The following is a 242,550-nucleotide window of genomic DNA, read 5'->3' on the forward strand; positions in this document are numbered from 1 at the left end:
TGAGCTCCAGGCACTCTCCCATATTCATCAAAGACTTTGGTTCATAGTCTATTTTATCTTAAGTCTCATGCTACTTTCTTATCACACCCTTTTATTTATTGACATTGTCAACATTTCTCCCCCTGTTTGAATTCTGTTTGGACCTCCAAGTTACTGGAGAGCTCCAGATTATTGGAGACTTTCACCGGAACCTCCAATTTCATTGGGACCTCCAGGTTTAGTCTATGGCTGAACACTTCTGTCCGTATCAGACCTGTGGTCCACAATTTTAGCCACTCCTCACCCTTATCCTAAATCCCAAGCCTAAGTCAATCTAGAACCGTTCCCCTGAACTGCTGAGGGGTGATGGGGAAACTCAGTATTGCCTGGGAATCATATGGTATCCCTAGTCAGCAGTTTCTTCTAGTCTGAGGTTTCAAATACATTCTTTTTCTCACCATTCCCTGTCTTCTTTTGCAGTGAGCCAATGACCACATTTCCTAGTTCATGGAGAAAAACAGAACTCTGTCAACTTCATGCCATCAAACCTCTGACTCACCTGCGTCTGCAGCCTTTTTTCCTCTGTCCCTTCTGTTACAACATGAGAGGTATCATCCCACATTCTAAGGACCACTCCTTTCCCTCTGCTTAGGGTCTTATCTCATAGCTACCTCATTTTTCTCTCTCTCCTTGTCTGCCAGCTCTTTCCTATCAGCATTTAAAGATGCTTAACTTTCCTTCAACTTTAAAAACTCTCCCTTGATGCAGAGCCCATCCAGGTCTTCCCTCCTCTCTCCTGTTCTCTGCTGGCTTTTAAAAAAGGACTTACTTCTGCTCACTGTTTCTAGTCACTCTTCAGTCTTTGAAGCTTGGATTTTGCCCTCCTATCTCACTAAAATGCTTCCTTGCAGGGATACAAGAGATCGCCTTGTGGCTAAAGTCAGGGGCCCTTCTCAGTTCTTATCTCTTTTTTCTTTTTCTTTTTCTTTTATGAGAGAGGGTATCACTGTCACCCAGACTAGAGTGCAATGGTGTAATCTCTGCTCACTGCAACCTCTGTCTCCTGGGCTCAAGCAATTCTCCCACCTCAGCTCCCCTACTAGCTGGGCTACAGGTATATGTCACCACACTCAACTGATTTTGAAAAAATTTTTTGTAGAGACAATGTACCCTATATTGTCCAGGCCCATATCAGTTCTTATCTTGATGGTCCTATTGCCTGTTTTGACAACTTCCTCCTTAAAATACTGTCTCTCTTTGGCTACCATGACACTCTCTTGGTTTTCCTAACTTTCTGTCTTCTTCTCAGTCTCTCCTTTCTCAGCTTCTCCCATACATGATTGTGAATATTGGCACTCTATCTTTTGTTTTCAGAATAATAACAATAGTAACAACTTCAACAGCAATAGCATTTACTGAGATTCCACTATATTTCAGACTCTGGATTAAGTAATTTTCATGCATTATTACATTAACTATCACTGTACCTGTGAAGTATTATCTCTAATATATAAATAAGATACCAGAGCACTAAAGTTAAATTTTCCAAGATCATATTACTAATGAGTGGCAGAATGGTACTTAAACTCACGTATGTTTGCCACAATCTCTTGGGAACACCTCATCATTCCCATGTCTTCACTTCTCATTTATATGCAGATGACTGAGTCTTAATCTGTAGCTCTCAGAAGTCCATGGGGCTCAGATCTTCATTTGACCTCTCCACTTGAGTGTCTCCTGAGCACCTCAAACTCAGCATGCCCCAAACAACTCATTGTTATTTCCTTACTTCTTTTGAATACATGCCTCTCCTCCATGTCTTTTTGCTGCCATTAGCCCTAGATAGCCTGTTTCTGTGTCTGTCCACAACATGGTACATTAATTATGCCCTTTCTATTTCATTCCCACATGCAATCAGACATCTAGTGCTGTTGCTTCTGCCTCCTTAGTATCTTCTCTTCATGTCTCTCTAACCTCTCCATCATACTGTTGGTCCAATCACTGCCATCCCAATGGCCTCATATGTGTCATTTTGATTACCCTTTAGTCCTTTCTAACCTATTCTCCAACAGTGGCCAAATGATATTTCCAAAATGCAAATCTGGTTATATGATATCTTTATTTAAAATCATTCTAAAACTCTCCATAGCACTCAAGATAACCCAAACTGTGTGCTAACCTCTCCAGCATGGTATTTCCCAGCCACACTACTTTTATAAGTTTCTCCTTGAATTTGATGCTTTCTTTTTTATGTTAAGGCTTTTCTATATTCCACTTCCTTTGCCTAAAATTATCTTTCCACTTTGTTTTGCCTGGTTAATCCTCTCTCATTCTTGTACTCTTGGCTTTGAGACAATTTCTTCCATTTCTGATCTATATGAAGTCTATGTTAGATTCCTGTTTCATGTTTCCATAACTCTCTGCTCTTTCTCTATAAACCTCTGACTTGTAATTTTTGTTTGCCTTTCTATTGTTTCTACCAAATTGTAAGCTCAGTGAGGGCTGGACTCACATCTATTTTGTTCAGCATAGATTTTTCAGAACCTAGTACAGTGTCTGGCACTTAGTAGATGCAGAATAGATAGTTGTTGCATGAATAGAGGTCATGACAAAGCATAATAGCTGAAAAACTAAAGAACATTTTGTTCAGAAAAATGCAGCAAAAATCACCGATCCAATAATAGGAATATAAGGAACCAAAGAGATGATTGAGTCTATTGACATTTTAAAGCTCACACACCCCAAAGTCAAGCAGATGGCGGCAGAGGCACTGCTTAAATCAAATACCCCTATGATGGCGATCCTGCTTGCTCCCACCATACCTACAAGTGTCTCTTGAATCCAATACTCCTGTGATATAGACACTACTTATTGTCACCAGCCCTAGAGGCAGCTCTGGTACCCAATACCCATATGTGGGAGGCTCTGTTGGTTGTCACCAGTCCTTCCATGCATTGAAGTCCTGGGAGGAGCTCTCACTGCTCTGACACCATTCCTCTTCCTTAATGTCCTCCATTACTTTCTTCTGAGAACTTTCCCTCACCCCCTTCCTCTCCTCCTGCCTATTTGTAGTTGATCTGTCTCTTAGGGAACTTTTCAAAGTCAACCTACATTACATAATTGAACATCTGTCTTCTATTTTCTTCTAACCTAGAAATTCTGTGCATTGTGTGCCCAAATTCTGATTAACATGGTGTATTTATGCAATGACCATTCAAACACTGTTGACTTCAGTGTCTTTAATTCTTCCCTTCTGAGAAACAAGGATTAAGTTAACTTTCTCTTCCTCATCTAGGGCAGAAGAGATACTTTTAGTTTGGAACCAAATTTGAATCCCAGGACTCAGTTGTTTAGTAACAATGCAGGAGTTCTCTCCGTGACACTGGAATGCAATGTTGAGGATTGAGAACAGGACTAAGCCATAATTCCAGGTCCTGGAGCTGGAGCTTGAGGTCAAGCAGACGCAGTCATGAGACTGACTTGATGCCAAATGTCCATAGTTCTTCTGGGCTACCATAAATCCCTCTGACTAAGGATAAAGTTGTTTTCAATATTGGCATGGGAATTTGTAGTGATGTGATGTGGGTATGAGGGACCAGTCCTTCTTTTAAGACTTTCCCATTAGAGGTGATAGCTCTGGACTTGGGATCTCTTGATTGAAGTGGTTCTCTATATCCCCATCCCAGTGTCTTTACATGACATCCTGAGAAAAATATTGGAGTGCAAGTAGTTTATCTGAGAGCTATTTCTAGGAATGTCATAGAAGAGTGGAAAAGTAAGATAAGAAGAAGAAAGCAGTATTTTTATGAGCCATTTACTCTTATGGGCAAACTGGGCTCAGAATTGTTTCACTGAGGGGTAAGAATGCTAGGGTTTTATCTACCAGTCCTGTCCTTTACTGGTTGAGGGTCGTCCTGGGATCTTAACTCTACAGAACTTACTTCAGTGGCCAGAGAAAGTCCTGCACAGAGAGAGGCAGGAAGTCACATGTAGGAAGTGTCTGCTGATGACCTCTGGGCTAGATCCCTGGGAAATGAGCAAGGTGCAGACAGTGACTGCTACAGTCCTTGCAACCTTAATTGGGAATCTCTATTTTAGGGTCCAGTTGAATGCAGTGGGGAAGGCACATCCTTTGTGAGGTAGCAATATCAAATGTATGTGTTATAGAGTTAGTCTGGACCTGATATTCACTTCTTGAATTGGTGGTTGAGGAGGAGACAATCCAAGAAATCAAGAAATCTCTATTCTAGTTTGGCTGCAAGCTCAGCCCTAGCTTTCAAATAGTCTGCATAAGTTTTTGCAGTTATATTCCCTTAAGTTTAATAGCTGTTCCTGCTAAGCGAGCCTCTCTATTTGGTGGGCATTCAGCCCTCCCAAGATGAACCAACAGTGAGATTTGGTTCCCCTTGCCTCCTTTTTTTTTTTTTTGAGACAAGGTCTCACTCTGTTGTCCAGGCTGGAGTGCAGTGGCACAATCACAGCTCACTGCACCCTTAACCTCCCAGGTTTGAGTGATCCTTCCACCTCAGCCTCCCAAGTAGCTGGGACTCCAGGTATGTGCTACCACGCCTGGCTAATTTTTGTATTTTTGACAGAGTTTTTCCATGTTGCCCAGGCTGGTCTCGAACTCCTGGGCTCAAGCAGTCTTCCCACCTCAGCCTCCCAAAGTGCCAGGATTACAGGCATGAGCCACTGTACCCAGCCCCTTTTGCCTTCTTAATATCAGGTGGGAGAGGTTCTTTCTCTATTGTCCTTCTCTAAAGCTCCATGCCTCCCAGAACCTGTAGGATCTCTGGGGGAAGGTTGAGTTTCCTGAATACTAACCAGAGTGATGGCAGAACAGATTAGGTATAGGGCCAATACTTTCCTTTATGCAGTGGTTACCCTCTCTGCCCCAGATCCTGAGGGCCAGATCCAGGCCTACAGAAATTCCTTTCACAGGCAGTCCCCCATCACTCACATCGACTAATCAATTATAAGGATATTGACTCAGAGCCTTCAGAGAGGACTATCTAACCTTGCATTTTCCCCAATGTGTTCTGCAGAATTTGTAAACAAGAGTCCTATAGGAAAAACAATGTCGGTAAAATTTTCCCCTTTATAATGCATTTGTTGAAAAGTATAGAAGACACTAACATGTTTTATTGCTCTTTTTATTATGTAATGGTATGCTTTTAAGAAGTGACAGCCAATCTTGAACATGGCAGGGAGATAGAGGAGAAGGCCCAGCTCCTTGAATACATGGATGTACTTGCTAATTGAGAATGTGCTTCTGCCTGACACTCTCCAGTTTGGCAGCATAATTGCAGTTTTTATTCTTAAAAAAACAATTATTTAATTTCCCTAATTGGTTACTTTTCCTTCTCATATAAAGTTTTTCTTTAAAAAAATCATTTGATTAAGGTTTTGATAATTTCTTCAGGTGATTTATTCATGAAACTATGTTTGCTGTGTTATTTTACTTCAAGTATATCTTGCATTTCCTGAGGCCCAGCTGATGACTTAACAGTGCATGATGATTTTAAAGTTGTTCTCTGGTCCTATAAGCTTGCAAAATCTTGTCCTAAGATATGTTCTCTAATGCTTCCAGAAAGAGTCTCTGGGATCCCTGGTCCATCATGGTCCAGGCAACCCCTAAAAGGCAGTTCACTGACTTTCTAAGTTCTTTATGCGTTACAATATTCTCAGAAAGCTCGTCAGCCCTAGGGCTAGTCTGGAGGTAAACAGGATGGTTTGCCATCACAGATGGGTAAAGCAGTATCTATGTGGAATTTTTTGTTGCTTGCTTTAGGGAAGCTAGAACCGAAGCTCCTACAACAGGCATTGATCATCTTAGTTCTCTGTAGTAACCACTAGTGTTGTGGAAAACAGCTCTTCCATCTTCTCTAGTACAGTGAACTTCACATGCCAGTCCACAGTCTGGTGCTGAGCTAGCTCTATCCCCATCACAGCGGGGAAGTGGGCTAAGATGCAGATTCCTGGACTCCACCTGCAAAGATTCTCATTCAGTAGGTCTGAGGTGAGGCCCAGGGAGCCCAATTTTTAACAGACTCATAACTGAAGCTGCCAAAGGTGTTGTCCCTTTGAGAACACTGAAGTTCTTTGCAACTGTGAGATGAAACAGGACAAGGTTATAGAATCTGATGAAGCCATGATCTACTCCCAAAGTCTTAGGGCCTGGATGAAAATCTTTCTGGATTTTGGAGGTAGATCAGAAGCCAGTATTAGAGAGTTTTGGAAAAAGAGACCTGGCACCAAGTGGCAGGTATCCCTATTCGTTCTAGGAAACTCTGACTCCCCAGAGGTTTTGTTGGGGCAGTCCTTAGGACTTCCTCCCTTCTGTTGTCAGAATCAGGGCAACTCCTGGCCAGGAACTTCAGGAAGCTTACACCCAGGGAATGAGAACAGAGTGGAATTTGGTTATTTCTGAGGATCAAGTTTATATAGATATTTACCCTGTTTTGGGGATTTCTGGGATACAAGAGGACTCACTGGGTCTCTTCTTCATGGGCCATAGTAGCATCTTGACTTGAATTTCTGAGATCTGATGAATGAGCAGTTTCTAAGAAGGAGACTAAATGTGATTGAACAGATAACAGGTGTTTCACATTTGCCATTTCGATGGTGATTAAAATAGCTGTGGTTGGTCTTTGATTAAGACCTATGGTTTGGGAGAGCTAGCTGACTCAGAACTTCTTGGCAGAGGGTGGTGCAAATAAGGGTGACAATGAGGGTCTCCCTGAGATTACAGTGGGCAGGGAAGGACAGAGGGTTCTTCCGACCAGATTTTGTAGATCTTATCAGGATGTTTCTCTGATTACACAGCAATCATAAATTCTCTATCTCCTGAGTGTTTACTAATTGAGTCTGATCACAGAAATGACTAAGCCTCATGAGGTGAACTACTCAAATCCTCGATCCACAACAATATCAACAGCACCTCATTTATGTACAGTGAGTTTACAAAGTGCTTCTGCATAATTATACCTTTTCATCTCCAGAGAAATCCTGTAGAGTAGGTCAAAGGTATTTTCTTAAGAGAAAACTAAGAACCAATGAGGGTCTGTGCTTACTGTGATATAAAGATGTTAATTGGACTGAACAAGCTTATCTCTGAGTCTTTTGATTCCAGACTCAGAGCTCTACCATCTCTGGGGTAGGTCTGGAATCCTACTGATTGGGGCACCATTGGAGAGTTCTGGGACTTGAGAGAGGCAGCAGCTGATCTGAATGTGTTCAGATTTGGTGAGATTTCAAGGGGCCTCTGAGAACAGCCTTTTTCCCTGTAACTCACTGAGGTCTTAAGAACCCAGTAGAGGACTTTCCCTACTAATGTAACATATGACTCTGTATAGCAGATATGATATGGATAAACAGGTAATTATAGTTTTTCCAGAACTTAATTAGTAAGCAAAATTGTAAGATTTTACCTGTGTAGGATTGTACCTTCTCATACTTCCCATGGTTGCTCTCATCTACTTATATACAACTACAGTTAGCATTTTCATGTAGGTGACTCCAAACTCTAGACCTTTCTTCTGAGTTCCAGTCATGCTAACCCACTGCCTTTGGACATATCCCCTTTAATGCTCCAAAAACACCTCAAAATCATTGTCTACCATGATCTCATCATCTTCCTCCACCAAAATCAAGCTTCTCTCCCCTCTGTGTTCCCTATCTCAATAAACTGCATAGCCATGTTTCCAAGATAGAAACTTAGGAGTCTTCCTTTATGCTTCCTCAAATCTTCCTCCCTTATGCCAGACACTTTTTTACATTCTGTGGATACAGCAGTACACAGACTATAGGTCCATAACCTTTGGGAGCTTAAATATAGCTCTGGGCCTCAGTCGACTAATCTGGCCAGCTTCCCAGACCCTTACTGTTCAAAGGAGAAAAAGGCTGAAGTTATGATGACAACCTAAGTAGTCCGTGGCCACATTTGAAATATTACATTTATATCTCTAGCCCAAGTCTTTCACTTACATTCCAAATCCTTGTATTCAGCCGTCTATTCATCACCACCCACCCAGATGTCTGACAGAAGTATAAAGTGAAATTATAATATTTTACTCCCAATATACTGTTTCCTTAGCCTTCTCCCATTTTAACACATTGTAACTTCATTATTCTAGTAGGTTAGGTCCAAAGCCTTAAAACTTTTAAATCACCCATTATCTCTCTCTCTCAAATCTCACATCCGGTCTCAGAAAACTCTGATTCTGAAGTTCAGCTGTCTAATTCTCATCACAGCCACTGCTAACCATGTAGTCCAAGCCACTATCACCCACTTCCATTGCTGCTGCCACAGTCTAATCCTCCATCAGCTCTTGATTGGACTGCTATTATATCTTTTTAACTTGTCTCACTGCTAGCATTCACTCAACCACTTGAAGACTATACTTTCTGTAGAAATCAGAATGGCACTTTTGAAATATACCCTATAGTGTGTTCCCATAAACTTCATCTCTGAACTCACTTCATATCATTCTCTTGCTTGTTCATTGGAACTGAGTCCCACAGACTTCCTGGCTGTTTCTTGAACACATCAAGCACAATATTGCCTGTGTTTTTCAACTTGCCCTTCTCTCTGCCCATATTCTCTTCACGTTTATAATTACATAGCTCATTCAACTATTACCTTGCTAAACAAGACTCCCTGACCATCTTTTCCCAAACAGCAGCCTCTGGCCACTTTGTACTCCTTTAGCTCTCTCTTCATTTTTCTTCATAACACTTTTTTCCACCTACTAGTTTACATTCTTTTTTGTTATTTATCTCCTTCAGCTAGAATGTTTGCCCCATGAAAGTATAGATTTTGTCTATTTGCTTAACTGTTGAACCCCAAACACTGAGAATAATGTTTAGTACATTGTAGGTAATCAACAGATATTTGTTGAATAAATAAATAAATATACAAGAGATCTGGATGGGCATGTATCAGATATTTATAAAAAGAGCCTTTCACCTGACACCAAAATTGAGTTTAGGGAACGCAGGGAAGAGGAAGCACCTGTAGTTGAACTGTGAGTCCAGTGTGGATAGAAACTGACCATATTCCATGTTACTGAAAAGACAAGAATCTTATGTTCAATAACAACTTACTAAAATCCATCAAGATCTGGATAAAAGGTATTCTCCAAAGTGAGAGGGGAACAATAAAGGCTGAAACCAGGAGGGTTGTGGGGGCGGAATGGCATTGAATACTATGAAGATGCAGTAGCCAAAAATGAAAGAGAAGAAAAAGGATATGTCAATGTCATAAAAACAGCAGGAAGAAAAGTTTCAAGAACTGCTGAGTCTTGTTCTAGTTGTGGGAACGATTTTAGTCATGAAGATTCAGAGGCAGTGTGAATAAGTACCGTGGAGTGGAGAGGATGTGACTAGATTTCTCGAGTTGCTGGAATAGGGTGTTTGAGATATTGGTGTGACTGCAAACATGACTAAGCTAATTATAAGAGATACCAAAAGAGCAGGCCATGATAATCAACTGTTTCAGGTTCATTATCTGCCCGGTATGACTTAGCTGCTTGGTGGAATAAGGAGTGTACTGTAAGAATGTTATTAGGACTGAGAATGTGGTTGGACCTTTCATAGCACTGGGTGAAAGTGTGACTAAGCTGGTGCTAAGAAATATTAACTGAACTATTGTTGTGTCTGAGTGAAACTGTGTTATGCATGGTGCTGAGAGTGATTAAGTTCTCTAATACATAGAACAAATAACCACACTAGCTTTAGCACTGAAGATATTGCTGGGCTCTCCATGGCAATGCAAGCATGAGATTAAATGTCCCTGGTTTTGCAGATGTGGCCAGACTGGTCAAGACTTTAAGAAGATTGTCTCCAAGATGTAAGCATTTCATATAGCCAGTGACACTGATATGTGCCAAGCTAAGCAGTCCACTGCCTTGAAAAATTTTAATCTTTAGACATCTGATGGGAGCAACAGGACACCGGACATACGAGTAAGCTGTCCAGGAAAGAGATAGCATTTGAAATAGATAAGTCACTGAGAAACTGTAATAAGCTATTTGTGGTGACGAAAGTGAGACCACACTCTACATGATCCTGCCCAGTCGTTCGAGACCGAGTCTCAATAATCCGTGACACTGGAAAAATAGCACTTAGCCATCTTTGAAGTTGAATAATCCTAAGTTGCCTCTGAGACCAAAAAATGGGGTTAGGGAAATCCTTGCTTAACCGAATCACCTCTGAATGATCTCAGAGATAATAGCTAGGTAATCTGTTGTTGGAGCAGGACCAAAGTAATTTGCAGGGCGGAGAAAAGTGCGTGCACTATCCATGGTCCTGAAATAGCTAGCGAGTGCCTAGTCTGGGTTTGAGCTGACCGTGGTACTGAACAAGAGAGGAAGGAATGGGTGAGAGCTGGATGGGACTGGCTTTCTGTGGGGCTTGGTGAATGACTGATCTGGTGGTATTGCTGAATGAGTGTGTCAGGCTGAAGTGCTGAGAATAGGTGCATTTATATGGGTGCTAAAGGGGAAGAAGAGCATAATTCAAAAAAGAAAGCTGGAGTTTTGAGAAGAAAGTGCCTAATAAGCCACTTTAAACAGATCTGCCCACCAGAATGGAGATCCAAACGAAGTTGAAGAGGAGAAATGTTAACTTCTCATGAGCCTTTACCTCGGTATCATCTCTTCCAACCCATTGAGAATGGGATCAGAAAGAAGAAATAGATTTTTGTGTCTAAGGAAGAAAGGAAGTTCCTCATCACATGATCTGAAAGTGTTGTGAACCAAAAAACTCAGGATGGTGGATTGAGTCAGCTATAGAAAACTTTAGTTATAATCATTCAAAAAAAAAAGAAACCCAGAGAGATAGTGTGGTTTTGTTGAAATAGCCATTGGACTCAAAGACAGGAAGCATGAGTTCTGACATTGACTGGGTCTTTTGAATTATTTGACCCTCATTTCTGTGATTTGTAAACTGGAGATGATTACCTCTGCCCTACTCATCTGACACTGTTGCTGGGAAAATCAAATAACATATATAAAAGCACTGTGTAAGATAAATTATAGACAAATGCATAATATAGACCTTAATGTTTCCATTACATATGTGATTTAATAGCCAATAGCCACTTAGCCTATTTCAATTCCACACCACTAGCTCTTAGTGTATAAACAAAACAAACGTGTGGGATCATATGCAATTATATTAAATATAAAGAATTTACAATGTCCCACTTTATTTCTCCATACCCCAACTTTAGTTTGCAAATGCTTTTGAATATGGTTCAGCTTACCCAAATAAAAGTTTTCTAATTTGTACAATGAGGGAATTGGTCTGGGTGTATAATGAGACCCCTCTATCTTGACAAGAAGCCGTGTTCCTTTCTCCTATTTCTAATTCCCCCTCCCCCCCCAAATTTTCATCCTATGATATCCTTAACAGATATCATAGGATTCCTTCATAATTCTTGGAGGAGGAGGCCTGGAAAATAGTGTGAGTTCTTACAATTTTTAAAACTGTGGCTTAACATTACCAGTTACATTTAAGTAAGCCAAAGATTTTGTAAGGATGAAGTATAGGCTTGTTTCAAGAAGAATATTAAAATCACTAATGTAGATAATTATTTGCCATTTATAAAGTTTTGGTGGACAGTAGAATTTGTGTAATCAATTTTTTCTAGGGATGCTGAGGTCACAGGTTTAATTAAGTGATATAGTATCACAAAGCTCATACATGAAAAGTACATCAATGTGTGTTTTTGCACCTCAAAGCACTGTAATACGTCTCTTCCAGCTTCCTTTACCAAAGCTTTTGCTAAGATGCAAATGGCCTCCAGGCTGACAATTCCAGATAAACTCTTATACTTCTACTGACTTGACTTCCCAGCAGAATTTGACATGACTGACCGCTCTATTTTTCTTGAAATCCTCTCTCTGTTCCATATGAGGCTTCATTGAAGTCTTCTGCATACTGGAGGTCATTAAATATCAGAGCTTCTTGGCATTCTGTCCTAGTCCTCTTTTATATCCCCTTGCATCAAAATTTAATCTCCTCTCATGGTTTTAACTCCCACTCAAACCTCTTTTCTGTTCCAGACCTGACTATCCACCTGCTCTCTTTGGATATCTCCCCCCTATAAATTGGTTGCTTCTTTCATATTCACTATTTGGTTAAACAGCACCATAAAGCACCCAGTTTCTCACATCATAAACACATAGACTCTCCTCTCATCACCTCTTCACATGTGCCCCAACCACCAAGTCACAACCATCTCTTATCTGGTCTCTTACCAGAGACTTGCTTATTAACTGGTCTCTCCCCATATTCTTTTTTGCCTACTTTCATAGCAACCAACATAATCTTTCAAAACCGCAAATCTGATCATATCACTTCTCTGATGATACTTTTCAAAGACTTCTCAACCTCTTTGGGTTTAGACATTCACATTCACCCCGTGTGAATGTCTGAATTCATTCACATGACACTTAAGGCCTGGCATGGTCTGGTCCCTGCCCATCACCTCCTTGTACATCACCCTTTTCCTTGTTTTCCCCCTGGTAGTTACCCCGGTCTTCTTTCACTTACTAAATTTCACCAGCTTGCTTTCTGCTTTGATCTTTTCTCTCTTTCTCAGCAATGTTTTTGTCCTTCTTTCCCCCCAGCGACTTCTTTCTTCTTTCAATTTAGTTAAGAGTCACTTTTTCAGAACAACCATTCTTGACTCTCTGAACTAGACACGTTTCCTTTGTTATTCAGTTGCATAGCAGCCAGTATTTCCTCGCGGCCATTTATTTTGATAATTATCTGTTCAATGTCTGTGTTCCTACGTTAGAAAGTAAGCTTCCTGAGCCACAGACCATGTTCATACCTTCCTCTGCTGTATCCTCAGCATCTAAGACAATGTGACACATGTAAGTGTTTGAGAAATATTTGTGAAGTGAAAGAACAAATGAATGAATGATGATGGCTTTCTCAGAGACAGACTATTTTAGAGAATCATCATGAATGTGCCCTGTGACTGTTAAGTTTAGAATTTCTGCTGTCAGCGTGACTAGTTTGACTTTAGAATTAAAGACATTGTTCCTATGTCCCAAAGATGCTGAGCACAACAGACCTTGTCTTGTGAAGAAAGAGGAGCTTGAAGCTGAAATATCAAGGCAAGAAAACTAATGACTGAAGGGGAGCTCAGTGACATTTTTTAAGAAGGAGTCATTGGAACGCAGTGAAAAGAACTGTGATTCAGAAATGAGGGGTTCTGGGGTTAGGTAGCCCTGGACCTTCTGCTGACTTGCTTTCTGATGTTGGACATGTTTTTGTTGTTGTTGTTTTTGTCTTTGAGAGGCAGTTACTACACAGGAAGAGGAAGAGTGCTCTGAGGTGACCTCTGCAAACTCTGGTGCTTTAGGGACCTGGAAGTAATGTTATGGCTCTGATTCATTCTGATTATGATCTTGTGAGGAAACTAAGGCTTTGTCATATTAGAAGCCAGGCAGGTTCCATGCAGACAGGTTGACTTTGCAGTAGCAAACAACTGGGTTTGATCACACACCTGGCGGAAGTATTTCTCCCAAATGTGATTGGTCTGTTTAGTTGCTTTCTGAATGCAACTTTTGGAGGAATTAGAAGACTGCTCCTCGTAGACACTTTGTTCTTGACTTCCTAGAAAATGAGAAACAACAGATCTGTGTGTTCCTGACTTCAATCAAATGTGGACATGGCCTTGAGTTTTTAAGGTTCAGGGGCTTATCTCTTGAAACTGTCAGAGCCTGAAAGTGCCAGCTGAGCTGCTGTAGGTTATGGGGTGAGCCGGCAAGATAGCTCTTTCTCATTCTGTTGAATATTTTAAAATGCTTTCATTATCAGTAGTAGCACAATTAGGTGCTGTGGAAGATGATGTGGTGTAGTGGGAAAAGCAATGGGCTAGCGGTTAGGAGTCTTGAGTCCCAGCCACAGGTCTGTAATAAACCATGTTCAGTCTTTGGGCATCTTCTCTCTCTGGATCTGTTTTCTCATTTGTACAATGAAAGGATTGGTCTAGGTGTATAATGAGGCCCTTCTATCTTGACAAGAAGCCGTGTTCCTTATTTTTGAGGCCTCTGAGTCTACTCAGGGAGAAAAGAAGCCCTAATAACGAGGAAATCACAAGAAAAATAAATAAGGGCTATATTATATGGTTCTGACCATGGAATTTTAAGTAATAAAGATAAGTGACTCAAGGTACTAAAGAAGGGATGGATCAATATAGATTAGAGAAGCTGGTGAAGGCTTCCTAGGAAGCTGTTGGTAGAGTGCTTTTATGACTGTGTTTGTCACAATGTGAATGCCACATACACAATGCCACATACACTCTGGGCTTTCGTACACTGAAAAATACACAAATACATGCCCAGACTGAAGGCCCCTACTGGGCACTTTCTCTCTGTGCATGGCCTTGGTTGAACACCTGCCAAAAGCATGAGCCCCTGCTCGTTAAGCAACTCTGTGGTTGTTAAACTTCTTAAACATTAATTATTTCAAAGCCAAAGTGTTTCTCACGAACAACAATTCCCCTTTTTCTCTTCTAAGTTTCAAAAGAAAAAATATGCAAATTCTAACAAAAATTGACAGTTAGAAATGGGTTTTGGGCAAGGTTCTAAGACAAAAACACTGTGAACATTATGTAAATGCCAACCAGTATAATGCAGCCCGTCAGTTTATTCCAGGGAAGCAAAGGATACGCAGGAAATCCAGTGTTGCTGTACAGTTCTGACACTGAAGGAATCTGTCTTTTGTTCACAAGTCGCATTCTGATTTGCTTCTCAAATTGTGCTTATAAATGGCAAATTCGGACAAAAATATTGTGTCTCCTTTTAGGCTAAAGCTTAAATGTCACTTCCTCAGGGAGGCTTTCCTTCATCTTGTCTGTCTAAATTCGGTCTCCCCGAGATCTCCCAAAGAATCTAGTTTATTTCTTTCCTGGCACTTACCACAGTTTAAAATTATATTTATTTGTGTATTTGTATAATATCTGTCTGCCCCACTAGACTGTAAGTTCTATGAGAGCAGACAAAAAAATCATTCTGTCTACAGCTCTGTGCCGCTGGTGCCTGGCAGCAAACAGCACATTAGCACATACCCCAAGTAGGTTTGTTGAATGTTTGCATGAAATAGTCTCATTAGGTAAAAATGAGATCTCAGTGAAATAGTCGCACTTTGCAAACATTGTAGCATATGCTTACTGTTTCAGATTTTTCAAAATGCATTTGATTGCATCTAAAGTTTGAATCCTCTCAATTTTTTTCTACACATTTTTACACTTATCGTATCTTTTCTTCAACAGAGCAACGTATTTTCCATTGGTTAAGAAACGAATGTTTCAAGAGGATAGGGTAATGATTATAATCTTGGATACCGGAGCCTTACTTTCCAGGCTTAAATCCCCACTCTACAATTACCAGTTGTGGTACTAATAGAAGATTACTTAACTTCTGTGTGCCTTAGTTTTCTCATCTACAAAATAATCATAATAATAGAACTACAGGCCAGGCACGGTGGCTCACGCCTGTAATCCCAGCACTTTGGGAGGCTGAGGCAGCTGGCTCACTTGAGGTCAGAAATTCAAGACCAGCCTAGCCAACTTGATGAAACCCCATTTCTAATAAAAATACAAAAACTAGCCAGGCGTGGTGGCGTGCACCTGTAATCCCAGCTACTCAGGAGGCTGAAGTAGGAGAATTGCTTAATGGGAGGTGAAGGTTGCAGTGAGCTGATATTGTGCCACTGTACTCTAGCCTGGGCAACAGAGTGAGATTCTGTCTCAAAAAAAAAAAAAAAAAAATAGAACTATGAAGTAGTCATGAAAATTAAATTAAATGAGTGTAAAAAAGATATGTACTGCTCAAGAACTAAGGAAGCAATATATTAATCTTGCTATTAATACTATTATCTCCAAGGTAATATAATTAAGTAGTTGACTCAGAAGTGCTACCCACTTTGTCTGATTTCACATCAAAACATACAGTCTTCCTAATGTGCAACTCTTCCAACCAACAGTTGCAGAATCTGAGACTAGGTAATGGATCTTGCCTGGGACTCCAGTTAATAAGAGGCAGAGCTGGATAACAACCCAGATTTTCCAGGACTTTCTACTGTCCAGGGCCAAGGCTGCCAATTTCCCCAGGATTTCCTTTTTCCTCCTTTCATACTGATTTCTCACAAAGCTAGAACTGGAATATATTGGAGCAGGGGAAACAGTGAGGTGTCTGACCAGCCTCTGGCCAGCCACTAAACCAGCAGGCCAACCAGGATGTCCTGAACCCCCTGCCCCTCACTTGGTTTATGGTGGAGCAATGAGCCAGGCAACCAATCAATACTTCCTAAGCACCTTGATTCATGGTGACTGCCAGCAAGCTTCAGGGCAGCTGGCAGCCTGAGTGCCACTGACCCATGCTTGGCCTATGATCATTCACCAAGGCAGCCAGTGCTTTTAAAAAGTGTGATCACAGCTTTATGTGTTTAAAAATTGAACAAAAAAGATGATTGTCTTACTAACAAATGTGTCTTCTTATTTGCTTTCTAAATTTTGGGCATAGTGCTAAGTATTTTATGAACACTCATTTGATCCTCACACAATCATAGGAGCATATCCTATAATTAACCCATTTCTGCAGAGAAGCCACTAAAGCCTTGAGGTTAACTTAGTGAAGGTCATAGCCTATCAGAGATGGGCAATGATCTTATCTCTTCTGCTCAGTAGGTAATGAATACAAATATTAACACATCATTCCTGGGGAGTCGTAGTACTGGTGATTTTTTTTTTAATTGAGGAGTATGCATACACAAAGTATACCAAGTTCTTTCATCTTACGTTTGCAGTTTGATGCTTTTTTAAAAACATATGCAAACACCTGTGTAACTACCCCCAAGACCAAGATGTAGAAAATGAGAAGACTCTCCTGTGCCCCTTCCCAGTGGCTACCCCTCTTCTGCCTGGAGGGAACTACTGTTCATCTTCTGTTGTCAGAGTCAGCACTTGCTAGATGTTTCTGATTCTCTTCCTGTCACTGCACTCTGGGCACAGAAACCTCCCCTCTCTTCCATTTATCTAAAGTCTACCCATGGCTGGGCATGGTAACTCACACCTATAATCCCATCACTTTGGGAGGCTTCAGCAGGAGGATCACTTGAGCCTAGGAGTTTGAGACCAGTCTGGGTAACACGGCGAGACCCTGTCTCTACCAAAATCATAAAAATTTTCCAAGTGTGGTAGAGGTCACTCAGGAGATGAGGTAGGGGGATCACCTGAGCCCTGGAGATCAAGGCCACAGTGAGCTGAGATTGCACCACTGCACTCTAGCCTGGGTGTTGGAGTGAGACCCTGTCTCAAATAAATAAACAAGTAAATAAATAAATAAATAAGTCTACCTGTTATTCACAACCCCCCTCAATTTCCCTTTTTCTGAAGCATCCTCTGATTTGTGCTGCTGGTCAGCTCTGTGAGTACTTCAAAATAATCACAACAATAATTACTATTCCACCTTATCTCTCAAAGGACTGTGCCTAATGCAAGTCAAGCTCACACCTGCTGATGAATTCATGCAGGGCTTTGAGTGCCTTGGCTCCTCCCTACAGTGTATGAACAAAGTGTGAACAAAGTGTCTCCAACAGGACTCCCCTCTTGTCACCTCACATTGCAGGCAGGGGAGTGGGGTTCCTGTTCCTTGTGCCAGTAACCAGCTACATGGCCTTGAATAAGTCACTAAAACTGAAACTCTGAGTCTCAGTTTCTTTATCTATAAAATGAGTGTATCAGACTAAATGATAATAGGAATAGGAGATAATAGACTAGGCTAACCTTTTTATGCATCCCCTGTTTAATATTTACAGTCATCTTGTGACATAGGTATTATTATGGCCATGTCATAATTGACGAAATGGACCCTAACCAAGGTCTAGCTGAGTTCACAAGGCCTATGCTCTTAGCCACTGTACTCTATAACTGGCCATGGGCACTCTGACCCCTTCCTACCCTCATGAACTAGTTCATAAAACATGGCTCTATATATCTTTGGAGAACAGAGAAAAGCACAATATATAAATACCAAGGTAAGAAGAGTGACCATGGGATCTAATGAGCAAGACGGACCAAAGTGACATTCTAAGGACAAATATTAGTAATTCTAAGCCTCTCAGAATTGATGCTGGCAGGCAAGGGACAGAACATATTTGCTTGAGTGAGGAGGGTGAGAGAAGGTGCTGTCACATTTGAATCTTATTCTCTATGATCCAGGACACCAGGCCATGATTTTTATTCAGTAAGCACTTACTGGGCTGCTAATATGTGCAAAGTTTTGATGAGGTATAGAAATCAAGGAGAGGGAGACCCTCATAAACTCACACTCTGGTGGGGAGAGAGACACACACAAGCATCACTCTAAAATGAGACATGCACCATGTAAATAAACACAAATTAAGAGGTGAGGTGGGAGCAGAGGAAGAGAGAGAAGGCACTATGCCTTGTGGGAGAATGAGGTCTATTCAGGAGTTGGAAAGGCAGGTAAGATTTGGGCAGAAAGTGATTGTGCAGAAAGGGAGAGCCCGGCGGATGCAAACTGAATGAGAAAGAATATGGCAATTGAAGAGGGGGCAGGGACAGCGTTTCACTCATGGGCTCAGGAATTGTGGACCCTAAACTCACAGTATCACTTTGTATCTGGGGACCATAGGGCTGGTCTGTATTCTGAGAGGGGGGGAGCTAAGGGGAACCTTGGGGCTAACACTCACAAAAAAAGCTGAAGGTCTTAAGAGTCTTCTTGACTTGATTAGGTGCTGACAGAAGGGAATACATGACTACACATGCCCAGAGTCAGTAATTAATGGGTTTCTCCTCCTGGAATAACATTTTCTTGGAAATATTTAGTTGTAAAAGACCCTTTACCACCATTTATCATTACAGATCATTCTCAGGTTTCTTTTTCATTTCCTTCTGATGATTATTATCTCAAAATCATCATTGTAGGTATATGCTCTTTCATATGCTTGGGGCAAAAACATGCTGACATTTCAATTTATATGCTTGTTTATTATTAATATTATTACTACCATTACTTGACTGAGTGGACAGGGAGCTAGGAAATTACTTTTTAAGGCCACTATAAAACCTTCCTAATGTTTCAAACCAACTTTATGCCATTTCAAACCAAAAATTTCCACCAGTTTAAAAGCAATTCATTTATCTGTGTCATTTCAAACTTCCTCCCACAACATGTGGCTAGAAAGTCCAACCTTTGGCTTCTGTTACTTAAAACATATACACGTGGTTGCTTCTCCCTGCTTTATTTTGCAAGTCCAGTAAAGCTGATTCAAACTATGTTTTAAAATCATAGCAAATGTTTCTCTTTTCTGGCACAAATCTAATCAGGTAATCTCGAAGAGCAAAATCATGATCAAGAATCAAATTTATACTAAGTGTGCTAGAGGTATGGGGGAAAAAAACAAACAAAGCCAGAATCACAGAAATTTCTGAATGAGGCATTCTGGATTACAGATTTGGGGTGACAAACAAAGATTAGGTGACTTTGGTCATGCCTGTTGTCACCTCTCTGAACCTGTATAAATGCTACACTGAAGGTTGAATAATACCCTTGGCTACCTGGTCTTGTCTTTTTTCATCACAATATTTGAAAACAAAGGTTCCTCAACCTTGTTGTCCATCTGAATGTTCTGGAGAGTATTGGAAAAATACAGATTTCTGACTCTCACCCCCTAGACATTCAGAGCCAATAGGCCTGGAGTGGGGTCCAAGAGTCTGTGTTTCTAAAAAGTTCTCCACTTTATTCTGATGTGTGACTAAGAATGAAAACCACTGCTCTGACCCTGATTCTTACTTCTCTAACAAGACAAGTAAGAATTGCCTTGAGTTTGAGGCAAAACTTCTTGCTGAAGCTGTGTATCACCACTGACCCAGAGACCATGCATTCTCTGTTTCTGTGCCCCTTTTTGTTTAGTTTTAACGACTTCATCAATACTACCAGGACATTTGACCTCTGTTATCACAGTTTTCGTTAAATGTCTGAAATCACATCTGCTAATAAACCATCTTTTTACATCAACACAACTCTTCGAAGAGTATGAACTTGACATTGATGTAGCATGTAGAAGTTGATAGCTTTTGGATTTAGCTATATTTTCACCCTTATCCTTCGGAGGAAGAGATGCAGTGGGAGTCTTCTAGGCATATAGATTAATAGTATTTTTCCAAGAAAATACTATTTGAGGAAGGTCATATATTAAAACATCCCACCAAACATGTTTTGTTTTTGGTTTATGAATAAAACATGTAATATCTCTCAAAATACCCCAGGCAAATATCTTTACACTGTTAGCCACAGACTAACAAAGTCGCACAACCAAACCTTTGCTGCTCAATCTTGCTTGCCTTCTACGTAAGAAATATCTTCCCTTCTATCCCAGATTTCCTCTACTGCAGACCACGAGCTCCTGGAACATACATTCAGCTTAACATCCAGGCACAGCAAGAAGAAACTCCATCTGATGTCTGTTCTCTAGCCAAGAAGCTAGTGTGTGAAGCAAGGTAGGAGAAGCAAGTCTGAAATGCCAAGCTTTGCAAAGACTTGCACTCGTTTGTCCTCCTCAGTGACAGTGGCTCAGCTTGTCTGATGGGAGCCTTGCTGTCATTCACGAAACTACAGGAATCATGCTTTCTTGGGTGCCATTCCCATTTCCCGTCACGAGTTCCACCCTGGTTGCTGGTGCTCCAGAAAGTGTACTCTTTGGATGGACACAGGGAGGGGGGAGTGTGGGGAGAGGCTTGTGTGTGATTAGATGGTAAAATAGCAAATGTGGTTTTAAATGATCTCATGGGAAATGCTGAAACCTGAGGAAGCAAAGAGGCTGCACTTAGATAACAATGCCTCCAGCATCCACAATAGACTCATAGCCTGCACAAGGCTGCCTTGACTGTGGGACAGGCTGTTTCCTACCATTGACCCAAGAGAGCACAGGTGCACCCATTCACATGGTACCTTCCTTGTCTCTATATTCCCATTCCAGAATAAACACTCTCATTTATTAAAATGTTTTTGCTCCCCTTCTTCCATTGAAATTTTAAAGTTTCACTTTTTGCATCTTGAAAATTTCATTTAAAAAAGTTCTGGAGTAATTTTCGTATTCTGCATGCATACTAAGTAATAGGCCAGATCTTATAAAATAACAGTTTGAAATGAAATTACAAAAAAAAAAAAAAAGATCTGAAACTTCCAATGAGATTAAACAAAACAAAGAGCAGGAGAAAATAACCTGTTCACAGGGCCATAGGACCAAAAGGGAGGGGGAGGTAGAGGAGGTGCTGCAGCCGGGTCCCAGGCCAAGCCAGCTCCCCTGCAGCTGCTTGATTCATCTTGTCTCTCAATGCCAGTTAATAGAGGAAGAAAGTGGCTCGGTGCTTTATTACATTACAACTCTGTTTACTCAAAACCTCGTAAGTCAAGCAAAAAACAGTGTATTTGGGCCACGGTTCCTTTCTTGTGAAGCCTTGGCCTTTTCCTGAAGGGACTGCAATTTGTAAGGGGACCAGCCAAGGACAGCCACATCCCTGCTCCAAGGCACAGATCTACAGAAAGGGTAGAGGTCAGAGGGTATGGGCATCAGAGAGCTCCATAGAGGGTAGAGAGGAGGAGGAAGAGGAGGAGGAGGGTGCTTCCCCAACCCCAGTAAGCTTTTTAAGGTGCTTCTGCTGTCGGTCTATCCAGGCAATGAAAACTGAACTGCCTCGAAAGATGGTGGTTCTGAAATATTTATGGGTGGAATGACTTGAGGTCTGGAATTTGCTGCAAAATAACTTACTGACTCTGAGTAGATAATTGCAGAATTGGAGTAGGTAATAATTTATTGTATTTTTTTTCTACTTTGGTATATTCTTGAAAATTTCTGTAACAAAATGTTTGTAAATTGTGATGCTCATGCAAAGGCATTAACACTAGGCTGTTACATGAAACCTGAATTGTAACACTGTTGATTCTAACTTTATGAAAACAAAATTCTAGCTATATGCAGAGAATACTGTCTGGAAGGAAAGACACTCAAAGTTTGAGTGTTTCTATGTGTATAGTAGAATTATAGGTAATACTATTTTTTCTCCCTTTTTTTAAACTTCTCGCCATATTAAACTTGCTAATTTCAGAAAAATTGAAGAGCATGGTGAGGGCTCTGTCAGGATTTCTGCCCTCCTTGGTCTGGTGAGTAAGAAGGAGCAACTGCTGGGAGTGTCGACTGGGAGAAGGGAATCCTTCCTTCAGAGGGTATCCCCTGAGTGCCCCTGGACATACATTAAGCCCTGTTGTCTTCCCTCAAATGAATCTGCACAGCTAGAAAAGGGCTTCTCTTTGATTTTTGGCGCCACCCTTTCCACTTGCTCTCTCTCTTCCTCCCATCCTAGGACCAGGGCTTCAGGGTTCTCAGAAGGGGCATTGTTAGGGGAAATAGCTGTGGAGTTTGTCATGGAGGGTCAGTGCTGCCACTGGTAAGTTTTGTGTCTTAATTTCTCTGGATCTCATTTTCTCCACCAGCAAAATAAACACATTTTTCAAGGAGAACTCTTAGCTGCCTTCTGGTTTTGCAGTTGGGTTTGAACTTAGAAATATAATAAAAATCATGAACCATCTCTTTCCTCGCAGATGTTCAGAAGTCTTACCACACTATTGGTATGATGTGATCTTTCCCCTCCTGTAACTAATTACTACAATCAGGGTTCATCTCAATATACTTGCAGATTGATGGTTCAGGAGAAGCTGCCAATTTTGTTGTTGGTGTTTTTTGTTTGTTTGTTTTGCTTGTTTGTTTGCTTGCTTGTTTGTTGTTTTCTTGTTGCTGTTGTTGTTTTGCTCTGTCTTCCAGGCTGGAGTCCAGTGGCATTATCATAGCTCACTGAAGCCTCAAATCCCTGGGCTCAAGTGATACCCCTTCTCAGTCTCCTAAGCAGCTGGGACTACAGTCGTGCACCACCATGCCCAGCTAATTTCTTAAGGTTTTTTTTTTTTTTTCTTTTGTAGAGATGGGAGTCTTGATTTGTTGCCCAGGCCGGACTTGAACTTCTGACTTCGAGTGATCCTCTCACCTCAGTCTCCCAAAGTGTTGGAATTACAAGCCACTGAAATATGGCTGTTTTTATGGTGGTTCCCTTTGGATGGAAATACTTTTGCTCTTTGGTGTGCAAGGTCTATGCCAAACGCCTTCACCATTTGAGGCAGAGTGGAAGCTGAGGGCACAGAGAGGGAAGGCACGTGGAGAAAGTCGCCTACTGGAACTTCATTTCAACCGCCACAACTCCCCTCCTTATTCTTGGACCACTTATGGATGCTGGTCAGAGTCGTGTGGGTGCAGCTGACAGAGGAAAAAGAGCCATTCCAGGGAACTTTAGATGTCTCATTGGAGGATCTCAGCTCTGCACTGGATACTCATTCAAAAATATGTTGCTGGAATATTGTTCAGCCATAAAAAGAAATAAAGTACTGGCCGGGGGCCATGGCTCATGCCTGTAATCCTAGCACTTTGGGAGGCTGAGGCAGGTGGATTGCCTGAGGTCGGGAGTTCAAGATCAGTCTGGGCAACATGGTGAAACCCCATCTCTGCTAAAACACAAAAAAATTAGCCGGGCATGGTGCTGTGCCCTGTAGTCCCAGCTACTTGGGAGGCTGAGGCAGGAGGATCATTTGAACTCTGGAGGTGGAGGTTGCAGTGAGCCGAGATTGGGCCTCTGCACTCCAGCCTGGGCAACAGAGCAAGACTTTGTCTCAAAAAAAAAAAAAAAAAAAAAAAGAAAGAAAGAAAAAGAAAGAGAAAAAAGAAAGAAAGTACTGATAAGTGCTACAACCTGGACAAAGCTTAAAAATAATATGTTAAGTAAGGCACATGTATACATATGTAACAAACCTGCACGTTGTGCACATGTACCCTAGAACTTAAAGTATAATACAAATAAATAAATAAATAAATAAAATTTAAAAATAGTATGTTAAGTAAAATAAATCAAACACAAAAGGTCACATATTTTATGATTCCATTTATATGAAATGTCCATTCATATACAGAAAATAGACTAGTGGTTGCCAAGGAAGAGAAGGAAAAGAAGTGAGTGCTAATGAGTATGGGGTTTCTTTTTAGAGTGTTAAAAATGTCTGGAATTAGATAGTGGTGATGGTTGCACTACTTTGTGAATATATTAAAAACCACTGAACTGTGCACCTTAAAATGGTAAATTTTGTGGTGTGGGAATTACATCTTAATTACAAAAAAAAAAAAAAACTGTGTTAAAATTATATGGAACTCTAAACCCTCCAAAATAAGAATGAGACAAATAAGAAGAAAGTACATGTAAAAGCTGGTGCATTCCAAATAAAGCTTATACCTGAGTTAAAAATATTGTAGTCACATCAATTTCCTGGTTTATACAATGTACTATGATTATAGAAGATACTATAATTGGGGAAAGTTGGGTAAAAGAGTACATGGAAACAATACTATTTTTGCAACCTTTTGAGTCTTTCAAGTCTTTCAAGCTATTTCAAAATAAAATGTTATATATTTTTTATATTTATTTATTTAGAGATGATGTCTCACTCTGTTGCCCAGGCTGGAGTGCAGTGGTGTGATCTCGGCTCACTGCAACCTCCGCCTTCCGGATTCAAGCGATTCTTGTGCCTCAGCCCCCTGAGTAGCTGGGATTACAGGCACACACTACCATGCCTGGCTAATTTTTGTATTTTTAGTAGAGATGGGGTTTTGCCATGTTGGCCAGGCTGGTCTCGAATTCCTGACCTCAGATGATTTGCCTGCCTTGGCCTTCCAAAGTGCTGGGATTATAGGTGTGAACCACTGTTGCCAGCCTAAAATGTTATATATTTTTAAAAATATTAAAGTAAGCCTGATAGCAGGTGGAAGAGTGGTGGCATACAGGGAGGGTAGGGAAGCTCTGGATTCATCGAGCACCCATGCAAGTGGCTTAATTCCTTTAGTGCCAATTATTCATGGTGATATCTAGCATTCTGTCATAGGTACCAAGGCTGTATCTGTAAAATGCCATAGGCAGCCCCAATTAAACCTACTTTCCCAGTGACCTACTGCTGGATAGGAGGTCAAATCTTAAATGCTGAATCTCTTTAAGCTACCCAGAAGCGATTCGTTTAAGGTACAAAAAAGCAAAGGAGGTGGGTTTTTAACATTCTGTTGATATCTGGGCTGGGGAGTATTTGGTCCACTCTAATGAGCCTGTCGGAGGTGGAAGGAGGCCCATTTCTGAAGGGCCCAGCTTTCTGTTTTAGGAAACAACAGGAAGTGTCTATAGCAGTGGTGATGTACGATGGTGAAAATTATTCCAAGGGACCTCTTAGTGCCACAGGCTACTTACTCCTCTCAACCCCTCCAAACTCCAGTTATAGGGGGAAATAGGCTGACTCTTGAATTCCTATCCAGAGGGAGCAAGCTGGAAGAAGGAGAGAAATGGGTATATCCAAGGAAGCAAGAAGCTTTCATGGTGGACCAAGATGACAGCCCCCCGGAATCCTGAGGAATTTCCATTTTTTACCTGTAGACTTATGAATCTTCTCAGTTGATCCTTATTATGGGTGTTCAGCATAATTGGCCACATTCACCTTGCAGAAGCAATCCCTTCTCTTGACTTTTATTGGCAGAGGATCCTCTTCTGCCTCCATAGCTGGTTCTCCATCCTCTGACTATTGAACCGTGACATTGCTTAAGGTATTGTCCTAGGCCCTCCTTTTGGTGATTTCATTCTCTCCTATAACTTCAATTACCTCACACCAAAATGGCATCTAAGCCCTTATCTCCAATACAAATCTTTCCCCTACATTCTGGACCCATATATCCATGAATGTAGCAAAGTCTCAAATCTCCATTTATGAGTATCTCATAAGCATCTCCGGTTGAGTATGTTTAAAACTAAGCTAGATATTTCTGTTCTCATGCCCCACTCCAAAATGGTTCTCCTTCAGAGCTCCTCCTCAGTCACCGTCTACCTGGACACTCAAGCCAGAAGTCTAGAGGTTATGCAGGAATCCCTCCTGTTCCTCACCCCTACCTCCATTCCCTACCAAGTCCTTTAACTTGAACTCCTAGAAACTCCCTGAATCTACCTCCCTGGCCACCAACATGATACATCACTATCTTCTCTCCTAGATGACATTGGTGAGCTCCCAGCAGGTTTCCTCACTATCATTTCACTACTCTGCAGCACATTCTCCAGACATGTTCTTTATGAAAATGAACATCTTGTCAGAATACACCTCTACTGAGAACCTTTAAGTGCCTGCCCACTGCTGTTACAATGAAGTCCCCAGTCCCAGAAGTAGTTTATGAGTTCTCCATGATCTCTCTTTAACAATGCCCCACCCTACCCTCTCTTTCATACCCCAGTGATACTGGGCTGCTCTCAGACGCTTGAACACACTACACTCTTTCAATTCAGAGTCTTTGTAAATGTTCTTGCTTGTTTTCTCACATCCCATTTGTTCCCTTCCCTTCACTTACCAACTTTGAGTCATCCTTCTCTCCTCGAACTAAACATTCCCTGATCCTCCAAAACAAGGTGGAATACTCATGTTCTACTATCCTATGAATTCACTTATTCATTAATTCAATACATATTTATTGAGCACTGCCTGTGTGTGAGGAGCTCACAGTCTAGTGGGGAAACAAAGACAGAACAACTAATTCTGAAAATGACCACGTTAATGTGTCTTGCGGTGACATTTCCTAGAATAACACAAACTCACACAGTCAGCAGTTGGCAATTAGCTCTCATCCTTGGTGGTTGGCACAGCCTAGTCACTCCATGGACCTCATGACAATGCAACACATATTCTCCGCAAATGAACTTTTTGGCCTCCACATAGGGCATCATGGCAGGATTTTACCGTGCTACCAACTGCAATAGGAGTTTTAGAGGAAAAATAAAAGAGAAGTGCTTATGTCACTGTGGATAGAAAGCACTTCCTCAAGTAGCTTGTTGAATGCCTATTGTCCCTACTATGTAATTATTTAAGTAGTGCTTAATGAAAATCTATGCTCAGGGCTAAAGATACCAAAATGAAAAGATGAAGTTCCGCACTCATGGAGCTTACATTCTGGAGGGAGGGAGAGACAAAATGTGCAATTAAATGAATTAACATATGCATATTGAAAGACAATAATTATTCCTCAGAGGGCAACATATTTTGCAAAAATTTTTTCTTCCCTTGCCAACCAGAGAATTTTATAATGCAGACTAGTGTTTGCCCCTTTGACTCAATCTCCTCTTTCCACGCTATATCCCAAGAACCTTCCTGTATCTGCTGGAGACATGCATTAGAGCTTTCTTCCCAAATAAGTTACAGTCTTCCTTCTCTGTTTCATAGGTGTATGTCTTGTGTTCATCTCCCTGAAAAGTTTTATTTGTGCTCCTTAAGAAAAGTGTGACCATGTCTATTCTGGCATGCTTCACAGTGCTAGGCACGCAGTAGGTCAACAAACAACACTTCTGTGAGGCCAGGAGTTCCTCCAGAGCAGGGCTCATGGCTTGTTTCTAGATCTCCAGCCCTTAGCACCAGGCCTAGCTAGGTAGAAAGGTTTTGAGCTAAGACTTAGGAGAGAAATCAATATTTCATCAGCTTTTGTCACATGTGCATTGATCGAATTCTTTTGAATACAAGTTAGGTTTTAACCTGGATAGTAACAACCCCTTATACATACAGTCTTTATAGCTTACAATTTATCTTTGAGTAAAAAACCTGATGAAAATCTGGTGGATAAAACGGTCCTTATTTGATATGTGGAGAAACTGGGCTTAGAGAGGTTGAGAGGCTTCACCATTGACACCAGGCTATGAAATATCAGAATAAGGTCAGAACAAGATTTCTTGGTCCAAGGCTCCTGACACCAAAATTTCCCAAATGTGACTCTGGACTTCCTTGGTTACTACCCCTCGGGGGAGTCAACTCCTTTCAGGTGGTAACCTGCACCGGGAACTGTGGCAGTGGCTAGATGAGGTGGAAGGGAGAGAATCATGGCCAGTTTCTCGGTTCCTCTGTTTTCCTGGCACCTCTCAGCCTCTTGATCCATCTCTGTGTTCATGATGTGCCCTGGACACAGGCTGAGAGGTCGAGGAGGAGTCCAGGAATAAGGATGCGTTGGTGGAGCCTGGCCTCCTTGTCAGAATTCCAGACACCAGGGAGAGATGAGCAGCTTGGTTTCCATGGCAACCTGCCCACCCAGATCCTTGCAGCTGCAGCCCCTGTAGGCCCCTGAGGTGGGGGCTGTGGGTGCCCTACTGGGCCCTGGGGCCGCAGTAGGCAGGAGGAAGTGCAGGCCTGAGGCAGGCTGCTCACTCGGAGTCAGAGCTTCGCCTGACACGGTTCCTTATGGGGACGGCTGTGGGCACATGCTGCCTGTGATCAGATACCCTAATTAAAACTGCTCTGTAGTTCCGGTAGCTCCTCTTTGGCTCAGAGCCTTTGGAATAAAGACTGAGTTTGGGTGCACTAGCCTCTCAAACCTTCCCCACCCCAACCAAAAGTAGATTTGAGAACTCGGGACTATGGGGCTTTCTATTTCATGAATGGAGCATTCTCTCTGTGCCAGAGCCTACAGACACCAAGATGACTGAAGTGCAGTCACCATCCTTAGGGAGAGGCGAGAAAGACAGGCCAGAGAGCTGAAAATTACAACACAGTATGGCCTGGCAACAGTGGAACTCAGGGCAAGAAACAGAGGAGGGATCCTTCAGCTCTGGGAAAGTTCCAGAGTAGGAGAAGCTTCACTCCACGCAGAGGAAGGGGCTTCTGCAAACACTGGATGAAAGAACATCCTCCGTGAAGTCACAGAGTAGGAGGTGAAGTGGAAAGGGAGGAAGGGGGATGCACGGTTGGGGGATGGGCAGGAGATCCAAACGGCGGAAATTGTGAAGCTGGGGTTCTATCCATAGGGAAAGAGGGGTTCATTCTATGAAGGGAAGGGAGCAGTGGGGCTGGATTCATGATTTAGAAAGGTCTCCGTGGATGCTCCGTGGAGCATCCACTGATTTAAGGGGGAAGAGGCATAGTTGCAAAGGGGCACTCATTGGAGGCACAGTTGCAAAGGGTCCTGAGACCCTTCAGGATCTTGAATAACCATTGTTCTGAAGAAAGTGTAATACGATATTTGTTTGGAAGGCCTGGGGTTCTGTAAGCATGAGATTCATTGAACCACCTCCCACCCCAAACTCCTGAGACAGGAAAGTTTCTGGAATGAAAGAGGGACACTCTGTATAGGGGTCATGAAGTCGTTTGGGAGGAAAGGGTTTAACAGAGTAATAACACAGCAAATTGATACCTTGACCTCTGGGGTTCCAAATTACCATCACACAGATGGACCAAGTTCAGTGAATCATCAAGATTTGTGAACTTTGTAGAGCAGGTGGCTCTGGGGAAGAGGGACACCCTCACAGTGAACAGAACAGAGCTTGAAATTATACTGATCTGAATACTAAAAGAGATGTGATTTTGTTTTGTGCCCCAGGCTCCTAGTTCTAACAGGATTGGATGGGGGTGGTGCTGGTGTGAGAGATGCACTGTTGCTCACATTATCTTCCAAATGGATTCACATTCATTAAAATGACAATTGTTTCACAGTCATAATTGATACCTGTTTTCATAATTTCAAAGTAAGAAAAAATAGGTAAAAGAACAGACGTTTAAATCAGCAATGGCAGTGAAATCTGTAGGCACCGTTCTTAGACAATAGCATTTCATTTACAGAGCGATGTTCAAAGTAAAACGCCTTGCCTGATGTAGATCAGCGCAAGCTGGATGGACAGGTTTTTAGAAGAAGAGAAAACATTTGAGATCGCAAACCTCTTAGCCCTCAGCTGGAGGAAAAACTGAGAGATGGGCTGAAAGAAGTGGGGTGTGTTCTAAGAGCTATGCCATGCCCAAGAGAATCAGGAGCTCGGAATTAATCTAAATGGACAGAGGAAATACGGAATGGATGTTAATGGATATTTCAATTCAAGATGAAATACGAGTCCAAGGAGCATTTCAATACAATATATATTTAATTGAAATGAACTACATATCTTAAATCAAAAACAATGTTAGCATTTCCACACAGGGTGAGAATTGCTCTGCGACCTGTGTTTTCTCCCTCTCGAATGCTTATTTGGGTAGAGAACTGTTAGCTCAAGTATTTGCTGGATGAATGATTCAAAGAATGAATGAAGTTGAAATTGGCAGAGGAGAGTTTCAAAAATGTACTTTTAATAATGCAGTTAATTTCCTGTACTTTCCAGGTTTTCTACAGTGAAAGATATTACTTTGATAAGTAGAATAAGATGAAAAACTGGGTGGGGGGACTGGTTAGGAGTTTATTCTCTTGGAGGAGAGTTTCCTGAAGGGAGCCCTGAGGTGCCTATTCCCCTAGGCCAGAGATGGTACTCTCCTGACCCATGAATCAACCACCTGAGAGATGAAGGCAGGTGCTGGCAACAAGGCTAGGGCAGTGAACCGGCTGGGAATGTGTTTCTCCGTATCAGAAGTTGTATGTGGAACTGGCATTCCAGGGGAGGGCAGTCAGATGGCCTCCCGCTCAAAGAACTCACAGTTTGGCTGGGAAGGCTCATGCACTTGACACCTGTAACTCCAGAACAATCTGTCTGTGACAGTGGCCAATAAAGGACAGAGTGCTGGAGGGAAGACAGCAGCTATGTGGAAAGGTGTCTTTTGAGAAACCACTGTGGTGGCATGGAAGTGTGCACCTGCCCACGACCCCTGTCACTGTCAGAGATGACTGCATGCAGCAAACATCTCTGCTCTCCCTAGGTGCACTTCCTGGCACTCAGAGCAGAACATCCATCCAGGGATCTTCCTGAAGGGGATCAGGGTGGGCTGGAACTTTCCTGGAAGGAGCAGAGTTGTGTTTGGACTCCTTGGGGTATGGAGGGTGAGGAAGGGAGATAGGGAGACCTGGAAATGAGTGCCTGTCAAACTTCAGAAATTGCCTGGGGTGGTCCTAAAATGCATATTCCAGAGCCCCATTCCTAAGATCTTATTTTTTTTCTTTTTGCTTTTTTGGTAAGTTTGAAGTTGATTCCAAGTTGATTCTATATTTTTTACAAGTACTCTGGGTAATTCTGATAAAGAGGATCAAGCATTGCAGTTTGGGTACTGCCCAAACAAAATACCACACTGCGTAGAAGAGAGATCTCTCTTCCTCTTCTAAGGTAACCAATCCTATCAGGTTAGGACCTCAACCTTAAGACCTCATTTAACCTTACCTACCTCCTGAAGGCCTCATTTCCAAGTCCTGTTACACTGGGGTTTAGGCTTCCATCTATAAATTTTAGCAGGGCACAATTCTGTCCTTAGAAGTACCACTCCTTTAGGAAAGTGGGGCCTGTACAACTGGCTGACGGTGGTAGGGGATGTTCAGTGACAGGGAACAAAACCCTGGTGAAGGATCTTTTGCAAGGAGATGATTGGATACCATGCTGCCAGCCTACCTCAGACCATCTGAAGATCCGTGTGTAGAAAGTAGGGATTTTACTTTACCACAATGCTCTGGTGCTAGAAATGCTACATTACTTAATTTCTATAAAATTAAACTAAATGTCTCTCTGAGCCCTCATTCCTCCAGGTGATGAGAACATCTCAGTCATCCCTGGAGTTCTTCCTCTCTTCACCTCCTCTCAGAAGCAAATGAAGCTTTCCAGGCCGGCCTTACTAGTTCTGAAACACCTGGGGAAGGTGCTCTGGTATCCCAGTCACAGTGGCCATGTCCATTGCCCAAGCCTGCATGGTTTCTTGAAACAGTAGGTTACTGCTTGGCACTCTGCTTGGCAAGACATCTTTTTTTTTTCTGGGCTGGGATACTTGGGACCTGCAACCCAGCTTCCCTTTTATGTCAAGAGGCCATGTTGCTCTGGTTCTGCAATTTTCCTTGAACTTTCCCACTACTCCTAGCTCAGAATTTCTCCCCAGCCAAATTTAACAGGATGCACAAAATATTGAGGTCTCTGCCAATCAAGAAGGTCCCCTTTCTTGTTCCAGGCAATGCCCACTTTATCCTTGATCCAAGAAAGTCCAACCTGGCCCACTCCGTACCTTCCTACTCTGGGAGTATCCACACAGTCTGTGTCCAGTAGGCCTGTAACAGAGCAACATTGTCCCTCCCTGGGGATGGGCTTGGGGAAGAACAGAATATGAAAGCTGGGTGTTTTGATGCCTACTGAAGTTTCAGAACTACTACCTTGTGGAATTTAATGGTTTACCCTTATGAAATTCCTTCCAGTGTTTTGGCCTTAGGGACTCAGTGTGTGATATGTGGCATCACTCAGCCCTGGAAGGCAGGAAAGAGCTAGTGGTCATATTTCTTAACTGTCTGCAAAGTAACAGGGCCAAAAGAGATCCAGAGTGTCTCCACAGGGTGAGTAGATCAAAGAATGTCAGCACTGGGCGAGACCACAGAGCTCATCTCATTGGCTTCCTTGTTTCACAGATGAGAATCAGAGGGTCAGAAAGGGGAAAAGACTTGCCTAAGGTCACACAGTAAGTCCATGCCAGGGCAGGAACAGATTCTGAGACCCAGGCCTCCCATTCTGGCACTGCTCCTCTCATTCTCATCTGGGGTGGTCTGGTTCCTCTGCTTTAACCAAATCTTGTAATTTATTTGGTTTTGCTAACCTTAAAAATTATCAGATATCAGAAAACTAACATGACATCTGGAGCATCTAAAAACCCTAGGAAAACACACACACACACACACACCCCACTACCACCACCACTCCAAGATAACTGCTGCTAACATTGTGGGGCATATTCTTCCAGGACATGGAGGAAAAAACCTCAATTTGGAGCTCTGGCATGCATCTTGGGGAAGCAGCTTTCTCACCTCCCAGCCTAAGCATTCTCCCACCGAGCTTGGAATGGTAATGGGTATCCACAAAGGGAATGCTGGCAGACCACAGAGTGAAGGGAGAAGATGCAGAGACTATGTCAGAAGCACTAAACCTACTATGCTCTGGGGAGAGTCCATGAACCATTAGGAAAGGCACTTAGTGCATTTCTCTGAGACACGGGAGCTGTGCATCCTGACCTGGGCATGCTGCAGCATAGGCAAAGAGGGCAGGGCATCTGGATGTGGGGTTGGGTTCCTTCATCAGCAATGACCTTCTGCAATAAGCTGTTCTGGGCTATGGAGGAAGGGTGAGGCCACAAAGGATGGTGAGAGCCAGGGAGAATCACACTAATGCTAAGAATTATGCCAGCTGACACTGGTTCTTGCCATGGGTAAAGAGCCTTACAGGATCATCTTATTAATTCCCAGAATGAGGATGGCTGGGCTGGGGGTGCACAGGAGGGGCTCAATGTGTGGCGTGTTGGGAGCTGGGAGTGACAGCGTTCACCCATAGATCAATGGATGGCGCAGGGGGAGGGAGGGGTAATGGTGGCTCCCAGGTTCCTCTGATAAAATTTTCTAAATGAGTTCCAGGCCTTCCCCTGAACTTATCCGTGAACACTTAGGCCATCAGCTGGGAGCCAGTCGGTTTGGTAAAAAGCAAGTATGTCTGTGTCCTCTGGGCCTCAGTTCTGAAGTGAGACGAGAAGGAGAGTGAGAAGGAGTCTGTTGTCAGGACCCCTTTCCTGCCTGACTCTGGCCCCTAAGCCACATTCTCCTCTTCCCACCTTCCTGATCCAGGCTGGTGGCAGAGGGGCAGCTGCCAGGAGTTGAGGGTAGATGAGTCAGCTCTCAAAAGAGAGAGGGAAAGAAAGGCTCACTTCCTCCAGTTCTTTCTCTGAGGCAAGTCCTGGGCTGAGCACAGACAGGCCTCAAACACGCAGACCTCGGAGGCAGCTGCTGCCCTCCCTGCCTTGCAGAGTCCTGACTCATTTATTTGGATAAGTGGAGGTTTGCTGTAATTATCCGTGGGACTTCTCCTCCTCCCACAACTCCACACCCAGCACAAGGAAGGTTATTCCAGTCCCACATGAGCAGTCCTCTGCAAAGCAGCACATGGGGCTGGCAGCTGAACTCCTCAGCATAGAGGTGTAGAGAAGGGATCTGAATGAGGATGGGACCAGCAGGTGGACCCCATAAGAGAGGGACAGTTACAGACCCGATGGCTGCCAGCACACCTGACCTCTTGACCTGCAAGCCCTCACTGAGTTCTTCCTGAAGCCCTGGGAGATAAGTGGCTTTATCTTTATATTTTAATGCTGAGAAAATTGAGTTAGGGACATACTTTTCAAGAGAAAGATCAAGCAGGATGCTGAGGCAGCCAGTTCTCTGCACACTGTTGAGTGTCCTGGAGAAATCCATTTCAAACTTACTCCTGGTAGAATGTCCGCCTACAGCCTTGCAGAGGCTGAGTCCTAGGATACAGCCTCATCTTCGGGATTGTTTCTTTGGTAGCATTTAAATGTCTTCCTGACAAAGGCATGGAACAACTCTCTTCAAGGAATGAAATTGGGAGCTCCTTGAGGGAATAGGGCTGCTCTTTTGTCATCTTTGTGTCCCCATCTCGGCTCTTCAAAATTTAGTAAATATACATACAATAAATATTTAATAAATAGTAATAGTAATTAATGCGAATTGAGATGTGTCCCTTTTAAGGATCACAGCAACCCTAAGAAGTAAGCACTTTAATTACAGTCTCCTCTTTTTTTTTTTTTTTTTTTGTAATGGAGTCTTACTCTGTCACCAGGCTGGAGTGCAGTGGCGCAATCTCGGCTCACCGCAACCTCCACCTCCTAGGTTCAAGCAACTCTCCTGCCTCAGCCTCCTGAGTAGTTGGGATTACAGACGCCTGCTAATGTGTCCTGCTAATTTTTTATATTTTTAGTAGAGACAGGGTTTCACCATGTTGGCCAGGATGGTCTCAAACTCCTGACCTCGTGATCTGCCTGCCTCGGCCTCCCAAAGTGCTGGGATTACAGGCGTGAGCCACCACATCTGGCCTCTCCATTTTTTTAGATAACTAGAGCCTCAGAGGGATTGATGACTGGGTCCACGGACACCCTGCTGCTATTTGGTAGAATGGATGTGAGATCCAAGCAGCCTCTGTCTGCCATAGTTTGCACACAAAGTGGGCAACAAAGAGTCCTTGCAACGAGGATGCTGTAGGCCTGGAAGCAGGCTGCACACACCCACTCATAGATATAGTGGCACTCTCTCTAGCTCATTCCACACAAATTTGTCCACTTTGGGTCATTTTAAATCCATTTTCAATTCCATTATTTCATTCTGGGAACGGAATACATAAATATATTGTTGCACCACTTTTCAGGATTGATGACAGAATCAGAAATTCCCCACAACTGTTTGAAACAGAGACTCACAGAAGAGTGGCTTAAAGAATATGTGGGTCTCTTTTACTGTAACATAATATGATATGCAGAATTAGCTGGCTCAGGGATAATGCAGAAGATCCATGATTCCATCTGTACTCATGTTGTTTCCATCTTTTGACTCTTCCACCTTTAAGATATAGCTTCTGTTCTTCGGAGTGCCTCATAGACACAAGATGGCTATTGGAGCCCCAACTTCACATCTGCATTCCAGGCAGCAAGAAGGCAGAGATACTGAAGGATAAAAAGGCATGTACGAACTGATTTTTCTTCTGCTTTTAAGGATCTTTTCTGGAAGCCTCATCCAGCAATGTCTACTTATAAATCATAATTCATTGGCCAGAACTTAGTGAAAGTCTATTCCTAACTTCAAGGGAGAATAGAAATGGCAGTTTTTAAAAGCTGGGGCCTTTGATGCCTCCAGTAAAATCAGATTTCTTTTGGGGGAATGTGTATTAAGCACACTCACCCCCATCTTTGCTATTGCTCTACTTTACCTTGCTCTAGCTTTGGTCTCTGTAGCTAAAGACAACCCTGGGAAGCATTTCCATAGAAACTAAGCTGTAAGTAACTTCCACCATCAGAAATCTTAAAGTCTGTCACTATTCTAAACTTTTTTCTCTTTTCAACAGCAGCCTTAAGGGCACAACTCCTCTCTGGGCTGACCTCAGGTAGGAAACCAACTAGGTATGGGGGAAATAAATGCCTTTGGCTTGGCTGTGCCCCATGGCAGCTGTGAACCTCAGGGAAGTGAATGCATGTAACAGCCAGTCATAAACTATTGATGCTTCTTGATGTCACCAAGTCAATGCTCTTACTGCCTATCTTAATCTGTTTTGTGCTGCTATAACAGAATACCCAAGAATGGGTAATTTATAAAGAACAAACTTATTTCACCACAGCTCTGGAGGCTGGGAAATCCAAGATTAAAATACTGTCATCCGGTGAGGGCTTTCTGTGACATCATATGGTGAGAAGGCAAAGAGACAGAAAGGCGAAAGGGTGCTGAATTCACCCTTTCGTAAGGGCATTAATTCCACCTATGAGGGCAGAGCCCTCAGGGCCTAACCACCTCTCAAAGGTGTGCCTTTTAAAACTGTTAACAATAGCAACTAAATTTCTTTTTTTTTTTTTTTTTTTTTTTTTAGAGACGGAGTCTTGCTCTGTCGCCCGGGCTGGAGTGCAGTGGCCGGATCTCAGCTCACTGCAAGCTCCGCCTCCCGGGTTCACGCCATTCTCCTGCCTCAGCCTCCGGAGTAGCTGGGACTACAGGTGCCCGCCACCTCGCCCGGCTAGTTTTTTGTATTTTTAGTAGAGACGGGGTTTCACCGAGTTAGCCAGGATGGTCTCGATCTCCTGACCTCGTGATCCGCCCGTCTCGGCCTCCCAAAGTGCTGGGATTACAGGCTTGAGCCACCGTGCCCAGATCAACTAAATTTCAACACAAGCTTTGGAGGGGACAAACATTCAAACCATAGCACTGCCATTGTCCGGGACCTTATTACTCAAGTGAGATCCATGTATCAACAGCATTGGCACCACCTGAGAGCTGTGACAAAATTAAGATTCTGGACTCACCACAGATCTACTGAATCAGACTCTGTGTTTTTACAATATCCTGGGTAATTCATGTGCACATTAAAGTTTGAGAAGCACTTCCCTAAATAGCTGGGGGTCTGTATCATAAGTGAGGTGACAGGAGGTAGGTGAGCCTACCTGAAACACTTCCTCCAGCCTGATTTAAGTATCATGAGAAAGCCACTCTCCTGCTCTTGGCTCAGTCTTCCCACCTGTAACATGAGGGGTCTAACTCAGATTCCTGCTCCATAAATTATAGTGTTGGACCAGCAGCATCAGCATCACCTTGTTAGAAATGCACTCAGCCGGCCGGGCGCGGTGGCTCAAGCCTGTAATCCCAGCACTTTGGGAGGCCGAGACGGGCGGATCACAAGGTCAGGAGATCGAGACCATCCTGGCTAACACGGTGAAACCCCGTCTCAACGAAAAAAATACAAAAAACTAGCCGGGCGAGGTGGCGGGCGCCTATAGTCCCAGCTACTTGGGAGGCTGAGGCAGGAGAATGGCGTGAACCCGGGAGGCAGAGCTTGCAGTGAGCGGAGATCCGGCCACTACACTCCAGCCTGGGCGACAGAGCGAGACTCTGTCTCAAAAAAAAAAAAAAAAAAAAAAAGAAATGCACTCAGGCCCCACCCAGAGTGACTGAGTAGAGTCTGCATTTTTGCAGGCTCCCTGGTGATGCATCTATATATCAAAACTTGAAAAGCCCTGCATTCAATGCTCTGTGTGCCCTGGAGTGAGAGAAATCAAAGTAACTTAGGCGACTGATTCCAAGTTCCCAGACTATGATGTGGGTGATGGGAAACGACTGATTCTTGCAGCTTCATGACATGGGTTGAGTGGAGATAAACTCTCTGTGAAGGCACAGTGCCTGGCCGACCACAGGGTCAGGGAGCAGCAAGTGTGGTGAGCCACGTCGCTGGTACTGTCCATGCCTGGGCTTGGTCTGGAGAGGGGATCAGGTTTGGGAGATTCCTCCTCTGGCACTTTTCTGGAGCTAGATGTGTACCTGAAGACAGAAGCAGGAGCTGCAGGCAGGGCCCTGGGGATGGCCCTTAATCATGCCTTCCATCTTCCCTTCTCTCTCTCCAGGGTAGATGGGCACACCTGAGGTGTATCCGTGAGCAGTGGGCACACCAGAGTCAATATCACCTGCATTTTCAGCAGCAGAAGGAAGTGGAGCCTGCTTCTCCAGTCTACTTGCCACTGAACACTTGGTTGTTAAAAAAGAATCCTTTAAAACCGTTTGATGTTTTGGACTAAATAAAGCTATGCTCCCACTCCAATTGAGCTTATAATGGAGTATAATTTTATAAAGAAGCCAATTAATGGCTTTGTAAATATAAATGAAAGGATCCCTGCCTTTTCTCTTGACCAAAAGGCCGCAGAAGTAAGTCCTGTAAAAATGTCAAATTTTGCTCTAAAGAATGGCAGGACTTCTTCGATGAGAATAACAGGAAATGACTCACAGAGGGCACCCTGAGGTCGCACAGCCATACAAAGGGGCCCCCTGCGCAGTAATGCCTGGCTGCTGGCGCCGGCCAACTGCAGAGAGGAAAGTGCCCCGCCCACGGCGGAGGATGCTGCCCATCTCCTCCAGGCAGGGGCTTCTCGGTGGGGCCTCAGGGACTGCTGGCATGCTGGCTTGTAGAGATGAACAACACCGTGAGGCTGAGAGCTGAGGAGAGGCAGGATTTGGTGCTTCAAGGAAAACTCATCTAGAAATAATGCTAAGTTACCCACACAGAACTATCAGTCTAGGCACTATTATCTGTACTGGACTCTGTCTAGCTCTCATCTCCATCCCACTGGACGAGTTAGGTAGGGTTTATTGCAGAGCAGGTGGAGTTCTGGAAGATACCTCTCCTAATTTCTTGTGGACTAACTCAGGCCTGAATCTTTTATTCTGCCATCTAGCTCCCTATCTGCCTCTCTTTTACTTCCCTTCTTCCTTTTCTCCTCTAACCCTTTTTTCCTATTCCCTCCTCAATCCCTGGGCTCTGTCCCATCCAAGACTCTCATTGAGCTTGGGGGCTCGACGCTGGACTTCCCTGATCTTCAAGTGATGGGTCAGAAGATATTCAGAAGGAACATACCAGTGCAACCATAGCATTGTTAAAATATAGAACTTTTTCTGTAGCACTGGTTAAGTGGCAGCCACAGTGAGCCTTAGTATTAATCAAAAAGCAGAATCTGTCTCAGATGGTTCAGGAAACTTTAGTCAAGTGAATACTTCCAGAAGTACAGATGGAGTTACATTAATTATCTATGCTATGTAACAAATCATCCCCAATACATTGCAGCTTAAAGCAACCAATATTTATTATCTCTTGCAGTTTCCAAGAAGTGAGAATTTGAGAGTGACTTAGCTGGATGGTTCTGGCACAGGGTCTCTCACAAGGTTGTCGTCAAGTTGTCTGCAGGGGCTACAGTCCTCTCAAGTCATCTCAAGACTTGCCCAAGGGCTGCAGGAGCTGTTTCCAAGTTCATTTAGGGAATTATTGACAAATTGCAGTTCCTTGCTGGCTATTAGTTAGACTTCCTTTTTTTTTTTTTTCCCATGGGGGCCTCTCCATAGGGCTACTCACAACCTGGTGGCCTGCCTTCCCCAGAGTGAATGATCCAAGAGAAAACAAGTCATAGGGTAGTCAAGACAGAAGTCTCAGTCTGACACCCCCATCACTACTGCTGTCAGCCTCAAACCAAGTCATACAAAAAAAGCCAGGGACGATGTGGGAGAGACTATTCAAAGGGATGAATAGCAGGAGACAAAGACCAGCAGGGACCATCCCAAAGGCTGGCCACCCAGGAGTTAAGGATGTTAGGCACTCAGAGACTAGCAATAGCAGGAAACCATTTCCATCCTTAGACTGGAAGGGGAAAAGGGAAGACAGCATTGCTAGAGCCCAGGAAAGCTGGAACAATGGAAAAGGAGTGCAGGACAGGATTTGTAGTGTTGGAGGAATATAGCCACTGCTAGAAACACAGCCTGGAGCAGGGAGGAAGCAGGAAAGAAAAACCCTGACTGCTTCTCTTCCTTCCCTTCTATCTCTCACTGGTGACTCCCATTGACTTAGCCCAGCTGGAAGTCAGTCAGCAAGGGAGTCCAACTGATGCAACCTGAAAGGATCTGTCTCTCTGGACACAGGTCAAGGAAGAGAAAAATAGATAATGGATCTGAGGTGGGAGTGTAGGTAAATGGATTCTAACCAGCACCCCTAAGTGTTCCCTGGCTGCTGGAGCTGCCCTGGCTCCTCTCCTAATGCCCCCACCCCCAATATGTTCTGGGATCCAACCTCTAAAGGGCCACACCCAGCTACATCTCTAATCCAGCCACCCACTGCCTTCCTTTTGGCCAATCTCAAGGACCCTCTCCAGCACTCAGTGACATTCCATTCTGTTTGGTCAGTCCCCAAGCCTCACCAGAGATTGAGTATTTTTAAATATCACCTCTGGCTAGAACAGACAGCAAAGGAAATAATTTTAACTAAAGCAGAGAAGGATGGTCTAACAAGCGTCAAATGAGGGAGTTCGGTCTTGAAACAGGGAGAACCCATGTTTCACACACTAAAGCAGCCTGAACCAGGGCAGAAACAGGCTCTATGTCCCATGGGGAAGGGTTCCCCTGGCTAAAAAGAGCTGCCATTTTGGATTAGGAACAAATCTCTTAGCACCACCAGCATTTTATCTGTGGTTTGGCATGCTTTGTTGGGTCCCAGTGGTGGGGTGGGGGGCAGGGGACAGATTAGCACACAAAGCCCATGTTCCCAGACAGAACATCCTCCACACCTTTGTCTGAAAGCTGTTCTCTGCATAGCAAAAGGCTATGGAGAACTTGAGGGATGACAAGAGTGGTACTCAGGCAGCTTGGAATGAAGTTAGGCAGAGAAGCTTCCCCAGATTGAGTCCAGAGCTGCACTGGGATTCAGTGAGAAGGAAACAAGAAGCAGAGGACATTCTAGTGGAGGAGATTGTTGTGAGGAGGATGTGGAGGCAGGAAACACAGGGATTATGCAAAGAACAGCCTGGGGGCTGACAGAGCCTGAATGGGAAGTAATAAGTTTGGTGGATTAGAGGGAAAATGTCCATCATGGCCTGCAAAAGAAGACACAAGTGGCCTCTTTCTTTCTCTCCCTGGAGGCTGCCTGAGCCATTTATCCTATGCCCAAGGCCAGCTGTGGCACATCTGGGCCAGCTGATGAAAAGTCCGTGATGACATGTGGAGTTGGATGCCATACAGGAAAGGTGGCCAGGTCACTAAACCTGTCCTGTACTTTTGCATAATTATTTGCATGTTGATTGTAACATGTTTACTGCCTAAATGAGCATAAACACATCAAGTATTTCTCCATCTTTTCCAACACCTCTGGTTTTTGGCATTTCTGCCCTTGGCCATTCCTTTACAGACCTCCAACCTGGTGTGTGTCCCCTCTTCTTGCCCTGCTCACCCAGAGGTAAGGGCTCTTGAGGAGGAACAAGCAAAGCACACACCTCAGAGAGCATTTGAGTCAGTCCTTCTGTTTTATTAATTCAAAATCGGGCCCAAAGAGGGGATGGGTCTTGATCAAGGGCACATAGCAAGTTGGTGGGAAAGCAGGGACTGTGAGGAAGGCAGGGAGGTTTTCTCAGCATCGAAGGGAGGGAGCAGGAAAGTGGCTTCAGGCCCCAGTGGCTCTGAGAAGAGGCTGCTGTTGGGCTCATCGGAGCATTCTTAAGTGTAATTGACGTTTAGGCATTAAACTTTTACCAGAATGAGCTCACACAAGGTCTGTAGGGAGAGGGAAAGTGCCTGGCGTTTCCTGCCTCGTGGGGCAGCGTCTGTATGGAAAGCCCCTCCTCCTGGCTACAGGATGTGGCCCTCTCCTGGGAGGGAGAAGAGAGGGGAGGTCCCAGGAGATGGTGCAGGCTAGGAAGCAGTGTTCAGTGCCCACCTTGTGCTCTCCAACACCAGGCAGGAAGAGGACAGGGGTTTAGACCACCCACCCAATAGCCATCAAGTAGTCATGCTCTGTGCAGTGAGAGACTACTGCAGGGGTAGGGAAGAGGAGACAGAGAACTCAGTCCCTGCTCATAGGACATAGCCCTCTCCTCTCCTGACCAATCTCACTCACTGGTTTATCCCTAAATCTGTCCTGCCATCAATCATGAACCTTGTTTCAATCACTACCAATCTCTGGACATCAGTGTTCTCATCTGTGTAATGAGCTGAGCCAGATGATATCTTGAAGTTTTCTGAGTGTTGCTATTCCCTAATGAGGGCATTATCTTCATTCTTAGGTGGGCAGGTGCCAAGATGCAGCAGCCATCCCTGGAACAGCTGCAGCCCCTCAGTTTGACTTCAGAGGTAAAATGAGGGATGTTGAGGTTTACTGAGACTTCCATTTAAACCCCCCAAACCTCAAGGGCAGGCTTTTTGTTACAAGTTTGTTGAAGCTGACATACTGAGAACTGCATACATTTAAAGAATACAACTTGATAAATTGTGACCTATATTATTCACTTCAGAAACCATTACCATGATCAAGACAGCAAACATATCAACATCCTCAAAAGCTTCCTCCTGTGTCTCTATCTTTCTTTCTTATCAATCCAATTCTCATCCCCCAGCTTACCACGGATTTACTTGTCACTACTGTTTAGTTTACATTGTTTAGAATTTTAGATAAATGCAGTTATTCAGTATATAATTGTTTTTGTCTAGTTTCTTTCACTCAGCATCATTCTTTTGAGAATCATTCCTGTCATTGCTATCAATTATCAATAGTTCATTCCTTCATGTTTACTAGGTAGTATAGTATTGGATGGATATATCACCATTTATTTATCCATTCACCTGTTGATGGATATTTGGGTTGTTTGCAGTTTGGGTCATTAAAAACAAAGCTACCTTTAGTGTTTGTGCACAAGTCTTTGTGTAGGCATGTTTCATTTCTATTGGGTAAATACTTGGGAGTGGAATGGCTGAGTTGTATGGTTGGTAGGTGTACGTTTAACTTCACAAGAAATAAGGAAATTGTTTCCCAAAGTGACTGAGCTATTTTATGCTTCTACCAGCAATATATGACAGTTCCAGTTACTCAACATCCTTAACAAAACTTGATAGTGTCAAATTTTTTCTTTTCTTTTCACTAAAGTCCACTTTATTATTTTGCTTCTTCAAAAATTAGTACTTCATATGTTGTACTTAAGAAATCTTTGCCAACCCAAGATCATTCTCCTGTGTTTTCTAATAGAAATTTTTAGTTTAGCTCACATTTATGTCTATGATCTATTTTGGTTAATTTCTATATATGGCATGCGGTAAGAATCAATGTACATTTTTGTTGTTGCTGTTGTTGTTTTTGTATATGAGTACCCAGTTATTCTGGAATCATTTTTTGGAAATGGTTTCCTCATTGAATCTCCTTGACATATTTGTTACATATCAATTGAACATATATGTGTGGTTCTATTTCTTTTCTGGATTCTGTTCTGTTCTCTTCCTTTGAGCTATTTGTCTATATTTATGCCACTAATACACCATCTTGATTACTATAGCTATATAATATTTCTTGAAATCAGGTAGTGTTGACCTCTCCAACTTTTTTCTTCTTTTTCTAAGTTATTTTTGCTATTCTAGGTCTTTTGTATTTTCATATAAATTTTAGAATCAGCTTATTAATTTCTACAAAAAACTTGCAGGGACTTTAGGATTGCTTTGGGGAAAAGCTATGTCTTAACAAATATTGAGTCTTCTGATCCATGACCATAGTATTATCTCCTTTAATTATTTAGATCTGTTTAAATTTTTCACAATAATGTTTTGTAGTTTTCAGTACACAGGTCTTGCATCTTAGTTGTCAAATTTATTTCTAAGTATTTCATATTTCCCCATGCTATTGTAAATAGTATTTTAAGTTTTAACTTACAGTTGTTCTTTGCTAGCATATAGAAATACAATTGATTTTAAAATAATGATTTTGTATCCTGCTGCCTCCCTAACCTCACCTTTTTTGTAGATTCCATAGGAATGTCTAAATAGTCAATTATGTCATTTACCAACAAAGACAGTCCTACTTATTTTTCAATGTATCTGGATGCCTTTTACTTTTTCTTGCCTTATTTTCCTGCTTAGAATTTTCTATACAATGTTGAGTAGAAGCTTCATAAGCCATATTCCTTGCCTTGTTTCAGATCTTCGGGGGAAAGTACATCATTATATAGTTAGCTCTCCTTTATTTTATGCTCTTCGTCAGATTGAGGAAATTCTCTTTTATGCCTAATTTGCTGGAATCTTAGAGCATTTTTTTAAAAAATCAGGAATGAATGTTAAATTTTGATAAATGACTTTTTTTCATCTTTGAGATAGTCATATGGTTTTTCTTTGTTAGTTTATCAGTATGATGCATCACACTGATTGATTTTCAACATCAGACCACTCATATATTTCTGGGATAAATCCCATTTGTTGTAATGTATTTTTAAAAACATATTTCTGGATTTGATTTGCTAAATTTTGTAAAAGACCTTTGGATCTATGTTCATGAAGCTTATTGGCTTGTAGTTTTCTTTTCTTGATACATCTTTGGTTTTTATATCAGGGCCTCATAGGGTGAATTGGAAATATTTCTACCTCTTCAATTTTTTGGAAGAGTTTGTGTAGAAATGGAATTACTTTTTGCTTTCTTGGAGTTTTCTTTGTGGAAAGAATTTTAACTAAAAATTCAATTTTTAACCTAGATATAGTACTATTCAAGTTATTTCTTCTTGAATGAGGCTAGTTTATGTCTTTTGTGGAAGTTATTCACTTCATCTAAGTTGTTCAGTTTATCAGAATAAAATTCTTTGTGATAATCCCTTACCGTGTTATTGTCTGTAGAATTTACTGTTTGTAGAATCAGTGGGTGATTCTATAGACAATAACACAATAATGAGGGATTCATTCTATTCTCACTCCTGGTATTGGTCATTTATATCTCTTCCCTTTTTAGCTAGAAATTTTTCAGTTTTATTGATCAGCCCAAAGAGCCAGCTTTTGGTTTTATTGACTCTCTCTATGATTTTTCTGCATTCCATTTCATTAATTTCTCTATTATTCAATATCTTCTATTTAGGAGCATGTTTTTAGTTTCCAGTTTTAGGGATTTTTCAGGTATCTTTCTGTTATAGATTTACAATTCAATTCCATTGTAATCTGACAGCATATTTTTATGATTTGAATATTTAAAATTTATTGAGACATTTGATGGTCCTATCTTGGTAAATATTCTATAAGTACTTAAAAATAATGTGTATTTTTTATTCTTACTGAGTTCTATAAAAATCAATTAGAGCAAGTTGGCTGATAGTTTTGTTCAAGTCTCTTGTATCTTTTTATATTTTCACCCAGTCCTAGAGTGGTCACTCTCAACTCCAGGCCAGGCGTTTCCCTCACTTGATGTCTCCCCTGATTGGTGATTCATCCCTTGAGGCTCTGCTGCCCTCCCATGGAATAGTAGAAACCTCTCTTTTCAAATGTCAGTGTGAAAATGGATAAGACCTCAGAACCTTACTGAGACCTTCATTTAGATCCAAAGCAATGTTTTTCAAGTATTGCCCAACAGACACATGAAAAAATGCTCGTCATCACTCGCCATCAGAGAAATGCAAATCAAAACCACAATGAGATACCATCTCACACCAGTTAGAATGGCAATCATTAAGAAGTCAGGAAACAATAGATGTTGGAGAGGATGTGGAGAAATAGGAACACTTTTACACTGTTGGTGGGATTGTAAACTAGTTCAACCATTATGGAAAACAGTATGGCGATTCCTCAAGGATCTAGAACAAGATGTACCATATGACCCAGCCATCCCACTACTGGGTATATACCCAAAGGATTATAAATTACTCTACTACAAAGACACATGCACACGTATGTTTATTGCGGCACTATTCACAATAGCAAAGACTTGGAATCAACCCAAATGTCCATCTGTGACAGACTGGATTAAGAAAATGTGGCACATATACACCATGGAATACTATGCAGCCATCAAAAAGGATGAGTTTGCGTCCTTTGTAGGGACATGGATGCAGCTGGAAACCATCATTCTTAGCAAACTATCACAAGAAGAGAAAACCAAACACCGCATGTTCTCACTCATAGGTGGGAACTGAACAATGAGATCACTTGGACTCGGGAAGGGGAACATCACACACTGGGGCCTATCATGGGGAGGGGGGAGGAGGGAGGGATTGCATTGGGGAGTTATACATGATATAAACGTTATGCACATGTACCCTAGAACTTAAAGTATAATAAAAAATAAAAAAAGAAAAAAAAAAAAAACATTAATTTAGGAGAAAAACTCTGTAGAAGTCTAACTAGGACTCATGAATCAATAGACTATGAGCCATCAGTGTGATTTGGCTCCAGGTATATTTCCTATATATTTCCTATACTTAAAATATAGAAAGAACTTAGAGTACGGGAATGGGGCAGGGGAACTTGAAGCTGCATTGGCACCACTGACACGGTGTTTTTACTTAGCCTGTATGCTCATTCAGAGTATCTTAAGTTGGGGGATTGGTGCGGATTAAAGGAAGCTAAATTAGTACCCCCGGGATACCTCTTGGTAGCACTACAGTCTGACTAGTATAATTGTAGTCTATATAATGGAAGTCTATTGGCCAAAAGGAAAAGATGTTCCATTGCCCCCTGGGCACCTGCTTTTAGAAGAGATAGATTAACCATAGTTTGCCTGGAGAAGAAGGGAGAGAATGGAAAAAGGATGGAAGCTCTGTCAAAATATTAGGGGACCAAATACATCGACAGAACTGAGTATATGAAATTTGGAGAGGGAGCACAGCATCTCCCCAGTGTGAGTTTCCACATTGTAAAGATAACTTTAAAAACATGCATTATCTTGAGAGAAAAAGAAATAAATGCAAAAGGTTCACAGACACTACCAAGAAAACTCCATACCTTCTGTTTAACATCAAGCATGTTGTCTCTTTTTGTCTGAAAGGCAGTGCAGTATAGCATTGATAGCTTGAGACCTACAGCCAGAATGCTTGGGTTTGAATCCTGAAAAAACCTCTTACTGGCTCTCAAAGAAGCCTCTTATTTCCTCTACATGCCTCAGTTTCTTCATCTATATAATGAAGATTACAAATAGTTTCTACCTAATAGAGATGTTGTGAAGAAGTAATGCTGGTAAAGTGACTACCTGGCCCAGAGTAAGCACTCAATAAATGTTAGCTCTTGTTTTCTCAGTGCCACTTTGATTACTCCTTGTGTATCAAGGGACAAGATTGCCCATTCAATGACCCTGGAGGTTCTATCTGGGTTGCCAGGCAACAAGCAATCTGGAATCAGTGGCTTCCCCTCCTTGAGCAGGAGGAGCTATACAGAATTTCAGTTCCCCAAGGGCATTGAGTGTTAGTAACTGACATTCCAAGACTGCTCCCTGGAATAGCTGGCTCCCTGGCCCAATTGTTTATAAGGCAAGCTCTCATCTTCGCCTTACAAAAAGGTAGAGCAATAAGTGGTGGGATTCTTTCCTGGATCCTGCATGCTGTTTGGTAGAAGGGATGAAAAGGTGGGACTGTGTATCTCACCTTGTTGACTGAATTTCTCCAATGAAGCCTGCTCTCTTCCCCCATTGCAAGTCATGGTATTTACTGTCACCTACTATCCCACATTCTTCTCTGAACTGTCTCACTCCTCTTCACCTTCATTCCCTGAAAACATACCCTAAGGGCAAGTACCCTGCCTGCTTCTAGAGCTGGGTATACTCTTTCTCCCATGATGTCATCTGCTCCTGGGGTTTCAGACATCACCTTTGCACCAAAGACTCTTGTCCACACCTTGTCCTCAAGTTCAAGTCTTGGCTGGGCGTTGTCAGTTAGACCTGAGATCTTAAACTTTCAAAATATTTAAAACTGAATTACGTTTTAGATTTTCTTCCTCATTAGCCATTAAAACAAACAAAAAAACTCAAACCCTTGCTCCTCCTATGCTATTAACTTCGTACCCTTTACTGCCATCTACCTTATCCTCCCTGATGGTCAGGCAGCTGGTACAAGCATCTTGGAATCACACCGCATTGCCCTTACCTCCTTCCTGGCTCAGTGCCTCTTCCCCACCAGGATCAGATCTTGTTTTTCTCCATTCCACCTTGCACATTCTATCCAGTTATTTTTCTTCCCTGCTAAAATACCTTTAATGCCTCTTATTTTCTAAATATGCTAGAACTCTTTACTCTGGCATTTGAGGCTCTCCACAAATGTCTGTGTCTAAGATTCAGTAGCTGCTGCTCCACTCCCTATACTCCATGTCCAGTCAACTGGGTAATTCATACTCCCTCACACTTCCTAGTTGCCGTCAAGCTGCCTGTGCTGTCTCCCCAACTTTAAATGCCCTCCAAACCCAGGTTTGCCTGTCAAAATCCTACACACCAGTTAAGTGTATCCATCTCAGATGCTCCTCTCTCAGGAAGCCTTTCTGTGAGCTTGCTTCATTCATGTCCTCAGAGCAGAGGCATGTTTCTGGTTTATGGCACTTGTTATGTTGTATTGCATTATTATTGCATAGACACTCATCTAATTCTCCTGCCAAACAGCAAATATGCTCTTGAGATTATAGTCCTATCTGGTTAGAAGCAGTTTACACAAAACAGACTGCATTCATCCTTGGAACATGTCTGCCCATTGAATTGCAGGGGGCTGATCTACCTGGAGAAAAGAAAACTCAGAGAATAAGGGGACTGGATTCGTGTGCCTGGAGGGCTGCTTGCAGTGGAAAATCAGTACGTCCCAGGGAAACAGAGCTCACACCAACATCTCTGCCTCCTGACGGTGTCCTGGATCCTCTCACAGTGAGCAATATTTCTAGGGATATTACTATGAGCTTTCTATCACCTATTCAGAGTTTAGATAATTCACTATTATCTAAGGTCTATCTAAGGGCTCTTCTCCCTTCAACCCTGTGGCTTTCTAAGTGCCAGGCCTGTGTACAGATGATGTGCAGCCCTCTCTGAAAAGAACATGTTGGACATTTGCTGCCATCTAGTGAAGGTAGAGTGGTCCAACCTCTTGATAAAGCTAAGCAGATCTTGTTCTCTCCCTAGGAGGTGGCTCCAAGAAACCAGCCCTCGTTAAACAGAAGCATGTCAGGGTATACAGGTGTGTATGAAAGGGAGGAGGGTGAAGCTTGTTTTATTTTTTTTTTTACTTTGTTCCACATGTTCTGAGGGTGAAGCTTACATACAAAACAGACCACATTCAAGCTCCTGCATGGTAGCCTGGAATGGGCAAGACCATATCCTTCCAGATCCTCCCCCTACCCCTGAAATGATGACCAGCCATCTTTTTTTTTTTTTTTTGAAAACTTGATAGGGAATCTATAAAACATCTAAAGTTCATAATCAGAGCTTTTTAAAAAGGAGCCATAAGTTATTCTCAGTACCTCCAGGAGAATGTAGCCATGACTTTGTAAACTAGTGATTTCCACGAGGCCCTCCCAATCCTGCACAGGAGGCCTGGTAGCCCATTTCAAAGCTTCCCTGGTCCTGAGCCCACCCACTTCCCCTTCCCAGCATGGCACACAGGCTCAGGCTCTACCAGGTGCATGATTGTATGCAGGTCACTCAACCTCTCTGAGCCTCAGTTTTCTCCTTTTTACATAGGGTATGTCTTTCTCATTGAGTTGGCATGAGGTACAAATGAGATCATTCATGGCAAATGCTTAGCCAGTGCCTGATGCACAGCAACCACTAAATAAATATTAGATAATGATATTATCACTATTTTTACCAATGCTTCAGAGCACAAGGCTGCCTACAAAACTCAGGTCCTTGAAATGAATACATCAAGTCATGGTAAGATCTTACACACTGAAAATAATCACCTCTCAGCCCACCACAGGATCCAGTGCTGCCCTTCCCTTTGCTGGGCAATGTGGGGCAGGTCAGAGGCCCCGACCTCAGACTGCAGGCTGCTGACAGACACATCAGTTCTTCTCACCTGTCTAAGATATAGGGTCCCAGGTCTATTTCTATGAGGTTTTCCTCCACTCCTCAATGATCGCAATGTAGGTTCTTTGTCCCTCGCCCAGCCTTTTGGGGGACTGAAAGCCTAATGCCTGTTTGACCTCTTGGCATCTCCAGTTTTTAGGGAACTCCCGGGCTCCTCCTGCTCCCAAGCCCTTTTGATAGGTCTGGGTGTTTCTTTGAAACAGACATTCAGCCAAAACTGTATGTAGGGCTCATCAAGTGGCTAAGATCACTGGTTAAGCAGTATGTCTATGGATCGCTCACCCTGTGCCCCAGGTGTTGCTAAGAGGGTACTCTCTCTCCCCCAGGTGCCCACTGCAAATATTTTAACCCGTCAAGTGGAGGGCCCTTATCAGTTTCAGCAAGTGATGTGCTGCAGTCAGCTTGAGCCAGCTCTCAAGAACTTATTATGAGCATCTCTTCTCAACTCCACGTCCAGTAACATTATGTTGATAGCTTGAAATCAGTCATAATGGGAGTACTCACGCCACAGAGATTAGTGAATGCTACAAAGCATGGCTTTCTTTATTCCTGAAAAGCCAGTTGTTAAAACACTTGTCGGATACACCACTGGCTCTAGTCTTTAATTGCAAACAAAGCACCACATTTAAACCACTACTCACACAACCACTGAACAAAAGGGGAATATTAGTGTACTATCTGAAAGAAACACAAACAGAAAGTTTTATTTAAAAAAATATATATATATGTATGATGGTAGCTTGTGAAAGGGTAGTAATTGACAAGTCAAGATTGTGCCTCTAGGTCTTAAACAAACCCAAAATAATTAATGTTGGTAAAAAATATCTGCAATAAGCTATTCATTTATTGGCAAGTTTTGAATTTTCATTTAGCATGCAAAAGAGCTACAGGTGATAAACCACATACTTGCATCAGGAAAATATCAAACAAAAATGATGTACCTAGAAACACAGAAAATACAACTTAAAATTTTAATGTGTTTTTTGTGTCTTATTCTTTTTTGTTTAGATATAATTTGAACCATGTTTCAACCATGTTTCTTTTTTTTTCCTTTTTTTTTTTTCTTTTGATACAGAGTCTCACTCTGTCACCAGGCTGGAATGCAGCAGTATGATCTTGGCTCACTGCAACCTCCATCTCCCAGGTCTAAGCGATTCTCCTGCCTCAGCCTCCCAAGTAGCTGGGAGTACAGGTACACGCCACCATGTCCAGCTAATTTTTGTATTTTTTGGAAGAGATGAGGTTTCATCATGTTGGCCAGGATGGTCTCAATCTCTTGACCTCATGATCTACTCGCCTCAGCGTCTCAAAGTGCTGGGATTACAGGTATGAGACACTGTGCCCGGCCTGAACTATTCCAATCCTAACATTGGTATGTCCTTTTACAGTCCTTCCTGGTGTCTTCTTCCTTATTAAAATAGTACCAGTGGTTGTCAGGCAGCTTTATCTTATATCTCTGTATCATTTAAAATGAAACTGAAATATCACTTCTTTTAGCCAGAAAAGAAAATGGAATGGCTAATTTGGTGAATTCACTACCTGTTCATACACTAAGTTGCCGACCCCTGGAGCTCAGAGGCTGGAGGCAAGGCTGTGAAGCTGTGAGGTAAGCGTGGAGGTGAGGGCTCAGTCATAGTGGACCTTGCCCTTGACCACCCCAAAGCTAGATAAGTCTCCATTGCAAAGAGTCTGGAGTGGTGAATGAGGCCTGTTTTCCAAGTCACTTTGGTCACCTTGGTCACCCTTGGTCACCTTCATCATGTACTTTCGAAAGGCCTTCTGAATAACCGCAGCACATCTTTCCTCTTCCTTTCTCTTGGTGGTGGTGACTATGGGTTCATACAACTTCTTGAGAGGATTGGTTTCCATGAACTTCTCTTCCATCATTGCTTTCATGCTATCCAGGCCATCAGACCCACCAAGTACCCTAGCGGTGAAGGCGAAAAGAACATCCATGCAGTGGAGGCGATCACCACTCACCATGGGCAAGTCCATTACTAGAAATTGGTATTTATTTGGCTTTGCCACACGCAAAGGCTCAGGCAAGGCATCAGCAAAGTCAGAAAGGGCAGAATATTCGATAAATTGTGTTGCTTCTGGGTCAAACTTTTCCCACACTTCATAAAATATGTCAAAGTCATCTTCACCCAAAGGATCCTCACTTTCTTCAGTGGCTGTATTGAAGTTCTCTAAAATCACAGCAATGTACATGTTGACAACAATGAGAAAGGAGATGATAACGTAACTGACAAAGTAGGATGTGGCTATGCCAGGGAGGTGGCAGTTTTCTGAGGAGGAGTTACATGATTCTTTTGATCGCAGCATGGGGCTGAGCAGGGAATCCCAACCTGCTGATGTGCTTATCTGGAAGAGACAGAGCATGCTTCCGGCAAAAGTCTTGAAGTTGAATATATCATCAATTCCAGACTCTGGATTCACTTTGGAAAACCAGTTCATACCCAAAATGGCATAGATAAACATAATCAGAAAGAGTAGAAGACCAATGTTGAACAGAGAAGGGAGCGACATCATCAGAGCAAAGAGGAGAGTCCTGATTCCTCGTGCAGCCCGGACAAGCCTCAGGATTCGGCCAATCCTAGCCAAGCGGACAATTCTGAAGAGCGTTGGAGGGAAAGGAATGTACTCCTGACTTTCCAAGGTAGAAATCATTGTACCTCAGAAGAAGGAGAAAAGTCAATGAGTTTCCAGAAGGCACACTGGTTTCAGCTCCAGCCTGTCTCCTGCCTCAGAATCCTACGGGGGCCAACTTTTTATCAACACTTTGTAGCTCATGTACAAAACTAAGAATTTCTTTTACCACTATCAGGGAAAATACTTATCTGTGTCTTAATTCAGAAAATAGTTTACAAGGGCCATACAATTTTAGATGGGATCGGATGTCTAAAATATTAAAGACAACTAAGGAAAGGAATGCAGTTTATGAAAGCCTATTTTGTGAGTTACATACTTGAAGTGTATTATCTATGTTGGGTTTTTAAAGCCACTCAGGAAGTAATAAATACAACAGGTTTCCGTATGTATTGAATATATAGAATATAGAATGTAAAACAGATAAACTACAGCTTGAGTCTTTTAGACTGGAGTGCAAGCAGAGATTTCTGCTATAGAAGGTTGCCTTGAGCCTGAGCTGCCAGTGGAAATTATAGAATCCCCAATCCCAAACTTCCTTAAAAGGGACAGATCCTTATTTGTGTAGAAGAATTTAAATATATCCCTACTACAGGTGAGGACAGTTTATCTGCTGAAAGAGCCACAATGTATGTTGGGCTCGAGGGAAATGGTAGCATTGGAATGCCCAACTTTAGGCTGAAGCTGCCCATGGATTGTTCATATTTGTCATCCTCATTCCAAGGACTTCTGAGATCCAAACTCAAAAAGCTCAAGGGAATACAGTTTGGAGATAATTTCTCTGTTGCTGCAAACCCCATAAATGCCATTTCAAAGGTTTGATCAAACAGCTGAATATGTGACCTAAAATGTTGCCCTGTTCTTCCATTGTCTGCTCTGCAGGCAAGCGATGCAAGGATTTAAGACAATTCACATTTTGGCCTAAACCTTATAGAATGGTTGGAACATACTTGCCTTGTGTAGACATGGCCTTGTTCTTGCTTTGAGAGTCTTCTAGGGTCGTTAGGGGTCATGGGCAGTCTTTGAGTGCCGATGACCCTAATGACCATGAGTGTCCTCCAAGGTCACTAGGGGTCTATTAGAGGTTATGGGCAGCAGAATGCTCTGCTGTCACCTACTGACTAAAGAGGGCTAGTTGATTATATACTTCACTGACTCCTCAATTGTGCCAAAGAAGTTTAATTCATACCTTAATTGGGAAGTTAACCCGGAAAGATGTAAAATTTATTAAGTGCCAATACAGCAACAACTGGAGGAGGCCCTTCATTTAAGATTTGCCTCCTCTATGAATATTTCTTGGGCTGATCAAGCTCATAGTAATCTGTTCTTTCTCTGAGCTCATTTCTGCTTTGCACCATGTGATTTGGTGTTCAATTAATTTCCCTATCTTTTTTTGGCACTTTAAGATGAGTAAGCCGTAATACCTCAACTACATTGTTAACTCCTAGAGAGAGATTCATTTCAACTCACATTCATTTTGCATTTCTCCAAAAACTTAGGAAAGAGCTTGGAAAAGTATTGAGGCTAAGCGTTGGATGGCAGAAACATTGGCAAAGGCATATAAAACTCTGTCTACATTAGTGAGTAAGATTAATATATGGATTAATCTTACTGCTGAGTATTATCTGGCTTAATATGTGGATTTTCTCATCCATTGGAGCAAATGCCAGACAGCATGTATAACTGCAATTGCTTAGCAGTTGTTCAAAGGACAAAAGTCAGAAACATTTTCACAAACTGCATGATGCTTGGCATTGCATGGCAGGAACTTTGGAATGAGTGAGCTGCTGTTTACTCATCAGAGGAAGGGCTCTCTGAGTTCTTAGAGGGCCTGCCCCAGACATCCGACCACCATTTTTTTTTTTTTTTGCTGCTGTCAGTTTCACCAGGACTTGTGATTGGAACTGACTAATAAAAATTAAAGGTCTACTTAACTGTAAACTCATGGAAGAATCTATTGCTAAGCTTTATCTACGTTAACATCATGGCTTAAAAACCAGAAAACACTACGAACTGTAGCATATTTGTTGTTGTTCTCTGAAACATCCGCATTGCTGCAGTAGCATTAGGAACCAAAATATCGTGATCCAATATATCTGTTTGATGCATTCTTTCTGAGATCGCACAAAAGCTTCCACTTGGAAAATCAGTTTTCTTTGTCTTCATTGCATTTTGAACTATGAGAAGGCCTCCTGGACAGTTTTACATAATTATAAAAAGTTAACAATTTAATTAAAACCAAACTTCAAACACCCAGAGTAAGCACTTATGGTTTAGCCATGAATAATTTAATTTTAAAGATGATGTGTGTATGTGTGTGTTTTATAAGCAGGTGTATGGCAATAACCTTCTTTCTTTTGTATTCTTTTATAAACCTTTTAGTTAACCCTGCCTGTGATTAGGAAACATACTGATTAGAGAATGAGGCTGGTTGGTAAATGGGATCAAAGAATCTGAGACAAGCATAGTTCACACTATGGTTTAAGTTAACATGGGATATAGAATAGAAAAAAAAGCTTTGATTGTCTGAATGATACACTCTTGGAAGCCCAATCTAGAGTGGGCCATGGGGCCTTGAATAGGGGTTGAAAGGGGCACAGCAGTGCCACAGGGGCACAATAATTGTGATCTGGCTTCCATGTGGATTTTAAACAAAGGAAAAACATGAGCAGTAAATCCTTAAAACTATAAAATGCTCACAGGGCTTATAGTTGCACAGGAAAGGTAGAACTTTGACTCAATTATCTGAATAAATTAGGTTACTACCCCAAAAACTTCTGAGTCATTTTAATTTTGTCTATTTCCATCGAATACATTATCTGCATAATTATTTAACTCTATCTCAGTTGTGTAGCGAGTTAAGGGAATGGAAATTACTCTCTATCTCCTAGCAACTTCCCAGCAGAGAATGGCGTTAGTAACCCTCTCTATTCTTTCAGAAACTACACTAGGCCCAGTTTTCTGCTTTGTGGATAGTTTGAATAAACTTCAAAAAATGGTAAGATTTACAAACTTACTTCTGGTTCTTAAAGCCCCTCTGACTGCTGATTTTACTTACTAACAATAGAAATAAGCACGACCACAGAGTCAAATAAATTCCAGCCATTGGTGAAGTAGTATTGCCTCAAAGCGAAGATTTTGATAAGACATTCTAATGTAAAGATGACCACAAAGACCCAGTTGAGATGGTCAAGGGTGGATTTCACGGCTTTGGATTGGTCGTATGATTCAGCCATCATGCTAATCATGTTTAGGATAATGAGACTTATGATGATGATGTCAAAGATCTGGCTTGTGACTATGTCGAACACAAGACCTTGACATTTGTTCTGAGAAAAAAAAAGAAATTATAAATCATTTTGAATGCAAGAATAAAATTATATACAATAAAAAAACAGCATACATATAACAGAATTTGTTTTTCCTTACAATTAAAGCACTTCCTTGAAAAATATACAGACCCTTTTCAAAGGGCAAGAAATTCTTATAAATCCCCAGTGTTGCCTTATATATTTTCATTCAAATGTAATTAGTAACTGGTTTTAAGTGCTTAGGCTTATAGTTTTAAAACAAAAAATATTAAAATATTTAATATTAAAATATTTTTTAAAACAAAAAATATTAAAAAGTCTTAGTAACAAAATAACTTTGATGTGATTGATGTGCTTTGCTGAAATAAAACAGTGCATGTTGGATTTAATAATAAAAAGATGAATCTTGGTCTATATTTTATCTCTTTCTGTATTCTTCAACAATATTAGTGCAGAGAATACCTGCTCACATAAGTATGTTGGAAAAAATGGAATTAATATCTTTAATGCTCCATTTGCCAATTCACAATAATCAGAACTTAACCAAAATTCTGTATTCAAATAATTCTTCAATGCCAATTTAAAAATTCTTGTTCACTTGAAGATAAAACTAATAGATGAGATTATAATCCAATAATTACTAAAACTGAAAACAGAAAAAATTATTTATATTACAACGGAGGGTGAATTTACATGTGGTTTGTATATAGATGGCCATACTGCCTAAAAAGTGTGTATATGGTGATTGGTCGGGCACAGGTTCTAACTCAAGTTTGCATGCCAAGTCTACCATATGTGGTGAAATTACTCAATTATTCCATGATTTTCTTTAATACAACTGCTGTGAAGCACTACTTAGTTCTTCACTTAGTGGAAAACTATTCCTAACTACAAACTCAGAAATTGAAATTTTACAGCATTCTTGACTATACGTTGGTACACATACAATCTGTGTACATATTATTTTATATTATATTATCATTTAATCAAAGTGGCTACACTATTATCTTTAGAGAACTCATATACCCCTAAGAATACATCTTTAGACACCCTAGGGATCTGTTACGTAACCCAGGCAAAGATGATGTTGGCTTGTGGTGGTGACAGCAGAGAAAGATAAAAGCATGTATGTTTAAGAGCTAATGTGAGGCGGAAGCAAGAACTGTCAGAGAATTCAAATGTAGTGGGCTTTGGGAAAGTTAAGACTGAGAATATAGTTTCTGGTTGATGAAACCATTTAACCAGCCAGAGAGCAGAGGATGAGGAATATTAAAAGGAGATGGTGAGATCTGACCTGAGCATGTTGCGTTGAGGTGCCAGTGGGGGATCCAAGGGCAATGGGCAGGTAGAAGTATAAGTTTGGAAGCTAGAATACAGATGGCATTAATACTGATATGAATTAAAACCACAGGAGTGAATTATATATCACTCGGGGAGAGCAAGGACAATGAGAGGAAGGAGGGTAGGGACAACACTGGAAGACACTACATTTCCATTGTGACTTTCAAGCCATGTGCTGGGAGCCCCAAAGCTTTTATCAAAAAGCCAGAAGACACTAGAAAGTCAAGTGCCTTTCCTATTTGAGCATGAATTTGGAAGTCAGAAAGGAGTTGGAGAAAAGACACTTTCAAGGATGCACTCCAGGGAAGTGGAATGAAGGCCAAAAAGAAATATGAGGGAGGGTAAGTATTGGTTTTATAGTTAACTCTAACATCAAGACAAATAGAGAAGATTAAGAGCATAAATTACCTAAAGTGTTGGACTATCTAAAGTGTTGGATGATCAAAAAAGCATTCTACATCACTTCAGAACGTATAGTGACTCCTATACCTCAGTATGAATTTTTAACCAAGAAATAAAGTCACCCTGTGAAGATGCTTCAAGAGAAATCAGAAGTGATTCTAAACCCCTTGTTCTATTACTGGAAATGAAATGCGTTAATGCTCAGGCTAAAACAGCTATGTTTTCCTCCTATGCAATTGCTATTCATTTGTTTTAAGGGTCAAAAGCTAATATTTGGATTTTAGATATGGAAAAAAAAAATCTCTGGGGAGATAAAGTTGTGGGTCAATGGCTAACTGTTGAAGTCTAAGCCCAGACTCAGGGACTTCTGGTGATATGATGTTGGATTTATCTAATGTGGCACTACTCTCTGGAATGTAAAAGTCAAGATAAACATGCAGTGTTAAGTAGTGAGATTGTGTTTTACTACCAGAATCATTCATTGAAGGCTTGATTCGTGAGTTGCAGCTACACAGGGAGAGCTGTGACTTTGCACCTACTCCCAGATAAACCATGTGATAAACATGCTATAAAAGATGGTTAAGGAATGGAGGTGACAGCTTTCCTATGCTAACGTAGTCTGCACCCACTTTCAGTTCATCTTTTGCAGCCTAGCGTATTCTGTGCAGTGCATCTATGTTGTTACAACTCCTGTTTGGCTGTGTGCTGTGTTGCTTGAAATAAACTGATAAATATGTGGGAACATATTGTGTCTTGTGACTCTTTTAGTTATGCCAAACCCAAGACCAACTTGTAATGAATCAGTGGTTGTATAGCATGCATATGTGAACAAAAATTCTCTTTTCATGTTGTTGGCTCAAGTTCAAGTAAGAACTTCAAAGTGAAATTAGTACTAGAAAGTGAGATTGGTATTTAAAAACTAGATTCAATTTAGGTAAACTGAAGTCCCATAAACCGTTGGTAGTATTTAAAAACTGGATTCAATTTAGGTAAACTGAAGTCCCATACACCGCTGGCAGGTTAAACCTCCCCAAATAAAATTTTATCATTAACCTTGTGGTCAAAAACCTCTCACTACATAAAAGATAAATTCTAAATTCTTGGCCCTGACATTCATTGACATTTTTAGAGCATCACAAATACTTCATTTTAGTGTGATGGACTCTGTTTGTGCCTTAAAGCATATTCAATAAATAATTACTGAGAACACATTTTATGCCAAGTTCTATTCTGAGTGCCAAGAATAATAGTAGGTGAACTGCATTCATTATTTGGGATCTCATGTTCAAATGGGAATCTCCAAATTATCTACATGCTTCAGATTGCAAGCCCCTCTTTCATACTGCTTTCCCTGATTTTTCAGCCTCCACTGACCTGCTCTGCTTTGGAGCTTTCAAACTTATTTGTTAGAGCTACCAACTCTGTTGTGCCTGTTGTACTACTTTATAATCCAATGCTCTCAAGTATGTATACAACATCTCAGCTCCTCAATTAGACTGTAAGCACAGAGCTGCCCTGGATGCTGCTTCTATCTTGTCCCATAGTACCTGACAAAGCAGGATTCATAGAGAGCAGGGATCAGCAAACCATGGCCTATAGGACAAATCCAGTGACCTATGTGTTATTGTACAGCCCATGAGCTCAGAATGGGTTTTACATTTTTAAATGTTTGGTGAAACAAAAATCAAAAGAAGAATAAAATTTTGAGACATATGATAATTACATAAAATCCAAATTTCCATGTACCTACATAATAAAGTTGTGTTGGAGTACAGGCATGTTCATTTCTTCTATATTGTTTATGGCTGCTTCTGTGCCACAATGGCAGAGTTGAGTACTATGACAGAGACATATAGCCAGCAAAGACTAAAATATTTACTATCTGGGTCTTTAAGGAAAAGTCTGTCAATCCCTGATATACAAAGTTTGTCATAAATACTTGTAAAGTGGAAGTAAGTATTCATGACCTTAACCTCACACTAACAAAAACTAGTAAAAAGTGTTATAAGTACAACATTTTAAACTGGTCAAAATTGAAAAAAGCAAAAACAGGAAGACGGGCAGATAGGCGGCAAGGCTAACGTGCATCTCCCACTTGGATGGACAGAACAGTGTGTGGAGACTCACACTGTGGACTTTTGCTTCAAGAACCACCGCAGGAACGTAACAAGAAAACCAGAAGAATTCACAGATCCTTTGAAAGAAGCGACATGCGACTGCAGACTGCACAAGACAGGTGAAAAGCAGTGAGTTCCCAAAGTGTGAGGGGGGGGAATCCTGCCTCCGAACACACATCCTCACTGGGGAATCTGAAAATCCAGATCACGAGAGAAGGATGTAACCTTACCTAGAGCTGAAATGAATTCAGGGAGCTGCATGAAGTGCAAAAGTAGAAGCAGCAGCAGGAACTTAGAAGGCGCTCCCAGTCTCCAGCTTGAGCCCTGGAATGCCATTCCTGACTGTATCTCACAGAGGCCTTCTGAGAGGGCAGACAGACAAACAAAGGAGGGGCCATAGGGTGAAAGAAACTTCCAATTAGATTTTGTGATAATTTCGACTGGGCACAAACTTCCTTGAGCAGACTCCAGGGGGCTAACGGGAATTGCTGCAGATACAAGTGCAGGAGCTGCCGACATCGTGGGCAGACAGGGAGGGATGTGGCTTGAAAGCCATGCTTGCTTTGTCAGCAGGGAAACTTATGGCCTGGGGCAGGTCTGAGATCCCTGCATAGGCTGCCTGGATCTAAACTTCATGCAGTTAGTAGGACACTGCAGGAGCAAAACCAGCCTCACCAATTGTGTGGGAGCTGGGCAAGGCCTTTCACTACTCACTATCCCCCACTTTCCTGGTGAACTATACTGCACAGCAGAGGTAGCCATAATCCCCTCTGGAACATAACCCCATTGGCCTAAGGACCACCTCCTCATCCCCCACAGTGGTTATGGCAAGCCCCACTCAAGGACAGTCTGCACTTGGACCTGCCTAACCCTGCCCCCACCTGACAGTTTTTCTCTACCTGTCTTGGTAGCTGCACACAAAAACATAAATCCTTAAGGCTCTGCCCATCACCTGAAAAGTCAGAATACTTCCCCTGGCCAACTTAGGGCAAGCATATATCCCACTGCTAATAGTATGGCTGGTGCTCTCTTGAAAGCACCACTTCCTGGCTGGAGGTCAACCAACTCAGGACATGACTGCAATTCATGACAGAATAGCCCTGATCCCAGGAAGGAGAAGAGGACAGCTAATTCTACTGCCTGCAACATCCTGGCTAACCAGAGGTCCTGAGTCTGTCCACGTGACAACTTCACTGCTAGTATAATCAGCATTCCAGAAAGCCAGCATACTAATCGTATCTACAACCAAGGACTCTCAGAGTCTACTTCACTCTCCTGCCACTTCCACCAGAGCAGGTGCTGGTATCCACAGCTGGGAGACCTGAAAACAGATCCTATCACAGGACTCTTTGCAAACACTCCCCAGCACCACCCCAGAGCCTGGTAGCCCTGCCAGGTGGCTAGACCCAGAAGAGCAGGCAATCAATCACTGCAGTCTGGCTTTCACGAAGCCCCAGCCCTAGGGAAGGGGGAGTGCACCACATCAGGGGATTACCCTGTGGGACAAAAGAATCTGAAGAGCAGGCGTTGAGTTCCAGATATTTCTGCTGGTGAGTAGTTTCTCACAGCAGAAACATAATTGCAGTGCTGGCACAGTAAGGAAAATCTGCACCTCTACCCCAGTAGGCAGGCATCCTCTGTGATTGTGAAGGGCCTTGGAAAAGAGGTCCTCGTTTTCCCCTGGCACTCCACTGCAGACACAGCTGGGACGTCCCCCACAGGAACACAGTATGGAGGCATCAATAGACAACCTGTCTGGAACAATCCAGGGTGAGTGCGGCCCCACAGAACCAGCACACTCCAGATTCAGGCCTAGGCAGAGTCACAATTCCTCCCTATTTGGAACATCAACATTCCTACAGATGAAAAGAGGTGGCTGTCTGATCTGAAGAGCCAAAACACTGGGACAGGAGTGAGGCTATAAGGTGAATAGCTTTCTGGCTGACCTGACAGAGGAGCTGAGGTAGCTTCTCCTCTTCACCCTGATAAAACAGCACATCTGAGAGCTCTCACTGCCACCTTCATCACGGCTGGGACCTCAGCCTACTGTTGGATACTACATTTACCCACCTGCCTTAGCCATAGCCAGTGCCTACCTAGGGATACCTTCCCTATTGGCTTGAAGCCTGAATCATCAACTCAACAAATAAAACACTGGGAGAAAATTACATAAATAAAAATGTATACCATGAGAGAACCAGATAAACTGCAAGAGATCCCTGCCATTCCAACCCCATAGGAGGCAGTGAACTTGCCAGCACACTAAGACTATAACTACTACAACCAGCATCATGGAAAGCCAGTGCACAATTGTGTCCAGAATCGGTGGGTTCTTGGTCTCACTGACTTCAAGAATGAAGCCACAGACCCTCGCGGTGAGTATTACAGTTCTTAAAGATGGTGCGTCTGGAGTTTGTTCCTTCTGTTGTTCGGAAGTGTTTAGAGTTTCTTCCTTCTGGTGGGTTTGTGGTTTCGCTGGCTTCAGGAGTGAGGCAGCAGACCTTAGTGGTGAGTGTTACAGCTCTTAAGGCGGCATGTCAGGAGTTTCCTCCCAGTGAGTTCGTGGTCTCGCTGGCCTTAGGAGTGAAGCTGCAGACCGTTGCAGTGAGTGTTACAGCTCATAAAGGCAGTGTGGACCCAAAGAGTGAGCAGCAACAAGATTTACTGCAAAGAGCAAAAGAACAAAGCTTCCACACCATGGAAGGGGACCCGAGCAGGTTTCCCTGCTGGCTCAGGCAGCCTGCTTTTATTCCCTTACCTGGCCCCACCCATATCCTGCTGATTGGTCCATTTTACAGAGAGCTGATTGGCCCGTTTTACAGAGAGCTGATTGGTCCGTTTTGACAGGGTGTTGATTGGTGCATTTACAATCCCTGAGCTAGACACAGAGTGCTGATTGGTGCATTTACAATACTCTAGTTAGACATAAAAGTTCTCCAAGTCCTCACCAAATTAACTAAACACAGAGTACTGATTGGTGTGTTCACAAACCTTGAGCTAGACACAGTGTGCTGACTGGTGTGTTTACAAACCTTGAGCTAGACACAGAGTGCTCACTGGTGCATTTACAATCCTTTAGCCAGACATAAAGGTTCTCCAAGTCCCCACTAGATTAGCTAGATACAGAGTACTGATTGGTGTACTTACAAACCTTGAGCTAGACACAGGGTGCTGATTGGTGTGTTTACAATCCCAGAGCTAGACACAGAGTGCTGATTGGTGCATTTACAATCCTTTAGCTAGACACAGTGCTAGACAGAAAAGTTCTCCAAGTTCCCACTAGATTAGCTAGATACAGAGCACTGACTGGTGCATTTATAAACCTTGAGCTAGACTCAGGGTGCTGATTGGTGTGTTTACAAACCTTGAGCTAGACAGAGTGCTGATTGGTGTTATTTACAATCCCTTAGCTAGACATAAAGGTTCTCCAAGTCCCCACTAGACCTAGGAGCCCAGCCAGCTTCACCTAGTGGATCCTGCACCAGGGCCGCAGGTGGAGCTGCCTGCCAGTCCTGTGCCATGTGCCCACACTCCTCAGCCCTTGGGCGGTTGATGGGACCCAGCACCGTGGAACAGGGGGCGGTGCTCATAGGGGAGGCTCGGGCCACACAGGAGCCCATGGTTGCGGGGAGGCTCAGGCATGGTGGGCTGTGGGTCCTGAGCCCTGCCCCGTGGGGAGGCAGCTAAGGCCCGGTGAGAACTGGAGCACAGCACCAGCGGGCCGGCACTACTGGGGGACCCAGCGCACCCTCTACAGCTGCTGGCCTGGGTGCTAAGCCCCTCACTGCCTGGGGCCAGCAGCGCCAGCCGACGCTCCAAGTGCGGGGCCCACTGAGCCCACGCCTACCTGGAACTCGCACTGGCCCATAAGCACCTTGCGCAGCCTCCGTTCCCACCCGCACCTCTCCCTCCACACCTCCCCGCAAGAAGAAGGAGCCGGCTCCAACCTTGGCCAGCCCCAAGAGGGGCTCCCACAGTGCAGCAGCAGGCTGAAGGGCTCCTCAAGTGTGACCAGAGTGGGCGCCAAGGCTGAGGAGGTGCCAAGAGTGAGCAAGGGCTGCCAGCACACTGTCACCTCTCACAATGACTCCCTATAACTAAGGATCTCATATAGAGTCTTTACTCCTACAAGCACCAATAATCAAATTAGGCTAAAATACACACTGATGTTAAAAAAGGAAATATTTTAAATTTTAAAAAAATTTTTTAAAAAGTTCAGTTAAAATTAAATCCAAGAACAATTTTAAGTAATAAAATAAGTAACAATTTTTCACCCAAGTGAAAAGGAACCAGAAAAGTAATTCTGGTAATATGACAAGACAGGGTTCTATAACACCTCCAAAAGATCATACTAGCTTCCCAGCAATGGATCCAAACCAAGAAGAAATCTCTGAATCTCCAGATAAAGAATTTAGAAGATTGATTATTAAGCTAATCAAGGAGATACCAAAGAAAGGTGAAAACCCACTTAAAGAAATTTAAAAGACAATACAAGAGATGGATAAAAAAATTTTCCAGAGAAATAGATATCATAAAGAAAAAAATACAACTTCTGGAAGTGAAAAACACACCTAGCGAAATGCAAAATGCCATGCTAAGTTTCAACAATAGACTAGGACAAGTAGAACAACTTTAGAGCTCAAAGACAAGGCTTTTGAATTAAAAGCCAATCAGACAAAGACAAAGAAAAAGTTTAAAAAATGAATGAAGCCTCCAAGACATTTGGGATTATGTTAAATGGCTAAACCTAAGAATAACTGGTCTTCCTGATGAAGAAGAGATATCTAAAGTTCAGAAAACTTATTTGAAGAAATAATTGGGGAAAACTTTCCTGGCCTCATTAGAAATCTAGACACCAAATAAGAAGCTCAAAAAACTTCTGGGAAGTTCATCAGAAAAAGATTATCACCTAGGAACATAGTCATCAAGTTATCCAAAGTCAAGATGAAGGAAAGAATCAAGAGCTGTGAGACAAAAGAATTAGATAACCTATAAAGGAAAACCTATCAGATTAACAGTTAACTTCTCAGCAGAAACCTTACCAGCTGGAAGGAACTGGGGTCCTATCTTTAGCCTCCATAAACAACATAATTGTCAGCCAAGAATTTTGTATCCAGTGAAACTAAGCTTCATAAATGAGGGAGAGATAAAGTCTTTTTCAGACAAATAAATGCTGAGATAATTCATCACCACCAAACCAACACTACAAGAAATGCAAAAAGGAGTTCTAAATTATGAAACAAAACCTTGAAATACACCAAAACCAAACGAACAAAACCTCCTTAAAGCATAATTCTCACGGGGCCTATAAAACAACAACATAATTTTTAAAAACCCAACAAAGTATTTAGGCAACAACTAACATGATGAATAGAACAGTAACTCACATCTCAATACTAATGTAGAATGTAAATGGCCTAAACGCTCCATTTAAAAGACACAGAATTGTAGAATGGATACAAATCCACAAACCAAGCATCTACTGTCTTCAAGAGACTCACCTAACACATAAGGACTCATACACTTAAGGTAAAGGGTGAAAAAAGATATTCCATGCAAATGCAAATGAAAAGTGAGCAAGAGTAGCTATTCTTATATCAGACAAAACAGATTTTAAAGCAACAACAGTTAAAAAAGACAAAGAGGGACATTATATAATGATAAAATGATTAGTCCAACAGAAAAACATCACAGTCCTAAATATATGTGCACCTAACACTGGAGCTCCCAAATTCATAAAACAATCACTATTAGACCTAAGTAATGAGGCAACACAATAATAGTGGGAGACTTCAGTATTCCGCTGACAGCACTAGACAGATAATCAAGACAGAAATTAAACAAAGAAACAATGGACTTAAACTATACCCTAGAACAAACGAAATTAACAGATATTTACAGAATATTCTACCCAACAACTGAATATACTTTCTATTCATCAGCACATGGAGCATTCTCAAAGATAGACCATATGATAGATCACAAAACAAGTCATAATAAATTTAAGAAAATCTAAATCATATGAAGTATCCTCCCAGACCACAGTGCAATAAAACTGGAAATTAACTCCAAAACGAACTTTCAAAACTATACAAATAAATGGAAATTAAATAATCTCCTCTTGAATGATCTTTAGGTTAACAATGAAATCAAGATGGAAATGTTAAAATTATTTGAACTGAATAATAGTGACACAATTTATGAAAACCACTGAGATACAGCGAAAGTGATGCTAAGAGGAAAGTGTATAGCATTAAATGCCTACATCACAATGTCTGAAAGAGCACTCACAGACAATCTAAGGTCAGATCTCAAGGAACCAGAGAAAGAAAAACAAGCCAAAGGCAAATCCAAACTCAGCAGAAGAAAATAAATAACAAAGATCAAGCAGAACTAAATGAAACTGAAATAAACAAATAAAAAAATACAAAAGATAAATTAAACAAAAAGCTGGTTATTTGAAAAGACAAAAATGATAGACCTTTAATGAGATTAACCAAGAAAAGAAGAGAGATAAAAATAAGCTCAATTAAAAATGATACAAGAGTTATTACAACTGATACCACAGAAATACAAAAGATCATTCAAGGCTACTACAAACACATACATGCACAAATTAGAAAATCCAGAGGAAATGGATAAATTCCTGGAAATATACAACCACCCTAGATTAAATCAGGAAGAAGTAGAAACTCTAAACAGACCAATAAAAAGTAGCAAGATTGAAACAGTAATAAAAAAGTTACCAACCTAAAAAAGTCCAGGACCAGATGGATTAACAGTTGAATTCTATCAGACATTTAAAGAAGAATTGGTACCAATCCTACTTATGGAACCGCATTTGCAAAATTATAACTGAGGAAATTATGATAGTGAAAGAGATCACACCTAACGGACTCCATCTGCTTCCAACCTTTAAGCTGTCCTTGTTCATTCCTGGGTATAGGCTGAACTAACTTTGGGAAGGAATTCAATTCATGGCTTGACTTTGAAACAAAATTGATAATAGATATTTCCCAAAAGGACCCCATCCTCTTGCCTGGGGACCAGGCTGCCTTTGCAGGACTAACAAATTAGCTACAAGATTAGAAATTAGGGTTCAGGGGTCATGCAGCCTCTGGGCTCCAAGAGTCTGAACCTCCTCAAATTGCTCCTGGAGATAATATCAGTATTGTAAAATCTAAGATCAGTGCTTGAGATATTTTGCAGACCCTGCACTGGATGGATCAGCTGACACCACTCAGACCCGTAAGCTGGCTCAACTGGTTCTGCCATACCACCCAGGAACAGAAGACAGCAAGAAAACCTCACTTTGACCCCGTATGATTCCATATCACACCTGACCAATTAGCACTCCCCATTTCCCTAGCCCCTACCCACCAAATTATCTTTAAAAACTCTGATCCCTGAATGCTCGGGGAGACTGATGTGAGTAATAATAAAACTCCCATCTCTCACACAGCCAGCTCTGCGGGAATTACTCTTTCTCCATTACAATTCCCCCATCTTGATAAATTGGCTCTGACTAGGCAGAGGGCAAGGGTGGTTCCACTGACACTATTGATAGAGAAAGAGGAACTCCTCCCTAAATCGCTCTACAAAGCCAGTATCACCCTAATACCAAAACCAGGAAAGGACACAACAAAAAAGAAAACTACAGACTAATATCCCCGATGACGATAAGTGCAAAATACTCAAAAAATACTAGCTAACTAAATCCAACTCAAAAAATACTAGCTAACTAAATCCAACAGCATATCAAAAAGAAAATCCACCATGATCAAGTGGATTTTATAACAGGAATGCAGGGATGGTTTAACATATGCAAGCCAATAAGCGTGATACATCACATACACAGAATTAAAAACAAAAGTTATATGATCATCTCAATAGACACAGAAAAAACATTTGACAAAATCAGCATCTCTTTATGATAAAAAACCCTCAGCAAAATTGGCATAGAAGGAACATAGCACAAGGTAGTAAAAGCCGTCTGTGACAAACCCACAGCCAAAATCATACTGACCAGATAATGGTTGAAAGCATTCCCCATGACAACTGGGACAAGATAAGGATGCCCACTTTCACCACTTCTATTCAGCATAGCACTGGAAGTCCTAGCCAGAGCAATCAGATAAGAGAAAGAAATAAAGAGCATTCAAATTAGAAAAGAGAAAGTCAAACTATTGCTGTTTGCCAAGGATATGACTATATTTAGAACACCCTCATCCAAAAAACTCCTAGATCTGATAAATGAATTCAGTAAAGTTTCAGGATACAAATTCAATGTACATAAATCAGTAGCACTGCTATACACCAACAACAACCAAGCTGAGAAACAAATCAATAATTCAATGTATTTTATGACAGCTGCAGAAAAACATAAAATACTTAGAAATATACCCAACCAAGGAGATGAAAGATCTCTACAGGGAAAACTACAAAACACTGCTGAAAAAAGTCATTAATGACACAAACAAATGGAAACACATCCTCTGCTCATGGATAGGTAGAATTAACATTGTGAAAATGACCATACTGTTAAAAGCAATCTACAGACTCAATGCAATTCCCAACAAAATACCACCATCATCCTTCACAGGACTAGAAAAAAATTCTTGAAATTCATATGGAACCAAAAAAGAGCCTGCATAGCCAAAGCAAGACTAAGCAAAAAGAACAAATCTGGAGGAATCACATTACCAGACTTTATACTACAAGGCCATAGTTACTGAAACAGTATGGTACTGGTATAAAAACAAGCATGTAGACTAGTGGAACAGAATAGAGAACCCCCCAAAAAAGCCAAATAGTTACAGCCAATTGATCTTTGGCAAAGCAAACAAACATAAATTGGGGAAAGGGCACCCTATTCCACAAATTGTGTTGGGATAATTGGCAATTCACATGTAGAAGAATGAAGCTAGATCCTCATCTCTCACCTGGTACAAAAATTAACTCAAGATGGATCAGACTTAACTCTAAGACCTGAAACCATGCAAATTCTAGAATATAAAATCAAGAAAACTCTTCCAGATATTGGCTTAGGCAAATAATTCATGACCGAGAACCCAAATGCAAATGCAACAAAAACAAAAATAAATAAATGAGACCTAATTAAACTAAAAATCTTCTGCACAGCAAAAGAAATAATCAGCAGAGTAAAGAGAAAACTCACGAAGTGGGAGAAAATATTCACAACTTTGCATCTGACAAAAGACTAATTTTCAGGATCTACGAGGAACTCAAACGAATCATCAAGACAAAAACAATTCTATCCAAAAGTAGGCAAAGGACATAATCAGACAATTCTCAAAAAAAGATTTACAAATGGCCAGGAAAACATAGAAAAAAAATGCTCAACATCACTAATTCTTAGGCAAATGCAAATTAAAACCACAATGGGATGCCACCTTACTCCTGCAAGAATGATCATAATTTAAAAATAAAAAAAAAAATAGATGTTGGCATGGATGTGGTGAAAAGGAAACACTTTTACACTGTTGGTGGGACTGTAGACTAGTATAACCACCATAAAAACCAGTATGGAAATTTCTTAAAGATCCAAAAGGAGAACTACTATTTGATTAAGCAATCTCACTACTACGTACCTACTCAAAGGAAAATAAGTTATTATATGAAAAAGACACTTACACACACCATGTTTGTAGCTGCACAATTCTCAATGGCAAAAATGTGAAACCAAGCTAAATGCCTGCCAACCAAAGAATAAATAGAGAAAATGTGGTATATCTACACCATGGAATACAGTCAGCCATAAAAAGGAATGAAATAATGGCATTTGCAGCAACCTGGATGGAATTGGAGACCATTATTCTAAGTGAAGTAACTCAGGAATTGAAAATCAAGTATTGTGTTTTCTAACTTATAAGTGGGACCTAAGCTGTGAGGACATAAAGGCATGAGAATGATATAATGGACTTTGGGGAATCAAGGAGATGGGTGAGAAGAGGGTGAGGAATACAAGACTACACACCGGGTACAGTGTGCACTGCCTGGGTGACGTGTGCACCAAAATCTCAGAAATCACCACTAAAGAACTTAACGCATGGAACAAAAAAACCACCTGTTCCCCAAAAACTACTGAAATAAAATAAAATAAAACTGGTCAAAATTAAGTTCAAACAGACTACTAAGTTCATATGGTTGCAATAAGTATTTACTTAAGCACATATTGCCTGGCTCACTAAAAATAAATTTAAATTGTTGTCCAGGCTCTTACTTTTGAATCTGAGTATCTAATTTTCCTAAGTGTTTGAATATGTCTTGACTTCTGTTGAGTCCTTAATGTCTGCAAATTTTAAAAATAAAGAAGGATGGCACTGCAGAAATGTGAGTTCCTCACAATAACTCAACAGTTCTACATATTTACAGTCATTCAATTGCTCTCACCAGAGGCCGTGGAATAGGTTTTTGAGGTTTTTTGGATCCTAATTTTTTCATTGCATTATAGTATTTCTTCTGTTCTTCCGTCATAAAAATGTCTTGGCCACCTAAGTATACGGAAAAGATAAGAGCTAATTACCTTTAACACTTTTTTTTTTTTTTTTGGAATCTAGTTCTGAATTTTTTGACACAATTTTAAAGGTACATTACATTTCTATTAACAGTTCCTAAAATTCCAATAGTAAGCTTAAGAGACTGGACTATAGGGAAATGCAAAGAAACAAGATTTAAGTTAAGGTATACAGGAGAAATAAGGTTTCCTTTATCAGTTATTTTTCATTTTTTAGAACAGAAAGGTTATAAATCTGCAAATATACACAGAATCTTTACAAAAATTTGATATATTTCAGCTTGCATAAATCAAACCACGATGCAACAAAAATAGAAATTAGTACCAAAATTTAGACAAAAATCTCATAAAGGGCAACTGGATTTCTCTTAAATAATGAATACACATAACACTAAGCTGCATAAAATCTATTCAGAGCCACTCTCAGGGAAAAAAAAGTTCTAACTATTTTCACTACTGAGCAAGAAAGAATAGAAAAATGAGCTAGGATTCTCACATCTGGAAATTTGAGGGCAAAATATCTAGAAAGGCTAGATAAACTAGAACAGAATTCTTTTAAAATATATAGCTGTACATTTTAAAAGAATTCTGTTCTAGTTTATCTAGCCTAAGAATTCTGTTCTAGTTTATCTAGCCTTTCTAGATATTTTGCCCTCCATGTTCTCACTCATAGGTGATCCATAGGATCAATGAGATCACTTGGACTTTGGAAGGGGAACATCACACACCGGGGCCTATTATGGGGAGCGGGGAGGAGGGATGGATGGCATTGACAGTTATACCTGATGTAAATGACGAGTTGATGGGTACTGACGAGTTGATGGGTGCAACACACCAACATGGCACAAGTATACATATGTAACAAAACTGCACGTTGTGCACATGTACCCTAGAACTTAAAGTATAATAATAAAAAAAAAGTATAGCTGAACTTGCATAAAAGTAAGAAAAAAATCGGGGGTCTGAATTGAGAGATCAAAAAGATAGACAAGTAAATTAGCCCAAAGCCATGGCTGGTCTTAGAACATTTACTAATCTCTGTAAACTAGAATCTCAGTTTTTAGTAAATGTAAGGGGGTAATGGGACATAAGGCCTATGCAAAGGGAGGGGAGGCACAATGTCCTCGCAAGAATATGGGACTATCCAAAGGCGGCCAACAGAAGGGTAAAGAAAAAAAACCAGAATCTGTCTGTTGGCAATGGAAGACAATCAGAAAATTTTCTCAATCCAGACTATGAGTAAAAAGCCAGTCTTCCCTGATTATTTATGACTCCAGACTTACTTGATGAGGGTTTGGGGTTTGACTTTACTCCACCAGCACAGATAAAAAATATGTAGCCCTAGAAGTCAACCTAAAATTTAATCAAGTTGTTCTGGGATGCTGGGAAGAAATTAGTCTTTTAGTAATCATATATGTCATAATAGTATTAATACCACTATTCTGAGACTGTAGTGTGTGCATGTGTGTTGTGAGATAAAGAAAATGAGTAATTGTGGAAATTTTAAATTCTATCATCTTTGCCTTTGAGAACAAGGTTTCTCAGTGTGGAAAAGAGGAGATGCAGATGTTAAGTGAAAACTTTGTATCCTGAATTTGAGTTATCAGTATGCAATATATAAGTATTCCACTTATATATTTTCTTGTAGTCCCGAATTTAAGCAATTCTGTCCACTCGAAAGGCTTAGAAACAATGACAATGAGCATTCCAGATCGTGGTCTTCGAAACCATTTCCCACAAAGAAACAAACAGGTTTTAGAGAAATGGCTGATTAAAGATCTAGGGCAGGAAGGGTACAACCTAAATTTGGAACATCTTGGCATTTCAGAGAACAAGAAAGTTGTCAAATGGAAAGACCTTATGTATTTGAATCCTGATTTGAAAACAAATAAACAAAAAGCTTCAACAGAAACAAATAAATGAAACACAGAATTAATAAACAACCATTTTTTTTTTAAATTAAAGGCTCAGACCAATTTGAAAATAGACTGGGTATTTGATGAATTTAAAGAATTCACATTAAATTTTTTGGCGTGCTAATGGAATTGTGGTTATGTTTAAAAAGAGATATGTTCTAAAATATTTATGATCAAATGATGTGTTGTCTGTGGTTTGCTCCATAAAAAAAAGAGTTGAGTAAGGGCATATATGGCTTAGAACAAGCACATTCTTAAGTCAATAAATGTTGTGCTGGGTGATGGGTATTTTAGGTTAGTTCTAGTACACTCTTGTGCATGTTTGAGATTTTCTGTAATAAAAAGTGAAACAAGACAAAGCAAAAGGATATAGTGGATTGATCAAAACAATGATTTCTAATGTAAGCTTAAATCTAAAATCACCAAGGCTGACATCCAAATTGCAGGTATTGATTGCAATCAAGATGCATATTACAGAGAGGATGCTACATCACACACTCCTGAGTAGCAGAAGCAATACAGTTGTGTAACAACAGGGAACAACTTTCCCAGCAGATGCTAAGAAGGCTAGTTGGTATCAAGATACATTTTGGATGAATTATGAGAGTCCAAAGGAAAAATAAGAGAGAGCCATAAAACAATTAGGAAAACCAAAGGAGAATATTTAGTTACTTGATTTGGGGATTGAGAAATGCCTTTAGTTCATAAGTACAATTTTTTAAAAAGCCAAAACAAGATTGGGAGTTTGACTCCAAAAAATACTAATGTCTATAAGTTAAATATGTTATTACAAAAATATAAGAAGCACGTCATAAATTGGATTTATTACATAAAAATGCATACAAAAAAGATGGCGATCTCAGTCTTAAAAATAGACAAATGATATAAAGAAAAAGCTCTTAAAGGAGAAATACTTGTGGCCATCAACCTGTGAAAAAGTGTATAACCTCACTAATGATCAAATAAATATAAAACAATGAGATAACACTTTTCCCCATCGGTCTGAAAAAGATAATGAAAGTATAACAATTAGAATGATGAGATCTCAGTAACCATGCATTTTCATATTCTGCAGAATAAGGGTGCCTAGCACAGCATTTCTGGAAGGTATTTTGACAATATGTCTTCAATGCTTTTAATATTCTAATTCTAGGAATTTATGCCGAAGAAATAATCAGAGATTCACAGAATTAAATGGTCATTCACAGAATAAAAAATGGTCATAATTGTTTTAGAAGAGCATGAAATTTAAAAACAACCTATAAATGTCCAAAGAGGGGAATGATCAGGATAAATTATGATCTATCCATAATATGCAATGTAATTCAGCCCTGATCATTCTTTTTTTTTTTTTTGAGATGGAGTCTCGCTCTGTTGCCCAGGCTGGAGTGCAGTGGAGTGATCTCGGCTTACTGCAACCTCCACCTCCCGGGTTCAAGTAATTCTTCTACCTCAGCCTCCCGAGTAGCTGGGATTACAGGCGTGTACCACCACAGCTGGCTAACTTTTTTGTATTTTTTGTAGAGACTGGGTTTTACCATGTTGGCCAGGCTGGTCTCGAACTCCTGACCTCAAGTGATCTCTGCGCCTTGGCCTCCCAAAGTACTGGGATTACAGGTATGAGCCACCACGCCCTGCCAGCGGCCCTGAGAATTCTTATAGCAAAGATATTTTTATGACATAAGCTTATAACTAATGAGGTCAAAACTACAAAATTAAAAATATAAGGTAATCCTAACTGTGTAAAAGTAATATAAAGTGACTGGAATGGATTATACCAAAATCATAAGAGGCATTGTCTAAAGTGGTTACCATTTGGTGGCCACCTTAGGGTGATTTAAAATTTCTTTTTATCGTCCTTAATTTTCACATTCACTCTAAAGCTCTTGTGGATTTTAGAATCAGCAAAATAAACATGTGTTTATTATAGTGTATGGGGAAGAAAACCTCCCTAGCTCTGCCTCTTCCCCAATCATCTTTCCAAGTAGGGTGGATAGATCTGCTGAGGCTTGGGGGCTGGGGGCCAGGATACATTGGCTGAAAAAGGAGAGTGTATTATTTTTATTGTGGATAATAAAGTGCATTTGAAAGGTTATTAAAATATGACCCTAGTGTCATATTTAATAAATACTAATCCTGGTGGTTGTTGTTCTATTAGGGTTCAATTATTAATGGGTTTCATCTCAATAGTAACAAAGTCCATTGATTAAGAAGGTAAGAGAGAATAAAAGCAATGACTTAATTAAATCCAGATATTTTCAGTCTTCTTTCAGCCTCATCTTTGAGGATCATCTCCAGGCAGACATGGGAGGCTCCCTCCTTGTTATTGTGTAGATCATAAAGGCTATTTTGTATAATATTCTAGGCCAGAATTATGTTTTAATGCATTTGGAGGACAGAGATAAAATTACCAAATCAAGACAACTCGGATACTTATCTTTTTCTGCTGTTGGTTGAAGTTGTCAATAATAACACCAATGAAGAGATTCAGAGTGAAGAATGAGCCAAAGACGATAAAAACTACGAAGTAAATGTAACCGAGTGAATTGCTCTCAAACTCTGGCTGCTGTTCTTTCTGTTAGAAATTTTTTTAATAAGAGAAAAAAACAATTACTGGAGAAAAATATAAGCATTGAACTGCCTTATCTAGAAGACCAAGGTGTTTCTTACAGCAACATTGACTACATAGCCTCTTCCTAACAGCCATGGACCCTGTTGGGAGCCTGTCTCTCAGTTTGCCCAGCTCAGCTTGAGTGGTGGCATGTGGTGGGGACCTGGGGTGGTGGAAAATTGGGCTTTTTATTCTAAGCAAAGGAGAATCATTGAGGGATTGTAAGAGAGAGGAGTGGTATGATCACATTTGTCTTTTTAAAAAGTCATCCATATGGAATGTCCATATGGATATGTAATTGGAGGGAACCTGACTGGAAGTGAGGCCACCAGAGGAGGGGCACATTCACCTTGGGCAGAGATGACTAAACTACTAAATGTTGTCTAACTACTATGTCCCCCATATAGAACCCACTGCTTTATTTAATATGTGGTTATGTCCCTTCACTCTTAACTTCCTTGTGCCTAGCATACCTTCTGATATGTAGATTTTTGATACACATGGAATAAATATCTAAATGAATGAATGAATGATCAAGCTCTAAAATGGATACAAATTGATTCCAACCAAGCTCTCCTAGTCCGAGGTACCGCCCAAATCATCTGAGATCCCTTGCATTCAAGTCCTGCGCATTGTTATTGGCTTCAAGCACTTTTAGGCAGGTGGCAAAAGAATTTCACTTTTTTCCCTTCTATCGTATCAAAGACGTAAGTGCTGATAGCTCTGACTAATGTTGAATGTATTTATGGTATTTGTTATTCAACACTCGCAATGTAGACTAGTGTAATGAAGTTAATTATTTGAAAATATTGTTTCTCTCTTTTGCTACGAAGACTACCTGACCTTAGTCCAGGTTTGCTTGAGGCATCCATTTATTTGAACAAAAGGTAGACATTAGTACAGAAACAATGTAATGGAAAGAATATTCAGCATTGGACATTTAAAATAAAATTGCCAAGTAGGCTAATAGGCTAATAGTCTTGCAAGTTAGGTTATTGCTTTGAGATATAGGAATGTCTACACTCCTTCATGTCCCTCGTTGTTAGATCAAGGGTTTGAAGGTGGAGAGTTTTATTGGAGGGAGGTTTAGACAAGAAGATGAAATGATCAATTCAATTTGTCCATAGGGAATGTAGGAAAAAAAAAACAGAGACAGAAAATCAGAGCTACAAGATATGTGTCCTGATTATCCCTCTTTGGGTCTGGAAAGAGGGCTTGGGACCCAGTAAATTGAGGGAAATGGAAGGCAGAGAGGGTATTCTTGCTTTACTTCTGCATTTTTCTGGAAGGAATTATTAGTAGGAAGGCCTGAGATATATTAGGCAGGCAGGCTGACTTAAGAGATTAGAGTAACATAATTGAACATAGAGAAGTCTCTTGAACCTCTCAGTTCTCGTGTGGCTTGGACACGGAGTTCATAGCTATGGGCTTGTCATGTTGGGCCTTGTAGTAAGGGATGGGAGAAGACTGCCAAGGACCCTGTGGAGGATATGGCAGAGAACCAGTATTTAAGGCCAGGAGGAAATGATGGGGAGAATGCCCGCAGTTTCAAAATCACAACTTCAATACTTGAGGCCTGCAGGGTGCTGGGTGACTACATAGACAAGAGTCATCAAGCTAGAAGCCAGCATACAACAACCAGTACATATCAGGACCGGCACCAAAACAGGCAGCCCTCCACACACTTCCACCCACCTGTCACTCACTCTGGGAGCATTTGCAAGTCACACACCTTGTCTGCCACACATCTGCAAAACCTTTCCCCCCCACTCCCCATCTCTACCTCCATGCAGATGGATGTCAAAGCCAAACTAGAGTGAAGGTCATGTACTCAAAAAGACAAAAGAAATGAGTACAGTAGTATTTTAAAAATATTTCCTTTGCTATAAATTGTAATTATAAAATTATGTTGTGTATATAATTGTTATGTTGTGTATATAATTATAAAATGTAATATATAAATATATATAAACATTACAATGTAAACTATAATTGTTATAAACAGTTAAGTATCTACTGTTAGCCCTGCCTTTCCAGAAAGTTGATTTTATTAACACACCCACAGAAGTAAACAAACTCAGATTTGTTGCTATGCATCATCTGTATATTAACTTATAATGCCAATCTGTGAATTTATAATGACAACTGGAATCACCATAAAGATTCATTCTCATCCCTTGGGGCTGCTATAACACTACTCAAACCATCTCTACTGCTACCACAGGTTGAACATCCCTAATCTGAAAATCCAAAGTCTCAAGTGTTCCAGAATCTGAAACTTTTTGAGTGCTGACATAACATGTAAAGGTCATGCTTAAAGGAAATGTTCACTGTGGCATTTTGGATTTTCAGATCAGGATGCTCAACTGTAAGTATTATGCAAATATTCCCAAATCTTACAAAATTCAAAATCTGAAACACTTCTGGTCCCAAGCATTTCAGATAAGGGATACTCAGTCTGTACCAGCTCACAGGTACTGAATACGGTGTTAGGCATCAACTCTGCTGACTCCCAAATAGGTCAAAACACACACATGTGCTACAATAGAAAACAGTAATTTCTGCCATTGACTCCATTCTTGAGCTAACCATCTGCTCACTCTGTGGCTTTGGGAAACTCTTTCTTTTTATCCCTCAAATTTCCAAACTGGAAAATAGAAGCTAGGCTAGATTACTGAGTACACTTCCAACTTTGAGAGTCTGTGATTATCTTTTTCTTTAACTAAAATTCCACAGTTGGCCATCACTAGAAACTCTAAAATTCAACAGTTTACCATCACTAGGGAGTCTGGAGCCATGGAAGGGTCTCCCTTGCAAATTTAGGGCAGTCTTAAGGTTTCCCACAGTCTAAGGCAGATACTCTTTGAAATTTGGTTTCTGCTTATACAACCATTTGGAGAAGAGGTAAGAGGAAAATCAAGGCATTCTGTGATTTGGCCACTTTTGGCTCCATCTCCTATATGAGTGGTTTTTCCTTGGCCACCATGGAGAAAGAGGACTGGATTTTAGAAAATACTGGGTGGGGTATCAGATACTCACTAGAGGATGCGTAAGAACCCTTTGTATCAGGCAGTGGTATCTCATGGTGTTTTGTTCCAAAGAAAACAAGGCAGAGAACCCTGGCTGCTGGAACTATGATGCCATAAGATCTGGACTGTCCATGTAGCCATGGTATCTCTGACTTGACCCTAACACTCCAGAACATGGTAGAACACTGACTCACCTCTCTGGAATCAACAGCTGCATATATAATATCCATCCAGCCCTTAAATGTTGCCTGCAACAGAAGCAGAAAAACATGAATAATACAAATGTAGACTTGCCATCAACAGATACATGGCATGGAAAAGCAGGTGAGGCCCAGTGAGCTGAATATATAAGATGATACCCCAACTTTCTAGGACAGGATGCTCAAATAAAACAACAGTAGAAGGGAACTCAAGGATGTGTGTCTTGGATTTTTTTTCTTCATTTGTACAAGATACAAAGTTTAAAAACAAGAAATTTCCACCTTAAAAGTTACCAGAGAAGCTAAAGCTGTGGCCCAACAGCTGAAAAGAGACTGGCTAAGGGTTCTTTTCTGATGCCATATTTATTTGCACTGCCTGTTCAAGACCTGGCAACTGTGGTTTAAACAGAGAACTGTTCAACATACACCTGAGGCTCCACTCCTCTCTGCCTGGAGATGTGGAGAGCCAGCAAAGGTGCCATACAGGACAAGGTGAGATGTACAGATCCTTAAAGGGGCATCACTAGGAAGCTGAGGCTCAGTAGTCAATGAAGTTGCAGATGCTCAGTAGAGGACAATTCCAGTAGGCATTGGCTTTCATATGAGGAATTAGGATTTGCTTCTATTATCACAATGGAGTCACTGCATTTTTTCGCTGAGAAACAATTCATGATTATTTGAAGTTTTTTCTCCTCAGAGTGAAAAACATACTGTTGTACTCACCACTTGCAGCAGAGCGAGGTAAGCATTTCCCACATTGTCAAAGTTGACTTTCTGGTTGATCCAAGAGAAATTGCCACTTTCACATTGACTTTTATTTGCAATGATGGTATAATTTATAACTGAGTCTGTTCCATTAATGCATTTCCCAAATTTTCCAGAAAAGAAGTGTACTCCCAGAATACAAAATATGAGCCAGAAAATGAGGCAGACAAACAAAACATTCAGAATGGCAGGTATGGCACCTATGAGAGCATTGACCACCACCTTATGGAAACAAAACCAGAGAAAACCATAACAGATGGGTAGGATGCACGAGGCTCTTCGATTCTCAGGATGGGCCTGATGTGCAGGGCTGGATCTCTTGGAGCTCTGTCCTTAATCTCCACATACATGCGCCCCACCCCCATGACAAGCCCTGCTCTCAGCTACCTACATAATGGGTCCTCTCTGTTGCCACTAAGGATACCTTGAGAAGTGCCCTGTGATGACAGTGTTAGAGACTTATAGACACCTACCTCAGGATTCTGAAGGGAAGCTAGAGCTCATCTTGGCTGCCACAGAAGCTTTTAGGGTAGAAAGTACTATCTTAGGCTTTTCCCTACCTCTCAGATTCTAAGCACTGGGCGGGCTGGGAAATAACCCAGGGAAAGCTTGGCAATTTAAGGAAATCTCAGCCCAGAAAGAACTATTGGTCTTTCCACCTTTCCCTGTTAACTGAACTTCCACCCACCCCTCTGCAGAATGTACCTTCATTCCTTCAAACTGGGACAGCGCACGAAGAGGCCTCAGTGCTCGCAGAGTTCGGAAGGACTTCAATTCCTTTAAGTTAATGAGGGTGGTCACAGAGACCTGATGGGAAGAGAAGCCACAGGTAATGCACCTGACTTGGTGTCCAGCACAAAAGTCCATTTTTCTCCTTATCTACCAAAGCTACAGTCCATAAAGGTGGGGACAATGCACTCACATTATTTGTTTAGTGAAAGACAAAGAAAATCTGAGAAAGTGTTGTGAATTAAAGGAAACCAAAGAGATATGACAATCATATGTAATATGGGGTCCTGAATTGAATCCTGGATTGGAGTGGGGGCAGGAGGTGGATGCATAGAGGGAATTAACCATAAAGAATCTTGTTATGGCAGTCAATTGAAATAAACATATTTGTTTATTTATTTTTTGAGACGGAATCTCGCTCTGTTGCCCAGGCTGGAGTGCAGCCGCACGATCTCAGCTCACTGCAAGCTCCGCCTCCCGGTTTAACGCCATTCTCTTGCCTCAGCCTGTAGCTGGGACTACAGGTGCCCGCCATCATGCCCAGTTAATTTTTTTGTATTTATTAGTAGAGATGGGGTTTCACCATGTTAGCCAGGATGGTCTCGATCTCCTGACATCGTGATCCACCCGCCTCGGCCTCCCAAAGTGCTGGGATTACAGGCGTGAGCCACCGTGCTCAGCCAGTCAATTGAAATTTATTATGACAGTCAATTGCCCTAACAAAGCTCTTCATGGTGAATTTGAAAAATTTGAAAATGGACGTGGATTTTAATTCAATGTTAAATTTCCTAACTTTGATCACTTTATAGTAATCATGTGAGACATTGTCCTTGTTAGGAAATATACATTGACATGTTTAGCGGTAATAGGTTTGATGCTTGCAACTTAATCTCAAGCAGTTCAGGGGGAAAAAAAGAGAAAAAATGACAAAGTAGATGGGTGACAATAATTGGTGAACCTGAAGAAAGAATACGTGGATTTTATTATGCTATTTCTTGCAAGATTTTTCTTAGTTTGAAAGATATCAAAATAAAAAGTTACATGGAAAAAATAAATTATTTGCTAATATTTCCCCTAACCCAAATCGCTCCTTATTGGGGAATTAAATGCTATTTTCTCTCCCAATACACTTCTCCTCAATAAGACAGAACTGAGTATTAGAAAGCTCTGTTAAGTATACCAAATTAAATCTTAACAATATTTACAGATGCTCAGTAGAGGACAATTCCAGAAGGCATTGGTTTTCATATGAGGAATTAGGATTTGCTTCTATTATCACAATGGAATCAATGCTGAGCTTGAGTTGAGGCTGCTTGCTGCAGATCTTCAGCCATTCTTATTATGGAGAGTTTTCAGAGGCTCAACTTGGAAGAAGAGTTGCTCAGCTGGATAGAAAGTGAATCAGGATAGTCCTGACTAAGCTGATGTCAGAGTTCACTATTAACTAAAAACATTCCTCACAAATCTTGCCAACCTCATTGTAGTAGTGAAGAAAAACTGAGTTAATATGAGAAAATATTAAGATTTTGAAATTTATAATCAATTTACAGTGTATTTATGTTTTTAATGGGCTTTTTGTTTACAATGGCACCACTTTTGGAGAGTTATTTAAGTAGCTTTCGCGTAAATACTCCACTTGTTCCTAGCCAGATGAAAATAGATGGCAAAATTTAGCAATTCTTCTGTTTTACCAAATCATTGTCATAGTTGGTGAGAAGAGATGTTCCTACAGGGACCTTACACACCTCTTTACCTGAAATCTCACCCCAGTTTCTGTTCCATCAGACTTGCAGGTATCAGTGAGACACATAGAAGCACCCACATTCTTTCTCATCCTACTGTACTCTTCAAGTGAGAAGTCATCTACTAGTTTTATCTTATTTTTTAAATCTAACTTGCATTTATCACTCTGCACTATTTTTGAAATCATCATGTTGATTATATTCTTATGGTTTGCTCCTTGTAACTATTGAGGAATAGTACAGCATATAAATCTTCCTATTTTATGGATCCATTCCTCCTTGGTGAATACCTAGGTTATTTCCATTTCTTTGCTATTGGGCAAAACAGTACACTGGACAGTATTATGCACAACTGCACACTGGACAGATGTGTGCATTTTTCTTGGGTACATAGGCAAGAGTTCTCCTTGGATCTACAACAAGTGATACTTGTGGATTGTGAGTTGGGTCATTTGTGATTTTTACTTAACAGTGCAAAATGTTCCCTACAGTGGCTATACCAATTAAATTATTAGCAGTGGTTTGAGACCGCATTTTCCTGTATCCTTCTAAATATCGATGTTATCCAACTTTAAAATTTTTGCCATGACTGGGCACAGTGGCTCAAGCCTGTAATCCCAGCACTTTGGGAGGCTGAGGCAGGAGGATAGCTTGAGCTCAGGAGTCTGAGACCATCCTGGGCAACATGGTAAAACCCGTCTCCACAAAAATTACAAAAATTAGCTGGGCATGGTGGTAGGCGCCTGTAGTCCCACCTACTTAGGAGGCTGAGGCAAGAGGATCAATTGAGCCTAGGAGGCAGAGGTTGCCACTGCACTCCAGCCTGGGTGACAGAGTGAGACCATGTTTCAAAACAATATATTTTGTTTTCCAATCGAATGAGTAAAAAGAGGCCTCTCATTTTAATATGCACTTCTATGCTAACTGGTGATAGAACTAGTGTATATTTCATCATACATTTATTCCTTTTGTGAACTGGCTGTTTGTATACTTATCCCATTCTTACTCTGGGTTGTTTTTTTCCTGTGAATCTGTAGGAAATTTTTATATGTTGTGAATAATAATAATCTGTTGTGGCAAATACTGTCTCTCAGGCTCTAGTTGGTTTTTAACTGTAATTAGAGTATTGTTGAATACAAAAATAAAAGTTGTACTACATTTTAATGTAGTCGAATTGTGTATCTTCTTGTGGTTTATGCTTTTCCAATAAAAATTATGATGGTAATTTTATATAATGTTGATTGACAATAAATATTATAGAATTGTTCACATACATTCTCTCATTTAATCTGTACAACAATATCCCAAGCTAAGCAGCATTTTGCAACATCTACCATATTATAGATGAGAAAACTTGAAGCTAAATGGATCAGCAACTTGTTTCAGGTCATACAGCTGTTAAGTGGTGAATTTCAGATCCACACCACAGTCTGCATGCTGTCAAGGCTAATAATAATAATAGTAAACCACATTTGTTGAGTGCTTTATCTGTGATTTATAAAGATATATAATTGTAATATTATTTTCTTCTTATTTGATTCATTTCTGTTCTATTCATTTTATTATCAATATTATGTTTGTCTCACTAAATAAGTTTGCAAGCTTTCCCTTTTTTTGTCTATTCTTTGTAACAATTGGAATAAGATGAGATTAATTGCTCCTCGTAAGTTTGGTAAAACGTACCTACAAAACCATCTGGGCCTTGTGATAATATGATTGTACACATAGAAAATCCTAAAGAGTCATTCAAAAAGCTTCTAGAACTGGCAAATGAATTCAGCAAAGTTTCAGGTTACAAAATCAATGTACAAAAATCAGTAGCACTGTGATACACCAACAATGACCAAGCTCAGAAACAAGTCAAGAACTCAACCCATTTTACAATAGCTGAAAATAAAATAATAAAATAAAATAAAATAAAAACACTTAAGAATCTACCTAACCAAGGAGGTGAAAGACCTCTACAAAGAAAACTACAAAAATACTTAGGAATATATCCAACCAAGGAGGTGAAAGACCTCTACAAAGAAAACTACAAAACACTGTTGAAAGAAATCATCAATGACACAAACAAATGAAAACACATCTCATGTTCATGGATGGGTAGAATCAACATTGTGAAAAATGAACCTACTACCAAAAGCAATCTACAAATTCAATGCAATTCCCATCAAAATACCACTATCATTCTTCCCAGAACTAGAAAAAACAATCTTAAAATTTACATGGAACCAAAAAACAGCCTGCATACCCAAAGCAAGACTCACCAAAAAGAATAAGTCTGGAGGCATCATCACATTATCAGACTTCAAACTATACTATAAGGCCAAAGGTACCAAAACAGCATGGTACTGGTATAAAAATAGGCACACAGACCAATTGAACAGAATAAAGAACCCAGAAATAAAGCCAAATACCTACAGCCAACTGATCTTCAACAAAGCAAACAAAAACATAAATTGGGAAAAGAGCACCCTATTCAATAAATGGTGCTGGGATAACTGGTTAGCTACAGGTAAGAGAATGAAACTGGATCCTCATCTCTCACCTTATACAAAAATCAACTCAAGATGGATCAGAGATTTAAATCTAAGACCTGAAACCATACAAATTCTAGAAGATAACATGGGAAAAACTCTTCTAGACATTGGCTTAGGCAAAGTCTTCATGACTAAGAACCCAAAAGCAAATGCAACAGAAACAAAGATGAATAGACGGAACTTAGTTAAACTAAAAAGCTCCTGCACAGCAAAAGAAACAATCAGCACAGTAAACAGACATCCACAGAGTGAGTGAAAATCTTTGCAATCTATACATCTGACAAAGGACTAATATCCAGAATCTACAAAGAACTCAATCAAATCAGCAAGTAAAAAAACAAATAATCCTATCCAAAAAGGGGCAAAGGATATGAATAGACAACTCTCAAAAGAAGATTTACAAATGGCCAACAAACATAGGAAAAAATGTTCGGCCGGGCGCGGTGGCTCAAGCCTGTAATCCCAGCACTTTGGGAGGCCGAGACGGGCGGATCACGAGGTCAGGAGATCGAGACCATCCTGGCTAACACGGTGAAACCCCGTCTCTACTAAAAAATACAAAAAACTAGCCGGGCGAGGTGGCGGGCGCCTGTAGTCCCAGCTACTCCGGAGGCTGAGGCAGGAGAATGGCGTAAACCCAGGAGGCGGAGCTTGCAGTGAGCTGAGATCCGGCCACTGCACTCCAGCCCGGGCGACAGAGCGAGACTCCGTCTCAAAAAAAAAAAAAAGAAAGAAAAAATGTTCAACCTCACTGATTATCAGGGAAATACAAATCATAACCACAATGCAATACCACCTTACTCCTGCAAGGATGGCCCTAATCAAAAAATGATAGATGTTGGCGTGGATGTGGTGAAAAGAGAACACTTCTACAATGCTGGTGGGAATATAAACTAGTACAACCACTATGGAAAACAATGTGGAGATTCCTTAAAGAACTAAAAATAGATCTGTCATTTGATCCAGCAATCCCACTATTGTGTAACTACCCAGAATAAAACAAATCATTATATGAAAAAGACACTTGCACACTCGTTTATAGCAGGCACAATTCGCAACTGCAAAAATATGGATTCGGCCCAAATGCCCATCAATCAAATCGTGGATAAAGAAAATGTGATATATATATATGTGGTATATATATGTAGTATATGCCATACACATACACCATGGAATACTACTCAGCCATAAAAAGGACCAAAATAATGGAATTCACAGCAACCTGGATGGAATTGGAGACTATTATTCTAAGTGAAGTAACTCAGGAATGGAAAACCAAACATTGTATGTTCTTACTCATAAGAGGGACCTAAGCTAAGAGGACACAAAGGCATGAGAATAATACAATGGACTTTGGGGACTCAGGGGAAAGGAGGATGTGAGGGATAAAAGACTACATTGAGTACAGTGTACACTGATCAGGCGATGGGGCATCAAAATCTCAGAAATCACCACTAAATAACTTATTTATGTAACCAAACACCAGCTGTTCCCTGAAAACTTATTGAAATATAGCAAATAAATAAATAAATAAATAAACAAACAAACAAACCCACCCATCTGGGCCTGGTACCCTTTTTTGACAGTGTGGCTTTGGACTACTGTTTTGATATCGTTAATGGCGATCACTAGATTTCTAGTGAAACTATCACTCGTTTTCTATTTTGTATTCAGTCAGTTTGGGCAATTTATAGTCCACATCCTCATTTTTACCTGTGAGAAAATTACTGTCAAAAGAGGGGAAGTGTTTTGCTTAAGGTTACACAAAAAGAGGGTAGACCAATTAGCTTTAGGACCCAGGCTCCTAAGTGTAGGGCTTGTATCCAGTAAAACACAGGTCCCTATAATTGAGATACCAATCTTCTGTTCACATAGTTTATAGGGTTTTCTTTTTACTATAATCTATTAAGATAATAGGTACAGAATTATTTGCTCTCTAGAAATTAACAGGACTGACAAACGTGGATGTTTTTATTCCCATCTTTGAATCCTGTTGTAGTTTCTATGGCATTGATGCCTTTCTAAAATGCCTGAACCACAATGAGCTTCTTTCCTTGCCTCTGAGCTTCTGGTTTTCTTGTTTGCAATGTGGTAGATGTCATGTAATACTGATTAACTCAGGATATTGATGTCCATATTAAATGAACACACGGTCTGTTTGTGCTAACCAGCAACATTATGGTTCTCCAGTGGGGTTTCCTGACCACATGGTTTATGCTCATGCATTTGTCTTATCTACTTCCTTGCATAGCAGGGACAAAGTTTAACTAATTTTATCATGATGGAAAGAAGGTAATGTTAAAATCAAGGACCCTGGAGTGAGACTTAGTAGGTTCCACCACTTTTAATTATATAAAGGTATTACATAATCACATGCATCCTGAAAATGCATCCATCTACTATGTACCAGTAAACATAAAATTAATATTAAAAAAGGGATGTAATGTTAAATCAAGAGTTTTGGAGTGAGGCTTACTAGGTTTCTATCTTACCACCACTTCTAGCTGGGCAATCTTGAACATGTTTCTTAGCCTCTCTATGACTTACTTTCTTTCTCTGAATATACAAAAATAGTAGTACCTGCCACAGAGTGGCTATGATAACTAAAAGAGAGAAGGCATTTGGAACATACGGAAGAGTACTTGATACAGAGAAAGCACTCAATAAATGTGATCCACTAATACTATTATTAGCTTTTGTGTCATATAGCTAGACATGTGAATTCCAATTTCACCACTTATCAGCTCTATGACCTGAAACAAACTGCTAATCCTCTGAGCTTCAGGTTTCCTTGTATACAGTGTGGGAGGTGTCACACGATGCTGCTTAACTCAGAACATTGTCATGCATATTAAATGAGAGACTGTATGTGAACAATCCTCTTATGTTGCTTGACAATTAAGATGGATATTAGCCTAGTATATTGGCTGCTGACCAGCTTTGAGAAGTCTTGAAAAAAAACAGACAGTTGGAAGAAGAAAAAATTGAGGATACTGAAAGTTATTCTAGGTCTAAGTACATATCATACATAAACAGTGCTTATGCAGAGAAGTGAATGAATCCCATCATGGGAAAGGTTGGAGTGGTGAGCACATAAAGTGCAGTGTACGAGGAGTGAGACCTAGAAAAGGCTAAACTGCTGAAAGACAAATGACAACTACTTACAAGTACTGTGAAGAGGCAATGATAACAAAAAAACTATTTTAGACAGACATCCCATATGAAGCACACAGGAAAAGCAGCCCCCATATGATCCCTGCCTTAACCACTACCCCAGCCTGTGTGGGACACAGAGATGGTAAACTTACAATCACAATGATGAAATCAAGGCAGCACCAGGCACTGGTGAAATACTTTCCAAATCCAAAGGCTACCCATTTTAGTACCATCTCCAGGATAAAAATATGTGTAAAAATAACGTCAGTACAATTTAGTAACTCTTGGATTTTGGGTTGGCTCTCAAGGTGAACATCTTCAAATATCTGAAATGAAAAAGCACAGCCATAGGCCAGATTGAATATTTGCAAAGAACTCCTTGGTAACTTTGCTTTTTGTTTTTCTTCCTTATGTGAATAAAAACTGGTATCTCTCTTGGTAATGAGGTTTTGCTCAAAAGATATTAAGGCTAAACTTTTCCAGTGGAATCCATTCCTTAAGTAAGTAAAAATGGAAGAAGGAAAATCCTCTTTCTTCTGTTGTCACGATAGTTCCTCAACTTCTTATTACTGGTCCCCTGAATATTAAAACTTCTTCCTAATGGATCACATTATTTCCTGGGCTTCCTCATACTTTCAACTGCTGCCAAATATGTGTTGTCAACATTTCCAGGACCACCCAGTGGCACAGACCATCTCTCATCTTCCCAATTGCCTTGGTGAATTAATTCAGTGTCTCTTTATTGCTTATAACATTAAGTCCAAGTGCCTTAGCCCACCCTCTAAATCCTGCCAACCCTGATGCCCCTCATATGCCCCTACAAACAGCCTTATCCATTTACCTTACCATTCCTTACAAATAGTGTCATTTCGTATATGTGCCATGACACACAAAATTTGGAACACTCTGGGCTAAAGCTCCCAGTGTAAATTACTTTGAATATTGAACATTGTTATGTGTAACTATGAAAAAGAAATTCTGGCTTTCAGAGCAACCCTTTTTAATGTTACATCCAAACACTTCCCTCACCCAAAGTGTATATGATTCTACAGGGTCTGTATAACTAGGGTATAAGCTGTCCTTTTGGCCTTTACAGAGTTACTGAGAATGAAAGAAAGGAAGAAGGCCTGTTACTAAAGCTGCCCATGAAATTTACGCCAACACTGAAGGCAGGAAGGGAATCATCCTTCCTGTTGGGGACTAGGGTAAGCCCACAGGCCCAAAGTCCTGGGGTGAAAAAAAGAATGCAAAAGAGTGAAACAGTCTCACTTCCAATTGCCAAGTGGGTTTTTGGCTGGAGAAGGCCCTCTATCTCATCCTCTGCTCTTTCAGCTCTTCTTCGGCTTTAAGATTTCACCTTAGCTGATATTTTCTACAGGAAACTGTCCTGTTCCAGCAGGATTGGGTTAGGTTCCCATCCTACATGCTCCCATGTCACCCACTGCTTCCGTGAGTAGGCCACTTAATTGCTCTATCTATCTTGATCTATGCTTTCTGGTCTATAATCGCTCCAGCTATCTTTCCTACTAGACTTCAAGCTCCTGGAGGTCAGGGACTTTGTTTGTTTGCCTCTTGAGGATAAACAAATCTGAGTGGTATTGGGTGCTCATTTCCTCCCTTATTTGGGAAGCTTAAAGGTAAGATGGTTCAGCAGACCTGAGTAGTTAGCTCAATGGATGAGCAGGCTTACATCTGCAACTGCGCTTCAGAGGCTTCCACATTATATCTAGGCCGTTTTCTGACACAGGAAGCTCTTATTATTACATAGTTGCCTAGACCAGAGTTTCTCAAACTCTAATGAACCCCAAATCACCTAGGGAACTTGTTATAATGGACTGCTTGTTACAATGTAATACTCTACATTTCTAACAAGCTTCCAGGTGATGCTGATGCTGCTGATAGATACATATAGTGGCAAACGACTTGATGTCTCTTGTTCTCATTCTCTACAAATAGGTACAGAGAAATATGGGCTGGGTCCTTCTCCTGGCACCCTCTGCATCGTGTATTCAGCTTCCTTCTGCCCAGCCTACACCTGCCTTTCTGAAGGCAGGTAAGAACTGGGGCTGTGTGCCCTCTGCTACATTTCTGATCATAAATTTTCTTTTTATGGCACCATGGGGCATTTTTGCTGTGGCCTTTTAGCAACATCACTGCTTTCCCACTGCCTATCATAAGTATCATTTGTGGAACAAATACAAAAAACCCTACCACTTGAATAAGAGTAGACAGCCAGTCAAAATGTAGCCACCAGAAAGTCTATAGGTAACACTAGACCCAAGATTAACAATAAAAATTGATCAAGGGAATCCTCTGGGATGGTTTTAGAGAAATCTGTTTTTCTGTCCGAAGAATAATTTATACTGTAGTAAGTAGACAAATGGAGATGTATGTTGAGCACAATCACCAGTGGGCTCTGGTACGTATTCATCTCTTCTCACCTAGAGATCACACAAGTGTAAAACACTAACCAGAAGCTATGGGGTGTAGGAGCAAGATATTTCCTTGCCTTTTCCACTTGCTAGTGACTCGCTGTGAAATGTTCTGTCACTCTTAGTAGGGGAGAACCCAAGACTCCTGGGTTTAGTAACATGGAACCAAACTCTCATAACAAACTCATAACTGTTTGTTATGCAAACAGTAAGAGAGTTTGGTTCCATATTATTTAGCTCCACATTACTGTATAAGCATTTTAAGGGAATATACATGATAGAAAAAAGCAGAAAATAGAAAAGGAGAGGGAGAAATATGCAGATGATAAGCGAAAAGATACTATCCCCCCTGCAGAGAGGGGAAAGGGAGACAAGAAGGACCAGAAGGTGTGGAGAGAGAGCATAAAGGAGTGGATGGCTTTATGGCCATGGAAGCTCATGGGTTCAGAGTTATTTCTAAACTTCATTGGGACTCATACCACACTTTGATCATGCATATAAAGCAACATCTCCTTGTCCTTTCTTTCAAGGGATCATGAATGACAGAAAATACCAAGGCAACTTATTATATCCTAATCTGGTCCCTGTAACTCCCTCCTATAATATTTTATCTTTCAGAAAACAGCACTTTGGCTTATGGGAAGAGGGAGAGTAAAAGCATTGCTGTCTAGAGGAGGAACTATGGAGGATATAGTGAAAATGTCTAAAAATCCCCCAAAATTGAGAGGTAGATGATCAAGGACCAGACTCTAGTGGCTACTTTAAAGTGCTGGTTTTAGTTACTCTTCCACACAGATAAAGCATCTTTGCTTGGGGATATCCCAGTTGAGCATGACTTCAGAAGCTGTGCAAAACCCTGCCCATTGCGGGAACCAGCAGCACCAGAGACCACTTCTGCCTGGTCTCCCATATTCACAGTCCCATGAGAAGGCAAGTAAGAGTGCAGCTTCCCCAGCTGCCCTGATGCCCAATGTCTCCACAAGACCATGATGATTTACCAGTGCCCCACTGCTCAGCAGAATCACAAAGATAATAAAGCTCTCAAACCAGCTGTGTTTCACTATTTGGTAGCAGGTTTTCCGCAGGTTCCACCAAATGACCCAGTGAGGCTTTCTCTTGTCCATGCTACAGCATGAAAAGCAGCAACCAAAGCCTGAAAGGAATTAACAGTAGCACTATCATTAGTGTCTGTAATAAATTGCATTAAAATGCAACTTTTCACCCCCTCCTGTGTTCATACCCCTTGCCACGTGACCTGCAGTTGCTCCCATTAAAGAAGTACAGCATCTTTTCCTAACCTCTTAAATCTGGTCCCAGACATGTGACTTGCTTTGGCCAATAGAGTGGAATGGAAGTCACACTGTGCCAGTTCTGAGCCCAGGTCTTGAAAAGCCTTGCATGTTTCCATTTGCTCTCTTGTGCCATCTCCATAAAAAAAGGCATATTCAGGCTACCCCATTGGGTCTGGAAGGAGGCTGATAGACATGTGGAACAGAGCCATGTTGCCCTCTTGAGCCCAGGCTAGATAACACTTACATGAATGAAGCCAGCCAAGATCAGCAGAATCCTGCAGGCACATGTTCATTATTTTATGCCACTGAGGTTTTGTGGTTGTTTGTTATGCAGCAATTTTTTTGGTAATCATAAAGAGATCATGTCTGGAGGACTCCAGGGAATTAGGTAGAATGGCCACAGGCTTTGTGAACCTCTCAGGTCATACACGAAAGAATTTGATCAAATGTCGAGATGTTTACAAAGAGCTGAGCATTTGTTCTCAACACACACAGGCCTTCAGCATAGACCACATTGCCCTTTCCACCTTTTCTCCTCCTCCCCTTGTACAAATTCTGCTGATCCTTACTTCATGATGATTAATAACATTCTGCTCCTTTCCTCATATTCTTAAACCACTATGGGCTCTCTTCACTCTGCCTCTTTTCTTCTTCCAAGAACGTCAGTAGGTTCATCTTCCTAAAAGACTACACTTTTTTCCTGGTTTTTATCCCACTCCTCCCTTCTTTGATAAAATCACCTTTCTTTCTCATCTCCACTGTTGACATCATATGCACACCTCAAGGGCCAGTGCAAATGTAAATCAGGAGAACTGCAATCTACTGGAAATCCTTAATCCAACTCCTGTCCAGCTTTGGAGCTGTTAAACAACCTGGAATGTGACTTTGAAATCTGTTATCTGTGTTCTTTCTGGACCCAATTTAGTCCTAATCTGATAGATAATTTTTTAGATTCATTCATTAACTTGTTGTCACTTATATATTCATCGACATTTGTTGAACCCATTTCTGGGCCGGCTTCTATTCTTACACTAGAGATACAATGCTGATGAAGTCACTGCCTTTGTTTTTAAGGACCTCATGGGGGAAACCAGTGCAAATAAGTTCACTACAATGAATATAAGAAATAGTAAAAGCCCACAGGAAAAAGCCACTACATCCACTCAAGGAATTAGAAAAGGCTGCATTTATTGATTGCTTATTTTTGTTCCAGATGCTCTTCTAAGTGATTTATACTAACTCATTTAATACTCACAACAGCTCTTTGCTTTGGGTACTATTATTACCCTCATTTTAGAAATAAAGCACAGAGAGGTTAACTAAATTGAACAAGTCGCACAGTTCATAAGTGGCCAGGCCAGAATTTGAGCTCAGGCAGTCTCACTCCTAAGTTAAAGATCCTGACTACAATGTCTGAACTCTTTTCTTGGTCTTTCACCTCAAATATATACTGACACTGAATGCCCTGGGAACCACAGACAGTGGCAGACATATTGGCCCAGTGGGCTTTCTAAGAAAGTTTTCTAGAGTGTTTACCTGGCATGTTGGGCCATGTGAAAGGAGCCCAATTAAAGCAAGAATTTCCTGAAATCTTCTCTGCCTAGACCTGACAATCGCCCCAAGAATCTATGGGTGCCCTCTCATTGCTTTTGTCTCCAATAGAAGTAGAAAGATGCTATCTACTAAAACCATAGAGCCTCAAAGAAGAACAGAAACCCCATCCAAAGATTATGTGAACTGGATGCAGAAATACTGCCACTTACCTTTGGGCAAACATCTCTCTGGTTGCTTTTTGGGAACCATCTCAGGTAACAATCCAAAGCCATCCTGAAGATCAATGGTGCTACATTCTGATAGTATACTGGTAACATCAGACTTCTGCACATCAGAACAAAAGGAATGGGGAGCCATTTACTAAGACCTTCTTTCACCATGGTGGTATGGAGTTTCTCATTGTCTGATTTTTTAAGGATGAAATGAAGTAGACAAAGGTTTCTAGGATGAGAGATGTCAAGAAACACCCCTCCTGCTGGGTTCTTCTCTAAGTGCTATGACCAGTCTGATTTCAGAAGAGAACTCTCTAGCTCATCTCTATGGCTGAGGAATGGCAAGGCATATGCAGATATAGTACCTCTACTTTTTCTCCCTACAGATCATAACCCTGATATGCTGCCTAACTCCAATTATGTGATAAGAAGACTACTGAGACTGTAATTTTACACTGTCTCACCTACTGGAATAATAGGCCTAGACTAGTAGTTCTTATTTCCTTGGCCCTCCAGGAGATATTCTGGCAGTGTCTAGGACATTTTTCATTTTTTTAACTGGGGGATGCTACTGGCACTGAATGCATAGAGGCCAAGGATATGGATAAACATCTTATAATTCACAGAAAAGCTCACTGCAACAAATAATTGTCCTGCTTCAAATGTCATAGAAGTAAAGTTGAGAAACTTGGCCTAGGCTTTTGCTCAAAACTCAATTCTTGCAATTTTCTCTGCATTAACTGTGCCATTTTTCCATAATAGCTATCCTAGAGAAGGTGTGTGGATGAGCCACAAGTTCCTCTGACATCCTAGGAAAATTACCTTTCGGGGATCCTGTATGGTCAGATGAGGCTCATCTTCAGGGAACATGTCAATTTCCACACTTTGAACTCCCTGGCTGGTGGGCTTCTTGTTCTCCTGATGGAGCTCATAGGCCTAACACAGAGAGCCCAGGATAGAATTAATATTCCTCCTGGACATGTCACTTAAGATGAAAGAAGTTTGAATGCTATTTGGTTTTCTCTTCATCATGAGAATAAGCCTTTGACATTATTACTCTTTTTTCTCTTTAAAAACTGCTCCTGGAAAAACTCAACATAATTCTGGGAAAACTACTAGAGGAAACAGATATTGAACTTGTTGCAAAGATACATAATCAAAACAGTATGGTTCTGATACAAAACTCTGCAAGTAATTCAGAAATAAAACTTATGTGGGGATTTAATATAATTTATATGGGGATTTAATATATTTTAAACATACTCTTTCAATTCAATGACTAAATGATAAATTATTTAATAAATGGTACACAATTCCATAATACAGTAAAAATAAAATATATAATCATATGATATTCTGATGTAAAAATAAATGGGTAAACATTTTAAAAGGAAAATTTGAAAAATAACTTGCTATCATGTGGGGTACAGAGAGTTTCCTTAGCAAAATAGGAAACTAAAAGGCATAAAGAAAAATAATATATCACTACATAAAACTGAAAAATAAATTTGGTCTGATGACCTACAGGGATATCTAAGAAGAATGTGTGAAGTCATGTAACCGAGCAGCTTGGCAGCTGAGCCTCAAACTGTGTTTTAAACTTTTTTTTCTTTTTTCCCTCTTCCTGTTCCTCTTTCTCCTCCAAGTCAAAGATACAACTTTGAGACAAACTGCCTACATGTTACCTCTTATCTTGAAATACAGCCTCGGAATGTGCTGTGAACCTCCACTGCCTTTCCTTTTCCAATCTATATTCCCATACCTTATGCACATTTATTTACCTAAATGCTTTTTAACCACACACCATGCTCTTTTATGTGACCATTAATTTTCTTAGAAGCTTCAAGAATCAGATCCTGATAGGGACCAGGTACCTCTAGAATTCTCTGACAAGATTACTTCAAGAACGGAACCTACCCCCGGCTGTAGACTGACTACAAGATTGACTGCAACTAATGTGTAACCTGGCAGGATCCATGATCCATGATGGTGCCAGCCCCTTCACCAAATGGGACAATAATTCAAGAAGGGCCACTGGAGCAAGTCACACCACTGGGCACTCCCTCACCCCCTTGCCTCTTCTGTATCTCAAATGCTTTTTTTTAAAACCCCTGCATTCCTTCCACAAATTGAAGAGTAGAATGAGTCTCTGATCTTCCCCTTCCTGGCACAGATAGTAAGGGAATATTGCTCTTATCATAATTTTTATTATTTCGAATTCTTTTCATAAGCAGCTAGTAGCCAGACCCTTTTGCAGGTTACAGTCACATCTTGGGTGAATGTTTTACACTAACATCTATGTGAAGACTCCTGCAACTGTGACATTATAACGTAATGATTCAGAAACATTTCTCCACTCATGTAGTAACATATGTAAAAATACACACACATACTAATGTGTCCAGAATTGGTGGGTTCTGGGTCTTGCTGCCTTCAAGAATGAAGCCATAGACCTTCACGGTGAGTGTTACAGTTCTTAAACATGGCATGTCCAGAGTTTGTTCCTTCAGATCTTCAGATGTGTCCGAAAATGTGTCCAGAATTTCTCTCTTCTGGTGGGTTCGTGGTGTTCCTGGCCTCAGAGGTGAAGGCGCAGACTTTCGCAGTGAGTGTTACAACTCTTAAAAACGGTAGGGACCCAAAGAGTGACCATCAGCAAGATTTATCACAAAAAGCAATAGCACAAAGCTTCAATACCATGACAGCAGACCAGCAGGTTGCTACTGCAGTTTGGGCAGCCTGCCTTTATTCCCTTATCTGACCCCACCCACATCCTGCTGATTGGTCCATTTTACAGAGAGATGATTGGTCCATTTTACTGAGCGCTGACTGGTCCATCTTGACAGAGTGCTGATTGGTGCGTTTACAAACCTTGAACTAGACACAGAGTGCTGATTGGTGCATTAACAATCCTTTAGCTAGACAGAGAAGTTCTCCAAGTCCCCATCCAACCCAGAAGCCCAGCCCGCTTCACCTTTCAATGGCACTCAGGGCCGGACTTTGCCGCACCTAGCCTGGGCACTACAGCAGCCCAGAGGGAGCTCAGCCCAGAGGGAGCTCATCCCTTAATCAAGCCCAGCAGGGGTCAGCCATGCCCAGATGCGGGCCCCACCGAGCCTGCACCTGCACCCACCCAGAACTCACACTGGCCTGCCAGTGCCAAGTGCATCCTGGGTTCCCGCCCACGACTCTCCCTCCACACCTCCCAGCAAACAGAGGCAGCCGGCTCCAGACTTGGCCAGCCCAGAGAGGGCCTCCCACAGTGCAGCAGCAGACTGTAGGGCTCCTCAAGTGCAGCCAGAGTGGACACCGAAGCTGAGGAGGCACTGAGAGTGAGCAAGGGCTGCTAGCACATTGTCACCTCACTAATATAGCCACAAATATACCTCACAAACATACACATACAGAAAGGGGTAACCTGTCTATGGAATAGACACAGAAACGAAATATAAAGTAGTAAAAATTTAAATAAGATAGCAGGTAATGGTGTCTAAAAGTACCCTAAGACGAGGAAGGGAACCAGAGCTATATTTAAGACTTGAAACTGTGGGCTGAGGTAAAGTTCTTGCACTTAAGAAGAAAAGCCAAAAAAAAAAAAAAAAAATGCTGTAGCAAATGCTTATAATTACAATTGTACAAAGCTGCATACCTAGTGAGACAGGAAGAAGTACAACCTCAGAAATAGGACCTGGGCAAAGGTACCCACTGATTCAGTGACTTGATCTGCAATATGACTTGTATCACTATTAGACCACAATCCAAAGTTGGCAATATAAGACATGGATCTGAAATGGATGCCACAGAAGGATTTATTACAGACAATCATAGAACTTAGACTGCAAAGAGAATGACAGATCTTCCCACTAAAGATGAGCTTTTAAGCTAACATTCCAAAATATATGAGGAAACAAACAAAATCAGTAGACTTTCTAAAATTAACAACTAGGAAGTGAATTCACTTGAGAAAAAGATGAAAGTAGCATAATAATCTGAAAATGTCTTTAAATGAATACATTTAGAATTTAATAAAGAAGTCACATAGAGTTTCACTTCCGTGGATGATAGCATGAGAATCTCTGTGAACGTTCTCCCTAGGGAAATAAGCGTAAGTGGTGAAAACTGTTTTAAAAATAATTTAAAGTCTCTGGAAATTATTCTGAGAGTGTACAGCAAATGAAGAAACATTTGTTCAAGAAAATCTACTAAAATTCAGTAAGAATGGTAGAAATTGATGACACTGAAGCCATGATCTGACCTCTCCCCCAGGCCCTTCCAGCAAGTTTTATGGAGGTTCCACTTTAGACAGAGGTGGCCAAAAAGATAGGGCTTCCTCTACCCTAGCTCCCAATCAAGGGATGTGGTGATGGGTGCACCAAAATCTCACAAATCATTGCTAAAGAACATTCAAATCCTAGCACTCCACATCTAAGAAGCTCAATGAAACCCCAAGTAGAAATATCCATGTAACCAAAAACCACTTATTTCCCAAAAACTACTGAAATCAAATTTTTGATTTTTGATTTTCATGAAATTGAAAAAAAAGACATTGAGCCTTTTGAATGGAAAGGCACATCAATGATCTGCATAAAAGGAAAATCTTTTTAAATGCTTTTGTTTAAAAAAATACTGCCTACATGTTAAATTACCTATTGCAGGCCAGGCACGGTGGCTAATGCCTATAATTCTACCACTTTGGGAGGCCGAGGTGGGTGAATCATCTGGGGTCAGGAGTTCAAGACCAGGCTGGCCAACATGGTGAAACTCCATCTCTACTAAAAATACAAAATTAGCCAGGCATGGTGGCGCACTCCTGTAATCCCAGCTACTTGGGAGGTTGAGGCAGGAGAATAACTTGAACTCGGCAAGCAGAGGTTGCAGTGAGATGAGATTGCGCCATTGCACTCCAGCCTGGGTGGCAAGAGCAAAACTCCAGCTCAAAAAATAAAATTACTTACTGCATATTTATTTTATCTTAGTGCAAGGCCTGTCACATGGTGGTCATTCAATGCATTTGAAATAAAGAAATACTGTTATCAAAAATAATCCCATTTTCCAATACATAAATGATTACAACACCATGAAATGTCTACCAATAAAAATGCATGAGTTATGGAAGAAAACAAAAGAAGAAGAAGAAGAAGCTTCAGGCTACCAGCATTTCTTATCTCTTCCAATTCTGAGTTAAGGCCTCTAAATTTCTGGTAAGTGTGGCCAAAAAGTCGGCTCCCTTTTTCCATCTAGCCCTCCACTCATAGGGCAAAGACTATCCCAGAAGCGGCAGCCGAAGAATACTAGAATCACTCTCATTCCAGCTTACTTGTAGGGCGAAAGCTCTGGGGGTGGGGAGGATTAAGGAAGAAGGAAACTGAGAAGTTGAGAGGCTACTGCCCCTGCCCAAGTGCCTGGAATTGTGCCTAAGAGATTTTTGCCCAGAGTGGGAGGCAATTCATAAGAAAAAAGAGCTCTAAAGTTCTCCATAGAACTGACTTTATTTGAAACAAAGTGGTGTGGGGAAGTAAAAGTCTAAGAGTGCTCTTGAAAACAATGGATATTTTGTTGGTAAGCAAATAAGAAGAGACTGGTAGCTGTCCTTCAATAAAGGCAACAAACTGAAACATAGGTTAGCAAGCTCACCACAAAGAACTATGAAAAGAAACAGCTAAGGAGAGTCCCCCTGGGGTCAAAGCAAATCTCAAAAGACTGCGCTTAAAAGCTATCACTTCCAGAATTTAATTGAATCAGACAGTTGAGCAATTTATGCCCCATGGCATTGTCAAGGAAAATAGAGCAATTATCTAGCAATTAGTTGAGCCTAAAATCGAAGTATAATACCAAAAGAGGCAGACGGCTTAAAAGAGAGATCACAGGAGACAATCAAAGATAGCCTTGCTGAAACAACAGTCATCCTAGACTGACTGTGTGCACATCCAAGGATGTACTGTCCTAGGAGTGACACCAAAGGTTTCACATTGTGTGTGAATGGAGGGGAATGGGTTGGAGAGGGAGTAGACTCCACTAAAATAGTCTAGTGAGATTACCATTTAATAAAGAAGCCCCAGAGAGGAGAAAAGTGAATCAGTTATAGAGTTTCCACAATATGTTACTTAAAATGTCCAATATAAAAAATTATGAAATGTGCAAAAAACGAGAAAGCGTGACCCATACAGGGGAAAACAGTCACTAATAGAAACTGCACTTGAAAGGGTCAAGATGTCAGAGCTAAAAGATAAAGAATGCAAAGAAGCCATTATAAATATATTTAAAGAATTAAAAGGTACAATGCTTAAGGAAATAAAACATACTATGACGAGGTACAATCAAATGCAAAATATCAATAGAAATTATATTCTAAACAGAGCCAAATAGAAACTGTGGAGTTGAAAAGTATCATAACTGAAATGAAAAAGTCACTAGAGAGACCAACAGTACATTTGAAGAAAGAACCAGTGAATTTAAAGATGAATCAATGGAGACTGTGCAATCTAAAGAGCACAGAGAAAACAAAAGAAAGAAAAATAAAAAGAGCCTCAGAGAAATGTGGTGCACCATTAAGCACACAAACCAGAAAGGAAACAGAGAAAAATGAACAGAAAAAATACTTAAATAAATAATGGCTGAAGACTCCTCAAAATTGATTGAAAACATTAATCTACACGTCTTAGTCCAATTTATGCTGCTATAATAGAATTCCTGAAATTAGTAATTTATAAAGAACAGAGATGTATTTCCTACAGTTCTAGAGGCTAGGAAGACCAAGATCAGCAGGCCAGCATCTTGTGAAGGACTTCTTCCTGCATCATAACATGGCAGAAGGCATCACAAGGCAAGAAAGAGAAAGAAGGGAAGGGGGCCTAACTCATTCTTTTATTAGGAACCCACTTCCACAGTAACTAAACCATTCCCACAACAACAGCATTAATCCATTCATGAGACCAGAGCCCTCATAATCTAATCACCTATTAAAGGTCTTACCTCTCAACATTGTTACTTTGGGAATTAATTCTCCAACACATAAACTTTAGAGGACACATTCAAATCCTAGCACTCCACATCTAAGAAGCTCAAAAACCCCAAGTAGAAAAAACACAAAGAGAGCCACACCTATACACATCATAGTAAAAGTGGTGAAAGACAAAGAAAAAAGAAAATCTTAGCAGCAAGAGAAAAGTGGTTCACCATGTACAAGGTGACATTGATAAAATTAACATTGACATTGCATTAGAAATAATGGAAGCCAAAAGGCAGTGATATAATATATTCGAAGTGCTGAAAGAAAAAATAACAGTGAACCAAGATTTTTATATCCAGTGAGGCTGTCTTTCAAAAATGAAGATGAAATAATCGTGTTTCCAGACAAACACAGAGAATTCTTTGGTAGTTGCCCTACCTTATAAAGAATACTAAAGGAGACCTTCCAGACTAAAAACAAGTAACCCTAAATGGTAATACAGCACCCCTCAACACACACACACACATATATAGTAAAAAATATATATTTCTTTTCCTTTCTTCTTTTAGCTGATTTCAAAAGCAATTGTGTAAAACATTATGTTTAAAATTGTGTTGCTGGATATGTAACATAGAAATAAAAAAATATATATTTGCTAATAAGAGCACAAAGGATATGGGTGGGAGCAAAGTTGCATTGGAGTAAGAAAATCACACCTGCAGGTAACTCACATTCACAGGAACACATGAAGAGAGCCAAAAGTAACTAAGAAGATTATTAAAGTAAATCTTATAAATATACACTTTTTTTTATTTTCTCAGCTCCTTTAGTAGACATCTAGTTATATTAAGCAATAATAAAAAACTGTTGCTTGTGTTTTAACATATATGAATATAATATGTAGAATTAAAAACAATACAAAAAGAGGAGAGAGGAAATAGAGCTATATATGAGTTATATTTCTATAGCTTACTGGAATTAATATAAATCTGAGACAGATTCTGATGAGTTAGATGTATATGTCAAATTTTAGAGCACCCAAATAAGGAAATAATTCAAAAAGATTTTGAAAAAAAACTAAAGATATTAAAATGTTACACTAGAAAATATTCACTTAATGCAAATGAAGCAGTAGAGAAATAATAAAGGAAAAAACATGGAAGACATATAGAAGACAAAGAGGAAAATATAAGAAATAAATAAACTGTGTTAACAATAGCATTAAATATGAATGGGTTAACCAATCCCATCAGAAGGCAGAGATTGCCAGAATAGATAAGAAAACAAGATCCAATTATACACTATCTGCAGAGTACACATTTTAGATTCAAAGATATAAATAGATTGAAAATGAAAGGATGGAAAAAGAAATGTTACGCAAACAGCAACCATAAAAGAAGCTGGGATGACTCTATTAACATCAGATAAAATAGATTTAAAAACAAAACCTTACTAGAGATGAAGAGGGACATTTTATAATGATAAAAGAGTCAAAATATTGGGAAGATACAGCATTTATAAACATATATACACCTAACAGAAGAGCCCCAAAATATATGAAGCAAAAACTGACATAATTGTTGGGAGAAACAGATAATTCAACAGTAAACATTGGAGACTTCAATACCTCATTTTCAGAAATGAATGAATAACAACTAGATAGAAGATAAACAGGGAAACGGAAGATTTGAACAAAACTATATACCAGTTAAACCTAGCAGACATCTATAGAACGCTTAATTCCAAATGGCAGAGTACACATTCTTCTCAGGTACAAATGGAACATTTCCAGGATAGACAACACACAACACCACAAAACAAGCCTTAAAAATTTAAAAGGGCTGAAATTGTACAAAGTATGTTCTCTGATCACAATGGAGTGAAATTAGAAATTAATAACAGTTAAAAATTTGAGAAATTTATAAATATTAAACAACACATTTTTTAATAAGCAGTGGGTCAAAGAAGAAATCATAAGAAGAATTAGAAAATAAGATAAAATAAAAACACAATTAAATATATAGAAAATAAAAATGAAAATAAAATGTATTTGATACAGCTAAACACTGATTAGAAATTTATAGCTATAAAAAAACCTACAATAAAAAGGCAAGAAAAATTTCAAATCAATAGCCTAATCTTTCATTTAAGACACAGAAACAAGAAAAGTAAAATCAAAGGAAGCAGAAGAAAGGATATAATAAATATTTGACAGAAATTAATGAATAGAGGGTACAAAAATATTAGAGGAAAATTAACAAAACTGAAAGTTGGCTATTTGAAAAGATTTTCAAAATTGACAAGATGTGAACTAGACTAACCATGAAAAAAAAAAAGATCTAAATTACTAAAAAAAAGGTGGGGAGGGGATTAGTACTAACCTTACAGAAATCAAAAGGATTGTAAAAAAATATTATGAATAATTGTATGTTAACAAATTAAACAACTTCAATGAAATGAACATATTCATAGAAATATATAAAATAACAAGCAGAATTAACAGAAAATCTGAATAGCCCTACAAGTAAAGTGCTTGAATTTGTAATATAAAAACTTTGTGTAGATACTTCTGGTTTCTGGTTCATCAAGTAAGAACCTTGAAAGTCACCACTCTATCCTAACAACAAATAAAAAGATGAACAATGGAAAAATCAACAACTCTTCCTAGATCTGTAAGAGAAGTGAAGTTATAGAGCTAACACTGCCTCTAAAACTGGAGACGCAGGCAAATACAGAGAATCACAACTTACGGAGCCAAAACCTTAATGGGAACCAGTGCCGGCTAAGGAAAACCTGAATTGTAACTGACAAATTGCTAAAGGCTCAGTATGTCTAAGAGATAAAAAAAAAAAAACCTCATGGGTACCCGGTCATGAGGGAGGCCACCACACTTTTGTGAGGTTTACCTCTTGGAGCTCTCCCAGGTTCTCACTGAGAATACCAGAGAAACACCCCTTCAAGCTTCTGGCTTGAAGGGGGACTGAAAAAGGAACCATTTTAATGTTTGGTACAGGATTGCATTCTTTCCAACAAGTTCTGCCTTCAAGAGAAATGATTTAACCAGAGCCTAACCTGCTGGGGTTTATCACAGACTGACTGACTTAGGAGAAGGGAAATACCCAACTCCAGCTGGTTCTAGCCATCCCTGTGAAAGAAGAGAAGTATCTAACTCGAGCCCACTCTAGTCATCCTATCCCACCTAAGGGAGACTAAGAAGCACTTACAAAGTTCACAGTCCAGAGGCACAGGCTTACCAAGAGACTGAGACCTAATCATAGGACTATAGAACGCTTCCCTTTCCCCTATTCCTTTTCACTACATTACTAAAGGTCTGTTCATAGCAGTTTCTTTCATTTTGTGTATCATGTCTGGCTATAATTAAAAAGCATACCAAAAGACAAAACAAAAACAAAACAAAAAACAAAAAACCACAGTTTGAAGAGCCAGAGCAAGCATCAGAACCAAACTCGGATATAACAGGGGTGTTAGAATTATCAGACAGGGAATTTAAAACAACTATGATTAATTTGCTAAGGACCCTGATGGATAAGGCAGACAGTATGCAAGAACAGATTAACAATGTAAACAGAGAAATGGAAATTCTAAAACCAAACAGAAATGCTAGAGATAAAAAACATTTAACAGAAATAAAGAATGCCTTTGATGGGTTTATCAGTATATTGGACATGCTGAAGGAAAGAATCTCTGAGCTTGAGGATATCTCAATGAAAATATCAAAAGCTTTTCAGTAAACAGAAACTTTTCAGTAAACAGAAAAAGATTTATAAAAACCAGAACAAGATATTCAAGAACTGCGGGACAACTACAAAAGGTATAAGATACATGTAATGGCAATACCAGAAGGAGAAGAAAGAAAGAAACCGAAGAATTATTTGAAACAATAATGACCAAGAGTTTCCCTCTATTTAATATCAGAACCAAACTTGACATCCAGGAAGCTCAGAGACTAAGCAAGATAAAGATCCAAAAAACTACACTTAGACAGACATATCATATTTAAACTACAGAAAATCAAAGATAAAAAATCCTGAAAGAAGACAGAGGAAGAAAACACTTTACCTACACAGGAGCTAAGGTAAAAATTATGTCTGACTTGTCAGAAATCATGCAAGCAAGAAGAGTGAAGCAAGATAGTTAAATATTTAAAGAACCAAGAGAAAAAGACCACCAACCTAGAACTCTGTACCTTAACATTATTCTTTAAAAGTGAAGGAGAAATACTTCTTCAGACAAACAGAAGTTGAGGAAATTTGTTGCCTTACCTATCTTGTAAGAAATGTTAAATGAAGTTGTTTAGAGGTAAGGAAAATGATATAGGTCAGAAACTCAGATCTACATAAAGAAAGAAAGATAAGGACTAAATAATAAGTGAAGCAAAATAAAAACACTTTTTTTTTTGAGATGGAGTTTTACTCTTGTCACCCAGGCTGGAGTGCAGTGGAGCAATCTCAGTTCACTGCAACCTCCGCCTCCTAGGTTCAAGAGATTCTTATGCCTCAGCCTCCTGAGTAGCTGGGATTACAGGCACCTGCCACCATGCCTGACTAATTTTTGTATTTTTAGTAGAGACAGGGTTTCACCATGTTGGCCAGGCTGGTCTCAAACTCCTGACCTCAGGTGATCCACCTGCCTTGGCCTCCCAGAGTGCTGGGATTGTAGGCGTGAGCCACTGCACCTGACAAACACATTTATTTTTCTTATTCTTAATTTATCTAACAGATAACACTTTGTTCAAAATAATAATAACAACAATGTATTTAAATATATATTTCAAATATGTTATTTTACTAATGAATAAATAAAATAAATGACTGCAATTAGGCAAAGAATGTAAGGGAGGAACTGGGATTATTTTATTATTATAAGCTATGCACACTACCCATGAAGTAATGTTATTTGTAAGTGAACTTGGATCAGTTGAAAATGTATATTGAAAATTCTAGGACAACCACTAAAAAAAGTAAAAAGAAAAAGTAAGACTGATATACTGAGAAAGAAGAGAAAATGGAACCATATGAAATGTTGATTTAAACCACAAAATGCAGAAAAGAAGTGGAAAACAAAAATAGGAAAAAGTACAAGGGCAACAAAAAGAAATGACTTATCAAGCAATGTACAGACATGGGGGAAACATAAATGCATAATCCTAAGTGAACGAAGCCAATCTGAAAAGACTATATACTCTATGATTCCAATAATATGATGTTCTGGAAAAGACAAAAATATGGAGACAATAAAAAGAACAGCGTTTGCCAGAGGTTGGGAGTTGAAGAGATAAATAGGAGGAGCACAGAGGATTTCTGGAGCAGTAAAACCACTCTGTATAATACTATAATGGTGGATACATTTATTATACGTTTGTCTAAAACTACACACTGTACAATACCAAAACTAAACCCTGATGTAAACTATGGACTTTGGGTGATAATTACATGTCAAATGTACCACTCTGGGGGGAAATGTTGATAATGGGGGATGCTATGCATATGTAGGGTGAAGGTATATGTAGGAAATTTCTGTACCTTCTGCTCAATTTTTAACTGCTCTAAAAAATAAGTTATATTTGAAAACCAAAATTCCCACAAAGAAAAGCCCAGACCCAAATGCCTTACTGGTCAATTCTACTAAACATTTAAAGAAAAATTAATACCAAATTTTCACTAAGACTTGAAAAAGACAGAAGAAGGAACACTTAACTCATTTGGGCAATATTTGAGGCCAGTATTACCCTGATATAAATACCAGACAATGACATCACAAGAAAAATAAACTATAAACCAATATCTCTTATAAATACAGAAGAAAAAATTCTTAACAAAACACTAGCAAACTGAATTCCCAACAATATATACAAATGATTCTATGCCATGACCAAGTGGGATTTATTCTGGGAATGAAAAGTTGATTTCACATCTGAAAAATGAATAGAAATAAGGACAAAAGCATTATCTAAATACATCTAGAGAAAGCACTTGGCAAAAGAAAACACTGTGATAAAAACACTCAACAAACTAGAAATGGAGTGGAATTTCTGAACTTGCTACAGGGCATATTCAACATTACATTTAAATGGTTACAACTGAATGCTTCTTCTCCAAGATCCTGAACAAAACAAGAATTGAGTTGAACTGTTGTACACTCAGTTAGTGTCCAGAGTGTTGGAGTGTTGCTTCGTGTGGAGAAACCCCACACATTTGGTATCAGAAGTGTTGTGTGAGTGGAAAAACTGTTTCTACAGAATAAACCAGTAAGGGAGATAAAAGAGTATACTGAAAAAATACTCAATCCAAAATAAGGCAGGGAAAAGTGAGGTAAGGGAACAAATAATAGTTAAAACAAATTCAAATGTATCAAGAATTACATTAAATGTAAATGACCCAGGCATTCAAACTAAAAGGCAGCAATTATCAGACTGGATAAGAAAATAAAATTTCTCTTCATTCATTACGTGTGTGCTAAATATAGTGACTACTTTTCAAAGAGTATGGTGTGGAAAAAGGGGTAAAGAAGAGTAAGTTTACAGAGGATGAGACTGACAAACACTACCTCAGCCAAGTGATCAAGGTTAATATAAATAGTAATAGCATGGACTTTTGATATGATATCATGAGAAGAGCATTTTGTCTCTGTGGTATTTCTCCCTACAACCTGTAATCTCAATCTATGAGAAAAATTAGAGCAAATCCAAATTGGGGTACATTCTACAACACACCTGATCAATGTCACTTTAAAATATCAAGGTCATCACAAACAGGGAATGTCTGAAAAACTGAGGAAGCCTAAGAAGATACGACAACTAAATGTAATGTGGTATCCTGAGTAGACTCCTGGGGTAGGAAAACTGTGTGCTAGATACAAACTAAGGAAATATACATCAACTATAGACTTTAGTTAACAATTATTCATCTTGGTTCATTAATTGTAAAAAATGTACCATACCAATGTAAAATGTTAATGAGAGGGAAACTGGATGTGGAGTATACGGGAACTCTCTCTACTATACAATATTCATGTAAACCTAAAACTATTCTAAAATAAAAAGATTACCTGCAAGAAAAAAGCAAGATTTAACAATATGATGTGTATACGAAATGAATTTTAAATATAAAAACACCCATAGATTAAAATAAAAGAAGAAAAAATGATACCATACAAATACTAAACATAAGAAAGCTGGAGTGGATATATTAATATCAGACAAAGTAGGTTCCAGAATAAAAAATGTTATCAGAGATGAAAAGGAACATTTAATAAGGATAAAGGAAACACCTAACAATCCTAGGTATGTGTTCTCCTTATAACAGAGCTTCAAAATACATGAAGTAAAAAACTTAACGAAACTAAAATTAGAAACAAACAAATTCACAACGACAGTTAAAAATTGCAACACTGCCGTCCTAATATTTGAAGATAAGAGGAAATCAATAAGGACATAGAAGACTTGAACAACACTAACAACCAGCTTGATCTAATTGACACAAATATAGCACTTCACCCAATCATTTTTTTAAAGTGCATACTCCTTTCAATTGCGTATTGAACATTCACCAAGTCAGACTATATGCTGAAACATAAAAAACAAAAAAATCATAAAACATATCTCAAGAAATTTTAAAAGGTTTAAAACTTATAAAATATATTATTTGGCCACAAAAAAATAAAACTTTAATGAATAACAAGTATATCAGGAGAATCTTTAATTATTTGAAAATTGAACAACACTCATAAATAATTGATGAGCAAAAGCAGAAATCACAAGAGAAATTAGAATATATTTTTAACCAAGTTAAGAGGAAAATATAGCATAGCAAAATTAGTAGAATGCAGCTAAAGCAGTGCTTAAAGAGAAATTTGTAGTTTTAAATGTTTGCAATAAAAAAGAAAAAAAGACTTAAAGCAATAATCTAAGCCAGGGGTTGAAAAACTTTACCCTTAAAGAACCCACTAGCAAATATCTTAGGTTTTGCAAGCCATGAAGTCTCTGTTGTGACTATTTAACTCTGTTGTTGTGGCATTAAAGCAGTAGAGATAATAGGTAAACAATTTAGCGTGGCTGTGAGTCAATAAATCTTTATTTAAAAAAGAAAACAAGGGGTGAGCCAGAAATGGCCCATAGGTTGTAGTTTGCTAGACCCTAGTTGAAGTGTACACTCTAATAATCCAGACAAAGAAGAGGAAATTAAACCCATACTAAGCAAAAGGAAGAAAAACATAAGAAAAAGAGAATCTATCTATAAAATAAAAACATGTAAAAACAATAAGGAAAAATAAAACCAAAAGCTGATTCTTTGAAAATATCAATAAAGTTGATAAACTTCTAACTATATTGAATAGAAAGGAAGATAAAAATTATCAATATGCATGAGGAAAAACATCACTACAGACACTACTAGAATTCTACAGACACTATAAAAATTCTACAAACACTAAAAGAATAAGAAAATACTATAAACAACTTTATACCCATAAATTCCTTTATCTAATTTTTAAAACATACATATTAACCAAATTGGAACAAAAAAAGTAGAAAACTGGAATAGTCCTATATTTATTAAAGAAATTGAATTCATAACAAAAAAATTCCAAAAAAGACAACTTATGCCCACTTTAATGAATATTTGGTAAATTCTATCAAACATTAATAGAAGAAATAATACCAGTTATACACACAGTGTCTCAGAAATAGGAAAGGAGGAAGACTTCTCAACTCATTTAATGAGGCCCATGTTAATCTGATACCAAAGCCAAACACATTACGAAGGAGAAACTGTGCCTGCAAAATGCTTAACAAAATATTAGCAAATTGAATCTAGATATATATAAAGGATAATATGCTGTAACCAAGTAGGGATAATCTAAGGAATGCATAGGTGATTTAACATTCAAAATAAATAAGAAAAAAACACAATGATCATCTTAATACATGCAAAAAATGCATTTCAGAAATTCAACGTATTTTTGTAATTAAAAATATAACTCTCAACAACTAGGAATAAAAGGAACTTCCTCAACTAAAATCTTGTTTAATAGTGAAAGATTATGCTTTCTATCTAAGATTAAGAGCTAGGCAATATATCCTGTCTCACCAATCCTGTTAAAGATTATACTATAGATCCTAGCCAGTGTAATAAAGGAAGAAAAAAAATATAGATTATTTTTAAAGGAGAAATAAAATGGTTTTTCTCTTCAGGTAAAAAAAACTGTATAAATAGAAAATTCTACTCAATCTACACAAAATGATTTAGAATTAATAAGTCAGTTTTCCAAAGTTTGAAGATATGAGGTCAATAGACAAAAGACAATTTTTTATACTAGCTATAAACATATGGAAATTAAAATATCTTAAAATTACATTTACAATAATGAAAAACATTAACTACTTCAGTACAAATTTAACAAAATATGTCAAGACTTGTACAATGAAAATCATAAAACATTGCTAAGAGAAATTAAAGAACATCTAAATAAGTAGAGAGGTAGACATGTTCATGAATCAGGACACTCATTTTTGGTAAGATGCCAATTATCTACAAAATGATCCACATATTCAATGCAGTCCCAAACAAAATTCCAGCAAATTTTTGTGAAAATTTGATAAGTTGATTCTAAAATGCATACAAAAATGCAAAGAACCTATACAAAACAAATTTAATAAAGAACAAAGTTACACATCTTGCTTTTAAAATCTAATATAAATCTATAGCAATCAAGACTGTGGTATTCATATAAAGACAGATATATAAATCAATGAAACAGAAGTAATATTTCAGAAATAGACCTATGCATATATGGCCAATTGCTTTTTTTTACAAAGATACCAAGTTAATTCAATGGGGAAAGAGTAATCTTTTCAATATATGGCTGAAATCACTGGATACATATATAGGAAAAACAATACCTCAACTCACACCATACACAAACATTAAATTGAAATGGATCATGGACTTGAACCTGAGAGTTAAACCTATAAAACTCTAAAAGAAAACATACGAGAAAACCTTTGTGAGTTTCGGTTATGCAAAGATTTCTTAGAATGAAAACAAAACACATGAACCATAGGAGAAATTTCGTTAAATTATATATTATCAAAATTAAAACTTTATACTCATTGAAAAATACCCTTAAGAAAATAAATGCAAGCCACAGACTGGTAGGAAATATGTGAAATATACATGTCAGAAAAAGGACTTGTGTTCAGAATACACAATTATTCTTTACAACAGGAGTCCCTAACCACCAGGCCAGAGACCAGTACCTGTCTGTGGCCTGCTAGGAACCAGGCCACACAGCAGGAGGTGAGTGATTGGTGAGTGAGCAAAGTTTCATCTGTATTTACAGACACTCCCCATCGCTCACATTACTGCCTGACCTTCGCCTCCCATCAGATCAGTGGTGGGATTAGATTCTTATAGGAGCATGAACCCTACTGTGAACTACACATGGAAGGGATCTAGGTTGCGTGCTCCATATGAGAATCTAATGGCTGATGATCTGTCACTGTCTGCCATCACCCCCAGATGGGACTATATAATTGCTGGAAAACAAGCTCCCATGGATTCTACATTATGGTGAGTTGTATAATTATTTCATTGTATATTACAATGTAATAATAATAGAAATAAAGTGCACAATAAATGTAATGCACTTGAATCGTTCCAAAACCATTCTCCCTCCACCCTGATCCATGGAAAAATTGTCTTCTATGAAATTGGTCCCTGGTGCTAAAAAGGGTGGGGAAAGTTGCCTTACAATTCAATAATGGGAAGACAAATCCCTTAATAAAAATGGGCAATAGACACTTCACCAATGAAGTATACAAATGACCAAAATATAAATAAAAAGCAATACAATATCATTATTTGTCAGTGAAATTAGCATTAAAACCATAGTTAGATACCATGACAAAACCACTAGAATGGTTAAAACTTAAAAGGCTGACAACAAAAACACTGGCCAGGATGCAGAGCCAATGGAATGCCCATAGGTTGCTGGTGGGAATGCAGTATGTCACAACCATGGTAGGAAACAAGTACACAGACAGCCCCTGCTGCATCCAGAACAAGACCCTTGTTGTTTATTTTATGCATTTTTTAAGGTTGGAATGTTTCTGCCCACTCCTCACAATTTTCGTATACTGAAATCCTAATCCCCAAGATGATAGCATTAAGATGTGTGGGCTTCTATTAATGTGCTCATAAAATAGGCCCAGGGGAAGTTGTTCACTCCTCCATTATATGAGTACAGCGAGAAGGTGCTGTCTATGAGTCAGTAAATGGGCCCTCCCCAGATATCAAATCTGTCGTTGCCTTGATCGGAAACTTCTCAGGCTTCAGAGCTGCAAGAAATAAATTTCTGTTGCTTAGAAGTTACCCAGTCTATGATATTTTGTTATAGCAGCCTGAACAGACTACTACAGTATCCATTGCCCTCACACTCCCTGACAGTCCCCATCTCCCACCACTCCTCACCCACAAGATTGGTCTCTGCAGAAACTGAGGTTGTTCCCAGCACTGCATTTTTTTAAAAAAAGACAAACCAACCAACAAACAAAACATGCTATTCAGTTTACTTCCCAAACCCCTTCTCCTCACTTTTCAGCCAATCTAAATTCTACATTTCTTGTAGAGTTCAACCAAAGGAACTCCCCGTCATCCCAGCCCATTCTGATTTTGCTCCCCTCTGAACTCTTCTGACACCTCCTATCTGTGCCACACTTGCAGGACCACAATAAAGAACCTGTCCTGAGATGTGCACATGGGTATCAAAGGGCAGCCACATTTTGTACCCTTATTATCCTTGCATAGTGCCTAGAAAAGGGCAGGCAACCAGTGCCCTGTGGTAACTCCAGCTTTGTATGACCTTTAAGTCTATGTGTGAATGTGTGAACCTTCATACCTGTTCTGCCTCTGATTGTGTGATGGGCTGTGCGTTATCTTCACCAGAAAATTCAGCATCATCTTCCTCCTCTGCAAGTGGTGCCAACCAAGTCCAGTCATGCCTGATGCCCAAGGTCTTTGGTACAGAGGTTAGTATACCAAGCTCCTCCTGGGTCTCTGAGCCCCTTTTCATCTCCATGACCAGGGGAATGATATCTTTGCTTTGTGCAGTACAGCCTCCTGTCATCTCTTTTTGCTTTGGTAACTTTTGCTTCCTGCACCACTTGTGACAGAAATGCTCAAGAGTGTGTCTCACAAAACAAAAAGCCCGGCGGAATCGATCCAGTGCTAACTGGACTTTAGTTTTCCTGGCCTCTCCTTCTAAGTTTCCATTTCTTTCCTCATTGCTAAAGGAATTGAGCAGTAAGGCAATGAAGAGGTTGAGCACCTGGGAATGGGGTGGGTAGCAAGAAGAAAGGAAAGTTTAGCAAAGGAAAAGATATAGTGGGTTTCCAGGACAACTTTTTCCCAAGACTAAAAACAGAATCAAATGAGAGATTTATGTCCCACTGTCTCCTAAGAAAGTTTATCTATCCAATAAATAAAAGATTGAGAAAGAAACAGAAACAGTAAGACAGAATAAAAATTGAAATTAGAGGGTACAAATAGCCAAGTCCACTTTCCCTACATATAAAGAACATGGATGAGTAGACCCTCACCAAGGTAAAGCAGAATGGGATAACCATATGGCAAAATTAAGAGTGTACGTTTCTTGAGGAAGAGCTGGATAGTGAGCTTTGATTTTTCCTGGAATTTCCCACAAGCAGATGAATCTGATATTCAAGCCAAATGTACAGTCCTTTCTTATTTGTATATTTGTGAGATGATGTACTTTACAGTTTCTTTAGGTCCTGTTGCCCTAACCTTAGTAATGTATTGAGGCCAAGCCAAGGGGGTTGGACCAAATATGCAACTCTTCTGTTGAACCACATATCACTTCAAATTCATGTAATCCCAATAGCTTCCTACCTGGGTTCTTTGCTCATAATTACACACCCTCTAATTCATCATCTTTACCTCCTCAAATTCCTTTGTTTGTGGCTCTCTTCAACTCAGCAATAGACAGCCTTTGGAGAGAAGTGCCCGGTGGGTGTGAATGGGTCTAGTCACAGTTCCTCAGCTGCACTGTGAGAATTCCCATCTCTGGATCTTTGCTTAAGCTCTCCTCTATCTGTCTAAGTTCTCCTTACCTTATAAGTGGTCTTTTCAAGTTCTGTAATCTTCCACAAATCCTTTCTCAGTGCTCTCCTCCCACTCCCACTGGTGATGCCCTGTTCTTCTGAGCTTTTGTATGTAACACTTACTGTCTAGGTACACCATTTATTAGGTACTTAGGATAAAGCTATCATGTGTAGAGAGTTAATTATATTGCACTATAGCCCCAACTTGATCCTGAAGATCTTGTGCAGTAAGGCAATGAAGTGCACTTAATTAGCCTCCTCATAAACATCTATGCTTCCAGCTGCAAGTAACACACTGAAGCCAGCTTATACAACAAAAAACTGTAGCATAACAAGAAGTTTGAAAATAGAACAGGGGGCCAATTATGACACGAATACAGGTTTGTTCTCTCTTTTCACTCTACCTGCCTCAGTGTTGGCTTTGTTTTAGGCTGGCTCTTCTCATGGTTGCATAATGCTTGCAGGTTTGGTTCAAACCCCTCTGGCTAGGCACCATTACCTCATTGAAGTTAGGGGAACAGGACCTAAAGAAACTGCACAAAGTACACCGTCTCTCAATTTGTGCAAACAGGAGAGGATTGCACAGCAGTCCTGCATGTCAGATCCATATTCCTGTGGGCAATTCCACCACAGTTCCAAGCTCATGATCTGGCTTTTAAAAAAGTCCAGAGGAAAAAGTCATAAAAAAGTCCAGAGGAAGTAAAAGGATCATTTTTTTAAACACATATTTCTTAAGAACGAAAGATTGTTCCCAAGTTTCTCCAGTGGACACCTCTTTACATCCTATTGACCATATGAACTCACAAAGTCCTACTTCAGCCAATCACTGGGGAAGAGAATACTATTGTCTTAGAAGAATCATCCAGAATAAAATAAATTTTGGGGCATCAGTCAAATGAGTAGTATGTGTCAAATAGGTTTTTTTCATGCTTATCATACTTTTTTCGAACAAAATTTGAATGAATATTTCAAATATTTATTTGGCATTATATTGAGAATAATAATTTTTACTAGTAAAGTTTTGCAAATGAAGTAATGTATTTGAGAGGCATGTAGGGTCTTTTATTTTTTTGAAAAAAATCTAAGAAACATACCACAAGTTTTCCTATCACCGTGATCAATATGAAGACAATAACACACAATGATGATGATGCATTCGCTTCTTGCATACATTCCCACATATTTTCGATCCATTCCCCGCAGAGGATGCGGAACACCACTAGGAAGGAGTGCCAGAAATCCCCCATGTGCCAGTGCCGTAAACATGAGACTGTTGGGCCTGTCAGGTTACAGAGTTTTGGACTCTTTTGAGAATTGAAGCTATGGCCAAAAAGCTGCATGCCAACTACTGAGAAAATAAAGATCACAATGACCAGGACCACAGTCAGGCTTCCAAGGGCTCCGACAGAGTTGCCGATTATCTTAATTAGTGTGTTCAAAGTTGGCCAGGATTTAGCTAACTTGAAGACCCTGAGCTGTAGAAAAAGACAACAAACAAAAATGGAAGAAAAGTCAGTTAAGGACAAATTCCATCTGTTCATCTATAAAGCAAATGACATATACCCAAACTTATGACATCCAAAACTTTTTTCAAAGTTAAATCCATCCTGAACATAGCCATCAACTCTCTGTCATAATCTAATGCTCACCTGTATCTACTTTCTTATTTGAAAATGGAAATATTGGCTGGACACAGTGGCTCACACCTGTAATCCCAGCACTTTGGAAGGCCAAGGCGGGTGGATTACAAGGTCAGGAGATTGAGACTATCCTGGCCAACATGGTGAAATCTCGTCTCTACTAAAAATACAAAAACATTAGCCGGACATGGTGGCGCATGCCTGTAGTCCCAGCTACTCGGGAGGCTGAGGCAGGGGAATCGCTTGAACCTGGGAGTCAGAGGTTGCAGTGAGCCGAGATTGCACCGTTGCATTCCAGCCTGGAGACTGAGCAAGACTCCATCACATACACACACACACACACACGGAAATATTTTGTCTTAGTTTTTTAATCATAAGGACTTTGGGATCAGCATGGTGACTGAGCTACATAATTGTTATATAAAATGAATGTTTTGGAATTCTGTGTAATATACCAAGTGTCAGCAAACTCTGGTCTGAGAGCCAAATCCAGTCCATTGCCTATTTTTGTATGACCTCAGAGACAGGAATACTTTTCCACATTTAAGTGATTGAAAAATGATCAGGCCAGGCACAGTGGCTCACACCTATAATCCCAGCACTTTGGGAGGTTGAGGTGGGTGATCACTTAAGCACCAGAGAGTTCAAGAACAGCCTGGACAACATGGTGAAACACCATGTCTACAAAAAATACAAAAATTAGCCAGGCGTGGTGGCATGCGCCTGTAGTCCCAGCTACTCGGGAGGCTGAGGAGGGAGGATGGCTTGAGCCTGGGAGGCGGAGGTTGCAGTGAGCTGAGATCACGCCACTGCACTACAGCCTGGGCGACAGAGCCAAACTCTGTCTCAAAAAAGAAAATGACAATAATCAAAAGGATATTTCATGATGCATTAAAATCATGTGAAGTTCAAGTTTCAGCATCCATAAAGTTTATTGGAACATAGCCACGCGCATTGATTTTTTAAAGTCTATGGCTTCTTTTATGCTACAATGGCAAAGCTTAATGGTTGCAACACAGACCACATAGCCTGTAAGGCTGAAAACATTTACCATCTGGCCCTTTACAGAGAACGTTTGCTAACTTCTGCATTATATAATTCAGGTCACGAGTTTGAATCTAAGCCTCATAAGAATGATTACAGTAATATGACGTTTGTAGTCAGGAGAGAAAAGGCAATCAGCTATTCAAGACTTGTATACTTTTTCCAAAGATAAATTTTATCCTAGATCTTCACAGACTTTATAGGAAACAACATTAGAGAAAACGTAGAAACTTGTTTCATAGGTTGTTTCTTATATTAACTTTTGATGTAAACTGACGGTTTTACTCCAAAGTACAATTTTGTTAAGCACATCCCCTATTTGGGGATGGAAATATTGCAGGTCAGTAAGGCTTCTGCTTGAAGAGGACTGTCATTGTCTGCTCAAAGGGGAGCTAGGAGCATCCCAGGAAGAAACTGTGGTTCCATTCTCATACAGAGACAATGCCACAGACTTCCGTGCATTAGAGCCTGGCTGTAATAAGCCTAAACAATGATAAAGCAAATGCAATTTTGCTTACCTGAGTGCTAATAAAACATTAGTAGAAAAGCTTAATAACACTTGACTTTGAGCAGTGTAACCTCTTACTATATCCCAAGTATAAAAAATACAAAATGTACACTTACGTAACTGAATTAAGTATCTTACTCTATAGGCTTAGAAATATTATCTAAAAAAGAAAAGGTAAATATCTTTGAAAGGGGATGAAATCCCACCTTGGAGGTTTTCTAGTTTCCCCTCTCAGATTGGATTTATCTGTAGTCCTCTGTCTATACCTTTCCTGGACTCTGTCACGCTGTACTGTGCATGTAGCCCAGTCTTGTATCGCTCCTGTGCTGCAAACTTCTCAAACACAGTGATTTCCTCATCTTTGTTCCTTCCCTTGTGTCAATTTATATTAGGCACTCTGTAAAGGTTTCCAGAATGCTTCCAAACTGCATAGAGGGCAAAGACTACAGAACAGGAATGTGGCACTGGCAGCAGTGAGAAAGAAACTTGTGAGATGGCACCTGCCATCAGCTCCCCTGCATTCCTCCCATGCATTCTACAGTCTTCACCCCGCTTGGTGAACCCAATATGACCGGAGAGATGGGAATATTTTCTCTTATTTAGTTATTGCCTCAGAGCTCCATGGGAAAAAAGAGTGTTGGAAGGGTTGTGCACAGAGCAAGGAGCAGAGCCCCCACACTGGGAGACACAATTTTGTACCCAGTTGCCTAAAGGGTCATCTCTGGCAGGAAGGGGCTGAGGGTATAAGGGTTCAGTTAAGCGAAGACCCCCAGGGACTTGCAAGGCTATCAAAGATCTGTGCAGGAAGAGGAGTGCAGTTTTGGTTCTGGGGTTAAAGTAAGACAAATTAAAGTTTAGTCCAAGATAACCATTGAATTCTCTCAAGGCTTTTTTTCCACTTAGTCGGCTACGTTTATGCAGTAAAATAAGAAAGTGCCTTACCACTCTGAAGGAACGCAAGAATGGCCAGCTTCTCTTTTGAAATTTACTGTTCATTACATCTGCAAAACTCAGAAGAGCAACAATGCTGTCAAAAATGTTCCAGCCTCGGCGAAAGTAGTGGTAGGGATCGAGAGCAATGATTTTTAGGCACATTTCTGCCATAAAAATGCTAGTGAAAACCTACGGTGGGACAAAGAAGAATGAGAGAAGGAAGCTGCAGAGACACACTTTTAAGAATGGCCCAAGGGAAGTACAGAGGTTACAAAGAAATGAAAAGTATTCTCATGATTGATACACTATACCCTAAAGTCCATGCAATAGAAACATTTACTGTTGTAGCATGAACCTCACCGTGACTTTGCTCCTCTCTCCATCCCTCTCTATGGTGCCCAGAGCAATGTAACCAAGCTCAAAGACACCAGAATGGAAAATGAATATTACTTCTCATTCTGTTGAAGATAAAGCAAAATGGTATTACTGGTAGATGGCAGGGTGACAGAAAGTGTCAGGCAATTTCTCCTCTGAATTCTCTTTAGAATACCAATTAAAACAATTAAAATAGGGAGAGAAGGAATGTATACAATAGCCCTGAAAACTAAGGGTAACTATCCCCCATAAACTAGAATCCAGGAGGAGTTCACCTGACCACCTAATTTCAACACCTTGATCAAAAAAATTAAAAATAAAAACAAAAAAGGGGCACAGATCATAGAATTAGAAAACACTTCCAGGGACAAAAAACTGTCTTTGAGCAACTCAATATATGGGATAAGCCTTAGATTGGTTATGGTTATGGTTGAAAGAAGAATTAGTGATTTAGAATACAATCCTAAAAACTCATTCAGAATGCAGGGCTCACACTTCCAGAACAAAATATCAAAGAATAAAAAGAAGAGGCAGGAATTACAAAAAGTACTGAATTTTGTATTTTCCATGGGCAAAACAGTTTTGTCTTTGTCTTCAATAATCAGATAAATAAGGTTTAAGAAATTTGTAAAAATGTTGAATGTAGTAACCAATTAAAAACTAAATCTGTCTTCCATATCTTTGCAGAAAATAAAGCAAATCATTTCTTCACAGCAAATAGCACAGTCTTATCACATACAAACACAAATGAATAGAAATGAAAAAAGCAAGAATATAAAAATAATAAGGTAATATTCAAAGGATTAAAGTCTTTACAAAGATTTTTATAAAACTGTCTACTACAATTCTGGGGGAACCTATAAATGACCAAATTCAATTATTAAAAATAATGGATTATCTGTTTTTATAAATGATTCAATGATTTACTATTTATTTTTTAAAATGCCTAAAATAAAATGGCACAAGTTAAAGACAAAAGGATAGCAAAGATAAATCCAGGGTAGAAAAATAAAAATAAATCAAGAGTTACAAAGAAAATTCAAGTTTATTTTCATATTCCCCCTTTAAATACTGCTATCTACTCCTGCTCAACGTCACCACCAGTATCTAAAAGCATTCAGTGATGCCTGTCCTAGATAATTGTGTAGTCATCCCCACCTCTTTTGACTCACTCCTCCTTCTTGTATCTTCTTTAGGCTTTAGGCATCAAGCTCTACAGCATCCCTAGATACCTTGGGACCATTAGTTTTGTCAATTCAATCCAATTTTTCTTTATGTCTTCTTGGCATTCAGTATATCCCTCCGATTAGAGCAATCTCTATCCTAGAGAGTTAATTTTCTAGTCCAGTCCTGCAGAACTCCACAGAGTGGCTTAATCCTGGCCCATATATCAGAGGAGGGAAGTTTTGATATGTTCCTTGGAACTCACGACTCCAAGGCTTCTCACCACCACTACTACCATGGGAGCAATAAATAGTGTGGCTGCCATTTTGGTATTGTATATCCAGGGAGTAGGCACATGGAATGGAAACACAAGCTATGTATATGGTTCTACATATTTCCTGCCAGTTTTTAGGAGCTAGGGTGCAGCTGCTGCTTGTGTACTTGAAAAACAACAATGTCCCTGTGGTCCTGTGGCTCCTCCTGCTCTGGAGGAAATGAAGAAGAATGTCAGTCACTCAGTTTCCAACTGCAAAATGTAGCTTCACCTCCACACTCAGGATGTCTAGTCAGTGGGAAATCTGAGATGGGGGTTTTTCTCGTTTTCTAAATTTGGACCAGTAGATGAAAACAAATCACCTTTGCAATTGGGAAGCCCTGTCCACGGAGATGACTCTGGATTTTTGAGTATTCTATAGAACTTATTCAGTAACTCCATTCCACCAGAAGATGCTGAAAGGTGGAGTCTGCTGACCATACCTCTGTGGACACAGCTTTCTGCCTTCAACTGAAACAATTTCAGCTCATTTCTGGGATGCCTCAGCAAAGGATAGTTGAATATATGGCCAGGAGACCCTGATCTGTTACAAGGAACTATGTGTTAGGTTTGTCAAGCAGCATGGAATCTAGTCTAACCCATTCACACCCACAAGGCATTTATTCCCAAAGGCAGCATGGAGAAAGGAATTTATGTGTTATGTGCAGACTGCCTGTGAGGAGAACCACCCTGGTTTTATACTACAGTTCCAGGCTGCTCCTTGTGGAGGGATGTGGAACTGAGGATGACAGGACTTGCCTCTAGTTCCACACCATCGTAAACCTGATGCGTAAAAGTGCTCTGTGAATGAACTCCTGATTCAATAATTCAATAGATGCAGTGGGTTCTTTTTTTTTTTTTTTTTGAGATGGAGTCTCGCTCTGTCACCCAGGCTGGAGTACAGTGGCACGATCTCGGCTCACAGCAAGATCCGCCTCCCAGGTTCATGCCATTCTCCTGCCTCAGCCTCCCAAGTAGTTGGGACTACAGGTGCCCACCACCACGCCCGGCTAATTTTTTGTATTTTTAGTAGAGACGGGGTTTCACCATGTTAGCCAGGATGGTCTCGATCTCCTGACCTCGTGATCCGCCCACCTCAGCCTCCCAAAGTGCTGGGATAACAGGCATGAGCCACTGTGCCTGGCCACAGTGGGTTCTTAACAATGTAAAACAATTTTTTAAAAGACATGTAAAAAGACATCATAACAAAAAAATACCAAAAAAGGAGAAAAAAACTAAATAAAAATACATACATACACACATGCGTACATATTGCTTGGAAATATTCTGCAATGCTAAAAACGATCATCTTTGTCAGTAGGTACATGGGACATGAATTTATTCTATTTCCCTTATTTATATTTTTCCTTATTTTTAAAAAATAAAACAGCATTTATTATTTTTTAAATTAGAAAAATAAAACAAAAGTTTAAAAAGAAAAGGCTAGATATTCTGATAAGGTTTTTAGCTCATTAACCCATCAGCTAATTAGGGTAGATCATCTGGTGGGCAATTATTTATTGTTTCTGATATTCGAGGGACTAATTTTTCTTTGAGAAAAATGCCCTCCACAAGAACCATAAACTGAAGTGAACAGTCCTTGAAAAGTCTGCTCCCCTTAGTTTTCCCAATTTAACTGAGACTAGATCTATCCAATGAGAAATATATTGAAGCAGGCTCAAGTCTGGGAATTCACCCCATCTCACCCTGACCACCCCCCAAACAACCCCTCCCAGAAAAGTGAACCTCCCACAGCTGCCAGGCCCTGATCCATCTTTCCAGGGAGAATAACACCTAGTAACGGTAGTCACATTATTTTGTGACAAATGATGGCATGAATATCACTGGGACCACAGCAGTCATTACCATGGTTCTCTGGATATGGTTAACATTTTCTTGATTATCTCAGAGAGCTGACCTTTTCGGATGTCTGCTTGCATCTGGCTTACCACTGAATGACTAAAGAGATACCTGAACATACCAGAGGGCCAACTCAGGACACATGGACAATTTCTGAAACGAACTGGGTAAAAGTAAAACCATAACAGCCATCTTTTCCCTCTACTCCACTGAAGGGGACAAAAACCTAGGTTAGATTAGGTCATTCACAAAATGTTTGGACTTTGAAGAGTTATACTTTAAAGTTTGGAATTTGTTTTTATTTTTAAAAAGCATAATGTTACCAAATTCCCTGTATTCAACATCTTCTCAAAACTGGGCTCCATCTTGTGATGCTCCATGGCCAAGAAGACAGTGTTGATGATGATGCAGATGGTGATGGCCAGCTCAGTAAATGGGTCAGTCATCACTGTTCTCAGGACCTTCTTAATGTACAGCCACGGGGGGCAGCAGTTCCACACGAGGTATTTGGATGCCAGGTTTTCCCCGCAAGGGAGACAAGGCTCTTGTGATTTTTCTTGTTCTGGAGGAGAATGAGCGAGAGGTTGAGGAGTTAGCTCTGAAGCAATCCAGATGCTCTTTGCCTGAGTGCATTCCTTCCTCCCTCTTCCCCAGGGCCTCCTGATACATGATCAGTTGTGAAAGGCTTTGATTTGTGTAGCCAGAAAGGTTTTTCCACCAATCATAGTGCAGAAGAGACAATATTCCACATACAACTAGCATGCGGCACAGTCAAGTCCATCAAATATTTACACTCTTACTGAGCATCCAGGAACTGGGCTTTGCTCTTAAATATATAGATGTGGAAGTCAACATTGGCTGGCTGGCTGCGAATCCAAAAGACCGATAGATACAGGCCCAAGTTATGTCCGCTCAAGACAGACCATAAGGTCAGCTGTAACAGAGGCAAAAGGGGCAACCAGGGCTCAAGGAAAGGGGCATCTGTAAGCACTGAAACAGTAAAAGGGGCTCTATCCACTAGTTGAGTTTAGACCACCCCTGAATTCCCTGACACCACTGATTTCCCTGGCACCACTGCAGGGACACATGCAGGGCAAAGGAGATGATGCAGTAGGCTTAAAAGTGCTAGAGGACCTATTTGACACCCCCTCCCCTTGCAGGGACTTGATTCTGCTCCTGAACACCAACCTCTGGGGTGGGGTCCTGTTACCTGCTGTTAACCTGGTCCATCAGATGGTTCCAGCCTATCTACACAGGTCTTCTATTGCCCATGTGGGGTTTCTGACTCTAACTTCAATAACAACTGCCACCTCCTGGAGACTCCAAGGTCTTCTGTTCTTTGACTGACTATCGTTGTCACTTGGATCTCTTGTGACTCCCTGGCCTGGTTGTGAGGCCCTGTTTACAACCATTTCAGAAGTGGTTTACAACCACTTCAGACCAAGCATTTGGTCTGAAGTCCCATCCCAAGTCTAGCCAGCTTCCACCACTATCCAAGTGTCAGTTTAGAGTGGGCCCACAAGAAAGGTCTGTTTCTTGTGAGTCACTTTGTTTACTTGCTCCAAAGAAGCAAAGAAAGTCACTCTTTGCAGGACGGTAGAGTGGGTTGGTTCCAAAACAGCCTCCTTTGCAGAGGGCTTCTAGGGGATTGGGAAGAAGAAGAATGGAAGGACATCATTGAAGTAGGTTTTCCCTTGGATTAGAAGATGGAACTTACCCTTCATGGTGATGGTGAGGATGCTGACAGCACTCAGTGCTCTCTGCCTTTGGAGAGGATCTCTATGCTCATCAAAGTGGTCCAGTGATAGATTCTGGGACAGTCGTTTGGTTTGCTCTAGGAGCTGTGGCTGTAAGAGAAGGCATGGCACACCTTCTAAAGACAAGGGTTGCCTCTCCTCAAAACTTAACTATTTTGTTCCAATGCTATGTGTAACAAAAGTGCTCAACATTTTCTATAGGTCTACTCACCTCGTTTTACAGCATGCCAAATATTCAGTTTTCTTATTTCATTTTTAACAGATAAGAGAAGTCTGGTTTGATCATTCATATTTCCTGTGCATGCACATTTCTAGGGTCCTATCTACAGAGATTTTACTTTCTCTGTGTTTTATTCACTTCCAACAAAGAGCAAACAAAATTTTACAAAAACTAGTAAGCAATGGTTCAGGGTATGAAAGCAATATAGAACCCCATTTGAAAACAATGTTTAAAGGGGCAGAAGTGGAGTATAAATTTAGAAAGGTGTACTGGAGCCAGATTGTGAAGTGCTGGCTCCAGTTGTGAAGTGAACAACTGCCTACACTGATTTTTAAAATGGTCAGTAACTAAAAAGAACAATCCCACTAAATATCACAAAATCTATATCCCAAACCTCAAGCACACTCTCAAGCTGTGCCCAAGGGCTAGCTGACTGTCTCACATCCACCTCCATTCTAAAGTTACTGGAATTAAAGAATGCAAACCTCCAGTTATCCAGAAAACTTGGGTTTTCCTAATGGCTTATTTTCCAAGGGTTCTGACTGACCAGGGCCCCAGAGGGAACTATCCTTTTGTGATAAGTCAATCTAGATAGTCTTTCTATGAGCTCTCTCCCTATTACTACAGCAGAGAACTGATCATAGCAGCAGATGGGATCCTTCTACCTACTTCTGCAAAGGCCCCTCAATTCCTTTTCCCCACCGCATTATCAGGCATACATATCCACCTTCTACCTACTGCATCTCCCTCTATCTCAGGAAAGTGGCTCTTGCCATCTTTACCTATATCTTTAGCATCTTCCTCTCTTCTGACTTTTCTCTGGACAATTAAAATATGTCTGAACATCTCCTGCCTTAATGATAAGAATAACTTTTTCTGCTGCCCATCCCTCCCCGCCGCCCCCCAACCGCCCCCGCCAGCTTCATTTCTGCACATTATGCTGCCTAATCAACATCCCTGCTTGGAGGTCCCATAAGCATCTCGAAATTGGCACATTCAAAACTGAACGAGCCATCTTTCCACTCCCAAAATGTGTACCTTTCCTGTCTCCATAAATTACCCTTCATCAAGTTAGCTAATCATGTCGGAAACCAGGACTTATCCCCACACTGTCCATCAACTCAACTGCTAAATTTCATCTTCTGCAGATCACGGTCATCTGTTAATTGCTCTTCATCCTCACTTCCCTAACCTTGGTTTAAGCCACAGGTACCCCTTATTTGGTTACCACAACAACCTGTTAACTGGTTGCCTCCAGTCTTGCCCTCCTCCAATCCCCTGTCTTCAATGCATCCAGGATTTCACAAATTCAGTCATATCTCTCTCTTATATAAACCTTTCAATGCTCTTTACCCCTTGCCCTCTTTGCAAAGGGTAAACTCTTTTGTGATCCCCCAACTGATCATTATAGCCTCGTGCCACCCACCCTCCCCCAGCCTCATCACACATGTGCACACATGAGCACGCATGCACACACACACGCACTTGCAAATTTTCTAATGGGTCATGTTCTCCTGCTTGCCTTCGCTTCTAGGCTTTTGCACATTCTGTTCTCTCTGCAGGTAATGCTCTCTTTTTCCTTTTGCTGGTGAATTCATCCTTTCAACTGACACATCCAATCAACATCCCTGCATCTTCTGGGGATCCTTTTCTTATCTACTGCTTTTCCCCCAGGCCCCATGAATTCTGGATGCTCTTGGTTTTCCCACCCATATGTCCTTACTTGAGGACTTTCTCTGATGACTCAAATCCCCTCTTCTTTAGTGCACAGCAAGTAGGAAATTAGAGGGAAATTATTGTCTTCAGTCTTCAGCAATCTTTAATCTATGATGGACAAAAGTTGGTATATATACCAACATATATATATATATACACACACACACATATATATACACACTCTGATGCCCTTACTTCAAAAGGATTAAACTCCAACTACCTGGCTTCAGTGGTAACTGGCTTGATAATGCATCTTCACTGGTTACCTTCCATTCCATATAGCGTTTCTTCCCTCCTTTCCCAGTGCTGCCTAGGATCACTTCCCAAATAATCTACTTACACTGTAATGTCTTTGGGTTTGCTTCCGAGGGAGCCTACACTAACACATAGTTCCTCCTCTGTTCTCCCACAGTGATCAGCACATCAGTCATCACATTGACTCGTAACTGCCTTCTTATCAGTATGTCTTCATCATTAGCTGTACACTCTGTGGAGTATAAATCATGTATCCCTAGTAGCTATCCCAGTGCCAAGAAGATAGTAAACACTGTAAACACTCTAAATTGATGTTTAAAAATAAATGGATAATTGAAAAGACACATGGATGCATGAAAGTATGTGCAAATGGATGAATGAATAAATGAGTAAATGAATAAATGAATTCTTTCAATGTGATTGGCAATTGGCCCTGTCCCCGGGACGGCACTATGGTATCACTAATGCCCTGGATAAGACTTACCTTTTTTTGGGAATCTTCATCAGAATCTGACCCTGGAGGCTGGCCTTTCCCAGACTCTCTCAAAAAGAAGGACTTCCTTTTCTTAATACCAAAGAGCTTTCTCTTTTGGGGGGTAAAATATGATGTTTCGAGGGAAGTAAGTGAACTTCTGTCAATTCCCATGGCAACCAGAGCCTTCAAATTGAACAAAAGCAATTAAAGAATAGATTACACCTCCTCATGAAACATTGCAAATGACCCCGACCTTAGAGTGGTGAAAATCTCTCTTCTGGTAGCTCTGTATCATTTAAATTGCTCATCATCTATCTAGACTATGCTAGCTCTGTTATTATTTATCTGGGGAAACATGTCCTGTTTTTGCACAGAAATTGCAGCCACCAAAAGCAGCATTGACTCTTTCATATCTCTGTGTCACTGCCCCTTACCACAGTGTCCAATATGTGCTAGGCACTCAATAAATACTTATGCCTGATAATGCAGATGTTAAGCACTTATGATGGGCATCCTTCTGACAAATCTTAGAGAGGATCCGTGCAAGTATAAAACATAGTCCCTGTCCTGAAAATTCTAGACTTGAGCTGGAAGAATCTAAAGATTCCACGGAAACTATTAGAATGGCCTATAAATGTGACAAGGATTTCAAACAGGGAGAGGTGATCATTGTTCTAGAGTCCACTTCAAGCAAAGACCCCGAACACAAACATCTCCAGATTTCCACCAGAAAGCCTGGAGCACAGAGCCTAGATTTACATAAACTTATGTTGTATCGTCTAGTCAGTAATTTGGGGCATGTCTTAGAAGGCTTAGGCTTCAGAAGGTCAAAAAGGATCAAGGCCAAGAGTTCCCCGTTTTCAAGGGCCTGGTGCCTGGACAATTTTGTGAAAGATAGCTGTACAGTCGTTCTGCAAGGGACTTATATTCTCAGAAAAGCACCAGGAGAGAAAGCGCTGAGACCAGGCCAAGGGTGGCAGCCTTGAGTCTCAGGTCACATTGCCTCTGGGGACCCCTTCCCCTCCCCAAACCAGATCCCACTGTCTGACCCCATGTCCCTACCTCCTTTTCCTCCTTTAACAGCTGCTGGGCTTCCTGAAACATCTTTTCCTTGGCCTCTATCTCTGCAGCTACATTCTTGTTCTGCTCCTCATACGCCATGGTAACAACAGCCAGGGTTAAGTTAATCAGGTAGAAGGAGCCCAGGAAAATGACCACAATGAAGAAGAAGACTGAGTAGAGTCCAGCAGTACGCAGGGTCTGCAAAGGACACAGCATGTTCTTGCATCTCAAACCTTCTTCCACAGGAGGGTGACCATCACCTCAAGCAAGGACCACACAGTAGCAGACAATTGGTCTTCCCCAACACTGGTGGGCTCAGTTGACCACAGAATCATCCATAGCTTCCCTAATATCCCAGGGATTCCTGATGCCCTGTCTCTCAGTGGGGAGATACTATCCACACCTTCACATGGAAGTTTCAGTGACTTTACTATCTATAACTCTCTCAAGAGTATCTGCATTTTTAAAATAAAAGTGGCAAGAGAGATAGTGCTAGTGGCAAAACTTCAGGCAGTAGGGAATCTGGAGGGGGCTAATATTTCTATGAAGAGGAGGGTTTTTTTGGAATCTTCTTCCAAATATTGCATTTATTTTTTTCTTGAAGTTTCTTTTTTTTTTTATTTTTTATTTTGAGACGGAATTTCACTCTATCACCCAGGCTGGAGTACAGTAGTATGATCTCAGCTCACTGCAACCTCCACCTCCTAGATTCGAGTGATTCTCCTGCCTCAGCTTTCTGAATAGTGGGGATTACAGGCACTTGCCACCACGCCCTGCTAATTTTTGCATTTTTAGTAGAGATGGGTTTTCACCATATTGGCCAGGCTGGTCTTGAACTCCTGACCTCAAGCCTCAACTTCCCAAAGTGCTGGGATTACAGGCGTTGAGTCAGCGTGCCCGGCCAATTTTCTTGAAGTTTCTAACAGAATTAGTAATGCAGAATTTGACAGTATGACTGTTAAATATGAGACAGATGATAAAAGTGGGGGATGAATGGTAGTTATAAATAAATGGTAGATAAATAGATAAGTGATAGATAGAGGGGGAAGGAAAAGGATGGAGGGAGAGAGGAAAAAGAGAGACTATAAATAGATAACCTGTTGATAAAGCTTCTCCCAGGAATCTTGGGTCATAAGCCGGAACATGGCAAGAAAAGACCAGCCAAAGTTGTCAAAATTCGTATAATTATAGTCAGGATTAATTTTGGTGTGGTTACATTCATATTGTGTGGAACAGGTACTAGATATTGGAAAGAAACAGAGAAATAATTATATATGCCACAGCCAAGCTTCCCTTTCCTTCCAACAACACTGGTTTTTCTGATGGGCTCACACCAGGAGCCCTAGAGGGAGTATTTGTAAAGTGGCCATTGCCCTGTCTGACAAGACTCTTTTGCTAATGAACTGATTAATAAATTCATATAAGATAGTTTTTCACTGAAAAATTGAGTACAGTGACACGTGAACAATGAACAGTAAAAAAGCACATACAGTGAATATTAAGTCTTCCTCTCTTCCCTGTCTCCTGATCCCACTTCCTAGAGGCAATAGTTAACAGGTACTTTTGTAAATTTCCGGAAGTTTGCTATGACTGTACAGCACATCTGTATCTATACACAACTTTTATAATACACAAAAATGGAAACATGCTTTGCACACTCTCCTGCACCTTGCTTTTTTTAGTGGAACAATATAGTTTACAGCTCTTTTCATATCACTATACAGGGAGATATATTATTTCTTTTCATGTCTATAGTTCTATGATTTAACTGCTCTGCTAATGATGAATATTTAGGTTTCAGTAATTGACAGTCCTTCACTCTTACAAACATTTGGGCAATGAATATCTTTGAACATAGGTCTTTTCCCATATTACGAAAACACACATTATTGAGTGTATCCAAAAGATGTACTAAGGGTATGTATTTCTTAGTTTTTTTATAAATAGTATTTTAATCAAAGTAATACATGCACATGGCTTAAAAATTACATGCACCAAAAAGCTTATAATGAAATCAATTGTATCATTCTCTAACTGTCATTTATATACCCCAAATTCAACCACTGTTAACTCTTCTACCTCTGTATATCTAAATAGTGCTTACACTGATATTTGATTTATCAATTGTAGTTCGTGTTGATTAACTTCTTGCTATGGTAGACATTTTTTCTTGGCTTTTTCATGTTGCTTTTCCATGTTTTACTCCCTCATTCTTCTGGAGCACCTCTCAATTAGCTTCTTAAGAAGATTGTGTGATCTTTGCATATATGAATATATATTTATTCCATTTTCATAATCAACTGGTAGTTTGGCCAGAAATAGAATTCTGAGTTGCAAATTTTTCCTTAGCAATATGAAAGCACTGCTCACCTATTATCCTGTGTTGCTATTAAGAATTCTTACGCCAGTTTGATTTTTGTTCCATTGTGGGTGACCTTCTTTTGCCCTTTAGTTTTAAAATCTTTTTCCAGAAAGTTCTGAAATGCCATGATAATGTCCTCAGCATGATTCTTTCTCATTCACTGTGTTGGGAACTTTCTGGAGCACTGAGGGACTTGCATCTTTAGTCCCAGGTAAATTATCTGCATCATTTCTTCACTAATTTCCTCCCTTTCGTTTAGTCAGTGCTCTAGTTCTAGAATTCCTACTTAGTCAAAAATTGGAACTTTTGGATTGACATTTACTCTCACGATTTTCTGTTCTCTGTCTTTTTCCTACTTTGGAGGCTATTTTGTCAACTTCATCTTTTAGTTCTAATGTTGATTTTTGTGTAATAATGTTTAATTTCTAATAAGTTTCTTGTTTTTTTGTTTTTGTTTTTGTTTTTTCACAACAAGCTGCTTTTTGCTTTATGTAAGTATTATCTCTTTTAATTTCACCAAGGACACTATTCAAAGTTTTCGGAGCCCTTTCTGGTTCCCTTGTTTTGTTCAAGGCCACATTTTCTATGGCTTTATCTTGGCCTCCTTTTTACCCAAGATTTTCTTCAGATGCCTGGTGAGCCTGAGCTGTTCATGTGTTTTAATCAGAGGACCTGACAAGCTGATTGGAATTTGCCTGGTGGGCAGAGTGGGACTTTGTGAGTGGTAAGTTTTGCTTTACGGTGACTGAGGAGGAGGGCATCCATTGTGCCCTCTTTCTCACCAGATCTGGAGGAAATTCTGTGAAGTCCCAGTGCCCTCTAACTTCTAGGAGTCTGTTGAGGATGGACCTACCGTATTTAATCTCCCTCATTTCTTGGCCACCATTCAAAATATAAGCCTATTTTGTTCAATCTCCTCCTCTCTGGGGGCACCTTCTCATCAACTTGTACAGGTGATTCAGCCTCTCTGCCAGCATCCCTATCTCAGCTAATGACATTATCACTCACTCACACCTATATAAGAAACATTTGTAACAGTTTTCTCTCCTTTGTGCTTCCCGCCACTCTCATACACATGGCTTTGTACACACAAATACACACCAACACCCCCTCTTCAATCTCCACAATTTTTTCTATTTATTTATTTTTACCTACTATTTTAGGTTCTGGGGTACATGTGCAGGTTGGTTATATAGGTAAACTCATGTCACAGGGGTTTGTTGTACAGATTATTTCATCACCCGGGTACTAAGCCTAATATCCAATAGTTATTTTTTCCGCTCTTCTTGCTGCTCCTACCCTTCATCCTCAAGTAGGCTGCAGTAGCTGTTGTTCTTCTCTATGTCCATGAGTTCTCATCATTTAACTCCCACTTACAAGTGAGAACATGCAGTATTTGGTTTTCTGTTTCCTGCTTTAGTTTGCTAAGGCTAGTGGCCTCTAACTCCATCCATGTTCCAGCAAAAGACATAATCTCGCACTTTTTTATGGCTGCACAGTATTCCATAGTGTATGTGTACCACATTTTCTTTATCCAGTTTGTCACTAATGGGCATTCAGGTTGCTTCCATGTCTTTGCTATTGTGAATAGTGCTGCAATGAACATGCACATGTGTGTGTCTTTACAGTAGAATGATTTATATTCCTCTGGGTACTTACCCAGTAATGCGATTGCTGGGATGAATCCAGCAACAGTAGTTCTGTTTTAGATCTTTGAGGAATTGCCACACTGCTTTCCACAATGGTTGAATTAATTTATACTTCTACTAACAGTGTGTGTGTTCCCTTTTCTCCACAACATTGCCAGCATCTGTTATTTTTTGACTTTCTAATGATAGCCATTCTGACTGCTGTGAAATAGTATCTTATTGTGGTTTTGATTTGCATTTGTCTAATGGTGAGTGATGTTGAGCTTTTTTTCATATGCTTATTGGCTGCATGTAAGTCTTCTTAAAAAAAAAAAAAAAAAGGTCTATTCATGTCCTTTGCCCACTTTTCAGTGGAGTTGTTTTCTTATTGTAAATTTGTTTAAGTTCCTTATAGATGCTGAATATCAGACCTTTAACAGATGCATAGTTTGTAAATACTTTCTCCCATTCTGTAGGTTGTCTGTTTACTCTTAATAGTTCTTTGTTTTTGTTTTTCTGTGCAGAAGCTCTTAAGTTTAGTTAGATCCCATTTGTCAAATTTTGGTTTCATTCTGATTGCTTTTGGCATCTTCATCATGAAATCTTTGCCCATTTCTATATCCAGAATGGTATTGCCTAGGTTGTCTTCCAGAGTTTTTATAGTTTGGGGATTTACATTTATGTCTTTAATCCATCTTGAGTTGATTTTTGCATATGGTGTAAGAAAGGAGTCGGTTTCAATCTTCTGCATATAGCTAGCCAGTTATTCCAGCACCATTTATTGAATAGGGTGTTTTCCCCATTGCTTGTTTTGTCAGCTTTGTTCACGATCAGGTGGTTGTAGGTGTGCAGCCTTATTTCTGGGCTCTCTATTCTGTACATTGATGTATATGATTGTTTTTGTATCAGTACCATGCTGTTTTGGTTACTGTAGCCCTGTTGTATATTTTGAAATTGGGAAATGTGATTCCTCCAGCTTTGTACTTTTTACATAGGATTGCCTTGGGTATTTGGGCTCTTTCTTGATTCCATATGAATTTTAAAATAGCATTTTTAAAATTCTGTCAAGAATGTCATTGGTAATTTGATAGGAATAGCATTGAATCTGTAAATTGCTTTAGGCAGTATGCCCATTTTAATGATATTGATTCTTCCTATCCATGAGCATGAGATGTTTTTCCATTTGTTTGTGTCATTTTTAATTTCTTTGGGCAGCATTTAGCAATTCTCATTGTAGAGATCTTTCACCTCCCTGTTGGCTGTATTCCTATGTATTTTATTCTTTTGTCACAATCATGAATAGGATTGCATTCCTGATTTGGCTCTTGGCTTGGCTGTTGGTATACAGGAATGTTAATGGTTTTTGTACATTGATTTTGTATCTTGAAACTTTGCTGGAGTTGTTTATCAGCTAAAGGAGCTTTTGAGCTGAGACTATGGGGTTTTCTGGATATAGAGTCATGTTACCTGCAAATAGGGATAGTTTGACTTCTTCTTTTCCTATTTGGAGGTCCTTTATTTTCCTTTTCTTCCTGATTGCTCTGTCCAGGACTCCCAATACTATGTTGAGTAGGAGTGGTGAGAGAGGGTATCCTGTCTTGTACTACTTTTCAAGGAGAATGCTTCCAGCTTTTCCCCATTCAGTATGATGTTGGTTGTGGGTTTGTCATAGATGGCTCTTATTATTTTGAGGTACGTTCCTTCAATATCTAGTGTTTTGAGAGTTTTGAACATGAAGGGATATTGAATTTATCAAAAGCCTTTTCTGCAACTATTGAAATAATCATGTGTTTTTTGACTTTAGTTCTGATGAATCACATTTATTGATTTGCGTATGTTGAAATAATCATGCATCCCAAGGATGAAGCCTACTTGATTGTGGTGGATTAGCTTTTTAATGTGCTGCTGGATTAGGTTTGCAAGTATTTTGTTGAGGATTTTTGCATCAATGTTCATCAAGGATATTGACCTAAAGTTTTCTTTTTTTGTTGTACCTCTGCCAAGTTTTGGTATCAGGATGATGCTGGTCTCATTGAATCATTTGGGGAGGAGTCCCTGCTCCTCAATTTTTGGAATAGTTTCTGTAGGAATGGTACCTGCTCTTCTTTCTACATCTAGTAGAATTCAGCTATGGATCCATCTGGTCTTGGGAGTTTTTTGGTTGGTAGGCTATTTACTATAGATTCAATTTTGGAGCTTGTTATTGGTCTATTCAGGGAACAGGAAAAATAGTTTTTTCCGGTTCATTCTTGGCAGGGTGTTTGTGTCCAGGTATTCTTAGTTTGTGTGCTTAGAGGTGTTTGTAGTAGTTTTTGATGGTTATTTTTATTTATGTGGGGTCAGTGGTAACATCCCTTTTGTCATTTCTAATTGTGTTTATTTGGATTTCCTTATTTTTTGTCTTCTGCTAGCTTTGCTCTTGCTTATAACTCTTTCCACTGTGACGTGACATCGTTAAGTTATTTTTAAGTTTTTGATGTGGGCATTTAGTGCTATGAATTTTCTCTTAACACTGCCTCAGCTGTGTCCCAGAGATTCTGGCATGTTTTATCTTTGTTCTCATTAGTTCCAAAAAACTTCTTGATTTCTGCTTTAATTTCATTATTTACTCAAAAGTCATTCAGAGGCATGTTGTTTAATTTCCACGTAATTGCATGGTTTTGAGTGATTTTTTTTAGTCTTTTCTTCTATTTTTATTGTGCTGTGGTCTGAAAGTGTGTTTGGTATGATTTTGGTTCTTTTGCATTTGCTGAGGCTTGTTCTATGTTCCATTATGTGGTCAATTTTAGAGTATGTGCCATGTGGTGATGAGAAGAATGTATATTCTGTTGTTTTGGGGTGGAGAGTTCTGTAGAGGTCCAACAGGTTCATTTGGTCCAATGTTGAATTTAGGTCCTGAATATCTTTGTTAATTTTCTGCCCCAATGATCTGTCTAATACTGTCAGTGCTGTGTTGAAGTCTCCCACTATTCTTGTGTGGGAGTCTAAGTCTCTTTGTAGGTCTCTAAGAACTTGCCTTATGAATCTAGGTGCTCCTGTCTTGGGTGCATATACCTTTTGATTAGTTAGGTCTTCTTGTTGAATTGAACCTTTTACCATTTTGTAATGCCCTTCTTTATCTATTTTTTTATCTTTGTTGGTTTAAAGTCTGTTTTGTCTGAAATTAAGATTGCAACTCCTGCTTTTTATCTGATTTCCATTTGCTTGGTACATTTTCCTCTGTTTCTTTTATTTTGAGCCCATGGGTATCATTACATGTAAGATGAGTCTTTTGAAGACAGCATACCATTGGGTCTTGCTTTTTTATCCAGCTTTCCACTGTGTGCCTTTCAAGTGGGGCATTTAGCCCATTTCCTTATTCTTTCTACCACAGTCTTGTAATTGGCTTCCTCATCTATTCTATGCATCCATTCTCTACACAGAAGCCATGATGGCATTTAAAATACATCTAATCTGCCCAGGTCATCTGCCTGCCCTAAAACCTTTCCATGTCTCCTGCTTCCTTTGTGATCAAGACCAAAATCGTTGGCACTGATGAGCTATCAGGTCCTTCATGGTTGGCTCTTGTCTCTGTTCCTGCCTGCTTTCTTGCCTGTCTGCCCAAAAAGCTGCTGGGCTTCTTATCATTCCCTACATGCTCTTGTGCTCCAAGACCTTACGTTCACCTTTGCTGTGCCTACTGTCTGGAATTGTTCACTCTTTCTCTTTATCTACTGGAACCTCCTACTTAGACTTCAGATCTGAGTTGTAGTCACTATGAATTAGTCAGCAGGGGAGGAAGTGGTGACTGGAGGGTGAAGACTAGTCTGGGCCCTGAACAGACCAAAGCCTGCCTGGGAAGATAATCACAGACCTGCCTTCTCAGAGTGCCATCTCCTCAGAAGTGAGCATGTTGTGATCAGTGTGGAATGCTGTGTACTAGGAGTTGGTTTACCATAAAACTCTGGAGCATTTATATTGTACCTAGACTGAGAGAGATGTGCCTGGCACATAAACTTAGAGACAAGAGCCCTATAAAGACCAGTTGTACATCGTTGATCATTAGAGAAATACAAATCAAAACCACAATGAGATACCATCTCACACCAGTCAGAATGGCTACATTAAAAAGTCAAAAAAAAAAACAGATGCTGGCATGGATGTGGAGAAAAAGGAACATTTATCCACTGTTGTTGGGAGTGCAAATTAGCTCAACCATTGTGGAAAACTGTGGCAATTCCTCAAAGACCTAAAAACAGAACTGCCATTTGACCCGGCAAGCCCATTACTGGGTATATACCCAAAGGAATATAAATCATTATATTGTAAAGACACATGCACGTGAGTGTTCATTGCCGCACTATTCACAATAGCAAAGACATGGAGGCAACCTGAATGCTCATCAGTGACAGACTGGATAAAGATAATGTGGTGCATATATGCCGTGTAATACTATGCAGCCATAAAAAGAATGAGTTCTATTACTTTGCGAGAACATAGATGTAGCTGGAGGCCATTAACCTTAACAAACTAATGTAGGAACAGAAAAACCAAATACTACATGTTCTTACTTGTAAATGGGAGATAAATGGTGAGAACACATGGACACACAGTGGGGAATGATAGATACTGGGACCTATTGGATGGTGGAGGTTGAAAGAAGGAAGAGAATCAAGAAAAATAACTAATGGGTACTAGATTTAATACCTGGGTGATGAAATAATCTGTACACAAATTTACCCATATAACAAACCTGCACATGTAGCCCTGAACTTAAAATAAAAGCTAAAAAGAAGACCAGTTCATGCACCAAAATCTCAGAAATCACCACTAAAGAACTTATTCATGTAACCAAGTACCACCTGTTCCCCCAAAACCTATTGAAATAAAAAAAAAAAAACTCAAGTTTGACTGCTGTTAAGCATGGCATGTGTCCTCTGCCTCTCTACTTTCCCCACCACTCTCTATTGTCATATACGTATCACACTTGATTCATTTTGTGCATGATGTTATTTGAGTTTTCAACAGCTAAAACAGTTTTTTAGACTTTTTATAGCAGTATAGTATTGTAAGAAGAGACTTTGGAGGCAAAAGACTTGGGGGAAAAAAAAGGACTAGTTGGAAACAAGGCTGCTGCTTCTGCATGTCTAGGTTATACACCCCACCTTGGATTTTGCCTGTGGTAACCACACCTGTCTGCCTGTGTGAGGGGTAAAAGAAGTGCTATACACAGCAGCTGTTGGGCTCCCTTTAAGACAGGGGTCCCCAACCCCAGGCCCCAGACCAGTACTGGTTCATGGCCTGTTAGGAACTGGGCTGTACAGCAAGTGAGCAGCGGACGAGTGAGCATTACCACCTGAGCTCCACCTCCTGTCACATCAGTGGTGAGCATTAGATTCTCATAAGAGTGTGAACCCTGTTGTGAACTGTGCATGTGAGGGATCTAGGTTGCATGCTCCTTATGAGAATCTAACTAATGCCTGATGATCTGAGGTAGAACAGTTTCATCCCAAAACCACCACCACTTCCTGCCTATGAAAAAATTATCTTCCATGAAATCGGTCCCTGTTGCTAGAAATGTTTCCAACATTTTGGCACCAGGGACCGATTTCATGGAAGACAGTTTTTCTTTCTAGAATGATCCTCATCAAGTTCAATGCAGTGTGTTCTGTTGAGAATCATTCTAGAAAACTCAGTAAGTCTCCTATTAGATTAAAGCCTATTGTGTCTTGCAAATGGAGAGAAGCCTTCCCTAATTCTCCAGACAAGGTCACACCCCCATCATACCTCTCTGTACCTGCACATCACCCTTATAACACTCATCACACTTTCTAGTAGTCATGCATTGCTTAACAGCAGGAACACATTCTGAGAAATGTGTAGTTAGGCAATTTTGTTGTGTAAACACCATAGAGTGTACACACAAGCCTAGATGGTATAGCCTACTATACACCTAGACTATGTGGCATAGCCTATTGTTCCTAGGCTACAAACCTATACAGTGTATTACTGGACTGAATACTGTAGGCAACTGTAACACAATGGTAGGAATTTGTGTATCTAAACACAGAAAAGGCACCGTAAAAATACAGTATTATAATTCTATGGGAACAGTATCATATGTGTCATCCATTATCAACCTAAATGTCATTATGCAACATATAACTGCATTTTCTATGCATCTGTCTTCCCTAGAAGACATCAATTCCAAAAGCGTGGACCTGCCTTATTCATAATTGCATTCTTTGAGGCTAACTCAGGGCTTGACACTCTGTAGATTCTTGTTATCTATTTGTAGTTTAGGAATGAACATCATCTGTTTCATCAGAGTACCTTGTATATTATCTTAATTTGAAATACACTTCATAAATCTTCACTGAATTGAATCTTTCACCACAGAAAGCACTGCTATCCTGAAAGGAAAAAGAGTTTCCCCATAGGACCAGAGGGCCAGCAGCTGTTGGGGCAAGTGTGCATGGATGTATGTTCAACTGTGTTTGTAATTAGAGGCAATAGCTGTCAACAGGTCAACAAAGAGAAGAAGCATGTTCAGATACTCTTGCAGCAGGAGAATGCCACTGAACAGGAAACAAGGGCCTCACAGGGCTCTCAGTCATAACATCCCTTCTCAGCTTTGAAAGTCTTGAATACCTACTCCATAAAGCTGAAATATCACTGTTTCAGTAGGTTTCTTACAAGCTTCCAATTTAACATAACTAGGGAGGAAAGCTGCCTTAAACACCAGGAAATTTTTTTAAATTTAATAACACAAGTCTAAACCTGTTTAGACACATGAAATAATTATATGAGAACTATCATCACTGTGTCCACCAGTCATTAGATAAAGACTATTTGCCACACCATTCTAAAAGATCTAGAGGTACTCTTCTTGGGAGGAAAATGAAGATTATAAACCTCTTACCTGTTACTCATCCAGATGCCACACATTTTTAATTCAGTCGAATTTTCTTTCTTTTCAAAGCAATGGTCTGAGAGAGGAAAAAGTCATAAATTCAGATTAAAAAAAAAATCGAAAGGAAAGAGAATAGTAAGTATGCAGATTATGCTTGAAAATGGATGTTTCTACATCTTCTAAAATGATTAAAGGAGATGTGTCCAGAGAGAAACTGGGGCCCAAGACCTCTAGAAGGAGCAATAAAAAGGGAGGGAAAAGAAGAAGGAAGGAGAAGTTGGAGAAGGAAGCAGTGACATCACCACCACCACTTTGCCTCTCAGTAAACAACACTGAGCCAAAAATCCTCCCTGGGGGAAGCTGGACAGAGACCCATCCCGTGACAGACCTCAAGAGAGTGGAGATGGAGTAGGTGTAGGGTCAACCTCAGCATAGAGAGGGTGGGCATTGAAAGAAGTGTTGTTAGCTGGGCATGGTGACTCACACCTGTAATTCCAGAGCTTTGGGAGGCTGAGGTGGGCAGATCACGAGGTCAGGAGATAGAGATCATCCTGGCCAAGATAGTGAAGCCCCATCTCTACTAAAAATACAAAAATTAGCTGGGTGTGGAGGCACAGGCCTGTAATCCCAGCTACTCGAGAGGCTGAGGCAGGAGAATCACTTGAACCTGGGAGGCAGAGGTTGCAGTGAGATGAGATTGTGCCACTGCACTCCAGCCTGGTGACAGAGCTAGACTCCATCTAAAAAAAAAAAAAAAAAATGTGTCATTGAAGAAATATTTGAGGAGTGGGGCTGGGAAGCTGCTGATTATCGTTGGCCAAATCCAAGCATTCTGAAAACTTCCGCAAATCATTACAAAGAAGTGGGCAGAGATCTAAATGGCAAAGGGATGGGACAGCATAGAATTGCTCTTGTGGATGTAGTTTCAAGACTTTCCTTCTCCATGGCAACCCAAAGAATGAGGCAATTCTCTAGGAAATACGTCTGCCCACAGGAACACCCTGGATGGATGAAGTCCTCCCTTGTTCCTAAGAGACTCTGTAAGGGAGGTGTGAAGGCAGGACAAGTGAGGATAAGGAAAAGTTAACCATGCAAAAACTAAGGAGTGAAAGGTTGGGTATTTACCATAAGCTTCCAGGTTACTGATATTTTTACAGTCCTTCGAGATGCATTTCAGGTTCAGGCTTCCCATGAAGAGCTGCTGACCTACCAGGGCAAAGATGCTGAGGCAAAAGAAGGTGAGGATAATCACATTGACCAGCTTCTTCACAGAGCGCAGCAAGGCCCCCACGATGACCTTCAGACCTGAGAAAGAGGATAGGCATGGGGAGAAGCCCATCCCCCTCAGCCAGACACTCACAAAGGCCAAGGAAGGAGCAACTGAGGTCTCAGAAACTGTCAAATTGCAGGCTGGAACTGGACTCCAGCCTAGCCTATGATTCTGATACCTTTAGTGGTGCTCCAACTCTGTGCCTTGGAAGCTGAGTGTCATCAAAGCAGTCAACAAGTTTGAGACTCAATCTCTCTATTCCTGCCTTATGCCTGCCTCAGTGCTGCTATGAGGAGCAAGCAAGGAGGCTTTGAGTAGAAACATGCCACACGGACTCAAGAAGGCATAGGTTGAGGACAGTTGCAAAGGCACCACCTAAGCTGGGGCCACACTAGAGAATGAGAAAGACCTGTATTTAACATTTAGTAGATACTGTCTACTGTCAAAGTACATGAGTACCATGAAACACAGCTAAATTGTGGGGTATAGGGGATGAAGAAGGAATTTTGTCTAGACCCAAATTATAAGGATATCCTGGGAGGGAAAATTCAGATTACCAGTTAGAATAGGGTGTTTTCTTTTCATTCATTCATTCATTCAAGTATTTATTAAACACCTACTACGTCCATGGCACACTGTTAAGCTGCCAAAGTTACAAAATAAATAATCTTGTGGCAGGCTGGTAGATGTTTAAAACTGGCTCTTCAAATGGGAGGCAGGAGAGCCCTGATCTATGGCATGCATAGGTTTCCTTGTTTTCTGAATTCTGTGGTCTAGATCCTGATCCCCACTCACCACCATGCTAGATTTCAAGCTACCAACATGATGTCACTGAACAGAGCTGGAAAAAGAAGTCAACTTCAGCAATCCACTGAGTCATGGGCTTTGCTCTCAAGATATCTGGAGAGATAAACTCCCAGATGTGATTGCAATGCATGGAATGACACTAAGTGACAACATTTCATTTCATCAGTGTAAAGGTGAGAGCCCACGGCAGCGTACAGTGGGAGGCCAAGCCCTCAGTAGATGAGCTTCCCACAAAGTATGACACCAGATAGCAGGAACCTGGAGGCTAAGCTGGGACACTTACTATATCACCAGTTGAAGGTAAACTAGAGGTTACTACAGCATCACCCAAGGCAGATTTTAATCTATAACAAGAGGCTTCTCCAAAGCAAGAAATGTGGATGAGTGATAATTGTGATTCCTGGATCATTTTTTCATAGTCTCATAAAAGATTGTACCTTGCACCCTTACTTCCAAAAAGCATCCAGGCATCTCAGTGCATTTCATGGGCCAAAATAGAGACCATATTCACCTGTGTAGAGATGATGAAGGGGACGTGAAAGCTGCTAAATGACTGCCTGAATGTGTATTTACTTACGTGAAAATAAAAGGGGCTCAGCTCATGCGGAAAACTCCTAAATCTACCTGGGAAAACAAAGTCCTACTTGAAATGAAGGAGAAGGAGAAGGAGAAGGAGGAGAAGGAGAAGGAGAAGGAGAAGGAGGAGGAGAAGGAGAAGGAAAAGACATAAATTATACATAAAGTGTCCTCTGACTACCAGTTTCTTTATCACTATTCAGTTGCTTTCATGAAGTTTCAAAAAATAACCTACTGCTTCTGTTTGAAAGGACTTTAATTGCCTGGAGTTTAGGTATTGGGGCCATATGGTAGAGTTTATGTCTATATCATCAACACAACTAAATAGTTCCCATGTCTTTTTATAGTTTGCCAAAGCCACTGATAGAAGAGAAAAGAAGGGAAGGGGAGAAGGTGGGGGGAAAGGAGTCCAGAGAGGGAGGATAACAAACAGTTTTGTTTGTTTGTTTTAGTAAAGAAAAGGGAGGAAAGGGGGAGGAGAGAAAAAAGGTGTATATAATAACCTTATTTTTAATAAACTGAAATTCATATTCATACCCAACCTTGGCTTCATCACCTGGCTTCCAGGAGACCACCTTTGGTTTCCCTCCTCCTTCACAGGTGCCTGCTGCTCATCTCATTCCCTGTGTTCTCCTCTTCTCCCTTTCATGTTTCAATGCCCTGGGGCTCAGGCCTTGGTCCTCTTCTATTCTCCATCAATGCTCATTCCCTTGGTGATCTCTTCAGATCTCATGGCTTTAAATATCATCTATAGACCCTTGATTCCTGAAATGGTATCTCCAGCTCTGACTTATCCCTGGAATCCTGGACTCATATACACCTAATTGCCTGCTGAATCCTTTCCCTTGGTGGTCTCACAGCCATCTCAAACACAACATGTTCAAAGCTAGCTTGTAATCTGACCCGAAGGCCTGCTCCTCTCACAGCCTTCTCTGTCTCAATCAGTGACATCAGACATAAAAGTCATTTTTGACTCCTCTCGTTTGCTCACACCATGTATACAATTGATCAGTCAGGAAATGCTATTGTTTCTACCTTCAGATTGACACAGAATCAGATCAGTGTCTACCAACTCCACTACCACTACCTGATCAGAGAGCACCGCCATCCCTTGCTTGGATTACGGTCTCTTGTGTCAGTTTGGGTTTTGAGGAGCAGACATTCTGAGATCAGATGTGCAAGAGATTTGTGGGGCTTGGGAGGATGCCTGTGAAAGATGAGTGCAGGGAGCAGGAGTGGGCAGGGAGAAACTTCAGACTGCAGCTCAGGTTTGACGTCTGAGAGAGACAAGGGAGGAGGACTGGATAGGAAGAACCTCAGACTGCAGTTCAGCTGTTGGAGTCTCAGCCAGGTCACTGGAGAGTTCCTGAGCCAAAGTTTCCTGTTAGAAGAATCCCATATACTTCAGGAATAGGCCAGCACTAGAACCCACACACACTGTGCAGGGCAGGCATGATCTTGACATGTGGATGAATGCAGTGGGGAATCCAGAGAGGTGGAAGCCGGGATCTTTAGTCCACCATGCTCCCTGTAGTAGGAGGTCTTCCTGCTTCTCCCATCTTCTCCCCTACATTCCATTCTCCACACAACAGCTCCCATTTCTTCAGAGTGAAGCCTAGATCCTCCCTGTGCCTACAAAACTCCCCTTCAGTTCTTCTTCTTCTTCTTCTTCTTTTTTGTTTGTTTTTTTTTTTTTACCTTAGGCTGCAGTGCAATGGCACAATCTCAGCTCACTGCAGCCTGCAGCCTGCAGCCTGCAGTCTCTCCCTCCCAGGTTCAAGCAATTCTCCTGCTTCAGCCTCTCGAGTAACTGGGATTAAATGTACCCACCACCACACCTGACTAATTTTTTTTTTTTTTTTTCTGAGACGGAGTCTTGCTCTCGTTCCCCAGGCCAGAGTGCAATGGGGCAATCTAGGCTCACCGCAACCTCCCTCTCCAGGGTTCAAGTGATTCTCTCGCCTCAACCTCCTGAGTAGCTGGGATTACAGGCATGCACCACCACACCTGGTTACTTTTGCATTTTTAGTAGAGATGGGGTTTATCCATGTTGATCAGGCTGGTACCAAACTCCCAACCTCAGATGATCCACCTGCCTCAGCCTTCCAAACTGTTGGGATTACAGGTGTGAGCCACTGCGCCTGGCCTTAACTTTTGTATTTTTGTAGAGAGAAGGCTTTACCCATATTGGCCAGACTGGTCTCAAACTCCTGGCCTCAAGTTATCTCCCCGCCTTGGCCTCCCAAAGTGCTAGGATTACTGGCGTGAGTGACTGCATCCGGCCCCCCTTCACTTCTATGATCTCACCTCTACCTGGCCCCTCACTCTCTCCCCTCCAGTCCCATCCTCATCCTTCCTACTCAATCTCTGTGCTGGCTGTTTCCCATGCTCAGAATACTCTTTCCCATATATCTGCTTGTGTCACTCCATTGCCATCTTCAAATCTCTGCCACCTCTCACTTCAATGACAACTATCCTGATCACTCTGTTTAAAACTGCAACCTGCTTCCCCTATACCCTGTGACTTCCCATAGCCTCTATGGTGTCTACTTTTTCTTTATATTTTCCGTGGCACATAACACTTGCTCACATGCTACATAATGTACTTATTTATTATAGTTGTTGTTTCGTGTCTGTCTCCCCACCCCCTACCCTGGAAGGTAAAACTCCATGAGTCTGTATCCATTTGCTTACTATTAGATCTCAAGCAGTTAGCACAGTGCCTGGACATATTAGGTGCTCAATAATTATCAGTTGGGCCATCATATAAATTTGTAAAGCAGGGTTTGTTTGTTTTTGGTTTACATGATGACATTTTGAAAAAATTTAAATATAAATTAACATTCTTTCTAGATAGGAGCCAGTGTGGGAAGTGAGAGTGACTTACGTGAAACTACTGAAATTGCTTTTAAAGCTCTGAACACACGGAAGGTACGCAGGGACAACAGTTTGATGGTGATTCCTGGAATACATGACACAATCCTACAAGACAAAGCACAGGGAAAGCATGGGCTTGCTCAGTCCTACAGCTGCACTGCACATCTCCACAAAAGCCACAAGTAAGCTCAGCCTGGGGCTTGTGACCTCCAAGGTGAAATCGACAGCTTCACCTTTATCTTAGGATCTGGCATACCACTGTTCTTGATATGAACTGTAGAGGAGGCTGTTCTCAGTTCACCTTCATATGTGGACACAGATGAAGACTCCTTGAAATAGTCCATGTAGTTGTGGCTAATGAATAATAGAAGTCCTCTCAAATATTTACTGAGTGGCTGACAAGTTCCATGCCCCAAGGCACTTTACTAAAGTCTCCAGCCACTACATGGTCAAGCCTGAATGTGCAGCCAGGCAGTGTAGCTCCAGAGTCACACTCTAAACCACTGTGCTTCACCGCCTTTCAATAACTAAGAGCACACAACCTTTGAACTTCAAATATCAAACTCTGAAATTACTAGCACCTACCTCCAAGTGCTTTTGTGAATATTAAATAGGAAAAAATATGCAAAGTGCTTAACATAATGCCTGGTACAGATTAAATGATGCTAGGTTTACTATTGTTGTGCTGGCAATGTGCCACTGCATTTCTCGTTTTTTCTTTTGCTTACTGCATTTCATCATTCAGATTCCAAATCAGTGTCTTTCCTGCAGGAAGAGCCTCAGCCTTCACCTTACACCTTACACCATACATAATAATTAACTCAAACTACAGAACTTCTAGAAGTAAACAGGAGTAAAGCTCTTGGTAACCTTGTAGTAGTCAAAGATTTTTTAGACCGCTTTGTTCTTCCTATATCCTCTGACAGCTTAATACATGTATAGCCCCTATCCTGGTACTCATCATACTATATTTAAGGGTCATTAATTGTCACTCTTCCCCTCTGGACTGTGAGCTTCATAAGACAGAAAAACATGTCTTTTTTTTTTTTTTTTTTTTGTATTTCATTGGCACACTCTGTATCTTGCATAAAGCCTGGCCCATAACAGGCCAGTTTTGGTGAGTAAATGGCTGAAGGAACAAGAACTTGAGTGTTGACCTAGAAATGGGTTTGTGTGTGGAGGCATCTGGTCAACTGGCTGCATGTGCTGTTCAGGGCCAACCAACGAAGCAGTCAGAGCTCTAGGCATTACTAGGGCATACTCAGCCACTCAAATGAATCCACACAGAGCTCTGATGGAAGCAAAGGGGCTTCTTTCCCACCCAAGTCTCTTCAAAAACATCTTTAACATTCTTACGCTATTCCGATGACAATGGAGTCCAGCCAGTTCCATGGATCTCGAAGGAAAGAAAACTCATCCAGAATGAAACCTCTTGCCAGTATTTTAATCAAAGCTTCAAAAATATAAATCCCAGTGAAGACACACCTAAAAAGCAAACCATTTACAACAGGAAGAAACATGATAAACAATATGAAAAGTAAAGAGCCCTGCTATCTTACTGGCCTTGATTTTTTTTTCCATTTCAATGTGCCATTTAACATTCTGGTCTTCAGCAAACCAGAGTTCAAAAACGCAAGCTTTTTAAGCAAGTTCTGGTATTTAGAGTTTCAGAGAAACAGGCCTAGAGATAAATTGTGAGACTGCATTTCAAGACCTAGCTTTATGTCCATATTCTTGAGAATAGTTTCAGGTAACATGAGGCCCAAGTACTAGAGGTTGTAGTTTGTCACCACCATTCTAGAGCTGTCACTCTGATGTACAGAAGGAGACAATGGTGACAGGACAATGCAGAGAGTAAATGATAAGCAAATAGCTGAATTTTTTCATACCTGTGTTCAGGGATTGAAAGGTTTAATATTTCTCTGATGGCGAGTGATGACGAGCATTTTTTTCATGTGTCTGTTGGCTGTATGGATGTCTTCTTTTGAGAAATGTCTGTTCATATCCTTTCCCCACTTTTTGATGGGGTTGTTTGTTTTTTTCTTGTATATTTGAGAGAAATGCAAATCAAAACCACAATGAGATACCATCTCACACCAGTTAGAATGGCAATCATTAAGAAGTCAGGAAACAATAGATGTTGGAGAGGATGAGGAGAAATAGGAACACTTTTACACTGTTGGTGGGATTGTAAACTAGTTCAACCATTATGGAAAACAGTATGGCGATTCCTCAAGGATCTAGAACTAGATGTACCATATGACCCAGCCATCCCACTACTGGGTATATACCCAAAGGATTATAAATTACTCTACTACAAAGACACATGCACACGTATGTTTATTGCGGCACTATTCACAATAGCAAAGACTTGGAATCAACCCAAATGTCCATCTGTGACAGACTGGATTAAGAAAATGTGGCACATACACACCATGGAATACTATGCAGCCATAAAAAAGGATGAGTTTGCATCCTTTGTAGGGACATGGATGCAGCTGGAAACCATCATTCTTAGCAAACTATCACAAGAAGAGAAAATCAAACACCGCATGTTCTCACTCATAGGTGGGAACTGAACAATGAGATCACTTGGACTTGGGAAGGGGAACATCACACACTGGGGCCTATCATGGGGAGGGGGGAGGAGGGAGGGATTGCACTGGGGAGTTATACATGATATAAACGTTATGCACATGTACCCTAGAACTTAAAGTATAATAAAAAATAAAAAATAAATAAATAAATAAATAAATAAATAAAAAAGAAAGGTTTAATATTATTAAGATGTTGTACTAGCCAGGGTGATCTACAGATTCAGTGCAATCCTTATCACACTCCCAATGACATTTTTTACAAAAATATATAAATCCATTCTAAAATTCATACGGAATTTCAAGTGACCCCAAATAGCCAAAACAATCTCGAAAAAAAAAAAAAACAAATTATGAGGTCTCACACTTCCTGATACTGAAATTTATTACAAAGCTACAGTAATCAAAATAGGTGTGTATTAGTCCATTCTCACACTGCTAACAAAGACATACCTGAGACTGGTAATTTATCATGGAAATAGATTTAATTGACTCACAGTTCAGTTCAGCATGGTTGGAGAAGGCCTCAGAAAAATTACCATTATGGTAGAAGGGGAAGCAAACATGTCCTTCTTCATATGGCAGCAGGAAGGAGAAGAACGAGGGTGAAGTGAAGGGGAAAGCCCCTAATGAAACCATCAGATCTCATGAGAACTTACTATTAACAGAACAGCATGGGGGAAACCATCTCCATGACTCAATTATCTCCCACCAGGGCCCTCCCACCACATGTTGGAATTATGGGAACTACAATTCAAGATGAGATTTGGGTGGGATACAGACAAAGCATATCAAGGTGGTACTAGCATAAAGACACATATAGACCAATGGAATAGAATAGAGAGCCCAGAAGTAAACTTTTGCATATATGGCCAAATTATTTTCCACAAGGGTGACAAGACTATGGAATAGTCTTGGCAATGTCCTTGGAAAAAGGATAGTCTTTTTAACAAATGGTAATGGGAAAACTGAATCTCCACTTGCGAAAAATGAAGTTAGAATCTTTACTTACACCATATAAAAAATTAACTCAATATGGATTAAAGTCCTAAATGTAAGATCTGAAAAACATACAACTCATAGAAGAAAAATTTGGAAGTCATATATCTAACAAGGGGTTAACATCCAGAATATGTAAGTAACTCCTACAACAGAAAACCAAACACTGCATGTTCTCACTCACTCATAAGTGCGAGTTGAACATTAAGAACACATGGACACAGGGAGGGGAAAAACACACACTGGGGCCTGTTGTGGGGTGGGAGGCAAGGGGAGGAGGAGGATTAGGACAAATACCTAATGCATGTGGGGCTTAAAACCTAGATAATGGGTTGATGGAGCAGCAAACCACCATGGCACACATACAGCTATGTAACAAACCTGCATGTTCTGCGCATGTACCCCAGAACTTACAGTAAAATAAAATAAAATAAAATAGAACTCCTACAACTCAACAATAAAAAATTAAATGACCTAATTAAAAAATGACCAAAGGATTTGAATAGATATTTCTCCAAAGATGAAATATAAATGGCCAATGAGCATATGAAAAGATGCTCAACATCACTAATCATTAGCAAAATGCAAATCAAAACCACAAAGAGATGACCTCACACCCATTAGGACGGCTACTATTTTTAAAACAAACCTAAAATAACAAGTGTTGATGAAGATGTGGAGAAATTGGAACACTTGTGCACTGTTGATGTGATTGTAAAATGGTGCAATCTCTATGGAAAACAGTATGAAGACTCCTCAAAAATTAACAATAGACCTGCCATATGATCCAGCAAAGCCACTTCTAGGTATATGCATAAAAGAATTGAAAGCAAGTTCTCAAGGACATATTTGCCTACCCATGTTCATAGCAGCACTGTTCACGATAGCCAAGAGGTGGAAGCAACCCAAATGCTCTTTGTCAGATAAGTAGACAATCTTCTAAAAAAAAATAGTTTATATCTTTTTTTATATTCCCACGCTGTCAAAAATACTGGGTCTGTACACACACACACACACACACACACACACACACGTTTGGGACTGAAACAAGTAATTCAGTCAAACAACCTGTCAGTTCAGAGTAAAATGTGGTATTTACATGTGATGGAATATTAATCAGCCTTAAAAAGGAAGAAAATTTTGTCACATTCTACAACATGTATAAACCTTGAAGTCATTATGCAAGGTGAAACAATTCAGTCACAAAAAGACAAATACTGTGTGATCCACTTATATGAGGCAGGGGCTGAGGGGAAGACTGAAATGGGGAGTTGGTATTTCACGGATATAGAGTTTCGGTTTTGCAAGATGAAAAGAGTTCTGGAAACGAATAATGATAATGTTGTGTAACACTGTGAATGTACTTAATTCCACTGAACTTAAAATAGTTAAGATGGTATCTTTTATGTGATATGTACTTTATCACAACTTTAATAAAAACTGGCCCTTCCTTTTTCTTCCCTGAATCTTCCATCATATGCTATCCTTGCTATGGTTTGAATGTTCCCTCCAAAAGTCATGTTGAAATTTAATTGGCATTATCATGGTATTAAGAGGTGAGACCCTTAGGAGGTAATTAAGCCATGAAGATACTGCCTTTGTGAGGTATTATTGCCAATATCTCAGGAGTGGGTTCCTGATAAAAGGTGAGTTCAGGCCTCTTTGCCCTTGCTCTCTCATGTGCACATTTTTGCCCTTCTGCCTTCTGCCATGGGATAATGCAGCAAGAAGACCCTCACCAGATGCAGACCCTTTGATCTTGGACTTCCCAGCCTCCAGAACTGTAAGAAATACATCTGTATTCTTTACAAATTATCCAGTCTGTGGTATTCTGTTATCACAACATAAAATTGTCTAAGACAATTCTCTAATTTATTTACCTTTTTCTCTTCTGCCTCAAAAAAAAAAAATCTTGTATCTTTTGTTATAATCCCAAGCTGCAAAAACACTGGGTCTGCAAGCGCAAACACATAGACATGCTCACTTGGGACAGAAACAAGCAATTCAGTTAAACAACTTGTCAGTTAAGAGTAGAAGAGGTGGACCTTTTCTGGTAAACTATCCAGCCATAGTAGCCCTGAAAACTAAAGAACAAAGGCCTTGAGGACTTGAAAAACCTCAAAGTAGCCAAGTCCAAGAGCAGAAATGGTCATGAGGCTGCTACAGGCAAGAGCTCCTCCTTGCTTCAGGCTTTTTCTGAGCTGCTCACCTTTTGTGTGACAAATGAGCATATCAGATTAAATAATGTCTGTCCTAAACTATGTGTGTGTGAATGTAGGGTTGCAGGAGGCTGTTAAAAATGTCCTCATGTAAACAGGCATTAAAAGAGTTTAAAAAGGCAATATCTTTTAATATCAATTTTAAATTATAAAGTTATAGGTGCTTTTATAAAAATCTGTAATTGCATATTTGTGGGATTTTTCAAGTCTTCATACAGATCTCAAGCAAATGAGACAGCAGACCATCGCTGCTATTTCGGCCTGACATTCTAGCCTCCCACCTCTTACTTCCACCATTCTCTCTTTTCCAGTTGAAGCCTGACCAATGATGGGACAGGCAGATCAAAATGACATCTGATATGGAATAAAGCCATGCCCACCAGGAGGAAATTACATACCTCCTTGTATGAAGACATTTTTAACAGCCTCCTTCCACCCCACATTCATGTATCTACTATTCAGAACTGCCAGGGGAGAGCAGCAGCTTTCCCCACCCTTGCTTCCTTCCTCTCTGCTTCCCTATGGCCTAAAAAGGGGTTTTCCTCCCTGCCTTATGGGTATTTTAATAGTGAAAATGGCCTCAGAGAAAATTACCTTCCCCAACAGAGAAAGAAGGCTCCTTGCATCTCACCACAAAGGCTAGGCAGGGCAAACTGCTGCTGTGGAAACAATGCACTCTCCTGACCTGTCTCCTCCATAGGTCCTACCCTCCTGATCAAAAAGGCTTCCAGGGAAGCTGCAGTAAGCAACGAGTAGCAGCACCCGCACTCAGTTAGCACCTCATGCAACAGCCAAATCTCCAAAGAGGAGACCACATTTCCCAGGGACACTGCCAGGATGGCATCTATTCCTGGGGCTACCTGTGCCCTCCTCAAGGCATAGCCCCTCCGCTGGCCAGACTTAACCAGGTTCCAGATTCCACCTAGCAACAGAGACAGATGGTCCCTACAAAGACACCACCTAGGAGGGAGAAGAATTCTCCAGAAACAAATCAGAACTTATAATCAAAGAAAGGGCAGTTTTCAAAGTCTGACCTCTAACCAGTGTCCCAGAAACCACTAGAGCCAAGTAAATTAGAATAGATGTGAATATGATTTAGAGAACACTTCCAGGAAAAAAAGTAGGGTGGAAGTGACTGGAGACTGCCTTCCCAAATTCCCATTTAAAATCTGTGAAAACATTTGAAAATAAAAACATGTTCTCAAGAAGCATGATGAGAATGAACATCACCCAGATTCTGGGAGGAAAGCCTCTCAGGGTCATTAGTCCATCTTTCCCTGGAGCATCCAACCTTGCTCACATAGCTCCTTTCCTGATGATGTTGTATTCCCTAATAAGTGCCTGCAAGGTCTGGGAGTCCCCAGTCCTACTCCCCACCAGAGGCACAAACAGCTGCTAGTCAGCTTTCACCGTCATACCTCTAGTAGGAGTGATTTTTTGCCTGTGTGCCCAAGTCCCTCAAGCCTTAGAAACAGTGAGTTATTGTCCAGTCATTTTAGAAATATTAGCTAAGCCATTCCATTCACCAGAAGCTTCTTATATTTGCCTGAACCTGAGTGAGTCTCTTTGAATTACTAGAGGATCTGAAAGGAAATGTACAGCTCAAGCGTAACTAATGTGGGAGATGTAGTACAATACTTGCAACTTGCCAAGTCAGATACCACAAATGTTACTATAAACATCCTTAAGGAAGAATCTGCAAGAAACTGAACCAAAGAGGAAGGGAAAATAAGAATACAAAAGACATTTAGAAAATATTAAAAATTGAAATGCCACATATTAAAACCTGTAAGACAGAGACAAAGCTGTACCCCAAGCATTGTCCCTATAAATACTTTTATTATTTACAACAAGAAGGAAAATACATGTACTAAATATTCAAATTCATATTTTAGAATACGTTATGTCCTATTGAATGTATAAGGAAGAAAATAAAAGAAGGTAGAGGGAAAAATATTATACACACACACAGACACACACACACACACATATATATATTTTTTTTTTTTGAGATAGAGTTTCACTCTTGTTGCCCAGGCTGGAGCGCAATGGCATGAACTCGGCTCTCCGCAACCTTTGCCTCTCAGGTTCAAGTGATTCTCCTGCCTCAGCCTCCCGAGTAGCTGGGATTACAGGCATGTGCCACCACGCCCGGCTAATTTTGTATTTTTAGTAGAGATGGGGTTTCTCCATGTTGATCAGGCTGGTCTCGAACTCCCAACCTCAGGTTATCTGCCTGCCTCGGCCTCCCAAAGCTCTGGGATTATAGATGGTGAGTCACGGTGCCCGGCCAAAAATATTATATTTTTAAATAGAATTTAAGGCCAGGTGCCGTGGCTCACGCCTGTAATCGCACCACTTTGGGAGGCTGAGGCAGGCAGATCACCTGAGTCCAGGAGTTCAAGACCTGGGCAACATGGCAAAACCCCGTCTCTACTAAAAATACAAAAATTAGCCAGATGTGGCAGTGCATGTCTGTAATCTCAGTCACTTGGGAGGCTGAGACACAAGAATCGCCTGAATCCAGGAGGCGAAGCTTGCAGTAAGTGGAGATTGCTCCACTGCACTCCAGCCTGGGCAAGAAAGTGAGATTCTGTCTCAAAAAATAATAATAAAATAAAAATAGAATTTAATACATAAACAGAATTTAAGATATAGTTTTAGAAAAACAGAATTTAAGACAAATAGAATTTAAGACATAGTTTTAGAAAAACTATAGAATAGTTTTAAAAATAGAATTTAAGACATACTTTAAAAAAACATAAAGATAGGCAAACCTCTGGCAAATCTAAACACAGAAAAAAGAAAACATGAACAAAATGATAAATGAGAAGAAGAATATAGCAAAATATTCAGAGAAATTTTAAAACTGAAAAATTACCAACGAAAAATGCAAAAGCGATTAATAAATGAATTCCTTCCCATTTCACTAATTCCTTATATCCCTCTCCAAAAGATTTGCAGATATAAATCGCTTTACTGGATAATTCTCTTTCTTTCTCTCAGAATGCCTCATTTCCATGCTATTAAAAACATTTCAAGCTTGGCATGGTGGCTCATGCCTGTAATCCCAGCACTTTGGGAGGCCGAGGTGGGTGGATCATCTGAGGTCGAGAGTTAGAGACCAGCCTGACCAACATGGAGAAACCCTGTCTCTACTAAAAATACAAAAGTAGCCAGGTGTGGTGGTGCATGCCTGTAATCCCAGCTACTCCGGAGGCTGAGTCAGGAGAATTGCTTGAACCCGGGAGGAGGAGGTTGCGGTGAGCCGAGATCGCACCATTGCACTCCAGCCTGAGCGACAAGAGCGAAACTCCATCTCAAAAAAAAAAAAAAAATTTTCAATACATGAGAAAGATGGGGAGCCATACGAGTCATCAAGAGAGTAAACAAATGCTGACAACAAATTTTATCAAAGATAGCACAAAATTTTATATATATATAAAATATTGATATGTATAATACTGATGTACATACATATATATACATATAGTTTTATATAACAAGGCAACTAGTTACAAGGTATAATGAAAGAAAAGACCACATTTATAATGGCAACAAAAACAGTAAAATTCACAAACAAATTTAGCAAGAATTGTGGAAGATCTGTATGAAGAAAGTTTTAAAGCAATTAGAGGAACACAAAAGAAGATTTTAACAAATAAAAAATATGTCATGTTCTCAATGAATTCCAACCTCATAAAGATGTCAGTTTCCTCCAGGTTCATTTGTAAATCCTTTCATCATGTCAATAAAACCAGCCAAGTTGACTATAAAATTTACTTGAAAAAATAAACCAACAAGAACCATAAAAATTCTCAAAAGGAACCTCTAGCACTCCTGAACATTACAATATTAGACAATCTTGATAGTTAAAAAGTGTGGTTCTGGCATATGAAAATGAAGACCAATGGAAGAGAAAAGAAAGTCCAGAAATAGATCTGAATACCTAAGTAACATTTCACATTAGAGGATAGGAGGTGGACTATTTAACAAATGGTGTTGGGACAAATGGATAGACATCTGCGATGGAAATATGAAGTCAGATCTATTTATGACACCCTACCCTTGAATGAATTCCAAATTATTCAAGGATTTAAATTTTTAAAAAAGGAAACTATAAAAGCACTATAAGAAAATATGAGAGAGTCCTTTTATAACTTAAGGCTAGAGAAAGTATTTCTAACTATAAATCAAAATCCACAGGCATAGAGGAAAGTTTGTTAAATTTAATATAGGAAAGGAAAAAAATAATAAGCAAAATTAAGAGACCATTAATGCCTGCTTCAATTGTGATGAAGACATGAAGTGGTTGGGCAAACCCTCCCACAGATAATGAGTATTAAACTGGAAAAAAATATATATAAGGACAACTATTTGAAGGCCCTGCAAGGTGAACAAAAGGAGGCAGAAACTGGGGCAGATGTTCCTCTTAAAAGAAGGTACCTGCAATGCATAAGAATTATAAAAATGTTTAACGTTTTGGTCTGAGAGTGTTTTCCAGCTTCCCCACTCCCACCCCAATACTAGCAAACAGCTGCAGTCCTGAAGATTTAAGGTGGCTGAGGATGGAATTCAGAGCTGGCAGAGCAGCTGGAAATTTAGGGAGGAAATCCTGGAAGCAAGCAAGAGAGAGCTAAGCAACAGGGGGCAGAAAACATGGAAATGACATACTTAAAGTGCTAGAAAAACAAATTGTCGAGCACTAAATCTATATACAATGAAACTCTACTTCAAAAATGAGTATGAAATAAGGACATTTTCAGATCAATATAAACTGAGAATGTGTTGCCAACAGAACTGAACCACAAGAAATATTAAAGGAAGTTGTTCAGGCTAAAAAGAAATAATACCAAAAGATAACTTGGATCTACAGGAGAAAAAAAATGTCTTTAAAAGGCATGTGCCCATTTAAAGCAAAAATGATAAACCGTATTGTTGGGTTTATTGTGTACATTAATATAAATATACGACAAAAAACAAACAGGACTAAACTGTGGCATGGTTTCTGTTTTACTTGAAGGAATTCAACATTAACTCTATTTTGCCCATTTAAAAATGCCTAATTTAATCTCTGAAGAAACCACTAAAAAATGCAAGTAAGTAAAGCTAAAAGGCCAGTAGGGGATTAAAATGAAATACTAAATATACTTGATTGATGCAAAAGGAAGCAGGAATGGGGAAATAATGGAGTAGCAAAGGAATAACAACAATGACAAAAAAAAAAGAGATAAATAGAAAACCAATAGAAAAATAGCAGAGCAAAATTCAATTATATAACTATATTAAATGTAAATGAACTTTAGTCCATCAAAAGTCTGCAACTGGATTGATAGACTGCATAAAAAGCAAAAACCAACTATATGTTGTTTACAAGATATCTGCTACAAATACAAAGACACAAAAGGGTTGAGAGTAAAAGGATGGAAAAAGATATACCATGCAAACAAAGAGCATAAGAAAGCTGGAGTAGCTATATTAATATTAGACAAAACAAATATTTAAATGAGTATTATTAGAGACAAAGAAGACATTCCATAATAATAAAAGAATGAATACATCCGGAGGATAATAATAATCATAAATATGTATGTACCTGATAATAGTGCTTCAAAATACACGAAGCCAAATTTGACAAAAAGAGAGAAAGAATAGACAAATTCAATCATAGATAGAGATTTCAAGCCTCTCTTTCAGTAATTCACAAAAACGCTAGGTAAAACTCAGTACAGGTACAAAAGATCTAAATGACACTATCAACCACCTTAACTTAACTGACCTTTTAAGGAGTATTTAAGAATGTGGCAGAATCCACATTCTTTCCAAGTGCATGTGACACACTTCCCAAGACAGACTATAAAAGATGTTTCTCTTTATTTCAAGAGATTGAAATTTTACAGAGTATATTCTCTGACCATAACTGAACTGAAGTTAGATAATAATCGGACAACCAGAAAACAGCTAGAAAAGCATAAAATATTTGGAAATATTAAAAAACACACTTCTAAATGACATACGGGACAAAGAATAAATCATGAGAAAATGTAGGGAATATTTTGAACCAAAAGGTAATGAAAACACAGTGTATTGACATCTGTGGAATGCAGCTAAAGCAGTTCTTGGACAGAAATGTATAGCTTTATACAATTGTATAAGAAGAAAAATCTAAAACCAACTATTTAAACTTCCAACTTAAGAAGCTAGAAATAGAACAGCAAATTAAAATCAAAGCAAATTGAGTGAAAAAATTAATAAAGACTTTGAAACTTTCATATGTTGCTGGTATGAATGTAAAATTATGCTATCAATTTGAAAAAGGTTTAGCAATTTCTTAGAAAGTTACATATATACTTATCACAGGGCCTAGCAATTACACACCTAGGTATTTATCCCAGAGAAACGCAAAAATATATCCACAAAAGATTTTTATACAGAAATGTTCACAGCAACTTTATTCATAATAGCCCTAAACTGACAACAACACGAATGTACAGCAATAGATAAATGGGAAAACAAAATGTGGTATATCCATTCAATGGAATCCAACTCAGCAACAAAAACAAGAAAAAATGTAGAAATATACACAACAACATAGATGCATCTCAAAGCATTATGCTAAATGAAAGAAACCAGATACAAAAATATGGTATCATACATACCATATGAAAAGTATATGAAATTCTTAAAAAAGGCAAAACAAGTCTTGAATGACAGAAATGAGATCAATGTTTGCCTGGGGTTGGGAGTGGGGGTTGGGGATAAACTGCAAAGAGGCATGAGACATTTTGGGGGGTAATTGAAATGTTCTATATATTGATTGCAGTGGTTTATATTGCATAATTAAATAGGAGTTAGAAAAAAATGGTCTCATTTATTCAATTTGCATTCAATGTGTTCCTGAAAGATTAAAGCAGCAAATATGTTAAACTAGAAAAACTGGAACTTTTGATAAGAAAATATTTATACAAATATAGAACTTCTAAGTTAAAAAACTAATTTATATATCTGAAAAGCCAATACAAATGATAAAAAATTAACATTTCAGTTATACAGAGAACTCACTCAAACTGATTAGAAAAGAAATAAAAATGATACAGAAACAAAGATGGAAACACACAATTCAGAAACGAAAACATCAAAAGAGTCTAAATCAAATATTTCATATTGTCATCCACATATGGGAACTGAAAAAGTGGATCACATGGAGGTAGAGAGTGGAATGGTGGTTACCAGAGATGGGGAAAGATTGGGCGAGAGGTAGGTAATGAAAAGAAGTTGATTAATGAGTACAAAAAACAGATAGAAGGAATAAATTCTAGTACTCAATAGCACAGTAGGGTGACTATTTAGTTAACAATAATTTATTGCATATATCAAAATAGCTAGAACAGAAGATTTGAAATGTTTCCAATACAAGGAAATAATTAATGTCCAATTGGGACTGATATCCCAATTACCCTGTGAGCGATCATTACACAGTGTATGCATGTATCAAAATATCACATGTACCCTATAAATGTGTACAATTCTTGTGTGTCAATTAAAATTTTCTTAAGTCTAACCCATCTGGAAATTAAAGAAATGCAAATATTTTAACTCCATAAATTAGAGAGGAAAAAATTTAATGCTAGCAAGAATGTGATATAATTGGTTATTACAATACACTGCTGATGGCAGAGAAAATTGATACAAACTTTTTGGAAAATATTTTGTGTATATATATTATTAAAAGCATTAAAATGTACCTTTTTATCTAGAAAATCCATTTCTAAGAGAATATCTCAAGAAAACAATAATTTAAGAATAGGGCTGGGTGCAGTGGCCCACGTCTGTAATCCCAACACTTTGCAAGGTTGAGGCAAGCAGATCACCTGAGGTAGGAGTTTGAGGCCAGCCTGGCCAATATGGTGAAATCCTGTCTCTACTAAAAATACAAAAGAATTAGCTGGGTGTGGAGGCAGGCGCCTGTAATCCCAGCTACTTGGGAGGGTGAGGCTGGAGAATCGCTTGAACCTGGGAGGCAGAGGCTGCAGTGAGCTGAGATAGCACCATTGCACTCCGGCCTGGGCAAAAGAGTGAAACCCTGTCTCAAAAAATAAAAAAAAAAATTTAAATTAAAAAAGAATAGCTTATTTTTGGCATAGTGAATTGGCATAAAAATGTTTTACAAACAAAAACAAAGAATAAATAAATACATAAATGTAGCTTTATGCAAACAAATTTTTATGACAATGTTATAATCTACCAAAATGCTACAGTGGGTAAGTACATTATGGTTTATTCACCTATAAAATATTATATAACCATCAAAATGGATACCTATAAAACTTATGTAAACACAAAGAAAACCACTTAAAATGTGAACATATGATGGCTGTTTATTACAAATTGTTAAAAAAAAAGGACAAAAATAAAATTGATTCTGCCAACATGTGTGTTAGAATTATCAGCGACTTTTTCTTTCCCTCCAGTGTAATCATTAACTGTCTTAGGTATATTTGTTTAAAAACTTAGGACAGGTGAGTGAAGGAAAAATACTTACTCTGCAATGTCAGTATTGTTGCTGTTGCTGTTTTTAGCAGGCCCTGTAGCCATGAACACGCAGTTGATGATAACAGTGCCGATTATGAACATGCTGAACAATGTGGCCAGCATCCATTAAGGCAGATATGTTGTAGGATGGCATGAACCATTAGCTATTGGGTAAGACTGGGGGTACCCCTGCTGGTCCCCTTTTCTGCAGGTGCATCTATCTTCTGACTGTGAGTATTGACTGAGAACAATTCACAACTGCCCCCTCCTGTGGAGAATTGTCCCCTGCTGAATGGCAGCCTTCTCACTTGGAGAGCTACACACCCCCTTCCACATGTCTGACTGACACAGGCCCTTGCTTCAAAGTGGGACAATTCTGTGGTGCAATTCATGCTCCAGAGTTCCTCATGGGATCAGGATGAAGCTGACTCAGCTGAGACTATATCCTTGCTTGGCTCTTTGTTTCCCCCCGTTCTGCTTCCCTTTCTCCTTCTCCAGAAAGCACTCCTCTGTTAAATCACTTAAATAAGAATGCCTATATCAGGCTCTACTTCTAGGGAACCAAACCCAAATAGTTATTCATTGCCATTCTCCTCAATATTTTACTAAATCTACCAACCCATATCTTTTTCTCATTCCCCTGTCTAAAACTTCCTAGTGTCTCCCCCAACCCTTGAATACATCAGAAATGCTTAATAATTCCTATCTGCCTTTACGCTTTAAGACTGACATTGCAAACCCTAAGTTTTAAGAGCCTGAAAAGGCATATAAATGGGTAAAATGGGCTGGTGTTCAGCCACAAGAGGGGTGCAGAGGTGATGAGACAGAGCTTACATGCCCCCTCCAAAGAGGCAGCAATTTCTTACTCTACCGATTTTTGCCAGGTATTAACAGAAATGTGAACCCACTCTTGCCAGTTTCCATCTTTCAAGAAAAGCTGGAAATCTGGAGTACTCACATTAGAAAGTGTTTTTTAAAGTTTTAAGTACTGTGTAGGTCCAACACAACACATTATCAACTCAATATGGTGCACAGGTTGCCAGCTTAGAACTCTTTACATGTCAGCTTAGATGTGCCTTCCTCTAAGAAGCCATTCTTGATGCCTCTAAAGCAGAGCAGTGCCTCTCCCTGCTACCACTTTCACACTACCCATCTCACTAAAGAAATTGCCTTCCTTTTAGTCCATGCCCTTCTGAGGCCATAGGACCCCAGAGAAGGAGATGACGTCTTGCTCACATCCAGCACAGTCCCTGCCTGAGCAGTAGGCATTCAGCCAGTATTTGTAGAAAGAATTAGTTATTTGCTTCCATTCAATAACATGAACACTGTGGGGTACGTGTGCTTTTCAAATGATCTGGACTTAGTAAAAAGTGCAATGAAAGGATATGAATGGACTGAGACTCTAATGGCTAAACTTCTGATTGAATTGAAAGGCCCAAAAATGAACAAGGCATGCTTGGCACTGAAGCGGTAGATTGTCCTCTTTTTGTTTAACACCATAAATGTCTGCAAAACAAAACAAAACAAGAAAACACACACATACACAACAGGAATTAAATGCAGTGACAAAGCAATATTTATCATGAATTCATTCAGAGAAAATTATAATGTAACTGTTGGGTTGTGGAATATTTATCCAATGGGATACTCCAGAGGAATCAGAGATGGAAAACATGGGACTTGAAAATACCAAAATTAGGAGTATAGAGTAATAACTGGGGAAAACAAAACCCTTAATATTGTACTCCATGGTATGTATCAATGGGGAAAGGGACTAGGAGAGAACTTGAAGAGACAGAAATTGAGCTTGGACATTTAGATTCAGCAGATTATTTTAAATTATTTTGATTATTAATGAAAACTTTGTAAAGAATCTTAGAATAGTAAGTGACCTAAAGGGTCCATGTTTGCTACCTCAGGTCTGAGAAGCACTGTGTGAAATAACCAGTCAATTCTAACCTTGATGATCTTCAAGAAAAAAGTCACCAAGTTTCCTGGATTTGCTCTTTCTTTACCTCTATGGACATAGGGGCAAATCTGCCCATGGTCCTTAACCAGCAGGAGAGGTGGGCATTGCCCCTACAGAAGGCATTTGGAAATGTGTGTGGGTATTTTTGGTTGTCTGCTGTAATGACTATGGGCTCTACTGGCCTTTATTGGGAAGACTCAGGGATGCCAAACAGGACAGACTTGCCAGTGGTACACTATGACCCCCCAAGGTGTCCAATGGAGTCCCGTTGAAGAACACTGAACCTCTGCCCATTTTCTCCTAGCATGACTCCCTGGGCACTGGGAATGAAGCAGCCCCTGGACAACAACCTGTCACTAACAGGCTTCCAACATCCACCTCCAGACCTCCCTCTTTCCATTTAACTGTTATCTAGCTGTCCCCATATCTGTCCCCATGGCTGTCAGTTACAAAAGCCTTCAGAAAGTAAGTCATTCATTTCTCTCCAACTCATGACTCCTTTCAGATTTGCAAAAAGTACTACTTGGCCATGTAATACAGCACGTTCTCAGGCAAGAGAAACAGACCTCGGCACCCAGGCCCAACGTCAGCACTGTGAGTGCTACCTTGGCTCAGGTGCCAGAATGTCAGCCACTGCCAATCATCAACCTTCCTTTAATGAGTTGCTGGGATTGACTGGTCTGATGGTCATCTGGCTGCAGAGAAAACTGTGCTAGGATATTTTTCTTTGCCCCCATAATAATGAAATGAGCCACAGGGTTTTTTTTTTTTAAATATGAGCCAGGAGCCCAAGACCTGCTTTGGAAATTCTGTGCCTTTCCTTTGAACAGACAGACAATTTTAGGGCAGAAACAAACCTCTCTTTGAGGTAAGTCACCCCACATTAATAAATGGTACAATATGGCTCTCCTTCTGTGCCCTTTGATTTTGACGTTTTATTGATGCCTCTTCTTACTGCTTTAAATATTTTAACTAATGGTGTATTTAACTGTATGTGCCAGGGTTTTAATGATTAAAATGATAGGTACTAGCTCCTCCTGCCTGCTTGCTGACACTTCTCTACTTCTTTCCCCTGTTGCTCTTCAAAATGGGGCTTCTAAAGAGAAGTAGCCTGTGACGATAAAAAGCACCCTTGGGTTTGCATCCTAGTTCCACCACTCAGGCTGCTTGACCTGACTTAAGCCGCTTTCCCAGCTGGGCTCTGGTTTCCTCATCTGTGAGGTAGAGTGCTAATCATGATCACACATACCTCACATGACTGCTGAGGGCACTGGTCATGTGAGATCATGGGTGTGCAGAGCTCTAAACAGATATCATGTCTTCTGATTTAAAGGGAGGACCCAGGCTGAGAAGTGGTCGTCCTAGAATTACCACTCAGGCTGGAATAGTCCTGTTCTCCCAGTACTGTCAGCTGCACACCAAACTGCTGCCTGACTCAGGGATCTCTTCTCCAGCATTGAGGCAGAAGGAGACCTCTACAGTTAACTCACCTCCAACAACTACACCTCCAAGAAGACCCTGGAATCCTGGGGCATCAGAAAAAGGAGAAATATTGGAGTGTTTTTGCTCCTTCACTTCTTTCCCCTTGCTTGTCCTTCCTACTTATACTCTGCTTTCCTCTGTACATGTGGTCCTCATTTGGCCTGACGACCCTAAGTCTGTCCCAATTGAAGGACATGCAAATCAGGCAATCTTTGTTTGAAAGATCAGTTTCTTATGGATGCCAGCCAAAGATGCTCTCAGCATCCCATATTTTCTTGGGCTTCCCCAAAGCTCCCAGCCTCCTAGGCCTCTAACCTCAGTATGGCAAGGTGGTGTTTCCAACCTCTGCTGGATCACACTGCGAAGTGATGATGGCAAAATCTTCTGAGCCTTTCCTGAAAGGGACAAGTGTGTTCACAGCCTCAGGCTCTAAAACAGTCATGTGGGAGCTAAAAGTTTACATTTCCTCACTCAGGAGCCCCTTCAAGAAACCTTTACTAGACTTTTCCTGCAAGAACTGCATCCAGGCAGATAAAATAGCAAGGCTTTCACATATTTGCATTGAGTTTACATACAATCTGCATGTGCCCACTTGGTTACCATTTTCTTAGGTTTCATTTACTGAGCTTCTACTATGCATCAAGTGTTGGTTTGAACCCTATCAGTCTCATTTAATAGCCTAGAAAGCCTATTATCCAAGAGTTTTTAAGGTACAATCTTATCACTAAAATGAGCATTTCTGGACCATGATATTAATCCTTTGTATCAGTGTAATGCATTACAGTGATAAAGTGCTTTCCCAGCATGTCTATGCTTTCAGGTAGGAACATCAGGCATTATTTCTGTTACACAGATTTTCAAAGTGAAGATTTGTAAAGTGACTTGCCCAGAGTCATAAAGCCAATCACTTGAAATGGCCTGTACTTAACTTCTGGGACTACTAGTCCAGTCCTCTTTCCAGACTTCATTTTGTGTTTTCTCTGTTTTCCTTTTATCCTTCTGTAGTCCCTCATCCTCATCTTCTCCTCTAATACACGCATTGCAGAGAAAAAATGAGGACTGAAAGGGGTTTTCAGGACTATCAAGGCAATGCCAGGGCATGACAGCAAAGAAAAGGCACAGCCTGCCTGCTATAAACTCCAAGAGTGGTGTTTGGAGAACCCATAACACCAGTTATAACTGCAAGGTTAGAACACCCCCGCCTCCTCATGAAGTACCTTGTGATTTCTGTAGAATGGGTCCAAGTCTTCCAGGGGCTTTCCTATGAGCTCACGAGGAATGTCGCCATAGAGATTGGGCAACTTCCTGGAGGCCTTTAGGTCAAGCTGAGGCCGAGGATGGGGTACTTCTCCTGTCTGGTCTTTAGACTTATCTTTCTCCTTTTGGATGGCAATCCGCTTCTCAATTGCAGCCAGAGAGTCAGAAGTGAAGGGGCGGAAATTCCGCTCATCTGGAAAGATTACTGGGTAGCATCTGTCATCCATCTTCACCTTCAGGACAGAGACAAGCCACAGATCCTCAGAAAGGCCTCAGGAGGCAGGAATAAAACAGCTTGCCCTAGGACTCCACTCTTAAAGGAGGATGTCATAAGGATCTACAAGAGCTGAGCTGAGGTCAGGGGCCTTGCGAGCTGATTGGCTGTGAAGATCAGAAGAGATGACCACCACTGTGGGTATAGCAGAAACTTTTGGCACAGACAAAACCAAAGCAGGGCATTATTCCTGGAGGACCTGGCAAGAGGTGGAAAGTTGAGTTTAGGAACAAGTGAGCAGAAGAAGCCCCATCTCTAAAACTGAAACCCAGACATTAAGCAAAACAATAAGGCTGAGCAGGCTGAACTGCTGAAGTGGCACCCGCAAGTAGCAGGCGAGTGACCACCATGGCCCAAACAAGAGGAAAAGGAATAGGGGATTGACTGGGCCATGGATATGGGTTGCAAAAGCAAAGCTGTAAGTGCATGGGTTTTTTCTCACATCCAGTCAGTAAAGTTCTTAAAATGTGATAAAATGGGAACAGAAGAGCCATAAACATAGGCATGAACTGCGACCCCGTGCCAGCTCTCTCACTTCTAGGACTCTGACCCTAAGAAAGCGGAAAGGGTTTGCTAACAGGGTTACTCTACCACAGGATAATAGCTTCTTTGAGGACTTTCTCTACAGCCCTAAGGTTCAAGCTAAACACTGAAAAGAAGCAGTAGTGTTCAGGTTAAATGCCTATATTCCCCATGCCAGGCATCCTCTTTCTTTCTTATTTACTGAATGCTAATCTAGGGCTGACTCTTACACCCACTCCAGGAAATTATAGTAAGAAACCCAACGTATCACTGGTTTGTTCGTTCAACAATTATGTACCCTGTGTCTATGTAGGCATGGTGCCAGGCACTAATGGTGAAGAAACACAGTCCCTGGTCCAACAGTTACACTGTCCTGGAGTAGTAGAAAAGACAAAGACAGGAAATTAAAATAGAACAAATGCTACTACAGAGAGAAGTAGTGGGGCTATGTCTATGCATAGGACAGGCGTCTCAACATAGGATAGGCATCTCATCAGGGAATCAGGGATTGTTGTCCAAAGCTTTAATGTCTAAATTGAGACCTGAAGGAGATATAAGACTTAGGACAAGAGAAAAAGGGGGCATTAGGATGCTGCAGGGAGAGCAAATAGTGTGTACAGGAACCCTCAGCTGAGAAAGAACATGATGTCCAGCAACTGGTTTTGTTTGCCAGGAATGGGGATTTCATGGAGTGGAACGGCTAATAGGGCTTTACTCAGCAGAGGGAGAGAGTGGGCAGGCCTGTAATCTTTGGTAAAGATCATGGACTTCCCCTGAGGGTAATGGGGAATTACTGAAGATTTGGCTTTTCATTACTATTATTATTATTATTACAGAGGAGAAACAGTATCAGATTTGGTTGTTTTTGTTTTTGTTTTTGTTTTAAAAAAAAAGAAAGAAAGAAAAAGAAAAGCCACTCTGACTATTGGGAATTGCAGGGATATGGATGGAGCTGGAAGGCCCTTAGCAAACTAACTCTGGAACAGAAAACCAAATACCACATGTTCTCACTTATAAGTGGGAGCTAAATGATAGGAACTCATGGACACATAGAGGGGAACAACACACACTGAGGCCTATGGGAAGGTGGAGGGTGGAAGGAAAGGATCAGGAAAAATAAGTAATGGATACTAGGCTTAATACCTGGGTGACGAAAGAATCTGTACCACAAACCTCCAAGACACAAGTTTCCCTGTGTAACAAACCTGCATGTGTACCCCTGAACTTAAAACACAAGTTAAAAAAAAGTCCCCCTAACTGTTGCGGATTGAAAAGGCTTGAGATAGGAGGATAAAGGGGAGGCTAAAATCAGAGAAGTGAGCTTGGAAACTGTTGCAGCAAATCAAACCACAGGGGATGATCCAATGACATGGACGGATTTGAGAGTTAATAAATAGCCTTGATATGTGATTAATGGGAAGAGAGACTTGAGGGATGGTCCTTACCAAGATTCTTGGCTTGGGCAGCTTGGAGGACAGCGTGGTCACACACTGAGACAGAAAGTGCAAGAAAAGGAGGGTGCTGCGAGGGAATAAATTTGATTTACAACACACGAAGCTGAAGCTGCCTGAGGGACCTGCAAGTGGAGAGAACCAAAAGGCTCTCAAATATAGGGAAATCACAGTTCACACATGTCAGGCTCTGAAAACAGTGTGAAAGCAAAAAAAAAGCAGTCAAAATTTCTCTTGAAACTCCCTCAGGAAGACACCATACTAAAGAGGCATCCCAACTCACTACTTAAATGAGTTCAATACAACCAGCTTTTCTTCCAGGGCCAGAACCAGGCACTCTTTCTTCAGGTTAGCCCCAAACAAAGTAGTTGGATTGTGTTTCAAGGCCGTGATAAAAGCAATATATGATCCTTCAAGTATACTATGATTAGTATACTTGAAGGGCAAGTATGATAATTACTTATCATAGTAATCAAGTATGATTAGATCAAGTATGATTAGGGCAAGCAATGATAATACTGTGAGAGCCATATATCGGCTGAAACTGAATGTAGGACTGTAGATTCATCACATTCTATCTCATACTCATCCAGAGTCAAGTTCATTACTGATGGGTCTGGATGATTGAATTTCCCACACTATTTAAATTCCCCCCTCCTCATGAACATGTATAATTGAATTTGTGTGAATGAAGTGGGCATATAATGAGACTCTGCTGCATTTGATTCTAGAGCTCAAGAAATAAATTTAATTCAGAGCATAAGTCTTTTGCAGTGAACACCACATCGATGCTAGTCAATCCTGTAAAACGGATGCTTTGCTCGATGGCAAAACCTGGATGCTATGCTCAGTTACAGCAAGGAGTCCAGGGGCGGGTGCTGCCATTCTAATGTGGTGATTAAAGAAGCAACCGGACACTATCGCCCTGTCATTTTGATCCTGGGAGATATTTTGCCTGGGTGCTTAAGAAAGAGAAGCTTGCTAAAAATAAATAACACAAAATAAAACTGACAACTCCTGAAAGTGCACACATTAAAATTTGTTATAGATGATTAAAACACATACACACACACACACACACACACACACACACACCTGAAGAACCACATCTTAAAAGTAACATTAGCCAGGTGTGGTGGCTCATGCCTGTAATCCTAGCACTTTGGGAGGCCAAGGCGAGCAGATGGCCTGAGGTCAGGAGTTTGAGACCAGCCTGGCCAACATGGTGAAACCCTGTTTCTACTAAAAATACAAAAATTGGCTGGGCACGATGGCGTGTGCCTGTAATCCCAGCCACTCAGGAGGCTGAGCAAGAGAATCAGTTGAATCCAGGAGGCGGAGGTTGCAGTGAGCCAAGGTCATGCCACTGCACTTTAGCCTGCGTAACCCAGTCAGACTGTGTCTCAAAAAAAAAAAAAAAAAAAAAGAAAGAAAGAAAAAAAGAAAAAAGTAACATTGAGGCCAGGCGCAGTGGCTTACACCTGTAATCCCAACACTGAGATGCCAAGTCAGACAGATTGCTTGAGACCAGGAGTTCGAGACCAGCCTGGCCAACATGGTGAAACCCCATCTCTACTAAAAATGCAAAAATTAGTAGGGTGTGGTGGCGTGTGCCTGTAATCCCACCTACTCCGGAGGCTGAGGCACCAGAATCACTTGAACTAGGAGGTAGGGGTTGCAGTGAGCTGAGATCACGCTACTGCACTTGAGCTTGGGCCACAGAATGAGACTCTGTCTCAAAAACAAGAAAGTAACATTGAAAACTGCAAAAATTGACCCAGGAAAAGGAAAACTGAATAAAAATTATCAACTCAAATTAAGTCTGACAAAATCACATGCAGTATGCAGTGAAATTTCCTTATTTACTAAAAAAAAATTAATGGAAGAATCAAGTATTCTTTAATAAGTAAACTCAAGAAAATTAGACTGAAAATCAAGGCTGCATCCACAAAATAGATAAAATAGATAAATTAATAGAAAATCATGAGCTGTAATTGGTAAAATTTGAAATGACTCAAATCTTTACGGTGAAATTTGTACAAAAATACTTAATTCTGAAAGTTTTCTGTACAGAAAATAGATTGCATTACTAGAAAATTGATCAAAGAATTAAATTAGCTAGGTGCAATTATTTTCTAAGTCCTGCTAACAAATTTGAAGGTAAAATTTTCGGATATTGAATGACTCTTTACAAAAAAAAAGTTACTTGAGTATATGCTTCCAAACAATGAAAAGAGAATTCAGAAAACAGGATGCATGGAATCCAAGACATCGTGTCCTTAATCCAAGAGTACCATAAAATATTTCCGGTCAACCACACATCAATAGGCTTAAGAAGTAATTGTTCAACCACCATGGCACATGTATACCTATGTAACAAACCTGCACGTTCTGCACATATATCCCAGAACTTAATTTAAAAAAAAAAAAAAAAAAGCTGTACGTTGGGGATCTTGGCCAGGCATGGTGGCTCACACCTGTAATCCCAGCACTTTGGGAGGCCGAGGAGGACAGATCACGAGGTCAGGAGTTCGAGACCAGCCTGGCCAACATGGTGAAACCCCGTCTTTACTAAAAATACAAAAATTAGCCGGGTGTGGTAGTGTGTGCCTGTAATCCCAGCTACTCAGGAGGCTGAGGCAGCAGAATCACTTGAACCCTGGAGATGGAGGTTTCCATGAGCCAAGATTGTGCCATTGCACTCCAGCCTGGGTGACAGAGAGAGACTCTGTCTCAAAAAAAAAAAAAGGGGGGGAAGAAGAAGAAGAACAAGCAATTGCTCCAACTGGATAGAAAAGTCAGAGAATCCTGGGAAAAATGTTTAAACTATAAAGAAAATTTTAAGTAACAAAGAATATGTTTAAGAAAATGATTTTTCCACATGTTAAAAGAAAGGCAATGAGAAATTCCATCAAAATAAGACATACTTCAAAAGTCATGGTTTATAGATAAAGCCAACTAAATGATTTGAGCCCTTATACCCTGCCATTTTGACAGGAACCTTGGTAAGGACCATCCTTCTGTATAATAGGAAAAATGAGAGCATTCATTTGACCTTGACATTGAATGTGCAGCAGACAGTCAGTAACAGCAGAGTCCATCCTTTTACCTTCATTATGGGTCCAAATATAGTACAGTTCTTGCTTTTGGAGAATAATAACTACAAAATTATTATATAATTCAGGTTATCTATTAGTTTTTAATTTTCACAATCATCATAAAGATAAAGCAGAATTAATATAATTATAGAGTAGAATACAAATGCTATAAATGTTATAAAATTTTACTGCAAGCTGAAGTTGGAGAGAAAAAGTGAAGGGAAGATTAAGGATACCAATTTTCTCACCTTAAACATTTAGAGAGTCAAGGCACTCTATGAAAGGTTGGTCAAGCCATACAAAAATAAGTTTATTCCTTAAAATTACACAGATAAGTACAAAACTGGCCGGGCACGGTGGCTTACGCCTGTAATCCCAGCACTTTGGGAGGCTGAGGTGGGTGGATCACCTGAGGTCGGGAGTTCAAGACCAGCCTGACCAACATGGAGAAACCCCCGTCTCTACTAAAAATACAAAATTAGCCAGGCATGGTGGCGCATGCCTGTAATCCCAGCTACTCGGGAGGCTGAGGCAGGAGAATCGCTTGAATACAGGAGGCAGATGTTGCGGTGAGCCGAGATAGCGCCATTGCACTCCAGCCTGGGCAAAAAGAGCGAAACTCTGTCTCAAAAAAAAAAAAAAAAAAAAGATAAGGACAAAACCAAATTTTAAATACAAATAACAAAAACTGAAAGAATCATGGGGAGCCCAGAACGATTACCGTCAATAAGCTAAATTCCCCATCTCCCATTGGGACAATTCAAAAACTTCTACTCAAACTTGATAAATCAAGAAATAGCAGTATAAGCTAATTTAAAGTTAGAGAGACCTTCCACAAATATATACAATGATTATTTTGTCAGTTGAAAATAAAATAGTCCCTGGGCATAGTAGTCCAAAGAAAAAAATAAAATAAAACTTTAAAAACATTAAATAAAGAAAGAGAGACAATGAGCAGAATTAAAAACTAAAATGGTTAGAAGTGGGACTGAGCATAGAGGTGAAAGTGGAGACATTTTACTTTTTATGTTATATCCTTCTCAACATTTTCTCCTCCTAAGCTACTTGAATTATGTGCTTGTGTTACTTTTATAGGTTGCAAAAGGATTGTGAAAACCGTTCAGGGGATCAAAAAGTCTTCTGATTCGAACTAGAGAGACGAGATATCAAGCACAACGACAGACTCCCAATCCCCTTGGGCCATGAAGGAAACAAGCAGAATCTCAACTTGCATGCAGTCTTAAACTGGGAGGCCGGCCACATGCAGGTTACCACTTGATGTGGGGAATGACAGAGCCTGGAAGAGCAGTGAGGAGCCCCTGCAAGACCTTGATGAGCCAAGGGGCCTGTTTTGCAGGGTGGCCAGGGCTGCCTGTCACAGGGAACTCTGCAACCGCTCTTCTGAGGACTGGCCCACTCCTGCCGAAGAGACAGAAAGCAAACACTCACCTAGGAGAGAGGACTAAGACCTCACTTTCCAAAGCTGCAAGCTTTGTAGAAGCATTTAGACCTGACCTCCCATGGTTCATTCATTCATGTGCTGGGCACTGGGGATGCAAAGGGATGTAAAACACCAGCCTTCCAGGGTCTTCCAATCTGTGGGGACCAGGTGAAGAAATGACGGAGGATAAAACCATGCCATGTGTACGGCTGCACCAGAGGCAATCGTCTGGGACTGTGGGAGCCCTAAAGGGGGCATGGTGATGAGGAATCAGAAGTCATTTAGCTGGGAGGAGAGAGGGAGGTGATCTGGACAACAGGCAACATAGTGTGAAAACACTGAGGGTTGCACACCGACTCTTGGCTCTTATTTATGAATTCGCCTGCAGTTATAAAGTCATGTAGCCTCACTGTGCCCTCCAGCTCACTCTCCATCCTTCCCCACCCTGCTCAGTGATGCAAAGCTGACCCACATGTAGCCCCCCATGGGATCTCTCACACTCTGGCTTATGGCTGGGTTTGGTTGGTGAGAGGCATCCAGCAAGTGACCCAGAATATGATGGTCAAGCGAAGGCAGGGATTTCTCCCCCAGCTTTCCCCTGATGGTGGCCATGGGCCACAGCACTGTGAGGTGCCCATCTACAGGGCTCACACCTCCTTTCCCTTGCCTCTTCTGATGTGGGGTGTAATGGCACCTCACTCTCACCAACCTGAGAAATGCACCATCACCTGCTTCTGTTACGGTACTCTGCCCACACCTTTGTAAAAAGTCCCTTTAATAAAATATCCTCACAATGTCCAATTTGAACGTGCTGTTTCCTGCTGGGGCTCTGGCTGATAGAGTCATTCACTAAATACAATTTAGAAACCAAGAAAAGGAAATTATTACTCACAAGCCATAGCCATCTAATACATGCAAGTTTTAACATTTTGGTGTATCTCTTTGGAATAGTCTTTTTGTCCATATATTTCACATGACTGTCATTGTCCTGTATAACAATTTTAAATGGTGACTTTTTCACTAAACCCTATAACAAGAACATTTTCATAAAGAAAGCTACCATTTCATAGTGTCTATGCTGTTCCAGGTGAAATTTGGGGTGTGTTAGCTAACATACATTATCTCATTTAACCCTCAAAACAATTTTATGAGATAAATATTATTCTTGGGGATTTCTGAAAGAAACGTTCATCTAGAATTAAGGTGGATTATTTATGGCCTTCTCTTTAAGGTCAGAGTCTTTAACTTTCCTTGCCTGATGTTTCTAGCTTTCTCTTTCAGCAAAGAGCAAACTGACGCCCTGATTCTCATATTTTATCCTAACCAGTAAGGGAAATCGCAAGATGTTTGCAGCTGCTCACGTGGAACATTTCAGCATAGATGTGGTTCACACAATCTGGAATGCCTGAGGTCCACACTGAGGTTAGTAAGAGTTATTAATTATGGGCTAAACAAAGGGGCAAATGCTTTAAATGGATTATCTTTCAGAATTTCCCCAGAAATCTACAAGGTGGGCATGATTACATCATCCCCATTTTGCAGAAGACATTAGGTCTTACAGAAAGGGAGAAAACTTGCCGATGATCACATAAATAAGTGCTGGAAAATCTCAAGCTGAAACAATCCCATTCCTGGCCTTGTATTCTTAGCCACCATGCAGTTCCACCTACGTGCCTAGTTCTTCATACTTAAAACTAAGATATCCCCAAGGAGATGGGAGAAAGGAGGCAAGAGGAGAAAGCCTCACAAGCTTCTAACTGGGCTGGTCTGCATCTATGGCAGCCTCACTATGTGTGGCGTGGCCTCCCAGGACCTCAGCCCACTGCCACCTCCTCATTCACATGTCAGTCCTATAGGAATTCCACTGGCCCCACCATGACACTCTCACCCACCACCCAAGTCAGACAGCTTAATGGTAGACATGCCCTACAGAAAGCCTCCTCATTCATTTTAGGTGTAACATGAACAAGCTCTTAATTTTGGTGACACATAATCCATATTTATTAACATAGTTACAAAAAAAACTTCTCTCTTTCCCTTTTCATAGATCCCATAAGAAAATCAGAAAGCAAACGAACATGATCAGAGTTTAATGAAATTGATCTCAATTCAAAGTTAATCCCAAGATTAGTTTGCTAGCTCTTCAGTAAAGAAATCATGCATGTCAATTTCTGATTAAATAAATTGGCCACGGGGAATTCATAAAATATTTGGAGGATTTTTACCATTGCCTCAGATGGAGACAAGTTTTGAGATGACCTTTTCTAGCAAGGTCCAATTGCTGACACAAAGTCCAGGGTTGTCAGCACCTATTAGGCCAACTGGCCATCTCCTGTCCCTGTGAGCCCATGACCTCTCAGTGCATTTGACAGCAGGAAGAACAACCCGATGGGCTCCACCAGCTGAGCCATATATCTCATACCCACTCTCTGCTTCTAATTCGATCAGGAAATAATCACAAAAGTCCTGTACTCTATCCTGATGAGAAAACCAACCAAGTTCCAGGTGGCAGGTCCCAGACTTGAAAGAACAGAACGGGCCTGCACCCGGCCCAGAGGACTTACCTGACTTCTTGGTAAGGTGGCTCCAGACAGCAATCCCAGCGATACTTCTTGAAGCTCTCCCCAGAGCAAGTCTCTCAGCAGAGTTCGAGCTCCTGCTCCTGGCAGCTGTCTGGAGCCCTTCTGGGAGGAGCGGCTTGGAAGCTGGGTGGAGAGTGTGGAGGAAGGCAAATGGGAAGACAGCCAAAGTGATTCTAAAGAATTGTGTAGGAAACCCTGTAACCGGAGAAGTGACTGAGAGGGTACTTACATTTATACTTTGGAAGCATCTGCCTTTAATCAGTGCTTAATCTAACTCTGCAGAAAGCATCATTAATAAAGAAACAGGTTGTTGTTTTTTTTTTCTGTGGCCTCATCCAAGTGGGTGAGGGAATACAGAAAAGTCTGTGTGAAAAGCCATGTTGTGCTTCCGCATTCAACTTAAGCTGCAGGCCTCCTAACCCAAGGTTCTGGGGTCTCACCCCCCACAGGACCCACTGAGGCCCGTACAACATGGAATTGCTCACAGCGTGTCCGTTCGGCATCTCCTCCTTTCTCTTCTCTTGTGCCATCAACCTTAGGGTTCAGAACTAGAAAAATACAAATAAAAAACCACATACTTATGTGGTGGCCACCGGGGTGCCAAGAAGAACTTTTGGTCATCCAGGCAACTCCACAGCAGACCTGTCACCAACCCAAAACTCCCCCAAGTAAGCTCTTAGTGTTTTTGCTTTTGTTTTTTTTCCTGGGGAAAATTTAACTCTCCCTGGAAAGTATCACACCATAAGCTATTATCAGCCATTGTCACCTTCAGGAGACTAGCTGACAATCAGCTGAGATAAAGGGTACAGGGTGAGTGTTCACAAGGAAGTAGGTGCTTACGGGATGGGAAAGTAGTGCAGGATGGGAAATAGGAAGTTTTGGTGCTGCCACAAGGGGCGCTGAATACTAGTTTCAGCTCTACCACTTCTCAGCTGCAGGATAATGGACAGATCACTTAGTTTCCTGAGCCTTAGTTTTCTCCATGTTAAATATGATAGTTCTTTCAAATCTTTTTACTGTTAAGAAGCAAATGCGATAATAGCTCTAAAAACACTCAGCAAACACTACATTGAAGTATCTGTGGATTTTTAAGAGGAAAAATGCCTGGTTGCTTTTCTCCCCCTACTAAGCCAACACCCAGGTCCTCTGGAGAGGAATTGAAACCAGACATGGGATCAGCATCTGGCCTGGCATGGAGCATATGGCTTGGGTTTTTGAAGCAGGGATCAGAAATTCTAAGCCCTTGTCCGGTTTCACAGTGACTCTCAGAATAAGAGAAGACCCAATAATAAGAGAGGTACTTAGAGTTAATAAACACTGCTTACATAAATGCAACGTGTGCGTTTGAAAAGGTAAGAGGCCTCTAAATCCATTATCTTAAAGAGCCCTGGCCTTTTAAAATGTAGACTCTTTAAAAATATTATTTTTCCGATGGAATTGTTTGGGTTTTTTTGTTACTGATTTGTTTGAGTTCGTTGTAGATTCTGGATATTAGTCCTTTGTCAAATATATAGATGGTGAAGATTTTCTCCCACTCTGTGGGTTGTCTGTTTACTCTGCTGACTGTTCCTTTTGCCGTGAAAAAGCTCTTTAGTTTAATTCGGTCCTAGATATTTATCTTTGTTTTTATTGCATTTGTTTTTGGGTTCTTGGTCATTAAATCCTTGCTTAAGCCAATGTCTAGAAGGGATTTTCCAACGTTATCTTCTAGAATTTTTGTAGTTTCAGGCCTTAGGTTTAAGTCTTTAATCCATCTTGAGTTGATTTTTGCATTAGGCAAGAGATGAGGATCGAGTTTCACTCTTCTACATGTGGCTTGCCAATTATTCCAGCACCATTTGTTGAAAAGGGTGTCCTTTCCCTGCTTTATGTTTTTGTTTGCTTTGTTGAAGATCAGTTGGCTGTAAGTATTTGGGTTTATTTCTGAGCTCCTTATTCTGTTCCATAGGTCTGTGTGCCTATTTTTATAGCACTGTTTTGGTGACTATGGCCCTATAGTATCATTCGAAATCAGGTAGTGTGATGCCTCTAGATTTGTTCTTTTTTCTTAGTGTTGCTTTCGCTGTGTGAGCTCTTTTTTGGTTCCATATAAATTTTAGAATTGTTTTTTCTCATTCTGTGAAGAATGTTGGTGATATTTTGATGGGGATTGTGTTGAATTTGTAGATTGCTTTTGGCGGTATGGTCATTTTCACAATATTGATTCCACCCATCCATGAGCATGGGATGTGTTTCCATTTGTTTGTGTCATCTATGATTTCTTTTAATTCCATCAAAAAGTGGGCTAAGGGCTGGATGCAGTGGCTCACACCTGTAATCCTAGCACTTTGGGAGGCTGAGGCGGATGGATCATCTGAGGTCAGGAGTTCGAGACCTTAGCCAAACAACATGACAAAACCCCGTCTCTACTAAAAACACAAAAATTAGCTGAGCATGGTGGCAGGCACCCGTAATCCCAGCTACTCAGGAGTCTGAGGCAGGAGAATCACTTGAACACAGGGAGTGGAGGTTGTAGTGAGCCGATATCATGCCACTTCACTCCAGCCTGAGCAAAAGAATGAAACTCTATAAAAAGAAAAAAAAGAAAAAAAGTGGGCTAAGGACATGAATAGATAATTCTCAAAAGAAGATATACAAATGGCCAACAAACATATGAAAAATGCTCAACATCACTAATGATCAGAAAAACACAAATCAAAACACAATGTGATACTACCTTACTCCTGCAAGAATGGCCATAAATAAAAAATCAAAAAACAGTAGATGTTGGCATGGATGCAGTGAACAGGGAACACTTCTACACTGCTGGTTGGAATGTAAACTAGTACAGCCACTGTGGAAAACAGTGTGGAGATTCCTTAAAGAACTAAAAATAGAACTACCATTTGATCTAGAAATCCCACTATTGAGTATCTACCCAGAGGAAAAGAAGTCTTTATTCGAAAAAGGTGTTTGCACATGCATGTTTGTAGCAGCACAATTCACAACCGCAAAATCATGGAACCAACCTAAATGCCCATCAATCAATGAGCGGATAAAAAAACTGTGATATATATGTGTGTGTGTGTATATATGTATATACATGTGTATATATATGTGTATATATATGAAATACTGTGTGATTAAACTGTGGATAAAGAAATTGTGATATACATATATTACTATGCAGACATAAAAAGGAATGAATTAACAGTATTTGCAGTGACCTGGATAAGACTGGAGGCTATTATTCAAGTGAAGTAACTCAGGAATGGAAAACCAAACATCGTATGTTCTCATTGATATGTGGGAGCTAAGCTATGAGGACGCAAAGGCATAGGAATGATACAATGACTTTGGGGAGTCGGGGCAAAGAGTGGGAGAGAGGTGAGGGATTAAAATACTACAAATATGGTACAGTGTATACTGCTCGGGTGATATGTGTACCAAAATCTCACAAATCACCACTTAAGAACTTACTCATGTAACCAAATACCACTTGTACCCCAATAACTTATGAAAAAAATTTGTTTTTAATTTCTAAACAATTAAGTCATGTTTAAGTCACATTCAGACTTCCTGAAGTTCCAAAGAATCTTTCTAGCTTCCTCTTTAAGGTAAATGCAAATGATTCCAAGTGTAAAGACTTAAGTGACAAAGAATAATACACACACAGGTTACTTAAATGGGGTTTGCATTCAGGACTTTTCTGTCCTGTGGGAAATTAAAACATGCATCTGACACATGGAGCAGAACACCTGTGTTGAGTCCACATTGTAAGAGGATGTCAACATCAGACACGTTCAGGAGGTCCCCCACATTTGCATCCTTGGAGCCACACAGCACATTGCCCTCCCTTGGTGATAGCAGACAGCAAGACCCTGCCAGTCTCAGTTCTGCCATCTGATGAGGAGTCTGGCTTCAGCATCAGTGGCCAGGTAAGGTACATCAGCTTTAGTGGCAGCTACACTGCCCATCTGCTCATTTAGCAAAGATGATCATTGAGCCCCCACTACTGCAGAGCACCATGCTGTGTCCTGAAAACATCAAAACAAGACCTTAGCTCTTGAGGAGCATGCAGTCTGCTGCATGAGAAAGAACAGGTGTGCTGCGAAAGAACCATAAAAAAGCAAGAGAGCATCAAGGAGCTGCAAGTAAGATACAGAGGCTTTCACAATGTGAGACGGGGGCAACTCATTCTGGGATGGCTTCCAAGAAGAGGTGAGATTTAAACTGAAGCATAGAGGATGACTAAGAACTCAACAGGTGGAGAAAGTGGGGACGGGCTTTCCAAGAAAAGCAGGAGCAAGGGCACACAGGCCTGGAGGTACAAGCATGTGCAGACAACCTCAAGTGGTTTCATGAAGGTGTGGTATTGCCAACAGGAGGACCATGGAAGAAGTGGAAGCAAAGTTGAAGGAATGCTTTGCATGGCCTTAAATATCTCTTGCATACCACCAAGGAGTTCAAACCTGAACTTGTATTGATTCACACAGCAGGCCTGACACTGGCACCATCTCAAGCTCTTGATTACTTTAGGCATAACCACTAAGTCTTCTGTTTCCCTGATGTGTGCCACTGCTGCCGTCCATGCAAATAAGCAGATGTCAATGGGCAACGTTCAGTGTAGGATGAGTAACATGCAGAAGAGTGAACAGCCAAAGTGAACAGAGCATTGTGTGGGGAAACTGAGAGTAAGCAAACCAAAAAGAACTGGCTGTGACTGATTCTGCAGAGACAGCTCTGAGGAAGCACAGAATCCGTGGCTAGGAAGCACTTCCTCCAGGGTTCTAATGGAGACTCCTAGTAGATTCTTACAGAAAGCACGCTCATTGAGAACAGAGTTTCATGATCTTGTTCACTGCCGTGCCATGATTAAAACAGTGCATGTCACTTAACAGGTGCTGAATAATTGTTTGTCAATAAATAAAATAACTGCTAACCTCCTCGTAGTCCTTTCTGAGACCCAGTCCTGGCTCCTCAATCTTATTTTTTTTTTTTTTTTTTTTTTTTTGAGACGGAGTCTCGCTCTGTCGCCCAGGCTGGAGTGCAGTGGCCGGATCTCAGCTCACTACAAGCTCCGCCTCCCGGATTTACGCCATTCTCCTGCCTCAGCCTCCCGAGTAGCTGGGACTACAGGCGCCCGCCATCTCGCCCGGCTAGTTTTTTGTATTTTTTAGTAGAGATGGGGTTTCACCGTCTTAGCCAGGGTGGTCTCGATCTCCTGACCTTGTGATCCGCCCGTCTCGGCTTCCCAAAGTGCTGGGATTACAGGCTTGAGCCACTGCGCCCGGCCTCCTCAATCTTATTTATCTGGTCCTGGGAAGGAGGCCCTGCCAGGCCCCTGTAAGACAATATTTGTAAGATCTGTTTTCTTCATTCCCATCTTTTGTTTCCAGCCAGCTTCGCCCAGTGCAAGCCCTTTTCACCTCTCACCTTGACCATCATGAAGGCCTTCACAATTGACAATCTGTTCCAGTTCCCTCCTGGTAGGCTGTCCCTGTCCTGACCACCCCTGTCCCAGCCACATCTCACTCTTCTCTGTTCTCTGCCCTGGCCAGGCCTTGTGGCCACTGAGTCTTGCTGAAGTTGCAGTGCTCTCCTCTTGGCCTTTCTTCTCACTGCATTTCCCAATCTCTGAATTTCTGCCGCTCCTGTGAAGTCTTTCTTTTTCTTTTTCTATTTTTTCCCCCCCATATAACAAGGTGTTTATTGGAGTCTTAAGAATTGTAATTTGGAAGACACAGATTCAACCAGAAGTCAACTTGTGTTCCAAAGAGAGGGAGGGGAGTACGGGTTTTTAAAAGGAAGCTGAGGGCTGGATATGGTGGTGCACACCTGCAATCCCAGCACTTTGGGAGGCTAAGGCAGGAGACTTATGGGAGCCCTGGAGGTGAAGACTGCAGTGAGTTAGGACTGTGCCACTTTACACCACCCTGGGTAATAGAACAAGACCCTGTCCCTAAAAAACAATTTTTTTAAAAAGGAAGCTGAGGATGATTATGCAAGTTGTTTTGAAAAATATATATATCATTGGTAGAGGCAGCTGGCTTAGTACCTGAGATCATTGGTTGTTTCTGTTCAGAAGTTGCAGCACTGGTGAAATTCAGCTGCTTTCCAGAATGTTGCTGTCAAGGTTGCAAATTCGAGGCAAGTTTCTGGGGGTTTTTTTGTTGTTGTTTGCAAGGTTGCAGGTCGTCAGTCCTGCCTAGAATGGCTCCCTGACTTCACTTTAGAGATCTGAACCAGAGGGACACCATTTGTGTATCAGTTTCACATAACAAAGGAAATTAACATTTGTTGATGTCATAGTTCATTATTATCATTACAGATCATTCATTCATTACAAAACAAATAAATTACATAATTTGAGGTAGGAGTATTTTACCAAAAAAAAAAAAAAAAAAAAAGACGAAGCAAGGTAAGAGGAGAGAGTAGCAAGGATTGTACATTTTTATTGCTATACAATAATTTACCCATTTATGGGGTATATTTGATTTTGTTGCATGCATAGAATGTGTAGCGACCAAGTCAGAGTATCTGGGCCAGTATCCATCACCTTGAATATGTATTATTTGTATGTGTTGGGAACATTTCAAATTCTCTCTTTTAGCTACTTTGAAATACACAATACATTGTTGTTAACTATAGTCACCCTGCTCTGCTATTGAACATTAGAACTTATGCCTTCTACAAGTATACATATGTAACAAACCTGCATGTTATGCACATGTACCCTAGAACTTAAAGTATAATAAAAAAAAAAAAAAGGAACTTATGCCTTCTACCTAACTGTATGTTTGTACCCACTGACCAATCTCTCTTCCTACCACTGCCCTCTACATCCTTCCCAGCCTCTGGTATCTATTATTCTACTTGGCTTCTGTGAAGCCTTTCTTGACCATGTTTGTGCAGTGCATTGCATACTTTCATGTTTCAAAATTATTTTCGATATTGCCTTTGTGTTTTGGTTTGGGTTCCCCCAGAAGCATTAGACAAGCACTTCAGTGTGGGAGTTCATTTGGAAAGTGATCTCAGGAAACAGGAATGAGGGAGTGAGCAATGGAAAGTTAAGAAGGAAAAGCCAATAAGGGGTGTGCACTTGAGATGATTACTGATATGGCTAACTGTGGCTCAGCCTCTCTAGAGACTGTCTGGGGAACCATGTAGAATGTACTTGAATATTAGGAGGCTGAAACATTAATCCTCTGGCTTACATTCCCTATTGTCAGAGATGTCATGGTAACCAGCCTCCAAGGCAGCCCAATGATCCATATCTCCTGAAATTCACTTTCTTGTGTGGTTCTATCCCAGACTGAACAGGGCTGACATGTGTAACCAACAGAATATTGGAGAAGTGACAATGTGTAATTCCTGAGACTCAGTCATAAAGGGCATTGCATGTTTTGTCTTGCTGTCTTGGATTGCTCACTCTGGAGGAAGCCAGTTGCCATGCTGTGAGGCCACTCAATCAGCCCTACAGAGATTCCACGTGGGGAGTATCTGAGGCCTCTTGCCAATAGCCAGCACCAACTTACCAGCCATATGAGTAAGTCGTCTTGGAAGCAGACCCTCTACTCTCAGGGGTTCATTTCCTTCCCTGGGCTATGCTTGTTAATGGGCTGAGAGAGCTCCCATGGCTTTGGAGAAAGCGCTGAGACAGAAAAGCCAAGTGAAGCAAGGCAGACTCTTGAGGTGATATGCTGTCAGCATGCAAGGGAACTGTCCACCACAGCTTTAGCTGGAGTCAGAGGTGGGCTGCTGGAATGTGGCCTGGACGCCACAGCACCTGCTAGACTGAGCAACTTCCTAAAAGATGATTCCTGCATATTCTTATTTCCCCTCCCCAGGGCTCACCAAAGGGCTACTCACACATGTCAGTATTCACCAAAGGCATCAACGCCCAACTCATGAGAGCTCCTACAACACAACAGTGAAAACTGCTCAATCCTCTGACTTCCACTATTCATTCATTGTACCTATTCTAAGTATTTAGTTCACTCTGCTTCCAATTCTAATATATAGTATTGAGGATTCTTTTGGAACAGAACACTAACCCTAGCTAGTATAAGTATAAAAGAAACCTTACTGGCAGAGAACATGGGTGTCACACAGAATTCAAGGGGAGAGAAGCTTCTGACCCTTATGGAGTAGAATCGAAGAATGAAGACCTATAGGAAGTATGGGGAGATCTGTGTCTCCTTATGTCTTGCAGTTGTTGCTAGTCTACAGCCTCTTTGCTCTCCTTTCTCAGTGTTCACTGGTTTTCTCTGATCCTAGTACACCTGATAGAAAATGGTCACTCTCAACCACCATGTTTACATGCTGCTCTCTCTCATTTCCAGACACAAAATTCCTAGGGAAGGGACTGAGTGGCCCCACTTGGCTCAGGGGCCTCACTCTGAACCTCAACAGAGACTAGAGAGACGGAGGTCAGCTGCCTCTGCCGACCTGGTGGACCAGGGAGAAGCAATCCCTAAAGAAACCCCCAATGAGATAGCAACATTATAGCAATGTTTTAAGGATTAAATGAGGTAGTATGTCAAAACATCCCTTCGTATACTCTAAAATGTTATACAAAGGAACAACTTTATTGTTATTTGGGAACCAGTAATAGTGTAGAGGGAAAATACCCATGCCTCCCCCCAACACACACATGCACACACACACACGCACACACACGTGCTTGCATATGTGCACACACATATATGCAAACACACCCACACAAGCACACACATGCACACACACACAAGTGCACACATGTGCATATACATGTACACAATGCATATATGCACACACGTGCACGCACATGCATACACACACAAACACACAATCACACACATACACACACATGCACACACACACGACAGAATCAAAGACCTGGCCTGAAGCCTACCTTGTTCTGCCACCTAATAGCTGTACGATCTCCTTTGGAACTTTCTGAGCCTCAGTTTCTTCATCTAGAAAATGGCACTGATAACATCTACTACATAAAGTTTTCATGTATTTAAATGATCAGGAGATAACACTTTATAAAATGTAAAGTACATGCGAAAATAAATGCATATGGTTGTGATAATAGTGTTTATATATGTGGTCTCCCACTAGCTACCATGTCTCTACCCCACACACAGATACAAATACACACTCCAAATTATTTATGCCCATCACAGCCCCTACCTACCACATTTAAGCCCCAAGTAGCAGCTGCAGTGGCTTGCTGACTTATTTGTGCAGGAGGGTGCAGAGAAGAGGTGGTTGGAGGCAGGAAGAGAAGGAACAAGGCAGGCAGGCATGCTGCCAGACTGAGGCTAGGATAGGTGGCCAAGTCTACATGGAGGCCCAGCGAAGGGACTGGCTGGAAGTCAAAAAGGATATAATTAACTTAAGAATCACCATAAACTTGTTGCCATTCTTAATAGGCTTCAAATATTTTCTCAATTTACCCTGGCTTCATTCTTCCTGGTTTGCCCTTACTGGAGAGGAAGGAGGAGAAAAATCTTAAAGGGGCAGCACCACCAAGCACATAAGAGGGAGGAACAGGTCTAAGCTTTGAACAAAGTCTCAGCGACCTGCTGTGACATCAGCTGCCCGCACGGCCCCTCCTTAGGGAACACAGGGAGTGAGGGAGTTGAGTTGTAGTGACAGGAAGAAACACACATGTCTGACCTGGCTGTGAAGCTGCCATCCCTGGCCCTGTGGTCTGGGGGCTACAGTTTAGTGTCCTTTGAAGAGTCAAGGGAGGATTGCCTTGTGATGCTCCCTGTGTTTGGTCATTTCAGCTTGCCTTGTTTTTTCCTGACTAGGCAGAAAGTGCATGTTGGTATTTCTGGAACAAATTTAAAAGCTTCTGGAAATGAATTTACAATGTGCATAAGAAAAGAGACACTGTCTGATAACCGAAGTTCAAGTTCAGAAGCAGCATAATTGGATATCACAGGATCAGCTCCTCACTCCACCGTAAGGTAACTGCTTAATGCCAAAGCCTAGTCTTAAGAAGGCACGGTTCTCTCTTTAAAATGGAGAACACAACCCCGCCCCCGAGTCTACCTCCCACATAAGGTGGTCCAATCGAAACCTCCAGGCTTGCCCGCCCGTGTGGCCATCTTTTGAATGCTCCCTTTTATCTGCAGCGCAGATGTTAGCTGCCTGTTTCTCTGCCGTCTCCTGTATCCACTCCTGCTGCCCCTGGCTTCTGGCCCCTCAAAGAGCCTGCTCTCAGGAAAGCATTATGAGCACCGTAGATCCCGCGTGTTTCTGTAGGGGAGAGAGCGGAGGAGGGTTATACTGCACAGCCCATAGCAAGAAGGGGGATCTCTCTTGGCCTTCCCTAACCCTACTGGACCCTCGATTGTATCTATTCACCTCAATTTCCTGCCATCTTTCCTCTCAGGAATGAAACAAATTTCAATACTGTTTCCAGTCTTAAAGATGTCACCCCCTGTAATTTTTGCATGCATGCCCTTGGGATCTTACTTTCTATCTCACTCAATTTACCTGAATATTTCTTTCAAATAATATGCCCTCTCCAAAAGAAATTTTAGTAGAGAAATATGTCACCAGCGCATTATATTGTCATAATTTGAAATTAAAGGTATCTTTCTTTTTTAGTTTGCTGTCAATTTTATATTTAATCTTAGAAATTAAAAATAGATACTGGAAATCTTAGTTAACTTTTTGGTTGAGGCCTGGCCGTTCAGACACTATTCAAGAGGCCTTGAGGTGACTGTGTGTGCCTGCTCATAGGTGTCTAGAGAGTCAGACCCTCGGGGTCCCTGCTTAGCTCACTCTTCCTGGATCATCTGTGGTCCATGCTCTGGGCAGTCCAGACTGTTAGCCTCTAGGCTCCTTGGACACCAGCAAGACCCCTTCCCTATAGCACTCAGCATGATGTTGCCTTCTGAGAAGAGGTCAGCACCATGGGCCATGAGCACACCCTGACCATGAAGGTTTCATTGTCCACCACAGAGCTTTGGGACCTTGCTCAAAAGGAGGGGCATGTGTGGGTACTCTTTCAGCCCCTCTGAAAACCCAGACTTCCTGATCTCCCAATCCCTAGAAACGTCTTCCACCATCAGGCAGCTTAACAGGCTTTGAAGTAGAGGCAGAGCTGCTACTAAAGCCCCAGCGGAGGATCCAGGGTCTCACGGCCTCAGCAACTCAAAGCTATAGACCCTGCTGCCATGGCTCAAATCCAAAGATGTAAATGTCTGATGTGTGTCCCTGAGAGCTCAGCTGTGCATTCACACTCACCCATACACTTACACACACTTTTTTTCTTTTCTTTTTCTTATATTTTTTAAGGGACAGGGTCTCTCTCTGCTGCCCAGGTTGGAGCTCAGTGGCACAATCATAGCTCCCTGCAGCGTTGACCTCCTGGGCTTACACACACATACACAGAGCTCAGCAGAAGAGACAAGTGAAAGAAACACACTCTAAAACCTAAAACGTCTCTGAGGACACCACCTAATCTATTCTGGACGGTTGGACTCCCTTTACCCTAGAGGTAAGGAAAGAGGGGCTCACAGGCCAGGTGATCCCAAAGCGGAGACAAAAGAGCAAGCAGGCAGGTAAAGGGCCTTACTAACTGGGCCCTGGCCTGGCTAAGGCTCACCTCTATGTCCTCGTCTCACCTGCCCTCATGCCAGAGGCTTATTCCCACAGCCACATCTGTGCTCCTGCTGGACCCCTATATGAGCTGCCCTCTTCTTTACTTCCTTTCCAAATCCATACCAACATTCAGAACGGGTTCAAGCCCTCTTCTTCCACGGAGTTTTTCTCACAGCAAGATCTGACTTCTCTTGGGCTCCAGTAGCCCAGCCAATGACACTGACAAATACTATGTGCTCCTTCCTCCCCTCCCTGTTTCTTGGTGAATGAGCCTCATCTCCTGGGTGGGCTGAAAGCTGATTCAGGGCAAAGACTATCCTATTCTCTGTATGTCTCAACACCCAGCCTGGAGTTCATGCTCATAAATTAATATTCAATTCCTTATTAACTGGGACAAAAGATGTTGGATGGGAGAAGGCTCAACTGCTTCCAGCAAGACACTTGTGCTTCAAAGCTTAAGGAAGGCAGGAGGCAGGAGGAAGGAGGGAGGCAGAGAGGGAGGGAGGGGGAAGAGGCACTCACTAAAAGCTTATGGAATACACAGAAGAGCTGAGCATCAGAACAAAGACTCATTTAAGAGGGCAAAGGAAACACTAGATGGCTGTTAATGGTGAACTGAATATGATAAATTATTTCTTAAATTACTTGGTTTCACTCCTTGTTGTTATGTACAGTTAATTGGAGGGAACAAAATGCTGCCACAGAGAAGAGCTCAGAGCTGTGCCTGCCTGGATGGTGGAGGGAGGGGGGAGCCTTGGAAGCCCCCTTGCAGTCTCAGATTTTTCACTTCTCCAGGACCACGCAGCCACGATGAAGGGCTGACAAACCACCGTTCACTCCCCAGCTTCCTGCGGTGACCCAGGTCCTTTAACCTATGCTCTGGTCCTCTAGCAGGCTTGAGTCATTGGCAGCCCAGGTAGCCCAAGAGAGAGAGAATCAGAGGTGAGCTGAGTGGCCAGAGGTCACCTAAAGGATGCCCCAGACTCTAAACACCAACCAGGCCCCAGCTGTCTCTCACTCGAAAGAAAGCTAGATGGCATCAATAGCATATTTAATCTCAGTTAAAAACTTGGATTGTGACTCTTTTTTCCCTTACGTTTCATATATATGTATACACACACACACACACGTACACACACACATATATATGTACACACACACACTGAAACACACTGAGGTACACTGAGAGTTTTTACCAAATTATAAAACACTTAGTGGAGAAAGGGGTCAAAGGAGACATACACAAATGAGTAAGACACAGTTTCTGCCTTCACTTACTAGGGAAGACAGATACAAGTATATTGAATTTATTGTGGGCTGCATATGAAAAAAAAAAGTCTTTCTAACGCTTAATTCAACACAAAGAATCTGTTAGAGTTTGGGATTTTATTAATAATCCTGTGGCCAAAGGGAGAAGAGGCAGGCAAAGTGAGCTTGATAACACTGTCAGCAAAGAAAAGAAATTGAGGAACATGTGTTATGGATCAGGATTTCACACAAAATGTTTACATGAAAATTAATTAATCAGGCTTGGAGAGTTTTCATTACATTATATAGGAGACAATATTAAAATGTTGAAGTCCACATGTCTACAAGATAGTTTAATAACTACCATCAAAAGGCATTTTTATAATTATACAAGTAGAAAAAGAAAGTGATAAGATGTAGCACAGGTGTAAGTTTGAAGACTATGTCACTTTTTCTAAACAATATTTAAATTTACATTTAATCTTATGTTTAGAAACTATTCTCAACCTTTAGTTTTATCACAAAAATGTTTTTAACTGCTATATTCATTTGAATAAGCTTTTGAATAAATAAATGTTATCTCAGGATGAAAAGCTTTTTCACAAGTCTGTTAATTAGAGGCTCACGGTCTCTTCTTGCAGTCAGAAGTCAACAGTAACACCACATAAATGGTGTTGAGACACACACACACACACACACACGTATATATATATAAAATTATATGTAGCAAAATCAAAATGCTAACAAAGAAAGGAATATGAGATAATGGTTTTTATATTAAAAAACTGTGATGTTTAAAGAAGAGTCTAGAACGACAGTTCTATCAGTATGGATAGTTAGATACCTTGAATAATTCTTGCTAGTAAAACAACTAAAATATTAGATAAAATATTAAAAGTTTAAAAATTAGAATATTTAAAAAGCTCTGATGATTTAAGGACTCTAGAGATCAACATAAAACAGAAACCTCTGGGTGGAAGAGAGTGTTGGAAGCAGCTTTGACCTGAAGGATCTGTGCCCCACCTGAAGATCTTAGGCTTCCACTTGGATGACTGCACAGGGTTGAGGCAGGACAGAAAGCCTGGGGGCCACCTAAAGTGGAATATTTTAAAGGAGTTCATTGTGTAAAGCTGGAGCATCAAAGGGCTCCACTTACAGTGTAAGGTGAACAAGAAATAAAATCTCTCTTTAGAAGGAGGCTGGCAGATGCCAACACGAATTCTTTCTGAAGGAGTTCTACTGTGACCCAGACCTCAAGCAATTCCCACAAATAAGATTTTAGTAAAAATATCACCTTACAATCAAAATCACAAAACATACAAGGAAATAAGTCACCATGAGTGAGAGCCAAAGTAATAGGCAACACGAAGACTTAGGAACTGGAATTAATAGATAGAAAATGTAAAAACTAATAGAACAGCTGAAAAACATGAGAGTACAAGATATCATAAAGAATAATCTTAGAAAATTTCAAAATTAAAGAAACATAATTTCTAGAAATAAAAATAATTAACAACTGGGATTTACATATGTAATGCACAAGTTAAACAGATTAGACATATATGAAGAGAAAGTTAGTAAACTAAAAGGTAAATATAACAAAATTAAACTGAAGTACAGCACAGGAATACAAAATGACGCAAATAAGTAAGAAGGGTTGGGACGTGAAGAATGAATTAAGAAGGCCTAATTCAAGGCCTGACGCAGTGGCTCACGCCTGTAATCCCAGCACTTTGGGAGGCCAAGATGGGTGGATCAGAAGGTCAGGAGATAGAGACCATCCTGACTAACACAGTGAAACCCCGTCTCTACTAAAAATACAAAAAAAATTAGCCGGGCATAGTGGCGGGTGCCTGTAGTCCCAGCTACTCAGGAGGCTGAGGCAGGAGAATGGCGTGAACTCGGGAGGCGGAGCTTGCAGTGAGCCCAGATTGTGCCACTGGACTCCAGCCAGGGCAAAAGAGGGAGACACCCTGTCAGAAATTCACTGACCACCTTGTCAAGACCCACATCAGAGTCTCCGTGCAGCAGACCCAGGCTCCAGCTGTGGCTACAACATAGGGTTTTTATACAAGAAAAATAAAGTGAATTAAGCCTGAAAAAAAAAAAGAGAGTGAGATACCATCTCAAAAAAAAAAGAAGGCCTAATTCAAGCCTAATTGAATTTCTAAAAGGAAATAATAGAAAAAATAAGAAAAACAATATTTGAAGTGTATTATAACAATGGAGAAATTTCCAGAAGTATTGGGAAATGCCAATCTTCGAATCTAAGAAGCTCAATAAATCCAAAGTGAAATAATTTTTTAAATCAATAACTACATACAAAATAGTGAAATTTTGAAACATCAAAGGCAACTAGATTCTGAAAGCCATATAGAAAATATAGATCATGTACCAATGAATGGCAATTTAATTCTTGGCTGACACCTCAATATCAGTAAAAGAATACAGAAATCAGTAGAGTAAAATGTTCGATATATTGAGAGAAGAAAAAACCCAAAACTGTCGACCTAAACTTGTATGCTGATAAAAACTCTTTCAAAAACAACAGTAAAATATAGACAATTTCAGACAAAAACTAAGAAAAGTTTATCATTAAAAGATCCTCACTGAAGAAAATCCTAAAAAATATACTTCAAGCAGAAGAAAAATACTTCCAAATGCTAAGTCTGAGACACATGAAGGAATGGTGAGTAAAAACATCAGTGGATATGAATAGGGGGATACAGCTAAGCAAACTCTGACTCTGAAGTTAATAATAACACTAACAATAGTAATAATGTCTAATAGAATAATAGAATAATGTCTAATTCGAGGGATTAGAAGGTAAGCTGGAAATAAAATACGGAATAACAAAAGCATCTAAGTTGAGAGAGGCTAACAAGAATTAAAGCATTCTCAGATCCTCATACTGGTCTAATTCAGCAGGATTAATATATGGGTTGGTTTTGGTTTAGTGCAGGCATATTAAAATAACTTGCTCAACAAATTGTTCGACTTCTTTTTTTTTTTTTTTTTTTTTGAGACGGAGTCTCGCTGTGTCCCCCAGGCTGCAGTGCAGTGGCGCGATCTCGGCTCACTGCAAGCTCTGCCTCCAGGGCTCACGCCATTCTCCTGCCTCAACCTCACGAGTGGCTGGCATTACAGGCGCCCGCCACCAAGCTTGGCTCATTTTTTGTATTTTTAGTAGAAACGGGGTTTCACCGTGTTAGCCAGGATGGTCTCGATCTCTTAACCTCGTGATCCGCCCGCCTCGGCCTCCCAAAGTGCTGGGATTACAGACGTGAGCCACCGCACCCAGCCTGTTCAACTTCTTTAGCAAGTTGAGCAAGTTGTTCAAGTGGACATAGAGTGGATAACTTTTTCCAAACAAGTCGAGAAGGAAATTATAGTAAGGAAAGGAAAAGAAATCAAAAATGAAGACTGTTAAACATTATGTAAAGTGACATAATACCGTCACAAAAAGATAAATATTATATGATTACACTTATATGGGATACCTAGTCATTCATAGAGACAGAAGGTAAAATGGTAGTAGCCAGGGGTCAAGAGGAGGGGAGAAAGAGGAGCTGTTTAATGGATATAGAGTTTCAGTTTGGGAAGATGAAAAAGCTCTGGAGATTGATCTCACAACCTTGTGAATGTACGTAACACTGCTGAATGGCACACTTTAAAATGGTAGAGATATTAGGTGTATTTGCCACAATATTTTAAAAGGAAAAAAAGAGAGGAAATTGTTTAGAACTTTTTTAACCATAAAATGCAGTATAAAGAGAAAACACATAATAAGCATAAGATAGTGTAAATACATCTTAATATATCAGTAATCACCTTAAAATTCAATAGACTTAACTCTTCAGTTTCAAACAGTGTTTTCATAATGGATTTAAAGTAACAATCCAGTTACATGCTTGTTATGAGACACAATTAAAATATAAGAAGACAGAAATATTGAAAGTCAAAGAACAGAAATATATATACTGTCATAAACCAAGTTTCCATACTTATGAGGACTGTTTCTTAGTTTTATACACTCAAAACATCTACTCACACCTCCCACAAGATACTTTTGAATGCAGCAGACTTAAGGCCTGGGGAGGTGATGGCAGAAACTGCATACAGAAATAGAAACAATTTCAAATCAAATACAGATAGAGCATTCATAATCTAAAAAATCTGAAGTCAGAAATGCTCCAAAATCTGAAACATTTTGAACACTGATATGACATTCAAAGGAAATGCTCACTGAAACATTTCAGATTTCATATTTTCAGATTAGGAATGCTCAACTGGTCTGCAAATATTCCAAAATCTTAAAAAATCTGAAATTCAAGCTACTTCTTGTCCCAAGTATTTTGGATAAGGGATACTCAACCTGTATTGTACACTTGATCTTAGCAGTTCTTTAGTCACCCCACTCCAAAGCTGCAGGCATCATATAATCTCATTGATTTCTCCCTTAACCCTTCCCCTCTGTCTCCCTCACTTGTACCCAGAATCTCTAATTCTTCTTGCTCATGATGCCCAGCAATTCAGCTTTCTCCAGTCCCCCTACCCAAACCCAGTCAATATCCAAATTAATGTAGACGCTCGGAATATTAACAGATGTTTTACTTAATAAAAGCCTTCCTTCTCAGAAGGTAGTGATTTATTATTACTTGTAGAATTAGAAGCAATCAGGAGACTATTTTAATATCAAATACTGCACAGAGTGTGGCTCATTCCAGAGCAGCAGTTTCTAACCAGCAGTGAGCATCCAACTTCTCAAAAGCCTCTCTGCAAATCCTCTTAATCAGACTTCCTACCGTGGATTTGGATCCACAAACATCTCTATTAAGCAAAAGAGAAAACAAAAAGAAATTACTGTTGCTGAATAGGTTGTGATCACTCAAAAGGAAGAAAAAGTGGGTTTCCACTCCACCCTTGACTTCCTAGTCCAGCCCTCCTAATTTGTCTGAAATGTTGCCATGGTTTCTTCTCTAGCCAGTTGGCCTGCTGTTCCTCCTCCCCCTCCACTGGTGCTGTACACGCCACATCTGAGACCAGCGTTGCTTAGAAGACTTGGAGGGCTCCCCATTAGCGCTGGATAAGAATTACATCACCTGAACAAGTCACTTTACCCCTCTGTGCCTCAGTTCCTTCATTTGTAAATTGTAGATGGTAATAATTTGTAGGCAGTCATGTGGTCGATATGAGAATGAAGAGTCAATATTTGAAAACCCTTTAGAACATTGCTTGATACATCATAAGTGCTCAACAAAAGTGAGCCATTACCACTGTTAGTGCTTTGTGTTTTCTCTTGTTTTGATCACAACTCTGCTCTGCAAGTAAAGCTGTAGAATATGGCCCTACCTTTATCTGCCTTTCCAGACTCATTTCCCACTGAGACCCAAATTGGAACATCTCTATCCCCTGACAACATGCCTTGGAGCTTCCCCTTCTGTGCTTAGCTCACTCTGTAACTTCTACTTGGAATGGATGGTTTTTTTCTCTCTACATATTGATTAATCAGCAGATAAGCCATTCTTTTAAAGGCATAACTCAAGTTTACCTCCTCCATGGACTTTTCTCTTCTTGCCACCATCCCATATTAAATCTGCATCACCTCTCACCAGGAATAGTTGAATAGTCAGATCATCTTCAGCCTCTCCCCACCAATATTACTATTCTCAGTGCTTCCAGAAAGTTCTTTTCCTTTTAGAAGAACATACATTCACTGATTGCCTATGATATGCCAAGCACTGTTAGAACCTTCTGCAATATTTTATTACTCACTGCAACTACCCACATACAGCAGGTATTATTATCCCCGTTTTACAGACAAGAAAACTGATGCTCAATGCCAAGATCACAGAGCTGGTAGTGGAGAGGCCAGGATCCATGAACACATCTGCTTCCTCCAGAATCTACACTCCTTCCACCGCAGTCATCCCTGCTCCGGGTCTGCCATTTTTGCCACTTCTGCCAACCACCTGTTTAATTATTAACTTACTATTTTTATTTATATCAAGTTAAGTTTTATTCTTAAATATATTCTTTTTAAAATCTGAATGTCACTCCTGTTCATTAATAAGGAATAACACTTCCACAGTAGCTCATACCTGTAATCTCAGCACTTTGGGAGGCCCAGGTGGGTGGATCATTTGAGGTCAGGAGTTCAAGACCAGCCTGGCCAACATGGTGAAACCCCGTTTCTACTAAAAATACAAAAATTAGCTGGGTGTGAGGGCACACGCCTGTAATCCCAGCTACTCAGGAGGCCGAGGCAGGAGAATTGCTTGAGCCTGGGAGGCAGAGGTTGCGGAGAACCGAGATTGCGCCACTGCACTCCAGTCAGGATGACAGAGTGAGACCCTGTCTCGAAAAAAAAATTAATAACTCTTTTCATAAACAGAAAGTAATATAAAGTGAAATGAAGATAATTTGATGTTATTAAATTTAAACATGATAAGGAGGATAAAGAAAAGCTCCCTAATGTGGTTTGTGGACCCAGCATGCTTTGGCCATGTCCCCTCCAGCCTCAACCCCTCCACTCTCCCCCTTGCCCTTCCACAGCAGCCTTCTTTCTGTCCTTAGTGCTTGCCCTGCTACTGCCACAGGGTATTTGCACATGCCATTCCTTCACCTAAAACCCTCTTCCCCATCATGTTTACTTACCTCCTTCCAGTCTTTCAAAGGTCAGCCTCAAGAAACCCTTAAAGACCTTCTAATTGGGCCAAATCCTCTCTACCTCCGGCCTCAGGGCACTGTGGGTCTCTCCTTCGTAGCACTTTTCCCAGGGATAGTTTTGCATTTGTTTATGAAATTGATTAGCCTCTGTCATGTAAATTCCACCAGGGCTATGACTATTCCTGGTTTTGCTCACCATTGAATTTCCAGAATTTAGCATGGTGCCTGATACACTGTAGGCATTTAATAGTATTTGCTAAATGAATGAAAGAGTGAACGAGTGACTGAATGGTTCCCAGATCTTTGAAATCTGAGTAGTAAAGTGCAATTCCTTGTGGATGTAACTCTTTTCTTCCCTACTCAACACCTGTGTTTCTGACTTGATTATGTGGTGTGAGAGATACTGTAAGCTTTCTCCAGTGAGGTCACCACTGCTTCCTTTGACCCAGGAGGCACAGCTGAGTGTGGTGCTCACAAGTTTTGAGAGTCAGCGCTTTCTGAATCTTCTGAGTCCTCCAGATACTGCCATCTCCATTGTCCATCCTTTGCAGATCTGTGTCATCCCATTCACACAGGACTGTGACAGACAGGCAGGGGCTTCCACACGGGAAAATAAAGATATAATTAACAAGGTGTAAAACAGCCTTCCATGATTCTTTTAGACTTCACATTTCATAAAACACCGAAAAGATGTGATCATTTCTCCGCCAAGTCTGCATAGTGTTTCTCCAAAATCTCTCTATCTCCACTGCCAATCTCTAAGTCACACTCTTGTCCCTGGCATCTCAACCATTCTAACAGAGCTCTCCAGCCTTTGTCTTCTCTAATGGATTCTCTAACAGGCACAGTCGTAAATTCATATATGGGCAGGTTGCCTCTTAGCTGAAACACTAGGAAGTCTCCCAACTCCCAATTCCCCACAAATCACATGAAGGCTTCCCCAGCAAACATTTTAACACCTCCCTTAGTGCAGACCTCACCCTGCCCATTCAACTTCTTTGCCCAACAGAAGAGAAAGCTGCTTGCTGTTCTGTGGTCCCCCTGAGATTCAACCCAGGCCTGCAGCTCATCTATGGCCCACATCACACCCACACTAGTGCCAGGCCCAGGAGACCAGGCAGAAGGAGAACCTGAGCAACTCAGCGTTAGTCCCCACACCTGAGGAAGCTCTCAGAGGTGCAGACAACCCTTGCTGCTGGGTGCTCGTAAATGCTGGAGGAGGCATCAACTTAGGCACAACTCATAATGGGTGTGAATGAAAATCTCTTTCTGCTTTCTTTGAGAAAAAAAAAAAACAACTCACCTTGAAAGAACAGAATCATTTACTTTACATGGATCCTGGGAAAACCATGGGAAACTGCACTCAAGGAGAAGAAGGGCAGAAACAAGCGGAATCACCTCCAGAGGCAAATTGGTTTCTAAAACCATCTCTCCAGGAAGGGAAGTTAATGGGGAAGCAATCCAACAAAAGACCCACTGCAGGCAACTGTGATTCAGTGATGTCCATCATGGAGCCGCAGCTACAATATGCTCTTACTGCAGAGCCCAGGCAAATCACAGAACCTCTCTGAGTCTGTGTTACGGAGATGGTAACCTAAACATCATCAGAAAAGCGGGAGAATATGTGAAGAGGTGTTATAAACTGTAGCCTGTTTTCAAGTGTGTATGAGCTCAAGAGAGACCTGTGGGGGCTTTTTGGGTTTTCTGGAGGTGGTTGCTTCTGGCAGAGAGGGGCTTACAGATAAATCAGGTCAGATCCAGAATTTTGTCCCCACCTTTGATGATTCAGAAACATTTCATTTATTTAAGAAAACGGTTCTGACTGGTATCCAGGGCAGCTTTTCCCCAACATCACGCTTTCAATGAAACCAAATTAATAACCCAGAGATTTACTTACTGGGGGTGGAAGCTGAGCCAAGGGGACCAGATAGTCAGAGACACAGTTTTTTTAAACCACAACTTACACAGAGCCTGAAATTTCTGATGCAGTGGAGAAATGATCTGTCAAAACCAGGGTGAGATACCCCAGAACACCAGACACAGTATCTCACTCTCTTGTCGGTAGCAGAACAAACCCTGTAATTGGTTTTCTTCAATTTCAGGAGAAGTCCTTTGTCTATCCTTTCTGTAGATGTCTACCCTCCGTCTGCATTTTCCACTAGTATGTCACAGTTTCCAAGGCTACAGTTTATGCTGTGGCTCTTGGTTTTCCTCCTTATCTTCCTGATTCAGAAAATCCCTAATCTGATCAACCACATGTTTAACAAGCCTTCTCTGAGTTGAGCTTTCCATATATTATGGAAATTCTTATTATCCAGGAATGTCACTTCTTGACCTGTTGGACAAATTCAAAGAATCCCTTCTTTTGTACTTTAATTACATTTCCAAGTGATTCAGAAAAACAGACCTGGAAAATGACTTGAAGTTGGCTCCAATATGAATAGAGCACTGTGAGGAGAGAAGGCCTGAAAAAGCAGCAACATTGAGCACCAAGGTGGCCAGTGCCTCCGGGGCCCATCTTCCTGGTACCTTTAGGAGTCAGTGTACCTGGGTTTTGTGTGCGTGTGCGTGTGTGTGTGTGTGTGTGTGTGTGTTCTTCATCCACGGTCTCAGGAAAGATCAGCAGGCATCTGATTTATGGCAATTTTTTTAGACAAAGTGCCGTAGTAGCCATCCCAAGGCCAAGCATGAATCTAGCAACAGGGCAATCCACAGAGAGAACTGCAGTTCAAAAAACATAAGGAACAGCCTGGCACAGTGGCTCACTCCTGTAATCCCAGCACTTTGGGAGGCTAAGGCAGGCGGATCACCTGAGGTCAGGAGTTTGAGACCAACCTGGCCAACATGGCGAAATCCTGTTCTACTAAAATTACAAAAATTAGCCGGGCATGGTGGCAGGCACCTGTAGTCCCAACTACTCTGGAGGCTGAGGCATGAGAATCGCTTAAACCCAGGAGGCAGAGCTTGCAGTGAGCCAAGATCCCAAGATTGTGCCATTGTACTCCAGCCTGAGCAACAGAGCATGACTCTGTCTCAAAAAAAAAAAAAAAGAAAAAAGAAAAAAACAAAAACAAACAAAACCACAAGGGACAGTGTGGCCCCATCCAGCCTCCGGTGCTCCAGTGAGTCGAATGAAGCTGACACTGAGCGCAAGGGGAGATGACATTAACTTAGAACTGTGGGAATGAGCAAAAGATGAAAGTACCAACTTGGGCCCACCCAGGCCCATTTGGAGCTGTGAGTACTAAGGAGGAAATGGCAGTCCCTGCTGCCTGCTCTGTGGGACCACACCTGGACCACTACAGGATGCAGAATTCCTGGAACTTTTACTGGGTATAAAGCACATTTGTTTCCATAGAGCAAGAGGAAATTAGCTTCATTCCCAACGAAGTGCACAAGCCTTCCTGGCCCACTAAGGCATCCTTTTTTCTTAATGATTTAATGGGCCCTGGGTAAATAGTGGGTGAGCCCCTGACTTAAATGGAAAGGTCTGAGATTATGTAATACAGCCCTGCCGAGCTAATAAGGCAGGGTGGGGAGCTGCTTTGGAGCTATTGCTTTTACGCGAGCAACCCAGTGGATTGTTTTACTGGAATAAACTTTGAAATAGGTTTCATTTACTAAGGGAGGAAAATTTCTCTGAAAGTAGGGAATCAGCAGACATAATGCATGAAAGATACAGTGATGAAGCAGTATATAGTTAGTTAAAATGTGTCATGCTACACAGTGACAATGGTGATGGCTCAAGGATGGGGTGGGGGTCAGGAGAGGAAAACCAGGAAGGAAGGACACTGGACCCAGGGTCAGGGTCCTGGGCTGTCATGTAACATCTTCCAATAAATGTGATCTTGGGTGAAACCATTCTAGGCCTTGGTTTCCACATCTGTGAAATGCTATTATGGCCATGAACACTTACTGAAAGCTTATCCCATATGCCAGACACATCTTCCAATCACCTTATGCGAGTTATCTCATTTAATTTTCACAACAATACAAAGTAGGAGGGAAAAATTCTGGCTTCTCTTGAAGACTCAGAAAATCGAACAATGTTGACTATCCATCCAAAATGTCAGCAGGAAGCCAGAGCTGAATAGGGAGGGCTGTTTTAGATGAAACCATTAGCCACAGACCTCACCACTCTTCTTACCGTGCTACTTATTTCTTTTATAGTACCTGAGAGGTTCCTGTTGCATGTGGGTTTGTGGCCCCTGCATTAGATGGTCTTCATGATTCCTCTTCACCCCTGAGCTTTTTGATGCTTTTTCACCTTCCCCAGAGTAGTCAGGTCATTCTTCAATATTCAGACCTAGGCAAAAGGTGCATGACTTTCAGCTCCCCTAGTTAAGTTAAGGGCTCCTAGAAAGAAGTGGCATTGGGGGCTGAGGAAGGGTGCTTACTGTGCCCTATAAAATAGAGTTTCAATGGACACTGGGTCCCCTGTGACCTGACCTCCCCTGTGTTGGCAACTTGAGTCTCACTTGAATGGGGAAAGAAAGTAATAGAGAAATGAACAGGGAAATTCTGAAACCCGCAAGACAAACAAGAACCCTTCTATCATCAAGGTAAAGCCAAGTGTGACCCTAAGGCAAGTCACTTAACCTCTGTGCCTCAGTTTCCTCATCTATAAGTTAATGACAACCCCTACCCCATAAGGGAGCTTGAAAGAATCTCTTTGAGTTGCTAATAACTCTGGTTCTAGTTCTTTGACCATGATGACAGTCCTCTGGTTTTATGAAAGAACTATCTATCTCTATTTAAAAAACAAAAACAAAAAACACAAACCTTTTTTACTTAAGCTAACTTGTGTTGGGTTTTATCCACCAGGAAGTTAGAAAGAGAAATTACTTAGAGATAAACTTACACATTACAAATCCTTCTGTTCTGTGTGCTTTTAAAAATGTTATATTTCTAAATGGGCCTCTGGTGAAGATAATGATCACCTCATTGATTTGTTCCCAGGAGAACAGGGTAGAATGAAGTCCTGCTGATCACATTTCTAAATCTTTTTAGTCCCATTGCTTTGGGAAAGTTTCTACACCAGTCGTCCTCCTACAGGCTCTCTCTTTCTCACTGTTCCTTCTCTGCAACCACCAGGAAAGGAGGAATCCCAGAGCAGTCTTGGTCCATGGCCATCACATCCTTTTCACTCACAATCCTCTTAGACCACATTCTCTAGGAATGTACTCACTCTTCAGTGGGTCCCTCCACTGAGGAAGGTGCTCTATTCATCTGGAGATCAACATGTTCAGAGCTACTAGTATCTGCCTCCTTCTGGCTCTTCAACATTGCATTCAATCTAAAGAGCTCCTCCTACCTTCCCATAATTGTTATTTTAGTTTAAATAAGAAAGAGCTGGTTTCTGTTGCTTGCAACTCAAGAACCCTAACTCTAATATGGCACCTTAGTGGTGAGGACAAAGGGGTAGATGGTAAAAGGGAGATATTTATATTGAATTGTCAAGAAAAGCCTTTCTGAGGAGGTGAAATTTGTGCTGAGCTTTCTTTTGCTTTTTTTGTTTTTGTTTTTTTTTTGAGACAAAGTCTCACTCTTGTCCCCCAGGCTGGAGTGCAGTGGCATGATCTCGGCTCACTGCAACCTCTGCCTCCCAGATTCAAGCAATTCTCCTGCCTCAGCCTCCCAAGTAGCTGGGATTATAGGCGCCTGTCATCACGCCCGGCTAATTTTTGTATTTTTAGTAGAGACAGGGTTTCACCATGTTGGCCAGGCTGGTCTCCAACTCCTGACCTCAGGTGATCCGCCCACCTCAGCTTTCCAATGTGCTGGGATTACAGGTGTGAGCCACTGCACCTGGCTGAAATTCTTGTTGAGCTTTCAATGAAGTGTGAGAACAAGGCACGCAGAAGTCTGGGGGAAGGAACATTCCAAGAAAATAAGAGCAAATGCAAAGACCTTGACTCAGAAACATATTCAAGGGCAGCGAGGAGGCCAATGTGACTGGAGTTGAGTGAGTGAGCAAGCATGGTAGGAGATGAGGCAGAGATGTAAGCAGGGGCTGGATTAGGTACGGTCACTAGGCTGCAGCATACTATTTCAGTTTTGTGATACAATGAAAGCCACAGGAGGGCTTGAACAGAGGATGACATATTCCAATTTTTTAAAAAATGTCTTTCTGGTTGGCTGTCTTAAGAATCAACTGTTAGGGACAAATGTAAAAATGAAAAGATCAGTGGGGGCACTGTTGCAGGAGTGCAGGCTGGAGGTGACCATGGCTTGGGTGTGAGTTATGGCAGTGAGAAAGGCAGACAGATTCGTGATACTATTTCAAGGAAAAGCTGTCTCACATAATTTGCTGATGTGGATTGTGAGGGGAAGAGTATAATCAAGGCTGAGTCTTAGATTTTGGACTGAATGACAGCATAAATGGATTTGCCATTTGCTGGAATGGTGAAAACTAGAGGAGACATGCCATTTAAAGTATTAGTCATCTACTGCTGTGTAAGAAACGACCTCAAAACTTAGTGACTTAAAGTAGCCATAAGCATTTACCATCTCACAGTTTCTATGGGTCATGAATTCCAGAATGGCTTAGCTGGGTGCCTCCGGCTCATGATCTCTCCTGAGGTTGCAGTCAAGATGTTGGCTAGTTGGTCTCAGTTGGGGATAAAGTGTCTGCTTTGCAGGTGGCTCACTCATGAGGTGAGGTTATACTGGCCATTGGTGGGAAGCTGCCGTTTCTCCCTACCTGGACCTTTCCACAGTCTGTTTTGAGTGTCCTATACAAGCGATGTAAGAAAGTAAGGCAAAAGCCACAATGTCTAGCCTTGGAAGTCACACTCTTTGATTTCCACAATATACTGTTGGTAATACAGATCAGCTGCCTTTATTGTGGGAGGAGACTACACAGGGGCATGAATACTAGGAGCTGAATATCACTAGGGGCCATTTCAATGGACAGTCACCACACCATCCACACAGCTGCCAGAAGGAAGTGCAGACAAAGCCAGCAGGAGTGTCAGGGAGGCCAGTCTAATAAAGAGGAACTGAAGAATAGGCAGGAACGGGGGTGGAATGATCAGATTCAGAGAGATACAAATGGGTCAAAGAGAATGATTCCAGACACATGGAATGGAGACTTCAGTGGAGCTGGGTGTTCCCCATTAAAGGGTGAGCTGAGCTGGACAGACCCTGCTTCTGCCTTACATACTGAGTGGCCCACCAGGCTTTATGAATGGTGATGCAGTGAGGTGACCACAAGAAAGAAGGGGGAACCTGAAACTGAAGATGTAAAAAGAAATCAATCCAGGCTGCTAACCAGGTTGAAGATGCAAGTATCTCTCCCTCCTTCCTTCTCTCTCTCTGTCTGTCTCTCTCTCTCTCTCTCTCTCTCTCTCTCTCTCTCTCTCTCTCTCTGTGTGGTAGTGGTGGTGGTGTAGTATTGAGTGGGAGTACAGTTGGGGAATGAGCCAGAGATCAAGCATGTTGGAGAGGAGCAAACAAGGGACAAGGAGGCATTGAAACACTGGGCAGATCCATACGATACTGATATAACCAGAGTGGAAGTCTTGCAATTAACTCTGTGATTTTTGCAGCCTGGCCGTGCAGAGCACAGCCTTGTGTTTGAGGTTTGTACTGAGTCTCTTGGAGCAAGGATCTATACAGCCATATATCATTTTCCAGCTGTGAAACCACTTTCCCCTTGACAGGTCAAGGTGGAATACAGTACCCTGAATTTTTGTACCTCTACCCCTTTCTTTCCGCATCTGGACAACTACAACAAGGCCAGTAGAGACACATCCCATTGAGAAACACAAGCCTCTGCCTACCACACACACACAAGTGTTTAATGTGAAACCACCCTAAACACAGTACATAGTGACTAATATTCAGTGAAAGACAGAAGCTGAATATCTTTGGAAGGGAGGATGGGAAAATTAACATCACAGGCATTCATCCATTCCTCCTCTTTCCTGTCCTGTCCTCTTTTCATCTCTCCTTTCTCCCCGCTTCCCTCCTCTTTTTTCTCTCTCCCTTTCTCGCCTTCCCAGTGTCTCCCTCCCTCTCTCTCTCTCTCTCTCTCTCACACACACACACACACACATACACCTGTCCTGTCCTTTACAGGAGCCACTCACCTTGCAAGGCTGGCTAATGGCACAGGCATGTCTGGGGCCCATATTTCTAACTTACAGCTTCTTCCATAGGGACATGGCTCTCTCTCTCTCTCTCAGTGCCTGAACCTTCTTAGGGACTCCTCAAGGAATGTGGATCAAGTATTGAGGAAAGTAGTAATCTCCCCAAGACACTCTGAGATCCAAGAGTTTTCTGCTAAGAGCAGGCATCACACAAAGGAGACACCATTTGCCCATATGACCTGAAGGGTTCTAACTTCATCCCTGAGGCGACCTCACACTCGTTCTGGACACTGGCACTTCAGTGAAGCCTAGTTGATCAAATTTGCTGAATCTTACCTCAAAAATGCAAAGAGCAGGCTCTGTGAAGCCACAGAGCCCAAGGCTGCTCTCTCAGGGAGCCAAGGTGCCCTGTTCCTCCGGGCCCAACCTTGAGGAGAAGTTTTCCTAATAAAGGACCACATCCCAAACCTGTCTGACTTCTCCAGTGGCAGAATATTTTGCTGCCCTGTTTCTGCCTCCAGCCCACATTTGCAGAGCTGGCACATAACTCAACTGTGCCATCCTGGGAAGGATTTGAGCACAAAGTCTAATTAAGTCTCAGAATCAAGCATGAAGGAAATAGTCATACCGTCCTGCCTCCAGGACTAGCTACATAATTTGTGGCACCCAGTGCAAATGGGAATTTGAGGCTCCTTGTCCATAAATAATTAAGAATTTCAGAATGGTGACAACAGAGCATTAAAGCACTGGGCCTTCTGGGTACAGGGCCCTGTGTGACTGCACTAGTTACACACCCATAAAGCTCGCCCTGCCTGCCTGTGACTTCCTCTGAGTCCACAGCCTTGATGCCCGCCCTTAACATCCTTCCAGCCAGTCTCCTTGCATGCCTCTCTAGCCCCGGGCTGAGCCACACAGGGCTCTGAAAGAGAAATACTCTTCTTTCCTTATTTATCACCTATCTCTCATTCTCTGAGCCTAGGCAATTCCATCATTCATCTTCTGGGCAGTACAGACCCTGTGGTCTCCATCACAAGTCTCTGGGCTCCCCCATCCCTCCTTGTTACAGTTCTTTCCCTGTCTGCAGCTCATGCCTGCCTTCCACACACTTTGTAGTCTCTTTCTGTCTTAGGTAGTCCTCCCACACATCTTTCCCCTGTCCAGCCCTTACTCCAACTCCCTGCCATTGTTTCTGAAAGCCATTGCCTCATTTATTCGTCTTGTCATCAGGATTCTGCCCAACAAAAGAGTTCTGCCAGCAGCTTGGGAATATTCCCACCCCTCGTAACAACTCTGTTCAGAGTTTTATAAGACTGCTAGACTTTAAAGATATTTTACAAGTGACAGGAGATATCTAAAAGTTTATTTTTATTACAACTCTGATTTTATATATGAGGAAATAGGAATGTGGATGGGGTAAGTGGCTTGTCCAAGGTCACATAGCTAATGAGTGGCAAAGCCGAGACGGGATTTCAGCACTTGCTGACTCCTACTACAACTCCTAAAGTTGGGACTGATGGGGTCATAGGAGAATGAAAGAATAAGGACATAAAGGAAAAAGACAGTATGTGGTTTTTAAAACAATGGCTGCATATTCTTTGGCACCATTGAGAGGTGGGTATCTATGTCCCTTCTCCTGAGTCTGGGCAGGCTTGTGACTGCTGCAACCATTAGAGTAAGGTGGAAGTGATGAAAAGTCAACAAAAGTCTGCCTGGTTCTCCTGTGATGCTCACTCTGGGGGAAAGTCAGCCTCCATATAAGAACTCCAGACATCCTGAGACCGCCATGCTGGGGAGATCACATGTAGCGCTCTGGTCAACAGCCCTAGTTGAGCATCCAGCCAGCGGCCAGCATTAACTCTAGCCATGCAATGAGCAATCTTGGACTTCCAGCCAGTTGGGCCATTAGAAGATTCCAGCCCCTGCCTAAAAGTTTTTTTAACTGAGACCCCAGACATCATGGAGCAGACACCCGCTGCCCTGACTGAATCCCTAACCCACAGGTCTGTGAGTATACTAAAATGGTTGTTCAAAGACAGTAAGTTTCGGAGTGAGCTGTTATGCAACAGTAGTAATTGAAACAGCTAGATACAACCTGTGCATCTGTCCTCCGATGTTCAAGTCATAAATTTCACATGACTTCCTCTAACTGCTTTTCAGAATTCCTTCAACAGGCAACAAAAAGATGGTGCTTTTGAAGAATGTGCTTAGAAAGAGCAGGGATTCCTCTTCCTCATCCACATGCCTTAGTCCAGCAACGTCTGCTTTCTGAAAAGAAGTGGACAGGCTAGGGTTCCAACTCCAGTTCCATACTTAACTTCTCCAAACTTCAGTTTTTCCTCTGTAAAATGGGAATTAGTGAGTAATTCCACATTGTGGAACTAGTGGGGGATTTTAGGAAAGCAAATGTGTGAACATGCTCTGGGAACTTTAAAGCACATTATGAAAATAATCATTAAGGCCCCCTACAATCTGTTCCCCCTGTCCACCCCACCCCCTCTTATTTTGCCTTGGTGCCTGGTAGATACAGGGTGACTCTGTTGAAATAATGTTCCCAGTCCAAGCCATTAGCTTTCCAGAGACCCACGCAGCTGTCATCTTTGTCTTCCAGTTTGCACCTTTCCAATAAAAGCATTGCCTCTTTTGATTACAGGAGAATTTACTCTAATTGACTTCCAGGCATTAAAGTTTTACTGAGATGAGCTCAGAGGCTCCCCAGGGAGCAGGGGAAGTGCAGAGCATTGCTGCCCTTAGGGCCCTGGTGCTTGCCAAGAGTTTCTAAAATGGTTGGCTCTAAATTTTGGCAGAGCAACTTCTGGGGAATATAAAGAGCAGCTAAGAGCAAGGGAGGCACTCCATCTCCCCCTTATCCAAGGTGCTGGAGGGGAGAAACTGCTGGGCCCCTGGCTTCCTGCCGCATCTCACTCACCTCTGCAATAAGGGGCAGAGACGAACACAGACATGGAGCCCCTCACACCTGCAGTCCTGACCCAAATCTGCCGACACAATGCCTCTGTGAGGGCACAAAGGAGTGAAAGGCATGGTGCCTGCCCTCAGAAAGTCAGCATTATGCTTGCATGTATGATAGGTGGTGAGATAATGTGAGGCAATATAATTAGGTGCCAATTTAGATGGCATAATGAGCATTAAAAGAGGTAAATGGGAGCAGGAGAGAGGAGCAAAGATTAGGGATAATTGAAAATGGTTTCCTGCTAGGAAGGAAACAAGTGCTGGGCCTTTGAGAACAATAATAATAGTAAACACTTACATACCACATGCTCTGTGCCAAATCCTGTGCAAGCCCTTTATATACTTTACACATTCACTCCTCTCCACAGCCCTTCGAGATAGCGTCTGCTTCCAATCCCTCTTTTACACAGATGAGAAAATCATGGCATGAAAAGATTGAGAAACTCAGCACAGGTCAGAGCTAGTAACTGGTAGAGGCAGGATGTGGAGCCAGAAAGTCTGACTTGGGGGCATATGTTCTTCACCACCACACTGTGTGTCTTTCAAGACAGTAAAGTAGACGAGAAGAAAGGGAAGGACCTTCCAAGCAGGAGACACTGCAGACACAAATGTACAGAGTGGGGCCTCCGCTCCCCACTCAGCAGCCAATCACATCTTTCTTCCGTCTCCTGGGGGAAAAAATAATCATGTATATGGTTTTTTGTGCTTAGGAAATTTCCGGAATGATATGGAAAGATAAATGTTATCAGTGATTACTTCTTAGAAATGGATGGGAGTGGGAGGCCGAGACGGGTGGATCACGAGGTCAGGAGATAGAGACCATCCTGGCTAACACGGTGAAACCCCGTGTCTACTAAAAATACAAAAACTAGCCGGGCGAGGTGTCGGGCGCCTGTAGTCCCAGCTACTCGGGAGGCTGAGGCAGGAGAATGGCGTAAACCCGGGAGGCGGAGCTTGCAGTGAGCTGAGATCTGGACACTGCACTCCAGTCCGGGCGACAGAGCGAGACTCAGCCTCAAAAAAAAAAAAAAAAAAAAAAAAAGAAATGGATGGGAGTGAAGTGAAAAAAGTATTTTATACTTTCTAAAAGTTAGAAAATCTCACCTTTTACAACTAAATATTGTTTTATAAAAAACAAATTAAGACTATCCTCCCCATGTCCCACCGTTTCTCTAAAGGAAGCACTTGCTCAGAAGGAGAAGCAGACCAAGCCAGGGCCAGTCCTTGGCAGCAACTGCGTACAGGGAAGATGAGCCTATGGACTCTTTCCTCCGCCCAGAGGGAGCTGGGGACCTGCCCTCCTGCTAGCTCACAGAATCCATCCTTCAGGCTCTGGACGCTACGCTCACCCCCACCCTCTCTTCCTTTCTCTCTGAGCTCCCCAAGCTTTCTACTCACAATCATGTGTTTGCAGAGATCACAGAGAGCTGAAGACCTCTTTGTTTAACCTGATAATGTTGTGCAATTTCCTAAAGTTACTTGAGAGCTTACAAATATTGACAAAATTTGTGTAAAAATTTGGATTTCTGACTTTGGATAAAACAAAAGTTCTGACAATCCTAGGCCTGCATTTTCACTGGACAATTTGGAAGCAGAGTTGATGTTAAGGTCAAATGTCATTTACATGGCACCTATGCTGTTGTTTTTCTTATAACTGGCATGCTTGCTTAGCTATATCACCTGCTGGGTCCTGGTAAGCAGTTGAATTCGCAGTCTGTGCTTTATTTTTTGTTTATTTATTTTGTTGCATTTTATTTTTGAGACAGAGTCTCACTCTATCCCCCAGGCTGGAGTCCAGTGGCGTGATCTTGGCTCACTACAACCTCTGCCTCCCGGGTTCAAATGATTCTCATGCCTCAGTCTCCTGAGTAGCTGGGATTACAAGAGCACGCCATCACGCCCAGCTAATTTTTGTACTTTTAGTAGAGATGGGGTTTTGCCATGTTGGCCAGGCTGGTCGCAAACTCCTGACCTCAGGTAATCTGCCCGCCTCAGCCTTCCAAAGTGCTGGGATTACAGGTGTGAGCCAACGCGCCTGGTCAGTCTGTGCTTTAGATTGCAAATAACTCCCAGTTGTTTCACACTTCTGTTTTCCCAAAGATCCTTAAGTGCAGAAACAAAGTCCAACACATCCTTTGCATTCCACCTATATCCTAACAGTGAAGCTTTTCGTTGAAGGCCTGATGAACTGATCTGTCATGATTAAGTTACAGAGTAAAGACCTGGATTTCAGTCTATCCAGGATTGGCTATGGCCACATCATCTGTGCAGCTCAACACTCAATCCTCCTCAAGAATGCTCTGTGCTTTTATGCCTCAGAATATTGATAGACAACATGCTGCTCTCCCCTAGGCTTATGGTTTTACTAAATATAACTTCTGATTTCTGTTATCTGTCTTTACAAACAAACTGCATCCCTCTGGCGGATCTGTCTTCCTGCCTTGACAGTCAACTTCCCATTACATCTCTCTTGCTCATGCATATTATATGAATGACTCATGTATCAAAAAAAGGAGGAATCCCTTATACCTTTTACCTGATTCATTACAAATAGTAAAAGAAAATACCCTTACAGCCTGTGTGTCATGCTAAAGCTCTTTCATACCTTTAGTCTCACCGAATACGTACAGCAACCCCTGGAGGGTGGCATGGTCACCACATTACAGATTAGGAAATCAATGCACAGATAGGTTAGGTAGCTTGCCAAGCATCATATCTCCCAGCTGGGACCTGCACTAATCAAGTGCTTTTTCTTGATACATCAAGGGCAGGAGGGCAGGTAGAGTTTTACTGGCTACCCTTCCCTTTTCCATTTTGCTTTTGTTCACTGCTTAGCCTTCAGCTGTGGGCCAGGCTGAGATCTTCCTATGCCACTCTCCTACCTTACCACACACACTTGCCAGCTCAGTCCTAGGCCAGGTACAGACATCCCCCATTCTCAGGAGCAATGGCTAATGCTGCACTGAGCCCACTCAGCCCCAGAGAACTGGTCCCTAATGGGTTGCAATAAGAGGAAAAGAAAATGTGGTTCTCTCGAGGCATTCCTCTTCTTCAGATTACCTGTGACTGTGTTTGTTTGAGATGACTGTGACTCCCAAGTGCTTGAGAATCCACCTGGACTCCTCTGGGGTGGCCATAGGAGAAGAATAGTGTCCTTTTTGAAGGGCCTTTTAAGGGTCAACAAACGCCAGACACTAGAGCACCTCTGGGAGTGTTACTCATTGAAGAATCCAGGATGAAGGCTACTGGGATCAGAAAAAAAAGAACCCTAACAGAAGCCAATCTCAAATGCCACTGAGAGGCACTGAGCCAAAGCTGGGTCTCACTCTCCTCAGCCAGGTTATGTCATATAGCAGATGTCTCAAAGTTATGCTAGCCTTGGCTCCCTTCCCCTCCTCTAAAACTTTTAGTTTCCTGTCAAATACTTTCATACTAAACAGGAGGGAAATTGGTTTTACTATAATAAATAAATCATGTATTGATCATAACATCAGACCAAGAGAAACTTCTGGTCACTGAGATTTCATAAAACTACAGGGAGAGACTGCAAATGCGGAAGAAAGAAGTCTGAGATAGGAAAATCTACACATTCAAAGAAAGAAACACCCAAGCAGTCTTTTTTCATCACTTTTCTTCCGGCTTGTGTGCAACGGTATCAGCTGTTGTTTCTGCCCTGACCAATATCCCACCTATCCCAGCCCACCTAAGTTCCACAGCACTGGAGATGGCTTCCAACCCCTAACGTGCCTAGTGTCTCTCTTCTTTTCTGCCTCCTGCATGAAGGGAACTTGGAGTAGGGGGCTGCAATTAACACCACTGGGGGCAAGTTCGCCACAAATTACGTGGGAAGCAGCCTCGCCTTCCTCTGGTGAGAAGATTGTGCAGCATCTTCCACGCAGTCTCTTAGAGGGCCCCAGTGCGGTGCAGCCCTAGCTGTCCATGCAGTAACCATTCAATAGCATACTCTACGTGAACTTTCCTCCTTTCCCTGCCTCAGTCTCCTCTGTCCTCTACTGATCTTCCTGGGATCACTTCCTAAATAAATTATGTGCATCCAAGTCATTGTTGTTTCAGGGTCTGAAAGAATCAAACTAGACACAAGATAAGACTGAAAACTAACTCAATGATATACTTTGATTGCAATTAATCTTATTTTTCTTAATGCTAATTATAAAGTATTCCTATATATTGTCTTGGCAGAACGATGGACCAGCTAAGCTCCTGGATCCCTCTATAGGAACCTGTAACAGGATGGTAAAATGAGCACCCAGGATACTGCGGGTCACATTTAAGGTGAAGTGCTAGATTAGCATAGGAAATATTCAGAACATGTTTAGGACATATCTAGGACTTACGTAAAACTGGTTCCAAGACTCTTGGCCACTTTCCCGTTTATTGTTGATGTTAAGGGGCCACAAACTGGAAAAGAGAAAGAGGATTTCTTTGGAGAGAACTGTTGTTGTATTATGATTCCTCCCTACTTCTGCCCTCATATCCATCAGAGATAAGCATGTAGGTTTACAAGCTCCTACATCAAACCTAGTGAGAGGATATCAAGGGGCACTCCTGAGGAAGTTGGCCTAAGTCCCTTGGAGTCTGCAGACTCTGTGGAGCATGGAGGGGTTTGTCAAGCCAAAGCATGGGGAGTGTTTCTATGGACCACGTGGGAGGCAAAGGGGAGAGGCAATTTAACTAGACTTGGCCCACAAGATCCACCTGGAGACAGATGGAAGCTGGAGGGACCTACACTCACGGGGCTCTAGGAGAGAGACTCACATGGCCAACAGAGGAGCTCTTTGTCTGCAGCTGAGAGGCTACCAGAAATGTGAGGCCAGTCTCTGAAGACTCACAGAAGCACCACGTAGTCGTCAAGGGAAATGCCCCTACCTCTCATTCTACCTCCCCACCTCCTGGCATCCATATTCACCCACCCTCCACCCTTAAAGAGACAGACACACTCCCTGGGACGCTAACAAGCTTGGCAGGAAAGGGTGGAGAAGACACAGTGTGACTTCTGGGCCCCAATAAGCCATATTGGCATACAAGAGAAGCTTTAATTTAAGAACTTTTTTTTTTTTTTTGGAGACAGAGTCTCCCTCTGTTGCCCAGGCTGGAGTGTAGTGGCATGATCTCGGCTCACTGCAAGCTCCGCCTCCCAGGTTCACGCCATTCTCATGCCTCAGCCTCCTGAGTAGCTGGGACTACAGGTGCCCGCCACCACGCCCGGCTAATTTTTTGTATTTTTAGTAGAGACAGGGTTTCACCATGTTAGCCAGGATGGTCTCGATCTCCTGACCTTGTGATCTGCCCGCCTTGGCCTCCCAAAGTGCTGTGATTACAGGTGTGAGCCATGGCGCCCAGCCAATTTAAGAAGTTTAAGAGGAAATGTGAATGAAGCTTCCTGGATGAAATCAGTGTTTGAATTGTGGATTCAGTGGACCACCTTCCTCCATGGCGGGAGGTAGGGGACATCATTTAATCTGTTGGGAGTCTGAATAGAACAGAAAGGAAGAGGAAGGAGAAATTCCTCCCTTTTCCTTCCCACCTGCCTGTTTGAGCTGGGACCTCAATATTCTCCTGCTCTTGGACTAGAATTTACAGCCCTGGCTCCCCTGGTTCTCAGGCCTTTGGGTTTGGACTAGAATTACACCACAGTTTTTCCTGGTTCTCCAGCCTGCAGATGGCAGAATATGGAACTTCTCAGCCTCCATATAATGTGAGCCAATTTCTCACAATAAATTGTCTGTCTATCTATCTATCTATCTATCTATCTATCTATCTTTTGTTTCTCTGGAGAATCCTGCCTAATACAAAGCCATAACCTCCCAATGTAGAGATAAGGATGTATGTAGAGATAAGGACTGTGAATAAGGTCATAAGAATGTGGCTCTAATCTGATAGAGCTGGTACCCTTGCAAAAGATGAAGAAACACCAGAGCATGAGCTTTCTCTCTCTCTCTTTCTCTCTCTTTCTGTCTACTAAGACAGAGCCCAGTAGCATGCATGTAGCATTATCCAGGACAGGGAGTGCCTAGCAGATAGGTATTTCAATCTGCTTGAAAAGCCTGTCCTTCTCAAGGATGAGTGCATCTTGCTGTCAAGATTCATGACATCAACCATCATTTATCCAATTAGCCTCATTTGCAGGAATCCCAGACTTCATGATAAGGTGGCTTCCAGGAAGCATTTTTCTAAAGACTCTAGGAAACTGCCATAAGGCCCCAGTTATCTTGGCAGTGTTGTCTCTTATTGTAAATGAGTAAATCAACATCAGCCTTGTGTGGACTTTGAACTTGAGCCCCTACTTTTGAGAAGATCAAAGTGCTGAGAAGAGAATGTTCCCATAATACTACAACTGTATTGACCCACCTATTAGCATCTGCATCCATAATCACTGTCTTCCCTCCTGTGGTATACTGCAAAGATGGCAACAAATTCTTCCATGCCCTATAGTTGTGTAAATTTGCAGTTTCTCTCATCAAGAAGGAGAGTCAACCAGACATGGTGGTGCATGCCTGTAGTCCTAGCTACCGAGAGACTGAGACGGGAGGATCACTTGAACCCAGAAGTTCAAGGCTGCAGTGAGCAGCCACTTGATCATACCACTGTACAGGATAAATGTTAATTCTTCCTTCACCGCCAATCACATCTTACTGCTTTCTTTGCCTCCTCCTGGGTTTACATGACCATCAGTTCCCCCCTCAGTTACCACAAATGGCCTCCTAACTGATCCCCCTGCTTCCACCCTTGCCCCCTGTAATCTATTCTCAACATAGCAGTCCAGTGATCTTTTAATAAAGTCATGTCATGTCACTGCACTGCTCAAAACCGTCTCACGGTTCTCTATTTCTCTCAGTCTTCGCAGTGACCTTAATGACCTCCAAAGCCCTGTTCTATCTGCTTCACTCCCATTACATCTCTGACCTTGCTTTTGGTGTCTCTTACCTACACTTACTCCACTCCAACCACGTTAGTCTTCCTGATGTTCCTGGGACAAACCAGGATGCTCTCTTCTCAGGGTTTTGGCCCTGGTCATTCCCCCTGCTGGAGTGCTCATCCCCAGATGTGAAAATATCTAGCTCCCTCATCTCCTTTAAGTCTCTGCTCAGCTGTCACCTTCTCCATACATCTATACCAGTAACCCTATTTAAATTATAATTCACAAAGAAATCCCAGTCCCCATGCTATGCTTTATTTTTATTTTTTGTTTCCATAGTACTTATTCTCTTTTAACATCCTATACAACATACTAGGTTTGCTATGTATTCCCCCACCCCCACTAGAATGTTAGCTGCACAAGGGCAGGGATCTGTGTCTGTTTTGTTCGCTGACAATCTCGTGTGCCTACAACACTGTATAGAACACAAATGAGACATTTAGTAAATGTTTGTTGAATGAGTAAGTTAGTGCTTGAATAATGGAAATAAATGAATGTGGGATCTCCATGTTCATCTCTAGTTTTCTATCTCCAAAGATTCAGAAAGGAGTGTAGGCCTTAGACAATGGGGCTTTCCCCACCGTCTGCAGTATCACATAATACCTGTAAGTATTTATCATGAATACCAACCAATGCCTGTTAGGGTACATGTTATAGATTAATACTTTTAATTCAAGATATCCTCACTTGGGACAATGAAGGCATATGCTGGTAGGAGAGAATCCGATTTTAAAAATAAATGTATTAAACATCTATAACTTAAGGATGAAAAGAAAAGGATTTTCATAATCCCCTTCAAAAACAGAGGGATTCTTTGCTTTAACGACTCCCTCCCATAAAAAAGAAGTCTTGCTTTTTAAACATGGAACTTCTTCCAGAAATGATTAGAATTAGACTCACTTTATAAATACTTCATTTGCATGGACTGTTTTTCAGAAATATGACTACTACGTTAAGGGAAGGAAGAACAAACAGTTATCTCCGCAGCTGAATTTCTCACAACATCCAGAGGGCAACTTTTATGAGCCAGCCCAGCATTTCTATGATTTAAGTTTGAAGCAAGCAGATGTAGCCATCATAGGAAAACCTCATTCCTCTTGGAGGAAGAAGCTGGATGGGTGAGTCTGGAATCGGGTTTGTAATCTCCACTAACCAAACACATAGTAGCACCTCTATGACGCTTTTATGTCTAGTGGGCTCTGTAAGCTCTTATAAGGTAGAATTAAGGAGTTCCTTAGAAAAAGCCTATTTAAGGATAATTACTCCTGGGAAAAGTCCACTTAACATGAATCCACTTAAATGGGAAGCAACATTTAACAGCAAATAATGGAGGTAAGGGAGAGTGTGGATTGAAGCTTTAGCTGTTAAAGAACTAAAAATTATAATACCACATTTGTTTTCTTTTGTATTTAACCACTTTTGATTATAATTGCAACTATAGACGAATTCTTAGGACAGGAAGTTGAATCGAGACTCATTTTGGTGTGCTTTTTTCCTAAAAAAAAATTGTAAGATAGCAAAATATGGCATCCATCATTTCTCAATTGACCTTCACAGCAAGATTTTAAAGAAGGTAAATTTTGCAAAATAATCAAGGACTTCACTTTTCTCCAGGACCTCTCCTAACCCTTTGAATTTCTAATTATCCCCTTTTGAAGACTATTGTGTCACCATCTTTGTTAATTTTCTCGTCTTAAATTGTAATCAGACAAACTCTGCCAGACCTTCATTTCTTGGAGGCATTCTAATAATTATTCCATCAGTCCTCCTCCATTGCTTTCATTATCTTAGTGAAATCCTTCACGTTTGTGAGATTGGCAGTTTCACCTTGCAATTTGTCAGCATAGTAATCACAGTAAAAACACCTGACAATAGTATTGGGTGGGAGTAGATGCCAGTGTTAAGCTGGAGGGAGGTGTGAGTGGGGACTAGCTTTATAAGGTTCTGTTAGTGAATATTTCGTGTTGGGATGACCTTTGCATCCCAACTTATAATTATAGGTACTCCAGTAGAAAATACTCTGAAAATGAGGTTCCCCTGCACTCAAAAACAGGAATTAGCATTGCAGGTTCTTGGTGAAAGGACTAATAGGAAGAAGTATGATGATGGATATAGCACCTGTAAAGGTGATCAGCTGTAACCTATGCATGCTGGCTGAGGAACAGACCAAGATCCCTTCAGGCTTGGCTCCCAACTCCTGTGGGTTTGAGCCCTAAGATATGGTCAACATCTAAAGCTAGAATACTGAAAAGAGAAAGTAACACAAATATCTGCTGTGTAGCTACTGCCATCTAGTGAATTGAAGCTTCATTTCCAATTTGATTGTTGTTGACATCGTAACCAACTCTAGGGGGCAATACATTGCATGTAGTCTGTCACTAGGATGGCTTAGTTTAGCTTTGTAAGAGCTGACAAGACTTAAAATCATTTCCCTCTGCTGGGAGTCTGTTTGGAGGTCTTAGATTTGTGTCTGGGTTGCTGTGGACTGGGTAGAGCTTGGTTCTACAAGTCCTCAAGGTATGCATGATGATTCACTCTTGGAATAAGGCTTGTTCTTTCATCTCCTGACTTTGCACGTGTTCTTTATACTGTTGACCTACTCTCCAGCTTCTCCTCCACTCAATCAGCAAACTGTTCTCCTTAAAAATCAATTCAAATATCCTCTCTAGAAGGGTGTTCTCAGCTCCCGCCTCCCCAAACTTGTTCTCACTTTCTTCTGTGCTTTTAGATCAAGTTTTACTCAGTTCTGTTACGTTTACCACATGCAACTTAATTATTTAATAGTCCATTTCTTCCTCTAAACTCAAGATTTTGGGGTGCAACTGTTATGGTTTGATCTTATTAGCATGTATTCTGTTCACTACCTAGCACATTGAAGATAATCACTAAACATTTATTAAATTAATTTTTTAAAATATCATGATTGCCTGGGTGCAGTGGCTCACTCCTGTAATTTCAGCACTTTGGGAGGCCAAGGTGGGCAGATCACTTGAGGCCAGGAGTTTGAGACCAGCCTGGGTAACATAGCGAAACCTTGTCTCTACTGAAAATACAAAAAATAGCTGGGCATGGTGGCGTGCGCCTACAATCCCAGCTACTCAGGTGGCTGAGGCATGAGAATTTCTTGAACCTGGGAGGCAGAGGTGGCAGTGAGCCAAGATCATGCTACTGCACTCCAGCCTGGGTGACAGAGCAAGACTCTGTCTCAAAAAACAAAAACAAAAACAAAACCATGATTATGCCAAATGGTCCTTGGTTTCACCAAGGTTGCATCAACCTCCTAAACTCATTTTTTTAGTAAGGTAAAATTCACCTTTTTAACCATCTGAAAGCGTACAAATCAGTGGCTTTTGATATATTTACAATATTGGGCAACCACCACCACTGTATAATTCCAGAACACTGTCATCACCCCTCAAAAAAATCTCCATACCCATTACAAAGCTGATCTCCATTCTCCCCAGTACCCAGCCCTTGGCAATCACTAAACTACTTTCTGTCTCTATGAATTTGCCTACTCTGGGCAAATAAATGCGATTATATAATACTTGGTCTTTTGTGACTGGCTTCTTTCACTCAGCAAAATGTTTCCTTTCCAAGATTTATCCATGTTGTAGCATGTATCAGTATGTCATTCCTTTTTATGGCCAAATAATATTCTATTGGATGTATATAACACATTTCGTTTATCTATTAATCAGTTGATGGACATTTGGGTTGTTTCTACTTTTACATCTATGCTTTCTTCTAAGCGTTTTATAGTTTTACTTCTTACGTTTACGTCTTTCATCCATTTTGAATTAATTTTTGTGTACAGCATGAAGTAGGGGTCCAACTTTATTCTTTTGTATGTAGCTATCTAGTTGTTCCCAGTAGCATTTGTTAAAAAAAGCAAACAAACAACAACAAAAAAACTATTATTATTTCCCTATTGAAGGTCTTGGCACACTTGTCAGAAATCAATTGACCATAGATGTATGAGTTTATTTGTAAACTCTCAATTTTATTCCATTCAGCTTTACTTCTATCTTTATGCCAGTACCAAACTGTTTGATTACTGTAATTTATAATAAGTTTTGAAATTCTGTCAGTGATTCCTAACCTGAAAAGTAAAAAAAAGTCTAAATGAGAAACAAACATTGTGATTCATTTTGTCTATAATATGACCCACAACCGGTGCTTTAATAAATTCTCCTTACTCACATGAGCTTTGTGTAAGTGGACTATGTTTGCGAAGTGAAAAGAGCTGAGTTTCACCATCTTGGATGAGTTATACAAGCAGAAGGCCAAAGGCAAAAAGGAACAGGAAAACATATACAGTCCAGGAATTTGCTGTCTTCTAAGAAAGGATTTGTACTTCTACAAGTTTTGTAACTGAAAGTTCAAAGCCATTTTACTCAGATCACACAAACCATGGAGGCTCCAACTGACATCAGGGGTATATAAGATGTGAGGAGACAGAGGCAGTACAATTCTTCACCCTTGCCTGTATCCATACCCTTTGCCATGTGGCTTTGCAGTTTCTCACACTCCTTGATTTTGGATTTGGCTTTGTGACTTGCTTTGGCTAATGGAACAAAGCAGAAGTCATGGTATGTTGGTTGCAAACCTTAAATGCTCTTCTGTAATTTTGTTTGCTTTCTTGAACCTCTGCCTCTGTCAAAGAGAAACATACTTGAGTTAGCCTGCTTGGCCAGGAGAAGGATAGGAGACCCATGGAGTCAAGCTGAACTGCACCAGCTAAGTTCAGTCTAAATCAGTTAACAGGATCATGTTCTCATTCTTTTTTAGGAACTTAATTTAGAAAATTAAAAGTTATTTATTACAGTGTTTTGCCTACCCAACTAGTATGGTGTAAACTGATTTAGTCTTTGTAGAAAATATTTCTTTTTTAACTTTTTTTTTTTTTTTTTTTTTTTTTTTTTTTTTTTGAGACGGAGTCTCGCTCTGTCGCCCAGGCTGGAGTGCAGTGGCCGGATCTCAGCTCACTGCAAGCTCCGCCTCCCGAGTAGCTGGGACTACAGGCGCCCACCACCTCGCCCGGCTAGTTTTTTGTAATTTTTAGTAGAGACGGGGTTTCACCGTGTTAGCCAGGATGGTCTCGATCTCCTGACCTCGTGATCCGCCCGTCTCGGCCTCCCAAAGTGCTGGGATTACAGGCTTGAGCCACCGCGCCCGGCCTCTTTTTTAACTTTTATATTAGGTTCAGAGGTACATGTGAAGGTTTGTTACATAGATAAACCCATGTCATGGGAATTTTTTGTACAGATTATTCAATCACCCAGGTATGAAGTCCAGTACCCAATAGTTATCTTTTCTGCTCCTCTCCCTCTTCCTACCCTCCATCCTCAAGTAGACCCCAGTGTTTTTCTTCTTTGTGTTCGTAAGTTCTCATCATTTAGCTTCCACTTATAAGTGAGAACATGCAATATTTAGTTTTCTGTTTCTGCATTAGTTTCCTAGGGATAATGGCCTCCAGCTCCATCCACATTTCTGCAAAAGACATGATCTCATTCTTTTTTAGGACTGCATAGTATTCCATGTTGTACATGTACCAGATTTTCTTTATCCAATCTGTCATTGATGGGTATTCGGATTGATTCCATATCTTTGCTCTTGTGAACAGTGCTGCAATGAACATCCACATATGTGTCTTTATGGTTGAACAATTTATACTCCTCTAGGTCTATACCCACTAATGGGATTGCTGGGTTGAATGGTAGTTCTACTTTTAGCTCTTTGAGGAATCACCACATGGATTTCCACAGTGGTTGAACTAATTTACACTCCCACCGACAGTGTATGTGTTCCCTTTTCTCCACAACTTCACCAGCATCTGTTCTTTTTTTTACTTTTTAGTGATAGCCATTCTGACTGGTGTGAGATGGTATCTCATTGTGGTTTTTATTTGCATTTCTTTAATGATCTGTGATGTTAAACTTTTCTTCATATGCTTGTTGGCTGCATGTATGTCTTCTTTTGAAAACTGTCGATTCATGTCCTTTGTCCACTTTTTAATGGGTTTTTTTTTCTTGTAAGTTTGTTTAAGTTTCTTATAGATGCTGGATATTAGACCTTTGTCAGATGCATAGTTTGCAAATATTTTCTCCTATTCTGTAGGTTGTTTACTCTGTTGATGGTTTGTCTTGCTGTGATGAAGCTCTTAAGCTTAATTAGATTCCCCTTGCCAAATTTTGCTTTTGTTGCAATTGCTTTTGGTGTCTTTGTCATGAAATCTTTGCCTATTCCTATGTCCAGGGTGGTATTGCCTAGGTTGTCTGAGTTTTGGGTTTTACATTTAAGTCTTTAATCCATCTTGAGTTGATTTTTGTATATGGTGTAAGGAAGGGTCCAGCTTCAATCTTCTGCATATGGCTCACCAGTTATCCCAGCATCATTTATTGAATAGGGAGTCTTTCTCTCAATCTTTGCTTTTGTCAGCTTTGTCAAAGAACAGATTGTTGTAGGTGTGTGACCTTAATTCTGGGCTCTCTATTCTGTTCCACTGGTCTGTGTGCCTGTTTTTGTACTGGTACCATGCTATTTCGGTTACTGTAGCCCTGTAGTGTAGTTTGAAGTTGGGTAATGTGACACCTCCAGCTTTGTTCCTTTTACTTAGGATTGTCTTGAGTATTTGTGCTCTTTTTTATTCCATATGAATTTTAAAATAGCTTTTTCTAGTTATATGAAGAATGTAATTGGTAGTTTGACAGGAATAGCATTGAATCTGTAAATTGCTTTGGGCAGTATGGCCATTTTAATGATATTGATTCTTCTTGTCCATGAGCAGGGAATGTTTCTTTCCATTTGTTTGTGTCTCCTCTGATTTCTTTGTGCAGTGTTTTGTAATTTTCATTGTACAGAATATGAAAATATCTTTATTTTGCCCTCACACTTTAATTATATGTAGAATTCCAGATGGACAATTTTTTTCTTTCCACTCTTCGTACGTATGATTCTGTGTCTTCTGCTTCAGTCTCACATGATACAGCATTCTATATCTGTACAAAATCTGCCATTCTGTACTAGGATCTCCCCAGACACTGGCAAGCGACTGCAACCCCTGGGAGGGGTAACAAAGCTATCTCAGGGACCAACCTCTTTCCTTTCCTACCTCTGGCTTTGCATAATGAGCCTAATTCTAGTTTCCTACCATGTGTGAAAGTGTTTGTGGCTCCCATTCCTGCAAAGGCATTAAGTTCTGGCTCAAAGTGCCCATTTACAGTCCTGGTTTCTCAAGGACCATGTGGCTTCAGCCCCTGTTTGCCATGTGGGCTGTCTTTCGCTTCACATAAACTTTCCATTAACTTCTAGATCAACTATCCATATTTTTTTATTTTAAAATATTGTCTTATCCATTTTTACATATTTTGAGCAAAGGAGAAAGCATTTGGCATGTGTTCACTCTGAGGCATTGAACAAAATCCTCAATCAGTACCTAAAGTAATAATAAGCTCTACTAATTTTTTCCCCCGTTTTGCTTCCTGCCTCGCACTACCTCTTGGATTTGTTTTTTGATTTTGTTTTGTTTTTCTTATCTGAGTACATACTTTAATAATTCTTTCAAGGCCGGGCGCGGTGGCTCAAGCCTGTAATCCCAGCACTTTGGGAGGCCGAGACGGGCGGATCACGAGGTCAGGAGATCGAGACCATCCTGGCTAACACGGTGAAACCCCGTCTCTACTAAAAATTACAAAAAACTAGCCGGGCGAGGTGGCAGGCGCCTGTAGTCCCAGCTACTCGGGAGGCTGAGGCAGGAGAATGGCTGGAACCCGGGAGGTGGAGCTTGCAGTGAGCTGAGATCCGGCCACTGCACTCCAGCCTGGGCGACAGAGGGAGACTTTGTCTCAAAAAATAATAATAATAATAATAATTCTTTCAGAGAAAGTCCAGAGTACTGAGATTTCTAAATCATTATTTTTAAGAAAATAACTCTCTTTCATCTTCAATGTTGAATGACAGTTTTGCTTGGTATATGTTTCTAAATATAAAGTACTTTTCCCTCAGTACTTTGAAAATTCTGCTCCATTGTCTTTTTTGTTCAATGTTTTTGATAAGAAGGCTTATGACAATCTGATTATCATTCCTTATTATGTAATATGTGTTTCGTGTCTGAAAGATTTTAGGATTTTTCCCTTTATCCTTTACATTCTGAAATTCACTATGAAGTCTATAGATGACCTTTGCTTACTTTCGCATTGTGCATTGTGTTTATCAACATATTTGATCTTTCAGTGCTTCAAGTGACAACCTAAACAACTAATCAGTATCTGGGAATGAAAGAACCTTCTCTTGAGAATCTGACTAGTCCAAGAAGTCCCAATGATACCAACATAAAGGATTCCTTGAAAATAGCCTAGCCAGATCATTCTATAGTAAAGCCCCCATCTGATGCTCAATCAGGGTTTGCATGCCCCACCACTATATAACCAATCAAGAATCAACAGACATCTGAGAGCTTTTTATGAAAGATGGAGACAAACCAACCAATAGATAAAAGCAATCTTGAGGAAACAGATTCTGAAAGGAGGGGAAAAAAAACAAAAAACAAAAAAAACACATATTATCGAAGTCTTCAGGGTACTTAGATAAAATGTTGCAGCCATGAAACTACTTTAGCACAATGGCTCTTGCCTATAATCCCTAGCACTTTGGGAGGCCAAGGTGGGAGGTTTGCCCAGGTGTTCAAGTTTACAGCAAGCCATGATCGCACCACTGCACTCCATCCTGGGTGACAGAGGGAGACCCTGTCTCAAAAAAGCCAAAACCAAACCAAACCTAAATAAACACACAGGAACATTCAGAGGACTTTAGTGTCACTAAAAGAAAAAATTTTTAACTCAATGGAAGAATTGAAAAATAAAATTGAGAAAATTGTACAAAACTAGAGCAAAAACAAACAAGACATAGAAAAAAAGTGGTGGTGGAGAGAGGATCTGAATAGTAATTTCAGAAAGAGAGAAAAAAAGAAGAATTTAAGTGAAGCTATTATCAAAGGAAAAATTCAAGAAATTTTCCCAGAATGGAAAGACATGAGTTTCCAGATTAAAAAGACCTAGGAAATGCAAAGTACAGTGGACTCATACCTAGACATATCACTGGGAGATTTTAGAACGCTGGGAAGAAAGAAAAAATACTAGTGATATTGTGATGGAATAAGAAATATACATAAAAGAGCAACTCAAAGCACTCTAAAAAATTTTTAAAACGATCCTTTAAAGAAATGTCCATTTTGTCTTCATCCCCTATTCCTGGCACAAAGCTCCTAAAACCCTTGTAATTTCCTGAGTGAGAGGAGCACTTTTTGTTATAGCATTGGGTGTTACTCCCCGGTTCCTGACATAAGAGCCTCTATGACCCTTGGAATCTCCAGAGTGATAGGAGAGTCTTTTTTCATATTAATAAGATGACTGGTGGCTGGGTCCCCTGGATAGCCTGAGAATAGGGTCTGGTTGCCAGAAAGACTGAGGCATTTAAGGAGGGGAAAGGGGCTGGAGATTGAGCTATTCACCAATGGCAATAATTTATCAGTTATGCCTACATAAAGGAACCTCCATAAAAACCCTAAATAACACTTTAAAAAGTTTCCAGGTTAGGAAATACATCATTGTGCCAGAAGGCACATCCCAACTCCATGGGGAAAGGAGCTCCTGCACGCAGGACCCTTTCAGACCTTGCCCTGTGTACCTTTTCATCTGGCCATTCATTTGTGTTCTTTATAATAAACAAGTAAGTGTAGGTAAAGTGTTTCCCTGAGTTTTGAAAGCCATTATAGCAAATTATCAAACCTGAGGAGAAGGTCGTGGAAACCCTAGATTTGTAGCAAAGTTGGAGAGAAATGTGGATGCCCTAAACACCCAATACTTGCAACTGGCATCTGAAATTGGGGGCAGTCTTATGGGACTGAGCCTTAATCTGTGGGGTCTGCATTAACTCTGGACAGTTAGTGTCAGAAGTGAATTAAATTGTGGGACACCCAGTTGGTGTCCAGAGAGAACTGGAGAATTGCTCGGTATGGGAAACCTACACATTTGGTGTCAGAAGTGTTTTGAGTAGAGGAACCAGTTTTTATTTTAATACTCAAAGTTCTCTGAGTGTAGAGTAACAGGATGAGTAATCACAATGGCTTTTGACTTCTCAACGGCAACATTGGAGTCTAAAAGATAATGGAGTAATGCATTCAAAATAATAATGGGAAATCATTTCCAAATTATTATATTAATTCAGCCAAACTCTCAATCAAGTATGAGAGTAGAATAAAGTCATTTTCAGACATGCAAGGTCTGAAAAAATGTGTCCCCATGCATCATTTCACAGAAAGCTACTGCAGGATAAATTCCACCAGAACAAGAGAGAGGAAGCCTTAGGATATGGGAAGAGTATATAGCATAGAACAGAAATCAAGAGAATCCTCTGGATTTTGGTGAAAGGAGACACCCGGATAATTGCTGAGCACCAGATATAGAGGGAAACTATTCCAAATGGAGCAGTCAGAAAGATCTAGAAGGAAGTCCTTTTTAAAAGATTAAATGATTAGAACATCAAATGCATCTAAATATATTTGGAGATGGGCACCCTGGCTCATGCCAGTAATCCCAGCACTTTGGGAGGCCGAGGTGGGTGGATCTCCTGAGGTCAGAAGTTTGAGACCTGCCTGGCCAACATAGTGAAACCCCATCTCTACTAAAATACAAAAATTAGCCAGGTGTGGTGGCACGTGCCTGTGGTCCCAGCTACTCAGAAGGCTGAGGCAGGAGAATAGCTTGAACCCAGGAGGCGGAGGTTGCAGTGAGCTGAGATTGTGCCATTGCACTCCAACCTGGGCAAGAGAGCAAAACTCTATCTCAAAAAAAAAAAAAAAAAAAGTATATATATATATTTGGACCAGTAATTCCCAAAGTGAGGTCCAGTGGCCCTAGGGGTCCCTGAAACCTTATTAGACAATTTGAAAGGTCAAAGCTATTTATGTAATAATACTAGATATTATTGTTCTTTTTCAATCTCCTTCTCTCATAAGCATACAAAAAAGTTTTCCAGAAGCTACATGGCACGTGGTATCACAACAGACTGAATGAAAAAGCAGACATGAGAAGTCAGCTGTCTTCCAAGAAGCCAAACATTAAAGAGATTTGAAAATATGTAAAATAATATCATTCTTATTATATTTGTTTTGTTTTAGAAAACATAGTTATATTTTGTGAAAAATGTTATTTATGTTAACATAAAATAGGTTTGGTATTTTAATGTATTAATAAACAGATATTTTTATTTGTAAGCTTTAATTTCAAATATGAAAAATGTAGTGGATATGACCCATATAATCAAAAGCTCTTTGGTCCTCTGATCCTGCTCATGCAAAAATAAAAAGTACATATATACATATATATATAAGCTCTTTAGGATTCTCCATCATATTAAGAGTGGAAAGGGCTCTTGAGATGAGAAAGTTTGAGAATTGCTGATTTAGACAACTAATGGAGAGTTTAGGTTGGATTTTTGTTAGGTAGACCAAAGCAAACAAACAATTACGAATTTCAGAAAAAACAGAAAGTTGAACAGAAAAGGAAAACTAAGCATAGCATACTAGATGACTCAGCTAAGAAGAGTGTCTACACGGTCTTTTAAAAATATTTTTTATTTTTATTTTTTGAGACAGGGTCTTATTTTGTCACCCAGGCTGGAGTGTAGTAGCATGAATTATAGCTCACTGCAGTCTTGACCTCTAGAACTCAAGTGATTCTCCCACCTCAGTCTTCTGAGTAGCTGGTACTACAGGTTTGCACCATCATGCTCAACTGATTTTTTTTTTTGTAAAGATAGGTATCTCATTATGTTGCCCAGGCTGATCTCAAACTCCTGGGCTCAAGCTATCCTCCTACCTCAGCATCTCAAAGTGCTGGAATTACAGGTATGAGTCACTGTGCCCAGCCAGGGCATGTACATAGCCATATTAATGTAAAATGATATTGTCTAATCAAAAGTATGACATAACTATATTAGATACTAGGGGCAAGTCTAGCTAAAGGGAAGTTGTCCAAAAAGAGCTACATTCTCGTCTTCCATAGTAAGAACTCAACAGGTAATAACTAATTCTAAAAAGATTTTTAAAATAAGCATGTCATTTAGAGATATAAAAATAAATCCTAAAAAACCCACAAATAAAAGTAGTAGTGACCTCTAGAAGGGGGAAATGAAGAGGGAGATGGTATTTTCCCAACAAGTCCTATGGAATTATTTGATTCTAATTCTGTATAATTTTGTTAAAGATAAAAGCTGAAAATAGAAAAATTTAGTACAAACAGAAGTTTTAGTATTTCTTTTTTTTTTTTTTTTTTGAGACAAGAGTCTTGCTTTGTTCCCCAGGCTGGAGTGCAGTGGCGCGATCTCTGCTCACTGTAAGCTCCGCCTCCCGGGTTCATGCCATTCTCCTGCCTCAGCCTCCCGAGTAGCTGGGACTACAGGCGCCCGTCACCACGCCCAGCTAATTTTTTGTATTTTTAGTAGAGACGGGGTTTCACCGTGTTAGCCAGGATGGTCTCTATCTCCTGACCTCCTGATCCACCCGCCTCAGCCTCCCAAAGTGCTGGATTACAGGTGTGAGCCACCGCGCCCAGCCCGTGAGCCACCCTGCCCAGCCTAGTATTTCTTTTTTCTTGACTTTGCAATAGATAAATTCATGAGATAGCAGCTAAATTTTTTGATTCAGAGACCACTGCAGTAAATTTGGAATTTTAAATTTTGATTTGCGAAATGAAAGATTGTAATACACGTTTCCCAACTGGGGAATGAAACATAAGAGAATCACAAGGGTGGGATTGCTGAGGAGGGGTGTGTGTGGTTTGAAGAAAAACTGCTGTTCATTGAGGAACCATTAATATTTATAGGAAACAGTGAATTCAGAGTCAAGAGAGCAGACTGTGGTTCCAGCTCTGCCACTTATTCCCCTTGTTTCTGAACCAAACCTAGGCCTGCTTGCCTGGCGCAGCATAGTCAAACATTCACACCGAGGTTTTGCAGCAAAAGAAAGGAGGGCATTTATTTGCAGGGTGCCAAGCAAGGAGACTCAGGCAGCTCTGCTTAAACCTGACCTCCCTGTGGTTTACCGGAAGGGTTTTTAAAGGCAGGGGAGGAGTAAATTTCAGGAAAGTAGAAGTTACAGACAAAATTATAAATTGATACATGAAGGTTATACACTGGGTTGGCCTAAAAAGGTGGGATATCTTTAAGCCAGGGTTAAAGGCCATAGGTGGATTCAAAGATTCTCTGATTTGCAATTGGTTAAGGAAGTAAAGCTTTGCCTAAAAACGGGGTTAGTAGAAAGGAATGTTAAATTCTGGCCTGTAGGCATGACCCTCTCCAGGGACCTCAGGAAGAAATTTAGAACAAAGAACAGTGGTCAGAGTTTGGTCCTCAGTTCCCTTTTATCTGAGGTCTACGTGCCAGCAGATGGCATTTTCCATTTGGTGGGGGTCCAGGTTTCTGAAAAGCAACTGTAGGACATATGATATCATCTTTAGTTTCTATAGGGAACCAAATATCTTGTGGCTGTAACTTCCTTGGCTACCGTTTTAAGCTACCTTTTTGCTTATCAGGTTGCTCATTTATTTCTCAAGGCTAGCTAGGTGTCTGGAATTCCCCTTGAAGGAGCTCAAGATTTTCCTTTATTTCCACGCTTGGGGGCGGGAGGTTCCTAAAAATGGTCCCTGCTCTGTCTCATCCTAACCAAGTCACTTGGTCTCAATTTCTTGTTAAATAAGAGGAGTGCACTTGATAGTCACTCGGATTACAATTAAGTCAAAAAATTATTGAATGTTCTACCAATAATATTCTGAATTACAAAAAACGGGTCAGACTGATCTGAACAAGGAAACTCTCTTATCTTTAAAATAGAGATAAAAACATTTTAGAAAAGAAAAATAATATTTGATTTGGGCTTTGAGATTTACAAATTAAATAATATGAAATTCTGGGGCCAGGAGCAGTGGCTTGTGCCTGTAATCCCAGCACTTTGGGAGGCCGAGGCAGGTGGATCACCTGAGGTCAGAAGTTCGAGACCAGCCTGACCAACATGGAGAAATCCTGTCTCTACTAAAAAAAAAAAAAATTAGCCGGGCATGGTGGCTCATGCCTGTAATCCCAGCTACTCAGGAGGCTGGGGCAGGAGAATCATTTGAACCTGGGAGGCAGAGGTTGCAGTGAGTCGTGATTGCACCATTGCACTCTAGCCTAGGCAACAAGAGTGAAACTCCGTCTCAAAAAGAAAAAAAAAAACAAAGAAAAGAAAGAAATTCTGTTGATTGAATAAACTTGGTGTACTGGATTAGCCCCTTCCCTCCCTCCCTCCCTCCGTCCCTCCCTCCCTCCCTCCCTCCCTCCGTCCCTCCCTCCCTTCCTTCCTTCCTTCCTTTCTCTCTCTTTCTTCTCTTTCTCTCTTTCTTCTCTTTCTCTCTTTCTTTCTTTCTTTCTTTTCTTTTCTTTTCTTTTCTTTTCTTTTCTTTTCTTTCTTCTCTCTTTCTCTCTTTCTTTCTCTCTTTTTGCTACTCAGCATCCATTCTAATCTTTCTGCCCATACTTAACTCTCATAAAACAACCTCACACTTCTACCTAACATAAAATGTTAGGCAGAAGATCTGTCCTACAAATAAGAATGTTCTTGCTCTCTCCCCAACAAGGGGAAACACAAAATCTCATCTGTCATGTTGTCCACATCAAATCTAAGATCTCCAAGGGATATGCAGCACCAGCAGGTCTGGTTGTATCTTCTCATACCTTGTTGCCATTGAATTAAAGTTGAGCACCATTGAAAGTCTTTGTGCAAAATCACAGGGGAAAGGTGAGGGGCAGAGGCTTGGAATTACTGGTTTAAATACACATAACATTGCAGCCTTAGTCCTCAGCTTCGTATCTGATCATGAAGCCATAGTTGATATTTATCACATCCTTTTTCCATTACCCATTTCATAATACTCCTGCCTTCGATCAGAACCTTGGCCGGTTAGAATTCTTTACACAGTGAGGTGACCCACACCTTCATTCTTTATGGGTTTTAGTCCTTAATCGTCCTGAATTTTTGTGGCCACTCTTACCATCCTCTTCCACACTGACCTTTTCTAGTGAACATGCTAGTATTAAGAGGTGCCCCAGGGAATTTCTGATTCCAGACATGGTCTTCTCAGTCTTCATTGAGTAGAAATGTCTCCAATTCAATGGAACTATTGTGTCTCCTGATGTAAGCATTCTTCTCTGGGGAGTTAGGACTTCTAGACCAGAAGTCAAAGTTACAGACAAAGTCAACAAACTCTTGCAAACTCGTTATTAATTGTAAAAAGGAGGCCCTCCCATTTCCATCACTTGGTTTCCAAACTGTGTGCTCTTGCCAGAAGAGAAAATGAAACATATATAAATTATTGGCTCAGAACACATCCTATAAGACAATATTCCAACTTGGTAAAGTATTGTCTTCCAATTATGTCTGCCATAATTGAGTCCTTAGCAGACCATTCTACCATTTTATCGGGCCAGCTGCTTCTAGATGGTGGGACACATAGTAAGACCAGTTGAATTCCTTGCTGTACTTATTTATGGTAAAATGACTTCTTTGGTTGGAAGTGATGTTGTGTGGGCTACCTTGGGAGTGAATAGAAATCTCATAAATCCATGGATGGTGCTGTTAGTTAAAGCAAATTCAACAGAAGCAATTATTCATATTCAGAAAAAAGTTCAGAGAGATAAAAATGCTGCCCACTTAATGATGGAAGGGCTTCTGTGTAATTGATCTACCATCAGGTGGCTGGCTGGTCTCCCAAGGAAATGATATAATATGAGAGGCTCATCATCGGCCTTTGTTGTTGGCATATTGTGCTTTCAACAGCAGCAGCAGCCAAATCGGTCTTGGTGTGGGGAAGTCCATGCTGTTGAACTGAGACATGGCCTGCATTTCTCATGTCATGGCCACTGCTATGGTTTGAATATTTGTTACTCTCCACAACTCATGTTAAAATTTAATTGCCATTGTAACAATATTAAGAGGTGGAGCCTTTAAGAAGAGAGAGACTTTAAGAATCGGGACACTAGGTCTCCACCCTCATGGGTATGATTGGTACTGTTATAAAAGGGCAAATTTAGTCTCTTCTAGGTCTTTGCGTGCCCTTCTACTTTCTGCCATGTGATAGCATAGTAAGAAAGCCCTTGACAGGTGCCAGCTTCTTGATCTTGGACTTTCAGCCTCCAGAACAGTGAGCCAAATTCCACTCATTATAAATTACTCAGTCTCAGATATTCTGTTATAGGAGCACAAATGGACTAAGACAACCACTTTGGGTTTCTATACACAAGCCCACTGAGTAAGCAACAGAACAACTGAAAAAAGAGACTGACTTATATCCACAGGATGATCATCTTGTAGCTTGGTTATTGTGAGGCTCCACTGATGTTAATGCCGTCTGCTCAGTATTTACATTGGATACATTTTTATACTCTGTGCCTCTCCTAATTCAGGTTTTCCAGAAGCTGAGCCTGAAACAGGGGTTCATATATACGCAAAATTTTTTTCCAGGGGTTTAAACAAATAGATGTTTATTTCTCAGAGACAGTGACTACACTGAAAAGGGTTACTAAGCACTGGATTGTTCTAGTTATCATGGGAAAGATGTAACATATATATTTTTTGAGACAGTCTTGCTCTGTCGCCCAGGCTGGAGTGCAGTAGCGCGATCTTGGGTCATTGTAAACTCCACCTCCAGGGCTTAAGTGATTCTCTTGCCTCAGCCTCGCAAGTAGCTGGGATTACAGGCGCTCACCACCACGCCCGGCTAATTTTTGTATTTTTAGTAGAGACAGGGTTTCGCCATTTTGGCCAGGCTGGTCTCGAACTTCTGACCTCAAGTGATCAGCCCAACTCAGCCTCCAAAGTGCTGGGATTACAGGCGTGAGCCACCAGATGTGATATATTTTTAAGGCAGTCTCAGGAGAAACTGGTAAGGGAGTGAGAGAGGCAGGGTAGGGAAGGAAAAGGAGCTACATAAGAATGTGGGTTAAGGTGAAGTGTAGCTTCACCTGATCCCACAGAGAACTTTGAAGTACAAATTGTGCCACAGAAACTGTCCCACTTTGAGGCTAGGAAAGGGGCTTTAGCACCCCATCGCAGGTGGTCATTGGCCATAGGCTGCCAGGGTAGGGAAGGCAGTAAAATTCTCAGGTATCTGGGGTAAGATGGCTTCAGTTGTTCAGGGGTAGTCCCCCAGAGAAAGTTGCAAGTATGAGGTATTGCCTGAAATAGCTGTCGGCTCACGCATGTGTATACAAACTAAGGCACTGAAATTCAATTTCTGATGTTTATTCCTTTGTGTAGATCCATATTTCCATCTGGCATCATTTTCCTGTGGTCTGAAAGACATCCTTTAATAGTTCTTATAGTGCATCATGTAGTAGTGATAAATGTTTTCAGCCTTTGTTAAGTTTGAAGCATATTTATTTTGCTTTCATTTTTATTTATTTATTTAACTTTATTTCTTTATTCTTTGAGATGGAGTCTCACTCTGTCACTCAGGCTGGAGTGCAGTGGTGTGATCTTAGCTCACTGCAACCTCCGCCTCCTGGGTTCAAACAATTCTTCTGACTCAGCCTCCCGAGTAGCTGGGATTACAGGCGCCCACCAACATGCCAGGCTAATTTTTGTATTTTTTGGTAGAGATAGGGTTTCACCATGTTGGCCAGGCTGGTCTCAAACTCCTGACCTCAGGTGATCTGCCCATTTCAGCCTTTCAAAGTGTTGGGATTACAGGTGTGAGCCACTGCGCCCAGCCAGCCTTCATTTTTAAAAGATATTTTTATTGGTTATAAAATTATAGGTTGATAGTATTTTTATTTTAGCACTTTAAAAATATTGCTTCACTAGTGCTATGAACTGACTGTGTTCCCCTCACATTCATATGTTGAAATCCTAACACCCAGTGTTGATGATATTGGGACGTGGGGCTTTTGGGAGGTAATTATATCATGAGAGTGAAGCCCTCAGGAATGAAATTAGCGTTCTTATAAAAATACACAAGAGAGCTTGCCTTTTCTCTCTCTGCTCTCTGCCATGTGAGAACACAATAAAAAAGATGGCCTTCTGCAAACCAGAAAGTGAGCTCTCATCAGACATCAAGTCTTGCTCTTGAACTTTCTTGCTCTCATCAGACTGCATCTTGCTCTTGAACTTTCCAATCTCTAGAACCGTGAAAAATGAATGTTTGTTGTTTATATCACCTAGTGTATGGTAATTTGTTATAGCAGCCCAAGCTGACTAAGATAACTATTTTCTCACTTACATTGTATTGAACAAGAAATCTAAAGTCATCCTCATCCTTGCTTTTCTGTAATGCCTTTTATTCTCTCTGGCTGCTTTTAAGAGCTTCTCTGTATCACCAGTTTTATGATGTGTCTTAGAGTTGTTTTCTTTATGTTTATGTACTTGAGTATTTTCTGAGGTTCTTGGATCCATAGATTTATAGTTCCATCAAATTTGGGAAAATTTCAACCATTATTTTTTCAAGTATTTTTTCTGTCTCTCTCTCTCTTTCCTCTGTTTTGGAAGCTCCAACTGTATTGTTTGAAGTTATCCTACAGTTCACTTTTATTATATTTTTCATTTAAAAGTTTTATGTCTTTTTTCTTTTACATCTTTTATATCTCTACTCAACTTTGTGAACATATGCACATATGCATATAGTTACAACTGTTTTAATGTCCTACTAATTATAATATCTGTGTCAGTTCTGCATGATTTTGATTGAACAATTTATCTCCTTATTATGGGTCATATTTTCTTACTTCTTTGCATGCCTGGCAATTTTTGTTGGATGGCAGATATAGTGAAATTTACTTATTAGGTGTGGGTATTTTTGTATTCCTATAAATATTCTTAAACTTTATTTTGGAACACTATTAAGTTGTTTGGAAAGAGTTTGTTTCTTTTGGGTCTTAAAGATTTGTTAGGTAGACCTACAACAGGATTCATTTGGGGGCTAATTATTTCCCATTATTAAGGCAAGACTCTTCCACAGGGACTACCCAGTGCCCTAGCTGGTGAGCTTGGGCCGCTATTCCTGGCTTTTTGTGAACTCTGGGCACTGCTACTTCTAATCTTTTTAGAAACTTATTTTCCTGACCTCAGGTTGGCTCCTCACACACGTGCATGTGCACTGTGTGTACTCTGCCAAATACTAGAAAACAACTCTCTACAGATCTCTGGGTTTCTTTCTGTGTGCAATTCTTTGCTTGTTGGCAGTCTGTTCTGAAAACTCCAGATGCTTTTTTTCTCCTTCAGACTCTCAAGCTCCTTCTCCTCAACTCAAGGAAAGTACTGTACTCTGCTGGGTTCCCCTTCCTGTTCCAAGAACTGGAAACTCTCTAAGATAGGGTTCACCTTCTTTGTTTCCTGTGAAGGAATCTGTCTTTTGTTGTTTGATGTCGAGTGTCTTAAAAAAAAATCATTGTTTTGAAACTGCATTTACAAAAATTATGTAACAGTGATAAAATTATGGCAGTAGAGGAGATCTGATCTAGCCAACTTCTCTTGCCTTTAGCCTTCAAGCTGCCCTCCTAGGTTTAAGTAAGCTAACTTTGGGAGAAATATAGCTTATAGTTTACATGATAATAGCCCTTCCCCTAAACTCAACCATCTTTGTAACACTAATGAGAGACCACCAGGCTAGGAGGATAGAGGACCATAAATTCTGCTAAGGTGTAGACATAGACAATTGACAGCCATTATTCTGGAGGTCACAAGATATGCAACTTCCCCAATTATTCCTGCAGATAACATTAATATTATAGAACCTAAGACTGGCCTTTTGAGATACCTTCTCAGTTTTTTTGCGTGTCCAATAATGGATGGCTCTGCCTGGACTCACCAACCACTCCTGTGACCCCACCCAGAAGTGACTCAGCACTCAGGAGAATCATTTCCCACACCCTTTTGATTGCACCTCCAACCAATCACCAATGAGCACTCCTACTCCTTTCCCCAAACTACCTTTGAAAAACCCCGAACCTGTGAGCCTTCAGCAAGATTGACTTGAGTAATAACTCTGTCTCCTGTGTGATGTGGCCAGCCTTACATCAGTTAAACTCTCTTTACTGCAATGCCATGGTCTCCATGAATTGATTTTGTTTGTGCAGTGGGCAGGAAGAGTCCATTGAGCAGTTACAGTTTCACATGTTTTGTCTATTTTTTCGTTGTTTCAGCAGGAGGATCAATCCAGTTTCTGTTATTCCATCTTTACCTGAAGTGAAAGTCCACTCTGCTGTCATTTTTATGAATCCCTCACTTCCATTTTCCAAAGCTTAATTTATTCTTTTCATAACCTTTTGAGTAGAATGTTTAATTCATATGTCATTCTTTCATATTTATAATGATATTCCCTTTTATCACAATTTTAACCATAACCCATACGTTTTACTTTATAGGGTTTTTCTTATCATTGCTTTCATTGTCTCATCAGATAAATTTTTTAAATCTCCAAATGGCTGGCATATTTATTGTTTGATCATTTTGTATCATTGTTATTATAAACTTCTTGGTTTTCCACATTATGAGTAAAGGCTTTGGTGAAGCATACCACATAGTGGTTAATAGTTTGAACGCTTGAGTCAGAAGGCTGGGATTTACATCCCTGCCCTGTCTTTTTCTGACTATATGTTCTTGGGCAAATTATTTAACCTAAGGCTCAATTTCTTCATTTGTACAATGGAGATGATAACAATACCGATCTCAAATGGTTGCCACAAGAGTTAAATAAAGATAATAAATACCTGGGAAGCCTTAGCGCATAGTAAGCATTCAACAAATCTTAGTTAAAGTTTCTATTTGGGAAAATGTATAGACTTCTTTGTGGTCAAATTTTGATACTCACTGATACTTGAAAGAATTAAAAAGGATATTCTCAATAGGTGTGAAGTTCAATGTTGCAGCGGATGTTACTGACCTCCAACTCCATATTCCTTTGGCCCCCCCAGAGTTTGCCTGAAGCTGCATTGGACAATGTGCCGACGGGACAGGTCCCCTCAATAACCTGTACATTTCTCTGCTTGTCTACCTGAAGTTGCTCCAGGGACAGTCCAGCAGTGTTTGAGATTTGAAACTCTCAGAGACAATTCTCAATCAGTGAGGAACAGGAAAAACAGGATACAAACCCCAGCTTTGCTGTCCCTTGAGAGAGAAAATCTAAGGTGTGTTCTATATATTCTTCCTAGAATCCCTAGAAAGAGTGAGCTTCAGTCACCCACAGAAGAAACCCACTCATTTTTTCTGCACCCTGGATGGGCTTTTTCCTCTTCCTGTCTCACAGTTCCTGCTCTTTCTCTTGAGCTTCTTGAGATTACCTCCTAAATCTCCTTTCTGGAGGAACACACACTAACACAGATATGCATATGTATTAGGTTGTCCTAGTAAATGCATTGTTCACATCCTCTAAGCAGTGGCTCTCAATTCTCATTTCATATTATAATCAACTGGAGAATGTATCAGAATTTCTGGGAATTGTGAAATAAAAAACAAATCCAGATTTAGTGATGTAAGACTTTATTAAAAAAAATATTGCAAAGGGGAGTGGGAGGAACTATTGCAATAGTGAGAGAAGAGCTGTTACAACAGGGAGAACCTTCTGACCATAAGATCTGTTAAAAAAAAAAAAAAGCTTATGCACATTAAAATTTTAATAAGTTTATTTGAGCATTCAGCTATTTATGGATGGGGCAGTACCAGACCACAAGCAGTTTAGCGCTCCACCAAGAAGGTAAGGGGAAACTTTTTAAAGGTGTTCATAGAAGTAAGGCAAATTAAATATTTGCTTGGTTGAAATGGAAAATCCCTAGTTAGAGGTTAGTTGGGCATTTCTGATTGGTAAATTCTCTAGTTAGAGGTTAGTTGGCAGTTTCTGATTGGTTAAGCTTAAGTTTTGCTTTATTGTTTACATTGAGTTGGGTTTTAGTTTGCTTAGGAACTCAAGGTGCTGGAGCTGTATTAGCCTAATGGCCTCCCTATTAATGATTTTGACAGTTCTCAAGGCCAAAAAGGGATTTCTTTTATACAGAGGAGTAAACAAGACAAGAAAGACCCTGGTATGGTGACCTGGGATGAAAAGGTGGCCTGATGGAATAACAGATCAGAGAATGGTTTGCTCTGAGGCCAGCCTATTCTTGAGGGGCTGCTAAGAAGATGTTGTGGGGACCTGAGTGAAGGAGAGAATCTTAACCAAAGTTTGGTTAACAGGCATTTGTTCTGAGTCCCACCTAAGTCATATGGGAAAAGATGGTCCTTTGCAATGGGCCTTTTCCAGAACACAAAACGGGTGGGCATAGGAAGGATTCTTAGCTGTTTCTTTATTCCACAATCATAGGACTCAGGTAAAAGTCTATGTTGTCTGGATGGAGCCTGAACAACAAAATTTTCTAGAAGCTTCTGTAAACTAAAAATAAAATTCTAAGCCCCTCAACTGACCGCTTGGCCAAGGAGCCCCCAGCATAACCTTGCAAACTGAGTTCTTGGCTATGATGGGATGGGGGGGTCAGACACACCTTGTATACCCCCCCCCAACTAACCATGATTAGGCTTTCTTCCATCAGGGCTTTGCAGAAACTAGCCCTTTCAAAAGACTCCACCACTGATATCAATCAACCAAGTGCCTAAGGCAGTCCCTCCTTTTTTGCCTGATAAGAGATCACCACTGAAGTAGTTCTGGCCAGTCTAAGGAGAAGGCACAGTAAGAGTTTGTGTGTCCCCTGCTTCATCTTTTGATATCAGAGGGCCAAAAACTCTGCCCTCAGATCATGCTAACTTTGCTATGTTTTGTCCCTGGGACTCATGGAGAGGCATGAAGCTCAATTGTGCATGCACATGTTCCTCCTTTCATAAATATTCATGACTCTTCCTATAGCTTAATAAATATGTGTATTTGGCCACTGTGCTCCACATAAATTTCTGCTCCCTTTGCCCCTACCTTGAAGTGTCTGTTTCTGGCTTCTTACTGGAGGCTGTGCTTCCCAGTCTGTCAGAATGGCCATCCTGCAGGCTGCAACCCTTTATGAGACATAAAGCTTTCCTTCCCACATTTATGAACTTTGTCTTTCTTCAGTTGACACTTCCTAGGTATAGATTACAATAAGAGACTTGCGAGACACACCAACTAATCAAAATGTATAGACCTTACTCAGATCCTGAGTTAAACACAGCTTTTCTCGCCAGGGGCAGTGGTTCACATGTGTAATCCCAGCACTTTGGGAAACGAGGCTGGTGGATTGCTTGATTCCAGGAGTTCGAGACCAGTGTGGGCAATATGGCAAAACCCTGTCCCTACAAGAAAAATACAACAAAAGGCCAGGCACGGTGGTGCATGCCTGTAGTCCCAGTTACTTGGGAGGCTGAGGCAAAAAGATTTTGAGCCCAGGATGCAGAGGTTGCAGTGAGCCCTGATCATGCCATTGCACTCCAGCCTGGGTGACAGAGCAAAACTCTGTCTCAAAAAACTAAAATGAAATAAACTAAAATAAAATAAACATAGCTTTTTAATAATGGCATTTGTGCAACAGTTGGACACTTTAACACTACATTTTTGATGAAGTTAAGGAATTACTGTTATTTTTAAGTGTGATAATGATACTACACTTACAAATTTTTAATTTTTAAAAAGTGATAAACGTATTGTGGTTATGCTTTTTAAAACGAGTCCTTACATTTTAGAGATACTGACTGGAGAAAATAGTTATAGACTAAGCAATATGATTTCTGCGATTTGCTTCAGTATAATTTGGAAAGGGGGAAAGTGGATGGGGACACAGTTGGCCATGAATTGATGATGGTTGATGCTGGGTGGTGGACCATGTGGGCTCATTTGGTTAGTCTATTACTTTTGCATATGTTTGAAGTTTCCATAACAAAAAAGCATTTAAAAAGAAACTTCTAAATTGTTCTTCATATACAGCCTATATTGAGAACTGCTATTCATACCCTTACTTATTTTTTGTCTGCTCAATTGTCAAAACTTGAAAGGGGTTTTTGAGGGTTCTCCTCCCATGACTTTTATATTTCTATTCATTTCTCCTGGTATTTTCTGCAATGCTTCCTTTATATCTTTTATTGCTTTATTATTTGTCACAGTAGGTTTATAAAAGATACCCTTTTTTCTTTAAAAATAATATATGCTTATGGCAAAAGCAAAGAAAAAAATCAAGCAGAATATGAAGGTAGATGATGAAAAATAGACTTGCCTTTCACCTCAGATCCCCAACTTTCCCTTTTTTTTTTTTTTTTTTTTTTTGAGATGGAGTCTTGCTCCGTCATCCAGGCTGGAGTGCAGTGGCAGGATATCAGCTCACTGCAACCTCTGCTTCCCGGGTTCAAGCAATTCTCCTGCCTCAGCCTCTCGAGTAGCTGGGACTACAGGCATCTGCCACCACGCCTGGGTAATTTTTGTATTTTTAGTAGAGGCAGGGTTTCACCATGTTGGCCAGGCTGGTGTCAGACTCCTGAGCTCAGGTGATCCGCCCACCTTGGTCTCCCAAAGTTCTGGGATTACAGGCATGAGCCACCGTGCCTGGCCAAGATCCCCAACTTTCAGTCCCACTTCCCAATCACCAGTTTTTTCTGTCTCCATGGAGAAGTATTGACTATGTTTATAAACTGTAGGGACAGAAAGGTGTGATACCTTTCCTCCCCATCACAAGTGTCACTGCAGAAACTCCTACAACAAAAGACAGGTTAACAAGAGAAGAGCATACAGATTCATTTAATCAAAGTTTTACATGACCCAGAATGCTTCAGAAATGAAGACCCAGAGACCCAGGGAAAATAGTTTGTTTTTATGCTTAGGTTCGATGAAACATGGAGAGCCACGTAGAAGTGTGATTAGACAAAAGGGTATGACCTAATAGTGATGGAGAGACTGGGGAAGCCCAGAAAGGCCCTGTCTGCTCAGAATCTTCTTGGCCTCTCTGTTGTAGCATTTATTGCTCCTGGGTATGGGGCAGGACCCTTTGGAATGAAGTAAGGTCTTATGACCTACTATCAGGCAAGGGCAGATCAGAGAACATCTTTATGACCAGTGTTGGGGCTCAGAAAACAGTACCCCAAAATGAAGACCTCAGAAGCAGCCTTAGGAGCAAAAGTTTCTCCCCTGAGACTAGTCATACAAACTAGAATCCTCTTCCCCAAGGCAGGTCACAGAAACCAGAACCCCTTTCCCCTAAAGCCAGCCATGAAACCTGAACATAATACTCCAACTTTTCCTCTACCTTTCTGTGTAAAACTGGCCATAAATTAAAAAGTTATCTGATCTTCCTTGTTTGACTGTAAGTCATAAGACTCCCATTTCAGAAAGCGTCCTGCCCCATACCCAGAAGGAAGGAATGCAGGCTCAGAGAGGGACAGACAGGCCTTGCTGGATTTCCCCATTTAGTCTATTAGCATTAGATCATACCCTTCTGTCTAAGCACATGTCTACATGGCTGTCCATACTTTTTTGAACCTAAGCATGAAAATGGACAATTTCCCCTGTATCTCTGGGTCTTCCTTCTGAAGGTTCCTGTATATACACATTACATCAATTTATATGCCTTTTCTCCAGTTAATCTACCTTTTCCAAGTTGGTTTTTCAGCAAACCCTCAAAGTGCCAAGTGGAACCCCCTGGCCTCTGCACGAGCTCTTAGACAGAAAGGTTGGAGGAACTTTGGAATAATAGCTTGCTTTGGGTAAAGGGAGTTCCAGCTTCTAAGAGCCCCCCTTCACCCTTGGGGAAGAGGAATTCTTGTTCCTGACTTATTTCAGGAGAGAAGGAGGGGTGGGAAACAGGAGGGCAGGAGGTCAGAGAGACCTTGGTTCTGAGGCTGCTTCTGAGACCTTCCAGTCTCCTTTAGTTCAAAGTACTCAGCATGCCAAAGTGCCCTCAGAGAGGGTTCTTGATCTCACACAAGAAAGGATTTGGAGCAAGTCCATAAAGTGAAGTGAAAGCAAGTTTATTAAGAAAGTAAAGGAATAAAAGAATGGCTACTCCATAGACAGAGGAGCGGCACAGGATGCTCAGCTGGCTATACATATTGTTACTTCTTGATTATATGCTAAACAAGGGGTGGATTATTCATGAGTTTTCCCGGAAAGGGATGGGAAATTCCTGGAATTAAGGGTTCCTCCCCTTTTTAGACCATATAGGGTAACTTCCTGGCATTGCCATGGCATTTGTAAACTGCCGTGGTGCTGGTAGGAGTGTCTTCTAGCATGCTAATGCATTATAATTAGTGTGTAATGGGCAGTGAGGACAACCAGAGGTCACTTTCATCGCCACCTTAGTTTTGGTGGGTTTTGGCTGGCTTCATTACCGCAGCCTGTTTTATCAGCATGGACTTTATGACCTGTCTGTTGTGCCAACCTCCTGTCTCATCCTGTGACACAGAATGCTTAACCTCTTGGGAGTGCAGCCTAGTAGGTCTCAGCCTTATTTTACCCCTCCCCAATTCAAGATGAAGTTGCTGTGGTTCAAATGCCTCTGATAGTTCTATTGCTATTATTTCTTCTTTTATACCTAAAGCTCTAAAAAACCTTGTTGACAAAAGTACATAGAAGAGTACTTGCTTCAGCAGCACATATATTAAAATTAGAATGATACAGAGAAGATTAACATGGGCCCTACACAAGAATAACATGCGAATTCACGAAGTTTTCCATATTTTTATTACATTATGTGTCAATTAAAACTAAAACAGAACTTTAAAAAAATACATAGAAGAAAATCCTTTCAACCTTAAATATCACATTCTGATCTGTCATTAGAGATTGTCTGCAATGATTTCTCAGCTGACAAGTCATTATACAAGGCAGATATTTATCTTTAAAATAATCCTCTGTTCTTTTTTATGTGTGAAGGTTCACTTTCTGAAAGTTCATTAAGCTCTATACTTAAGACGTGTTCACGGTTCTCTACTTGGGATATAACTTAAAAGTGTCTTCTAAACAACTCATTTGCTCACCACAAATTACCTGAACTACAGCCTCACTGGGTCGTGGGGGGTCTCCCTCCTCCCATCATGATGAGTACCTTTAAGTCCAACTTCCTATGATACCAATGGTTTCCTCCCAGGTGAAGGGCCTTTAACATCCTGCAGACCCCTGTCAAAGAAAACCAGAGCCAGACAGAAGTTAAAGCAGTGAAGATAAATTTTATTCAGGAGCTATTGCAGTAGGGAAAGAGAGACCTCAGTTTATAATGGGCTCCCTTCTGAATACAAGGACAAGTGGGAAATGATGGCCAAGGTGCAGGGTGGAGTCAGTGGATGGAAATTACTAAAAGGGAACATCAGCAATAAGACGGATTCTAAACTGTCTCAGCTTCTAGCTGAAGGCAGCCAGGATAGTAAGATACTGAGGGAGAGGGGTTGAGAAATTTCATCAGATATCAAGGGTGGTCAGACACCAAAGGTGGGGGATTCTAATGACACTAACTCAGCAGGATTCTTTCTGAAAGCAGAATAAGCAAGCCAAGGATGGAGTCCAAGGTCTGGGTCTTCAGGGCTTAAAAGAGCCTGATTAGTGTTAGGTCAAAGAGAGTCTGTTGCTCCAGATGTCCCTAAAGCCCCCAGGGGTCGGAGAGCTAACTTTCCTAGGCAACTTCTGAAAACAGCTGGCACTCCAAATCAAGACTGCCTGATGCCACTTCCTCCCATGGAGGCCACTTCTAGGAATGGGTCACTTTACTAAAAAAAAAAAAAAAAAAAAGTGTCCAGCAGAAGCCCTGGCCCTAGAAACAACTCACATGGAAAGATGGGTAGAATGAGGGACACTGAAGATCCCTGTCTTGTTTAAAATCCCCCTTGGCCTGGGGAGTTTTCCTTTACTCAATAAAGTCTATTCCTTAAGTCATGCTTGCAAAGCCAGTGGCAACCATAAAGGGCCTCATCTGGCAGGATAGATCCTCCTTCAATTTTATTAAACCATGAGATTTGCAAAAGGATTGTTACTGGGTTTTGGGGGTCATTCATTTACTCAAGGTTGACATCAGTTTTTCAAAAATCCCTGCTTGTTGCCCAGGGGTCAGTGCATGATAGTGAGATTCAGAACACATGACTTTCTTTTGTAAATTGGAAGCTGAGCTCGAAAAGGTAGGTAAGAAAAGAAGGACCAGCACTGGTACTCAGCTGTGGGCAAATTTCTCAAACAAATGAACTTTAGGAATAAACACTTGGCTTCTGAAAGTTTAGCCCCTTAAAACTATCACTGCCCCTATCCCTTAAAACATCTCACAAACCCAACTGGGGAGGCTGTTTACCCCCATTGACAGCGGCTATTTCAGACCTTGCTACCAAGGTTGAAGCAAGGGTTTGAGAAGTAAGGAGGTAGGACAGTTCTTCCTTAGCTGGTGGCTTCTCTGGAACTAGCAGATGATTGAAGCTGGCATTTTACCTTCTAGAGCTTTCTTGGGCACTTCTGGGAGACCCAGCTCTGTGACCCAGCTTCAAGTCTCCTGAAGAGGTGACATATTCTGCTCCTTGGCCTAGCTGCATCCCTCTCGGCCCTGGGTCATGGTGATGCACCCACACATTTTTCATAGTTGAAGATTTCTCTCTCATCTCCCAGGTGGTCCTCTTGAGTTGGACTTAATACAGTTCAGCCTAGATTTTTCTCCCATCTGCCACACATCCATCTAGTCTACAGAAAACCCTCATCAAACCCTTACCCCCTCCCAAATAACTGTGGGAGTACAGTCTGTTAACTAGCACTCTTGTGGCTCTACCAGCAAAGCAACTAGTTGGCCCATCTCTAGCCCTCTAGATTTGGGAGGGTTATACCCCAGACCACCCAACTGGTCACTTACCAAGCTCTCAGATGCTCTCACTGAAGATCTACCTCATTATATTTGCGATCACAGGATACATCCCCTTGGGGGAGAAGGGATAGAGTTCACAGCACAGATTTTTTCCAAAGAAATCTTTTAATCCCTCTTCCCATGCTCTGACACTGTTAATATCCTTAAATCTTCTAGATGCTTATAACCAGTTCTCAAGGATATTTCATTTGTCAATTGGCACATAGGATCCATCTTAAACCGATCTGAGATTTCATATTAATTATATTTCTACCTCAGGTCAAACCGAAACAATAAACACTCATGCCATACCATTCTTTAACTGCTGTCTTGGCCTGTTTTCTGTTGTTATAACAGAATGCCTGGGACTGGGTAATTTATAAAGGAAGTTGATTTGGTTCACAGTTCTGGAGACTGGGAAGTCCAAGGGCATGATGACAGCTTCTGGTAAGGGCTTTGTACTGCATCATAACTTGGCAAAGGGCATCACATGGCGAGAGAGCAAGAGTGTGCAAAAAAGACAAAACATGAGGGGTGGCCTGGCTTTATAGCCACTCTCGTGGTAACTAATTCAGTCCCATTAGAGCAAGAACTCACTGACCCCCTGGAGAACTAACCCAGTCCCATGAAAGCAGCATTAATCCCTTCATGAAGGCAAAGCCGTCATGACCCAAACACTTCATAAAGGTCCCACGACTTTTCAGCATCAGTATATTGGGAATCAAATTGCAACATGAGTTTTATAGGGGACAAGTCATATTCAAACCATTAGTAACTGCCTATGTGTGGCAGTATCAGTAAATGTCTGGATGCATCTTTATGGATGTATCAATAATTCATTTCATCTGTCATGGTCATTTGCTTCAACAATGCTTTAATAAATATCCCTTTACCTGTGTTTTTAAGTCAACTGTTAGTATACCGGTAGGATATATTTCTAGAAAAGGAGCTAAGTCACTCTCTAAAGAGGTTATACCAATTTACCCTCCCAATCTAAGTGTAAAAAAAGATGGTTTTCCACATCCTCTGAACACAGTACCTTTTAAACTTTTAAATCTTTTCCAATGTAATAGATAAAAAATTATATCCTATTTAAATATGTATTTTCTTGATTATAGATGAGGTTAAATATATTTTTATGCAATTTAAAACCACTTATTTTATTTTACTATGAGATGCCTGTGCATATCCTTTGCCCATTTTTTCCTATTGTGTTTTGGTATTTTTTCATATTAACTTGTAAACACTTCTTGTAATATTAAGGAAATTGGCCCACTGTCACGTGTGTTCCAAACAGATTTTCCCATAGTGGGAAAGGGCATAGTGGGCAGGGGCACCCATGAAGAGGTGGTTCAAGGCAAACAGTACAACTCAGTGCATTTCGAATGTAGCTACATTTGGAACAGCATCTCTCACATCTTCTCCTGTCTTCCAGATGTTACTGAGTTGTTACCTTCTCATTCATAGCAGTTCAGCAATGAAGATCTAATTGAAGTGTAAGGAAAAAGGTCCATTGGACAGTCACCATGGCAACTGCCCCTCCCACAGTATTTACCATTCAAAGGCTTCTGCAGGCATTCATGTACAACAAATTAGCAAAGAAAGAGTTCCAGATTCACAACCCTAATTTTGAATGCAGTTTGAAGGTGCTTAGAGACATAAAGAATGCCTGTGGTTTCTACAAGATTACTATGAAAAGAATTGTCTTCAGTTCCAGCTTCTGTGGCAGGATGATTTGTTCAGACATTAGAGTATATTTTGTTTCTGGTGTAATTTTTCTTTCATTTCCACCATCTGCTGAGGGTTGCCAGCCCACAGTGCTTGCTGGTCTCAGGAGTGGTTTATATTCCTGGGCATAAAGCAGAAGCTGCTCAAAGATCATCTCTGATCTTGCCCTTAGTGAAAGCTCAAGCTTACTGAAGAGGTAAAACTATAAATCTAGGTGGGAAGGGGCATGGTGGGGACGAATCAATTCTCTTTGGAGGCAGGAAGAGGAGTGAGGGAAAGCAGGAGAGGCTCTGCAAAGATGGCAGACCTGTGACCACTGCTGAAAACATCTAAGCTGGTGATAGAACCTGGTCATGATGGCTAGAGGTCTTAGGGAAGTGGAGCCCTAGGCACTGGGATTCCTGGTCCTAACAAAAAATTCCAGTCCCAATGGCAGAAAAGATCAGTGGCCCGCCCACTTCCAAGGGACCATATTTCTGATACTCTAAAGCATTTAAGCCCTTAACCACTGTGGCCTGAGGATTGTTGGTGCTTCCAGGCATATAACCTCTGGGATATATGAGTGCCTTTATGGTCAATTAGAGTGTCAGAAGAATTTTAACAGTAACTGAAGTTACATTTTCCATCATTTTAGCTGGCCAAGAGCTTGAAATTATTTTTATTTTTAATAATGAGACATCAATTTGACACATCAGTTTATGGAGTAAAATTTACATCCAGTGCACCTTTTTAGACTAGTATTGTAAGAAGCCTCAGCCAGTTCAGCTTCTGACAAAAATCCTACCACACACACACACACACACACACACACACACAAAGCACATTTGTGACATGGTTTTTATATTGTTTTTATTTTGCCCACTTAATACTTTACAAACACTTACATTTTGCTTTATTTCTTTTAATGTATTTTCATGATCAATTATAGCACTTTTATGGGAGAAAATAGGTTTCCTGAAAAGATACTTTGGTTATGACTTTTCATCAGTGGGGAATAAGTGTTAAGTATTTTGAAGTCTGACTTGTCACATTAGCCAGTTAGTTCAAATTAGGGATGGCCTGGATGGTTCTCTACTGCCCTCCAGTGGGAAAGCTAGATGGAGGTCAAAACATTTTTGAAATGGAAAATGGATTGGTTTATGTGTCTCTAATATTGGGATGTAAAATATATGGACAGAAGGAGATAAAAGATCTGAAGGATGTTTTCTTCTCAGTGTGTTCAGAAATAAGTGAACTGTTGAACAATGAGCCATTCAGCACCATGACTTCTTACAACTTGAAAAGGATATTGTAAAGACTGTATTTAAAACTGAAGTCTTGGCCAGGCACGGAGGTTCTTGCTCACCGACAATCCCAACACTTTGGCGGGCCAAAGCAGGAGGATCACTTGAGGTCAGAAGTTGGATACCAGCCTGGCCAGCATGGTGAAACCCCATCTCTACTAAAAATACAAAAATTAGCTGGGCGTGGTGGTATGTGACTGTAATCCCAGCTACCTGGGAGGCTTAGGCAAAAGAATAGCTTGAACCTGGGAGGCAGAGGTTGCAATGAGCCAAGATTGCACCACTGCATTCCAGCCTGGGTGACAGAGCGAGATTTTGTCTAAAAAAAAAAAAGAAAAAAGGAAGGAAAAAGAAAAAGAAAGACAAAACGGAGGTCTTTCTGCCAGGACAAAAATAGTACACAACTTTGGACATAAACATTTTAAGCATTCTGAGTCTCTATGTATACTTATATAATCTTCCTTTACTTCTGCATAATTATTTAATTATGATCTTGTAGTCTATTATATATCATAACACCCTTATTTCTTCAAAGAAGATTATTAAAGGGCTATGAAGAAATTATGCAGCTTCTCAGTTTCTCCATGAATCTGATTAATATCTGTGATAGCCTTGCATTAAAAACTTTATTTAGTTTACAGAAAAAGTTTGCCAATCCCTGCTAAGTCACAATTCCCACCACATTTGCATCCTGCTTTAACCAACTGATAGATATTTTTATAGTGAAGGAAAAACTTAGAAAAACTACATTTTACTAACATAAAAACAAAAAAAGTACAACAAACCAAACAAAAATGGTTATACAAAAGGAGTGGATTAATCTCTGAATACTGACTGACTCTTACATGCTCATTTCCTCCTGTACTTCTAAAGATACTTCTAGAACTGATGTGTTTAAAACAGATTGATGTCTGTGTCCGGAGCAGGGTAATAAAATAAACTTAGTTGCTCAAAAAAAAAAAAATAGTTTATTTAGCATATCTGCATTATTTAAATGAGTCTTATTCTATTCTTTTAAAAATCTGTCTTTAAAATATCCAAATTAATATATTAATCACTAATACACAGTGGTGGTTATAAATAAAGGCTCTAATTATGTTGTGTTTTTAAATATATTTTCAAAATATATTAATTCCTCTTGAACAAACAAACAAAAAACATGAAAACATTCACCTCTCCCCTCTGGTAAACAAGATGCCAACTGTGGGGTATGGTGGAAAGACATACTGGATACTTTCATGGTGTTCAGCAAATGGATCGAACATGGAGCCAGAAACAGAAACACCAGGACAATCTGAAAACAACAACAACAACAAAAAAGAAAAAACAAGCTTTATCATTTCCCAAGACCTTTTCCAGGTTATAAAAGCAAGAGAGGAGGCAAGAAAAACAGAAAATTTCAAACTGACTTGAAAATTTTTGGCCGGGCGCGGTGGCTCAAGCCTGTAATCCCAGCACTTTGGGAGGCCGAGACGGGCGGATCACGAGGTCAGGATATCGAGACCATCCTGGCTAACACGGTGAAACCCCGTCTCTACTAAAAACACAAAAAAAACTAGCCGGGCGAGATGGCGGGCGCCTGTAGTCCCAGCTACGCGGGAGGCTGAGGCAGGAGAATGGCGTAAACCCGGGAGGCGGAGCTTGCAGTGAGCTGAGATCCGGCCACTGCACTCCAGTCCGGGCAACAGAGCGAGACTCCGCCTCAAAAAAAAAAAAAAAAGAAAATTTTTAAGAAGTGATAGAGCCTATATTACATAAAACTTATGAGACAGTTGACCCTAGGAAATTATAACACTTTGCCAATGTTTCCTGGGCAAGCTGATCATTAAAATTAATATCTAATATATATTGAATATTTCCTGCATATTAAGTGCTATGCTAAGATCATCTCATTTGAATTCAGAAGACCCATATGAGATGGGTACCATTTTCATTCCCATTTTACAGATAAAGAAACTGAAGATGAGAGAAACTGACCAGGCACGGTGGCTCATGCCTGCAATCCCAACACTTTGGGAGGCTGAGGTGGGCAGATCACTTGAGGTCAGGAATTTGAGACCAGCCTGGCCAACATGACAAAACCCTGACTCTACTAAAAATACAAAAATTAGGCAAGCCAAGGTGGCGGGCGCCTGTAATCCCAGCTACTGGAGAGGCTGAGGCAGAAGAATTGCTTGAACCTGGTAGGTGGAGGTTGCAGTGAGCTGAGATTGTGCCACTGCACTCCAGCCTGGGTAACAGAAGGAGATTGCATCTCGAAAAAAAAAGAAAAGAGAGAGAGAAAAAAAAACTAAATTTACTTGCTCAGGTAATTGGCAGAAGGAAGATCAAACTTCAGAAATGCAATAACAAGTCTGGTTTATTTGGAAGCAGAAGCCTTCCAAAACTCTTATTTACTTTTTATATTTACTACATTTTTGCTTATTATACATGTGAGGTTTCTTTCCGGATGTCAAACTTTTTTCATGTACAATCTATATTTTATTGCACAAAAATGCTTAAAACGAAAATTTGAGACTCAAAGATAACA

The 242,550-nt window shown here is 40.7% G+C and overlaps 1 protein-coding gene, 1 long non-coding RNA gene and 1 other non-coding gene across 4 annotated transcripts; 2 read left to right on the forward strand and 1 right to left on the reverse strand.

Annotated features, from left to right (window-relative positions):
• Positions 1 to 35,454: 35,454 nt before the first annotated feature.
• Positions 35,455 to 38,168, forward strand: LOC117077355. Its single transcript, XR_004434741.1, has 3 exons — positions 35,455 to 35,571; positions 35,951 to 35,989; positions 37,989 to 38,168. It is a non-coding gene; the product is annotated as an uncharacterized LOC117077355 (long non-coding RNA).
• A 12,415-nt stretch (positions 38,169 to 50,583) lies between these two features.
• On the reverse strand, positions 50,584 to 161,729 carry SCN11A (sodium voltage-gated channel alpha subunit 11). 2 transcript variants are annotated; one of them, XM_033212076.1, is made up of 27 exons: positions 161,266 to 161,729; positions 157,985 to 158,103; positions 156,608 to 156,709; positions 143,610 to 143,738; positions 142,264 to 142,358; positions 137,849 to 138,028; positions 136,733 to 136,799; positions 126,939 to 127,080; positions 125,842 to 126,039; positions 124,789 to 124,962; positions 122,074 to 122,203; positions 120,680 to 120,918; positions 116,654 to 116,833; positions 113,614 to 113,994; positions 111,298 to 111,726; positions 102,454 to 102,456; positions 93,255 to 93,368; positions 92,430 to 92,544; positions 90,373 to 90,527; positions 87,095 to 87,268; positions 79,481 to 79,582; positions 78,734 to 78,997; positions 78,005 to 78,058; positions 74,608 to 74,745; positions 70,131 to 70,235; positions 55,605 to 55,875; positions 50,584 to 52,572 (listed from the first exon to the last, which is right to left on the reverse strand). In XM_033212076.1, the coding sequence occupies exons 1-27, from the start codon at positions 161,530 to 161,532 to the stop codon at positions 51,524 to 51,526; spliced, it is 5,376 nt and encodes a 1,791-aa protein (XP_033067967.1). In that variant the 5' UTR covers positions 161,533 to 161,729; the 3' UTR covers positions 50,584 to 51,523. The 2 variants fall into 2 exon arrangements, with proteins under 2 accessions (XP_033067967.1, XP_033067968.1); XM_033212077.1 differs by lacking the exon at positions 102,454 to 102,456 and adding an exon at positions 105,440 to 105,442 and having other exon boundaries at positions 51,183 to 52,572; positions 70,131 to 70,231; positions 74,604 to 74,745; positions 161,266 to 161,532.
• A 73,045-nt stretch (positions 161,730 to 234,774) lies between these two features.
• Positions 234,775 to 234,881, forward strand: LOC117084592. The gene has a single exon (XR_004437523.1). It is a non-coding gene; the product is annotated as a U6 spliceosomal RNA (small nuclear RNA).
• Positions 234,882 to 242,550: the final 7,669 nt, after the last annotated feature.

The sequence above is a fragment of the Trachypithecus francoisi genome, unplaced genomic scaffold, assembly GCF_009764315.1.
Source record: "Trachypithecus francoisi isolate TF-2019V2 unplaced genomic scaffold, Tfra_2.0 Lachesis_group0, whole genome shotgun sequence".
NCBI classification, from domain to species: Eukaryota; Metazoa; Chordata; class Mammalia; order Primates; family Cercopithecidae; genus Trachypithecus; species Trachypithecus francoisi.

Bases quoted from the DNA above. Each gene is read 5' to 3' on its own strand.
- SCN11A (XM_033212076.1), bottom strand. From the start codon at position 161,532: ATGGATGACAGATGCTACCCAGTAATCTTTCCAGATGAGCGGAATTTC. The intron at 143,739-156,607 runs GTAAGTATTTTT...TTTGCTTTTTAG, and splicing joins AACAATACTGACATTGCAGA to GTGTGTCTTCACTGGGATTT. The intron at 126,040-126,938 runs GTTATCTATTTA...TGTCCTTTGCAG, and splicing joins GGGAGAAGCTTTATCAACAG to ACCCTGCGTACTGCTGGACT.